Raw genomic sequence first — 288358 nt, 5'->3', positions numbered from 1 at the left:
GATGTCGATTCAGTATCAAGTTGCTTTGCTTATCAACCATGAATACTGTATTTATTTTCTTGATTGAAAGTCTATCCTTTTAATTGGCAAGTTGTGACAATATAGTTTGTGGCTTTATTTTGAAATGCTCTGTTGTATGTTACACAACTCTGTGGTATAGCTGCTGCAGTGGCACCATATAATAGGGAGTCTCAAACAGAATGATATTCAACAGGACATACCGTTGCACTACGCAAGGGCAAATATAGGAGCTGATATACTGGTTTTATGGAAACGACACTCAGGTTTAAAAAGATAAACCAGGGGCCGGCCCCGTGGCCGAGTGGTTAAGTTCACGTGCTCCGCTTGCGTGGCCCAGGGTTTCGCTGGTTCGGATTCTGGGCGCGGATATGGCACTGCTCATCAGGCCATGTTGAGGCGGCGTCCCACAAGCCACAACTAGAAGGACTCACAACTAAATAAAATATACAACTATATACCAGGGGGATTTGGGGAGAAAAAGCAGAAAAAAAGAAAAGATTGGCAACGTTGTTAGCTCAGCTGCCAATCTTAAAAAAAAAAAAAAAAAGATAAGCCATGAGCTAGGGAGGAGCTTTTTTTTTTTTCCGTTTTGGTAAAATACGCATAACATCAAATTTCCGATTTTTAAGTGTACCGTTCAGTGGTGTTATGCACATTCACGTTGTTGTGCTACCATCACCACCATCCATCCACAGAACTCTTTACATTTTGCAAAAATGAAACTCTGTTCCCATTAAACAATAACTCCCCAACTCTTTTCTACTCCCAGACCCTATCAACCACCATTGTACTTTCTGTCTCTATGAATTTGACTATTCTAGGTACCTGGTATAAGTGGAACCATACAGTATTTGTCCTTTTGTGACTGGCTTCTTTCATTTAGCATAAAGTCCTCAAGTTTCATCCATGCAGTAGCATATGTCAGCATTTCCTTCCTTTTTAAGACTGAATAATATTCCATTATATGTATCTACCACATTTTGTTTATCCGTTCATCAGTTGATAGACATTTGGGTTGCTTCCACCTTTTGACTATTGTGAATAACGCTGCTGTGAACATGAGTGTGTGAATATCTCTTTGAGTCCTGTTTTCAATCCTTTCGAGCATATACCCAGAAGTGGAATTGCCGGATCATATGGTAATTCTATTTTTAAAATTTTGAGGCCTCTCTATACTGTTTCCCATAGTGATAGGAGAGCTATTTATAAGTCATCTGACATTGAGATGCATTTATTCATTCATTCCTTCACTCTCATTCTTTGAACAAACATTTCTGGGACTTGCCTTCTGTAATGACTGTGCTATGCTCTGCGGAGTTTGTAAATAAGACTAATTTAGTGGTACAAAAGAGATTTATAAAATAAATATACAATATATAAGAACAGAAAGATATGGTCACTCCTAAGCCAGAGGGAGGCTTGAATTCAGGGGGTCAACAGAATTTTTTAAAATGTTGTCTATCAGAAGAGAAGTCTATCTGGAAGCAGAAGCGAAGGAGGATCACAGAAGTAAATATCAGGGGTCCTATTAAAATATGGCTCAGCGGGGCTGGCCTGGTGGTGCAGCGGTTAAGTTCCCAGGTTCCACTTTGGCGGCCCGGGGTTCGCCAGTTCGGATCCTGGGTGTGGACATGACACCGCTTGGCAAAGCCACGCTGTGGTAGGCGTCCTACATATAAAGTAGAGGAAGATGGGCATGGATGTTAGCTCAGGGCCAGTCTTCCTCAGCAAAAAGAGGAGGATTGGAAGCAGGTATTAGCTCAGGACTAATCTTCCTCAAGAAAAAAAATATATGGCTCAGCAATGGACTTCCAGTATTACAGACTCATTGGCAAGGCTATCCAAAGAAGGGCAGAGTATGTCTAAAAACCAAGCTGAGGGACCCTTTTTTAGCTCATTCGTCTAATTCTCTGTTCTAATTATAAGCTCTTTAAGGTATGTTCTGATTGCAATTTGGCTTCTCTGCCTACAAAGGGAGAATGCTTTTTAGTCCTGCCAACCTCAGCATCATGGTCTTTGAGAGTTTCAATTTCTCATCATAAATTGATAATTTGGCATCCTGGTTTTGAACATTGCACTTAGTAAGCTCTAGTTAATGTGAGTCCAATTCTAAAATACTTTGCTGCTCTTCATGTGCTGGCAAAATCAGATTTCTAAACCTTTGAGACCATAGACCAGAACTAGGCCATAGGTGTCTCTGAGCCTCAGTTCCTTATTTGCAAATGGAAATTAAAAACAGTGCCTACCTTATAGAGTCGTTGTAATGATTAAATAAATAAACTCATGCAAAGTGTTTAGAACAGTGCCTCCCACACAATAAACACTCTGTAAGTATTGAATCTTGTTATTAATGGGAAATTACCTTATGAGATTTCTTGGTAGACAAAGTCTGATGACCTCAGAGAGCACGCATGCTTCACTTTGGTTGGAATCTGCCTAACTGTTATTCTCAAAGCACAAGCATAGTTGTATAGCATTTATCTTTGGTTGTCTTACCTCTTTTTTCAGTGCCTCTTCCCCTACTCGCAAGCACCACACACCCTCAGGATTTTCTACTAGGGCGAGACAAAGCCAACACCCTCGAAGGCAGGCCAAGCTCTGGCCTCCACGCAACACAGCTTGCAAGTTCCTAGGGACTGGTAGGGTGACTGAGAGCCAACAGGAGAGATTTGTTGATGCCAACGAAGTCATGACTAACAACGGCTATGAATTACGTATATGCACATTTTAACCTTCCTGGAAATATATTGCCAACATCCAAAGGAACACTCTCAAATTAGAGAATTTAATTGACTGAGATTGGCCAATAGGGAAAAAACTTTTGGGTCATACAGGGCCCATTTGGTGCCCCTCTCAGGTCTATTGTTTTCTCTACTGTCCTTGTAAAGAATTCTGGGCCCATTACAGAGAGAGAACTGCTCTTGTGTGAGCTCAAGCATTTTTATGAGATTTGCAGGACTTTGGGTGAGACTAGGCAAATTCTTGGGCCAAATTAGGGGTTTTGGTGTGGGTGAGCTGCTCAATAGTGAGTATAAGATAGTTCCGGGGGCGGGGCTGTAGAGTAACATGAAATGGAGCTGTTCTGAGCCTAGGACTGGTTGTTTCTTTTGCAGCAAACTAGGCTGGTTCAGGGAACCTGAAGAAAGGTGCGGGACTAGCCACTGTCCACTTCGCTACTTTCTGATGATCAGTCAATAGACGACACCAAAACTAGAGGATAGTTCAGAAAATCTCAAAATCTGGTTAAACAATGGGTAAATAGAACTTACAAAGAAAATGTAAGTGAATAGAATTATTTAACCCGAGATAAGCGATAACGTACCTTTGCATTATTTTGCTGAAGGTGGTTGTATTAGTCAGGATTCTCCAGAGAAACAGAACCAATAGGATAAATATATTAGAGGAGATTTATTATAGGAATTGGTTCACGTGATTATGGAGGCTGAGACATCCCACGATCTGCTGTCTGCAAGCTGGAGAACTCGTGTAATTCAGTGGAAGTCCAAAGGCCCGAGAATTGGGGAGCTGCTGGTTAAGCTCCCTTCTGAGTCCAAAAGCCTGAGAACCAGGAGCACCGACATCCAAAGGAAGGAGAAGATGGATGTCCCAGCTCAATGAGAAAAGGAAATACATCCTTCCTCTGCCTTTTTGTTCTGTTCAGGCCCTCAATGGATTGGATGATGCCCACTGGCTTTGGTGAGGGCCATTTTCTTTATCAGTCTACTGATTCAAATGTTAATCTCTTCCAGAAATACCCTCACAGACAAACCCAGAAATAATGTTTCACTAACTATCTGGGCATCCTTTAGTCCAGTCAAGTGGACATGTAAAATTAACCATCACAGTGGTGATCAATTACTCTGTAATTGAACTGAGGATTTTAATTAAATATCAAAGAATGCTTTCTGAAAATGCTGGCTGCTGGACTCTGGAATCATTTGCTGAGTTTACAGATCCTGGACTGCTTTAAAAAACTGAGGTGGTGGACTAGGATGTAGTTTATATAGAATGGCTGGGGTGTGGCCTTGGTGAACATCCCGATATGAATGAATGATACACAAATGAGTTTTTCGTTAGTCTCTTCTGCCTTATCACTCCATTATAATTAACCATAAGAACAGAAATCAGTCTGTGTTAACTTCAGCTCGTGCACTATATTGGTCATTTATGTCAACATGTAGTAACAACATTCTCAGAAAGTTCTTGCCCTTAATTTAATACTTAGGGTTTTATGGTAACTGGGCTTCTCTGAGATGTCTAAAAACAGATCAGGATCATTTGCTTCAGCTGTGGGAAATTTTGAAAGTGAAAAATGGAGGATACAATTTTATATCAAAGACAGCTGCAACTTCCATGATAAAAATTACTTTTCTTTTCACACAAATGGAATTTGCCTTTAAGGCTAAGATTAATTCTCTGGGACTTAAGTTGGTTTATGGAAGCTCATTAGACTCTTGTGTAATAGATATTCCAAATTAGGTATGACCACAAACTGTTACTCTTAGAAACGAAAACTTGACCATTTCCTAGGGGTGGGGAAATTTTTCTATGTTGAAGCCACCTGGAGAATAGTGAAAATTTCATTGTTTACCTGGGTTTGGGCCACCAATCTTACTTACCTTCCGTTTACTTTTCCCTTGGAGTTCTGAGTGAGTAGGACCCTCTTCTGGGTAGGTGCAAATATAGGAGCCGGAGGAGAAAGAGAAGAAAAATTAAATGAGGAAATTGAGCAGGGTGTCAGATGAGAACCAGCTGTCTCAGTAAGCTAGCAAGCTTTTATAGGATCAGAAAATCAAACCTGTATTTTTCAATTTGGCTTTTCTCTTTTCTCACTTTTGGTAATTCCTGTGTTTACTGTTGGAGCTTCTTTTGAAAATTAAAGATGATCTGATCTTTGCTAAAGAGAATAAAGGAAAGGAGTTTTAAAATTTGTCCATGTTTCTACCAATTAAAGGGAAAACTATGGAGAAAGTCAGAGATGTGTTGGGTTTTTTGTTTGTTTTGCATTGTTTTCTGCTGTTTTCTTTTTCTTGTTGAAATGAACATCAGGCATGTCATTTAATGTGTAGAGTCATTGTACAAAACTGAGAATGTATACAGTATCAGTACAACTGCTCTCATAAAAATGGGAATGTCCCAAGAGGATAAAGTTACCAACATCTACCCTACAGCTCACTAAACCTGGAACCATAACAATGTAGCCTTTTGGGTTGACTGATCTTTTCAGAAAACATTCTTGGGTGTGTCTAGCATAGTCATCTAGTATTTCAAATGATGATTAAAAGTGAATCTTTTGTGGTAGGAAGTTTCTTCTCTTATTTATTTTTTAAGCCTCCTTTCCAACTACTGTGGCACAGTTCTGCTTATTTTAGGAAGCATGCATACAATTATGCCATTAATGTATTCAGTATCAATTACCACTTGCACACAGCTCTGTGTGGGTGAGTTGCAGAGTTGAGAAATTCCTTACGAAAATGAATTTGAATTTGAAGTCTCCTTTGATCACTTTCCCATTTCAGCTGGCTATCTGGGGTGAAGAAAAGCTCGAACATCATCTGAGGCTACTTTTAACTTCGGGTTTGAGTCATGCAGATTGGATTTAACTTTAATAAAAACAGAAGAAATAAATCCTGAAGTGTATGTGTTCGTCCAAATTTATAGACCCTAGACAAGAAGCCCGAGTTGTTTTTAAAAATTCATAAGGAACGCACTTTGCATTCTTGCTGTTTGAAATCCCAGGTATTGTTTAGCCTAAGTCTAAACCAGGCCAACAAAAGAGTGTACTAGTAGATTCTCGGCAAAATTTTCTTCAACTCCACCCAGTCTCCTCTCCCAGTCTCTCCTCTCCCTTGTTGGCCTCTGCTTTCCCGCATCATCATCCCCTTGTCAGCTTCAGCACGATGCAATGAGCTGGTCCCCTGCCTGCCTCCTAGCTGTATTTTCTTTCATCATATTGGCTATTTCTCAAAGTCCTGTTTGTGATTAACTAACCTTGGCAGTTAGGAAAACAAAAGGTGAAGCCATTCAAGCAGGATGTGGGAAATTTCCCTTACAGATGGTTTCTTTCCCTTTGGCGGAAAAAACAGAAACTATTGGATGGCATGTATTGGCTCACAATTAATCATGAGCCAGGTTTGATATCCATCAACCTGACCCTTCCAGAGTGTTCTGATTTGTAAGATTTGCCTCCCTAAGAAGATAGCAGGTAGTTCATCCTTGCCTCTGTCCGGGCCTAGAAGGAATTAAGCCAATGAGAGATGAACCCACATTGGATAAAAACATCCTGGATCTGGCTTTGTATCCAAAAGAATAAAAAGCAGAGTCTCAAAGAGATATTTGCATATCCATGTTCATAGCATTATCCACAATTGCCAAAAGGTGGAAGCAACCCAAGTGTCCAATGACAGATGAATGGATAAACAAAATGTGGTCTATCCACACAATGGAGTATTATTCAGCCTTAGAAAGGAAGGTTTTGCATGTGCTACGACATGGATGCACCTTGAGGACGTTGTGCTAAGTGAAAGAAGTCGGTCTCAAAAAGACAACTGCTATATGATTCCCCTTGTATGGGGTACCTAGAGTAGTCAAATTCCTAGGGACAGAAAGTACACTGGTGGTTGCCAGTGGCTGGGGAGAAGGGATAATGAGGAGTTGTTTAATGACTGTAGAGTTTTAGTCTTGCAAGATGGAAGAGTTCTGGAGATTGGTTGTACAACACCGTGAGTACCCTTAACACTGAACTGTACACTTAAAAATGGTTACGATGGTAAATTTGATGTTACGTGTATTTTACTGAAATTTTCAAAAAAATCCTGGACAAAGAGTCAATGAAAAACAACTCTGATGACCAGTTTGAGACTGTGACAGGGAGAGACAAGTGCTGGATCTTGGACATAGATGGGGCTATTGTGGTTGGTGCCATCCCATCCCCGCTTCAGGACTGAAAGACATTTGCTCCATCTGCTGGGATCGCCGCTTGCTGACGCATCCTAGTTACCAGCCTTTTGTGGGAATTGCCCTCAGCTGAAGAAAAACATCTCACTCAGCATCATACCCACTTCCCCAGAGCTGCCTGCCTCCAAAGAGAGGTCAATGCAGGGGCAAAAAAGGCCCAGTCCTCTTGCCCCAGTTGAGGACAGCTCTGAAGGGCAAGCCTAGCTTCAGAGCTCCCTACGGGGTCAGCTGAAATCTTGTGACTAGATCACAACTTCTGCCTCTGTCCAAGGTTGCTTCCTTCACTTCCCCCACAGGTGTTGGTGCTGAGAGCTCTCTGTAATAAACTTCCTGCCTGCTAAGCTCTAGCGATGAGCATCTGAATCATATCACCAGCTGAGACAGCAAGGCCAGCAGAGGTGGTAGCTGAGGCTGAGGTGAATCCAGAATGGGCAGTGGAGGAGGGAGAGGATGAGTATCAATTAAAGCCTTGAGACCAACTGCAGAGGCGGGGACTGTGGCTCATCCAACTAATTCCCTCCTCTGAGTCCTCCCTCAGGAAGAGAGGCCCATGGGAGCCATGGAGGAGCTGGGCCCTGAGCGTACCTGGAGACATGGGTCCAAGCAGATGAGCAAGAGGTGGACTCTTGCAGACAGAGACGTGCCATTGAGATCCCTCTTCACGAAAGGACTTGCTGCCCAGCCGTGAGGAGTACAGTCAGCAGATGGCCTCCAGCTGTCAGCTCCTTCAGGGTTGGCCTCACCTAGCATCCTGCCCTTCTCAGGGCTAAAAGGATGAGAGTATATAAAGAGATGCCTATTTTGGCCTAAGAGCTTCCTGCTAGGTTGACCTAATGTTTGTGTCCCTGCAAAATTCATATGTTGAAACCTAATCCCCAATGAGATAGTATTTGGAGGTAGGGCCTTTGAGGGGTGATTAGTGCCCTTACAAAAGAGACCCCAGAAAACTCCCTTGTCCCTTCCACCATGTGAAGTTACGAGAAGAAAACAGCTGTCTATGAACCAGGAAGTGGACTCTTACAAGACAACAAATCTGCCAGCACCTTAATTTTAGACTTCCCAGCCTCCAGAACAGCAATAAATAAATTTCTGTTGTTTAAAAGCCACCCAGGATATGGTATTTCGTTATAGCAGCCTGAATGGACTAAGACAGGGGTTGATCAAAGCTCTGTTAGGTTTGCATTGCAGATCGACTTCTGCCCCTTGCCATCCTTTAAACATCTCGGCCCCCAAAACTCCTTCTCAGTGTTTGCTTCCAGATAACCTGACCCATAACACACAACTGATACTTTCAGCTGATATTCTTAACCTGTCTCATTGTCTACTACATTATAGGTCCTCACTAAATATTTGTTGGATAAATAAATCAATCAAATTCAACAATATTTATTAACTACTGTGTACTCGTAGCTTGCACAACGGGCCCATGAACAAAGTGACCACGGTGACAGAGATGGAGACCATGTATGGGCCCAACAAGACCTTGGACTCCCTGCCACCGCCCCGAGGATGTTCTAGCTATGCCATTGCTGAATATCCAGTTGCTAGCAGTAGAGATCAATATGGCACCAGTCTTCATGGGAATCAGCCACAGCCACCAACCAGCCAGTCCAAGACACCAATCAGGCCCCTTTCACTTTGGAGAAGTTAGAAATTCATCCTTTTATGTTATTGTCTACTCCAGATATGGGTTTGCCTCCCCTTTCCAAGTGCCTCTACTAGCACCACCATCTGCTGGCCTATAGATGTCATATAATGGCATAATATCCTGTAAAATCTTGGGTACCAAGGGACCTATTTTACAGCAAAGGAAGTATGATAATGGGCATGTGACCACAGGCTTTACTGTTCTTATTAAGTACCCCATCACCCAGAAATAACCAGTCTGGTAGAATGATGGAATGACCTGTTGTATTAACTAAGTGTTTGTTTTGACATCTGGGGCTTTGCTTACCCTGGACAGACTGCCCCTCCCAGGACTAGCCAATTCTTAGAGATAGTAACGGACTTGCCCATGCGTGCCTTTCATATGTAAATCAACCAGTGCAGAGCTCATACCCCTTTGCCTACTCTGTCATGCTCTTACAGTCTGGACCACTATCCACCTGCCCTAATCACCCCAGGGCCAGGGACCGTACGCCTAGAGACACTCCCTACACTCCAGAGCCTGAAGAAATTATTCAAACTAGCCCATCCTAAGCCTGCTGACCCAGCCTCACCCATTCCTTCCTATGGAAACCACAATAAAGACTCTTGCTCACATTTCCTCTCTGCTCCCTCTGCCTCCTGAGTGACACTGTTGCTTCCCTGTGTGGCATGGTGTACCTCCTCCTCTTGGGCACGATGAGTAACAAACTCTCTTTTCAATGGCAATCATCTCCTGATCATTTGGCCTCACTATACCTGAACAGTAATAAAATCTGCGTTTTAAAACACCTGTTGAAGGCCCAGTTAGTATGCTTGCTGGCAAGCCATACCCTGCAGGGTTGGGTGCTATCTTGAAAGATGTGATTTATACTTTGAACCAGCAAGTGATACATAGAGGCGATATGCTATGCCCCTATAGCTAGTATATTGGAGCTGGAAATCAAGCAACAGCCTTTCTTACAATTACACCCAGTGATCCACTTGCATATTCTGTGCTTCTCATCCCTGTAAATGGGCTCTGTTATTAACTCTATTATTTCATAAATAAGCTACTGTAACAACCAGACCCCAAAATGCAGGGGCTTAAACAAGTTAGAAATTTCTTTCTTTCCCATATTCTAGTCCCTCAACTAGGGACTATTAGCTAGGGACTACTCCTACTAGAGTAGGAGTTAGTCCAAGAGTTTAGGCAGTTCTACTCCAAGAAGCTGAATGGGGACCCGGGTTCCTGCTGTGTTGTTGCTCTGCCATACCCGGGCAGGTACTGTCTTCTTCTGCATAGTCCAAGCTGGCTCTCTAGGGTCACGTCAGGATTTGAGCCTGCAGGAAGGGGGAAAGAAGAATTCAGTGGGCAAGCTGCTGGATTGGCACTCTTCACTTCCATTCACATTCTATTGGCAAGAAGCTAGTCACATGACCACTCCTAGTGCAAGGGAAGCAGGGAAATGTAATCTCTAGCTGGAGTAAAACTCCTGGGGTGGGAGGTGGGGGGTCCTATTACCAAAAGGAAGAAAGAGAGAATAGATACTGGATAAGGTGGCTGGAATTAACACATAAAAATACAGGATACTCAGGTAACTTTGAATTTCAGATAAACAACAAATAATTTTTTAGTATAAATATGTTGCATTTGGATGTATTCATTGTTTATCTGAAGATGACTTTTTGTTTACCTGAAATTCAAAGCGAATTGGGTGTTCTGTATTTTGTCTGTCAACTCTAATTTGGGGACACAAAGCACAGTGTCACTTTTGTCATGGTATTGTCATTTTGCATTAGTTACAAGCGAGCCATTAAGGCAATCCAGATTCAAGGGAGGGGATCAGACCACCTTTTGATGAGGGAGTGGCAAGGTCACATCGCAGAAGAGCAGGTGGGAAGGGAGATATGATCATGGCCTTCTTTGGAAAGCACAAGTCACCTTATGTGCATTATCTCATGCAAATCAAATGTCACCACTCCCAAACACTAGTTTCATCTTTCTCTTGTGCCAAGTCTCTTAAAGGTCTCCTAAGAATGAGGAAAATGCCACTGATGAAATTGGGTCCCTCTTTCCTGGGAATCTCCTCCTTACACAGGACATTACATGACTCTGCTTCTTTGGCTATACCTGGAAGTCACCTGACCCACTCTGGGCTCTCTCCCAGGAATCTGAAGTTGGAAATGGAAAGGAATGAAGTACGAGGAGACCTGGAACAAAGTGATGTTAATGGCAGTGCTCTGGAGAAAAGGTTCATGAGCTGCTACTGAATTCTCTAAACTCACCCTAGTTTCTTCCTTTTCGAAATTTTAGTTGTTCAACGTGTCCTTTGATGCCACAAAATACCTCCGGTATCCTTTCATTAATTTCCTCCTCTCCCCCTCCACGTTTTTGGGGGGGGGTTTATGCTAGACATAGGACATTTCTGTTACTTACTGTCAAAATTTCTCAAATACATTGCATATAGCAAGGTTTAACCTTGAAAGAAGCATAAATGACAGCAACTCTTTTGGGAATATTTGTCATTTCTTCTGAGACATCTATAAAAGCCATCACTTTTGTCAGCAACAGGATTGAACATGCCACCATGGTTTGTATTTTATTTTATTTTATTTTTTAAAAGAAAGTGCTCAAGGCCTGTGTTATAAATAAATGAGAAGTATAAATTTATGGTGCTGGCTTTCACTTCAATATTAGAAAGTTAGACTTTGAATATATTTTCACTATTGCACTGGCCAAGAAACAACTGGCCGGTGGAAATTTTATTTACTCTTCTATCCAATCCGATAAAGGAGATTAAAAAAAAAAAAGCAATGGGCAGCAAGAGAGACAGAGAGAGAAGAAACAGTCTAGGCAATCTAGAAACTGAATAATCATATTGGGATGAGGAAGCATCAAAAATGAGAAAATGCTAAAGAGATATTTCCAGATAAAGGGTTCTGATATTCAGGAGACAGTCATCACTGAATGAGATCAGATTTAGCCAAGAGGTTTAAAAGATAAACTCATAGGAGAGGTTTTGATAAAAAAGACTTAGAGGAACACTTCTTGATACTTGAGACGTATGATTCAGTGCAAAGAGAAAACAAGAATGGTTGTGGATCTTTATCTCTAGGGAGTTGAAAGAAAAGGGCAAATTGCTCTTATGTATCTGGGGTGGACCAGGTGAGCTCATTGGAAGTCAGAGTCCCTATGAATCATCCTCGGGGTTTCTTAAGGTTTCACGCCCCTAATCATTTAAACTGCTCTTTTAATATGTGTTACTACCAGCACAGCGCCTGCTCTGTGTGAGCTCATTCCTCTTCTGCTCCTCTCCAGCACCTTGGAGGGGAGGGCCGTTGGAAACCATCCTAAGTCAGTTCTTGAAGCACAGATCACAAGCTTCTAGATGCCTCTCACCCTTCAGAAAGACTATTAAAGAGTCACAGTGTGTTCCAAAGCGTGGCGAACCTGGCAATCTGTCACCCAAAACGTGCTAATCGTGTGGAACAGTAGCAATCAGATTCATGGCTGCCTCTTATGAAATAGAAACGTGACGCTTCAGTGGCTGCCAGGTGGCGCTTAAATAAACTGGAACACTTCACCTTGAAACCTTCCGGTAAGTGCTGAGAAGCTGTGTCCTGTAGAAATAGAAATAAATGATTAAAAAAGCCATGGCCTCTGCTCTGGAATAGTCTAGTTCTGTGTCATACAATGTCATAGCCTAACACTATTGAGCACTTGGATCACGGCTAGCGTGATGAAGGAAATAAAGTTGTAATTTTACTGACATTTTATTAATTGCAATTTTTAAATAGAGGTGAAATTCACATATATAAAATTAACCATTTAAAAATGAACATTTCCATGACATTTAGTACATTCACAGTGTTGTGCAATCACCACCTCTGTCTAGTTCCAGAATATTTTTATCACTCCAAAAGTAGACCCCAAACACTTTAAGCAATTCCTCCTCATTCTCTTCTCCCCACAGCCCCTGGGAACCACCCATCAATGTTCTGTCTCTATGGGTTTACCTATTCTGGACACTTCAAATAAATAGAATTATACAATATGTGACCTTTTGCATCTGGCTTCTTTTACTTAGCATAATGTAACTAATTTCCATTTTAAATTTAAAAACGGATACTCAATTCCGTTATTGGAAAATTTTAGGTGTATTTGAATTATTTGGGTACATAAATCTACTGTTTCAACTCTAAGCTTTTGAAATTTAAGTACAGAGAAATTTCTTCCAGTTCAAATTTATCGTCCCAATCGAGATATGCTGTAAGTATAAAATTATACCAGATTTCGAAGAATTAGTGTGAAAAAAAGAACTCATTCATTTTTTTAAAAAAAATATTGATTACATATTGAAATGATAACATTTTGGATATATTGAGTTTAATGAAATGTATTATTAAAATTAATTTCAATTGCTTTCTTTTTACTCTTTTCATGGTGGCTACTAGATAATTTCAAGTTATGCATGTGGCTTATGTTGTATTTCTATTGGGCAGTGCTAGTATAGTCAAAAGATCTAACTCAAGCTAGACAATAATTCAGAAAAAATTATTTTGAGCACCTACGATGAACTTTTATATTTTTTTGCTACCATGTGAACAAGTTGGCTAGGAATAGTATGTTTGCCAATTTTATTGACCTTTCCTTAGACTTTGCCTGCACCAAAAATTGGTGATAGGTTAAGCTGCAGGAGTTTGATGAATCTTTCCTCCTCTAGAATCACTAAGAGAGGTCTTGTGATGCCATCATTAAAATGTTTTAAATGAGGGAAAATAAGGGGTGTGTACTGGCCTCGCTGCTTTTCAATTCATAGTTTAATAATATGCTACCAGTTTTGGATGAATGAAAAGTATACGCCTTTCTGCCATTGAGGACAGAAAGATAAGCACTTGGTTATATAAATATCATTCACCAAAAACATATTGGGTGGATATTGTGTGCTATGCACTGTGGTAGACGCTGGGAATTTAGGTGCAAAAAACCAAACAAGGTCTCTGCTGTCATGGAGCTTACATTCCAGTGAAATGAGACAGAAAACAAATGAATAGGATAATCATAGATTCTGATAAGTTCTATGAAAAAATGTACAGTTATTTGATAAAGAGTAACTTTATAATGGTGGGGAGTGGGGAGGTTTTCTATTTTAAATAAAGCAGCTGGGCAATCTCTCTGAGAGGATGACATTTGAGTTGACATTTGAAGAAAAAGAAGTCAGCCAACAGAAGGGCCCTGGGAAGAGCATCCCAGGCAGAAGGCACAGCAGAGGCAAAAGCCTTGAGGTGGGAAAGAGTTTGATGTGTTTGAGGAATACATGGGGAAGCCACATGGAGAAGGGCATAGGAGATGGGGTTAGCGAGCAGGAGCCAGCAGGAGCCAGTAGGTCATGTTACAAAGTCTAAATTTTGTTTTGGGTAATAGGGAGCCATTGGAGGTTTTAGAGCACAAAAATAACCAGATGTGTTTTTCATACAAATGAGCCAGTAGTTGCTTCAATGGACCACTGACCCTGTTCTCGAATTGCCAGAAAGAAGAACTAAGAACTGATTGGTTTTGGTATGTGTCCTCCAAGATTCAGTAGTATTTTAGTTAATAATCCCATATGCCAAGACACCTACCTTTTGCATGGGTCCTGTTTGCATGAGGGACTCAGGGACCTCCCAGGAGATAACGCATCAAAAGGAAAGGCAAGATCAGTCAGACAAGTTTGACTCAAAATAAGGCTTATATTTGGCTAGAGTTTGGATGGGTGATTTTTTTTTTTTTAAAGGAAGATTGGTCCTGAGCTAACATTCGTGCCCATCTTCCTCTACTTTTTATATGTGGGATGCCTACCACAGCATGGCTTAATAAGCAGTGCATAGGTCCACACCTGGGATCCAAACTGGCGAACCCCAGGCCGCCAAAGCTGAGCGTGGGAACTTAACCACTACACCATCAGGACGGCCCCTGGATGGGTGATTTTTGAGGACAGTGGTGTACCTGTCATTCAGATTAAATCTCCCCAGTGGCCTGATGTGACCGAACTCCAGTTTGGTCCCTGGTGTGGACCTACACCACTCAACTGTCAGTGCCATGCTGTGGCAGTAGCTCACATACAAAAAGAGGAAGATTGGCAACAGATGTTAGCTTAGGGTGAATCTTCCTCAGCAAAAAAAGCAGAAAAGAAAAAAATCTCAGGACCAGTCCTTGTGGACTTACATGCCTGAGTTTTATGTGGCTATGGCTGAGAGTAAAAACTAAAGAGATCTTTTAATGAAAACCTCTTTTTGGTCCCCAAGCAATGTTGTTCTGGCATCCTGTCCACACGATGGAATACAGTATGGCTAGAAGGCATTCCCCTCTGTTGAACATCATCACTGAACATCAAACAGCTTTGGCACCTCGCACAAGTTGGTACCCAGTAGGAGGTAGCAGTTCCTGGCAGGAAAGTTGGCACCTAGTGATACAAGGTGGAGATGTCTGTTGAATAAAGTGGAAGTCAACTGAGACAGTCATAAGCAGCAGAAACAGCAGCATGCCTGGTTGATGAAAGGGTGTCCAGAACAGGAGGAAAGGAGGAATAATCCACAAACGTGGTAGCTGACTAGACTTGTTTCTGGGCACGTGTGACTCCCTTCTGGGCACTTGCAGGAATTCTGGCAGGGAATGAACATTGCAGGAGCCTGGGGTTCTTCCGTGAACAGCAGACAAGGGCCTGGTGAGCTGTCTTGGGCTGGATTCCCCAAGAAACACATGTTGAAACAAGGAGTCAAGGGAAGGTAGTTGGTTTGGAAAGTGATCCCAGAAAACAACAGTGTGGGGAGAGGGAAAGGGAGACGCAAAAAGGAAGGCAGCCAATTAGGGGTGCTTGCCAAGCAAGTTACCTCGATGGGCAGCTGGAGCTCAGGCCCCAGGGAGCTCTGGGAGGCTGTGGAGAGCACGCCTCATGTTATCTCCATGGAGGAAGAGAAGGCTGGGATATTCTCATCCATCACTGGGTTGGGACTGTTTCAGGGACATGAACTCTCTGGGACTTCTGGACCATCCTGCTTGCTGGCCAGGTGTGGTTCCACAGCAGAACAAAACCCTCATTTAGAGAGTTACGGGTGCAGAGATGAGCGTCCTTTGGCGCGTAGAGGTGACTATGGAGATGCTCTGGGCAGGGCCCCAAAAGCATCTACTACACCAGGCTATGAGCACAGAGGATTTATCATCTTTATTTCTGGCCCCATTTCAGGCCTCACTCTTGCTTTGTTTTTCTTTTTTTCCCTTCTGTCCTACTTATAATTTATGCTATCTGGCTCTGTTTTATGTATCCTCGTAAGCTGCCTTAAATCTTTTTTTGGAACGCAGCAGGGTATACATAAATAAATACCAGTGAGGTTGAACATTTTCCCTTTATTTATTGACCATTTTCCTCCTTCTGTGAACTTCTGGAAACAGAGGCTTATTAGTCAGGCCTAGCACTGTGCTGGGCACATTGAACACATCTGATTATTATTCTGTAGCACAAAGATATACAGACTGTTTATAAACTGACTCTGTGACCAGAGGCAGAAACAGAGGCAGGACTCTCTGGCCCCTTCTTTTTGGAACCCAGTGCTTAGAACAGCACATAGTAGGTGCTCAGTGAGTAAATGAGACTTATAGGACCTGCACACAGTAAGGCTCCCATGGACCATCAGTTAAAAACCTACCAACATACTGGAATTGTGTATTTCACAAAGTCAAGGTTACCCTTGAAGTCATTATCATGTAGATATACTTATTTTCATGAGCACAAGCTGGGAGGTGGGGACCAAAGATAGATCTAGAGATGGCATTTTAAAATATATACCCAGGAGGCTATGTGCATCTAAGAACACCCAATGATAATTCAAATGCAGCCTGTTTATGAACCTAATCTCTGCTTGTAGGTGTCCTGGCAAACCGTTCTCAATAACACCCCTATTGAGAAAAGAATTGCCAGCAATGTTGGAAACTGGGCTCCCCAGGAATCTCAGATTCTGGAAATTGGGTGACTGCTTTATATTCCATGAATCAGAAAGAAACCGTTGTTTAAGTGGTGGGTCGCAGGCATGTAGGTATCTGGTTTTGTGCTGTAATATTTTTCCCTTAAGAGTTTTATTTAATAAAACACTAACTAGAAACTAAAAAGTTTAGGGCCGGCCTGGTGGTGTAGCGGTTAAGTGCGCATGTTCCGCTTCGGCGGCCCAGGGTTCGCCAGTTCAGATCCCTGGTGCGGACATGGCACAGCTTGGCAAGCCATGCTGTGGCAGGCATCCCACGTATAAAGTAGAGGAAGATGGGCACGGAGGTTAGCTCAAGGCCAGTCTTCCTCAGCAAAAAGAGGAGGATTGGCGGCAGATGTTAGCTCAGGGCTAATCTTCCTCAAAAAAAAAAAAAAAAAAACTAAAGTAAAAAATTTAGCCTTTGGAAGACAAATTCTTGCCATTCATTAGATCAGCATTATCTGCAAGTAGTTTACTTCTATAAAGTTTCATTTTCATGTAGATCTCAGCAAAGGAGGAGAGAGACGGTTTGGTGCTTTGTTATTTACGTATTTTTAAATTAAGACGTAATTTACATAATTTAAAATTCATCCTTTTAAAGTGAATAATCCAGTGGTTTTTAGTATATTCACTATGTTATGTAACCATCACCACTATCTAATTACAGAACAGTTCCATCACTCTGGAAAGAAACCCTGTACCCATTAGCAGTCACTCCCCGGTCTCCTCTCTTCCCAGCTCCCGGCAACCACTAATCTACTTTCTGTCTCTTGGATTTGCCTATACTGGAAATTTCATACAAATAGAATGATTCTATATGTGACCTTTCCTGTCTGGCTTCTTTCACTTACCATGACGATTTCAAGGTCCATCCACGTTGTAGTATGGATCAGTACTTTCTTTTTTCATGGCTGAATAATATTCCATTGGTGTGTGGATGCACTACATTTTGTGTATCCATTCATCTATGGACAGACACTTGGTTTGTTTCCACTTTTTGGCTGTTATGAAGAATGTTGTAATGAACATTGGCACACAAGTATATGTTCAAATCCCTGCTTTCAGTTCCTTTGGGTATATACCTAGGAGTGGAATCACTGGGTCACATGGTAACTCTGTGTGTAACTCTTGGGGAACTGCCTAACTGTTTTCCAAAGTGGTTGCACCATTTTACATTCCACCAGCAGCAGATGAGAGCCAATTTCTCCAGATCCTTGCTAACACTTGTTATGCTGTGTGTGTTTAAGTATTAGCCATCCCACTGGATGTGACGTGGTATCTCATGGGTTACTTCTGTTATTTTATTGAAAGCTTTAATTTCCTTCTGTCCTGTCTAAGCCCAGATACACTTTTCCTAGAGCATCCCATCCATTGACTTTTTCTTCACTTTCCTCTTTTACACACTTTTTTGTTTTGTCCTGTTTTTAGAACAGTTTCAGGTTTACAGAAAATTGAGCAGACAGTACAGAGAGTTGCCATACACCCCTTCTCTCTTCCGCTCAGCTTCCCCTCTTGGGAACATCATACGTTATTGCGAGGTATTTGTGACAATTGATGAACCCTTATCGGTACAGTGTTATAAACTAAAGTCCCTAGTTTACATTAGGGTTCATTCTTTGTACAGTGATACGGGTGTTGACAAGTACATAACGTCATGTATCCACCATTATGGTACCAGACAGAACAATTTCTTTGTCCTAAAGACCTTCTGTGCTCCACTACCGTCCCTCCCTCCCACCCCCAACTGCTGGCAACCCCTGATCTCCTACTGTCTCTTTTTACTATGATACTCTCTACTTTTTACTACAGTTTTGTCTTTTCCCGAATGTCTTATAGCTGGAATCATACAGTATTTGATCTTTTCGGATTGTCTTCTTTCACTTGTTTGGTCACCTTTTGAAGGACATTTTGGATGCTTTCAGTTTTTGGCAATTATGGATAAAGGTGCTACAGGTGATGATTATGGATAAAGGTGATTGAGTGATGACATGGAGAGGCCAATGCCGTTGAAAGATGTATTATTACTTACTTCCCTGGAGAAGGGGGTACGCCATACCATGCAGGACCATAGGGGAGGCATCAGGTTTTGGTCAGGAGGCAGAGGCAGGAATGAGGGGAAACCCTAAGTCAGAGCCTTTATTGGGGTTTCCATAGGAAAAGCAAGTCAGAGCAGGGTAACAGTTTGGGATAGGCTAGTTGGAATAATTCCAGCTGGCTTTGGGGCATAGGAGCTGTCACCATGTGTCTAGTGTCTGACTCTGGGTTGATTTAGGGCCGGGGAAATACTGGCTTGGTGTGTGAGAGTTAAACCAGCAGGCGAGTAGGGGCATGCACTGGACGTGGCGCTCTGCAAGTGACTAGGCGTGTTCCAGACAAACTGTCTACCACTCTTGGGAATTAGTTAGCTCTGGTAGGGGCAGTCTCTCTCTAGGTCTGAAAGGTCCCCCAAGTTGTCAAAACATCATAAGATACAGAAAATTAAAAAACACGATTAGTATACTGAATTTCCCTGGAGGGTTGGTTTTGGGTGAGGTTCTTCGGAAGCAGATGCTTGTTTGGAGTTTGGGATGCAAAATGCTTATTAGGGATCAACCGCTCTGAAAGGAAAGGAAAAGTCTAGTTGTATTACAGGCTTGACAAAGGCTTGGCCAACCCAGAGGGAAGCTCTAGACTGAGGACTGCCCGTCAAAATGTCCCGCATCCGGTGGAAATGGCCAGCCTTTATACCCTTGCCTTGTTCGGTTAGCAGGTGCAGGCTGCTTTGGGGAAGGGCATGACCTTGAGCGAGGCAGTTCTCTGTAGCTGAGGCAGACCCTGAAGGAGCTGACAGCTGGGGGCCATCTGCTGATGGCACTCCCTGCAGCTGGACAATAAGTCCTTCCTTGAGGGGGATGTGGGCAGCACATCTCTGTGACCAGCTCAGGGACCATGTTCCAGTTGCCCACAGCAGTAGCTGACTTGATAACACATTCTTTTTTTTTTTTTCCTAGGGAAGATTCACCCTGAGCTAACATCTGTGTCAATCTTCCTCTATTTTGTATGTGGGTCACCACCACAGCATGGCTGATGAGTGGTGTAGGTCCACACCTGGGATCCGAACCTGCAAACCTGGGCTGACAAAGCAGAGTATGCCGAACTTAACCACTATGTCATGGGGCCAGCCTCATAACACATTCTTACTGACTGCCTTTCTCTCCTTGTCTCACTTCCCCACTCTCCTACAGGTACTTCCTTCATATCCCAAATAAACTTGCTCCTAAATCCTTGTCTTCAGGTCTGCTTCTGGGGGCACCGAAACCAAGACATATTCAACTTGCCTTTAAAGTGATGTTCCTAGGGGCAGCTCTGGCGATTTCCAGTTATATAAATTTACTTTTCTTGGGTTACATATATTTAAGGTGACTCAAGTCCTGGTTTGTTGAACACAATTCCTGTTTAATCTGTTGCCCTGATATTCTGTTCCATTGGTGCCCTTTTTTCTCTTGAAAGTATCTTGATTTGGATGAAACATTTTATGATCATCCTACAACTCTCTGAAGTGAGTGATCCTTAATAAGATGCATGAACAGGGAAAAGTGGTTAGTTTTGATCTCGAATGCAATCAACTCATTGTTTATTTCGGGTAAATCATCTAATTTTAAAGCTGGAAGCAACTTCCAGGCCTGACTAATCCATCGACTTTCAACCTTTTTTTCTGTTAGGATGCACACGGTGGGGCATTCACGCGCATACCGATCCCATGGGAATCCCCAATTTGCCAGCTGTAACTCCACGCCTTTTCTCCCACTCGGGAAAGCATAGTGAACGCTGGTGAGAATAAGGTTATTATAGGGATAATGTGTTACTTAAAAACAGATGAATCATTCTCAAGCTTTGGTACTTTAACCATTAGCATCAAATCACTCATGACACAGTTCATGACTGATTGAATTTGAGAACTGCTGATCTTGTTCCAAACCCCTGCATTACATAAAAGTCATTTAGCCACATGGCGTCTCCATTTTCTCACCTGGAAATAGGGATGCTAAGATCTCCTTCCCTGTCTGATTGAGTTATGGTGGAAGGCAAATGAGGTAATGAATGTGAAAGCTTTGGGAAGTATAAATCCTTTGAACAAATGGAAGCCGTCGTGGTGGCTATCTATTCATGGCAAGAAGCAGCCATTTCTGCTGAGAGTTTTCAAAAGCCACACTAGGATTTACAAAATAGGCCCATAGGTGAATTTGCACCCACCTAGTTTGCACAGAGATCTTTTCCTCAGGACATTTATAAGTCAAAATTTTACCAGGGCTCCTGATCTTTACACCTTTGCTAAGATGTATTAGTCGAAACCTAATGGTTGTAAGAGACAAGAAGCCAATATGAATTAGCTTGAACAAATGGGCTTACAGAATGAAACCATGGGAATGTCCTGGTTGGAGCTGACCGCAGGGGTGCCTGTCACAAGGATTCTCTGTGCCTCTGGACTGTGCTGCTGTCTACATATTGGCTTCATTTTCTCAGAACTTCCTCACTGGGGGGTACGGTGGGGGCACATGGCCATTGAATGCTGAGTTCCCATGTTTACAGCCTTGTGACCAGAGAGGAAAGACACCCTCTTTCCCGGTCCTGCCCCCTCAGTTCAGTTAGAAGAACCCTAGGGAAGTACTCTGATTGACTCACCCTTGGATGGACCACCATGGTCTGGGGAGTAAAGTGTAGACAAAGCCAGTGAAGCCAGATGCCCATACCTCAGATCAACTACTCAGGGGCTTCTCACATACGTGGTTGCTTCAGGGCTTGTTGGAAGCTGGCAGCCACCGGATCTGTGGCTATCACTCAGGGAAAATAAAGTCTCATACATTGTCAAACTTCTATTCCTAATGAATCTATTCCATTTCCAGAGCTATAAATAGCAAATCCTTTCCTTTTCCTTCCAAATGCAAATATTTTGAATATTTTAATGGTTGCTTTCCAAAGCCTACTTTCAAAAGCACTCTTCAAAAGGTTTATGTGTACTCCCACAAACAGATGGTGGCGGGCATTCTCGAATTATAAACTGTCATTGATCTATACTGGTTGTTCTCAATCGAGAGCGATTTTGCCTTCCCAGGGGATAATGGCAATGTCTGGAGTAATTTTTGATTGTCACAACTGGGGCAATGGTACTGGCTTCCAGTGTGTAGGAGGTCAGGATGGGACTAGCCATCTTGTAATGCACAGATAGCAGCTACCCACAGCAAAGAATTTTCTGGCCCCAGATCTCAATAGTGCTGAGGTCGAGAATCCTTATCTATACAAACAGATTTGGTCTTTATTTTTGGATGTGATGTAGTCTCATCAAGAAGACTTGCCTCACCTGGAAGGGTTTGGCAGACCCTCTGTGGCTGGTCTTGGTATATTGAGGTGCCCTTGAGGTCCTATTTTCCCAGTTTGGGAGGAGGGCATTGAACATGGCGGGTAAAAGTTATCCAGGTGCTCAGCTGAACTGCTCAGAAAATTCACTCTTCCAAGCTCTGCTGGACTCTTTGCTTTAAGGGTAATTTTTTTTTTATTGAGTTATTGATAGGTTACAATCTTGTGAAATTTCAGTTGTACATTAATGTTTGTCATTCGAGTTGTAGGTGCACCACTTCACCCTTTGTGCCCACCTCCCACCCCACCTTTCCCCTGGTATCCACTAAACTGTTCTTGGTCCATAGTTTTAAATTCCTCATATGAGTGGAGTCATACACAGATTCTCCTTCTCTAGCTGGCTTATTTCACTTAACATAATTCTCTCAAGGTCCATCCATGTTATTGCAAATGGAATGATTTTGTTCTGTTTTGCAGCTGAGTAGTATTCCATTGTATATATGTACCACATCTTCTTTATCCATTCGTCTGCTGCTGGACACTTAGGTTGCTTCCACGTCTTGGCTATTGTAAACAGTGCTGCAATAAACATTGCGGTGCATAGGACTTTTGGGATTGCTGACTTCAGGCTCTTTGGATAAATACCCAGTAGTGGGATGGCTGGATCGTATGGTAGTTCTATTTTTAGTTTTTTGAGGAATCTCCATACTGTTTTCCATAGTGGCTGCACCAGTTTGCATTCCCACCATCAGTGTATGAGGGTTCCTTTTTTTCCGCAACCTCTCCAACATTTGTTGCTATAGTTTTAGATATTTTTGTCATTCTAACGGGTGTAAGGTGATATCTTAGTGTAGTTTTGATTTGCATTTCTGCTTTAAGGGTAATTTTTAAAGCACTTTAACAAAAGAAGGATAGCTCAGATTAGAATTGAATGTGAGAATTACCAGTGTTTGGTTTATTTCTATTCTGACTCTTGGAAAACAATAGTCACATACTATCATTAAGGAAACTTAATGCATGACAAAATAGAATAGTAAGAAGACCCAACTAACAAGGTCTATTCTCAACAAATTATACAACAGAAAATACTTTATCAACTTTCAGCTTCCGTATTTTGCATCTTTCTCCACACCAGTCACTGCTTCTCTCTACCCGTTGGCCCCAGCTAATAGTACCAATTGCTGCTGCTTTTGAGAAGTAGTATAATGAGGCGATAAAGAGCAGGGACTCTGGCACCAACCCGCTGGGATTCAAATTCTGACTCTACTGATTACTTTTGATACAATTTTGGGCAAATTACGTAACCTATCTCAGTTTTCTCATCTGTAAAATGGAGCCGATAATATGGTACCTCCTCATAGAGCTATTGTGAGAATTAAATAGTTAATGTACATAAAGGCCTCTGAATGGTGCCTGGAACATCAAAGCACTCTGTTAGGATTAGTGAGATTGTTTTCAATTCTCTACTTTATCAAAACCTGGTGTCAGATTGATACCAAATACGAAGGTTTAAATGAATGGTTATTGCTGAGTATGGAGTCCTGGGTGAGGGTCTTTGGGTTTAAGAACCTGAGATCGCAACCAGGACAGTATTCCACATACAACTCAGCCAACATATTTCCCACATACACATAAAGCTCCTTCAGGAATAGAAGTATTTAAAGCAAGGTTGGCAAACTATGGCCTGCGGGCCAAATCCAGCAAGACTTTGTCTTTGTAAATAAAGCTTTTTTGGAACCCAGCCACACCCATCTTTGTGTCTTATCTAAGGCTGCTTTTGTGCTGTGTGGCGGAATCAAGAATCACAATGGCAGAGCGGCGTAGTCACAACAGAGACTGTGTGATTTGCAAAGCCTAAGTTACTCGGCCCTTTACAGAACGAGCTTGCTGGCCCCTGCCCCGGACCCTTGCTACTCACAGTGTGGACCCTGGACCTGCAGCACCAGCATCACCTGGGAGCTGGTTAAAATGCAGAATCTCAGGCCCCACTCCAGACCCGCTGCAGCCGAAGCTGCATTTTAACGCAATCTCGAGGGAGTTTGTGTGCATGATAAGGTTGGAGAACACTGGGTGGAGGACACTTGCTTCGGAAGGAAGAGTCATTTATGTGACTTTCAGCGTTCCTTCCAATGCTGAGCTTCAAGTGAAGAACTTAATTGCTTCCTTTTTTTTCTCTTTGAAATTAATTTATTGTTAAATGAGATATAATTGACATATAACACTGCGTTAGTGTTAGGTGTACAACATATTATATTGCGAAATGATTACCACTATAAGTTCAGTTAACATCCATCACCACACGCAATTACAATTTTTTTCTTGTGCTGAGAACTTTTTAAATTTTATTTTATTTTTGGTGAGGAAGATTGGCCCTGAGCTAACATCTGTGCCAATCTTCCTCTATTTTTTTTCTTTTGTGTACGGGACGCTGCCACAGCATAGCTTGATGAATGTTGTGTAGGTCTGTGCCCAGGATCTGGGCCTGAGAACCCTAGGCCGCCAAAGTGGAAGGCGTGAACTTAACCACTGCTCCACCGGGCTGGCCTAGTGATGAGAACTTTTAAGATCTACTCTCTCAGCAACTTTCAAATATACAATACAGTATTGTTAACTACAGCCATCATGTTGTACATTACATCCCCAGGACTTATTTATCTTAGTTGATTCTTATTTGTCTCCCACTGATCTGAAATCTTAAAATTTGGGGATATTACCTGAAATCAATAAATTTAGAGTTGGAAAAAAATTTAGAGATGCCAAAACTTCCTTCTCTCTCTTCTTGGTCCATTTTCCTTTTCTTTGTCACTTTTCATGGTCTCTGTGCCTTCAGTACTGGAGAACTTAGTATTTTTTTGGTCTTCTATCTTGAATAAAACCAAAGACGTAATATCTGTTTTGCCGTAGTCTACGAACTAGGAGTCAGAAAACGTGGGTTCCAGCCTCTCCTCAACTCTGCTCTAGAAGAGCTTGCCAGCCTCTGCGTAAGCTAAGTCTCAGTTTTGCCGTCTGCAAAATGGAACCCTCGTCTGCACAGGGTTGCTATGAGGTTGAGTTGCAATACTGTATGTGAAAATGTGTCATAACTGGTAGAGGAACATAAAAACGTAGGAATTTTTTATAGATTGTCTGGCACAGAGGCTTGAACGCTGGAGGTGCGGCTTAAGTGTTGGGTGGAATTTTTTTCCTGTGGGGACTGCTCCAGTAACAGCCACCAGATGGCAGCAAAGAGCAAGCTTCCCCCGAGAGGCTCCCTCTGGACAGCCGCTGGCTTTGGAGGGAGAGTAAGTAACTGATGGTTCTTCCTGATTTCTATCAAGTTGATTCTCCTTAACTCACTAACCCCCTCGCCAACCCTTCCCTGCTCCAAACCCACCCACGTGTCCTTTTTTTTGCCTTTCTCTCAATTCCTACCATGCGAGCAGTACCAAAATAAAATGCATTGAGGGACAAATTGGAAGTGATAGCAAAATTTGTGGTCAGAGCTTGAAGTTAATATGAATCGGCAATGGGGATTAAATTTATGAAATAAACTTCAGGCAAAATGGGTGAAAATTGATGAGGCAATTGGAAAAATGAAATTATTTAAACAGATAATTTGTTCTCTAAGTTTCTGTCCCAGGTGGGTCATCCATCCACCCATCATCCATTCAACAAACATTTATTCCTGGTTTGGGAATACAGATACAGTCCCAATCTTCACGGAGAAAGGGGAGACAAATGCTGGACAGGTAATTAATTGGATGTTACTTTATCCCAAATTACTTTTTTAAAGTACTTTGAGAACTCTATTTCAATGTAATTGGTTCCTTTGTAACCCTGTGTTTTATTGTAGTTCCCCTAGCTTCACAGGAATGCCCAAGAGATACCACGCACACGGAAGGAGAGAAACCTCTGCAGAGCCTCAGAGTTCCTTGAGCCTGGCCTTGGCTCTCCTCTCTCCGGGTGGACTCAGGGCCGCGTTATGACTTTTGTGGGCCTGAGGCACTTCAGCCTCCAGGGGCCCCTCCTCCATAAAAGATATTAAAAAATTATATTTTACGACTGCATACATGGGTATAAAGATGAATATAATCCAGACTGGATTCATTATTCTATTTATTTGTTTTCTTTTGCTTTCAAAAGCAAGTAAAACATTTTTGTGGGTCGTAGGTTCTGGGCCTGCTGTGCCTGATGGAGAAGTCAGCATGAGTCAATTCATCCGTTTCCATTTCTTCAACTATTGCCGATGTCCCAATGACACTCGCGTCTCCATCTCCAGCCCCATCATCTTTTTTTTTTTTTTAGAGATTGGCACCTGAGCTAATGTCTGTTGCTAATCTTCTTTTTTCTTCTTCTTCTTCTTCTCCCCAATGCCCGCCAGTACACAGTTGTGCACTCTATCCGTGAGTGCCTCTGGTTGTGCTGTGTGGGATGCTGCCTCAGCATGGCCTGATGAGCGGTGCCATGTCTGCGCCCAGGATCCGGGAGGGGAAAACCCTGGGTGCTGAAGTGGAGTGCGCAACTTAACCACTCGGCCACGGCGCTGGCCCTGCCCGTCATCTTTCTTGATAGCACACCTGACCTCTAGTCACCCACTGAATATCCACACTAGCTGTCCCAGAGGCATCTCAAATGCCTCAGGTCCAAAACCAAACACACTGCTTTTCTCTCCAAGTTTGCTTTTGCTCCTATATCCTTATTTGCACCATCATCCAACCAGTCGCGGATGAAGAAACCTCGGGTCATCTGTGACTCCTTCCTCTCTGCCATTCTCCATGTCTAATCAATTACCAAATCCTGCTAGCACCACCTCCTAGGTCTGTCCCAGCTCCAGCTCTTACCCTCCATCTCAGTGCCAACGACCAACTTCCGGCTGGAACCACTTGCCTGAACTTCTCCCACAGCTCTCTGATGAGTCTGCCTGTCTCTCTCCTCTCCAGTCATCTTACTGGGATCCTGATCTGCTCTGACCACCTGACCATCACTGCTCAATCCTTGGACCGTTCCCCACTGTCTAAATTAACAATGAGTCTCGAACTGAGGAGTTTGTTAAAAGTACGGATTTATGGGTCCCGCGGCAGAGACAAAACGTGCCAAATTTTGCTCTCTGGGTAGGAACCAGGACCCTACATGCTTGATAAATTTCCCCCAAGTTATTCCGATGCATGCGAAAGTTGAGGGACCATTGGTTTAGGTCAGTGATTTTCAGACCCGGTTGCACATTCGAACTACCCGGAGAATTTAAAAAATAGATTATTAGACTCTGCCCCAAAACACTTAAAGCAGAGACCCTGGAGTGAGGTCCAGACCTCTATATTTTTCAGATCCTCCCTGGGTGATTCTGGTTTGCAGTCAGGATTAGGAACTACTGGTTTAGGAAATTCTTAAACTGGTTAAACAGCCTCTGAACAATGGAATCCAATGTTTATTGTAGTCAATAGGTAATTTTCCCTCTGGAATCTGATCTTGTATGTTGCCTTTTTTATGTTGGAAAGGAGGAAAACTCATTCTTATTTTGACTGCTGTCTGTAGGAAACTGCTCAGCGAGTCAAGTCACGCATTTCTATTCTGCGCGAGGCACGATGATTATTAAGGTCGCGAAATTGTCTTGAGTGTGGGCAGAGCTGGAGTCAGCTGACTTATCTTTCAGTGGCTTCCTGTTAATCAGTGGGACAGATGGCTTTACTGCAACACTTGATGTCGATGGATTGCTTTGCACAGTCCTTTTGTGAAATAATATACCTCTTTTCCTCCTCAGTTCATGGGAGAAAAATAAGGCACGGAAATTTAAGGGCTGCTCAAGGCTGGATATCTTGCAAGCGTCAAAGTCAAGCATAGAGTCTCTGAAACCAGATTATATGGGACAAAGTGATAATATTTGAGCAATATTCTAGGCAACTGGGCATTTAGGATAAGTCTTTTGGACGACATAGGCCCTTGTGCTCATCTGTCACCCTGTTCCCTTTCAAAATTTTCATGATACAAGCTGAACTCAGAGGCCAAAGTCATCACTTAATTGCTTGCTGTCTGCTTTGCTCACATAACCCAATCTAGCAGAAATAGGTTAAGTTCTCACTATCAGAGGTGGGACCTGGACCTGAATTAGGCAGTCACTTCAACGATCGTACAAGGCTGTGTCAGCTGAAGCCAGAACGTATTTGCCACCAAGAGCCAACTGTTTACATCTCTTCCCACCTCCATGTTCAATGACATCATGTTGATGATTGGAAATCAGCCACCCCACAGAAACTGGCAAACACACAACAAATCAGGGTTTTGTTGCTGTTATTTTTAACCCCCAGAGAGCCAGTTAAACATTTACCAGCACGCCACTGGTCCTAGGTCAGCATAGAAATTTGTCCAAACCCTTCAGGCTTTCACAAGTGATGAATCAACCAGCCAACATGATGAAAAACTTTGACCTGCATGTCACCTTTGGAATATTCCACATTAGGTTTTCTTTTTAACGCAAGCCTACAAAATGTCAGCTTCTAAATATGATATCATTTCTCGCCTATCAGATTGGTTTAAAAGGATGATGATAATATTTCCGATTTTGCAAAGATAAGGGGGAGAGGACACTCTCAAGCACTCATGATGGGAGAGTAAGTAGTACGGTTGACAAAATTGTGTCGAAAGTCTTAAGATGTGCAAGCTTTCTGAGTTTATCCTAAGGAAATAATTAGAGATGCATGCACCAAATATGCTTAAAAATGCTCACTACAGCATCATTTATACCCGTGATCCTCAACCCTGCTTCCACATTAGATTCACTCCGGGGCTTAAAAACCATATACTTGTGGTTCCCCACTGAGGGTGGGGAGGTGGGCAGGTAAGGGAGCCTCTCGCACCCAGAGGACCTTTGCCAATGTCTGGAGACATTTTTGGTTGTCACAACATGGAAGGGGTGTGCTACCATTACATCTAATGGATAGAGGCCCGGATTGCTGTTAAACGTTCTACAGTGCACAGAAAAGCTCCCTGCAGCAGAAATTATCGGTGCAAAATGTCAAAAGTGCTGAGGTTGAGGCTTCCTGCCGTATATTGATGTCTGGGTCCCACCACAGAGCATTGTATTTGAATAACAATAACCACCTTTCAGGTGACTGTGCTTTGCAACCAGAGTTGAGAATCTCGAGGATTTATTTTCAGAAAACTGGAAACAACTTATACAGCTAATAACAAGATACTAGTTACATAAATTTGGCACTTTTGTAATGACATATGATTTCTGTAGTACAACAAAGAGATTAGACATCAGTAAGAAAAAGACAATAAAAAACTGCACAAAGGACACAAAAGGACACAAAAAGGCAATTTGCAGAAAAAAGAAAAACAACAACAAACAAGCAATATATATCTATGTTTAGCGTAGATATATATGTCTCTGTGTATCTATCGTCTATCTGTCAAATAAACACACTCACTAACAATAGGGAGATGCAGATAAAAACAACTGTGGAATATAATTTTTTACCTATCAGATTAACAGCCATCTGAAAAATTGATACTATCCAGTGTTGGATAGAGTCAAGAAATAAGCACTTTCCAGAACTCTTGGCGAAAGCATAAGTTGGCACATCCTTTTGGAGGGAAATTTGGCAGTGTCTAGCAAAATTTAAAATACGTTATTCATTCTGTATCTTATCAACTTATTAATTCTGTACGTAAAAACTTATAGATTTGCAAAGTATGCAGAATTTATAAGTCAAAGGAGACGTACATTTAAAATTTTGTTAGATGTTGCCAAATTGGCCTCATATATACATACACACACACACACACACCACATATACTATGTGCGGGCACTGTTCTAAGCAATTTACAAGATACATGTAGACAGACAGATAGATAGAGATCTATAAATACATAGATATATTTATATACATATATACCTATGTGTATCTATATCTATATTTAGAGAGAGAGAGAGACAGAGAGAGCATTTCATCATCATATTTAACGTCAAACAACTAAGAATCATGAAAGTGCCAAGTGGAGACTAGCTAAAAATTATCTCATATTTATACAACAGAACACCATGCCATAAAAGATATCTAAAATATATTGTTATATTTGATAATAAGTTGTTGAACAATAATACAGTGATTCCGTTTGTGTATACATAAACATAGAATATTCTGGAAGGATACACAAGATGCTTTTTCCAGTAAGAATGGTATGAAATTTTTTCTTTCCTACTCTTTGTATTATTGGGAGTTTTTGCCATGGGCATATATTTTTACATAACTCAAAATTATTTAAACACGTTGTAATATATAAACATTTTTGTAGAATAATATTAAATGAACAATAACATCCATGATATACTACTAAGGGAAAAATTTGCCTCCAAAACAGTTTTTATGGTACAGACTCATTTTTAAAACATTCACAGAAAAAAGACTGGAAAGTACTTACTTCAAAATGTTTACTGTTTGGAAGATTGGTGTTTTCTTTGTGCTTTGTGCTTCCCTCTGTTTTCCAAAATTTCTACAACGAGCTTGTGATTCTTCTGAAATTAGAAATTTTTAAAACCTACAATAATGCTATTTTTCTCCTGAAAGTACATCTATGCACAACTGCTAGGACATTGCACATAGTGTAGTAATGTGCGAAAATAATTTGGCTGTGAGTATACTCTTTTGCCGGGCATCTGTGGCGAGGCTGTGAAGTGGATCAGCTGGAACGATGACCCTACAAGCCCTCTGTTAAAAATGGCACTTCTTCGACACATGGCTCCTGGACGCACCGCATTTCTGGAGCCATTTATTGAATGTGAAAAATGTTTCTGCTGCAGAAATTCATTGTCATCCCAAGTTTAGAGAGAAGATATTTTACTCTCACAGAGCAGAGTGCCAACATCTCAAAAGGGAAGCGGAACGCTGAGTCCTTCATTCAACATACATTTATAGGGCGCCGACTTATGCTTTGGGCATTATTTTAGAAGCTTAAGTTCCAGTGGTAAAGGAGGCATTCGAAGTCTGTCCCTGCTCTTGAGAAGATGACATTATATAGGTGGCGGGAAAGATAAACTGGTAAGCAGATGAACAGGATGGTTACAGGGAGTAAAAATGCCAGGGTGGCTAGAGAGAATAACTAAATAACTAGGGCTGCTAATTTGGGATTGTGTGGTCTCCCACTTGGAGGGCATGTTTGAACTGAGAAATAAACTACAAGATGGAGCTAACCATCCGCAGGGCTGGTGGAAGAGCCCAGGCAGAGGGAGTGGCAAGTCCAAAGGCCCTGTGGCAGGAGCAAGGTTGATATATCTGAGAAAGAAAAAGAAAGCCAGTGTGGTTTTTGAGGGGTCAGTTAGTGAGGAGCAGTGGAGGAGATGAGGTGGGGAAGGCTGCCACTGCTCAAGCAGGGTCTGTAAGTTATTGGTGAAGAGGTTGCATTCTATTTTAAGTTTAAAACCAACAACAATGCAATAGCTTACACTTAACTGTGTACCCACTATGAGTGGGAGCTTGTTCTAAGAAATTTATAAGGATTATTCCATTTAATCATTACAACAACCCTGTGAAGCAAGGATTCTTATTATCCTTATTTTTCAGGGAAGAAAACAGTCATAAAGAACTTAAGCAACTTGCCTCAGGTTACCCAGGTGACAAGTGGCTGAGCTGGGATTTGAACTCTGGTTGGACTCCTACCTACAGAATGTCCAATGAGCCAATCATATGACCAGCAACATAAAGCTTGTTTCACAAAACCCAATCTTTGCAACTGTGAGATCATACAAATAATTTGCACAAATAGTTGGAAATATCACTTGCGTAACAAAAACGTATCGGATAACTTCTATGTGCCAAGTATTGTATGGATCGTGTTTTTTATACATTCCTCTCATTTTGTGCCCTCAAAGCCAGGATCTTAAAAAGAGCTGATAAACTCGTTTTGCACTGAACCTTAGAGGTCGTGACTTCTGCTTTAGAACTCAACGTCATCTTTCCACCATTCTCAGCCGTCCCTTAACAACTATAACAGTGACCGAAACAGCCAGGGAGCAAACCCTTTTATACCAAGAGTAGAAATAATAGACATAACGCCTGAAATTGGAATAGCTTTTAACAGTTCCCGGAAGCCTTCTCTGCTATTTAATTTGATCCTCTCAACAATCCTACAAAGTGTGGGGCTCTCCCCTGCTCCCTGGGAGTTGGATGTGCCCATGCAACTTGCTTTAGACCATGAATTGTGAGCAGAAGTGACATCGCATGCCAGTCCATGATTCACCACCCCTTCTTTTTCCCTATGTCATGACCACTAACAGCTTTCAAGATGCAAGCTGCTCCATCAACCTGAATTGGGTGACCAGGATGAACGGAGCCTCTTGTCAACCCAACATGGGCATTTAGTGTGAGCAAGAAATAAACCTTTGTTGTATTAAGCCTTTGAGATTTTGAGCTTGTCGCTTGGTATAACCTACCCCAGTGGTTCTCAAACTTGAGCCTGCATCAGAATCAGCAGAAGGGCTTGTTAAAACACAGAACGCTGGACCCCTTCTCTAGATTTTTTGATTCAGCAGACCTGGGGTGGAGCCCAATAATAAGCACGTCTAACAAGTTCCCAGGTGATGCTGCTCCTACTGCTGGGGCAGGAACTAAGCTTTGAGCATCGTTACCTCGCCTATCCTTACCAATTCAGTATTATCCCAAGGAAACCGAAGCTCGGGCAAAGCTTGTTCATTCGTTCACATACTCAGGGAATATTTACCAAAACCCTGCTATGTGCAAGGCACTACTCCAGGTTCTGCATAATCAGTGACAGACAAAGCAGACATCATCCTTGCTCTCTAGTCTCGTAAACTAGTAATTTGCTCGAGGTTACGCAGCTAGTCGTGGAGCCAGCACTTGAATCTGTGTCTTCTTACTCAAAATCCAGTACTCGTTCCGTTATGCAATGACCAACATTAATAAACACCTTGGTTGTTATTTATTACTCCCTTTAATATCTTCTGAGGAGGTAACTCGTAGTTAGGGGTAGCTCTCAGACCCTTTCTTTGTGGATGGGTTTGCATCTTTGTGGATGAGTTTGGAGAAAGAAACCTCAATGGGGGTAAGAAATGTGAGGATCCCTCAGCACTGCAAGGAGACGGGAGAAAAAGGGAGCCCCCCCTGCCCCAAGGGCAGGTGCACGAAGAGAGAAATGACTAAGGAGGTGTGGTAGACAACAGTGTCTACTCAGATCCCGCTTCGGGGTGAAAGACTTATTCCCCCAGCTTCTGGGCGTACTGCTGGCTGGCAGTCCTCAGCTGTCAGCCCCCTATGGGGATTGCCTTTCCTAAAGAGAGCCGTCATTCAAGGTCACACCTCCTTCCTGCGAAGCCCACATCCAATAATCAATGGGGGGGGGGGGCACAAAGGCTCTGAAGGGCCACCCTGGCTTCAGAGTTCTTCATAGGGTCAGCCTTTGATGTGGCTACAGCACAGCTCAGCTTTTCACAGTCCTGCTTTCTTCTCTTCCCTTCCCAAGTGTTGTGATCCCAAGAGCATTCTTGAATAAACAGCCTTCATGCTGATTTCCATCTCAGAGTTTGCTTCCCAGGAACCCAAACTGTGACACGGGGATTTCAAGGTATCTGCTGTGGGTGAGTAATCTAACCCTCCTCCTCCTCCCTGTCAAAAGCTTTGGTGAAATTGGCATTGCTCACTCATGCTTTTGTGAGACACCGTTTATAGTGGGTTGACTAGCTTTTCCCCTCCCCCCAAATTCATGCCTACCCAGAACCTCAGAATGTGACCTTATTTGGAAATAGGGTCTTTGCTGATGTAGTAGTTAAGGATCTCGAGATGAAATTGTCCTGGATTTAGGGTGGGCGCTAAATCCAATGAGTGGTATCTTTACAAGATGAGGAAAGAGGCCCACACACAGAAGAAGGCCACATGAAAACGGAGGCTGAGATCGGAGTAAGGCAGCCACAAGCCAAGGAACACCCGGAGCCACCAGAAACGGGGAGAGTAGAGGATGGATTCTCCTCTAGAAACTTCAGAGGGAGCGTGGCTCTCCAGACACCTCTATTTGGGACTTCCAGCCTCCAGAACTGTGAGAGTATAAAATTCCATTGTTTAAACCCCTCAGTTTGTGGTACAGCCTTAAGAAACTAATACAGTATCCTGTTTGGAAGAGCTAAACGAAGAAAGTAAGGTGACAGCTGACCATCACATGAAAGGAGATGAAATGCCCAGTACTGGGCATACAGTAGACATTCAATAAATGCTCGTTGAACGAAACTGAACCAAATGCTAATAAAGGGAAAAGCAAAATTTATTGAAAGTTATCTTAGGATAGCTTCCTAATTTGTTTTCTTTAGACCCTGGGTATATGGGGACCTGTCAATTTGCGTACTTACTCATGGTATTTGATTCTACCCGTGGACTGTGGAAGGATCAATATTCATTTTGGGACAATTCTAATAACTCTTTAAAAGTCCGTTGCTAATGAGGTCCCTGCACTGTGTCACTATAATGCATGTCCTGATCATTTAAATTAGATTTACAATTTAAAAATGCCGCTGGCCTTTTTTCTGCTTTTTTTGACTGCTCCTTCCAGCTCCTCAGGAGCCTCCAGTTCTATTTGTAGGTGTCTAGGCACGTGGATGATATGTGATTTACAAAGGTGATTTAAGAGCACAGCCTAGCATCAAATGTGAGCGCCCTCGCTAACGCTTATAGCTGAATCAGTTACCACCATATGCCTCAATTTGCCTTATCCATTAAATGGAGCTCACATTTCCTTTTCATAAGTTAGCAGCAGTAAGAGAATAAAGTGAGTTCTCCGTCTCACAAGCTCAGCTGCTCTTCTGATGACTTTTGGAAGTCCCAAGTCATTTCTGAATCCTGAGCCATTGGGTCAACATCATGCAGAGGAGAGTTGGGTTTATCAATGACCAGATATGAAAAAATGAGTTTCTGAGATTTATGATTTTAAGAGCCTAGAATGAACCCAAGACACTTGCTGTTGGATCTTGCCTACTTCTTCAAAATTAGACACCCAAACCATAGGGATAATTTTCAAGGACCCAATCAAAATGAAAATTTCCAGTCAATCAGCAAATTTATTGAGTTTTTGCTTGTGTAGAGCACTCTAATAGGTTCTATTGGAGGACTCAGATATATGGTTTCTATAACCGAAGGGGCTCAAGGAGTATCTGTGAATACTCTTAAAGTGCCAAGAGAGACTGCAGAGCTTGCTTTGGGAGTTAGGTCCTCTTCAACGGCACATGGCCTGAGGTTCCCCCATCTGTTACCCCCTATAGAAGTAGCAGGTTATGCTTATAAGAGATAGTTGTCGGTAAGGATGCTTTTGGTTGCAACTCAATTCCAGAAGGCTTAAACAAAACAGGGAATTTATTACCTATTTGCTCACATAACTGAAAGTCTGTAAGTAGGGCTCTCTTCAGGGAAGGCTTGATGCAGTGGCTTGCAGAATGTCACCAAGCACGGTCTTTCTTTCTGCCTCTCCATTCTAACTCCTATAGTATTGATATCATCTTCAGAGTCTACTCAGTGGTCCTATGGCTGCTCCAGACTCTGCTCCTTTTAGATGTCTTTTTACATCTCTCATCTTCATACCACACCATCCAGGGAAAGAAAGAATGTATCTTCTGATATCTTACATGAGTCCTGGAATTCACTCTCTCTTGTTGACCTAAATCCAGCCATTTGCCAATTCCTGAACCAATTTCTATGGTCAGGAGACAAGAACCAGGGACTAAAAAGCTCTTAGGACTCAAACAGCTCTCAGGCTTCCTTTTTCAGATGCCACATGATCTCTTATCTCTCTCCTCCCAGCATCTCCACTTCTTTCTTTCTGTACATCAACTTTCTCTATTTTCCTCTGCATAGGGTGGAAGGTGACCATCCTCAGTCCTTGAGTTTACATGGCCTCCTTCAAGGGATAGTAGAGCCTGATGGATTCTCATGTCCTGATTTCGAGTCCTGGGAGAGATCATTTGAGTGAACTCAGTAGGGTCAGTTTCCACTCCTGGTCTCAGTAAGTATCATCGAAGAGCTGGGATCACATCATACAGACATGGACAAAGGGGGCCACTGCTGGAGTTGGTAAAGGGGATAAGACAGTTCTCAGGTGCTTGGTGCCTACCCCCTATAACCAGTGCAGGAAAGTGAATGTCTGCCCTTATACATCAAAATCTGGGAAAGGTCTTCAACACAATAGACCTGATACAAGTATCATTAAGATTTCTTGGTTGCTATTGACAGAAGTCAATTCTGGCCAACCCAAGCTGGATACACACACACACACACACATACACACACGCACGCACACACATCTGGTGTCCCAGAAGAGAGTATCCAATTGGAGTGGCCTGGGTCACATGCTGTGCTAAATCATTATAATAATGAGCCTCAGTGAATCACACTTTCCTCTGCCCACTCCCTTTTGTAATGTGACGTTGCTGCTTCTCTCTTCAAGAGATGAAGTCTATTTTTCCATCCTCTTGAATTGGATTTGGCTGTATGACTTGCCTTGACCAACAGAATGGGGCAGACACGATGTTGTGTGAGCTCCAGAGCTGAGGTCTTCAGAAACCTTGCAGCTTCTGCCCTCACCTCCTGGAGCCCTGAGACCACCCTCTGTAGGGCCAGCCTACTGAAGGATAAGAGGTCACTTGGAGGAGAACTGAGGTTCCCCAGATGACAGTCAGCACCCACGGCCAAATATTGAGTGAGACCGTCTTGGATCTTCTAGCCCAGCCCAGCCAACCTTCTAGCTGAAGGCCGCCACATGGATGAGCCCAGGTGAGACCAGCAGATCTGTTCGCACGGATAACCACAGAATCATAAGAAATTACAAATCATGGTTGTTTTAAGCTTCTAAGTTTGGTATTGTTTGTTACACGGCGATGGATAACTGAAACTCGTGCCCACCCTCTGGAGCTGGAGAGGAAGGATCTGCCAGGAGAGGCCTCCAGGAATGCCCTTTGGCTTCCACAGTGCAAGGGCCGCCTCCTGGATTTTCTGGTCTATCAACTGCCCACAGTCAGGGAGAAGGTCTTCAAAATACAAGCAGAGTGCTGTTTGGAAGAGAGACATGTATATCATCTCGCAGTCAAAAAACAACAAATATCCACTCTATTTTGCTTTGTGCTTCTTGCAGAAACACTCTGAGTACCTATAACGTGTCGTCTTAAACTCATACTTTCAGATGAATTCCACCAGGATGGCCTTATCTGAATTAACTAGATGGAGACTACAGCTTGTGCTAGCTGCAATCCTCTACTTCTCCTGGCCCAATTTGAGAACAAATGCATACATACCGAACCACAAGAGAACTACTGATTTAGAACAAATTAAATAAAGCAACATGTAGGATGTCAACGCTGAGCGCTCCAAGACAGGACCCACACACCTATTCTGAGTGTGGAAGACAGGACTGGCCACGTGTTCAATCATTAAATACCCCCAGGTCAGAAGCAGGACGGGAACAAGTTTCATTTATTAAGTAAACTGTAATACAGTGATTCTCATCCAGGGGTGATTTTGCCCCCGAGGGGAGCCTTGGCAGTGTCTGGGGACAATTTTGGTTGTCACAGCTGGGGCTGATGTGGGGAACATGCATGTGGCATCTAGCGGGTGGAGGGCAGGGATACTGCTCAATATCCTACAATGCACAGGACACCTCCCTCACCCCCCCCCAATAAAGCACATCTGGCCTAAAATATCAATAGTGCTGAGGTTGAGAAATCCTGATTTAATGGAAATAGAATTGTCAGCGAGACCAGGCATCAGAACCACATCTCTGGGCCTTAGAATAGTCATAAAGAACAACAAAGCCCTGTTATCTAACACAGCTTTGTGTCTAACATTTTACTATGCTCTAAAACCTTACTGCTCACCAGCAATCCCACTGCTAGATATTTACCCAAGAGAAATGAAAACGTACCTCTACACAAAGACTTGCACGTTAATGTTCCCGGCAGCGTTACTTGTAATAGCCCAACCCTGGAAGCAACTCAAAATCTATCAACCGGCGAACGGATAAAATAAAATGTGTTCTATCCATACCACTTAGCAATAAAAAGGAGTGAAGTACTGACCCATGCGACAACGTCGATGAACCCCAAAAACATTATGCCCACCAAAAGAAGCCAGACATAAAAGACCACATATTATATGATTCTATTTCTATGAAATGCCCAGAAAAGGCAAATTATAAAGACAGAAGGTAGATTAGTGGTTGTCTGGGGCCAGGGGTGGGAGTGGGGATTAATTATAAATGGGCATGAAAGATCTCATGGGGGTGATGAAAATGTCCCAAAACTGAGTTATAGTGATGGTTGCACAACTTGATACACTCGCCAAAAAGTATTGAACTATATACTCAGAATGGGTAAATGTTATGATCCACAAGCATACCTCAATGAAACCTTGCTGTAAAAGTATGTCTGTGGGCCAGCAACATCAGCATTACCTGGGAGCTGGTCAGAAAAGAAGTCCTACGGTCCTAGGTCCCCGCCCGGATCTGCTGATTCAGAATCTGCATCTTTAACAAGATTCCAGGGTGACTCCTATGCATGCTAAAGTTTGAGAAGCGCTGCATTTACACCGGGTCTTGGTTGAAATGTGCAGAACCCAAACCCCTCCAAGCATAACTTTCAGCAAAACAATGGCTCCAATCTGTATACTAATAAGACCCAAGAGTATTGCTTGCTGGTTCCACCAATAAGTACAAAGACAGCATCTCTGCTGCAACTTGAATTTAGATTAAAGAAGGGCTGGCCATGGTGTTTATACTTGGAAAATAATAACTACTACCACATACAAAGACTTTTAATGTACCAGGCAGTATGCTAACTTTACAAAGGCATTTCATTTTCTCCTCACACCAGTCCTGTGAGGTAGGTATTATATATTAGCTCCATTTTATAGGTGATGAAACTGAGGCACTGGGAGGTGAATTGACTTGTTCAAAGTCACACAGCTCAGAAGAGCCCCCTCTTTGCACTACCCTAGGGAAAGGGGAGGGGAAATCATTGGCATTAACTACAGCATTGGAATTTTGCTCCAGAGGGCACAATTCAAATTGTATTCTATGTGTACATGGCAGTTGGTATCTAACCTCATGCTTTTTTGACCCGCTATTCTGCACTGGCTCTGATTGCCCCTTCTGGGTGCACAAATTAGGCCAACAGAACCTTTGAGAGAGGAAGGATACAGAGCAAGTGTTTAGGCCTGGCAGTGACCTGACTTAGCAAATTAGTCTTGACATTAGCCATCAGTGCTGTGCCAGGGATCTGGAGGCTTGGAAGTTGTCCACAACCAGGGAGCTTAGGCAGTGGGTGGGAAGCAGATAGCAAGTATTAGATGGAACCCTACAGCTGCAGCTGGGGACCCAGGCAAGACTGCGCATCAATCTAGGCCAGCATGCAGAAATCAGAAGGGCAGAAACTTTAGGAGGCCTAAAGAAGGAAAGTGGTCAAGGCTGGGTGGCTGGTTGGAAACTAGAAAATACACTGGTAGAGGAAGAGAGCATCAAGTTCTTGTGCCTTTGCAGTAAACTTGGGCACCCTCTCTCCCATACTGCTTTGCGGGGGGAGTGCCAGCCCCAAGGATATCCATCATTGGGAACAGCTAAGAGGGTGAACTTGAGAAGTATCAGGATGCTTCTTAGTGGGAGAAAACTGGAAGAGTAAAAGCAGGTACTGACATAAAGAAAGCAAGTACCCAAAGCCAGGAAATGTGCACCTGTAGCTAGGTGTAAAGATTTGTTCTCTCTCTCTCTCCGGCAATTTCTCATTCCAGGCCCTAGACCTGGCATTCCTACTTGAGCAGTAATAGGAAACCCTATTCACACCTCATTGGAGGAAGATGTCAGACACTTGAATGCTTTCCATCCAGCTGTCTGGTCCACAGGATCAGCACTATCTCAGGAATTTGAATCACAAGGCAAGTTTGCGCCCACGTCTTCTCTTTATACAGACAGTTTGGGGAGGCTTATCAGTATGTTTGAGGTTTCTGACCAAATGTAAAAAGGTTCTGTCAAAGTTTTGTAATAAAAATACCATGGAAGGAAACAAGCAGTTTTAGGAAGCTTATTTTCTGTGACAAAACCTCTTCTCTACAGACCCAACTGGTTTATAATCCATTCTAGGACTTGATTTCCTCCTTTAGGTGCAAAGGTCTCTATGCCATGTTCTACTGAGTAAGGTAAGAAAATACTTTCTCAACTCCATGTTCTTAAGTGCAGGTAACTCTTAAAAAAATATTTTTGCTGATAACTCATATAATGCATGCTCATTGTTAAAAAAAATCAGGGGCTGGCCCCGTGGCGTAGTGGTTAAGTTTGCGTGCTCTGCTTTGGCAGCTGGTTCGGACCCCAGGTGCAGACCTACACACCACTCATCAAGTCATGCTCTGGCGGTGTTCCACATACAAGATGGAGGAAGATTGGCACAGATGTTAGCTCAGGGACAGTCTTCCTCAAGCAAAAAGAGGAGGGTTGGCAATGGATGTTAGGTCAGGGCCAATCTTCCTCACTCTGGTCTGTTATACATCACATAGAAGAAGGGTTACATTTCACACTACATGGCAAACTTCACAGCAATTCCCTTTGAACATCTTTGTTCTGCTAAAATTTCTTCTCTAAATGTCCGCCACTGCCCCTCCCTCCGCTTCCTCCCTCCCTGTCTGTCTTTGCTCCCCATCACAACCTAAATTCCCCCCCATTTGCCTGGAACAACTCAGTACTGGCTCTCAATTTGCTTACCCCACTCAAAAAGACAAAAGCTCAGTAGATGGCCGATGTTACTTTGACCCTGCTTTTTCTTTTTAAGGAAAGCAGCTCAATATCCATCAATTATTCATCAAGGTGGGCTGGGAATGAGCACTGAAGCTGGCTCTCTCAGGCTTAGAAGACCTAATTGTGTGCTTCTCTTCCCAGTTGCTCATTCAGTGAAATGGGCTATGGTTGGAGTATTTACACCACAGAAATTGGCAAACACTATAAATCAGGGCTCCCCCTGGCCACAGCTGGTTCTTAAACACTTACCATCACACAACTGGAACCACCTGGCAAGATGCATATACAAATTTTTACCAAACAAAAGTAGGTTTTGTTTTTCAGAAGGCAGAGCCAGGGGATCATTTTCGATGCCAAGAAAATAAGAGAATTTTCTCCATATTGTTATATATAATGTACATAGAAAGTGTAATTCTCGTTTCTTTCTTCTCTCACAGCATGCATTCTCCTCAAAATAACCACCGTTAGGTTTTGTATATATTTCCCTCATTTTCTCCAGGCATATATTAACAGATATTCATGTTACGTGTGTGGGATTACACTATACATCCTGTTTATAGCTTAGATTTTTTTTTTTTTATCTAACAAGATATCTTGGATATTTTTCTTTGTGCACACAGAGTCAATTTTAAAAAGTGGGTGCATGTATTCAATTATGTGGCTCTACCACGATTAATTTAACCATGTCTCAATTAATAGACATTTGTCATTTTCAGTTATTATTATTATTTTCTGTTAGGTAAAATTTTTCCAGTAGAATAAATTCCTAGAGGAAGAATTGCTGGGACAAAGGGTACAAATATTTTTCATTTTCATAGATATTGCCAAATTGCCCTCCAAAAAAGGTTTGCACTGATTTACGTTTCCACTAACAGGGTATGATAGAATTTTTTAAAAAATGACTTTCCGGATAAAACTTAATGCTCTGATTGTCGCTGGCAGCCACAGCTGAGACGGAGCAGTGATGACTTGATTGATTTCCTTGTGAGCCTTTTGTTTTCTCTCGGGTTCCTTCATTCATGTCGTTACCCCCACTGGAAACGCCTTTCTCACTTAAATACATCCCACCCTTTCCTCCAGATTTATGACAAATCTCCCCTCTAGCTCAGTAGCTCTCAGCTGGGGACACTGGGGACTATCTGGAGATGCTTTCATTCGTCACAGCTGGAGGTAGAGGGTGCTGCTGGCATCTAGTGGGTTGAGGCCAGGGATGTTGCTAAGCAGCCTGCAATACAGGACAGCCCCAGATGTCGAAAGCGCAGGTTGAGAAACCTTGATATCTCCAAGTTGATTTCTCCCATCTTTGAACGCTTTATGCGTACTTTCCATCCTTCAGTTTTGGCACATTAATAGTTGTTTTATTTTATTAATTACCCTCTGTATCAGTTGAGATTCTTTTGTTTGGAAATGGCAGAAATTTCAACTTGAATAAATTTAAGTAGTAAAAGGAACTTATTGGCTCACGTAACTGAAATGTTCTGAGGTTGCACTGATTTCAAGTGCTGCTTGATCAGGTGACTCACATGATGTCACTGAAGACCCAGTTTATTTCTGGTTCTCTTCTTTTCCTTAGATGTGGTCAGTTTCATCCTAAGCTGTCCCCCGTCCCACATACTTGTGGTATCGAAATGAGTATAGCATTTTGTCTCACATCCTCATATTGTACTGTCCAGGGTTCCGCTGTCCAATACAGTAGCCATTAGCCACACGTAACTCTTGTGAAATGTGGCTAGTCCGAATTGAGACGTGCTGTAAGTGTCAAATACATACCTGAGATTTGAAAGACCTGGTATAAAAAAAAGTAAAATATCTACTAATAATTTTTTTACTGATTACATATTAAAATGATGATACTTTGGTTATATTGGGTTAAACAAAATATATTATTAAAATCAATTTCACCTTTTTCTTTTTACTTTTTAAAATGTGCCTACTAGAAAATTAAAAACTGCATATGAAGCTCACATTATCTTTCTATTGGATAACACTGGTATGGAGGAAGAGACTCTTCTGGAAACTTCCTCAAGAGAGAGGGAATTCACTCCCAGAGACCATAATAAACTTCTCCTAATCTCTCATTGGCTTTGGTTGGGTTGCCGCCTCAATTGTGAACCAATCACTGTAGGGGAAAGGTATGGGAGAAACTGATTGGCTGATGACTGATAGAGGCCCTTCTCTGGAGGAGGGGTTGGATCAATTCCACCCAAGGCTTCTGGTTGAGAAGATGTGGAAGGGAGGGGGCATTCACAAGGGATATTTGGGATTGTGTTTCCAGATTGGGATTCTGTTTCTAGAAGGTGGGATAAGAAATGTCTATTCTGAATTCCTCCATGCTCATTTTTAAAAAATTCAAACACAGCGGACAAGAGCTGTGCATTATGCCCTTTAGGTTTATGGTCCCTTTATCCTCTCTTGGGTAAGACTGCAGAGCAGTTTTCATCTGGATCGTAAATATCTGGAGATCATTCCTCATTCTTCTTTGCATCACCATTCATGGCTACCACTGCTTTGCACAGTGGAGGCACTGAGCAACTGTGACAATGATGGTGATGATGGTGGATACCTCTATGTACACATAGTTACATTCCCAGAGACAGGCGTGTCCCCACTGGGGGGTATCCAAGAGGTGCACTCAGGGTGATGTGCCCAGTAGAGTAGCAGTGTGGATTCTCAGTATTTGGAGGGGAGGTAGACAGGAGAAAGAGAAAGAAAGAGCAGGTAAGAAGAGGAGAGAATCATCCCAAATTGCCCTCAATTGTGTAGTAAATACTATCCTTGAATGAAAGGACTCATGGTAGAGGATGGTCTGTCTGTCCGTCATGGGGATGGAGTCATCCCATTTCAGTAAAGTCATCCCCATTTAAACTAAAGTGATATTGACAGCCAGTTTGGACAACGTGGAGGACAGACTCTAAGGTGACTCTCGTGAACTCTCCCTCCTGGTGTTCATGTCCTAGTGTGATCCTCTCCCCTTGAGTGTGGGCAGAACCTGTGACTTATTTCTAACCGATAGAATATGGCAAAAGTGATAGGCTGTCACATCTGTGATTAAGTTACATAAGATCGTCATGTCTGTTTCACTGCAAGATTCTCTTCCTTGATGGTTTTGGGGAAGCAAGCTGCTGTCTTGTGAGTTTCTCTATGGACTGGGCCACGTGACAAGAAACTGAGGGTGGCTTCCACTGACAGCTAGGAAGAAACTACAGCTACAACTTTCAAGGAACTGAGTCTGCTGGCAACCACATGAGCTTAAAAGCAGATCCTTCCCCAGTCAAACCTTGATATCAGACTGCTGCCCTGGCCAAAACCTTGATCGCAGCTTTGCCAAGGATCTGGCTCAGCTGTGTCTGGACTCTCAACTCATAGAAAGTGTGAGATAATAAATGTGTGTTGTTTAATGTTGCTGCGTGTGTGGCGATATTGTTACACAGCATCAGATAACTAATATTGACAGATCTGAGCGATAGGCTCCATTTAATTTGCAGCAGGCATTAACAGCACCTGATAGGGTTGTTCTCATTTTATTTACTAGTGGTGAATAGGGAGACACTCCAGTGGCTCAGAAAATGAAAGACTATCTTCATAAGTTATCCTGGAGAGGTAGATCCCAATATCTGTCATTGATTGGCAGTCAAGAATATTTCCAATAAATTTCACATCTTCATGATTTCTTGTTCCTTGAAGAATCTTAGCTACACAGAGTGAAAAACTGGTAAAGGATCTCAGACCTAATACTTTTTTGTTGGTGCTAGAAATGGTTTTTACTTGGCAGAGGAAAGTGAGCTTGGAATTGTGCTCCTGAAGGCATAAGACCTTTATTTTCTAAGTCTTTTTAGACCCCACTAATGGGGAGCAGAGAGAAAACTAGCTCAGAAGAGTGGATCATCTTCAAACCATATCATCCCTTAACGAGAAATTCCAATTCTAAAAATATACCGCCAAGCATACCAATTGAAAGAGAGATGTCTTAATGGTCGTGGAAAATCTTTATGCCCAGAAAAATTGGTCACAGTAAGGCACTGTCTTGCTTTTGTCTGCAATGAACACAAAGCATGTTGATGCATCAATTCATTGTTCTCCCTTTTCAAGCGTTTCATGCTAAATAACAGCAAACCGTGGGAGTTTACAAAATCAATTCATCACTGTACTCCTCTTTCCTGCTTGGTGCGTATTGGAATCCACCATGTGATGTTTGCACATTGCCTCTCTTAAATCCCTAGACTTTATTTGGGCTTACAGGTGGCCCTTGTTTTTATGCCATGAAATAATATGTTCTTGGAGCCCTCCACGATAAAAAGAGCGTCCTAAAGGAATTTGAACCTCTTGCTTGCTGTTTGTAATAGGATGACTCTGGGGGAGGCAGCCAGGACTCGCAGCTGAGATCAAAAAAAAGCTTCATGGACCCCACATTCCAAAGACAAAAGAAAACAATGGCGGTCCCCCTCTTCTATTAGAAGGGAGCAAACTCCTTTGCTATCTGCAGCCTCACTCTGGCCCTTGACTCCCACCCCAGGCTGTATGGGGGGGCGTGGACATAGGGCAAGGGCTGGTACTGTTCCTTCCCCTCCCCACGGTGGAAACTTTCTTAGAGATGAAGGGATGGATGGTTCTGCCTGAACAGAGGAACTGGAGGCGTATTGTTCCCAGCGTGACCTATTTGGGCAGTGGACTTGTTGATGGGCTTTTTGAGCTTATGCTTTTTTTTCTTGGCTGGTCTCATGCATTTATTATTCCCAAGCCCTTCCCCAAAAACCTAACATTGGGGTTTTTTTGAGTCACATTTCAATTGTAATTGCATTTCATTTTTTCACCTTCATTGAAAATTATTTATAATTTACATACAATAAATGCACCATTTTAAGGATACATTTAGATGAGTTTTGACAAATGTTTAGACCACCAGTACAGTCAAGATGTAGGACATTCTCATCAACCTTCAGAAGGTCCCTCAAGAGGCTGGCCCAGTGGCGTAGGGGTTAAGTTCGCACACTCTGCTTTGGCGCCTGGGGGTTCCAGGTTTGGATCCCTGCCGTGTACCTAGCACTGCTTGTCAGGCCACGCTGTGGTGGCATCCCATATAAAATAGATGATTGGTACAGATGTTAGCTCAGTGACAATCTTCCTCAAGCAAAAAGAGCAAGATTGGCAACAGATTTTAGCTCAGGGCCATGCTTTCTCACACGCACACAAAAGGTCCCTCATACCCTTTTGCAATTAATCTTCACCTCCACTGTCAACTCCAGCTGCTATCAATTTTTCCTCTTTCTAGAGTTTTATATAAATGCAATCATAAAGTATGTATTCTTTTGTGTCTGGCTTCTTTCACTCAGCATAATGGTCTTGAGACTTATCCATGTGCTTGCATATGTCAACAGTTCATTCCTTCTTATTGCTGAGTAGGATTCCATTGTATGGATGGACCACAACTTATTTATTCTGCTTTTCGTCTTTATGTTAATTTGGGAAGAAGAAGAATTCTTACAATGTCGATGCTTCCTGTTTAGGGACCTGCCATGCTTCTCTGTTTTCTTACTCATGTCTTGTTTTTACGTCCGTGGTCAAGCTTTATCGTTTCCTTTATGTGATCTCTGTTTTTTTTCCTGTTGAGTTTATTTCCAGGATCTTGATATGTTGCTGTTCCTGGAACAGAATCTTTTCTCCTTCACATTAGCTCACTGGCGGTTGCTGGTATAACGGAAAGCTATTGATTTTTCTATACATTCCTCTTCTATTGGGCTATCTTTTGGAACTCTTGTTGGTTCTAATAATTCCTTAGTTGAGTCTTTTGGGTTTTTCAGGTTTACAGTCCTAGCTAATGATAACATTATCTCCTTTTCCAAGAGTGATACTTATTCTTTTGTCTTATTCTTGTGATCTCTGAGGAAAGGGAGAAAAATGGGAGGGAGATGGCTGGAGTGTGGAGGTGGAGAGGCTGAGATGGGGGCAAAATGGAGAAGCTTGAACTCTCTAGGTTGAGTGGGCACAAACGAAGTGAGTGGCCACCTTGGAACTTAACTGGATGTGTGAGGGGAGGGGCATGGTAGGGTGGGGCTCTTCTGCCTAATTTCTAGTCTCTGCTCCAAACATCAGGGGAATTTTAAAGGAAGAAAGTGGGGGGAGGGAACAGCATGAAACAGCAGACCAGTGGCCCCCCCGCACCCCCACCCCAAAGTCCGGCCTATTCTGGGGAGGAAGGAGGTCAAGTATCAGATGGCACTGCAAGGGACTTTGTGAAAACTGAGGAAACCTGAAAGCTAGGGATGTCTTTAAAGGGTGGAAAAGGGAAATTTAATCGAGAAGGAAGGAACAGACTGGAAGAAAATAAAATTGTTTCTTTTTTGGATAGATTGTTCCACAACCCAGTTACATTTAAAATGTCAGCTGCATTTCTATTATTCCTATTTTAGGAAGGGGTGCAATTAAGAGGACACTGGAGAAGGCATTGTCATTTGTGGCGAAAGCCCATTTATATAATCTTTGGAAAAACAGTCCTTTCTGAATCGGATTTGGATTTCCCCTTTCATGGTATTACCAGAGGGGCATCACCAGGGAAATAAAATATAATCAAGCACTCTACCTATTAGGACAGGCACTGGTGAAAAGCGGGGGCTGCACCTGCAGTTACTCCATTAGGCCGCTAGATAGCGCCTCGGCTTCGGTGAGGCAAAATGCAAAGCAAGCAATGGTGCCTTAGGTGTTTTAAAGACAAGGAAGCCCTTGAGGGAAGTAATTTTGAAAGCGGGAGCCTAAAGGCTGTCAGAAGTGAAGTATAGGTGTTCAACAGATAGTGTGGAATGAGTGTGATCTGGAGACACGCCTGCATTTCATATGAAAAATTTCTATAACTAAACAAGGAAAGTAAAAATAAACAGGCACAATGAGATACCACTTGTTACCCATTAGGATGGCTATTAAAAAAAAAATCACAGAAAATAACAAGCACTGGTGAAGATGTGGAGAAATTGGAGCCCTAATGCATTGCTTGTGGGAATGTAACATAGTGTAGCTGCTGTGGAAAACAGTTTGGCAGCTCTTCAAAAAGTTCAGTGTAGCATTAACATATGATTCAGCAATTCCACTCCTAAGTATATACCCAAAAGAATTGAAAGCAGGGACTCAGACAGGTACTTGCATGCCAATATTCGTAGCAGCATTATTCATAATAGCCAAAAAAGTGGGAACAACCCAAGGGGCCATCAACAGATGAATGGACAAACAGAATGTGGTATATCCATATAATGGAATAAAACTCAGTTATAAAAATGAAGTTCTGATACATGCTACAATGCGGATGAAACTTGAAAAAACTATGCTAAGTGAAATAAAGCAGACGCAAAAGGATAAATATTTTATGATTTCACTTGTATGAGGCAGCTAGAATAGGCAAATTCATAGAGACAGAAAGAATAGAGGTTACCAGAGGCTGGGAGGAGCGGGGAATGCGGAGTTACGGTCTAGTGGATACAGAGTTTCAGTTTTGCAAAATTAAGAGTTCCGGAGACGAATGGTGGGGATGGTTGCACGACAATGTGAATGACTTAAGGCCACTGAACTGACTTAAAAGTGGTTAAGACGGTAAGTTTTATGTTATGTGCATTTTACCACGATTAAAATATAAATAAAAAAAAAAAGCTATGCAAGGCTGGACAGTGTCCTCCCCAATATATACGAGCCCCCAAATAGAGATCTTGGGCTTTTCTGCAAAGGGATGTTAATGAACACCAGAGTACACTCTTTTCTACCCGTTCCACGTTTTGTGTTTTCTTTCTTCTCAAAGTCCTCTCAGCTAGGTTTGCCTTTTGGGATCGGAGAGCCTTTCTTAACACCCACACACGGAGAGCTCAAATAATTTCTACCGCAGTCTCTCCAAGTGTTTTAACTTTATTAGAAGTTGGGAAATAAAGAGAACATTACAAAGGCGCTCTGACAGCAGAAGGAGTAGAAAAGTGCAACCCAATATTATTTCTTGTGGAAAAGGCCAACCCAGTTAGTTTTAAAGAATGAAATTATAAACACCATTCTTTTTAATGAATAAGCTTTTAGTCAGTGAAAAGGAGTATCTTTGACCTCATCTCCTACAAGTCTTGCCTGCACCAACTCTTCTCCAACCTTGCTGGTTGTGGTGGGCCCAACAGTGGCCCCCCCAAAGATGTCCACGTCCTATCCTCAGAACCCGTGAATACGTTACTTTACATGGCAAAAGGGACTTTGCAGATGTGATTAAATTGAGGATCTTGAGATGGGGGGGCAATTATCCAGGTGGGCCCAATGTAAATACAGGGTCCTTATAAGAGGAGTGGAAGAGGATCAGAGAGAGAAGATGTGACAAATGAAGGGGAGAGATAGAGAGAGGAGAGAGAGGGAAGAGAAGGGAAGAGAAGACAAGAGAAGAGAAGATGCTATGTTGCTGGCTTTGAAGATGGAGAAAGGAGCCATGAATCAAAGAATATGGGTGGCTTTAAAAGCCGAAAAAGGCAAGGGAAAGGATTTTCCCCTGGAGCCTTCAGAAAGAATCCTGCCGACACCTTGATCTTAGTACAGTGAGATCTTTGTTGGACTTCTGACCTCCAGAACTACAAGAGAATAAATCTGTCTTGTTTTAAGCCACTGAGTTCGTGGTCATTTGTTACAAGAGCGATAGGAAACTCACACACTGGCCTCCTGTATCTTGATCGTGCCAGGCCCCCTCCCACCTCAGGGCCTTTGCTCTTGCTGATCCTGCTGCCTGGAGAGCCCCTCCCCTCTTGTCTGCATGGCTCTCTCCCAAATTTGGAGTCTTGATTCAAATGTCACCGCCTCAATGAAGCCGTTCCTGACCACTTTAAGATCGCAGCTCCTCTCCTGCACTCTGTGAGCCCATCTTCTGGGTCATTTTTCTCCATAGCACATTTACTTATTTATCTTGCTCATTGCCTGTCTCTGCCCACCAGAACATCAACTCCACAAGGTCAAGGATTTTTGTTCAGTTTATCTACTGCTATCTCCCCAACACTTAAAATAGAGTCACAAATAGTAGGCACTCAATAAATGTTTGTTGAGTGAATAAATGAATGAATGAAGTCTGATGAAGTCTTTCTACTCTTTCTATTAAGGAAATAATCAAATTACTTCCTCCCCCAGCTTTATCGGGATATAATTGACACATAAATCAAATTACTTGAATCCCTGTATTTTCTATTTATTTCTGAAATGTCTTCTATTGGTGTCTTCTTGTTCTTGCAGGATGGCTGCCTCCATGTCCTGATTCAAATCCATCCGTAGTCAGAAAATTTGCAAAAGTAAAACTTAAATCAGAGTGGCTTTTCCACCTGAACTTTAGATCTAACACTTTACTGAACGCAGAGGTGCATTCATTCATTTATTCACATGTTAATTCAGAGAATATAAATTTACTGAGGGCCTTCCAAGGGTCAGGCACTGTGCAACATACTGAAGATTCTTGCTGGGAGCAAGACAGGATGATCCTCGCCTCATGCAGCTAGAGCATGGGTGGGCATAGGAGATGGGTTTAACAACAATAAATATTAGGTTGACAAGAAAGGTAGAGTCAATTTAAGAAGAGGGTTATTATTACATGCAGACCTAGGATAAATCCAGAAAGAATATGGGACATATTTAATCATATCCCAGGACAAGGTATTTGTCTTCTTGGAGCTCAGCTAAGGCATGAGACATGGTTTACAATAAGTATATGAGTTCATTAATTTTGAGAGATCGACAATCATCTAGTCTCTTTCAAGTATGTGTTTTCTAGTCCAATAATCATGTTAAATATTATATTACTGTTTGCTTTTGGTATAGTACATTCTCTGGGTTTGGACAAATGTTTAGTGACATGAATCCATCATTATGGTACGGTACAGAGTATTTTCACTGCCCTAAAAATCCTCTGTACTCTTTCTACTCATCTCCTCCCCTGAACTCCTAGCAACCACTCATCTTTTTACTGTCTCTACAGTTTTGCCTTTTCCAGAATGTCATAGAGTTGGAATCATATAATATGTAGCCTTTTCAGATTGGCTTCTTTCACTTCATAATATGCATTTAAGGCTCTTCCATGTCTTTTCATGGCTTGATAGCTCATTTCTTTTTAGTGCTAATAATATTGCATTGTCTGGGGTGCCATAGTTCATTTATCTATTCATCTACTGAGGGATATCTTGGTTGCTTCCAAGTTTCAGCAATTATGAATGAAGCTGCTATAAACATCCACGTGCAGGTTCTTGCGTGGACATGCGTTTTCAACTCCTTTGGGTAAATACCAAGGAGTGTAATTGCTGGATTGTATGGCAACAGTGTTTAGTTTTTTAAGAAACCATCAAGCTGTCTTCCAAAGTGGGTGTACTATTTTGTATTCCCACCAGCAAGGAACGAGAGTTCCTGTTACTCCACATCCTTATCAGCATTTAGTGTTGTCTGTGTTCTGGATTTTGACCAATCTAATAGGTGTGTAGTGGTATCTCATTGTTGTCTTACTTTGCATTTCCCTAATGACATATGATGGGGAGCATCTTTACATATGCTTATTTGCCATCTGTCTATCTTCTTTGGTGAGGTGTCTGTTGAGGTCTTTGGCCCATTTTTAAATTGGGTTGTTTGTTTTCTTATTTGCGACTGTTAATTATTCTTTGTATATTTTGGATAACATCCTTTAGCAGACGTATCTTTTGCAAATATTTTCTCCCCATCTATGGCCTCTCCTTCCATTCTCTTAAACACTGTAGGGATCTGATGACATTTTTTTTCTAGCTGTCCTCAGAACACAGTTGTTTTGAGTTGGGTGCCTGAATCTCTTGTATTATAAATGGATTGGGGATTATAAAACACTCCTGAAATCAGTGGGCTGAAGGATTAGAGGTATGTTTTACAGTTTATAACATTTTTGAAGAAACACAATTAACCGACATGCCCAAGCATCATAGAGAAATTGTCTGGAATCAAATGGCAGGAAGGCTAATTGCCATTTAATTGGATTTTGAAAATTTCTCTTTCCTTGTTACAAGCTTTGTCTAAGGTCAAAGAAGGAAAAAAAGAACACGGATAGGAAATTCTTCATTCAAATTGGGAGAAAAGCATTTGGAAAGTAATGTTGTCAGAATGAAAGTTCTAACAATCAGAAATTCGCATAACCTTTAAAATCTGGACAATGTATTTTGGTTTGTTTGTGAGCTTTGTTGGTTTAAATAAAGAAAGTATATTTAATGTGTTCATTGGGAATTTTCACGTCACACAGTTACAATTCAGGGCGATTTTGCCCCCCATGGGATATTTGGCAATGTCTGGAGACATTTTTGGTTGAAACAACTGGGAGTGTGTGCTGGTGGGTGGGACGTCTAATGGGTGGAGGCCAAGATACTGCTAAACATCCTACAATACCTGGTTTGATGGACTAACTATAATTTTTCCTAACACACAGTAAAATGTATAATTTAAAAAATAAGTGACATTTGTGTGTGACCTGAAAGTGTTTCTCATACCAGTGGTGGGGGCACATCTCTGGGAAACAGGTAATGCCTGGGATATGTCTTGCTCTTAGAAAGCACTCAGCTAATGGTGGTTATTTTCATGATTTAGAAGTTACCTCCAGCTAAAATAGCTTGAGGAACTCTTTCTTGCCAAAGGAACCAGAATAGCATTGTCTCTTTATATCTAGAAAGGGTTAGCTTCTCAGATACTTGATCTGTCCTTTGGAGGGACAGTACGTACAATTCTTTCTTTCTTCCTTTTTTTTTGTTTTAGGAAGATTAGCCCTGAGCTAACATCTGTGCCCATCCTCCTCTACTTTATGTGTGGGACGCCTGCCCAAGCATGGCTTGCCAAGCGCTGCCATGTCCGCACCTGGGATCCGAACCAGCGAACCTCGGGCCGCCGAAGCAGAACATGCGAACTTAACCACCGCGCCGCCAGGCCAGCCCCTGTACAATTCTTAATGTTCCACTAAGGCCAGTTTGAGTCTTGTAGTCAATCCTCCAGTCTCTTTAAGGTGCCTTGGAGTATCTCTGCTAGCTTTATCTTCCAGTTGAACGCTCTGAGGGCAATCACATTTCTTTTATTTTCAAGTTTTGGATATTTGCTCTCACGTACCACTTGCCCTCCGCTCCCTTGAGTGCCACAGCGCTTGGTAGAATTCAATGCCACAGGAACTCATCACAGTGTTTCACAATTGTCTGCTTACAGCCCCATTTCCCCACCATACTTGGCTTTTCAAAAACAGACAAGGAAGGTATCTTTTTCATTTTAGTACCCACAGTGCTTAGCACAATAAATGTTTTTTGAATCAATGAATAATTGAATGCAAGAACATCATAATGTCATAAGTCATCATAACTTATGACTCAGTGATAATGATCTTCTTCCAGAATCCCCAACACAATAATCATCTTGGATTCACGTTCAGCATAGAACTGGTCATTGTTTCATATTTCAAGAACAAACATAAGGTCTCAGGTTTCCTGTCAGTCTAGTTTAATGACATTTCATTCTATTTGGCAGCCTCTTATCCTTTTAGCATCGGCACAACCATCCTTGGTCCCTCCTTATTCTCTTTCCTCGTATGCTTTCTGTGCTGTTACCACTCCTGAAAGAAAATTGAGGGATTAATGTGGTTTTTGCTTTATGTTTCTTTATTCATTTTATTTGTTGTTTATTCCCTGTCTTGTTTCACAAAGGATTTGCAGAGGCCAGTAATTGTTCCACTGGGAAATTAGAAAGATATCTAGGCAGGATTCAGAGAAGTGTGAAATGGTGCTGTTAACATTGCATTCTAATTTATGATGAACAAGCCCCAAGATTCTGGTAAAGCCTTCTGTTTCTGATACCTAGAAACTAACAGCTTTGGCCAGACTAGAAAAATCAGCAGAAGTATTGACTAGCTCCACATTCGCAGCTTTTCTGACATGCTTTATATCAAGTCAACAGCTGGCCACAACCCTTTTTGTGTCTCCCCTCACCTTGCCATCCCTAAACTTTGGTTAACCCTCTCCTGTCATTAGAAGCATTTCTTATTTTTATACATTTTTCTGGATTGCGTCAGCCCTTGCGACATGACAAAAGCAGAGGCTGGGAGAATTTCTAATGTCTTCTGAGAAGCAGGTTTTGTGTAGAGGAAAGGATTTGGAGTCAGTCCAGAGCAGCTCTACCCCCTAAAGCTGAATGACCCAAGATGAGTCACTCCACTTCTCTCAGCTTCAGTTTCCCAGCTGGAAAATGTGGATTACAGTTCCTCCCTCTCAGGGTTGTGGTAGGGATTAAATGAGATAAAGTGCTCGATTAAAAAAAAAAAGGAGAAGGTGCTTTATAAATAGTAGCTATCATTATTGTCCCAGGAATGAATAGCAAGTTATGTTTGGGGAAAAAAATATATTGAGCAAGTCTATAGCTCTGGTTTTGCACTGATGTGTGCACGTGTGTGTGTGTCTGTGTGTAATAACACATCTCCAGTTCTATCTAGTGTAGGGAGGGATCAGGAAAGCACAAATGGAACTGCCTCCCCCTTAAAAATTTTTATATACATAAATAGAACATATATATATATATGTATATATATATATAAATATACACACACTACTAACTAATTATAAAACATCCATATTGTCACCACCCAGGATAAGAATTAGATCATAGCAGAACCTCGACACCCTGAAAGGCCACCATCCCATCCCATCCCCAGGTAACCACTACCCTGACTTTTGCTCTTTATGGTTTTCTCACCTGTATGTATGTCTCTCTCTAAACGACATTATTTTGTTTCATCCATTTTTGAAATTTATGTTAATGGACATTATTCTGTTGTCTTGCTTCCTTCACTCAGTATTGTTTTGAAATTCATTATGTCATGGGGTCAGCTGTGGTTTATTCCTTTTCATTGCTGAGTGAAAACACTGCAATATAAGAGATGTTCCTTTCTCTTGCTGATGGACGTTTGGGTTGCTTCCATCTTTTTTTGCCATTATGTTGTACAACGCCATTTGTACATTCTTGTACACGTCTCTTGGTGTACATAATTAGGAGCTTCTCTAAGGCATGTTATACCCAGGAGTGAGTCACATAATGTGCCTATCGTCAACTTTAGGAAACAGTGCCAAACTCTTTTTCAAAGACTGTACTAATTTACACTCCCATCAGCTATGTATGAATGCATGCAGCTTCATATCTTCTAAACACCATCAGTCCCCAACCCCCCATCTGGATGCACGTTATTGCATCTCCTTGTGGTTTTAGTTTTCTCATTTCCTGATTACGAATGATGTTGAGTACCTTTTCATATGTTCGTTGGCCATTTGTCCTCTTTAGTGAAGTGACTTCTGTCTTTATTTTAAATTGTCCTTTCAGACAGTCCCCATACCTTCACCTATTCCTTGCGGGACAATCAGCCGGGAGAGGCAGTCGCCGAGGCAGGTGGAAGTTCAAACTCAAAACATCTGCTGTCTCAGCTGTAGCAGAGAACCAGTTGGTTTCCCAAAGTAACAAGTACTTCGACTTTAGCCAGGATTGAGGAACAAGAAGACCAAGCAGAGTGGCCTGGCTGTCTTCCTCCTCATACGTAGCCATGCAAACAGGGGACACCGCCCGGGCGAACTCTCCAGGGATCCTAGACACAAACAGAAGCGTCCCTAAACAGCATCCTGCTTAACCGCCAATTTCAAACTTTCAAGACCTGCCCTGCCGGGTTTTGCCTTTCCCGGTTTCCCATTGGTCACGAGTCAAAGGAAGAAGCAATTTGATTGGCTCTCTCTTTCACTTCCTCCGACCCTTTAAGGGCTTGGGCGGGGCCTGGCTGAAGTGCAGTTGTCCATCATAGGAGCAGGCACTCTGATTGGTTCAGACACGCTGGGCCCCGCCCGCGCCGTTCCTCGGGTTCAAACGCGGCGGCGGGAGGCGCTGGGCGGAGCAGAGCGCAGACTGGCGGGGTCCGCTGAGCGTGAGTGTGGTCCCCCCACCCCGAATTCTCCCTCACCCATGTCTGCGAGGCCGGGGGAAGGGCCGCGTCCACCCGCACCAATCCTGGCTTTCCCTCCCGCTGCGGGAGGGCGGCAGTCCCGCCCCCGGGCTGCTGGGGGCCCGGAGGGTCTTCCCGGGCTGGCGGGGCGCGCGCCCCCCTCCTCGGGAGCGGAAGGTCAGCCAGGTGGTGCCCGGGGCAGGAGGAATTGTCCCTCTCCTAAACTGGGTGGGGTCCTATGTGTATTCTGCCCTGCCTCATGTCAGCATTACCTGCATTATTCTGTCCAGTCCGGCAGCTGCTTATTTGCGTGATGCGAACAGTTTTCTTTAGTGTCTTCATACTCTCGGTCCCCAGCCGTCACCTCCTACTTCCACCTCTTTCACTCTGCTCCAGCCCCTTAGGGCTTCTTGAAGTTGTTAGGGAAGGCCCGGTCCGTCCTGCCCCAGATCCTTGGCTTCAGCTGTTCCCTCTGCCCAGATTCTTTTCTTTCCCCAGATATCAGCAACACTTGCTGCTCACTCTCTTCAGTTCTTGGTCCAAATGTTGCCTTCCCAGTGAAGTCTACTCTAACTACACTGTTAAAAATTGTGCATACAGTCTCATGCCCCAATTGTTCTCACCTTGCTCAATTTTTTTTAACCCTATGGCTCTTATCACCCTCCAACTTATTATGTAATTTGCGTATTTTCAGTTATTCATTCAATAACTATTTATCAGCACCTACTATGTGCCTGGGCTATATGTGTCCCCACTATGTGAGGATAAAATTCCCTGCCTTTGTGAGGCTTGCATTCTAAGGGGGGGCAGATAATAAACAAACTTGTAAGTAAGCGAGAGTATCAGGTAAGTGTACCACCTCCTGTTGCAGTGAATCGAAATCTGGTTTTTAATATCCATCACCAGTTTGAGCTTCCCAAGACTTGTGTGGTGGCTGATTTTCACCTCCTTATCCCTGATCTCCTGAGAGATTGGAATCTCCCAAGTCCTCCCTCCTCAAAGCTGCGCTTTACCCTTGACCTTCTCCTGTCTCCCTTCAGCACCGGTGGGGAGATGTTGAAGTTCAAGTATGGGGCTCGGAACCTGCTGGACGCTGGTGCTGCTGAACCTATCGCCAGCCGGGCCTCCAGGCTGAATCATTTCTTCCAGGTAACAGGCTGCCAGCTCTGCTCACCTGCGTTTGTTTTCTTGGACCCTCCTTGTCACTCACTTTTGCTTTTATTATAGAACTGAGGCTAATCTTCTAAGAGAAGTCCCATTTGATATTTTATATGCGCTCATAGTATTGGAAAAAGGAGCCACTGTGCAGACAGGAGTGGATAACTGAACTTGCCCTTGAAGGGATAGTTTTTAATCATTTCTCACACTTTATCCTTCTGTACTAAAGTTTGTCCTTTTATTAAAGAAGGAAAAATGAACAAAGGCACTCTTTTGACCAAAATTGCTGCAGGTGTAATCATATTTGTTTTTCATTCAAGGGATGTTTATTTTCTAGATTAAAAAAACTGTTTTGATAAATACCACAGCTGTGAAACCCACATTCCTCTCAAGATATAAAACATTTCCATCATCCCAGAAATATTAAAACAATATCAGGAGATTATTTCCAAGTCGATTTCTAATTCTTCTGTTTCTGATGTAGACGAAATATTGTTGATGTAGAAATCCTTATTTGACTCATGTGTTCATAAGTCAGGGGGACTATATAGGCAGTGGTGAAGATTTAGGTTTGAATCCTGGCCCTAGCACTTGTTAGCTGTGTTACCTTGAGTGGGTCAGTTGCCTTCTCTGAATCCGTTTGCCACTCTTTATTTATTTATTTATTTATTTTTTAAAGATTGACCCTGAGCTAACATCTGTTGCCAATCTTTTTTTTTTTTTTTCCTTCCCCCCAAAGTCCCCCAGTACATAGTTGTGTATTCTGTTGTAGGTCCTTCTAGTTCTGCTATGTGGGACGCTGCCTCAGCATGGCCTGATGAGCGGTGCTATGTCTGTGCCCAGGATCCGAACCAGTGAAACCCTGGGCCGCTGAAGCAGAGCATGAGAACTTAACCACTCGGCCGGCCATGGGGCTAGCCCCTGCCACTCTTTAAAAGAGAGGTTATAGCACCTAATTCATGGGTTATTGTGAGGATTAAATGAGATAATCCGTGTAAAGCACTTAGCTCTTTGCCCAGCTTTTGGTAAGCCCTTTATTAATGGTAACTATTGTTAATACTAAGTGTAGAAATAGTATTAGTTACAGTAATAATAAGTTTATGTTCACTTAGCAGTAATTATATTTAGGAAGGTATTTATGTAGGATACCTGTATGATGATAAATACTAATATGTTCTTGATGACATTTTGATCAAAATATTGGCATTGGGGAGTGTTCAAATGGATCAGAATAGGGACAAATTGAAAGCTTAGGTTGTTCTGTGGGGATGATCCCCGTCACCATTTATTTATTTATTTAATTTTTTTTTAAAGATTGGTACCTGAGCTAACAACTGTTGCCAATCTTTTTTTCCTTTCTTTCCTCTGCTTCCTCTCCCCAAATCCCCCCAGTACATAGTTGTATATTATAGTTGTGGGTCCCTCCAGTTGTGGCATGTGGGATGCCGCCCCACCGTGGCCTGATGAGCAGTGCCATGTCTGCGCCCAGGGTCCGAATCAGTGAATCCCTGGGCTGCTGAAGCACAGCGTGCGAACTTAACCACTCGGCCATGGGGCTGGACCCCCATCACCATTTTAAGTTGAGATATTTTTCACGGATGACTAGTCTATCTCTAACCATAGTTGACTGGAGTGCTGCCACTTATTAGCTGCTTTATTGTTTTATCCTAAAACATTCCCAACTTATTACAGAATAATCACTCATTTATTAAGGGCTTAAAATGTGCTAATTGTGTAATAGCTATGGCTTCCAGTGTGCCAGGCACAGAGCCAGCATGTTCCTGGTTATCTCTCTTCAGCCTCATAACAGAGGTAGGGACTATGTTTTTTTTTTTTTTTGCAGGGTAAGATTCACTCTGAGCTTACAACTGTTGCCAATCTTCCTCTTTTTTCCCCCAAAGTCCCATTGTGTGGTTGTATATCATAGTTGTAAGTCCTTCTACTTCTTCTATGTGAGCCACCACCACAGCATGACTACTGACAGCCCAGGAAATGAATCCAGGCTGCTGAAGAAGTGAAAGCACTGGACATTAACCACAGGGCCATTAAGGCTGGCTTGGGACTATATTTATTTAGATTTTAAAGAGGAGGCAGATCCAAGGGAGGCAAGGACTTGCCCAAGATCACGCAGCTTGTAAATGGCAGAGCTGGGCTCCAGTTTGGTCTCTCTGACTGCAAAGGCTGGTTGTGTAACCACTGGGCAATACTGCCAACATGTGTCAGAGTTTAAGTGTATCTTATATTTAAGTGTCATTGTAACAGTAAGGATTGTGGGTAAGTCCTCAATTCATCTCTTTTTAATGCTGAGTTCCTCCGTGTCCCTGGGAAATCTGTTATTTGCAGGTGTAGTGTATACCTAACATCTGCCTCCTGTTGACAGGTGAGGACACTGTTCTTTTGCCAAAAACAGTGCCATTTTAATGAGGGTTAGATAGAGTAGTGATTTGATTTTCCATCAGGGAAGTTCTTTAGACTGAGTCTCAGTTTCGCTTTTCCCCTGCTAATTAAAACTATTTTCCAAGAAGTTCTAGGTCAGTAGTTAACAGACTTTAGATTTTCGAGCCAGCGAAATTGCACAAGTTTGCAGGGCTGATCTAGGTTTTCCAACTTTTTATTTTGCCAAGTAAAGGATGTAAAAAAAACAAAGATAAAAAAAAAAAACAACCTTATTATCTTCTGGTCCTTTTGTTTCATAAAGAAAGGACATTTTAAGAAACACCAAGAGAGGAAGGACATCATTCCAGATAAAGGGCCATTTTAAAATGTGAATACATTTAGCTTTATAAAAGAGGCATTATGTGGTGGTCATTTTTTCTCATTTCACGGCAGCCTTGAAAACTTTGTTAAGAATCAGTACTGTAGGGGCCAACCCTGTGGCTGAGTGGTTAAGTTCACATGCTCTGCTGTGGCGGCCCAGGGTTTCACTGGTTCGAATCCTGGGCGTGGACATGGCACCGCTCATCAGGCCATGCTGAGGTGGCGTCCCATATACCACAACTAGAGGGACCCACAACTGTGGGTGTAAGAATATACAACTGTGTACTGGGGGGCTTTGGGGAGAGAAAGGAAAAAAATCTGAAAAAGAAAATTCAGGGGCTGGCCTGGTGGCGCAGTGGTTAAGTGTGCATGTTCCACTTTGGTGGCCCAGGGTTTGCTGGTTTGGATCCTGGGTGCGGACATGGCACCGCTTGGCATGCCATTCTGTGGTGGCATCCCACATATAAAGTAGAGGAAGATGGGTATGGATGTTAGCTCAGGGCCAGTCTTCCTCAGCAAAAAGAGGAGGATTGGCAGCAGATGGTAGCTCAGGGCTAATCTTCCTCAAAAAAAAAGAAACAAAAAAGAATCAGTACTGTATTTGGGAATTGCTGCTCTAGTCTAAACTCATTAAAGAAGAGAAGAAACAAAGAATCTTACTGTATTTCTGAGTTAGTGGCAGAACTACTAAGTGACAGATATTGTGGTCTTGCGACCCAGTGCTGTACAAATCTAGTTGAGGTTTGAATCTCTTGGGGGCCGTGTTAATAAAACAGATTCTAAGCTACAAACTGGAAAATTCCAATTCAGTAGGTTGGGGATAGGATCAGAGAGTCTGTTTTTTGTGTTTTTTTCCAGTTAAGTTCTCCAGATGATTCACATGTAGCCAGTCTGTTTCTGTTATCCAGAGCTGTGTAACAAACCACTCACAAAGTTTAAAGCAACAATGATTTAATTTTTCTTATGATTCTGTGAGTTGGCTGCTGGATTCAACCAGGCGCTTCTTCTGTTCCACCCTGTGACGTCAGCTGAGGTCACTCAAGGGGCCATCTTGAGTTTGGAGCTTGGCTGGGGCTGGAACATCTGGGTGCTGACTGCCAGCTGGGGTGCCTCAGAGTTCTTTCTCCTGACCTCTCTTCTTTATGAACTCTTCCATTATTCAGTAAGTCTAACCCAGGGCTTGTAATTTTTTTCTGTGGGTATCAAATATTTTAGGCTCTGTAGGCCACATGGTCTCTTGCAACGACTCAACTCTGCCATTGTAGCACAAAACCAGCCATAGACAGGATGTAAATTAATGGGCGTGGCTGTGTTCCAGTAAAGCTCTATTTATAAAAACAGGCAGTTGGCCAGATTTGGCCCATGGATCATAGTTTGCTGATCCCTGGTCTAGCCCATACTTCTTTACGTGGTGGCTGGCTTCCCAAAAGACCAAACGCAGAAGCTGCCAGACTTTTTAAGGGCTCCACCCAGCACTGGTACAGTGTCACTTATGTCATGTTCTGTTGGTTGAAGTGAGTTACAGAGACAGCACAGATTCAGGGGGAGGGAGACAGACTCCCTTAGATGATGGAGCAGCAGCAAGTGCCTTCAGAGTTAGAAAAACTGTTTATGGCCATCTTTGCAGAGAGACCCCCCCCGACCCCCGCCCCAATCCATGGCCTGGCACATGGGAACCATTGCTCTGGACCAGGAGTTGCAAACTCATATCTTTGGGGGCCAGGCAGTGAGTATAAATGAGTCAAGCGGACCAGATGGAAGACTGCAGGTCAGGGCTGCGGTGGAATGCAGAACACATTCGCTACCCGGAGGAGTGTTACTCAGCTTCAGCTCAGCATCAACAGGCAGGAATGTGCGGCCATGTTGCTAGATCTGCCAGTGTTTCAAGAGAAGCCAAACCCCTCCCCCCCCATTTTTGGTGAAACCTCTTGATTTTTCAATACTGGCAGATAATTCAAATTATTTTAAATACTACAGGCCAAACAAAGCATGTCTGTGGGCTAGATACAGTCTGCCGGTTTCAACTGTTCCGCCAGATCTTGAATAAATTCAGCTTTAATATAGTCACTCCATTCACTCTACTCTAGATTGTTTGAGTGAGTTAAAGAAACTGAAGTCGTAATAACAGACCTCTGGGCACATTTGAAAGAAGTGGCAATCGTTGTTTCCTGTTGTAGAGACGTGGAGACATGTCAGGACCAGCAGGGTCCAGAGTAAATGTTTCCACGAGCCTCAGACCGTTAAGAAAGAAGGGCCTTTTCTTATTAACAGCGAGCTTGTGAAGTTTTTCTTCCTGGGTGCTGGTGAAAGAACCCACAGTAATGGAATCGTACAAGTGAGAACTTAATGACCGTCAGTTGATGTCGCTCTAAAGAATGAAGCCACGGAATTGTGCTGTTAGCGTGTGTCGTGAGCAGCTAGTTGAGTTGGTGGCTTGTAATTTACTCTGTGTGGATGTTATTGATCAAAGCTTTTCATTATTGACAGTGTCTCCATCTGCTGTTTGCTGTTTTTAGGGGAAACCACCCTTTATGAGTCAACAGCAGATGTCTCCTCTTTCCCGAGAAGGAATATTAGATGCCCTCTTTGTTCTCTTTGAAGAATGCAGTCAGCCTGCTCTGATGAAGATTAAACATGTGAGCAACTTTGTCCGGAAGTGTAAGTTTGGGGAACTTTTTCTTGAAAACTGTGCTGCTAGAGAAAACTGGCAGGATGCCAGAGGCAGAATGCGTTAGTGGTTAGTGGAGTGGGTGAAAACTCTGGTCTTAGACCCACCTTCACGGTCCGTTTTCATGTGTTGCAGTTGGGAGACCGGTAAAGTCAGACCCCTGGGTCACAAGCGACAGAAACTCGACTCAAACTAGCTCGGGCCAAAAAGTGAATATGGCTCATGAAACTGAATAATCCAGGGATGGGTCTAACTTTAGGCATGGCTGGTTCCAGGGACTTAGATGATGTCCTTTGGCCCAGCCGTCCACCCACGCAGGGCTGACTTATCCATTAGGTATAGTAGGCGTAGTGCTTAGGTCTCACAATATTGAATTTTAATAAATTTAATTTATTTTCTTTAGTTTAATTTTGATCTATTTTAAAATCATAAAAATATGGCTATAATAATAATGTATCATGATTCTGTAATATGTTCATCTTTATCCCAATGCAGTCATAAAATACAATTTTTGATTTTTGCTTTATGGGTGAAGAGGCTGACCAGGCGGAAGTCCCCGGGGAGGGCCTATGAAAGTCTTAAGTCAGCCCTGCTCTTAACTGTGCTTGACTTCCACGTGGTGGGGAGGCTGCTGTTTTTGACTTTATACCAGTGTTTTTTGACCAGTGCTGATTTTGTGCGCCCAGGGATACTTGACAATGTCTGGAGACATGTTTGGTTGTCAAAACTGGGGCGGACGTTGCTACTGGCATCTAATGAGTGAGGCCAGAGATGCTGCTGCACATCCTACAATGCACAGGACAGTCCCTCACAACACAGAATTATCTGCCCAGAATGTCAATAATGTCAAATTTGAGAAACCCCGTCATATATGACTTTGTGGTGCAACCAACCACCCTGAACTTAGTAGCTTGAAATGATAATCATTGTGTTACCTCTCCCGATTCTGTGGGTTAGCTGCGCTCAGCTGGGGATTCCTCTGCTCCTTGAGACGTAGGCCATGATTCTAGCCATGGGGGATGGGAGAGGGGTGGCACTGTCTTCTGGAATGTTCTGATAGCTCGCTCAATGTCTGGCATGTTGGCTGGAAGGCTGGGCTTAGCTGGGACTCTGGGACGACTGGGCCTTTCTCTCTTGAAGTCTCACAGCCTCTTGTTCTCCATGAGGCTCCTCCATGTGGTCTCTCCATAAGGGGTCAGCCGACTACAGCCTGGAATGCCTGCGTTGTAAACAGTTTTACCGGAACACAGCCATGCCCATTTGTTTATGCACTGCTGTGGCTGCTTTCACATTACAAGGCATTTGAGTAGTCTGAACTGAGATCATAGGGCCTACGAAACCTGAAATATTTACTGTCCAGCGCTTTTAAGAAAAATCATGCTGACCTCTGATCTACATGGTCTCTCTAGCAGAGGTGTCTTGACATCCTACATGGTACCTCAGGGTTTCCACAAGCACGAAAGTGGAAGCTGCCAGGCCTTATAGGGCATAGGCCTGGGAGGAACATAGGGTTTCTTTGGCCACTTTCTATTGTTTGAAATGAGTCAGAGGGCTGCCCAGATTCCATGTGCCAGGGAACTACACAAGGGCATGAATTGCAGGAGGCGTGGTTCATTGGGCACCATCTTTGGAGACTGGCTACCACCCTGCCCAATGTTTATCTTCCACTATCTATATTAATAACAATCCCAGAGAGGACTCTCATTGGCTCTGCTTTGGGTCCTTTGCCCACCCCTTGAGTAATCGCTGGGCCAGGATGTGAAGTATTGTGATCAGCCTCATCTGGGTGCCTGGGGGTTCAGGGCACTGTGATTACCAGGGCCTCGTGGAATAGAGGATGTGCAAGTACCCAAAGGAGCTGGGAGTTGTGGGTAGGTAAAATTGATGTATGTCCACTCCAGGGACCTTTGATATTTATGCGTACCCCTTCTGTTCTCAATTTTCTCATCTGCAAAATGCGTATCTAATAAGGCTTTGTGGGGATTGGATGAGTTAGTGCACAGACCAGGCTTAGCGTGTTTCCTGGCACATGGAGACACTCGCTAAATGTTACCCGGTAAGGATAGCTATAAACTTCACCAACATTTAATATATTGTTTATCCTTAATTTTAAAATGTACTTGGGGTGTTTGTTCGTTATTCCATATTTGTTTGAATAAACTCCCACCTATTTTCTTGAATATTTAAATTCTCAAGCACGGAGTGGGAAGGAAAGGGAGATTGTGTAAGAGGCCAATTGACCGAGCCATCGATAGCCGCCTTCATTAGTCTTGAGACTGCCCTCTGCTTACTTTAAAGCTGTTGATCTTCTCCGCTCATTCAGTAATCAGGGGGCTAGGCTTAGTGAAAGGAAGATTTTTGTAATAGAATTCTTTCAGGGAGCTGCTTCATATTTTTGAAGAGGCTTCCTGGAGAGAATGGTTGAGAGGCTATGATTGAAAAAGGGTGATTGCATTAGTAATTTTTTTCCCCCTTTCGAGTGTCTGTTTTGGAAAGTAAGCTTCGTTTTTCCACGGGAAGAAGGGTCCAACAGCTGCTATGGCCTGGGTTTCTTGAGTCTTGTGGTAGAGATGGAGATTTCTTTGGGGACTGTTGGAGGAAATGAGACAGAGAGTATAGCCCTGAAGCAACGTCCTTGGCTCCGGCCAAGGGAGGGCAGGGAACCAGCATCTGGGAACCAGGGAAGGGATTTCTGTTTCTTAATTACTATTCTATCCCCAGTGCCTAAGACAGTATCTGGCACATAGTAGATGCTCAATAAATATTGGTTGAATGATTATATTGCTAAACGAACAAAGTAAGTGGCAAAGCCTCAAGCATAATATCCTATAATTTGTGTAAAAAATAAGCAAGTGTGATATTAAAACATGCAAAGTGTTGATAATTGTCAAAGTTGGGCTATTCTTGGTGATTTGACAGTAGCTGAAATTCCACCCTCTTTCAGCTCCATTCACTGTAGGCAAAAACTTCTGTATGCTCACAACTTTAGTACTTATGGGCAAATTATAATTTTAAGGTTTTTTTCCTAATTGTAAACATAATACAAAGTTAAACATAAAAGGTCAAAGTGAGAGAAAAATCCCTCAAAATCTTACCTGTCTGAGATAACCACTGTTAACAGTTTGGCGCATAGTGTGGCAATTTTTTTTTGTCTTTATAAAATATTTGTTATGGAAATTTTCAAACATATCTAAAGGTAAAGAGAATGGGACAGTCGTCCCCCGGTATCCTCAGGGGATTGGTTCCAGGATCCTCTGCAGATACCAAAATCTACAGATGCTCAAGTCCCTTATGTAAACTGGTGTAGTATTTGCATATAACCTATGAACATCCTCTGTATACTTTAAATCATCTCTAGATTACTTATAATTCCTAATGCAATGTAAATGCTATGCAAATAGTTGTTATACTGTATTGTTTAGGGAACAATGACAAGAACTACAGATGCAACCGCTGTAGTCCTTTCGGTCCAAGGTTGGTTGAATCTGCAGATACAGAAACTGAGGATACGGAGGGCCGGTGTAATGCATCCCCGGGTACCAATCAGCTCGCTGTAGCGATTATCACCCCTTTTCCATGCATGTTCTAACGTCACTCTTGTTTAATTTTACACAAAATGGATCATATGCGTGTAATGTCTTGCCACCAGCTCTGCTCACTTAGCGATATATTGACTCAACAAATATTTATGACGCACTTGCTCTGTGCCCGGTTTTGTTTTAGGTACTAGGTTTGCAGTAGTGATCAAAACAGACAAGAATCCCCACCCTTAAGGAACATGTGTTCTGGTGGAGAACGAGCTACCTCATTCTTCTAAACGTGTGCCTAATATTCTTTTATGTGGGTGGACTTTCAGGTTGATTCCACTTTCCCATTAATGGACCTTTAGCTTGTTTCTGATTATTTTTCTGTTACAAGCAGTGCTCATCATGAGCATCTTCATATGTCTATTTTTTGAGCACATGTGCTAGTGTTTCTGTGAAGGATGGATTCCTAGAAGTCGAGATGTTGGATTTCTGAATTTCAAAAAAAGGAAGCAATACACTCAGCTGAGTTGGCTTTTGCCCTGTGGGTCCAAATGTTTATCTGCCAAAGTCACTTGTTGACTGTGTTTTCATTACTGTGCTTTGGGTCTTTAGCTCTACCTCAATGTTCAGTACCCATTGGGCTCTTAAATACTGTGACTAACAATGTGCAGGGATGAAGGGAGATGTGGTTTTTGGAGTCACAGAAGCTGCTGGTATGGAGAGAAGTTGTGAAGGTGGTTTTTTTTTTTTTATAGTCATAGACTTGAGTTTAGTGTCTCACCTGTTCAACTTAATAATCCAAAGCCTTTGGAAAAGACATTGCGATTTGGAATGGCGTCTCGGAATTCTGAGAACATCAGGCTGGTTTTGCCTGTGAGCAATTTGTCTACTTGTGTGATTGAGATGCCTCGTAGTTGCCAGTGACGGACCTAGAGTTATTAAGTTGGACAAGGCTGCAAGCAACTTGGGGGCCCCAAGCCTAACAGAGAATCAGGAGAGATTGGCCTCGTGTGAAAGCAATAATGAAATCAGGTTCAACTCAGAAAGTTGCAAGCCAGCATATATGGGGAATTATAATTTAAAACTCAAACACTTGATCTGAAAGAAACTTGGAAAAGGACAGGGAAGAAAGACAGGGCTTGGCACAGTGATGTCAGGGCAAAAGGAAAATATTGTACAGCTTTCAGTTTTGTTTCTGCATGGAATTCTCCGTGTGGGCGCTCTAGATTTATTTTTTACGGTGGTCACGATGAATTAATGTGGATCTACCCACTGCTCTCGCCTGATTCCCCAAGGGACCAAAGGAAGGTGTTTTCAGGATGACTAGCTGAAGTGAGAGGTGTGGTCTGTGGGTGGGAAGACACTCTGTGCAGTGGAGTTCATCATATGTGCTTTTGATCCAAGTTAATGCAACTCCACCCACGCAATAAAGGGATGGGTAACAATTAAAATTGCGTTGGCTAATTCATCAATATGCCGCTCAATGACCATGGGTATAAAACGGCTTTTCCCTTTGTTCAACTCGGTCCCTCTCATTATGTGAACGTCTTGCTGAGAGAATGTAGCTCCCAACTTTATCTGGAGCCCAACGACAGAAATGGCGATCCACTCCCGTGCCTGGAGGACTCCAGTGTCCATGTGGAATTTCAAGTCTCTTGGTCTTCAACATGGCACCTTTCTGAGGGGTTTGCCAGGATAATCTTGATTATGTGTTTCTCTTGTCTTCCTCTGGAGTGTAACCCCTGTATATGATGCAGTTGCCCTGTAACGTGCAGGACTGAATCTTTTGGTCAGCCACAGCCGTTTCCTTCCATTCTTGCGGGTCATTAGAGTCATTGCCTATCCAGCAATGCGCCAGCTTAGTCTTCTTCGAGGGTTAAAAAATGTATGTTAGATTCCAAATCTGCCATCCATTTAGTCCATACTTCATACGCTGAGGATCTCCAACTGTTAGGAACTGAGTGTTTGTACCCCCAATGTGGTGGTATCTGGAGGTGGAGCCTTTGGCAATTAGATTTAGATGAGATCGTGAGAGTGGGGCCCTCATGATGAGATTAGCATCCTTATAAGAAGAGGAAGAGAGACCAGAGCGCCCCCTCTCCCTGCCATGTGAGGACACAGTGAGAAGGCAGCCCTCTGCAAACCAGGAATCGGGCCCTCTCCAGGAACTGAATCTGTCGGCTCCTGGGTCTTGGACTTCCCAGCCTCCAGAACTATGAGGATTAAGTGCCTGTTGTTTAAGCTACCTCGTCTGTGGTATTTTGTTGTAGCAGCTCAAGCAGACTAAGACACCACCTGAGAGACTGCACTGGGAGAAGGAATAAGAGTGTACGTTAAGAAAAAGATGGTTGCAAACCCTTCCAGATGTGTGACATGCCAGCTCTGCGGAGCAAATGTCAGGGCTCCATTTGGTTCCTTGGGCTAAGGCTTTTTTTGGTAGCACTGCCAAATATTAAGGCAAGGAAGGCATTACTCTTCATGACACAATCCAAGGGAGATAAAACCGGCTGGTGGGAGAAAACTGAGCAGAGCACAGGTAATCAGAATAGAATGATCTGAAGTCAACTCCAGCGTTGATTAAGACAGGAAGCATGTTGCTTACATCACATTATAAACTGGTCTAAATGTTGATGAGCTTGTCTGGCCAAACACTGTCCTGCTACCTTCAGAGAGGAGGGAGAAAAGCATGATTTGTGTTCTCCTCCTATTTTCTAAGTCTACAGGATTCAAATTATAGCTACCATGGAAACTGTGCTTTGGAATTTTTGGAGCCCTTAATTTTAACTTAACATATAAAAACACTTTTGTGCTGATTTTATAATTATTCTTGACGGATGAGAAAGTGACTAAATGTCTTTTGACAGTGAGGGAAGACATAACACTTTTCTTTCTTTTTTCTTCTGCTTTCCTAAGGATGCAAGTATTTGAAGTGCTTTATTTACCTGGGAGTAACTCTTCCATCTTTTGCAGATTCTGACACCATAGCTGAGTTACAGGAGCTCCAGCCTTCGGCAAAGGACTTTGAAGTCAGAAGTCTCGTAGGTTCTGGTCACTTTGCCGAAGTGCAGGTGGTAAGAGAGCGAGCAACCGGGGATATCTATGCCATGAAAGTCATGAAGAAGCGGGCCTTGTTGGCCCAGGAGCAGGTAGGACCATTTTAACATCCCGCCCTTTCCCCTTCCTGTACCAGAATGTTCACTGCAGAGACGATGATCTGCTGAATTGAGCCTGGGATGGAGCAGATTTTCCTCTGTGACTCTCTAGTTAATTACGCTTGCCCGGGCAGAAAGGTCTCTCGCGTTCTTAGCTCTTCTTGACCTGATATTGACTCATTTTGAAGACTCACAAGCTCTCCTTGGTTTCTTTGTCATGTTCTGTAGTTGTATTTTATTCAGAGCGAACTTGGCCTTTTAACTAATGAATTTAAGATGATCTTTCATGACCATCAGCTGGGGATTCAGAAATATGCATATTGTGGGGTGAAGCAGATAGCGGTTGCTTTTGTACACATTTTTATGTATTTGCGTTGTGGGTGTGTGTGTTTGATTTTAAAACAGGCCATTGAAGAAATTAAATAAAATTGTTATGTGGCTAGGGAGTTGCTTATTTGAGAGCAGGGAAGAAGTTATCTTTTTGGTTGTGGTATTTTTCTTTCTTTTAAACAAGGCTGCTGCTCCAGACATATTGATTTATTTGCCGTGTTTCTAGAGAGACAGCCATCAGCCGTGGAGTTCAGAGAGTAATTTATTAGTTACAGACGTTCGAGTGCACATCATGTGTCTCATAATGTACCCAGCTCTGTGGGAAGCCTGCAAGCGGAATTGAAGCTCCATAGCTGTTAGTTTCAGGGTTTAAAAACAACCTTGGAACGTGGAGGAAAAATGCAAATACGTAAAGCAGGCATTTACGAGCTAAAGCATCCCAGAAGGGAAGAGCAGTTAGCATATTCACAAAACGATGGAGTGAGGAGAGATGTGGGTGAGTTAGGGAAAGTTCACACTGCTGAGAGGAATGTGGGTTCTGGGCAGAGAGAAGTGACGAGAATGCGCCAGATAGAGGTATGGCGTGTGGGACGTTCCAAACGGAGGGTTGAGTACTAGAATGCTATGCAGATGTGTTTTTCGGTTTTTGTTTTTAGTGGTTTAGAACAAATAGACTGGGAAATGGGGGGGGAAATAAGGACATTTAGGTGGGGAGAGAGTAATTGGTGGAAAATCTCAACAACCTTTTGATATTGTGATAAAATATATGTAATGTATAATTTACCACTTTAACCGTTTTTAAGGTATAATTCATTGGTACTAAGTGAATTCACAATGTTGTGCAACCGTAATCACTATCCATTTCTAGAACTTGTTCATCATCCCAAGCAGAAACTCTATACCCATTAAGCAGTAACTCACCATTCCTCCAAGAACCGTTTTTTGGAATTGCAGTTTAATTTGTGAGGTGGTTGGGGATCATATAGGCTTTTGGAAGAAGGAGGTTGGGATCAGAGTCTAAAGACTTCAGTGACATTGTGGGGCCTCTGATCAAAATAGCAGCGGAGGGCAGGAAGCTGCTTGTCGGAGTCCAAGAATGATGAGCCCTGTGTTTAGGAATGAAATGTGAGCAACTGCTCAGAAAGGAAGCATGACAGGACGTTGCACATCATTTGAAAAACAGGAGTGGAGGATGCTCACTCAACCTCCCAACACCTCAGAACCATCTGTCATCAGTACACACCTACCGAGCCCCTGTCGTGTTTGGTGTGTTTCTAGGTCCTTGAGAAGAGGCATTAGATGCAGCCCCGACCTTGTGATGTTTATGTTTCATATGGGAAGTAGTGCATGTAAAAAGAAAATAATCCGGCATGCCATAAAGCAGGCAAACAGTAGAGACATTCAAATAGGTGTGCCTTCCTCCAGGTGAATGGCCTGAGATGATTGTGTGTGAGGTGTGGGCTGGGGTTTTTAAAATCATACACATATAGGAGCTAATGAAAGCCACACATCTATTCCTTAAGAGGGTGAACGTGAAAGAAAAGTAGGGTCCTTAACTGAGCCATAGCGAGGCTGCAGAATTTAAGGGCACGAGAAGAGAAGCCAGCACAGGGCATGAGTGAAAGGACATGCCAGAGAGCAGGTAGGGAGAGGTAGTGTCCTGCAAACAAGGCCTGTCACCTCGGAGAGGCCAGCACACCTGCCCAAGCTCTTTGAGAGCCGGAAGAGGTCCTCAGAGACCGTTTATTTTAATGGAAGCTGCAGGGGGCAGACAAGGAGTCAGTGGTGAGCAAGGAAAGGTGTGGACTGCTCGGTTCAGCCAGCCTTCCCCGAACAACTGTGATGTGCCAGGGAAAAAGGAGGATCAGCAAATGGGGTGCAGGAGCTTTACGGGGTTGGGTTGGTGATTCCCAAATGTGCTCGATAGGCCACTGGTGGCGTGCAAGGTGATTTTAGGCAGTCCCTGGATGAAACTATTTTAAAACATTTATAGTTTAATATTAACCAGCAGATCAAAACCTGGGACTTTCACAGATGTTATTGTTAGAGCTAACCAGAAGAAGATATAATTAAAATTATTTTTATTTTGAAACAATCACAAATTATAGAAAAGTTGCAAGTTCAGTGTATCAGTCAGGGTTCTATAGTATATATACTATACATTATGTAAAATATATATGTACATGTATACATTGAGTATACATGCATATATACACAGACACACACACACACATATATAAAATTTATTTATTTCAAGAAGTTGATTTACCTGATTGTGGGGGCTGGAAGGTCTAAAATCTGTAGGGCAGGAGCTGACAATGCAATCTTGAGGCAGAATTTCTCAGAGAAACCTGTTTTGTTCTTAAGGCCTTTTGACAGATTGGGGAGGCCCACCCAGATTATCAAGGATAATTTCCTTTACTTGAAGTCAACTGATTGTAGATGGTAACCGTCCACAAAAACGCCTTCACAGCAGCACCTAGATTAGTGTGTGATTAAATAACTGGGTGCTATTGCCTAGCCAAATTGACATGTAAAACTGTCATACACAGTAGTAGTAACTTGTTTTCCTGAACCATTTGAATAAGTTGCCAGCCTGATGCCCTGTTACCTCTAAACACCTCAGTGTGTGTTTCTTGCAAGGACGTTCTCCTACGAACTGCAATCCAATCATCAAAATCAGGGAACTGACAATGATGCATTCCCACCATCTAATCCTCAGACCCCGTTCAAATTTCACCAACTGTTCCATGGTCTTGGAGAGCAAAAGGATCTGGTTCAGGATCACACATGGCGTTTACTTGTCCTGTCTCTTTAGTCTAATTCACTCTGGAACAGTTCCTTTATTTTTCCTGGACTCTCATGATCTTGGCGATTCTGAAGATTAGAAGCCAGTTATTTTGTAAAATTTAGATTTGTCTGGCGTTGCTCAAGTTTAGATTCAGACTGTAGATCTTTGGCAGGAATGTCACAGATGAGATGCTCTGTTCTTCTCATTGCATCCCCCAGGTGACTCAATTTCAGTTTGTCACATTCATGATGGTGTTCACTTTGATCAGCTGATTAAGATGGTGTCTGCCATGCTTCTCCACCGTGGAGTTACTCCTTTCCTCTTTGTAATGACATAAGCATTTTGTAGGGAAGTACTTTCAAACTATGGCAATACTCATTCCTCATAAAACTTTCAGTTTATTCATTTATTGATATCTGTATGGACTTGTGTCTTCCCATTTTAGTCAATGTGTTACAATTTGTTACTGTCATATATTTTTGTACTCAGATTGTCTCTAAGTTGGCCAATGAGAATCTCCTTAGGTTGGCTTTTGTGTTCTTTTGCCATATCCCCGTCTTTAACCACTGTCTTGCTTTCTGGTACAGCAAGGTGTTCAGGCTCTAGGGTCAAGATCTGGGCACTATGGGTTCTCATTGCAATTTGGGATGTCACTGCTCCCAGACCCGTGTCAATGGACAGAGCTAGAGAACACATGAATATATATACAATATACCTACCTACACACTCATACACACACATCTGTTTTTATTTCTACATCTATCTCTATTACTGAAAACAATGTGTTCACACCAATACCTCCAAGTCCAGTCCAACTTCATGGAGTTCCTTCTAGTTCTCACCCTTTCCATGTTTGTAACTCTCTTCTCTGACATTACCCTTAAAATTTTTCCTGATTTTATGCATCTGTGTGCATCCAATCTGCTGTCTTTGCTGCTGCTCCCTCCCCTTGGTGGGCTCAGATGCCCTGCTCCAGGCCATCCCTACATGTGGATGTCTTCCTCACCCTCCGTGGCCCTTGATACACTACATTGGGCTGCCCCACACATGGTTGCTGCCCTCCTCACCCTCCTTGGTCCTGGCACCCTGTTCTGGGTCACCGGGCTCTCTCTCCCTACCACCTGGCATGGATACTTACCTTGTTCTCCACCTAATGTCTCTAGGACTGAATTGTTAAGGAAGGGAAGATGAAGAGAAAGAGAATGATTTAGACTGGAAAGAAGTGAGGTGACTTTAAAGAAAGGCGTTAGGTAAATAATCAGACAGATATATATGGAGCTGGCAAAATTGTGAGCAAGGTAAGTGAATGAATGAGATTTGTGGAATGCTGGGTTAAGTAATGACTTTTTTTTTTTTTAAACTAAAGACATCAGTTAGGCCTTAAAGAGAGAGGAAAGGCCATCCGCCCTCCACCCGACGTTTAATTCTTTATCTTATAATTGTCTAAAGGGTTTTTTTTTCCCCTAGGTTTCATTTTTTGAGGAAGAACGGAACATATTATCTCGGAGCACAAGCCCTTGGATCCCCCAATTACAGTATGCCTTTCAGGACAAAAATAACCTCTATCTGGTGAGTCTCTACATCCATCTCTCTGGAATTAGTCTAGTGCTGTGATACTCAGATTCACAGGCCTAGAACTGAATGTGGTTCTTGCCCTGCGGTCCATGACACCTCCTATTCATTCAGTTGCCTTCCTGAGTTTCAAGTGTCTTCCTGTTCTCCTTGTCCTACAGATGAAGGGATAGCCCATTTAGAAACAGCCCCATTTATTGTTAGGGATTGTAGCTATGGCTTAAAGGGCAATAATGAGAAGTCATTGGTTTGGGAATAGTCTCATATTATCTTTAATAGAATCTTGCTTTAACTTTTTTTTTATTTGAGGTATAATTGACATGTAACATACTAATTTCAGGTATACAACATAAGGATTCGATATTTTTATATATTGTGAAATGATCACCACACTCAGTCTGGTTCACATTATTAAAGTTTTTAATTTTTAAAAATTGGGATAATAATGTATGGCTATTAGAAGAAAATGCAAACACTGCAGAACTGTATGAAATAGAAGGGAAAGTTCTCTACCTTTCTTTTCTTTTTTTTTTTTTTTGAGGAAGATTAGCCCTGAGCTAACTGCAACCAATCCTCCTCTTTTTGCTGAGGAAGACTGGCCCTGAGCTAACATCCATGCCCATCTTCCTCTACTTTATATGTGGGACGCCTACCACAGCATAGCGTGCCAAGCAGTACCATGTCCGCACCTGGGATCTGAACTGGCAAACCCCGGGCCGCTGAAGCAGAACGTGCGCACTTAACCACTATGCCACTGGGCTGGTCCCAGTTCTCTACCTTTCTAATCCCTTTCCCTAGGGAAGCAAATATTAATGATTGTATATGTTCATTCTGACCCTTAACTATGCCTCGTGGAAATAGATATTTCTATGTCTATATTTATAACACTTGTATATAGTTTGTTTCACAGAAATGGTATATTACTCTCTACTTTGCTTTCCAGCTTGCTTTTTGCCTTTCAGCAGTTTATCCCGGGCATCCTTCCATGTCAGTACATACAGATCTGCCTCCTTCTTTTGAATGGTGCCATCATTTCTCCTGATGTGGCATAACTTATAGAACGCTAAAATTCATTTGGGGGCCTTGTTTAGGTTCTTGGGGTTTTAGATGCCTAAATTAAAGAAGTATATCCTAGAAACAGTTTTTGTTCCTGATTCAGCGTTTAAAACAAGACTATTCTGTTACCTTGAATGGAGATGAACTTTTTTTTCTTTTAAAGATTGGCACCTGAGCTAACAATTGTTGCCAATCTTCTTCTTTTCTGCTTTTTTTTCCTCCCCAAATTCCCCCAGTATATCATTGTATATTTTTTGGTTGTGGGTCCGTCTAGTTATGCTATGTGGGACACCACCTCAGCGTGGCCTGATGAGTGGTGCCGTGTCCGCACCCAGGATCCGAACCGGCGAAACCCTGGGCCGCCAAAGCAGAGCGTGCGAACTTAACCACTCGGCCATGGGGCCGGCCCCTGGAGATGAACTTTTATAGAGACTCATGTAAGAGAAGAGGATAAAAGAGAGGTGGACACCTATTTATCTTGAATTTCCACTGGCCATTTCTGGGGGACTTTGCTACCTTTATTTCTGACCTGGAATAAACCAAGTTTATTTGCACTGGTTTCATATTACTTGAGAAGCCAATGCTGGTAGAGAAGTTTCCCTGGCCCCACCCAGCCTTCTAAGGGAGGACGTTCTTATACAAATGCCTTGGGAAACTGGCCTGGCACTGGCCACAAGCTCGTTCAGAACCAACGCCTGTTGTATTTATGGCCTGAAACTTCCTTTTCTTGAATATTGTCTTGGAAGCTTTCCTTCCGTGAGAGCTGAGGCGTGGAGCCCTGACCTTCACCAATGACCTTGGTGTATTTCTAGCCTCAGTGGTGTTCTAGGACATTTGCTGCATGCGCAACATTTGCCTTGTGCTCTCTGCATCTTGCAGAGCCCCTCATGTTTGGGTAGATGAACAGACTTCATTAGCTCTCAGAAAAGAAATTTCCTTGGAACAGCAGGGTTTTTTGTGGTTTGTTTGCTGTTGTTTTGGGTATTTTTGCTGGAGCTCTGCAAATGATTTAGAACCACCAGCTTGTAAGGATACGCTTTGTTTTTGAGGCACCACAGGCAGTCCTGGAGCTAGGAAGGGCTCTGGTTTTTGGCGAAAGTTGCGATCCGCAGTTTTCTGGTCTGCCTTGCCCTGCTCCATGGGCTCATTTGTCTTCCTCTGGCTTGAAGTGTTCATCTTCTTGATGTCCAATCACATGCAGCTGCTGCTTTTAAAAGTAAGCATTGTTCAGATGCTCTGGGACTCTCACACCATCAAGGTCAGTTTTGGTGGAGATGATGGCAAATTCTGAGCGTTCTACGTAAAGGAAGGCAGATGAATGAGGACTAGAGGTCCAGGCACGGGTGGCAAGCCGCTGCCCAGGTGCTTCAGGGAAGCCACTGCTTGTCTCCATGGTGGCCAGTGAGGATGATCAGAGGGGCCCTGGGAATGACACTCCCTCACAGTTTTCTTCCTGTTTTGTCTGCAGTGGTTTTTTTTCCTCCACAGCTCAAGAGTTTTCAAAGCACATGCAATAATACCCTCTTTAGGAAGGTAATATTTGCGCATTTTGAGAATTTTAAACCCTCTGTTGTCACCATTCTTATCTCTACCAGTTGGCTTTGTCACAGTGGTAAGAACCTTCCTTTTCTTTTTCGTTTTTTTGTTTTTCTGGGAAAGATTTGCCCTGAGCTAACATCTGTTGCCAGTCTTCCTTTCTCTCTCTCTCTTTTTTTTTCCTCCTCAAAACCTCACTACATCGTTGTATATTCTAGTTGTAGGTCCTTCTAGTTCTTCTGTGTGAGCCGCCACCATAGCATGGCTACTGACAGCTGGGTGGTGCGGTTCTGTGCCCGGGAACCCAACCCCGGCTGCAAAAGTGGAGCGTGCCAAACTTTAACACTAGCCCGTCAGGGCTGGCTCTCTTTTTCTTTTTAATCATGGATTTAACTGCTGTGGACTTCTGCTCGGAATTAGCCTTTCTGGAATGTTCTGGAATACCTCATGTATTGGGACTATCTCCCATTTCTTTGCTAGAACAGGCTCCCTGCTGCAGGGGGCTTCCTTTTTTGGGCCTTTTGGCTGTGGGCTTCCCTTTGGATTTCGACACTGGCGTTGGCATCCTTAGCTTAATGACAATCTTCTCAGTTTTTCTACTCGCCATCTTGCAAGACAGGAATGATCTCAGAATAGCTGTTTTCTGGAGTTCTGGTTGCCTCAGCACATTGATGCCTGGCTGCAGTGACATTTTCACACCCTTCTTAAGTGGCTCAATTAGGTATTACTGATGGGATCTTGTAATTATTTCCTTGTCTGCATTCTCTTCTGAAGTACTTTGGTACTTTGGAGTAAAATGCTTGCTGAGGGTACAATTTTCATATAAAAATCCAAACTCACACAGGAATTAAGATATGATTATAGATCTACCATCCCTTATCGGCAATTCTGGAATACCCAGAGCTCGAATAATCTGAAGTTCTTTTGTTACTTATTTGGCAGTAAGACCTGACCCAAACTCGCTTTTTTATTCCCTTGAGTGTGACTATTCATACATTTTGCTGCAAATTATGAATATGTTCAATTACAGGGTCTTATCCCAGGCCCTACCTGAGGGTTTTACATAATATAAAGTAATACACACTGTTTTACCTTCCTGAAATCTGCACATTTCTGAATCTGGAACCACATTTTGCCACAAGATACTGGGACCGTGGATCTATATTGGCGTCATAAAGTACTGCAATTCCATTGTACCTGGTGACCACTTATAGACCACTAAACCTTTTGAGTTTGGGGAAACATACAAATCGTAGTACACTCCCCTGGCAATTGAATATTAATTTGTAATGCAAATGTGGTAAATTAAAGATACATTTAAAATCAATGAATAAAAAAGGAGCCCACTTCGTCTGTGTTTCTCAGCGCTATGTCTTCTCTCCATCCTGTTCCACTGTGTGAGTTCTGGCCACCATCTTCTTTTGCCTGCATCGCTGCAGTAACCTCCTAAGTGTTCTCCCTGCCATCTGTCCTGCTCTTCCCCCCAGGTCTTCTACATGCTGCAACCAAGTCATCCTGATGTTAAAACCCTTCGGCACTCCCTGCTGCCCAGTGGATGAGGTCCAGACTCTTCCAAGGGCTTTCCAAGGACTTTTTCTCATGTGCCTCCAGCCTTGTCACCAACCGTGTCTCTCTTTCATGTTTCGTTCATCCTGAACTTCCTTTGCTTCTTTGAACATGCCTGTGACCTTTCTTCGTGCTCTCCCCTCTTTCCCTGGCTAACTTTTATTTCTCCTTCTGGGCTTGGGCCAGATCTCACTTTTTCTAGAAATGCTTCTTGGACCCTCTACTCCTGGGAGGAGTGCCCTTCTGTTGTGCGTTCATAGCACCCTGTACTTCTTCATTAGTGGGTATTGGTCGCCTCCACTAGGCTATTCTCTCCATAAGGGAAGTGATTATCTCCCTTTGCTTCCAGTAGAGCTTCCTGAAGTAAATGCTTAAGAAATACGTATTGGATGAATGCGTGATTAATTTCATAGAAATTTGATTTCCATACAAATTTACTTACTGTGTTATGGAAGTCATATCATGTTAGCAGTGTGAGTTTTGCTCTCTAAAGTATGTAGTTGAAGATAGACCCAGTGAGAATTTCAAAATCTGGAGTGTAGTGCCAGGAAATTGAACTTGGGTCCTTTTGAGTTTTGATGCTTAAAAATTTCCCATTTGTAGTTACATACCAATGAATGTTGCTTACCTTTTTCTGGTATATAGAATATTGTAGCAAAGTCTATTGTAATGTCTGATTCTATATGGCAAAGTTAGTCCCGTATTCTGGCAAGTGGCCAATGGAAACAGTGCTTTGTTGATTTGGTTCATGATGAAATCTGTTCAAGTCTGTATAACATGCCTTTACTGGTGTCCTTCAATAAAGGAGCTGATCTTTACAAAGAAAGCATTATTTTACAACTCACCACTTGTAGTATTGTTATATCTAAATTCTTTGTGAGATTCTTTATTTTTTTCAAACGATCAATACAACTACATTTACTCATATCTTTTTTCTTTTTTAGATTGGCCCTGAGCTAACATCTGTTGGCAATCATCCTTTCTTTTCCCCCTAAAGCCCCAGCGATAGTTGTATATCCTAGTTGTAAGTCATTCTAGTTCTTCTATGTGGGATGCCATCATAGCATGACTTGATGAGTAGTGTGTAGGTCTGCACCCAGGATCCAAACCAGTGAACCCCAGGCCATCAAAGTGGAGCACGTGAACTTAACCACTTGCCACAGGGCCATCCCCCTGTGAGATTCTCAAAGCCTGCTGGCTTTGTATTAGTGTTTTACCTGTCAGATCTTTTCAGGTTGCCCTTGCTCAGAGCCTATAACTGACCTGTGACTCTCCTTTCCCTACTGTGACCTTATATAGACTTTCCTCTGTTCATTCCCAGTTGCACACAGGAATGTATTAGTTAAGGTATAGGCGAAACTACTATAACAAGAGACCCCCAAATACAAGCTGGTGGAGCAACTCTATTATATGTGATAATTCAGAGACCCAGGTTCCTTCCATGTTGTGGCTCCTCCACGGTTGGTCCCTTAGGATGTTGTCCTCTTTGACATGCTTGAAGTTGGGCTATTTCATATCTTTGTTCCATCTGGCTTGGAGGGGAAAAGAACAGAAAGACAGAGCAAGCAAATTCCTTTTACACGGTGTGATGTAGAAGTGGGCTACATCATTTCCTCTCACATTTTGTTGACCAGAACTTTGTTACATGACTACACATCTGTACTGTCTAGTTGTGTGGGCTATACCTGGCTAAAATTCTTGTTACTATGGAAGTAGGGAAGAGTGGATTTGGGGGACAATTAATAGTCTGCCATAGGATTAAAACACCTACTTTTGTAGGTAATAAAAGGTAGATCTGGGGTTTGAAGTCTGGCTCCCCAGCTCCATCTCCCATACCCTTACTCATTACATTATACTATCATCTTCAGAATCACTTCTAACATGACCCTTGTTCTATATCCTACTGGGGATTAGTTCTTTATGTTTTCTGTCTTGCTTTCAACACAGAACTGTGTAATTCACGCACAATGTTTCCTTCCTGTGTAGGAACAGTTTGGAGGTGGGCTGTTTCTAGGCTGTGACCCATGGCCTGTTTGAGCACCAGCCTATGCTGTCTTTGGGAGACTGGAGAGGGTTAACGAGTACAACTTCATCGTTTATTTCACTGAAATGTGGCAGCTTATGATAGTTTTGACAGTGAGACATGTGCTGTTTTGATGTCTTGGGTGAGATTATCCAGTTTTCAGACGTGTCTCCAAACTTGCCAGGGTGTTCATGTGTTGCTGCTTCCAAAGCCAGGGTTTGGAAGCTGGCCGCCCATCAGAAGGAAGCTGTTACTTAGAATATAGTGTTATTTTGTTATTGTTCCTTGTTTGGTCTCTCCAGAGTCATTGGCCTTTTTGGCTTCAATTTTCTCATTGGTGAAATGAGATATTAATATCTCTTATTGACCCCGATTCAATTGCTGAGTGTGTTATTGCCTTGGGGGTTTTTTGAGTTCTCAGGGCCTTGGAAATAGTTGTTTTATGTCCTGGTCTTTTGAGGCATATTTCAAGTGAATGTATTTAGAGTTTTACCGTTTTAGGAGCCACAGTTTAGTTACATTGTCCCAGTTTGCCTGGCCTTACCTTCAGTTTCTGATTCAGCAAGTTTGGGCTGGGGTGCAAGAATTTGCATTTCTTTTTTCTTCTTTTTTTGAGGAAGATTAGCCCTGAGCTAACATCTGCTGCCAATCCTCCTCTTTTTGCTGAGGAAGACTGGCCCTGAGATAACATCCATGCCCATCTTCCTCTATATGTGGGACGCCTACCACAGCATGGCTTGCCGAGCAGTGCCATGTCTGCACCCGGGATCCGAACCGGCAAACCCTGGGCCACCAAAGCGGAATGTGTGCACTTAACTGCTGCGCTACCGGCTGGCCCCAGAATTTGCATTTCTAACTGGTTCCTAGGTGATCCAGCTACTGCTGGTCGGGGGGGCCCCACTGAGAACCATTGTCTTATAGCATAGTTAGTTTCTGGTTACTGCTTCTTCCTTTCATTCTCTCAGGAATAATGTACACATCTGAGATCCTTTCCCTTATTCTTTCAGACCAAGAAATGGTACCTACTCCCCGGCTGTTACTAGCCCTGGGATGCTTCACGATCCAATGTTTATTTCCTTTAACCTTACCCACACCTTTGTAAATAGGCCTTTCATTAATTAATGTCCTCGATTACCTAGTTTGAATGTGCTGCCTGTTTCTTGCCAAGACCCTGGATGATTCAGTGCTCAGTGAGGATTTTTTGAATAGATGGATGAATCAGGCTAGGATTCATATTTTCTGGAATAGTGGGCCTTTTCACTTGGTCACCTTGTCCTTCAAGAAGAATAATTTAGGGTCTCTGCTAGGGGTCACTCTGCTTAGAGGATTCCTTGCCTCCTCCCCCACATCAAAGCTCAGGAACACTGGGCAGAGCGGATAATGATGCCACTAGCGTCATTACATTTTCATGGTACTTTCACTCATGCTGATTGTAGTACAAGCATTTCAAGGACACATTTCTAAGAGGTGGCCAGCACAGCGTGCTTCTAATGGCGCCCTATGCAAATTGGAATAGAGTACTAAAGAACTATTAAATATTCACACCCCCCACACATGCATGCTTGTGCATGCAAGCTTGCATTTATGTGCATGTGCAAATGTATTCATGCATGCACACGCACATACACACACACGTTTGCCTATTGTTTCAAACTCAACACAACTGAGAGGAATTGCCATCCCAGTACTTGGGGTATAGATGCAAACACCAAAAGAGAAGCAGCCGCTCCTTCCAAACCGAACACATGTAAGATTTGCCCTTTAATTAGCATCTGCAGCTGCTGCCATCAGAAGGGTCTGTCTCTGTTGGCCTGAACGTCTTTGTTTTAAAAGAGCAAGTCCATTATAGCTCCAAGCCAGGCTCGTCTGTCAGCTGCTGTGCTTTCTCTGCCATCCGCAGGGTTGTCACATTGTTTAGGGCTGTTTCACTGTAGGGCTCTTTTTCCTCCTCCCTTCTCCCCGGCCTTTGATTACCATGCCTTGCTGATCACCATTTGGGTGACCTGCAGCTGTTCATTGCATGCAGGGACATCTCCCGTCCTTGGAAGGATGGCAGATCGTTGCTTCCATTCTGGTGGGTGGATTATTTTCCAGCCCTTGTCAGTGATCTTGTTTTGATATGCAAAAAGGCTCCAAGTAGTCATTGAAAAAATGTAAGCAGCAGAAATGATGCCTGTATTAAGGCCAGGTTTTATACAAGGGTTCCTCTGCTGTAGAAACTTTTCATTTGGATGGAGTAGGGAGCCCATTGGTGCCACAACCTCAGCAGCAGCGGGTCTCAATATGGTGCTGGGCTGGCCGCATCAGAATCATCCCTGTAGCTCCTTAAAAATGCAGATTCCTGGACCCCACCCATGGAGCTTGACTATTGACGTCTGGGTTTGGGTTTTAACAAGCTCCCTTGATGGGTAGGATGCAAAGGAGACAGACTTTATCCTTTCATATTGCTTAATTATTTTTTTTTAAATTCTTTTTCATTCCACTAGAATTCCAGCTCTGTGAAGGCAGGGATTTTTGTCTGTTTTAGTCACTGCTATTTTCCTAATCTAGAACAATGTATGGCACCTACTAGGCACTCAAATATTTATTTGGATGATTGTGTTTTATCCATTTAAAAAAAGTGCTTCCCTAGGTGATCCTGGTGGGCAGGCAGGTTTGGGAAGTCCTGCCCCAGAGGGCTTACAGTCTAATTAGGTTAGAAGCGATCAGAGCCTCGCTGGGCATCTCTGAGTGGTAAAAGTCAGGGACAGAGTCACAGTTTTGGACAAAACCAGATTCTGTGAATGGACCGTCTGGCACAGCCTTAGGGGCGACGTTGACCTTAATCTTCGTAGAGTTCTGCTGACCTTTGTCTTTGGTTCACAGTAGGTCTTCCGGTGTGAAGACTTGAAGAGTCTCAGTTTGTGACTTCTGATGATGCTTTTGGCACCTCTTGGTTTTGTACCATTTTTAAAAGTCCAAAAGTGTTTTCTGAAAGTGCCCACATCCTGGTTCTTTATTGTATCTCTAAGCTCAACAGCGAGATGGTTGATTAAGCTTGGGTTGGCCACACACAAGTCATCTTACCAATGGGCTAGCTCCATTCATACCAGAATGAGCAACTATCCTCCGGTAGGATGGTTTCAGGATAGGGGTAACATCTTGGGATAGCCAAATTTGCTCAATAAATGGCCAAACTAAGTTCTCCTGATGGTGCACAGTTGGAATTTTTAGTAAAGTAATATGGAATCGTGTTGGTAGGTCAAGTTTGATTAGTTTCTTTGATAAGGACCCAGTCTATTTAAAGGTTTGTCATTTCGTATGTCTATTTTGGCCTCGTGTTGTGGAGCATGCTGTCGAGCAGCTGTTGTAATTTTTATTGCTTGTCTTCTCAATCAGCCCTGGTTTTGAAGAAATGAAATGTTATTTGACTCGTAGAAAGGACTAATCTAGTTTGGGTGGTGATTTCCAGCTCAGGAAATTGGATCTTCTGAATAGGAGCAAAGAATACATATCTTTTTGCCTAAGAGATGGTTCTTATTTTCTGAAGTACTTTCCTGGTCATTACAAATAGAATCTTCAGGAGTAGCTGCCAAGTACTAAATAGTGGTCAGTTTGTGAGCTCTTAAAAGTTGCCAGTGGCTGCTATGTGTTTGACTTTCTTATCCTTAAACTTACAAGCTGTTCTGTTTCTTCATGTCTTTAATAGAGCCAGGTTAGAAAATTTATAACTGCGACGTGTCGTCATAAATATGCATTGTTCTTATTTTAAGACATTTCGGTTCTAAAAGTGTGAGTACTTCTGTTATTATCTGTGAATTTTTTTTGGATGTTTAAGACCTTTTTAATGGCAATATATATTTAAAACAGACGTAAAAATTCACATTCACCCACATACCCGAGGCCCGTGGAGAACCAGGTTGAGATGAGTGGGTGAACTATAGGCTGCCAGGTGGTGCCAGGTTGCAGTTTAGGACTGGGACAAGTAGCTCATTTCTGCTGTGAATTTCGGGGAAATAAAGTCTGTGTTTTAGCTGCCACCCCTTCTAAGTGTTGGTGTTCTTGTTAGTTCATAAATCAATTTTTTCCAGCAATTTCAGTGCAAATGGAACCTTACCCTTCAAATTGTCCAATATCTCGTTAAGTATCTGCTATATGTAAGATTCCAAGTGAACGAGCGAGACTCCCAGGTGACATGGAGCCTTCCAGGAGGACATGCAAGTTACTGGCTCCTCTGGGGTCTCTGGTGTGGGGTTGAGCTGATCTGGACGGAGTCTTGACTAGACCAGCCTGCGTCCTCTGGGGGATATGTGCAGATGCTCCACGTCTGATTTGACTAGAGCTTTCTTCTAATTCTGGACTAAAAGCAAACAGGAGTATGGAGGGGGATGGAGAAAATTCACATCCCAGTGCTGGCTTCTGGAATGCAGTAGTTTGAGAGATTTAGTGTTTTGTTTAAGCCATTCATTCAGGTCTTGCCTCTTTCCAGAAAGGATTTGAGACATTTAAGAACAAAAGATATTTATAGTGAGGCTCATAAAATGGGAAATCAGAGCAAAGGACAGGAGAATTCAGTAAGGGTTGACATGGCTGCAGAGATGCTCAAAATGGTCCCAGCCTCTCCCAGCCAGAGCAGAGAGGATCAGGCGGTAAAGGGAGGGAAAGGAGAGGACTTGAGGGGTAGTGGAGGACCTGGTTGGTGCCAGGCTCAGTGCTGCAATGAAATTAGTCTTCTCGTTTTCCAAAGGCTGAAACTGGAAGGCAAAGAGGTGAAGTCACCAGCCTGAAACAACCCAGGCAAATTGACCTCAAAGCTGCATGTTGACTCGAGAATATGACACTTGGTATCATCAAAAGGAGGAATGATTTCAGTTCCTTGGGATGAAAAATTTCTTTTAGTCAAACATTTTACCCGAGGCTGTATTTTTTGCACCTGGGCTAACAACTGATGCCAATCTTTTTTTTTTTTCCTGCTTTATCTCTCCAACCCACCCCCCCGTACACAGTTGTGTATCTTAGTTGCAGGTCCTTCTAGTTGTGGGATGTGGGACGCCGCCTCAGCGTAGCCTGACGAGCGGTGCCATGTCCGCGCCCAGGATCCGAACCCTGGGCCGCCGCAGCGGAGCGCGCGAACTTAACCACTCGGCCACGGAGCTGGCCCCGAGGCTGTATTTTCAATTCTTCCAGATTTTTTTCCCTATATATATATATATGTACTAACAAATGTAGTAGTTTGTTTTCTTTTTTAATCCAAAAAGGGGTTGTACTTTATCTTGTATAGGATGTCACTGTATATTTTCATGGACAGTTTCTATGGCAGTAGGAATAGATCGTCTATTTATTTTTAATATCTGCATCTTATTCCTTTGTTTAGATATATCATATTTTAGCAGTCTCTTAGTGGTGGATATTTGGGTCATTTCCAAGGTTTTTTTTCTGTGTTATAAACAGGGCTGCAGTGAATCTATTTGTCTATCTACAAACTATTATAAGTTCCTGTAAAATAAATCGTCAGAAGTGGAATTACTAGGTCAAAGGGTATATGTTCATATTTAAATTTGTAATAGAGATGGTCAGGTTGCCTTCCACACTGACTGTTAAGGGAAAAGATTGTATCACATTTAGTGCACACCTCCTATGTTCTGCTGGGTGCTGAGGGGAATGCAAAAAGGACGCAAGAGGGTTTGTTGCCCTCCAGGAATTTCCGTCTATGCAGTATGCCTAATCCCAGGGAGTGTCTGGGGTGTCGCCTTGGGCAGGTGGGTCAGTGGGTAGATTTAATTCAATGTTTCAAGCTTGCCTCACAAACATTGGGCTTGGTGTCTGAGACTATTCTTTGATTATATTGGGTCTCTTGGGTAACGGATGTAATTTCCTTAGGGCAGGGACCTCATCCTACGTGACTTGCAATACTCTCACATATCTTCATAGCTTTGTGGAGACATTGTAATTATAACACGTCAGGCAGTATTTGAGGATCTAATTGAGACATTTCCTTTTTTTGAGTATATGAAGAATTAATGCCTTTGCATTCTATACAGGTCATGGAATATCAGCCTGGAGGGGACTTGCTGTCACTTTTGAATAGATATGAGGACCAATTAGATGAAAATATGATTCAGTTTTACCTAGCTGAACTGATTTTGGCTGTTCACAGCGTTCATCAGATGGGATATGTACATCGGTAAGTGAGTATACTGAGAATTTACCTGCATCGCCTAAGAGTTCCTACAACAGAGTGAATGGGTGCGTGATTTCAACATCAAAAGAATGCTCCATCCAGTTTTTAGGCAGTCTTTACTTAAACTGGCTGAAAGTAAATTTTTCAGAATGGCAGACGTTTCAGCTTACCCATTCAACAGTGAAATGGATCTAGAATTGTAACATTCTTAAGTTTGCTAATAAGACTGGGAACTCTTGCATGGGTTCTTTGGGTTATATGGTGGGAAAAGCAGGTTTGATTTGCAGAAGAACTGGCATACCACATAGGAACAGAAGACCGTGGAGTTGTACTTCTGACCTCGCCCAGTAGTAATTTACAAAGGAGTTCCACAAAATCCTCTGTCAAAAAGTGTTTCTTTGCATCCTCACCCATCTGATGTTTTATGTAGATCTGAGGATGTTGTGGGAATGGAACGATAGACCAGGAATCACGAAATCTGGAATAGAGTCTCAGCTTTTCCAGTGATTAGCTACCTGACCTTGGGCAAGTCCCAGAGCTTCTTGTGGCCTTAGTTTACCTAATGTAAAATGTGTGTCTCTAGGAGAACTAATCCATCTAACAACATGTGTTTGTTCCCTTTCCTTCTCTTCTTCCCTCTCTATCCCTCCTTCCCTCTGTCCCTTCCTTGCTTCCTTCCTTCCTGTCTCTCCCCTCCTTCCCTTCCTTCATTGCTTTCCTCTGCTTCTTTTTTTTTAACTTACATTTGTTTTTGTGAAATGTTTGTCTGTTATTTATGTCCGTCAGTGGGTCTGTATAGCAGAAAACAGACACTAACATTTTGGCCGAATCAATATCCTAGGTTAGCAGTTGCTTGCTGATTGGCATGGAGAAGACAACACTAATTTGTGGCCCTGATTTTCTTACAGAGACATCAAGCCTGAGAACATTCTCATTGACCGAATGGGACACATCAAGCTGGTGGATTTTGGATCAGCTGCTAAAATGAACTCAAATAAAATGGTAACAAGATGTAATAAGATAGCTTAATAGAGGTTATGCTACAAATTATTCTGAGGTCCTCAGAAGTTTGGAAAATATGGGATAATGTTGAGTGTCGTTTTGAGGTCTTCATCTCCTAGCGTATGAAATGATTTCTCCGGGGGTGGAAGTAGGGGTGGGGGCACAGAGCTATTTCCCAGACTGACTTGGCCTTGGCACCCTTTTATGTATGATACTCGCTAATACCCCACAAGATATTTTTAGGAATATGTTTATAGTTTGGTTCAAAAGAAGGGAAAATGCTTATTTTGTTCTTTCCTTCATTTTCCTTGCTTGTTGCAGATTGTCTTCTGCTACCTTATCTTTTTTACTTTAAAATATTTTGGCGAAATGTAACCTTATTTATCTGATATCCTCTATTTCCTACGCAGCAAAATTGAAGTTAATCACCGGAGCATTTAGACCAAATATCCTTAAGTGTTAAGAACCAAGTGCTCAAAATGTCAATTCTGAGACCTGAACCTCTGGTAAAAATTAAGCTGTATTCCATGTTCCAATTAGGAAGACAGGAGGCGGCTATTGAAATCAAGAGTGAGACTACTTTAGGAAAAAGATGACAAAGTAAAAATCTGATAAAGTTGGTACATACTAAAATGTGAATTTGCAAGTTAACTGTGCGAAAAATGGAAGGTCTAAGAGAAAAATGACTTACATTTTAAGACTAATTTCACAACTGAACCACTTGGTGACCTGGACAAATCCTTAGCAACTTGGCCTTTTATTCTTTTTCTAAAAAATACTGATTCTAGTTAAAATGCATAAATTAAGAAGTTGGAGAGGCTGCTCTGCAAAATGGCTCCTGGCTCTGAGAGTTAAGTCTTTATAAAGGGCAATATGTAAAACTGCCATTTTTTCTCAAGTTTCTTGGAGGAAAGGTGGGTATTATTAGGTTGATATTAGGAAAAGACTTGGAGTTTTGGTAACTCCGTGCACTGTAGGGTGCGGCCTCTGTGTTCTGCAGACCTGAGGCCTTCTTGAGATAATTTACTTGGTATTCAGGCTCCGTATGCGGGTGCAAGGTCAGGGTTTCTCAATCTCAGTACTGTTTTTTTTTTTTTCCAGATTATGTTCTTATAATCTTTTCCTCTTGATCATTACATTAAGAATTAGATTATAGAGTCAAAGCATTTTATGTTTAACAATTATGTACAATTCAGAAATAGGCACGAAAACTTAGGCATTGAATTTTGTAGAATAAAGCACAGAAAAAAAGTTAAATAATGCAAAAGTTTTATCACCTAGGGTTCAAAAACTTATATGTTGCATTAGTGACCTTAATAAACTCGTGCATCCAGAAATAAATTGAAGCCTGGGTACATAATCTGATAACAACTGAAGCATAGGTACATGGCACCATTGACATTTTGGTCTGGATAATTCTTTGTTGTGGGGGGGCTGTCGTTATGGGATGTGAAGCTGCATCCCTGGCCTCTATCCACTAGATGCCAATAGGACCCTCCCCTCCAGTTGTGACAACGAAAAATATCTCCAGACATTGCCAGATGTTCCCTGGGGGACAAAAGCATTTCCAGTTGAGAACCACTGCAGTAGATTGAGAAGCATCAGAAAGCTTGTTAATTAGAGCCATCAATATGTATTTGCAGTAAGAGAACCTACTTTGGAAGACTAGATTATGATCCACTGTCACTGCTTGCTAAATAAATGGGAATAAAGAGTAAGGCCCTCTCTCTGCATCTGGAGTCTCTCTCTTCAGGGCCCTTGGTGGAGACAGGACTGCTATTCATTTCAGATTTCTGTTTTTCAGTGCTTCAAAATGCCCTTTTCAGTTCTTCTAACTGTAGCAGCATTCACTTCGGGTGGGGAGCCTCCTGGAGGCACTCAGGTTTTTTGCAGCTCAACAGTCAACCCCTGATTATTTTGGTCAAGGAGATATGGCGCTCAGTCCTACACACTTGAGAATATTGTACCTCCTCTCCTCTTGGAGAGAGAATCGCTTCTCCAGAACTTTGTGCTTATAGGGCCAGAATGTGACAAGCAGATAAGAAGGGTATTTTTGGCGTTATTTTAAGTGCAAAGGCCCTTTTACTGTAGAAGACCAATAACCTGCAATCTAGATAAAATCAAAATGGATATAGAATTATATGTTTTGGGGGGATATTTTTGCTGAATGGTGTTGATTCAACATGTGTTTCTTTTAAATAGAATATTTTAAGACCTAAAGTAGGTTCTAAATATTTTTTGTGCTCAAAATTTAGTATATAAAACAATTCACATTTACAGAAATTAATGTATGTTACTCACTCCAAATCAATTAGTCCTTTTCCTTACCGCTCCCAAATATTATTTATGTATTTTGGATATTTGTGAATCTTAGATCTGTTGAGTTTTTCATCTTCCATTGTCTGTGTTTCCCTTCTTGGTGAGAATGTTGCTTTGGAGTATTTTCCTTAGGAAACACAGGTGGACTTTGCTGCCTGGAGGTTTGGATAGACCTGCTGTGTGACTCAGGTCATCCACTTCACCTTATTAGAATCTCAAAGAATGGCAAGTGGTTAACAGTTTCAACCTGTCTCATTCAGGGCTCACAAGAACAATTGTAAGGAGACTGTAAATAAAGAGCATTGTAGCATGTTATGTGATAATCAGCCCCATTTAGCAGTTGGAAACCATAGGAGATAGCCTTTTTTGAGATTTCTATAGGAGTGAAAGATTTTCTTTATTTTCCACACGAGGAGCAACATAGTAAGAATTTTTTTCCCCCTTGCTTCTGCGAGTGTGTGTTTATGCCCTGGGCAGCTAGATGGGGAAAGTTAGGTTGAAATGGTTCTATGTTTAAACATTTTTTGAGAAAGGGATGGGGAGGAGGAAGGCAGTGGTTTTCTTACTTTCTTCTCTGCTTTCTGCTTGTAAAGGAATCTGCTCAATTAATCCTTTTCTTTCTTTCTCTTTTCTTAACCTCTCTATCTCCCAAAATATGACTGACTGTTCTGTCTCCTCATCATTTTCTTACTGTCTTCTGCTGAACTGGTTTATTTTCTTGCCTGCCAATACAGTGAAAGTTGACTAAAGTTTAGTAAAACTTGTCAGATGATGTACTGCGGGCAGGCAGGGCTTCTAGTGCAGGGCTCCGCTTTTAATAGCCTACTCAGATTAGCTGGCTGTGAATTGTCACCAGAGGAGAGTGAAAGCATCTTGCAAAATCCTTATCAGGATGTGTGAGATTACGTGTTGAGCAGGTTTAATGTGCTTAGAGGTCAGTAACTAATGGAAATTTAGCAGTCATTAAGTTGTCAATGAAACCTTTGTTAATTAGTGTTAAGTACTATAGTAGGAGATGTAAAAGCAAGCTAGGGAGTATTTTTCTTTCAAATTTATAAAATTACAAAATGATTAGATGTAAATGTGTATCAGCACATATCTGTTACGGGGCAAGAATTAGTTGGGGAGTTATCAGACTCCCTTTGGTAAATCTAATCGTTAGTTTGAAAATGAGGCATTGACAATTTATACCCTTTGCCAGGTCATGCTGATAAACATGACCTAGTCAAGTTCCTTTCAAGGTTGTCAACAAGGAACCAAGCCCTGTGGCTGCAAACAGGAACTGAATATTCTCAATCTAGTGTGGTGATAAAATCCAGCAAGTGCAAATGATGCGTATTTGATGATTGTGTATTAATAGTTCTGCAAGGTAATTAGGCATAAAGGGTAAGCATTTAATCAGCGTACAGTGACATTACCAATACCTAGTCAAACTGGGATGTTAGAGCTTTTCTTCTCTTATTTTGTCATTTAAAAAATATCTATTACCCATTGTCAGTATTGAGGGTTTTTACCAAAACCCTGGAGTTGAATCTTAATCCTGTGCCGAGCTCGTTAACATTTATACACAGATGAAAAGACAGATGAGTTGGCTCAGGCTTCCTGACGTCAAGACTTCCCCTTGACTTAAGCTACTTTTAGTTCCTCAAGTTTAAGGTGCCCTGTGGTTCTGTCTTGGGCCAAATATTTTCTCCTTTCTCCCCACTTTTGTCCATCAACACAGACCTGCCTGTGGGTTTCCTGGGTAGTGTGACCATCTAGCTTTCCCAAGTGGAAATTTGCAGTGGAAATCCTACTGCCCAAAGCAGTGGATGACTGTGTCAGGAATAACAGTGTCACACTGCTTTCTGGGTTTAGGGTTTGGAAGAACCTACGGTGGGCCTCAGTAAAGGGGTGAAAAGAAAAAAGGGAGTAGGGAAAATGAGTTTGTTTCCTATAACAATGGTCTTTGAGGCAGAGGAATGGAAAAGGTTAAAGTTACAGACTGGAAGGTCTGGGGTCTTCATCACTGGGAAAGGAGACATCATAATGTCCTCTATAAACATTCACTTTCCTCTCAATCCCCAATCAAATCAAAGCAAAGCAAATTGACTTTCTTTATGTAAAGCCCAGCCTTAAAAATGTGTGGCCATACCTATAAAATCTCTCGGCTCACTCAGGGGCCTGTAGCAGCCTTTAATGGGGAGAAAGTTCTTTTGCACTATGTAACTGCCGACGTGTGAGAAGCCTTTTTAGATTCAGGGTTATTGGGCAACTGGTCAACACAGTATATGACTAACATCAGGCCCTCTCTGTTTTGATGGGGAAGAAGTTAGAGAGATGATCCTTAGACTTCAAATTTTATGCCTCAGTGAAACTTCAAAACAATCTTGAAGGCGAAAAGGTTGCCAGCTTACTAGGTTGCCTAGTGAGAGGTTGAGATGAGGGATGGAAAACATATTTCTTTCATCAGCATCATTTCAGGAAACAAAAGGCATGCAAACACTAAAACAGTCGGAAGGACAAATTCTCAGAAAAAAAGGACAGTTCTTTAAATGGAATGTATTTAGCTTCATAAAAAGCTCCTACATGTCCTAATCTTTCTTTGCTAGGGTCAGGTGCTTGGGCGCCATTCATTGGGAAGGCCCTGGATTTCTGAATAGTGGGGAGGAAACCACAGGAACAGGAGTCGGGGTTGAGCAAAAGGAACTCATTAACATTTGGCCCTTGGTGTAAGTTATTTATCATGCCTTGCCCTGTGGGTAGGCCGAAGTAGAATCTTGATTCCAAATATTGAAACTTGAGATACAACACGTTTGTAATATTGTGTTGCCAGCTAGCTGCCAGATTTTCAATAATGGGTAGATTGATCTTAGAGATTCATCTTTGGGATTTATTGTCATTTTACTGTTTTCATAAGTAAGAGACGTTTTTTCATATCAGTAATGTATCAGGAAAGACACATTTCATTCCAGGTATATATGGAACTCTCATTTGTGTAACCAAAGGGTGTATATTAGCAACAACACTTGCCCCTTTGCCTTTGGATTATATTATGTACTTTTTTTTTCTAATTAGTAAATCGTTTGCATTTCCTGGTGGTGTGCCACTTGACAGAAGGTTTAAGTGCCTGGGAGAATAGTAATCAGTGGCAAATCAGCTTGTGTCTGAAATGTGGCTGTTGACAATCTATTTGAGGATAATTGAAAGTTTGCTGTGTTCATTTTATTTGTGGGTTTCCAGGTGAGTGCCAGACTCCCAGTCGGGACCCCAGATTACATGGCCCCTGAAGTACTGACTGTGATGAACGGGGACGGAAAAGGCGTCTACAGCTTAGGCTGTGACTGGTGGTCGGTGGGAGTCATAGCTTATGAGATGGTTTATGGAAGGTCCCCATTCACTGAGGGGACCTCAGCCAGAACCTTCAATAACATCATGAATTTCCAGGTAAAGAAGTAATGTTTGAAGTAATGTTGAGAAAGATCATTTAAAAATTGTGAATGAACATTGATGATGTCAACCAGCAGTCCTGGATAGTAACAATAGCAAATACTTATGTAGCACTTACTTTGTGCCAAAAACCATTCTAAACATTTTATTAATTGAATTTCATTGACTCTCAGCTGCCAGTAATTGTAAGCCATTACTTTATGTACCATTAAAAAAAAAAACCCGCTGCCAATTAATCTGTGATATTTCATTGATTAAAAAAAGCGTTTTGACTTCAGAACTGTTAAATGTGAATAAATGTGAATTGATGAAATATAGTTTATTGACAGTTAATCCTCAAACAACCCTGTGAGGTAGATATTATTATTTTCATTTTACAGATGAGGAAACCAAAGCACAGAGTGGTTAAGTAACTTACCCAAAATAACACAGGCAGTCTTGCTTTGAAGTCCATGCTCTTGATATTATGCTGTACTGCTTCTTAGTACTAGGGGCTATCAAACATGGTAGTAAAATTGAATGAGGACATGAATTAGAAGTACAGTAATATACAAAGTAGAATTAAAACCATTTTCTCATAACTGTACTTTCTACTATACTAGGCCCATTTCTTAAGGATATGATAAATGTATGTGTTTCAGTTTCAACCAAAAGGAAAAAGAGACCTTATTTCACAAGTTTTTATCTTACCCAATTTAATACATATTTTTATGTTTATTTTATATATATGCTTAATATATACATATATTATTTTTTATTCTTGAGTTTAAGCTTCCCCTTAGATCATTCTTGGGGCTAATTTATTTCCCTCATTTCAATCCACTCATTCAATAGTGAGTGAATTCCACTAGTTACTATTAGTACTGAGTTTATGGTGATGAGCAATATGAAGAAGGCTCTCTCTGCCTTCTTTCTCCATCATCACAGTGAAATCAAAATACATTGTTTACACACAAAAGTAGAGTCCAGTCATGCGTCACTTAATGATGGGGATGTGTTCTGAGAAATGTGTTGCTAGGTAGTTTCATCATTGTATGAACATCATAGAGTGCATTTACACAAACCTAGAAGGTATAGGCTACTACACACCTAGGCTATATGGTACTAATCTTATGGGACCAGCATCGTACATGTGGTCTGTCATTGACTGAATCATTGTTATGCAGTGCATGACTGTACAGAAAGAGCATGGAGGAGGGAGTGATAGAGTGGAAGAGGTAGGCAGAGAAGGCAAGGTGGGGGCTTGGGTTGGGGAGGGATTTCTAGGCAGAGAGAACAGCGTGACTTGTTCAGGAAGCTTTAAATAGCTCATCATTGTTGGACAGCAAAGAGCGAGATGGGGAGTGTAGCGAGATGAGACAGGAGAGGGGATCGGGGTCAAGTCATGAAGAATATCGAACCCTTGCAAAGGAACTAGGCCTATTCATGTGAACAGGACATTTATTTTGGGAACATGCCTTTGGTCCAAAGTTAAGAGGGCACAAAACTTCCTTCTTTAAAAAGAAAAGAAACTTGCATATATGGGAAATACTTTCTTAACTTTGGGACATGACAAGCTGAATTTACTAAGGAAATGATTATTTTATTTTTTGGAATAGCGGTTTTTGAAGTTTCCAGATGACCCCAAAGTTAGCAGTGAATTACTTGATCTGATTCAGAGTTTGTTGTGTGGCCAGAAAGAGAGACTGAAGTTTGAAGGCCTTTGCTGCCATCCTTTCTTCTCTAGAATCGACTGGAATAGCATTCGTAACTGTAAGTAGAACCCCATTCCTTAAATTCTTGTTTTGGGATTAAGAAACATGTAGGAACGATCTGAAATTATTCTGGCCTACAGAAACTCGCATAAATTATATAAATAAGGGCTTTAATTATCTACGGGAATAGAAAAGGCTAATGATGCAGCTGTCTTTGAGTAATAATTCTACTTTAAAATCGTTTGCATAGAACTGGGTCATTCATCAAACTCTGTTTATGTGGCCTTTAGAATATCATCCCTCGGGAAGTTAAGAGGTACAGATTGATGGAGTTTGAAGATTGTCCCTTGGTTTCACAGAGTTTCTTCCCAGAGGAAAAGTGGACCTAGGTATTTCATTCACAGATTAAGAAAAAGACTTGGAGATTAGACAAAGTGTCTAGGTTGCTCTACTTATGGCCAAGCCTGCATTAAACCATAAATTCCTTTCTGGGTTCGTTCAGTTCCTTCTAAAATATTTGTCTTTGCTCACAAATGTGTGAAACCTATAATGTATAGGCACAGTGGATTCGTTTATACATCACTTTGTAATCAATTAGTGCAAACTAAATTCATTAAAAACAGACACTTGATTTATTATCAACAAAACCAAGATGCTTGCTTTTTTTTTTTTTTTTTAACAAATTGGTTATTTTTGTAAACGTTTTTTATTCTTGGATGTGTTGTTCATTGAACGTGATCTAATGACCTGACCCAATGATTAGCGTAGATTAGAGCCAGTAGGAAAGCAATTGGCCTGTTTGTGTGTTTTATGTTTGGTGATGGGGGGAGGTGGGGAAATGGAACCCATTTCTAGGTGTCAAAACCAGGCTTCTAGTTGGAGCCATATTTGTAATTATGACCTCTTGGGCCTTCAGCTGGAATGTGTGAGTTGGGTTAAGATCCACGATTGTCCAATTGAAAGCCATTTTGCTGGTTTCTGTAACCTCTTGCCAAAACATTTAAGTAGGCCGTATTTCTATAAATCTGTCTTGGCAACTTTTTTTTTCTTCTGGTAGCCACATTGCTTTATTTTTCTGTTCTTTAGCCATCACCCCCCAAATCTCCAAGGTTCAGAGCTTTTAATCAGCAATATATTTTCATTGCAGTCTTTTATGCTTTTAGAAAGATTTGATACAATTTCTTTTAGATGCTATTCAAATACTTAATTTTTTCTTGCCTTGCCTCTTTATCTCTGTAATCGTCTTGAATAAGCAGTTAATTTTTTCATGCATGCGCTTGCTGATTATGTCTAACAACATATCTCCACTCAAGTAAGTCAATGAATGGTGATATAATTACCTGAGTAACTTTATTTTGTGTTTTAGTAAACCTTGATGTTGTTTTTGGTGTTGTGTCAGAATTCTGATTTTGTTCTAGTCTTTTCCTTTCAGGCTGTTTATAGATTTTAGGCTTATTGGGCTTGCAAGTGTAACGACTGTTCTTTAAATTATATAGTGCCATTGAGGATACATGTCAGTGTAGAATATGGCCCATGCTGTCCCTCATGAGGCCCTTCTTTGGGAAGTTCATGGTTATCTTTGGGATGACATGACTTTGTGATGGATCACTATGGTCTTGGTCATCTTCACACTTAGAGCCTCTGTACTTGACTCACCATGCCTTCCAGGGCTATCTGCTTAATTTTTCCATATCCTAATAAATATCCACTTAGTTCTTCCTTATATTTAACACATACCTCCCTGCCCCAATTCATATCAGGGAATTCTCCTTACCCAACTGAATCCTGATTAGTTTTTTTAAAATTTATTTTTAAAAATAAAAATTATGTATAATTTAAGATGTATAACATGATGATTTGATATACATGTACATAGTGAAATTATTACTATAGTCAAGCTAATTAACATATCTATCTCCTTACGTTACTTTTTTTGTGTGTATGGTAAGAGCACCTGAAATCTACTCTCTTAGCAAATTTACAGTATTCAATACAGTATTATTAACTATAGTCATCATGCTGTAAATTAGATTTCTAGACTTATTCATCCTCTATAACTCCAAGTTTATACCCTTTGACCAGGTTCTCCTCATCTCCCCCACCTCCCTGCCCCTGGTAACCACCATTTTACTCTCTGCTCCTATTCAACTTTTTTAGATTCCACATATAAGTGAGGTCATAGTTTTTTTCTTTCTGTGCCTGTCTTATTTCACTTAGTATAATGTGCTCCAGATTCATCCGTGTTTTTGCAAATGTCAGGATTTCCTTCTTTTTTAAGACTGAATAATATTCCATTGTATGTGTATGTATACACTACAACTTCTCTATCCCTTCGTCCATTGATGGACACTTAGGTGATTTCCATATCTTGGCTATTGTGAATAATTCTGCCATGAACATAGCACAGGTATCTCTTGCAGGTACGAATTTCGTTTTCTTTAGGTATGTAACCAGAAGAGGGATTGCTGGATCATATGGTAGTTCTATTTTTAGTTTTTTGAGGAACCTCCATACTGTGTTCCATAGTGGCAGTATCAATTTACTTTCCCATCAACGGTGCACAAGGATTCCCTTTTCTCTACATCCTCGCCAACACTTATCTCTTGTCTTTTTGATAATAGCCATCCTAACAGGTGTGAACTGATGCCTCATTGTGGTTTTGACTTGCATTCCCTGATGATTAGTGATGTTGAGCACCTTTTTGTATACTTGTTGGCCTTTTGTACGTCTTCTTTGGAAAAATGTCGTTTTATTTCCTTTGCCCTGAATCCTGATTCTTAAAGTTCTTAATGGTTTTTATTGACTCCCAATTCCCAGTACAGTGGCTGTGAAGAGTCATGAAATATGTTTGCTTTAAAAAACTTTCTTTTAACTTTAATAAACCTTTTACTTTGGAATAATATTAGATTTATGGAAAAGTTGCAAAGATAGTACCGAATTCTTTGATACCCTTCTCCCAGTTTCTCCTAATGTCAACATTTTACATAACTATTCCACATTTGTCAAAACAAAGATTAGTATTGGTACATTACTATTAATTAAACTTCAGACTTTATTTGGGTCTCACCAGTTTCCTCACTCGTCCCTTTTCTGTTCCAGGAGTCAATCCAGGGAACCATATTGCAGTTAGAATGTTTGCAGTCAATGGGACTAATCCTGACTGAGATACTTAATGTAGCTCAGGCAATGGGTGCGATCTTCGTGCCCACTGAGGATTGCTAGTGCCTTTTCCTGGCGGTTCCGTGGCCTCTCTGTGCAGAAAGCCATGGTATTCATTTCAGTGTCTCCTAGTAGATTTTCCTGTTTTTTGCTACCTCCAATCCCTGCATATTTGCAATCAACTCAGGGTTTTGTGAGTGAAAACATTGTTGGACTCCATGTCATTTGAGCTATTTTCTACTTAGGTGACTCTAACAGAAATTATCCCTTTGTCCAGTGCTGTTTTTCGTAAACACATGTTGAGTGACTTTCATCAACCAAAACCCTTGAATTCATTAAAGTTCTTGAGTTCTTGGTTGCTGTGTAAATGCCTTGTAGTTCTAGGCTTTTGAATATTTCCACTTTCCACACACAAGATCATCCCTTGATGAAAGCAACATTAGCCTCTCTGCTGTTTCACTCCTAATTCTTCTTTTTCTTGTTGCAACCAATGAAAGGAAGTGCTGCTTAACACAGCAAGGAATAATCTTTTAAAACTCATTATCTCAAGAGGTGGTCCTGGCAGGATATATAAATGCAATTTAAGAAGGGTCTGGGCAAATTTATGAATGACAGAGTTGGGAGTGTCTACTGAGAGAAACTTAGGACATGCCTTGGCTTTGACACTGAGGTCAGACGGAGGATTTGCACCCTTCCAGGTCCTGCCCCGTGGGGTTGCTGTGGGCAGTCCCACCTGAACCAGGAATCTGACCCAGTTCGGGAATGCTTATTCTCCTAGCAAGTCAAAAGCTCTGTGATGAGTTACTGCCATACTTACGGGTCACCAGGTATCCGTTAACCCTGATGTTTCAATCGCAGCCTCACACGATCAGATGTAAGGTTGAGTTTTTAGCTGCTTATTATTATCGTTATTTCAAGGCTGCTATCCAAGTTTCAGTAGGGGGTTTCTTAAGTGTATTAGCAGTCCTGGGCTGTGCAATTCCAGTGATGTTTCAGATATTGGGCAAGAGTCTGGTGGTACCCAGCCTGATCTTTCTGGGCTTCTGGAAGCTTATAGTTTAAGCTGTAGGTCTTTTGATTACATAGAGCTGTGGTCCTATTCAATTGCTGTACTTCAAAATGGTAGGAAGTTTAATGCTTAATAGATCACCTACTGGCTCACTGAACCACATATGCTTGATTTTCCACAAAATAGGCTATGGTCTGGTGACCCCTTCCCCACATGTGGAATCTTGTTCTTTCTTCCCATGCCTTGGATCTAGGCTGAGAAAGGACAATGTTAGATGGATGACCCAACTTCTAAAATCGGGATTTGTAGTCTAGGGGTGAATTGAGAGGACTTGATTCATATTTCCTGTTTATTTAGAACAGGGTTTTTCAACCATCACAGTATTGACATTTGGGATCAGATAATTCTTCATTGTGGGGGCTGTTGTGTGAGTTGCAAGATGTGTAATGGCAGCTCTGGCCTTTACCCATAGATGCCAGTAGTATCCTCTCCCCTCCAGTTGTGACAACCAAACATGTCTCCAGACATTGCCCGATGTCCTTTGGGGGCACAAATGCCCCTAATTGAAAACCATTGATTTGGAAGAAATTGCCTGGGTTGTTACCAGGAAAGAGAATAATCTACAGTAATTGGAATCCCTTAAGACTGCCATTACTAACAAGCAGTGGAGCTGTTGCCTGGGATGAGTAGGACCTTACTACTCAGAGTGTGGTCCATGGACCAGCAGCATCAGCAGCATCGCCATCACCTGGGAGCTTCTTAGAGGTGCAGAGACTCAGCCTCCACCCTAGACCTGCTGAGTCAGAAGCTGTATTTGAATAAGATCCCCAGGAATAAGTTTACTGTGCATATTAGCATTTGTGAAATCCTGAAGAGGGGGGAAATTAGATCTGTCCGCCTTAGAGTTTCTTGCTCATCTTTGTGGGGTCTTTCTCATTTTGTCCTTAGAGTAAGGGGAGACTGCTTTTTGGCGAAGGACTTTCATGGGTGGATGGAATTGCTTAGAAATTAGAGCTGGATTTTAGATTCTGCTTTCGAGGAATCTAAAGCTTTTCTCTCAAATGGACTTTACATCCTTCACATCTTTCAAGATTTAACTTCATTTCCTTCTGCTGACAGCAAATAGCTGGTTGTAAAATGGCATTTTTATGCCTTTCCACCCCCCAACTTACTATTGTCCCATATTTACTCTTAATTAAGGATGGATTTAGTTTTCTTCACTAACACTTTTTCTGCATGTATTAAGTTGCCATGCCATTTATTGAGCAGCTATTATGTGCCAGGAGCTCTGCACAGCACTTTTTGTCCCATTTACTCCTCCCCAAACTCTGTGAGGCAGGTACTATGATCATTCCCGCAGTACAGAAGAGATCACGAGGCCTAAAGAGATGAAGCCACTTAGCAAAGGTCATGGAGCCAGTAATTGCCAGTGGTAGAAGTCAAACTCAGGTTTCCCTGACTTCAAGTTCTCTTAGCTTTTATTTATTTGAAAGAGTAGTACAGTCCAAAAAAATTCAAGTGACACAGAAAGTTAAACAGGAAATGTCTCCTTCCCACCACATGTCCAGTGCCTCTCCCTAAAGTGAACTGCGATTGTCAGTTTCTTATGTAACTTTCCAGAATATTCTATGGTAATAGTAACACCAGCACAGGCTGTACTCTTAACAACATTGTTATACTGCCTCCCAAGAATTTAGAAGTTTTTATGGTCAGGTTATTTTCCTGCATCATTGAAATAAATGAAGAACTCTTTGTAAAATCCTGCTGTATTTATCCTTTGAATTTGTCACTCTGACACCGATTTCTGATGAGCGGTGCTCTCTTCTCAAATGGAAACCCCTCATGGCTTTAATATGGCTATAATATGAATGTTTCAGTTATTTATTTCAGTGTTCTGCTTTTAGAATAGCATTATCTCAATAGCTTGTGCATTGTGTATGCGTGTGTTTGTGTGTGTGTTTTGGTTTTGGGCTTTTTAAAGGTCCGCTTGTTTGGGAGTTCCTATCATTCGAGCAGGTATCTGGCCATGTTTTGTTTTCTCAATTGGTTTGAGGAGGATGGGAGATGTGCTTCTCTGTTGGCTTTGGATGGCCCTTAAATGTATCTCTCTGTCAGACACCCACCCAGTCACTTCAGGGGCACGAGGAAGTCAGCAAGAGGTGCTGGGGCTGTTTGGGGAATTAGCACAAGGGAGAGGAGGGTAGGAAGAGAGGGGATGCTACAGGAGTGATGGCAGAAATGCAACTTACTAGGCCAGGATCGTGTGGGCACCACCTGCTAAAACATAAAAAAGGAATGATGAAGACTGTAGTCAGTAGGTGTTATAGTCTTAAAGGTGAATATTTATCTGTCTCTTGGGGGCTGTTCTGTTTTTAGAGACTAAGTTATTGGTAGGAGAAAATTGGCTAGAAAGAGCTAAATGCTTATGAATTAAGATTATGGGATTTCCCCCCTCTAGTCTGAATTTAGAAGCTACATCCAGAGATGTTAAAAATATGTAATACTCTATTCCAAGATAAGTTGAGACAGCTTATTTTAGAGATAATTGCAAAATTAAAAGGATAAAAATAAATAAATGTAGAAATCTGGGTGAAAGGAGGATCAGGGTAAGGCAATAAAGTCTATCAAGTGGTTAGACGAGGACGGATTTGAGACTGTCAGCCTTCTAGTGGCCAAAGCAAAAGGAGAACATGAGAAAAAATCCAGAGTGGTTGGCTCAGAAAAGACTCAATTTTCTGGATCCCCAGTCCTGAGGAATTTCATCATTGGATTCCCCATAAATGAGACCCCTTGTGACATGATGGACCACATCCCTCCAGTACATGCCCTGAGGATTTCCCTGAGACTGCTTCTTATAGTGCCTATTAGTGTAAGCCAGTGATGCAATGCTAAATTCCAGTTCGGTAAATCAATTCTAAATGAGATAAATTAATGCCTTTCCTGAGAGAAGATGGGGAAACAGGGAATAGGTTTGTTAGAGAGCCCATAAATTGGAGTCCTCAACCCTTAAATTCTCCCTTGCTGGAAACCCTTTCACAACCAAGCAAACATGGAAATGATTTGGCCAAAGATTCAAAATTATATTAAACATCTGGGACTATATTCAGCAGCCAACTTTTCAGTCAATTTTGTGAAGTGTGGTGATTGCATTTACACTCATTTTCTGAGGGTGAAGTCTGGACAGAACTAAAGAGGGCGGTTGGCAGGAGTCAAAAGAGATTAAAACCTAAGGACAAAGTATGAGGTCCAGGTGGTTCATGACTGAAGGCTTGGAAACGATTTTCAGTGTCGCACTTCGGAGAAAATAATTGTGGCCAACTCTGTTGATCCCTGGTAATGGAAAAGAAAGGATAACGTTCAACTGCAGCATTGGTTCTTTGGGGTCTAAGACCCACCCTTCCAGTCCTTTAAAATTCTGACTAACAAAGAGCACATACAAAGAACTGATAGCCAGATAGGGACCAAAATATCCACTTTATTCTTGGGAAGCTAAGCATTCCTTAACCTTTGATGCAGCGCTCTGGTAAATTCACCCACACTACCGAACAGGGAAGAATGGTGGGCCTTCCCTCATGGACAGGGGGGCCTTGCCACAGTGGGCCTCGTGGAAATAAGGAGTCATTTGGCTGAGTGGCCTGTCAAATCTAGATGGAGGCAAATAGAGCAGGAAGTGTTGAGCCCAGTTCTTGTTTTCGACGCACGGTAACCTTGTCTTCCAATAAAACATGGCTGGATGAATGTCCGGCTCTGACGAGTCAGATCAGCTCCTCCTTCTTTTGGGGAAGGAGTGAGTAAAAGGGTGAGCCTGGATGTGTTTATTCACCACTTCTGCCTCCTGGGGTGAAGGGGCCTGAGTGGAAGCTCGTTAGACCAGGGAAGGATTGGGGACAAAATAGTCTCCCTTCCCAAGAACTGGAACGGCTTTATCGAGGAGTAATAGACATACAGTAAGTACACGTGTTTTAAGTGTGCAGTTTAAGTTCTGACATGTCTATACATCTGTGAAACCATCACCACACTCAAGATAGGGAACATATTTATCACCCCCAAAAGTTTCTTCATGCTCCTTTGTAACCCTTCCTTCCCCTGCCATCCCTTCCCTTGTCCCCAGGCAATGACTGATCTGTCTTCTGTCACTGTAGTTTAGTTTGTTATTTTCTAAACTTTATATAAATTGAATCAAACAATATGCACTTATTTTGTCTGGCTTCTTTCATTCAACGTATGAAGTCTGAGATTCGTTCATGTTGTAGCACGTATTATAGTTAATTCCTTTTTATTGCTGAGTTAGTTCACTGTGTGGATATAGTGCAATTTGTTTATCCAGTCAGCTGGTCACGGACATCTGGGTTGTTTCCAGTTTTTGGCTATTTGAAATAAAACTGTGAACATTTGTGTGCAAGTCTGTGGACATATGCATTCATTTCTCTTGGGTAAGTGTCTAGGAGTAGAATGGCTGGATCATACGGTAGGTGTATGTTTGACTTTTTAAGAAACTGCCAAACTTTTTCAAAGTGGTTGTACCATTTGACAGTGTATGAGAGATCCAGCTCTTCCACATCTTGCCCAAAATTCTGAACATTCATATATATATATCTCTCTCTCTATATATAGAGATATATATATATTTTTTTTTCCCCCAATGCCATTTACTTGATGAAGAAGCTAGGTTGTTGTCTTTTAGAATATTCCCATATCCTGGATTTGTCTCTCTGCCTCCTCAGGGGCTGATGGTGGTGGTGGTTTTGTACTTGTTCTTCTAGTTCCTGTGAACTGGAAAGTAGCTCCAAAGGCCAAAATAGATTCTGATTTGACTTATTCCGGCAAGAATACCTAACAGGGCAGCTTCTCCTGGCCTGAGATGGTGCAATATAAATATCAAAAAGACTGCAGTGGGTTGAAACACATCAAATACATAAAAATTCATGAGTTCATAATGATAACAGAAAAAGAAATCTCACTGGTCACTTCTGGTGGTTGCTAAGGCCCCCCAACTCATTACTTGCATGTTGCTAAATATGGAGAAAGAACCAGGCATTTATCCTGCTTTCCTGTTTGAACTATATTCTAGGGTAACCAAATAGTTGATGTGCTAATAAATGTAAAAGGAACGATAAAATTTTGGAGCCCTTAATGAAATAATGGCTCTAGGCAATGATCATCAATGGCTTCTAACATCATTAAGTGGAAAATTGGAGTGAACTTTATGGTGGAAGGCTCAGGCTGATATCATCGGAAGCCATGGATCATTCTTAACATCACAAGAAAGGAGACAAGCAGACAATTGTGTGCCCTCTAATGTCGTGCAATAGTAAGTAGACAACACACCCTGGGAAGTATTCTTGCCAAAAGAACTGAATATGAATGTATGGAAGGCCCTGGATTTAACTGCCAGTTTATAGAAAAATGGGGGATAGAGAAACATGTTAAATAATGTCACAGCGATACAGTCAACCAAGTTCAGGATGTGGGAAATGCTATGAGACATGTGATCTCATTTCCTAAACTAATAAATGGGCATTAAAAAAAAAAAAGAGGTCAGTCTTACAGATTAAGAGACATACTGACCAAATCAATGTGTGGACCTTGGTTGGGTCCTGATTCAAACCAACCCATGTAAAGAGACATTTTTGGGACAACTGGAGAAAATCGAACACAAACATGGTATTAGATAAGGTTAAGGAGTTACTATTAATTTTTTTGGGTGTGATGAAGGTGTTGTGGTAATGGCTTTTTAAAAGTCCTTCTCTGTTAGAGCAGTGGTTCTCAACTGAGTGTGATTTTGTCCCTTAGGGGGCATTTGGCAACGTCTGGAGGCATTTTTGGTTGTCATGACTTGAGGTGCTATTGGCCTCTAGTGTGTAGAGGTCAAGGATACTGCTAAACCCCCTACACTACATCTGACAGCCCCCTACAACAAAGTATTCTCCAATCCCAAATGTCAGTAGTGCCGAAGTTGAGAAACCTTGTGTTAGAGATCACCAAAGTAATTATGGGTGAAATGTGATGTCTGGGATTTGCTTTTAATAATGAACAAACATGCAAACAAGATAGGGGTGGGGGTGAGATGAAATGAGAATGGGAGTTGCTAGTTGTTAAAGCTGGTCCACGGGCGCTTGGGAGTTCATTTTACTACTTTTGGGCATGTGAAAATTTTCATAATAAAAATTTAAAAATGAATTTACAAAATGTCAGAGAAAAGGATACTACAGAGATCTTGAGGGCAGCAAAGAATGAATCTAATTTGATGAGTTCTCAGGTGTAGGTAATTCAACTGGGACGGTCCAGAGAGGGAGAGTTGTTGGGGCCTGGAGTGAGCAGGTCCTAGGAATGGAAGCCAATGAACTAGCTCTTTTGCTATTTAAATATGTTCTGGGGGCCTCCACCTGGGTGAAAAACTGGATATATCTAAATCCAACTTTGCAGAAAAATGCAGTCATGACTAGTTGCGGTTTGAAAAGATTTCCCTTTGAGTGTTTCACAGGTCACCGAATACCTAGACCGAGAGGGAGGGGAAAAACAAAGTAAAGCTAAAATGTTAGAAGTCTGGTTAAAGTACAATCCAGAACTGAGGGAAAGCATCTCTAAAAGTATAAGTTCATGGGGAAACATAAGATGTTTACCAAAAACTTGATATTCAGCAGGCTTGTAGGAACAATGGCTTTTGAGAATGGAGAGATTCTGATAGAGCACACAACTCCATTGAGACCTCTTATCTGCCACCAGAGAGGAACTCTGCTTAGCTGTTGGCAGCCAGACCCTAGCATCCTTGAGACTGATTGATTGAAGCATGTTTTAGTCCTCCTAACTTCCTTATTCATTTACTTTGAAGATACCGTTGTAAAAATTTATCACTAGCCAAATCAACATGACCTGAAAGTCTTTTTATGATTCTTGAGAAGCAAAGACATGCGATAATTTTTTATTTACTTAAGTCTGTTGGAAACTGGATCTGATCTGTCTTCTTTTTGAATTTCTTATACAGTGTGGTGTTTGGACAAGTTATACCTGACCACTTCCTCCCCAAAGGGGAGAAAGCAGGGGACTTGCCTAAGTCTCTAGGGAATATAATCTGATCTCATGGGCTAAATTCCTGAGGTATATTTAGGAACTGGCTCTATGTGCCCATCCCCTAACTTATTCTCTTGGTTCATTCCCATGAGATCTCCAATGTTGGATATCTTGCTCTTTCTGTTGCATCCTTTTTCTCTGGGAGTTGTTCCCATGATAGGAGTTGGTCGTTGATATTCCTGAAATCTCTGCTCTTGCATCAATTGTCACATTTTGCCACATCTTTCTATAGCCTATCTCCTGTTAATCCACGTCCTCTCTGTTTCTGTTATTACTTCCTTATATAGAATTCGTATAGAATGTGTCATGTTGACTATTGTAGACTTGTCCTTTAGAGGTTTCTAGAATTGACTTCTTCCGACCATCACTACTGAAACGATTGTATCAGTCTCTGGCACTGACATCAACCCAGCACTCTAAAACTCTTGCTAATAATCCCTTCTGTCAATCCAATCCAGGGATCCCACCCTTTCAAGGTCCAGCCAAGATTTCATTTTCATTTACCTCTCAGCCTCCTTACTCGCAGCTCTCTTGAGCTACTGTTCTGTGGCTTTTGTAAAGTAGCACTCTTCTGCACTCAGCTCACGAAGATGCCTTTTAACCAACTCTTGAGATTCAATCACCTCCATGACACTTTCTTGCAGGAACACACAAAACTCACTGTATCCCCATTAGCAAAACTTGCCATCACTCTGTTTATGTATTCTCTCCTTTTCACATCCACATCTTGACCTCTAAACGACATAAATAGCCTCCCCTTCACTTATTTTGCAGTTCTGTCTTCAAAATGTAGATAAATGCAATCACTTTGGTGCCTCAGATTTTAAGGAACAGGAAGATAGCTAATTTTTTGGTGGCTTGCCTTTTAGGTTTGAACATAACACCTAATTAATCAATTAAGTACTTTTTTTAAAAAGGTAATAGGGCATCATGGTAGATAGAATGAAGTTCAAAATATTTTTGATTTAATATTATTGAATGCCCACTGTGTTCCAGGCACAGTCCTGATTCGTTATATCATTACACAATATTTGTTCATGTGCCTTTGTCCTTTATGACCCTTTGTTGGTTGCTATTCATCTTCAACTTCTGCCACACACAACTCAGCACCAGTGTCTGTAACCCATAGTGATGATTAAAAGTCATAGGAGTTTTATGAGCTATATCTAGGCTCAGGTTTTTGCTTTGTTTTTAATGTGCCAATTCTTCATGACTAAATTGGGTACTCTGGGTTTCTTAAAGTGGCATATTCCTTGAAATAACCCATCAGGTCTAAGAAATTATCCCACATCTAAGGTTCTTGGTATTCATTCATTCCTTTAACAAAGTAGATAGTAAACATTGAATAAGGACAGCCAGGTACCATTCTGGGTGTTAGGTATATAATGGTGAACACAACATAGCCTTTCCCTTCACGGAGCTTGTGTTCCTGTGGAGCAAGCAGATCATAAACACTATACCAAAATTAGAAAATCTTTTATGTTTTTAATATTAGTGTTTGTCTGGTATGCTGAAAAATTAAATGTGGAAATGAGGTAAATGGAGCTCAATGGAGCATGTTAGAAAGAAGTAGGACCAAGAGGACAAATCCATTTGGTTCTCCTTTCCTTGTTTTTAAATTTTTTTGAATATTTTTGAAGGCAATAAGTTTTTTTTTCCCCCCAAAAGCTTCTAATGAATGTCAGGATAAAGAAAAAAGAGAATTTATAGGCGAGAGATTAACTACAGCTCTTAAAATAGCTCTTTGTTTCTGAAAGCCTTATTCTGCCATCTATCTTATAACTGAGGAAAAAAAACCCCTCCAGAACTTACTTGTATAGCCCCTGCCACTAAGGAGGATGTGTCCTGACGCGACCTCAAGCACAGGCTGATTTATTTAAAAAATATATAGGGAAAGATTTTTTTCCTTTTTCTTAGTGGCTTTTACCAATGAATAATGGATCTTAATATATGACTCCTTATTTGTCATTATTGAATGTGGTGGGTATGTGGAGGGGCTGAGATGATTTCATAATACTGTATCAGAAAATATTAATATAGGCACTCATTAACATATTTTTCAGACAGAACAATTTCCACTTTTAAAGCCTCTTCATTTAACTCAAACACCAAGTAACTTCTTCATGGCCTGTGTTATGCTAGGTGCTCTCTCTGCAAGAGCCATTTCTAGGCATTTAATTAAATAGCTGTTCAGCAAATATTAATTGTGCACCAACTATGTGCCTGGTGCTATGCTATGTTCTCAGGTGCAGTATATACCTCCGTCAGCACAGGTGCAAATCTAATGATTTCAATGACTTAATACCTTTTTTAAAGCAAAAAAAAAAAAAAAGGTATTTTATGAGGATCAGAAAAGGGACATGTATAAGATACAAGAAAGAGGAGAATTAGGCCCCCAAGATAGATGTGGTCACACACCTGGTAGTCTTTAGACTGCATAATCCTTTAAAATGTGGCATCCAGATTTTGAGCTAGTTCTCTACTCTCTCTTTGTGGTGCTCCTATTAGATGTGTATTGAACCTTCTCATTCTCTGTCTCCTAACCTCTCATGGCTTCTGTCTCTTTGTCTCTGTGTATTGCATTCTGTATGAGCACCTCTCCAACTGCAGTGTGCTCAGGAATCACCTGGGGGTCTTGCTAGAATGCAGGTTCTGAATCAGTGCACATGGGGTAGAGCCTAAGATCCTGCATTCCTTACCAACTCCTGGGTGATGCTGGTGCTGCCAGTCCACAGATCACACTTTGAGAAGCATGGTTCTGTGTGATTTCCTCAGATCTAATGGCTCATTCACTAATTTTCTCTTCAGCTGTATCTAATCTGCTATTTAACACATCCAGCGAGTTGTAAACTTTAAATTCAATAACCATACTGTTCATTTTTGAGTTGTATTTGATTCCAATGTTCTCTGTCTTTTTTCAGAGTATCTTGTTCTTTTATTAGAACTTCTACTTACTTACCTTGATAATAAGTTAAATTTTCTGGTCCATTTTAGATCGTTCTTTTATCTGTGATCTTTGGAGGGCTAATTTTCCCATTTCTTGTATCTGCTGATGCTTCTTCATGGTAGTTTAGGTGATTTCTTTTTCCTTGTTATGTGTAGTTGTTGGTTTTTACTTTTTTTATTGTGAACTCATTTTCAGTAGGGACTGTGTATGTGTGAGTGTGAGAGAGCAAGAGAGTCCTGTGTGCCCTGAGTTGTGCAAGTGCCCCTACAAATTGTTCTCCACCTGTGTCTGCCAGTGCCTTAAAGGCTCAGTGATCCTGGACCAGTATTGATGTCCGTTTCTTGGCTTGTAGTTCCCACACCATGCAGGATACTATAAATGCACACACCCACCTGGGACTACAATTTTAATAGCCACTCTATTTCTTTCCCCCTAAAGGGCTGTAGGCAACGGTGAGCATCCATCACATTCTGGTGGGTAGAGAATTTCCACTTCCCCCACTTTTCTTTGGCTTGAGACTGTGGCTCTTTTCCCTGCTCAAATGTGGCCCTTAGAAGCCGTTCTTTTCACAGTTTCCTGCTGGACTCAACTCACTACCTGTCTAGAGGTTTAGATCCCTAGCTTTTAATCTGTCCTGTGAATTTCTCACCTGTTACAGCTGGTATATTTTATGTTGACTTCACCTTCCTTTGATTGAAGATTATCTGGCCCTTTCTCTAATCCCGACCACATGGGCTAGCTTTGAGCATGAAGGAGTTTTAAAGAGGAATCTTATTTTATAGTACGGAATTTGTAAATCATAATTATTTCACAGAGGGTGGCTCCTACCCCCTTATTAATCATACTCCTTACTCAGAAATGGAATTCTATTTTAGTCTCCTAAAGATAAATTAATATATAATGGAAAGGGAATTAAACTTTTGCTAGAAATGAAGTGATATGATTAACACAAACATCCACAGGAGTGTGGCTGTGCCTTGTGCAGGAAAGAAGAATATTCAGCATAGATTTTGCTGTATCTCACTAGCTTTCAATAACTGCAGGATCTGTCATAAACATGTATCTTATGTGAGCAATAGTAATAAGAGCAGGTAATCTTTTTACTCTATGCTAAGGATTGTGCTAAGCACTGTGTATAGATTTTTTTCATTTAAACCTCCCAACAGCCCTTTGAGGAAGTTATCCCTGTGTTGAAACAGACTGAGAGGTTAAGTGATTTTCCCAAGGTCACAGAGCTAGTAAGTGGTGGAGCTAGGATTCGAACCCAGATTTCAAAGTGTGAGCCATTAACCATGATGCTTCCATATTAGTATCATCTGCAAATCTCTCTCCATACATTTCCTCAGTCTTTATCTGCATTGCCTTATTTTGGGATGGAAAACTTCTCTTTTTTATTTTTATCAAATGTAATTTCCATTAAAAACTTTTTGCTTAAAAAAATGTATTGGGTGATTGAAATCAGACTGGATTTGAGCCTGTGTTGATGGAAGTACACATGGGATGTGGGCTGAAGCATTCAATGGAATTTTTCTTTCCACCAGCTAATTTTTAAAGTATTAAGCAAGTAGATTCTGATAGTAACAGGGAAGATTTGAATTCTCTTGAGAGCTTGGAGGTGTTAAATAATTTTCCGGTAGTGCACATTTTACATTTTCTATCTCCGACCTCGTCTCTGCACCTGAAGCTCTGAGAATGTTCTTTTGCACTTCCCGGGAGCAGCCAGACGTCCTCATTCTGGCTTCCACTCCTCTCCCCTCCACATCCCTTTACCACTCCATTTACTTCCTAACGCCGCTTCGGATGTTGTTGTCATTGGGGAATTTTGGAAACAGCCAGATTCTTTTCAGTCTGTAAGCAGAAAACAGATTGCTGCTCATATGTGGCACACAGCTTTTTCCAGATAACAAGGAGTTAAAAAGAAGTCTGGACTGTGAACGGCTGTGACAACTGTCCTAGGGGGCGCTCTAGGGAGCTCCGGGAGTGACTCATGCTGCTCTGTCACTCAGATCAGCATTGGCCCCTGCCACGCAGGCGGCCAGGTGGGGTTACAGCCAGAGGACGCACGGAGTGGCGAGCATGAAGCCTGCACTGCGGGCGATGTGATGCCCAGCTCGCCAACTCGCCGGGCTGGCCCGCCACAGACGCTTAAGCCGGCATCCATGGTAACGCTTCTGGCTGGCTACACCCCCGGGAGCCCACCACAATGGGCAGCCTCCTGGTGACTGATGGACGAGTGTCCACCTCCCTGACGACCGAGAGAGCATAGTAGGTCTGCAGGAAGTGGAGAAGATGTAAGATGCTCATAGCCGGGAGTCATGCCTTAACGAGGTAGGACGCTGATGTCCATCGGTGCATTCCCACCATCAACACGCAGGGGTGCTGTAAATCATCACGAAGAACTTTATTGGGCTGGTGTTTCATTATGCTGATTAAACTGCGGTGGATTCATGGGGCATGATCGAGCTGGGGAGGAGGGATAATCAACTAAAAAAGAAGTGGTTAATAAGAGCTCCAAGTATACTCATCTGGATATGAATGAGCTAGACTGCAGTGCTCTCCTAACACGAGTTACATCCCTCCCAAATCTTTCCTGCACCTTCCTCTCATTCCGGTCGATCCATGAGATGTAGAAATTCCATCTTCTTCCAGTGATTAGCACTAAATATTCATAATTTATACGTGGCTGGAAGAGAAAATAAATAGGTTTAAGTCATCTGGCACGCTGGCACCAGCCAGCCGATGCTCTGTAGAAGCATTCTGGAAATATCAGGACCGAGCATCCAGCTCAGACGAGTTCTCCAAGTGCTTTCGTTCCACCAAGTGACCTGTTTGAGTTCATCCTTCCGTTTACCCCAGCAGGGAAGGCTGTCTGCGGGTTGGTGGCCATGTTGGCAGAGGAGGGGTTAATCTCTTGTTGCTGTAAGCGCCGAGGCTGGGTCTGCCTGTGTGAGCCAGATTGAGAGCCGGCGCTGCAGTGCCTTCGCGAACGCGGAAGGAGTAAGACGATTTTCTCCGCAACAGTGTTGAACCCGTCTGAATTTACCACCCCCCCCTTCTTGTTTTTCTTTAACCAGCTCCTCCCCCGTTCGTTCCCACCCTCAAGTCTGATGATGACACCTCCAATTTTGATGAACCAGAGAAGAATTCGTGGGTTTCATCCTCTCCGTGCCAGCTGAGCCCCTCAGGTTTCTCGGGCGAAGAACTGCCGTTTGTGGGGTTTTCGTATAGCAAGGCACTGGGGATTCTTGGTAGATCTGAGTAAGTGAAAATTTGACTTTCTAAGGGGACCTGCATTGATGCAAGGCAGGGAGCCCAAAGGTGGTGGTGGGGGGGTGGGGGGAGTGCGGTGGAGGGAAGCTATTAATCAGCCTGCGTTTGGAAAGCAGTTTACCTGTTTGGGCTTTGGTCGGGTAGACTGTGAATATTCTCATTTTGCTGTGTTTAAGGTACCTCTTCCCGTCCGTAGCATCGTAATTGTCAATTGGGTACTTCGGCTTAGTTTTTCAGTCTTCGCTCTTCTTTAGAGGGGAGGAGATACTGGGAGATAACGAGCAGTGCAGATCTTGGGTGGAAGGAGAAATGTGCAGTGTTAAGATGAGCTGTCCATCTATTTACCCATCTGTGTATCCATCTTTTTCTCAGATGAGTGGATGGGGGATGCTATCTTAGCTGTATTTAAAGATTCCTAAAAACCATCTCTCACAAGCTAAAGGTTTCCCGATGGGTTTAGCTGCGCTGCAAGTGGCTGTGCCGGAGCTCTAACAGATAGATGGTGCTCGGCTCCGCTCGAAGTCTGCTGCAAGATCAGGGATCTGAGCTGGCAGAGCACTGGTGGCCGGAGGAAGCCCCGTTACCGAGAGCTACTGGGAGGGGAGCGTGATGCAGCCGAGCCATTGATTCACAGAAACTGGGCTTCACAGCGAAAAAAACCCAAACAAACCAGGAGACCAGAAAATGGAAGTATAGATATCACTGTAAACCTCTTGACCTGATAGGTCCTTCTCCATTCTTGAAAAAGCTAAGGAAAAATGCATTAACATAGCACTTGGGACTGGAGGGTCCTGGCTTCCAGCCTCCTGGAATTTCTCTAAAATGCAGTCGCCTCTGTGGGTGTGAGCTCAGTGTCTTGCTTCATTCTCATGATCTGATGACATTCTGCCTTCAGAGGCGCAAGTTCCCCGGAAGGTCTTGGATGCTGTGTTATTCCCCCCGTGCCCTGGCTTTCCCACCTGGAGGCTCTTGGGGTACTGCTGGGTAATTAGTTGCTGCCCACTTAGGAGATGAGCAGAATTTGATTTTCTCCTTGGCAGCATTCATTCTGGATTTATCGTGCTTGCAGCTTAGATATCGATTTGAAGGGATGTCATGTTGGTTCTTGGATGGTGTCTCCCCATGGGTGCTATTTTGACAGTAGTGTTCCTGAAAAGATTTCAGACAATTGTGGGGAATGGGGCATTTGACATGAAATAGGGTTATGGGCTGTGATTGACTTTGAGAGAGATTTTTGTGTTGAAAGATGTTGAGGTGGTCCTTCTTTTCTCCCTCTCTGGGGGCTGGGTTTAAAATTTGGGGTTGGATTTTGGTAGTGTTGGCTCTTTCTGGCTAATTTGCTCTGCAACCCCAAAGCAATCTAGATGACAGGAGGAAGGCAGAAAGCTAACTAGCTGTTGAATGTTCCATCGGATGGATTTGAAATGGCCCAGCAGGGCTGGGAGGTTTTACACTGGCGCTGAAGAGCAGGGCAGAAGTGGCGGCCTGATGTTAAAGATGCGTGGTTAGTGGGCAGCGTAACCTTGACATACACGGCACAGTGAAGGTCACAAATCGAACTGGAAGGAGGTGTGTGGAGAGTTCTAGTTCTGGCTAGTAGTAGGCTGGCCCAATCAGAATGAAAGCTTGCTTGGGGTGCTCATCGATCTGAAAGCCAAGGAGGACTTGAGAGAATTAGATTTCAGGGGCAAAGGCAGAATGATGTGGGGGATCTTAGGCATTGCAATTAATCTGAGGCTGTGTGTGATTAATTGCTTATTTTTCAGGAAGACTGTAATTGCATCTTTCTGCTTCTCACAGAAAGCTCACTTAAGGGAGCTCTCCGACAGGGGCATCTCAGTGTTAAGGCCCAGGCACTCGATACATATTTGTTGATTTAATTTACTCGTGGTCCTTTCCTCTGGATTGTGTTTATATTGCTTACTGTATTTGAAGATACGCTATTTCACCTTTGCTAGTTCAAAACATATCTCTAGAGCATAAAATGAGCTTCAGTTCATGCCCCAACAGAATGCTTAATAAGATTCTCATAAAAAAAAAGTCCATGCAAACAAAACTGTATTTCTTATCTGGAAGATGGAATGGGAGAATTTCTGTCTTTGAGGGAACTTTAATGCCTTTTCCACGGCAATTTGGGGTTGGAATCAGAAAGATTTTCTTTCATCCTATGTTTTAATGTGATCTTGTTGTTGGATTTGACTCTTCTGCCATGGGCAGCCCTACGGGTGACACCTACAGCATCAATTTTAGAAATTCACTCCACCTGTTGGATGTAGGTGACTCTGGATGTATTAGATTATCATCAGTTGGAAATTCAATAAAAGAGATGCAGTGATGAAATTACTTAGAAGTCCCTGCAGTTTTGTTGCTATATAGTTACAAAATTCATCTGGAGGTGGGGGAAGGCATTTTCTGGGGGTACCACTGTTGCCACCAGGGACTTGGTGTTTCTTCCTGAGCTGCGCTCTCTCCCCTCCCTGTTTTCAGCATCACAGGTTTTTATTTACACCCGTTGATTACCTGTGCTGTTACTCACTCTTCACACCATGGAGGAAATTGCAGATGCTGCTGTACTGAGCTGGGTAAATTGACCCCAGATCTGTTACCAGTAAGTTGAATGAAATGTTCAGAGATGGAGATGAATGAACGAGGAATTCTCGTGGAGACTCTGGCAGTGAAATTGATTTTAATTGTTGTGATCGCTCATCACTTTTTAGGATCCTTTTTTGGGACCCCAGACTGTTTCTAAGCCAACCACTGAATGCATCATTATTTTGGGTTTAACAAGAATCCTGATCTCAGCATTCTATGTTTGAGGCATAGTGGGAGTTCCTGGCAGCTTGAGTTGGAGGGAGCAGGAAAGAGTCTACAGAACTAGTTTTGCTTGTCTTTGCAGTGGGATTATGGTGAAGTTAGTGTTAGAGAATGAGTGAGTATCTATCTGGTGCGTCTTTGCCTTTTTAACCAGTGATAACCCAAACCAGATCCCCAAGCTCTGAATGCCCGGGTGTTCCTCTGAGCCTCTGTGCTTGAATTTTACAATAGTAGGGTAGTAACAGAAATCAGTGTCTTAAAGTTTTAAAAATAAAATGGATCCCAGCTCTCTTCCCTCCCCTGTCAGCATGGGGTATATTTCTTTAGGTCCTTTCTCCTTCCTCCTAGATCTGAGGTACTCTCTCATTTAAGCTCTTACTGAAACAACGCATTTCTGCAAACTTTCAGTATAAACTCCAGAAGGAAAAAACTAGTTGGTTTATATTTTCTATTAGTTTTACCCATGCTGGTTTTACGGTTTTGGAGAACTTGGGAATGAGACTGAAGTCTGTGGGATGACAGTGTCTGAATAGGCAGTTTTTACGAAGGGGTCTCGCTCTTCCTTTTAACTCAAGGCTCTTTCCTTTCCTTTCGGCTGAATGTAGAAATTTCATTTTGGAACCAGTCCTTCAAACACTGTGGAGGAATGAAGAACGGCTGCCACCATTGCCTTCCCAGATTTTTAGAGAACCAGTTTCTGCTGCCTCCTCTTTGCTCTGTTGGGCCTTCTTTGCATGTCAGTTTCCTCAACTGCAAAGCGGGGTAATAATGATACCTGCTTCTTAGGGCTGCTGGGGGCATTATATGAAATATATGAAGCACTTGGTCTAGTACCTGGCACGCGGAAAAGTCTCATTAAATATTCACTATTATTTTTGTTGTTACTAATCCGCTCGTCTATATATGCATAGTGTCCTACCTTTTATGCCAAGACGTTATGGAAAGAACTCAGCAATAATTAAATAGTCCAAAATCGTGCCAGACCAGAAACCCCGCTTCCCAAGCCCTGGGAATTTTCTGCTAGAGAAGCTTAAACATCCTGATGAACCGCAAGTTAATATGCAGTTGCCAAATACTTGTAGGTAAAAGGTGGTTATTGGAGTGGAGTGGATTAGGGGACAGAATTAGAAGACCCAGTCCCAGAATGGGTTCCTTTCCATCAAGTTGAACAAGTCAAAGCATATACGTGTGAAACAATTCAGAGGACACAGAACAACTGTCTTTGCTGCAAAATATCACGGTACAAATGGGATGTTTAACAGCCTCAGGAGAGTCAGGAGAGAGAGGCCAAATCCAATGCGGGGGACACTTAATGGGTAATGCCAGCTCACAGTTCTTGCCAAATTACGGTGATGATCTTCATTGGAATGTCTGTCTGTTTCCCCAAGTTGACTGAGGTCTCAAGGGCAGGGCTGGGTCTGATTCATCCTGGTTTTCCTGGAGCACGGGACATGGAGACCCTGAGTAAATATGTGTGTTGAGACTGAGCTTATCAGCATAGTAATGGAAGGTAAAATGTTTGGCTTGACCATTTAAAAGAATGATTTGGATGAGTGGAGAGGAATGTAGAGAGAATTTCGGGTGGGTAGAGTGATAACAGCTCATGCTCACCGAGCACCAACTCTGGACCAGGCTCTGTTCCAAGTACTTCACATAGGTTAACTCATTTAAACTGCACGACAGCCCACGAGGAAGGTACTATCATCGTACCTATTTTACACGTGAGGAAATTGAGGCACAGAGAGATAAACAACTTGCCCAAGGTCACGCAGCTCTGAGTGGCTCACGTGGGACTTGACCCCAGGCAGGGTGGCTCCAGAGTCTCTTTGCCACTGGGCTGTCCTGTCAAGCATAAATGCCACAGACAGAAATTAGGAAATTTGTGTGGTGTCTCCAGGTTCACGTGCTTGTGAGAAGTGGAAGCCCGTTGTGGGGAATGACAAGCAATGGGGTTGGGGCAGGGTGAGACGAGAGCTGACAGGCAGTCTAAATGCTGGGTTTTGTTTTCAATCTCTGCAAGTTTATTGAGTAGCTAGACTGTGTAGCTCTTGGATTTTTCTGATTTCTTCCTCTTCTCATTTAGAGAGTCTTACCTGGTGTGTGTGTGTATACATAAACACACGCATATATACTCTCTCCCCGAGGGTTCTTATCTGCGTGAGTGTAAGCTTGACGAAGACAGGGAATGCATTGACCTTGCTTCCCACCGTGTCTTCAGGCTGATCACATGCAGGTTGCTCGATAAGCATTTGGTGAATCGATCCATATCATTTTTATGGCTGCAGCTCTCAATTTGTTGATGACTCCATGATGCGTGTCTATTCAAATCTGTGTTTTGTACTTGCAGCTGCCTCCTGTCATCTATCCTGGGATGGCTTGTTCCAGTGGAAAACAGCCTAGATGCTCCAATCAGTCCCACTTCCTTTTTACTGAAATACTTGGGAATATGGAGGATGTTCCCTTAAAAATTGTATTCCTTTCCCACACCCAGCCTAAGGCTGTTTGTCATTGTGTGAACTCCCGCCAGATCCCTGGTGCAAAGAGCCTCATCTGTGTTTTGAGTTTTTAAAATAGTGAGCAACAGGAACAGGATTTGCTCTGGTACATGGAGTTATGTATGTATCCCCTGTACTTCTCAAATGAGTTAAAAAACTTTAACTCCTGCCCCTGGTTCCTGCCCTCAGGGGCCCTGTGTTGATTCCATTCCACCATTTTCTGGACCAGATGTTAAACGTTCACCTCTGTATTGCCTTGGGTTCTCTCCTTTCGCTCATTCAATTTCTTCTTTCTCTTAGTCCAGCACATCTTGTTCTCCTTGCCTTACTTGATTCTCTATTTAGACTGTGCATGCTTGCTTTGCAGGCCTGGCAGGACCATTCCACCGCCTTCTCATTTGTCTTAAAGATACCTTGAGGAAATCTAATCCAAACGATCCTAGCCCAGTCTTGAAGATGAGGCTCCAAAATATCCGTCAAGTGCGTTTTTTTGCTGGCCTACACACACTAATTTGCATGGTTGCCTCGGATCTCTTAAGAAGACAGTAATTGACTAAATAGTGCTATATGTTCCCAAGCTCTGCGCCAGTTTGGCAGCTCTTCCTTCGCCTAAGTGAATTTCTCTCAGTTCTCTCTGTTTTACTTGTCTTTTGTCGCCTGCCCTCTCACCTTCGTTTCTCTGATGGACTCCCTGAGAGAATAACTTATACTCAAGGCCTTTTTTTTTTTTAAAGATTTTATTTTTCCTTTTTCTCCCCAAAGCCCCCTGGTACATAGTTGTATATTCTATTTGTAGGTCCTTCTAGTTGTGGCATGTGGGATGCCGCCTCATCATGGCTTGATGAGTGATGCCATGTCTGTGCCCAGGATCTGAACCGGCAAAATCCTGGGCCGCCGAAGCGGAGAGCGTGAACCCAACCACTCGGCCATGGGCCTGGCCCCTCAAGGCCTCTCTTTCAACCTCTGCAACTCCATGGAAATTGGTTTCAGAAGCCACTGATTCCACCCAATCACCAAATCCAGTGATTTCCACCTTGTCACGTGATACCATTAATTGCCACACGATATTATCAATGACCACATTTGTCTTGAAACGTTCTTTCTTCTCTTCCACCTTATGGAAACCTGGTGTTCCTCCTCCGTCTGTGACTGCCATTCTCACTCTGTTGTGGCTATCATCTTCTGCTTCAGGCCCTTGAAATGTTGCACCATCCGCTGAAGTACCCTCCTCTGTTCTCTTTTAGGCTGTTCTTGATGATCTCATTCATTTCCTTGACATTCACTCTCTCCCATGGCCTTCCTCTCGGCACGCCCTGTGTTCGCTATTGCCAGGATGTTCTACCCGTTTCTCACCATCCCTGACCTCTGTTCCTCCCAACACAGACAGACTCACTCACTCAGTAAGCCACTTGGTTTTACTTTTGGCTTCCTCATTTCCTTTAAGAAGCTACCACTTTACCTACTCTTCTGGGCAAGAAAATTGAGTCATCTTAAACTCTTTTCCCCCTCCCCACCATCCCGTGCATTGCTAAGTCCTCTAAGTTGTGCCTCTAGGATGATATTTGCATCTATGCTTATCTTCTGTCCTCACTGCCACCCCTCATTGACTTTTGCTTGGACTATTGCAGTAGCCTCCTAACTGATTCCTCTGTGTCCAGTTTTCCTGGCTCTAATCCATTCTCCACAGAGGGTGGAATTTTTCCAAAGCACAGGCTGGATGATGTCATTCTCTTGCTCAGACCTTCAACAGCATCAGAGTGTGCACAGAATTAACAGCCGCTCCTGAACTTGGTATTCAAGCCTGTTCTGCCGAGACCCCAGCCTGCCTTTTTAGTCATACCTCCTTCTCGTCCCCTGTGTTTGGCCAAGCTGTTCATCACCTATTGTGAACAGAGACCATGTCCTACCTTTTGCCTGAAACAGCGCCTTGTCCCTGGCAAGCCTTCAATGAACATTTGTCAAATTGAATTAGACTGAAGTGCCAATTCCTTCTGCACAGTTTATACAATTGCTAATGGAAGCCCTCCTCTATTGAGTACTTCCTGTGTGCCCAGAGCTAGGCTGAGTTGTTTTCGTGTGTTATCTCATTAAGTCCTCACAATCTCATCATAACTCTATGAGGTAGCTGGTTTATTATCCCCATTTTACAGATGAGGACACTGAGGCTCAGCCAGGTTAAGTTATTTTCCCGAGGTTTTGCAGGTAGTAACAGATCTAAGGCTTAGACCCATAACCGGCTGCCTCCAGGACCTCTGTCCTACCCTGCCTCTAACAGTCGTGACTTTGTAGATTATGCAGTACCGTCGGACTAGCCTATAATAGAGATGAATAATAACAATAAAGGTGAAAGGGCTGGGAATTCACTTTGTACCAGGTACTATTCTAAGTGCTTGACAAGCGTTCTCATGTAATCCCAGCAACAACTCACTGTTTTACAGATAAGGCAACTTATGATCAAGAAGCTTGGGTCACTTCTTAAGTTCATGCACGTTGCACACGCCAGAGGATGGCCACATTTTCCACCTTTTAACTTTAGAGCTGATGAAAGCATTCTTTAATCTTTGGGATGCACTACTGCACATTCATTGAAAGTCCAGTCTTTGGAGTCAGATGGACATGGGTTCAAATCTAGGCTCCACCCCTCACCAGCTGTGTGGAGGAGGCATTTCACTTCTCTCAGCCACAATTCCCTCATCTGTAAAGTTGGGGCTGTTGCAGTGCCTGTCTGCTGGGTTTGTTGTGGGGACACAGAGAGCACGTGGCATCAGTGCCTGGAGCAGAGCGAGTGTTCATGTCATATTTGTTATTGTTATTTAGGGCTGATGATGGGCCTGGGGATGCTTTCCACTCTCCTTTCTTTCCTGCTTCCACTTTATGAAGACATCTCGCTGGTTTTTGCCCATTGAGAGAACCAGGCTCCACGTGGGGTGCCTGACAGATGTCCTAATAGCGCCATCCAATTTTTCACTCTGAATGGAGTCTGTGACGTGTCAGCTAAACCCACATCTTCCAGAAAACACACTCGAGGCTTCTGGTAGGATCTAGTTCCAGTGGGGTCTGGAACTCGGTGCTGGGGAAGGAGGAAGTACACCATGTCCAGCCTAGATGTCCCACACTGCCACGCACCCTCAAGTGGTTGAGTGTCCCCTGGATGGCACAGTGTGTGTCATCATGACCTTGCTGTTCCAGAACCAATGCTGGGCATCTCCTGTGCAAAGGCCAGAAAGCCTTCCTGTGCCAGCAACTTCCTGTTTTGGATCCCTCTGTCCCAGTGTGACCTTTAAACTGAGGCTGCCTGGGGCCCCGAAGCGTTTGGCACACCATTCATTCGTTCATTCACTCAACAAATACGTTGTTCTAGGCCTTGTGGCATGTCTGCAAGACAGATAAGTTCCCTGGCCTCGAGAAGCTAGCATCCTATGGGGGGAGATGGAGGCTATGCAGGTACACAAATAGGAGCGTTTCAGATGGTGGTGAGGGCTCTGAAGAAATCAGAGCTGGGATGAGGAATGACAGAGGATGACCACTTTGGTCCCCGAGGCCGGGACTAACCTGTGGGTGTCCAGTGAACAGAAAGCACGTTGAGGTCACTGGAGCTTCGGGAAGCGTGGGGAACGTGGTCTGAGTTGAGGTCGTCAGGGCATTAGGTTTGGATTTTGCAAGAACTGCGATGGGCAGGGAGCCTTTATAGGATTTTGAGTTGGGGCATGGAATACCTGGTTCTTGTTTTACAAAGGGTCCCTCTGACCGTTGTGTGGTGGATAGTATGGTGATGAGAGTTGGATTCAGGGAGATGAGTTAGGTTACTGCAGCCACTCAGGCAAGAGGTGGATGTATGTCAATGAAGTTAACCCGCGAAGCTAGGTGCTGGCTAAGAGGTGGGGACTTTATTAGAAATTGCATGAGTAGCTATGTGGTTTTTAGTAAATGATTCTTGAGTTACATATTAATCATTCCAAATCTAATGCTCTAACTTGCCTGGAGACCACTGCTGTTTGTGTGTGTGTATGAGTAGGTGGTGTGTGTGGGGTGAGGGGGCCCAAAGCGAGCTAGATTCTGAAACTCTTTAGAAGAGCGATATTTTTGATATCTCCAAGTGTTTGTGATGGACACCACTCTGTATTTTAAATGGGTTTATAAAGTTAGTTCATAAATTTCAGAATGCTCAATCATAAGAGCCAATATATTTTTGGGATATAATGCTGATGAGATTTTTATTTTTTGCACCATGTTACATCTTACAGTTGTGTGTACTTTGAGGGCCGTTGGCCACAACTGAGGTAGGGCCTTCAGCTGAGCTAATTTTGATTCTCTTGTTTTTAGCCTTAAGTAGCTATTCTTTTTTTTTTTTTTTCTTTTGAGGAAGATTAGCCCTGAGCTATCTGCTGCCAATCCTCCTCTTTTCGCTGAGGAAGCCTGGCCCTGAGCTAACATCTGTGCCCATCTTCCTCTACTTTATATGTGGGACGCCTACCACAGCATGGCCTGCCAAGCAGTGCCATGTCTGCACTCGTGATCCAAATTGGTGAACCCTGGGCCGCTGAAGCAGAACGTGGGCATTTAAACACTGCGCCACCGGGCTGGCCCCTAAGTATCTACTCTTGGGTATCTCAAGAATATCTGCGGTTTGTGGTCTGTGTGATCTGTGGCATCTTTTGCAGTCTTGGGGTCCTCTTCCTAAGGGAAGGAATGGGTGTCTTGACGCTTAAGCGTGATCTTAATCATTACAGTAGTGCTTAGTACTCAACACAGTTCCTTGCTTTTAGGATGGAAGTACAGATTGTATTCTCTTTTGATATGCAATGTTCTATTAATAGCTTTATTAGATTTTTTTGAGTTATGTGGATTATTTATAGACTTTGGGGAAACTGCATTTTTATCATTTTTACTTAAAAGTGGAGGTTACATGTGAAGCAAATTTTGGGTCACATCTAACACATTTTCAGAAAACATGTTCTTTATGCTGCAGCAGTAATGACCAAGTCCGACCTTCCATCTGTGTCATGTACCATTACCTCTATTAATACTCTTTGGACCTCTATAATTATAAAGCAGATGTATATATCAGGAAGAGATGTTGATTTCAGAGTAAATTTTTCTAGAAAATAGAAGCTGGAAAAAAAGGAAAACCCAAACTTGGCTTCGTGCTTGGAGAGACAGCACTGCTGTGTGTGGGTGGGTGGCTGCATGCACCCGCTGCTCAGAAGTGCCTTCTCTCTCCATAGGGATAACTGGCTGTGTAGCAGAGATGTGGCCAGGAGGAGTAGGCAAGCAAAGTGTAGGCAGGCTGCATGTTCTTTTATTAGCATCCTCATTGTACTGCATCTCATCGAGCCCAGAGCATGAACCAGCTTGGGCCTCTAAAATCTGTACTTTTTCCTATTTAATTACCCCCCCTGAGCCACCAGACCATGGAGGAAGAGTTGCTCTTGTGTGTGGGTTGAGCTGTTTTTGGGGGTGGCTGTGGACTGACCTGGCATACGGATCTTCTTTGGTACCCAGGCTGTCCTGGGCTCGGGCTCGGAATTGCCCTCCCAGCATTGCACGCAGCCACTCCTGGACAGAAGTTACCTTTCCTCAAGTGGTCCATTTCCCTTCCCTTCATGACCTTGTTCCTCAAAACCTCTGTAGCACTTTTCTTGGGTTTATCCAAGGCTGTCCACCCAGGAAGTTAGCAGATTTGGGATTTGAACCTGTGAGTGTTGGGTTGCAGAGTCCAATTTTGAACCCCCAGCTCCACTGCCCTGCATCCACACCCCAATCATCATAATGTGGTAGGAGGATGTAGAGGCCAGAGGGTAAGCTATTCCTGAACATGAGTGCCATGGAGTAATAATACCCATCTCATAGGATTGTTGGGAGGATTCAATGAGGTAACCTGGAGAGCACCAGGCACAGTGCTTGGTACATACTTAGTCCTCAGTAAATGTGCGTGATTATTGATGATAAAAGGTAGCGGCTTTTGTTCCCTGTCCTACATTGTTACTTCCTTGAGGACAGGAATTGTGTCTTCCTTAACTTTATAGCCTCTGCAGCAGGGTTTCTCAACTTGGCACAACTGACATTTTGGGCTGGATCATTCTTGTGGGAGATTATTTTGTGGATTATAGGATGTTGAGCAGACTCTACTCACTACATGTTAATAGCACTCCCAGTCATGAAAATCAAAAAAGTCTCTAGACATTGCCAAATGTCCCCTGGGCAACCAAATTGTCCCTGATTGAGAACCACTGGTTTGCAGGTGCCTCTCATGGGATCACAGGGCTTTTATATTCTTATATGTGGTGTGTGTGTGTGTGTGTGTGTGTGGGTATGTATGTCTATGTGTATGTATTTCTTTCTCTATCTATCCGTCTAACACACGTGCGCACTCACTTATAGAAGGTTGTCAAAAAACAATAGTTGATGTTTGAGAACAAAGGAAAATTCTTGGAATGCTTTTTAGTTGCCAGGTAGATTCTGTTCCATTCCAGAGTCAACAGGACTTTATGATTACATAGTTTCTCTATTGTTATTCTGTGCCCATCATCCGTAACTTTAGAGTTCCAACCACTTACGGGATTTTTTGCAAACTTTCCTAAAAGCAACAGTAACACCACCTCTTTAAATTATACCACTCTTGATGAAATGGTACTTTTCAGGATGATTTGGGCCTGCAGAATTGCTGCTTGAACAGGACAGGGCTGTATTTGGTAGTAGTCTGGTGGCTCGGAGGCCAGCTTTGGATCAAACCTCTCAAGCTGTGGTTTATGTTATGGTCAATTCTAGATTAATGCAGATGGCAGCAATAATTTGCCATTGCTTTGAAAGTCAGAAGGATGGCCAATGAAAATCCTAGAAAAAGAAAATAAGTTGTGATAATATTTCATAATAACTATTGGGGAAGAATCTGTTCTTTAAAGAAACACATACTGAGAGTTTATCATTGGCTCTGGTGATTGAATTGGCCTAAGTCTCTACATGAAAAGTTAGTAGAATATAAAAATGTTAAGTTGAACCGTATCTCTCTTTAGTATATTTCTTTTATAGAAATTCATGGAAATGGTATATTTTAATTGACTTATTAAAGTTGGGGGATGAGAATAGTCTTTCCTCATTGTCTGAAACCTGTACGTTGTCTTGAAATTCATAGCCCACCATGATTAACTTCAAAATTGTGTTCTACTCAAAGAAAGACCAAAAGGCACCAGTACCAAATGGTGTGGCCAAAATGCCACCTAGAACCAAATGCTGGGGACAGTCTTACCAGACCCTAAATCACCGGTATTTTCTTCTAACTGGTACCACAGTTCTCAATCCTGTCTGTATGTTAGAATCACCTGGGAGCTTAATAAAAATGGTGCTGCCTGGACGCACTCCCAGTCTGTCTGTCTCTGATTTAATTGGTTGGGCCCTGGACATCAGTTTGTGTTTTTTTTAAGACTTTATTATTATTTTTTTAGAGTAGTTTTAGGTTCACAGCAAAATTGAGAGGAAGGTACAGAGATATCCCATATACCCCTTGCCCCCACTATCAACACCCCCACCAAAGTGGGACATTTGTTACAATGGATGAACCTACACTCACATGTCATTATCACCCAAAGTCCATAGTTTACCTTAGGGTTCACTCTTGGTGTTGTGCATTCTTTGGGTTTGGACATTTGTGTAATGACATGTATCTGCATTATAGTATCACATGGGGTATTTTCATTGCCTGACATCCATGTTTGTTTGGGTTTTTTTTCCTGAGGAAGATTTACCCTGAGCTAACGTCTGTTGCCAGTCTTCCTCTATTTTTGTATGTGGGTTGCCGCCACAGCATGGCTGCCAGTGAGTGATGTAGGTCCATGCCTGGGATCTGAACCAGGGCCTCTGAAGTGGAGCCTGCTGAACTTAACCACCAGGCCACGGGGCTGGCCTCTGACATCTGTGTTTTTTAAAAGCTCTCTAGGTTATTCTAATGCTGCTGGGTTGAAGACCAGGGAAGTTCTAGAAAGCTGTGATGGATGACCTTTCCCTCTCTATCCTCCAGCCTCATGCTCCAATCCCATTATTGTCTATGGGATTGTTGCTGTAAGCCAAGTTTAGTCACAGCATTCTTACCATAGCTTTTTTTAGTTGTGATTTTTATTTATTCTAAAAAAAAATGATTTCTTTAGCACCTTTATTCTGAAGAACTCTTAATTACTGTACTTAGAACTTCTAAATGTGAACATTTGTCAAGCATCAAAATAGCAGAATGAAGGAGTTGGACCTTGGGTGACAAGGAGGGCTGTTGCATTGTCTCCTGCAAGTGCCAGCGGATGGGGGCTGCACGTCTCCTCGATTCTGTGCCCATTAATGAGTGACCTAGAAAAGCTTTTTTTTTTTAATGAATAAGGGATCAGTTTTGTATCCATAGCAGCAGACTTTAAACATTAAACACTGCTGGAGCCTGTTCTCCCTGTGTCATCAGGTTTGGGGAGCCACTTCCCACCATCATCATGCACCCCAGTAATGGTTTTTTAAAAGGGTGCTGGCTTTGTGCTTGGGCACAAAGAGCTGTGGCCTCTTTTGTCACCCCTGACTCATGTCAGTGCCTGTGACTTAATGACATATGAGTGACTCTTGATTACTGAAGGACCAAGGACCCCATCTGTGGATTGTCCCTCCCTCCTTGAGTGGTTTGGGCCATCTTCTCTAGCCCACCCACAAGAGTGGAGTTAAGAATGGAGGAAATAGCTGGGGCAGCCCAAGGCTGTGCTGAGCCACCCATTTCATCTCAGATTAAAAAGAAGAAAAAAGTGTGTGTATGTGTGTGTTTTGTCTAGATTTAGGTAGAAAACAGGCAGTGAGAAGTGTAGAAATTGGTTAAAATTTTTAGCCCAAAGTGAGATTTTAAAAAAGATTTATTTCTGGATTTCAATCCCTGTTGCCCATTTCTATGAATAATCAACATTTGTTGTAATGTGAATAATAGCACAGAGCAAATTCAGCCCCCTGAGTTTTCCTATTTCAAGCAACTGTTTTAGGCCTGCAAGGCATTGCTATTGACGCCGTTGCATGGGTAGTGATGATACAAACGACCATGATAATAGTAATAGTTGACGTTTGTTGAATCCTTGTGATGTGCCAGACACTGTGCTGAGGGCTTTACACGGGTTCTCTCATTTAATCCTTGCAAAAGCTCTTTGAAGTAGGTTGAGAATTATCCCCATTTTACAGATGAGGAAACCGAGACTCAGGAGTCACACAGCTAGTGAGTGGCAGAGTCAGATTTTGAGTGGAGCAGTCTGACTCTGGATGTCAACTCACTTGGCTGCCCGATAATGTGTATGTAGGGAGCTGTCACCTGGGTCTGGCAAGCCAGCACTATCACACCAGCCCCCGTCCCTGGGCCAAGAGCCGTGGGGAAGAAGGTGTTCAGAGATGCTGCAGGAAACTGGCCTCTTTTAGGCAGGGAAGTCGTTTGGGGCAGCCGAAAGCACAACTTTCACCTGCTGGTAGGACTTGAATGCTAATTGGCAACCAGCTCCTGCAGCTCCGTTACCAAGGCAACAAAGATGGGGCTGTGGGGCAGTGGTGGGCTCTGCCACATGCCCCTCTGTGTGTAAGAACCTTTGCAGGCTGTGGCTCCAGCCCTGCCCTTCCCTGATCCCAGTGTTCGTGCTCCGGGTGCCAGTCACTGAGGGAAGCTGCCCTGGATGAGGACTGTCGTCTCCACCCATAATTAACTGCTTCTAGGGGTGTGGCAGAGGGTGTGGGTTATATACACATGTGTGGGTAATAGGTCCTTTTTGTGGGGAGAGCATCCTTCTAGCCCACTCTCAGGAGGCCACACTATGGTAGTTTTGTGATATTTTCCTGAGTTATATCAGGTGCATCACATCAGCCTCTTTACCCCAGCTCTCTCTTGAGACCAACAGAAACCATTTATTAACTGGCAGGTTACTTCCTTCAATTTCTTCAACTATAAAATGAGGATAATTGGGGCCAACCCAGTGGTGCAGCGGTTAAGTGCCCACGTTCTGCTTCGGTGGCCTGGGGTTCACTGGTTCGGATTGCGGGTGTGGACATGGCACCGCTTGTCAAGCCATGCTGTGGTAGGCATCCCACATAGAAAGTAGAGGAAGATGGGCACGCATGTTAGCTCAGGGCCAGTCTTCCTCAACAAAAACAGGAGGATTGGCAGCAGATGTTAGCTCAGGGCTGATCTTCCTCAAAAAAAAAAAAAATGAGGATAATAAATCGAATCTGCCTCATAGAGTTGCTGTGGGGAATAAAGAGTTAAAACTTGTCTAGTGTTAGAACAGAACCAAGCATGTAGTCAGTGCTCAATAAACGTATGAGTTTCCCATTGCTGTTATAACAAATTACCACCAATTTAGTGGCTTAAAACGACACAAATTTAGTGTCTTAGAGTCCTGGAGGTCAGAAGTCTGAGATGGTTCTACTGTGTAGACAAGGTGGCACCCTGTGGAGCCTCTAGGACAGCATTGGTTTCCTTGCTTGTCCAGCTTCTAGAGGCCACCCGAATTCCTTGGCTCATGGCCCCTTCACCTTCAAAGCCAGCAGTGTAGCATCTTCAAGTCTCTCTCTGACCCTGACCCTACCTCTGTCATATCTCCCCCCCTCCTCTGTGGACATCTTGGGGGTGGGTCTTTAGCCTTAGCTGTTTTTATAAAATGTAACAGAACCAGCCTGGCTAGCTTAGGGATGGAATAAACAATAATTTCATGGGTATAGGAACTAATAACATTGATTGGGCACTTGCTGTGTTAGCTTTAACCTGCCTCAGGGCTTTTGCATCTCTTATGCCCCCTCTCTGGAGCTTGTTTCCTTCCACAGCTTTGGATGGGCAGCACCTTCTTATCCTTCAGGCCTCAGTTCACATACCACCCCCTCAGAGAAGCCCTCTCTGATCACCCTTGCTTAAAGCAGGCCCCTGATCCATTTCTTCATATCCTGTCGCCCTGTTTCCTTCTTTTGATAGAGGCTACCATCATCTGTAACCTTTTTATTTGTGTGTCTGCCTGATGCCTTCTGTCTGCCCTCTCCGAATGTCAGCTCTAGGAGGGCAGGGACCTTGTCTGTCTTGTTCACTGCTGTTCCAGTGCCTGGAACAGTTTCTGGAACAGAGTGGGTGCACGGTACCTATCTGTAGAGTGAGTTAGTGAATGAAGCCATGCAGGCACAGTGCTGTGCATTAATGCTTACAGGTTCCTGCCTGGTAGGTCCTTTTATCATTCCACCTCATAGATATGGAAAGCGAGGCTCAGAGAGGCTGAATCGTTGCCTCAGGTCAAAGGTGACTGAATTTACAACCCGTTCGGCTTGTTTCCCGGGTTCTTGCTTCTGTCCACTGTGCTGCCTCACGGCCTCGATGTCATTAGAAGCTGTTTGAGCCAGCTCTGTGGACGGCCACAGAACTCTGGCAGGTCCCTCGTCTCTCCCACAGCTTCTGAATGCAGCTTTTCAGGCCCACCTCCTGGCCACCTTGACGCTAATTTTCTTCTGTCCAGGTCTGTTGTGTCAAGTCTGGACTCCCCTGCCAAGACTAGCTCCATGGAAAAGAAACTTCTCATCAAAAGCAAAGAGCTGCAAGACTCCCAGGACAAGTGTCACAAGGTATTTATTTCCAAAGCCGGCCTCCCTCCTTGCTCCAGGATCCTCCCGTCAATATATGCCAAGGGATCCGCCTGGGGCTGCTGCTGGCGCTGAGCCACCTGATCCATACAGAGTGAGCGAGGCGCTCCCTCCCTCGCTGAAGTCAAGCCTCCGGCAGCTCAGAGGGAGATGAATTCGGGCCTTGACGCTGCCGTAAATCCTTTAAATCTTAACGAGAGGAGGCCCTGGATTTAAAACGGCCTGTTCCTCAGCATGACCCAGCCAGATGTCTGCTTCTTCCGGCAGGTGGCGTGGGTCCTCACCTGTGGCCCAGATGCAGCCCATCTGCTTTGAGTGATGCGAAGTCTCTCTTCCTAGTCTTTTAAAACTCCTGCTTATGTAACTGCGGCCAGTGTGTTGATTATGCTCAACGTCTCTTAACACTCACTGTTCCTGCCCAGGGGCAGCTCTCTGGAAGCTCATAAAAGTCACTACTTGCCTGGGACTCCTAAGAGTGCAGACGAATACATATCTCCTTGCCCCGTCCTGGATTTGTCCTCTAGATCTTTGCCAGGAGATGGGGGGGATCAAGATGGATTTGGGATAAAATTAAAGTGACGTCTGCAAAAACCAAACCAAACCAAAAAAGCAAACAGGTGAAAAATGATGATTGTGGCTTCCTTGCTCACTGGGTTAGAGAAGTGATCAAGTGTGAACCGAGACTTGAATGAGAGGAGTGACTTAGCGTTGGTGACTGTCCTTACGAAGAACTGTGTGCTCCTGGGCGAAGAAACAATGGTATTTGCATCCCAACCTTTGGCGAGTTAGCGCCACCTAGACCACTAGGTGGTTTTGGAGGCTACTTGAGATTTGATTGCTCCTAACGGACCTCCACGGGCCTTTTTAACGTGTCGATGTGTTTATTTCAGATGGAGCAGGAAATGACCCGGTTACATCGGAGAGTGTCAGAGGTGGAGGCTGTGCTTAGTCAGAAGGAGGTGGAACTGAAGGCCTCTGAGACTCAGAGATCCCTCCTGGAGCAGGACCTTGCTACCTACATCACAGAATGCAGTGTGAGCCTTCCCCAAAGTCCCCTTCCCGTGGAGGTGGCACTTCCTGTTGTGTGTGTCTCATCCTGTTTCATGACGGCTTCATGAGGCACATCACAGCCAATGGCAGAGAGGAGAGAGAGGGAGAGTAGAAAAGCAACATCTGTGATTTGCAGAGTAGCATGAGCCAGGCGCGAGGTCCCAGAGAAATAAGATTGACCTATAGAAAGCCCAGGTAGGCCACAGAGCCTGGAGACGGGCGTAGTCATCATTGCAGTGAGTCTCAAAGGGTCCTAATATCCTCCATCCCAGCCTCTCTGGTCTACATCGTGTCCAACACGATCAGCCTCGAGAATCAAGAAAATGTATTTTGAATCTGCCCGAAATAGGTTTTCCGTTGCCTAGAACCAGCGTAGGGACAAGCAAACTCAGCCTTTAAAACCCAGACCCTCTGTCATTATTTACCATGTGACTTTTTTTTTTCCCTTCCTTCACAAGAGTAGACTGTCTTCTCCATTGTCTCGTTAAAATTTTCATTCAGGTGTTTTTAATGTGCTCAATTAAACAGTCTTGAGAAGTTGAATCACACATTTTTCAAGTTTTTTTCACAAGGGAGAGGAAATCTATAGAACGTGGCTGATTAAGAATAACTGCTATGTTTCCATTCCAGATTTGGCTGCCTTTCAGTGGTGGGTGAAGCTATTCAGCTATGAATTTCAGATATATATTTCAATGCCACTGAAGCATTGAGGGAACCTTATGGATGCAAGGTGTCCAGGAAACGTAAGCCAGGAGATGGAAGTAGACTGTTCAGAGTCTTAAATGACACCTGGGCAGAGAATGAAGTCATTGCTACTTTGAAAGAGGGATATATACTTGAGAGTCCTCGAATAACTGGTATTCCAGAAAAGACTTTGCAGCCATCCCAATGATGGTTTAATGGCTAAGGGATCTTAACTCGTGTTTAGTCCTGAATATGCAAGTAAGTATCTGCTAGGACAGGTAGATGGTGGTAGGAGACAGGCTGATGCAGTTTCAGGCTGGATCCGTAAGGTCACAAGGTTGAGATGATGTTTCTTGAATCCGGGGGTTTTACAGGATGGAAACTGGAATCCGCAACCAGCTGGAGGTTGGCTACTTTGGTCCGTCACCCGAAACCGTCTTGGTGTCTACGAAGCAGCTTGCCGTTCCCTTAATGAATCTTTTCAAACAGAGCAGGATCCACAGGGCATCCCTATTAAAATTTTTGCTTTCTGCAGAGCTTAAAGCGAAGTTTGGAGCAAGCACGGATGGAGGTGTCCCAGGAGGATGACAAAGCACTACAGCTTCTCCATGATATCAGAGAGCAGAGCCGGAAGCTCCAAGAAATCAAAGAGCAGGTATGACAGCCTGCCCGGGAGCACGGAGGCAAGCCGGACCTCTAATTTCAGGAGAGGCGTGTTTGAGACACAGAGTGAGGGAAAGGAAGGGAGGTGGGGAGAGAGCTATGTAGGTCATTTGGAAACTTTAGATTCCTCATGATTTTTATATACAGTAGAGTGCTTCTTTTGGCCCCTTTTTGAAGTCTGTGCCCCCAGATGGCTACTCTTTTCGATTAAAGGCGTAGGTTTAAAGCGAGGGCAAACTGCGGTCTCTGGCGTAAATCTTGCCTACCACCTGTTTTCCATGGCCACGTGCTAAGAATGGTTTTGCATTTTTAAATGGTTGGGGAAAAAAATAAAAGAAGAGAAATATTTCATGACACGTAAAAATTATATAGAATTCACATTTCAGTGTCCATAAATAAAGTTTTATTACAGCCACGTTCCTTCATTTACATATTGTCCGTGGCTACTTATCACGCTGTAATGGTGGAGGTGAGTAGTTGTGACAAAGACCATGTGGCCTGCACAGCTGACATTGGTTACTGTCTAGCCTTTTGCAGAAAAAGTTTGCCAGCCTCTGCTTTAGACTATTAGAAAAAAAGTCAAATATTTTTATAGCTTTTCACATGTACTTTAAGTTTTTGAGAGAAACCAGGTTAATTCATAGTTTTACTTATATAAAGAAATATTCTGGAAGAGTTTGAGCAGTTAAGGCCGAGTCAGAATTGACGCAGCAAATCTGAGTGCAGAAAGCCATCCCTGTGTGTTAATTAAAAGAATCGAGATCTTTAAAAAGCGTACTCTTTTTTTTTTTTCCCTTTCTAAAAGGGTTTTCTTTCTAGATGGTTCATTTTTATTTCACTTCATTGTTTCCTTTTTGGCATGGATTTTTCTGTCCTTTGAAGAAACTGTAAATAGAAACTTTAATGAAGAGATGGCAATGAGCAATTGGAGAGCTGAATTATCAGCTGCCAGGCAACTCTCATTCACTTCAGAAAATCTAATGGAAACAGTGATGAAAATAAACATTTTTGTCTCTGAGTAGCACAAACTTAGCCATCTGGGTGGTGCTAAGGAAAGAAAACTCCTGCAAATAATTTGATGTGTTAACTATTCTTTAAAGAAAGAATTATTTTGGGGATTTTGTTGGCACAATCTATTTATCACCATCATATTTAAAATGATTGGTTAATATCCTCTTCCTTGCTACAAATGTTATAAATAAACGTGCATAGGAAATGTTGCAATCTGGCTATTAGGTTTCTGAACAATAATACTAATCTTAGAGATTGTGAAGGCCACACACCCAGTCTGAAAAATCTGCTTTGACGGTTGACTCATTTCTCTTTTATCAACATAGTTTTTCATCCCAAAAGTTTCAAGAGGTTGGGAGTCTTTTTCTCCCATTAGTTCAATGTGTTTGGAAATTGACATTTGGTGACATCCTGGGGAAATGAAAGCTGTGCTTGGCCACCAGAGGGAGCAGCTGGTGTCCGCGAATTCCATAGAAACAGAATTATTGGGACATTTTGAAAAGGTATATGCTGGTGGTTGAGTTCAAAGAAATGGCTTTTATGATTCATATCGCAGTTGGCATGCCTGTGGAGTTTTAGATTTAATCTTGCTGAAAGTTCCATGGGGGGGAGGAAAACTTCAGATTTTATTTCTCATTGGAAGAAAGATTTGTTAAAATGACTTTTGGTAAGTTTGTGCGAGCAGGATGTTTGCAATACAGGAAGAAGCATTTAATACTTTCAGCAAACTCCCAGTACTTGGTTTGCAGCATGTTGATTCCTCCCCGATTCGGCATTTATTCCCCATTCTTTCTCTCAAAAGCTAATTTCTGTACAGCTACTTATTTATTATTTTTTAATATTCTGTTTCTGCTTTGCTAGCCTCTATTCAGCATTTGGATTTGGTTTAACATAAAGACACCTGAGAGACTCACATGATGGATTCATACACCATTGCTGGAGGTGTTGATTCCCCTTGCCCCCACATCAGGAGAGGAAACAGGAGTTCCGGTGACACAGGAGGCATTTGTGTTTTGGGATTTCTGATTGAAAAGGACCATGTCTGAAACTTCTTTCCCCCTAAATTCGGAAGCTCCATTCGGAGGACCTACTTTAGGTGGGCCTCAAAGGTTGTCCATGTTCTGATCCCGCTCAGCTCCGACCTTCAGCTGCGTCCATGCTGAGATGCGACAGCTCTCTCAGCTGTCTGTGGAAACAGGCCTGATTATCTTCTCTCAGATTTTTCCTGAAGCAGAGATTTGGTTAGCTGTTGGATTTATAGGATTTCCTTGAAGTATTCAGCATAATAACAGCGGCTCAACTTTTGATGCTGTAGCAGGCTGGGTGCCCCCAGAGCTCAGAGAGCTGACAGAGATGTTGCCTGATTCTTGCCTTCCTCCCCCTGGGTGCTGACAGCTCAGGAAAGAGAGATGTTGGTGGGGAAGGAACAGTGCTCTGTCCTCCTTCTTGACAAAACACAAAAATTACCTTCTCTTCTCGCTGACGTAAGACAGAAAAGGGAGCTTGAGGATAAAAGATGCCTGAGATTTTCTCCCGGATCTTTGCTTCCTCTTCATTTTGGTGTTTGTGCTTGTGGGCAGGGCCGATGGTACTTTGAGGGGCCCATAAAATGTTTCAATTTTTTTTTTCAATCGGAAGAAAAAATTGAGATTTAGGTCAAAGAAATTGTTTTCGTAGATAATATTATGTGAATGCAGTTGTAAAATAGAATTTTTAATATTTCTTTCTTTCTTTTTTTTTTTTAATGAAGGAAGGGGTCCAGGTGGGCATAGTGCCCAGAGTCACGAAAGTCGTAATGTGACCCTGGCTGAGGGGTCTAGCAAAACTTCGAGTAAAGGATGTACTGTTTCACATAATCAGCTCATGTTCCACTCTGTGAGTTCAGATAATTGTGAGCAGGTCATAAAGACCTTTGGCTGTATAACCCAGGGTCACCCACTTACTATGCACCACCCAGCAAACCTGGTGCCCATGAGTTCTGGGATTGACCTTCAGTAATAGTGTGCTTTTGAGGGGAGGGAGTGAAATGAGACCATGCTCCACTCTGGGCTCATTTTTCCCTTCTACCAATGATATATAGAGAAGGTGTGCTTGCATGAAAACTATCCAATTTTCATGAAAACATCACCTCCTCTTTAGTGTGCATTGAGGGGATTGCCTGCTACAATGGGGTGAAAGGTTTACTTTATACCCTGTTAATAAAACAAAAATCAATGACATTTCATTGGTTAAAAACATATCCTTTCTCAACTGATACCTCATCAATTATTTCTTGGAAGAACGGATCTTAGAGATGTTCACTGTAGGTTGTGAATGTCAAAGACAGTCTTGATTCAATTCCTCGTCCTTTTCGTTTTATATCCCCTCCCACCCCCGAAGACACTTTGGGTTGGATAAACGCTCATTCATAATCCTTGTATGTATAAGTTTTGATTTTGCTAAGAGAATATTTTCATACTCTGCCCCAAAGTTTTCAAAATCATCGCCCATTTCTTCTGGTAAATCCAAGAAACGCTTTGATTCGAATCCTCTGTTTTGATTTCAGAAATTCATTTTGGAAAAGGTTGGGCAGTTTCGATCACTTTAATGGGTTCGCTTGTGGCAACAAGATAATTCTTTCTTGGGAGTTTTTGTCACGAGATATTTTGACCGGAGCCAGTGTTTTCTGACTCTTGAAAATTTCAGCGTGACTTGCATTTCAAGAGCAATGTTAAGTTCACCATTCAGTTTTGGGCCCAGAAAAGTTAATGGTGAGAAACTGACATGATGAGTTTCACCTTCCAAGATTCTTTCCACCGAGATATCCAATTACCCCCTTGTGCCGTCTGGAAGGTTAATTTTAAAACTAGTACCGTATCTAATTGTATTAGGAGCACATGACTTCTAAAGGACAAATCCATATAAATGATTACCCTTGGAAGGAAGCTACACATATAAGCAGTTTATCCTAGTTGTTTGAGGAATATCCCTTTGAGCTCTCCTGTATTACAAATGCCTTAATGTTCTGAGCTTTTTGTGCAGTGTTATTTGCTCAAAGGATCTTATTCTGCATAGGCACATGTGTTCCAAGAGGTGTTGTAATGATACATGATCTCCATTAAAACAGTTTAAAGATTTAATATTCTTTTCTCTCTCTTCATCCTCCCCACACCTGTCCCTTTTGCCCCTGTTTCTACTCATCATCTCTCTAGGTCTATCCTCCGCTGATCTCTCTTCACTGTGCTTCTTCCCTCTGGTTGATGTTCTTCCATCTTCACTGCCTGTTCTTTCTTTTAGGAGTTCTAAAGTTCACCTTTCTTCCGTTGCCTGCTCTTTAGGAGTACCAGGCTCAAGTGGAAGAAATGAGGTTGATGATGAATCAGTTGGAAGAGGATCTTGTTTCGGCAAGAAGACGGAGTGATCTCTATGAATCTGAGCTGAGAGAGTCTCGGCTTGCCGCCGAAGAGTTCAAGCGGAAAGCGACAGAATGTCAACATAAACTGATGAAGGTAGCCAGCCACCTGCCAGGAGAGTGCTTTTGGGGGTAGAATCATGGAATATCTCAGCAAGATTTAAGGGAATACTAGCCTAATGAGTATACATTTGAGAAATAATAGGTTACGCTGAAAAGCTCCTGGTCTTTATAGAACATAACTTGTCATCATCATCATCTCGGCCACAGAAACCAGGAAACTACAGCAGGTAGTGTTGTCTATAAGACTTTTAGGTTCTTGAGATTTCCCATTATGTTGTATCTTTTAAATTACAGGCTAAGGATCAAGGGAAGCCTGAAGTGGGAGAATATTCCAAACTGGAGAAGGTATTTTCCATTATTGGTATTGCTACTTTTGGTAGATAATCTTTTAAATGTTACTATCAGTGGCCAGTCATTGGTTCAGAATACTCTTGCACTGAATAGAGAACTTTCTTCCAGGTTTGTTTTGTTTCTCGTTTAGCTTCAGCCAGGGTTCTAACAAAGATAAAAGACACCTCTTTCTGTCATGCCTGCTCACAGTAACAAATAAACCCAGACTCTGAGTAAAACATATGTAAAAATTCTTATTGTTTTAAGGCACTGGGCGACTTTGATTCTCTTTTTGCCGTTTGTATGTTGCTGGTTCTAGAGAAATAGTCAACGTGGAGCTTTACACTGGGACATTCAAAGACTTCCCTGATAGGCCATTGTTCTTCCTGTCCGTTAGTAGGTACTGGAAAACAAAACAAAAAGACCCCACAGAAACCTCAAGAAAATAGGACTGCAGTGAATGTCGCAAGACCTTAATGCCGATTTGCCTTTTGCTTTATTTCCTGGGATTTTAATTTTAGATCAATGCTGAGCAGCAGCTTAAAATTCAGGAGCTCCAAGAGAAGCTGGAAAAGGTAAGCCCAAAGTGATTTTCTGGGGAGCTTACCCCCCATTTTTAAATACTTTTCTTTTTCTTGTCCCAGAGTGTGAAAGATGAAAGAAATAGAATTAGTTCCCCAGCGCCAAGGAAGATGAAGGGGGAGAGAGCCATTACCTGAAAATATCAGAGTTCTGAATATACTTTTTCCTTTTGAGAGGTGTCAGCAGTGTTTATTTTTAAAAGCCAAGCTGTGTGAGACTCTCAAGTAAAAGTTCTAATTATACTATCACAGAACCCAAGAGGCCGGCTTCTCTCCCTTCACGGGGCCAGGCTCCCCACTTCGCACATTTGTAAGAGAAGCATGTGTTGTTCATGACCCAGACTGCTTTCAATCAGAAACTCTGTGGGCAGCATTCGTGCGCGTTGGAAGGCTGGAGGAGCCGTGGAGTCATCTGGTGGTTGGGAGCGGGGCGGGTTTGGTTTACAGCATCTTGCGAAGTTTGTGCAGATGACTCTCCCTTTAGTTGAATGCTGGAAATGCTAATGGAAGGCCGGAATGAGCGTGGTTCTGAGACATGCTTTTCACGTCAGGAATGTTTGAATGTGTTTACTGGGTTAGTTTAATAGAGCCCCTTCTTTCTTATTGTGGGTTTTTTTTTGTTATTGTGATAAAAAACACATAACATTAAATTTACCATCTTAACCATTTTAAGTGTACAATTCAGTTGTGTTAAGTATATTCATTTTGTTGTGCTAGGGATCTCTAGAACTTTTTCATCTTGCAAAACTGGTACTGTGTACCTACTAAGCACTAATTTCTTTTCCCTCCTCCCCCCAGCCCTTGGTAACCACCTTTCTATTTTCTGTTTCTATGATTTGGACTACTTCAATACAGTCATGTGATGCTTAATGACATTTCAGTCAATGGCGGACCGCATATATGATGGTGGTCCCGTAAGATTAGTACCACATAGCCTAGGTGTGTAGTAGGCTAGACCATCTAGATTTGTGTAAGTACCCTCTATGATGTTTGTACAACGACAAAATCACCTAATGATGCATTTCTCAGGACGTATTCCTGATGTTAAGCAATGCGTGACTCTACTTCATATGAGTAGAATCGTATAGTATTTGTCCTTTTGTGACTGGTTTATTTCACTTAGCATAATGTCCTTGAGGTTCATCTGTGTCGCAGCATGTGAAATGATTTCCTTCTTTTTTAAAGCTGCATAATATTCCATTGTATGGATATACCACATTTTCTTTACCCATTCATCTGTCCCCTTCTTACCTAATTCTTGCACTCACTAATGAAAGCCTCTACTGCCCTCTTTCAGCTTGAATTTTGTGTGAGGATTCATGTTTCCATTTAGGACCGTGCTCTCCAATAGAGTGTGATGCAAGCCACACATGTCAGCCACAGATATAATTTTAAATTTTCTAGTAGTCTCCTTAAGATAAGCAGAGAGAAACAGGTGAAATTATTTGAATGATATATTTAATCCAAGATATCCAAAATATCATTACAGCGTGTATCAATATGACATTTACATTGCTTCAGGTTTTAAATGAATTAAACTTAAATAAAATTAGAAATGAATTTCCCAGTCACATCAACCACGTTTCAAGCACTAAAGGGCCACGTGTGGCTAGCGGCTCCATGTTAGTGCTGGTCTTGAAGTTGGAGTGTTCTTGCAGTTTCCACTTTTTAAAATTATATTTTAAAGCAAGTAAGTGTGAAGTTGTTAGTCTTTTAAACTTAGATGTTTACTATGATGCTATAAGAGCTGCATTATAGTTAAGACCTAAATAAAAATTAACTTCAAAAGATTTAGCTTTTTGTTTCTAAACATAGACCTTGTAAACTACCGTGAACACTGTGGGGGTTGAGCCCTTTGAAAGGCACTTATTTGAAAAAAAGTTTATAGTTTTTATCTTGTTTTCTTATAAAAGTACTTCAAATTCCCCATAGGAAAATTAGCAAACGAGATCATTAAATAAGGAGGAAATGAATGCTCCAAGGTAAATACATTAATACCTGGGTAGATGAATCCTTCCAGACCTTTTTGTTTGCATTTACTATGTTGCCTTGGGTCTAAGATACTAATGATTGTCAGATACACCATTATCTTATGTACCCCATGATAGGAAAAATACTGTCAATTTTAATCATAGGATGCATTCCAAATTCAGTGATGTTAAAATATGTATATATATATAAGTGTACCTTAGACAAAATACAGAATAAAATGAATGTTTATATGTTTTGAAAAATGGCTATATTGCCACCGTCTTTTTACATGAATAAATTTGGCCGTCTGTCCTGTTCCTTCTTTCCTGGTAGGCTGTCAAAGCCAGCACTGAGGCCACCGAGCTGCTGCAGAATATCCGCCAGGCGAAGGAGCGAGCCGAGCGTGAGCTGGAGAAGCTGCAGAACCGCGAGGATTCATCTGAAGGCATAAAAAAGAAGCTCGTTGAAGCCGAGGTGAGCAGGGGACCTCCAGCCTGTGGGACTGACCTGGGGTCCTGGCGTGGCGGCATGTGAGCCACTGTGACCCACCTTTGTACCACGGGAAGGAACCAGCAAAACCAGCCCTTGCTTATGTTTAACCAAACCGCTTTCCCTTCTGCAAATCCCTTTGAAACTTGAGAAGCTTGGAAATGTTTTCCCCAAAGGGGAGAAGGATTTGTCACAGCAGCTTCCAGTAGAAAGATGTTTTGATAAAAGCTTTCCTTTCTGTTTGTTTTCCTCTGACCTGCTCACTAATCTGGGAGGATTTATGTTTATATAGATGAGCTGTGATGCCATCCCTGAGTTTTTCTTTTTCTTCCCTCTGTACCCTTGTTTTTCCTTGCCTTTTCCCCACAGTGTTGATAACATATTAATTTTCAAGGCTTCAGCTATTACCTGTGTGTTGATGACTCCCAGATTTATACTTTTGGGCCTCTTCTCTCCCTCAAATTCTTTGTTGTTGTTGTTGTTGAAATCTTTTATATAATATATAGGATATACATGAGTGTCTTCTCATTGTCAAAAACTTAAACAGTACTGGAGGAAATAGAACAAAAAGGGACACTTCCCCTTCACTCCTCTCCGCCTCCCCGAGCACCCGGGTGATTGTTCCATAGAAAGCCATAGCTGGTTGAACCATCCCCTGTCGCTGGGCCTTCTGCTGTCCGTATCACAGTGCTGGCATGAACCTACTTGCACATGTCTCTTTGGGGCCATCCTCACCCGCATTCCAGGCAGTATTTCCCACTGCTCCCCTGGCATCTCAACTGGGCATCTGAACAGTGCGTCAAATCTAGAATGACCTCAGTGTCTTCCCTTCTCAACTTCCTCATGCTCCTCAGGGCTGCCGTCATTCACCTGGTCACCCCAGGCTTGAAACCTTGACGTCATCTGCTTCTCCTTGGACCCTGCCACTCAGTGAATTACTCAGTCCTACACATACGGCCGCGCTGTCTCGCCCATTCGTTCCCTGCCTGCCATGTTTGTAGGCCTCCATGGTCCAGGCCCTTTTCCTCTCAACTGAGCAAATATAGTAATTTTTTGACCTTCTCCTTCCTGTCTCTCCTTTCTCCCAGCTAACTTATCTACTATAAGACCCCTGGACCTCAAACACAAGGCTCGTCAGCACCCCTGCCCCTTCCCAAACCTATCAGAGCTTCCATGCATGTTAGGTGTACCCCTGAGCCTGGTACCTAAACTCTGAACCATTTGATGCACTAATGCTCCCCTTTCACCTTTTCTCCTGCCCCTTCCCATAACCTATCTTATGCTGCAGCCCCTCCACCTGGGGCCTAAACTGGCTCATGACCACCTCTGTGTTTCTGCCAATGCAGCTGCCCCTGTCTGAAAGGCCTTCCACCCTCCTCTCCTGCCCTCTGCACTCCAGCGCGCCATATCCAACCCCTCTCCACGCCTCACATCTCTGTGACTCCCCTCCTCACCTGTTCTGTTAAAAGTCCCCTTGCCTGCCTGCAACCCCCCACAGCACTCTGTACTTATTTACTTGCTTTCTGGCTCTTTCCCTTCTTAACTTATATAATATTTCTTTGTGTTTGTCTTATCTTTTCCAAGGGCAGGAATCATGTTGGCTTCCTCTCTGTATTTTCCGTGATGCCTAGTGTGGTACTTTGCAGATAGTAGGTGCTTGGTAAATATTTGAATGAATGAATGCACTCTTGTAACCTCCACAACCGAGTAATTGAATTATAGCGTCTTCTTTTCTTCACTGTTGCTTCGGGGTGCCTGAGGCTTCTCTTCCTGCCTCGAGTGTATGCTTCTTGAAGGCTCTCTCCCTCGGTGCAGGCGTTACGCCCATAGCAGTTACTCTATTAAAACTCTCTGATTGATTCACGATCTACAGGAACGCCGCCATTCTCTGGAGAACAAGGTAAAGAGGCTAGAGACCATGGAGCGTAGAGAAAACAGACTGAAGGATGACATCCAGACAAAATCCCAACAGATCCAGCAGATGGCTGATAAAATTCTGGTGAGCAGGAACAAAAGTTGAAAAGTTAAAAGATAACAGGTTAGAGGTTACAGAGGGAAGGGGGTAAAAGAGAGAATTAAACAGCATCACAGGGGCGGTATCGCTGCGTAGGTGAATTTAACAGAAGTGGTTTCAGTGTACGCCACATCACAGACTAGTGTGAAAAACCAAATGTTGGACATTTCAGCACTGGTAACAGGTCCATAAATATTATTTTTTTCTCTGTTTGCTATACTGCCTGACGTTTGTTAATATGAACGTGCATATTCCGTCATTTCCGATACATTCCTACAGGAGCATTTACTTACTTCCATCAGCAGAGTTTTGTATGGCCGTTGACTTTGCAGTGCCAACTTAAGACACTGTAGCCATTTAGCACTAAGACCAAAACCCAGTTTCTTGCTTTTGGAGAAGAAAGAAATTAGTCATGCAGAATTGTTTTTCTCAGAGTAGTATTTGTTCAAGATCCATGTTCACCCACTCACTCTCTCTGCTCCGGTTGGTTATTATTATTATTGTTTTTTCAGTTTCCTTAGATATAGCAGGGCTTTTTTTAGGTATGTAATTGTCATGATTCTGTTTTTGGCTCTGAGGACCAAATTAACTTGATCAAGGAAGGCTCGGGTGGTACTTTTAGATGTGTTGAAGGTCTGCCCCTGCCAAAGGGGAAGGCAGGTGAACCTTTGAAGGACTCTCCTTGCATCTCAGTCCCAAAGCCAGGAATTTGACGCAACGTTTGGGAGACTTAGTGATGACTTGGAGTCTGTTCATAGCCTCCTCTTCCCCCGCCCCCGGGAGAGACTCTGGAGTAGTCAGCTGCTCCTCTCCACCCTAAGGAGGCGAGGTGGTGAGCAGGTCGCTTCACCTCTTTCGCTCTCTCTGCATCACTTCTGGGAAATGAGTCACCAGCAACTGTAGGAACTCAAGAATGGCCAACTTGTAGGCCTATACTTAATAGCAACAACAAACCCTTGAAAACTTTACATTTTTATGTTTGTGTATATATATATTTTCATGAGTATATAGATGCTCTTGAGCAAATAGGTGAAAGAGAAATTGGTTAAATTGCTTTGCTTTGACACACGGTCTTCATATTTACGTCTGCACACAAAGGCAAATGTGACTGTTAGTCTACCCTTTCTGTTCTCTTGTTCTGTCATCAGAGTTCCTCTTGGCGATTGTCAAGTGTGTGAATTTTACGTGAGTAAAATTAGATCCTACCGAGATCTCACCACCACTCTCCCTTGCTTGGTGCGAACAAAGTGGTTAAGTCTTTTGTGGTTGCAAAGTGTTTCTCTGTTTAATGGTGATGTGTTCATTCATTCATTCAACAAATATTTAATGAGCTTCTACTATGTGCCAGGCACTGTTCTAGGAGCTGGAAACGTAGCAGCAAACAGCAGTGTTTGCATACCAGGACTGAAGAGTTTGATCGAATACATGTAGAAAAGATAACATTGAAAAAAAATGACAACAACAACAAAAAATGCCAAACGGCCAACAAGTCAGATTTTAGAGTCTCTGCCTTTCCAAAGGTTCACTTGCAGTTAAAATGTGGGAGTACAGAGTTCTCCGTTCTTGGAGTATATGCTGTAAACTCCCATTTATATATAGACCAGAAATTTGGTCTTGAAGTCATCAGTCTCAGGGTCTGGGTTTTCGACCTATTTTTAGATTCTGATTTCCATTCCTATGCTGTCTTATGAGGAATGAAACTAAGAAAAGATGATTATCAAGTGATTTCTTGTCAAGTGTATCTTGCCACCTGCCTGAGTACCTTTGTGGTTGTGACTTCATTTATTGGAAGGTGCCTTTTGCTCAAGAACCCTGTGCTTAGGCTGCAAAGTATCTAGGACATGGGCTAAGGGTGGTCCTTAATACTGTTATAAAATGATGAAGCTTGGAGACAGATCTTATTATGTCATTTGCTTTAAAATATTTGCTCTTCTGATAAGACCTTTCAAAACGGATAATTGGGATTCTCATTATAGCAAAGTCTTTTGCTTTAATAAAGGAAGTCATTGCAGGGGATCCTTTAGTGCACATACAGCCCTGAAAGTATGTTTTTATTAAGTAAAATCCTGTTTATATCAACTTTTCAAGATCACATCTGTTAGCCTGTAATAGATCTTGTGCACCTGGTCTTAAAATTGAACGCTTTACTGGCCCCCAAAGCACAGTCAATGCTTGTAGACTTTAGAATTTTAAAAGCTTAATCAGTAACATTTTATGTGCATGTGAATCTGAAAGTATTTTTTTTCCATTTTGTGGACATATCCTGTATAATTTCCTCATTCTTCAAAATTCTCATAATTACTTCCACTTCAGAGAAAAATTTCATAATAACGTGAAGAGATGAAAACTTGGAGTAATAATTTTTGATATTAGTAATTAACAAATGGGTCCAGATTCCTCAGAATTAATGTAGATGCAGAAATCTGCATTTAGAGAACGTTTCAGTGTGTTGAGTGCTGCCTTTTCTAAGATGAGTTTATAATACATTTGGCAAATGAATTAGTATAATTTCCAAATGAATTACAATTTTGTTTAAAAGCAGAAATATTAATACAAGAATGAAGAGAACATTAAATTTGTGCCATTTATATTACTCCACATTCTCTTCCCATCTTTAATATATATGCATACATGTTTACATCGTTATTATCAGTGTATTTTATGTTATGCTTTGTTTCCATTAACGTTGCATCCTATAAACATATCATGCACATCTCCAGATGTTCCCATCTTCCACATACCAGTCAGTTAAAATAATCATTCAAAACTCAAAGTGTTTGAATCGTAACATTAGTTTTCCTTCTTAGCTAGGGTTCTTGAGCAATCATTTTGTTAATGAGGAAAGTACAAAATATTTTTTATCATCATCATAAATTAACTTTAAAATAAATTAAAATTCCTTTTCTCATTTAAGGCTCTCATAGCAGTGAAAATGTCCTGAGGCTCAAGCTAGTGGTCAGGGGCTTTGTGGTGTACTAAACTTTCAAATGTTGCTTTTGTTACTGTTATTTCTCTGTGCAGAGATGAAGAGCTGCCTTTGTGTGACCTGTCACACTGCCAGATTTCTGGTCCCAACCCACCAGCTGTGTGTATGTGCGTGAATTCTTGGACTTGGAAAACCCAGGGCCAAGGATTGGTGTTGGTTTCCTTCCCAAGAGCCTTAGGGCTAGTAATGAAGGAACAGATGCCTGTTGCCTGTGGTGCCTGTGCCAAAGTCATGTTTCCTGTGAATGTCTAACGTACACCAGCTGTGACCTTCCTTTTGCACACCTGACCGTCTGTTCTTTTGTGTCCAGGAGCTGGAGGAGAAGCACCGGGAGGCCCAGGTCTCAGCCCAGCACCTAGAGGTGCACCTGAAACAGAAAGAGCAGCACTACGAGGAAAAAATTAAAGTAAAGACACTTTCTGATCTTCCCTCACATTCTTCCTATAGCACTACATAGCTTCTCTCTCTTCCTGGGCACTTTGGGCCACTTCTTGCTAGACCCAAGGACTGTCTGGGGTAATTGCTGTCCTCAGGCCGCGGTGGGAGGTTTTGAGGTGTTATCCATGTAGGGGTTTGGATATCAGAAGTTCAACAAAACATTTAAAGAAAAAATTTGGTTGTCACATATCTCAATTCCATCTTTAAGATACATATATATGTATAATAATTATTATTTTTTTGGTGAGGAAGATTGGCCCTGAGCTAACATCTGTTGCCAATCCTCCTCTTTTTGCTTGAGGAAGATTGTTGCTGAGCTATCATCTGTGCTGATCTTATTCTATTTTATATGTGGGACACCGCCACACCGGGGCTTGATGAGTGATGTGCAGGTCCATGCCTGGGATCCAAACCTGCGAACCCTGGGCTGCCGAAGTGGAGCACACTAACCCACCCACTATGCCACCGGGCTGGCCCGCCATCTTTAAGATATTTTTTGACCCACTGGCATTCAGTCCATGAGCCACAGACTCACCACATTCTTTGCTTTTAATTTCCTTCCTACATCTCAGACCTGAAATCCTTTTCCTTTTGTTTAAAATGTATCCTTGAGGACTTTCTTTAGTGAAGATATGCTGGTGACAAGCTCTGTGTTTTGTTTGAAAATGTCCTTATTTCACCCTCAATCTTGAAAGTTGTTTTGACTGGGGATAGAATTCCAGGTTGGCAGTTATTTCTTATAACACTCTTTGGAGATATCATTCCATTGACATTTGGCTTTTATTATTGCTTTTGAGAAGTCAGCTGTCAGTCTAACTTGTTGCTTTCTTTGAAAGTAATCTTTTATTTTCCCTTTGGCTGCTTTTAAAATTTGCTTTGTCTTTCATTTTCTGAAGTTTTACTGTGATGTGTCTAGATGTGGATTTATTTTTATTTATCCTGCTTGAATTTACTGGACTTTTGAATACATTGGTATTTTTTAAATCTGTTCTGGAAAATTATTGGTCATTATATCTCAAATATTGTCTCTTCCCCTTCTCTCTTTCCTTCCCTTCTGAGAATTTGACTAGGCATGTGTTAGATCACCTTCAATCTATCCTGTTTCCTATTTTCTATTTCTTTATCTCTTGGTACTACATTCTGGGTAAGTTCCAACTGATTTACTAATTCTTACCTGTCTAATCTACTGTTAAACTCACCCATTGAGTTTTAAATTTCAGTTATTGTATTTTTTGTTTCTAGACATTCCATTTGGTTCTTTCCCAAGTTTACTAGATCATGTAAGACAAAATGATTTTCTATCCCCTGCATTCATTTTTAAGCTTGTCTTTTATTTCTTTAAACATATTAGTATAGTTGTTTTATGATCTATATCTGAAAATTCCAGTATCTGAATTATCTGAAGGTCTGTTACAGCTCTGTTGTTTCTCTTGGTTCTTCTTCATGGTACCTGTCTCCTTGTGTGCTTGGTCAGCTGCTCATTTTCCTTGGAAAGTTGTTAATGGGAATTCTTTGAGAGCTTGAATGAAAATGTGTGCCCACCTTAGTGAGTGGCCCCGGGCTCTGACCTTTCTGTCTTCTTACTCTTTGAGGCTATTAAAAATGAAGCTCAAGTTTATTGGGTTCAGCATATGCCTCAAGTTAAAGACAGCTTTGTGCCCTTCTTACCTCTCTGGGTTTCTGCTTTCGCTTAGATTTTAGTCTGAAATTTCTCACATTCTTTCCAGCTTTTAGGTGCTTTTAGGAAAAAGTTTTCCATATTTTTATCTAGCATTTTAAATTATTTTCCATAGGAGAGCTGGCCTAAATAATCTATCCCACCATATAAAATAATAAATCTGATTATCGTTTCAATTATTGAAATGATTATTTTAGTTATTATTAATAAATTTGGTGATCAGAAATGGATGTCAGCCTATCTATTTCCTTTTAAAATCACATCACATTTTCATTATGATTTTGGACCAAGCCTTTAACTCAATTCTTACGTTCTTGAGAATCAGACATTGGTCATTACATCTCAAATATTGTCTCTTCTCCTTCCAAATCAGACATTGAAGGAAGCTTTTAATTTTTGTGATGATCCTGTTCTTGATATGGCTGGTGTTCTGAGAGAGTTGACTGTGCCTTTTTTGGAGAACGGAACACGTACGTGTGCATACAGCATCACCATCACCACCCTGGCACCTTCTTTCTTTTACCCCTGGTGTTACTTTTGGGTATTTTTCATTAGGAGAACTGTAGGAAAATAACCCAGAAGTGACTTCAAAGTGTTTTAGCATGACCCCCTACTTACTGCATTTTAAATTTTATTTACCAATCCTTTTGGTTTGAATTCTTACTGGCTTCCAGACTTTTATCTTTGGAATAAACTAACTTTCAGCAAATTATGAGAATGTATACAGTAGTCCATTGGCACCTTTGCATGAGGGAGACAAGCCTTTGCAAAATTTGCTCTGTGATTTGCATGATTATATTGACTTTCCTGTCAAAAAGCCATGTTCTATCTTAAATTGATATAAATGTCTACAGTGGAATTTCTCATTTCAAACACATTTATTGCTTCTCCCTCCCATATCTTCTTGTTCACTCTTCTGCCAGATTAACCCTATCAAAGCTGAGATGCACACATTCTTCTTTTGTTTTTTTTTTGAGAAAGATTAGCCCTGAACTAACATCTGCTGCCAATCCTCCTCTTTTTTGCTGAGGAAGCCTGGCCCTGAGCTAACATCTGTGCCCATCTTCCTCTACTTTATATGTGGGACGCCTGCCATGGCATGGCTTGCCAAGCGGTGCCATGTCTGCACCCGGGATCTGAACCATGAACCCCAGGCCGCCGAAGCAGAACATGCCAGCTTATCTGCTGTGCCACCCAGCTGGCCCCTGCATACATTCTTCTTGATGGAGGCTTGTTCCTTCCAGCCACACTTACCTCACATTGGTATCCATCACTACCAAAGTTGAGGACTTATTTTGAGCAGAGTCACCCTCAAAATGTGCTTCATTGATTTAGCACCTCGTAGAAAAGGAGCATGCCTGGTCTAGGTGTTATCTTCTCCATCTTCTAGATGGAGAGAACTTGGCTTTATAGATCCTAGCGAGTGTTAGGGAAAGATCTGCTTTCTTCTGTCTTCCCTCCTGGAATCTTTATGAAACCATTTCTTTTTAGCCTGCTCTGCTTTGTGTTTCCGGTTCTGGCCTCTCCAAGGCCATTTTAGTAATAATGATGATCATACCCTAGATTCTGTCCCTTTCTTGTTCATAATTTTAGAATCACGCCCTGACATCCAAGAAAAAGGGCCACTTATCCTGTTGAGCTTCTTCCCTCCTCCCATGACCCTGTCCTCCACCTTTCGTTCTTCTCCACCAACTCTCATTCTATTTTATTCATCAGTCGGTTCTAGTTCAAAGCCCTCTTTGAAATCTGTACTTTCTTTTCTTTATCATGTGGATCCCCTCCCTGCTGACTGGCTCTTTTTAGGGATGATGTCCCCATGAGCTGTGAAGGTCCCTTCACAATAGACATTGTGGGAAAGGCAGATTTCAATCCCATCTGTGACCCCAGTTCTTTCAGCTTTCTTCCCAATATCAGAGGCAGTTGGTGTCATTCAGAAAAGCAGAGTGGATTCTCTGTGATGAGAAACTCAGGGTTTTGGTCAAAGGCTTGGACAAGTTATGATGATGTCGTCCTTTTTCCCTTTCCTTTTTGCCTGTTGTTTTGGCAACTGGCTGGGCTGTGTGTGCTTCCGAACAGAACATTAGATCAAGCTGGTGGATGGTGACACCATTACTGTTTTATTTTATTTCCTCCTCTTGGGAACGGTAGGTGCTTACAGTGGCGTTCTCAGCACTGAGAACACATGATTTCTTTTCCCCTGGGAAAGGTTTCTCTTTCCAGTGACTTTATTTTCCAGCCGGATCAGAGGAAAGAGCGGAGGACAGAGGCATCTTTTTTCATTCTTTTATTTTGTCTTTTCAATCTGTTGACTCCCCACCTGCTTCATTGGTGGACAGAATCCTCTTGTCCCTGGCTGTTTCTGAACGGCAGCCTCGGTTACACAGAGTTCCTCCGTCTTCAGCTTTCTGTCCCTCCGTCCACAGCTCAGAGACATCTAGATTAATTTTGTACAAATTAAGAGCCAGCAATGTTCTGAAAACTACTGGTACATTGGCTACGATAAAGTTGTCCCCAGGTAACATCTGCAAATTCTAAAATCTGTAGAAAGATCTTTTTTCATCTCATTTTGGAGTCTGCCTCCATTTTGGATGTACCTCTTGGGTCTTTTTAGCCACTGATTTTAAAGTAAGTCCTCAGTTCTAAGTCCACTGGGTACTTGCCGTTTGATGGTAATACTTGACTTCTTAACCTCATCCCGGTGGATCAAGAGACTCCCAGTCTCTCTTTTTGCCCGAGGATTTGGAGGGCCTGGCTTCTCCACTGCTCTTCCCCTCCTCTCTTCCTTTCCCCACCTTTCTCAAGTGCTTCTGGTTAGTCTTTCCTGCTCCACTTTACTCCTCAGGACACTAACTTCTTCTGTTCCCGTAGGTGTTGGACAATCAGATAAAGAAAGATCTGGCTGATAAGGAGACTCTGGAGAACCTGATGCAGAGACACGAGGAGGAGGCCCATGAGAAAGGCAAAATTCTCAGCGAGCAGAAGGCGGTAGGTAGAAAGAATCGCAAAGCCAGCTTTCAAAGGGGGTTTGTGAGACGTGCCAGGAATCACACACCTGAGAAGAGTCCATTTCATCTGATGAATTATTCTTTCTGTTTAATCCTGTGGAGTTGGTTGCTGACAGAGAGCTCTCTCTGCAACTCCTTCCTCTCTGAAAGCAGAGGAGGTGGTGGCTCAGGGTGTTCAATTTTGCATTTCACGCTCTTCTTTTAGAACTGCTGATCTGCCATCAGCTAGAACGTTGTCCTTCAAGATGCCCCCTGAAGAAACGCCCAGGGGCCCCAGGTCTCCCTTGCGTGTCTTCTTGCTACTCACTTCTTTCCTTTCTGATCCACGCAAGCAGATGTCTCAGCAACTTACTGCTCATAAGGTTCACCTGTGGTGCTTGTCAATCTACGTATTATCTCGGACCCTGCTGAGACTTTCCACCAGAGAATCTCAAGGCGGGTCCTAGGGAGTTATATTTTTCACCAGCACCCCCCTGAGTCTTATGATTCATTAAGTTGGCGAAACTTTGATGTAGAGAATCTAGGACAGTAGTGGCTGGATAAGAAAGAATCACTCAGAAAATTACAACCCCATGGTTGATGAGAAATGTGAACTTGCAGATTCCAGTTAGAGGCTCCTGTGGGCTCATGTCACATGCAGATGACATGGGGGTTTAATGAGGCCTGCTTACCTGCAGAACGTCAGGCTCCTCAATAAGTCCTTTGGCTTGTTTCTAATGCAAACCACTTAGCTAATGTGGGGACGTTTAATGTCTCTCTGATAAAACAAGTAAGTGCCATCCTTTTGAGCAGTAAGATGTGTGGTCCTCAGGGTACAGACTAGCTGAGTCCCTTGTTACCTCTGGTCAAATTGCCTGCATTTCAGATGACACTTCCACCCCGGCCCACATGGCTTACATTACCCTCCTTCTGGTAGAACTGTCTGTGTGTGAGGTTTCAAAGGTTCCCTGTGTTTCAGATGATCAATGCCATGGATTCCAAGATCAGATCCCTGGAACAGAGGATTGTGGAATTGTCGGAAGCCAATAAACTTGCGGCCAACAGCAGTCTTTTTACCCAGAGGAACATGTAAGTATTCAAATTCTAACTGCGTGCATGATTACACTTTGGTCTTCTCTCCTGGGGCATAAACTCCATTCTTCTGTCTAATGGAGCTGGAGCAGATTCAATTACTTCTGTAGTTTGACCCAGCCTCCTGTATCCTTATGTAATTTTGCCCTCTCTTAAGTGGTCTCACTCTACCATGCCTTCTCTTTTGAGCTGGGTTTTCTTAGATGCTTCAGATTGCCATGAGATTACAGAGTGTTTTGCTCTCTCTAATGAGGCTATTTATAGTTTGCTTTGGGAAAGCTGCCTCCTTGTTCCCCAGATTACCCCCTGTAATTAGCCAGAGGTTGATCTTGTGGGTGCCCCAACTGGGCCATCCATTTTGCTGTTGTTAAAGTTAGACCCTGGGGGGATGGATGAAGATTGGGGTTCAGCAAGGCTTCTCTGTGTTCCAGGAGCACTTTGATCTTCATCTTTTCCCCTAAAGAATTACAATCGTCAGGATTTTTTTCCCCTTAGATTTCATCTTCTAAAACATTCCCGTCTTAGTTTAAACCAACTTAGTAGACTGCTTTTGGGTTTTTGAGTCATTCCAGTTTCTGACTTCTGAGCAGTCTGTTGGAGAGGTAAGCAAGGTCTACAAAGAAATAGAAGGAATAGTACTCTTTCTCCTCTTCGCCCTTCCTTCCCAAGGGCCCACCTTAATGAGTTTTTGGGAGTACTCTCAGGAGGTTACTTTCTGCTCTGCTATAGACTCAAAAACAAGGTATACCAGAGGAGTGAAATGTAGGTGTCTCTTGCATCCCCCTTGACCATACTTAATCCCATAGGCAAGGGAATCTGAGCAGTGAGGACTATATGGGCTCCGGGTCCCCATCCTGGGATCATGCACATGAGGCCAGGTCAGGACAGAGCTAACCTAGGAAATGACCATGAGGCCAGGACAAGACAGAGCTAACCTGGGAATGACTGTGGTATACTTACTAAGACACATCTTTTGCTCTGTTTCTGTCTGTCCTTCTGAGGGACATGCTCACCTCTAATGAGACTATGATTTTGCTTGGCTCCTTCCACCACCCCCACCAGGAAGGCCCAGGAAGAGATGATTTCAGAACTCAGGCAACAAAAATTTTACCTAGAGACTCAGGCTGGGAAGTTGGAGGCCCAGAACCGAAAGCTGGAGGAGCAGTTGGAAAAAATCAGCCACCAAGACCACAGCGACAAGAATCGTCTGCTGGAGTTGGAGACAAGGTTGAGGGAGGTGAGAGTGAGGGGTGATTGCCCGAGAGTATTTGCTGGAGGATTCGGGCCCCAAACAGCCAGGTGTCAAGTGTAAATCAAGACTTGCATGAGAGGCATTGTGCATGGTGGTGAGGAGCGCAGACCGGGCCACAGGGATCTGGGTGAGAATTCCACCTTCACTTCTTCTGTGACTGGGGCAGGCCACCTTCTCTCTGTGCTTTAGTTTCCTCATCTGTCAAATGGCCATGAAAATGTATCTCCTTCATAGGGTCCTATGGGAATTACGTAAATTGGTGCATCTTCAAATAGGGGCAGAGTGATTCCTCCTTTATCCCAGTCTAGCGAGGGTCACGTGACCAAGTCCATGCACGGAGTTTAGCACAGTGTTGAGTACGTGATATGGCGAAGGTCTCATAATGACAGTGGAAGATTAAAAGACAAATCTCAGCTTCAGGTTTGTTTGATGGAAGGTGGTTCTCTTCAGAGGGATAATGAAGCTGGGAAGGGCAGCCAGGCTTTTGGGAGGAAAGTACAACACGTTTGGTTATAAACATGTTGAAGTTGACTATGAATCTATTAAATGCATGCTGTGTGCCAGTTAGTAGTCTGGATATACAATGGTGATAAGACAAACTGAGTCTCTGACCTGGGGGGTGTCAGCCTAGCAGGGAGGATTAGCTGGTATTGGCAGAGTCAGGACTGGAGTTCAGGAGAGTGGTCATTGGAAGTAGGACATCTGGGCGGTGCTCAAATATTTGTGATGCAATTCTGCAAATAACAGATAATACCTTAAGGAAAAGACTGAAGCAGACAGAGGTCTGAGGACTAAACCTTGAGGAATACTCATGTGTAGGCATGCTACTGCACAAAATTGGGGTTCTCTGCCTGATGCACGTAAACAAGCTAGTTAATTACGGCATCAGCCTTTGGGAAAAGAAATCAGCTTTATTCTGCGAGATCGATCTGCAGGGAGTAGAGGGGATGTGTGCCCTCAGATCTGTCTCCCTGATTCAGGATTTGGGGTGAAATTTAAGAGGTTAGAAGCAACAGGCTGGCACGTGGAAATTCTAGTGGGACAGGTTTTGGTTGGTGGGCTTCAAGCATTTACAGTAAAGTTTTAGACATTTATGACAGGGCTCTGAACATTCATGATGAGGTGGGCAAGGAATTTTAACAGCAGATCTTCCTGAACGACGGACCTCTCACTTCTGAGAAGAGTCTGACTTTCAAGTTCCACTTGTGTCCTGGTGCTTGGGTTCCATGGAAAGGAGGATCTTTGGTTCTGTGGTCATTTCAGGCCAAGATTTCTTCTTCTGCGCATGCCCTGGGTATATGACTTTGCAGATTTTCTGAAAGGCAATGTTTTTTTTCCCCAAGTCATTTTATTGGGATTATAATGGTTTATAACATTGTGCAGTTTTGGGTGTACTTTATTGTTTATCATTTTCTGAACACACTTCATTGTGCTCACCCCCAGTAGTCTAATTTTTATCCATCACCATACATATGAGCCCTTTTATCCCTTTTGCCCACCCCCCAACTCCCTTCTCCTGTGGTGACCACTAATTTGTTCTCTTTATCCATATATTTGCTATCTTCCACATATGAGTGAAATCATGCAGTATTTGTCTTTGTCTGGCTTGCTTTGCTTAACATCATACCCTCATGGTCCATCCATGTTGTTGCAAATGGGACGATTTTGTCTTTTTTATGGCTGAGTAGTATTCCATTGTATATATATACCACATCTTCTTTGTCCATTCAGCAGTTCTTAATCCTTCTGTTGCTAAGAGATGGAGTCAGTTGAACTGATCCTGGAGGGCTTGCAGTTAGAGGCATGTCTTAGTTCATACTGGAATGTCAAAATGAGGCCAGTTTTCCCAAGGCCAGGAGTTGGCAAGGTGTGGACCCCTTCATTAGGACCACATGGCGTGTCTGTTGAAATGCAGATTCCCCGGCATTTTTCTCCCTCAGCTGTTTGAGTGGAATTGGGGAGGGAGGTGAAGAGCAGGGATCTGCATTTTTAGCAAGCGCCCCGGGGTGATTCTTATACTTCTGGAGTTGAGAACCATTGTTCTAAGTTGTCCAAAAGCCTTAGGGGGTGGTTTAACTTTTATTTTCCAGGCTGTATTTTTACTCTTCAGTAAGTTTAACAGCATTTCCCCATAGTGTCAGCCTTAAGAGTGTGAGTGTAAATAACTCAGATAGATTTCTTTGAGCTGGGAACATTGGCTGGCTGTCTTCTGCCTTCCTTTTCCACAGATGTCTCTCTTACAGCACTGCCCCGCAGCTGTAGGCTTCCTGGGCAATTAAAATGCCCCAGGGGAAGCATGTTGCTTTGTTCTTGAGTCAGTGTAGCTGGCCTCCCCTCTAGGATGGTGGGAGAAACTTAGAATGCTTCTTGAGAGGCTCAGGGCTGTAGAGACTTTCTGGGAGTTCTCGAGCTTGGCTTTAAGTATATCAAGGCCGTCCACCGTCTCTTTGCCACCTGGTGTTACTGAGATTGAGGGCAGAGGCCTCAGCCTTGGGGGCTTGATCCACCTTAAAGCGCCCTGGGCTTCCAAGCCACCCCCAACCCCCGCCCCCCGCCCTTGTGCAGTGTTAGCTCGTCTCTAGCTCAGTGTGTGGAGTCTTGAAGGTGCAGGGCTCCGGGGTTCTCCTGTCATTGTACAGCTTTCTGCTCCGTAACCTCCACTTGACTCGCCTCGCATGGTTTTGCCAAGTGGCATCAGAAGAATTTTCAGGGGTGCCAGTGGAGTCACAGCCTGCTCTGACTGCTGGCATTTTAATAAGATAAACAATAAGTAGTGGACTCTTCAGCCAGACTTCTTGGGTTTTTCAAAGCCAGTTCTTGCCATTTTTTGGCTATGTCACATTTGCTCTGTGACTTTATCTCAGTGCCATGGTTTGCTTATCTGTAAAATGGAGGTAATACTAGTGCCTCCCTCACTGGGTTGTTTTGAAGATGAAATGAGTTAAAACAGTGCCTGGCATGTTATAAGTGAGTACTGCATTTGCTGCTGTCACATCGTCATCATCACCTCCATAGTCGTCATCATCATCCTTCTCATCCTCATTAGAAAGAGACCACAGGTTTGGCTTCAGCTGCCACTGACTTGTTAGGGACTCCCAGATCTGGATTACCAACCTAGAGCTTTCTCTTGAATTTCTGACCCGTTGTCCCCATAGACATTAGACATCTTCACTTGGATGTCGCCCTTGTGGCTCAGGTTCAACACATCAAGACTGAAATTTTCATCTTTCTTCTCAGACTGGCTCTTCCTCTCATTTTCCCGGTCGTAGCCAATGGTCTCACTCTCTTGTAAGTCACTTTGCCCAGAAATGCAGGCGTCACCTCTGACTCCCCTCTGTCCTTTGTTCCCTGTCCCACCTTGAATTGACCACTAAATCCAGCTGGTCCTCTAGGCTAGATCTTGTCCTTCTTTCTTCTCGTCACTCCTATGGCCTTTGGGACTTTGATGTCACCTTTTCTGGGGAGCCTTCTCTGACCCTCTGGAGCTGGATGCGATGTCCCCTTTGAGTCCCCATGGCCTTCCATGTTTAACTCATCACCCTGTGTACCTCTTGGCAGTCCTCATTAGACAGTAAGCGCTTATTTGCTTGGCATCCCCAATGTCTGACACAGGGTCTGGTCCCTGGGACAAGCTTGTCGGTGTTTGTTATGTCAATAGAAGTGCCATGGGCTTCCTCATCTTCATGCCTTTGGGCATCTTGCTTTCCCTGCTTGGAATTTGCTTTCCCCGCTTATCTGCTTGTTTGGCTCTTGTATTCTTCGGTGCACAGATCCAGAGTTACCTTCTCTACCTCTCTGCTGTGTTCCTACAACATCCCTGCATGTCCTGACCATTGCTCTTGACCACAATACTTGGTAATGGTTGGTTTTCATTTTTCTCCTCAATGTGAAGGCAAAGACTGTCTTTCATCTCCATAATCCTTTTTACACAGAAATTGCTGAGTAAATTTTTCTTAAATGAATGAATGAAATGTTGAGTAGACAGATGGATAGATGGGCAGATGGAAGGAAGAATGATTAGTTCCTAATATGACATTAATGACGGTTACCTAATGAGAACAAACCAGAGAGAGAATATTTAAAATAAATAGAATTCAATCTGTTCTTCCATTTGTATTCCAATTGGAAATTGGTGTCCCCATTACTGACACAATGTTATTTATATCCATTTACTTTTAAATGTTTTCCTAATAAGAGTAATTGTCATAATTTTCATAGGAGATTCTGGCTGTGTGGTTTTTCTTTTGAGACCTTCCCAAGCATTTGAGTAGTTAAAAGTAAGGGATGGTTTGTATATACGTTGTATATACTCTTACATGTTCTCATTCCTGTTGATTTTTGAGACTCATAGAAGTCAGACCTGTTTTATTGCTTTTTTCCCTCTCAGTTGAGTGCCGAGAATTTGATTCCATGACCAAATTTAAGATGCAGGTTGAACAGTTCAGGTCTTGGCTTTCTCTTTAGTTAAGGTCAACCTAGCATTTATTTCTTTCTCTCTCTCAGGTCAGTCTGGAGCATGAGGAGCAGAAGCTGGAGCTAAAGCGTCAGCTCACGGAGCTGCAGCTTTCCCTGCAAGAGCGTGAGTCCCAGCTGACAGCCCTGCAGGCCGCGCGGGCGGCCCTGGAGAGCCAGCTTCGCCAGGCGAAGACGGAGCTGGAAGAGACAACAGCAGAAGCAGAAGAAGAGATCCAGGCACTCACGGTAGGCCTCGGGAGTGGCACCTTCAGCTCACTGAAGGCCTCTGCTAGGATAAGTGTGGTGCTAATAGTATTGGCTCACTCTTAGAAATTCCAAGAGAGAAAAAACAACTTATAGAGATGTTTTATGGGCAGAAAATTGGCTTACATAGGCTTCTCCATCATTGGAATTAATATACTAGATTGATTGGTAATAGCTGAACTTTTCTTAGTATCTTGAAAAGTTCCTCCTTTATTTATTTTCCCTCTTTTTAAAATAATCATCATTATATTTTAAATTTTAGTTTTGGCCAAAGTCCATTTACCTGGGTCTTCTACTTTAGTTTTCAAAAATCATTAAAATGATGATAATCTTATATCTTACAATAGTTTTTCTACCATATTTCTATTTTGGTTTTGGTTAACCTCATTTGTGTTACTTTTTTTTTTTTAAAGCTGTTGATTCTGCTTCAAGTCTTATGCATGCATCTGGTATGTTCTAGATGGAAAAGATTCTTCTAAATGAGAGATTCTTTCTCTAAAAGGGACCTGGCTTCCCTTTTCTTCCTGAGAGACTCGTTTACTTAACTGAAGAGTATTCTTAGGCGGTAAAACTTGGAGTAGGAGGAGGGGTCACTGGATTTAGACCGTAGTTCTTTGTGGAAGTCTAAAAATGTGACTTTTGGGGCAAATTGCCCACTGTTGATCTTTTTCATGGGGACTGACCCAGGCTAACAAAACTCACCAGAATCTTATATATAAAATGCCATCTTATCAATGTACAATGGGAAATACAGCTGCCAAGTCGACTAGGATACTCCGAGTGGGTTAATCTTCGCATTTTTTCCCCTTCAGGGAAGTCTACTGAAAAACCTCATTACTCTTGTTATGCTGTTTGGTGGACCTCGATGCTGGGCATAGAAAGCTGAATGAGTTTAATGGCTAGTGTCAACCAAGCACGTACATTTCTAATAGTAACATACTGTACCTGCCAAGCAGATGGGCACCCTCATGCCTGCTGGTCAGGGTACCCTCTCCCGTGGGCAGGGCACAATGCAGCTGATTGGCTTTCTGGGTTTTTTTTTTTTCCTGCTTTATCTCCCAAAACCCCCCAGTACATAGTTGTATATCTTAGTTGCAGGTCCTTCTAGTTGTGGTATGGGTTTTTTTAAATAAGGTACTTAAGTGGGTACCTGATTCATTCTGATTCATCTTGGATGCTGTCCCCATCTCCATCAGCAAACATCTCTAAATATCTCTTAGAGTGAGGTTACTTCTACAGATGGCTATGCGCATTTGTTGCTTATGATTTACCCTGTTTAAAAGTAATGTATGTTATGTTTTTGTTTTTTTTTTAAATAATTTCATTCTTAGAAGTTATCTCCCATTGTTGGGTTTAGGGAGCCCATTATCTGAATCAAATTGGGAATGTGATCTGACAGTGCCAGGGTCCTTAAGGACCAGTCTAGGACAAAACGGGCTTTCAGGATTTTAGGGGTACAGAGTAACTCCTATATAGAACGTGCTTGTGCATCCTAGGTTTTCCAGGACTTACGCCAAGTTCAGATATTGATTACAATCTTAATTTCCATTGTCTCTATGAGAACACTCATTACATGATGCCATGTGTCCTCAATATTTGGTTTGGAAAAAAATAGCCATGATATCTCTTTATTTATTCTCTGCCTTGTTTCAAAATGGATTGAAAGCAGTTTGGAAAGCTACAAAACAGTATAACAGGATAAAATAAGAAAGAAAAGGCAAAGAGAAAATAAGTCTATAAGAGAAAAAAATGGCGGTAGGAATGAAATGAATATATGAGTGCATGTCAAGAAGGCTTATATGCTTTCTGGGATTGGGTGGATGGGGAAGGAGATAGTCAGATAGCATTTCTTAGCTGCTAAAGGAGATATCAAAAAATCCAACCAGGATTATATTTAATACATTGTATATTAATGTGTTCCTCCTGTATGAACTCTCAAGCTCTGAAAGAGGAGACATCAGTGATTTAATCCTTATTTAATGAGTCCTCACTGTGTGCCTAGCGCCGTGTCTTTAGCTGTTTCTCCCTGGGGGATCGCCCTATAATTCCTCAAATCCTTTTACTTTGGAGCTGTGGAGAAGGACACATTTATCGTGATGCTCTGTTGGAACTGGGAGGGAGGGTGGTGGCCGTGCATCTTATCCTGCCCGTTTGGAAGGAGGAGGGTATGAAATAGAGCATGTGTCATTGCTGTTTATCTGTGGGGAAATCAGTCTTTAAATCCTGTCTTGCTGCTGGTTGGAATGTGCTGTGTCTAAGGGCTGCTGGGAGCCTAGCACAGCAGCAAGTCACGACTTAATTTAGTCAGATGAGATCACTGCCTGAGAGCATCTATTCTTTTAAAGAGAAAGAAACAAACCTCCCTAGGTCTAGAAACTAGGACTCTACCACTTCCGCAGATGAAGATGTTTTGGAAAATTGGGCTTGTTCAAAATGATGGCAGGAAAGTGCCTTTGGTCACACAGCTCTTTGTGAGCCCGTCATGTAGGAATTCAAACCCCGTATCAATTTGCTTCAGTTCTCTTTTGAGGCTGTGGGTTTTTTTCCCGCCCCTTGTCTTGATTATGTGCCAGAACCCTGGTTATGGACCGCGTGTGCTTGTTGCCTGAGTGGGTTTGTTGAATTTGTCCTGAAGAATGTATTTCTTGAGAGAAAGAGGAAATGGTCACAAATGCAGTACCCTGACTCTCTCATTGTTCAGGCGCAAGTTCAGACCCGATGTAAGCATCCATCAAATTAAGTCAGCTGGATCTAAAATGATCTCCTAGGAGGTCTTTGGGCTTCACAGCAGGCTGTTTTATCAATCACAGGGAGTAGGCAAGTGGGTTGTTACTGTTTAATTCTAAGAGAGCTCCATCTCCTAGCCTGGGAAGGGAGTCGTTGCCCTGTTTGGCCTCTGCTCCTGGGCCAAATTAGATGGGGCACAGTTAAATGGAAGCTGTCCATTGAAGAAGCATGGCAGGGCCCGCTGGGAAGCCGTTGTTGGTCTTCCTCACGCTTTCTTTTTTTCCCAGTCTCACTTTACCCATCCTGTCAATTGCATTTGCATTGAATTCACTGGCCCTTAAAAGCTGAGATTGAATCAGAGTAGAGACCAACTGGAGAGTCAAATTTAAACAAAATGCCAGGCTTTTAAGATGCTTCAATGCTTATTGTGGGAGAGAGAATTTTCTGCCTGGACTTGGTATTTAAGACTCCATGGAATCCCTCTGTCTAAGGAAGAGAATTTGAGCCTGCACACATTAGAGCACTAAGGTGCGTGACACGATGTAAGTGTTGCTCTGAACGGGGCTGCAGGGTAGGGATGTGGCGTGGGCTCTGTGTATACCAGCAAGGCCCCACGGACACGTTTCGCGCCCCTGCCCTCACGTTCTTTTACTGATTTGGTTAAATGACTAATGTTGAATAATTAAGAGTCTAAAGCTAGAGACACTAATGAAAGGACTCCTTCCAGCCTTGCATGATTAGGAGATCCCAGAGTCATCCTCTTTGATTTGTTAAGATCATTAGCCAGTGTACACTCTTATTTTTTAACATAAATATCAAACCCTGTATTTAATTAGTAAGCCATCGGCATGATAGCCAAGATGTGAAATTGGGGCATGGAAGTTGACAGTCTCACTTGGTACCTGCCTTCGGAGGGAAAGGGATGGATGCGTGGAAGCCTGAGTGTTCTAGAATCCTGACCATGGATCCCAGAAGGTGGTCAGACATCTAAACACTGGTTTCCTTTCCTCAGCTCGGCAGGTGTTTTCTCACCTCAAGGCTGCATCATAATTCACTTTCCCTTCTTCCTCTTGTAGCTTTCCTTAAAATTAATGAAGATATAAGTACTTTCAAAAGACAGTGCCTCTTTGGTCTTCAGGCTGCAGCCTGTATATTCTACCTTATTGCCACCCAGCTTCTGAGTCAGTGGTTCTCAAAGTGGGCTCTGTGGATCCCTGGGGGTGCCCAAGGTCAGATTATTTTTATAATAATGCTAAGATGTCATTTGGCATTTTTCATTGTGTTAACATTTGCACTGATGGTGCAAAGCAATGTTATTGTTATTATAAAAGAAATTTAATATTTGAAAAATATCTGTTTTAAGTTCTAATGTGGTAAATACAGTCATGCACCAAATAATGACGTTTTGGTCAACGATGGACCACACATGTGATGAGGGTTCCGTAAGATTAGTACCATATAGCCTAGGTGTGTGGTAGGCCATACTGTCTAGGTTTGTGTGAGTGCACTCAGTGATGTTTCCACAGTGATGAAATCACCTAATGATGCATTTCTCAGAACATATTCCCGTCATTAAGCAACGCACGACTGTATAGATAGATATAATCCACATAAACAAAAGCTCTTTGGGGTCCTCGATAATTTTTGAAAGTAAATATCTATTCCCTGTAGCACCTAATACCTAATTAACACTCAAATATTTCATTGAGACACTCCAAAGCTTGTTTTATGTATTTTATTATCCTCATATATACTATTGTGGGACCTTTTGCACTGTTTTTTTTTGGCAAGGAAGATTGGCCCTGAGCTCACATCTATTGCCAATCCTCCTCTTTTTGCTTGAGGAAGATTGTCCCCGAGCTAACTTCTGTGCCAGTCCTCCTCTATTTTGTATGTGGGACACTGCCACTGCAAGACTTGATGAGTGGTGTGTAGGTCTGTGCCTGGGAGCTGAACCCGCAGGCTGCCGAAGTGGAGCACATGAACTTAACCACTACGCCACTGGGCTGGCTCCACCTTTTGCTTTTTTGTTATTTGTTTTACAACTTATTTCAAAGAAACATAAAACATATGTTTCTTGACATTTTCTCAATTCAGTTCAATAACTGTTAAATTCTTATAGTATTTCTAGCAGTCACAACAGCCTTTGGACCAAAGGTTTTACATTTTGTGTTTATATTTCACAGTCAATAATAAATCAACAGCTGTAATGATGGTAGTTTATTACATTATACCCTCCGAGAGGATTGCCATTTGATGTGTCAAAATGATCCAAAGGCCTTGTAATGGTAAATTTTAATGGAAATGAAACAGTATCAGGGACTGAAATTTCAGACTACAATGGGACAGTTAAACAAGTTTTTAATGGTGTGGGGTTATTCAGAAACTTTGCTATTAGTAAGAAAATGGAATAGGGCTTCTCTCCCTACATCCTGGCCAGTGAGCTATTTTTATGATCACTGCTTAGTCTTTGAAGGAGTTAACTCCACCCTCAGTTTCCTGTTTCTGTCTTGAGAGATTTCACACCAAATAGTTGTTTAGAGCAGAGATCGGCAAGCTACAGCCAGTGGGCCAAATTCCGTCTGCTTCCTGCTTTGTGTAAATAAAGTTTTATTGGAACACAGCCATGCCCATTTGTTTTCATTCTCTGTACGGCTGTTTTTGCGCTGTGAGGGCAGAGTCAAATAGTTGTGACAGAGACTGAATGGCCCTCGAAGCCAAAAATATTTACTGTCTGGTCTTTTAAAGAAAAAAATGTGCTCACTCCTACTCTTGAGTTTATTAACCTAAGGGCCTTATTCTTCCTCTAGGAGGAATCCTTGCCTTTTGTCCTTGGTGATTGTGAAATGTGCTCAAGAGGGTTGGAGGTCTTTGGGGCCAGGCTGCTGCTTGCTCACAGATGAGATTTCACCAGTAGCGTAGATAGCCACGTTCCTGCTTTGGACAAGTAGTATTCTTGCCCAGTTAAATTAATAAATCTCTTGTATTGTTGCTGGGCAAAAAGCAGGTTGAGCTTTTGAAAAACAATTATAATATATTAAATTAGTCTATAAAAACATGGGCTACTTATTTGGGAAATTAATTTTAAATAGCTTTTTATTTATGAATCTGTGAGTCTGTCTATGCAACTATTTATTTTTGTTTTATTTTACATTTTCCAGTGCTCTTCATTCTTCTGTGTAGATTTAAATTTCAGGTTGTCATTTTCCTTCTGCCTGAAGGACTTTCTTTAACATTTCTTATAGTACAGATGGGCAGGTGGCAAATTCCTTCAGCTTTTGTATGTCTGAAAAAGTCTATATTTCACTTTCATTTTTGAATGATTTTTGCTGGATATAGAATTCTGGGTTGACAGATTTTTGTTTTTCCTTCAGTCCTTTAAAGATGTTGTTCCACTGTCTTCTAGCTTGCTTCCCACCCTCACCTCCTCTGACCCCACTGGGTGAGAAATCTGTCTTTCTTTTCTTTATACCTCCATATGCAACTTGTCTTTTTCTCTGACTGGTTTTAAGATTTTCTCTTTATTGCTGGTTTTAAGCAGTTTGATTATGGTGTGATTTAGCTTACTTTTCTTCATGTTTCTTGTGTTTGGGGTTCATTGGACTTTTGGCATCTGGGGGTTTATGGTTTTCATCAACTTTTGAAACTTTGTGGCCGTTATTTCTTCAAATATTTTTTCTGTCTTACCCCTTCAGTCCTTTGGGGACTCTAATTACATGTGTATTAGGCTGCTTGAAGTTGTCTCACAGCTCACTGATGCTCTGTTTATTTTTTAAAGTCTTTCTTTTTCTTCTTTGTGTGTTTCATTTTGGATCATTTCTATTGCTATGTCTTCAAGTTTACTAATCTTTTTTTCTGCAGTGTCTAAGCTGCTGTTATAAACTTATAATATTAATTTATGGCAAAATAGCTGGATTAGAGAATACATCACAGCTCTAAAATTTTTGAATTGATTATCTTCTAGACCTTCTAATGGAGACTAATTTTTTTTCTTTTTCTTTTAAGAGAAGGACCACTTTTGCCTCGGCCTCTGCCCCAAACTGGATTCTTCTTTGGGCTTTCATAGCTAAGCCAATGGTGCCATAATTCACCTTGTCTCTCAAATCAAAAGTCTGTTAGGGCTCCCTCAACAACTCCTTTCCCTCGGCCCCCATATCCATTAGCGAGTCTTACTACCCGTGCTTCCAAAAGAGATCTCAAGTCCATCCATTTCTCTCCATCTTTTCCCACTGTCTTACTCCCACCCACCATCCTCTCTTCTTTAAATGACAGCAACAACCTCAACGGTTTCCCTGCTCCTTCCACCTTTGTCCTATTTCGATTTATTCTTCCTACAGCATCCGCAAAATGACAGTCAGATCATGTCACTCTGCTTCTTAAAACCTTCATTGGCTTTCAATTAATTGCACTTTGAACAAAATCCAAATAGTTTTCTGGGCCTTCAAGATTCTTGGTCCCCTCCTGTCTGTCTACCATCATCTTGGGCCACTTTTTCTTTCTCTCGCTGTGCTTGGGTCAAGTGGTTTTCAAAAATCATTTGGCCACAACCCACAGAAAATATATTTTACCTTCCAGTCTAATACAAGGGAGCACATATACCATGTTTCACTGATTCCAAGGTATCTAAAGTCAGGATACATCTTATAGTCGTAGCCTGTATATGATTATATAGTCATTTAGACATGAACATGTCATAGTGTAATTGAAAGCACTTTTTTTTCTTAATGTTACATGAAATTTCGATAAGTCTTACAATTGATAGCAACTTAAACTTGATGAATTATAGTATCTGGCCAAGTTTCCTACAACAGTGCTTACCTTACTCTCCAAGGTACATTCTGATGTTTTCTATTCTACCTGGTTTATTCCATTTTACTGGATGAAACAAACCAAAAAAACCCCACTCGACTTGCTTGCTATTGGTGCACAGCTTGAAGTTTGAAAAACTGCTCTAGCCCCTCCAGCTTTTTTTTGTTCATTGAATGCACCAAATCCTTTCTTGCCTCAGGGGTTTTGCACACGCTGTTTCCTCTGCTCTTTCTTGTTCTTTGCTTGGCTGTCTCCTCATCATCCTGCAGGTTTCAGTTTAAATGTCACCTCTTCAGAGAAGCCCACCTTGACCACTCCATCTAAGTAAGTTCCTTTCTGTCCCCCTTATTCTTTTTTCCTGGGCCACGTTTGTTTCCTTTGTAGCATTTGTCACTATTGGTAATCATGCCCGTGTTTATTTTCTATCTTCTTTCACCAGAATGAAGGCGTGGGCCATGTATGCTCTTTCCTGCAATGTCTGGCCTATAGTATGCATTCAGAAAAATCCTTGTCAACTGAATGCATGCTGCTGTCTTAGAGCCACTCTGCCTTGGAGAAAGCCTTTATATTTACTTCAAGGTCACTGTGGGGTTTCTGAATCTCAGCAGCTTTTGATTAAAAAAAAAAAAGCCCCTACTTTGTCCTGCCTTTTGTCCTGTATGTGTGTCTGTGTGTGTGTGTCTCTCTCGGGAGCAGGCTGGCAGGGGGGCGGGTGTCAATTAGAGGGAAGAGGGAAAGATTAAGAATAGGAAATAAGACAAATGAAGGAGAGTAAAAACGTCATCCTTTATTTTTTTCTTCCACTAGTCCCAAGGTGTTAATATGAATGTGAAATATATTTGTACAGGGTATCCATGTGTGGTCTAAATAGTTAATTGTTAATTAACATAGCGTTGTGTATTCCTGTGACTTGACCTCTCACGTTGGGGATGCCTCGATTAATTAGTTCTTTGAAAACCAGATGCTGGGACACCTACAACAAACAGCCTTCTTGGCTTTCTAGGAAAATGCTGTTCTCTTTATTTGACCCGTAGCATGTAGAATTGTATTCTACCCTATGAGAAATTTATAATCAACTTCTTACCTTTTAGGCACATAGAGATGAAATCCAGCGCAAATTTGATGCCCTTCGTAACAGCTGTACTGTGAGTATTAACCAAAGATGATTAAAATAACATGAAACTGAAAGCGAGAAGGAAAAGGGGACATCTCTTTATAATATCAGTGACTGATTTTTGATAGGAACTTTCAACTTGAATCAGTTAATGCAATGAAGCTGATTTGGAGTTTCTGAGCCCCAGATAACTTCAGTTTCTCGGGTTTCTGCCAGTTTTAAAGACTTAAAACCATTCCTCATGTTTGAGGGAGGATAGTTGGAATGGTCAAAGTAATTCTCACAGCAGAAGCCCTAATAGGTTTCACTAGCTACAACTGAAGTCCCGAGGCAGCTCCTTCTCCAATGTAGAAGGTTCCGGGGCCACGCAAGCCAGAGATTGTCCAGACGGTAGAGCAGTGATATCTGTGCGGCTCTCCAGCCGGCTGCCTCTGCAGAGAGGAAAGGCCGATGTGTTCTCCTGAGGATCTAGAAATGTTAACTTCCTAACAGGCAAAATCTGGGTTCCTAACATGCAAATTCAAAATCTATGACTCTCTGGGAGATGTTATTTATATTGAGAGAAGTAAGTACTATAAGCAGATAAGCATCGTTCATAGGTTATGTAATAAGGTAGGGTCAGTGGAAACTTGAAGTCTATTTTTGAACAGAACAAAGGACTGAAATAGGCCCCTTTTAGAAGTTAGGGATGTTATCTTTATTCCCGGTTCCACTTTCTTTATTTGGTCCTTTCATCCCTTTATTCCCTCCTTAGTCGGTCCTCAGTGAGCATGTCTCCATTTGTATTATTTGCATCTGTGAATTTCCAGAGACATCCCTACCTCCCACATACATGTTTTCTTTTCTTGAAATGAAACTCTCTCTTTCCTCTTTACCTACTATAAATGGGACAAGAAGTCTGATGGTAGATGCTTTTTCCCCTTAATTTAGGTATAAAATGCATACAGTAAAGTGCACTAATCTTAAGTACGCAGCCCAATGAAATTTTATACGTATAGAGAACTGCGTGACCACAACATAGATCAAGATTCAGAACATTTTCAGTCCCCAACAGGCCCCCTGTGTCCTCTTCTCATCAGTGTCCTTTACCCAAAGGGTAACCACTATTCTCACCTCTGATACCACACGTTAGTTTTGCCTGTTCTTGAACTTTGTATAAATGGAATCGTAGAGGATGTGCTCTTTTTGGGTTGAGCCTTGTTTGACTTAAATTATTTGAAGTTCATCCATGTTGTTGTATCTGTCAAGAATTTGTTCTTTTTCACTACAGTGTAGTGTTTCCAGTGTATGAATAGAACTGAAGTTTGTTTATCCATTCTCCTGTTGATGGACCCTTGGATTGTTTCCATTATGAGTAAAGCTGTTAGCAAACCTTCTTGTACAAGCCCTTTGGTGCCTATAAGCACTTGTTTCTGATGAGCATACACCCAGGAGTGGAATGGCTTGGTCATGAGATGTGGCTCTGTTTGACTCTAGTAGGTACCTGGCAGATGGATTTTTCGTCTGTATTTCCTGACGCCGATGGCGGACCAGGGTGGGCCCTCTTTAGATGTGCCTGTTGATTTCCTCCATTCTTGCCTCCCTTCCTTGAGGAGTTGGTGCATTCAGTTCATGTACTCTTCTGCCTACTTTGTTAGTTTCTTCTCGTCTTGGTTTCTTATTCTACATAAGAGTTATTTGCTTATACACATATTCATAAATGATCACTGAATAAAATATAGATCATTTTATGATTGTGACTTTTATATTACTATTTTTTCCTAAAATAAACTTGGATATATTTTAAATGTGTACATCAGTAATCCTTTATCTGGAGAATTCTTTCCCCTTTTTTAGTCTTTTGGCATAACAACTTTTTTAAAAGCATTTTTTATAGCTTCTTAGAGATATAATTGGAGTACAATAAGCTGAGGTGTTTTGAAATGTGTATACACCTGTGAAACCATCAAAATAATGAACATATCCATCACCCTCAAAAGTTTCCTTGTACCCCTGTGTAATCTACCCTCCCCTACATTTTTAAAATTGCAAGTTTAGTTTTTAATAGGACATGCCAGTATGTAGAATGAATTTGGTTAAGAATATAACTTTTATACTCTCTTTATCTCTCACATTTGCTTTTTCTGGAAAAGTGATCTCTACTCCTTACTTTACTTACTTCTGGCACTCTGTGGAGAAGCCTCTGGGGGCCTCTCCCAGTGGGAGGGGGAACCCGAGAGAGTGACCCCCAACCCCGCTTCGGCTAGAGCAGCTGGGTTGCTTAGTGGTCCAAACCATGCCCTCTGGAGTCAGGCAGAGTATGTTCGGATTCCAAACTGGCCTCTTGGGAACCTGTGTGATGTTAACCTCCCAAGCCTCCATTTCTTTACCTGTAGAATAGGGATAACATTGTATATCCTTAGTTCCAATATGCCATCAATTGTAAGATGTATAATTCATTTAATACCTGCTCTTCGGGGGCTGGGTGAGGGAAGAGAGACAGCTGCTTAGTTCCAGTATACATTGAAATTCCAGAAACCGTAAAACTTAGGAAACACTGAATCATAGAACCAGAAACTTGGTAATAATACCTACCTCATAGGGTTCCTGCAAGAACTAAATGAGATGATGCATCGAAGTGCTTGCCCGGAGCCTGGTCCATAGAAAGGGCTAAACAATGTCAGTTACTATTATTATTTTATTATGTTGGATTTATGACATAATCTCTTGTTTAGAAAATGGTTCTGCTCCTTAAAAAAGTTTGAAAACCACCGCTTTGGCTCAACATTTGGCAGCAATAGTAGATCTCAGTTATACTTTTGCAAGTTCAAAGGCTGCTTTAAAGACACTTCCGAAGAGCGTGATGGATGTTCCTTTCTTGCTGGCGCTGTCCGAGGTTGTCTCCGCTGAGCAATGTCATCTTCGTTACTGGTGGGAACTCCTCTGATAACTCAGTTGATAGGAGCTCTCAAGCAGCTTTTGTAAAGCCCATGAACAGCGAGATTTTCAAGCTCAGACCATTTCTATATTTTGAAGAGATTTAAAAAAAGGATTTGATTCAATCTGGCACCTAAAACTCTACCTAAGTCTGTTTTGGAGGGGAGTTGGTGGGCAAACATATGACATGGTTTTAATTATGAATCAATCTGTCAGCTATAAGATTAAAAATAAATAATATGCAAATAGCTGCCTTCAAGAAAGAACTAGGCATTAAAATAGGACTTCAGTCCTGTGTCTTTTTAGCCTGATGCTCGTCATCCGGCTGGTTTCTTCTCCCCAATATGCCACAAACGTTTACCTGGTAACATTCCCTCTACTGGTCTTCCAGTAAGGTGGGAGGGGTTAACATCTATTTCTCAGAACCATGAGGTTTGCTTGGAAAGCAACAGATAACCCCAGAGATCTTTTTTTTTTGGGACACTGGGAGTAGATCATTTTTTTATATCCTTTGTTTTCTCTTAGAACTGTACCACAATCTCTTATCTGCAAAAACAGCATATAAGAAAGCTCTGCTGGCCCCTGCATTGTGAAGCTGTCTCCCTCATCTTTTTTACTGCTAAGATGGAATCAGGCTTTCAATTTATCTTTTTTACTCTCTATCCTTGGCGTTGAAAGGTTAACAGACTCTAATATAGTAAAAAGATCATTTGTGCTTGGTGTGGAGAGAATATACCGATGGCCACAGAGTAGACCTAAGAATTCTCCTTGCACATGACCTGGGTCAAATTCACAGATTTCCTCTGATACGTTTTTTTTAAACCATGGAGACCATTAGTTTACTGCCTGTGTTTCAAGTCAGTTCGGTGTCTGCAAACTCAATACTGTGTGTGTTTGTCGGTTTGTCTAACACTTAATACCACAACTTCAACAACTTGAAACAGAGTCACGAGCTAAACATGGTATGGCTGGGGCAAAAGGAATATATAAAAAGTCTGAATGAGTTAAAATGCTTTTAATGAAGACTTGGGTGCTTCACACAAACATGTAATCCTCTTCATGTCAAATGTGCTAAAGAGAGATGATGACAAAATATAGAACCAACAGTCACAAATTGTAAATAGAGATGTGAGACCACTTGAAAGCCGGATAACAACAGGGAAATGGAGGGACCCTTGTTATTTCAATGGGCCCATCTCAACTGAAGTGAGAGGAATAATCTTGGCACCTCATTGACTTTTTTCAAATGTTTCTTCTTTTGCACTTTATAATCTAATTTTGGGAGAAGAAGATGAGTTGGTAGAAATGGACTTATAATAATTCACATTATGAAAATAAATATTTCATGAATCAAAGAAAGGAAGTGGGTACCAGAGGCTTAAATATGTCTTTGAATGGCAGTAAATTATTTTGGCCATGTATATATTCTTATGTGAATTGATTTTCTGTAGTCTGCTCCTCAAGAGGCACCACTGTAATCTTTCAAATGAAGCTTCATCTTGGTCGTTGATGTTTGTCCCCTATATTTTACATGATACTTTAAGGCAGAATAATATGTTAGAAAACTCAAAACATTAAAAAAGTAAAAACGGAGGAGATGGTAAATCTAGTATATACCTCCATGTCACAGATGGAGAAGTCAACCCAACAAAGTTCAAGGTGGCTTCTTTGGAGTTCCAGAAGCCAGGCTGTAGCATAACTCCCAGGCCAGTTTGCCTCAGTCTTGTTTTTCTTTGGGAAAGAGTAGAAGGAGGCAAAATAGTTAAATGGAGACATTTGCAGTGTAGGATGAAGACTATCTTCAGGATCGGGTTTACTGCATTCGAAGGAGACCAGTTGAACTGTTGGCAGTGTTCATTCATTGTTTCTGGTTTTAGGAGATTTGACCATGTCATAGAGTGAGTGATACAGGGATCTATGAGGCATAACTGCCTGCTAGGAATGACAAACTTTCAGTTTTTTCCTTTTTTTCCCCCCTGATAAAGAACCTGACCAGACAACCTTTATTTTTCCCTCTTGTAGCTGACACTGAACCTCAGACTAGTGCATTAGGAATTAACATGGCTTTTGACATTAAAATACAAATTGCTAGCCCACTTACTACATTAAAAGCTTGTCAGCTCACTTACAAAATGAAAAGCTGTGTTTTCTGAGCCACATTGAACAAATGTACTTAATTGATGTTCTTTAATTCTGCAAGCCTGGAAAGATTTTTTTTTTTAATTGATAATCAAAGGGGGTTAAAATAGGGAATTAGTCGTGGGAACAGTGGCAACATTTCATAAACTAAATCTACTCTAGTTTTGATAATTGGAAACAATTAATAATTGTAGGCTTCAAGGCTTTTCCTTTTAATTTACTTTTTTTTTTAACGTAAAATTTAATTTACTGCCCGTGTGCCTCATTCCAACTATTATTAGAAAATTGCCCTTAAACTTCTGAAGTATTATATATAAAAGCTCTCTGCAGCACTGATACTAAACCACAGCCAAGAGAATAAGAATGCTAAATGTACTGAAATTGAAGTCATTCTGCCATTGCGCAGGGAAATAATTTAGCAAAACCAGATTAAATCTCTCTTAATAAAATGACAATTTCATATACATGCCTTTCCATTTTCGGATAGCTCACTGTATAATAAAAACCATTAAAGTGATGTTATAGTACAATATTGTATTTTCAGGATTATTCTAAGCTTCCTCAAATTTTTCTTTTCTTCGTTGTGTGAAATTAAATTTATTGCCTGAGATATTATTAAAGTAACTCTTGGTGTCCTTCACTGTCAGTCTTCCTTGATAAGAACTTTATTTTGCCTCCTAAGACTATCTTCAATTATAATGTCCTATAGATGGTGTCATGGGTGTTTTCGCTTAATTAGCTGATTGTGATACAAGTCTCTTTGTTATTCCTCTTTCCTCAATTTGCATTTTCCACATTATATTATCTTCCATTAACTTGATCTCATTTAAAGTTGCCCCTTCCACATGGCAGTCACTTTTGATTGATTGGCCTTTGCCATACTTTCCAGATGAATCCTGAGTTAGAAGGAATCAGAGACTTCTCTTTTCCTACCACAGCACGTGTGTCTTAGTGATAGGTGGGTGGATGTGGGGAGCTTGGGTTTGGCTCTTGGGGCTGGATGGGCAAATACGTGAGCTGCACAGTGATTATCAGTATCATGTAGGTTCAAAACCAATGGCTCTTGGAGCAATTTCTCATTTAAAATTGACTTGCTTGATGTGTAACTGGATTCCTGTCCTCTCTTAGGTCATCACAGACCTGGAGGAGCAGCTGAACCAGCTGACCGAGGACAATGCTGAGCTCAACAACCAAAATTTCTACTTGTCCAAACAACTCGATGAGGCTTCCGGTGCCAACGACGAGATAGTACAGCTGCGAAGTGAAGTGGACCATCTCCGCCGTGAGATCACAGAGAGGGAGATGCAGCTTACCAGCCAGAAGCAAGTAAGGACAGTAAACAATGTTAGAGATCCCCTTTAGAGATCCCAAAGAACACTTTGGTCCCCTTTAGATTTTAGAGTGAGTGCCTGGGGCATCTCTCCCAAGGGTTCCAAGACTGAGCCTTGTCCATTAAATGGACTCTTTTTCGTAATCATGTCTGTGTTTTGAAGGCTCGAGCATTTTAAAAAATGGCTTTTGAAAGTGTGTTGTTCTTCTTAATTTTGATTTAAAAAAATTACGAATGAAATAGAATGCTCTGGGAGGCAGTGTGAGCCCCTTGACTTTTTAAGTGTGGTCTCCTCCTGCTGGCCTTGCTTTGGGTTCTGCCTATAAGATGGTGGCAGAAATGGCCCTTCATCCATTCTCTTCTGGTCCCCTCAGTCTGTAGAAGAAGATAAACTGCATTTCAGACTGTAGTTAGAAACTTGGGCTTTTCTAAAACTGATCCGACAAAAGTAACATCCAGGAGATCCTCATTTGATACAAGGCACAACTCAGTGGTACTGATTTGCAGACTATGGAGGCTCTCAAGACCACCTGCACGATGCTGGAAGAACAGGTCATGGATTTGGAGGCCCTGAACGACGAGCTGCTGGAAAAAGAGCGGCAGTGGGAGGCGTGGAGGAGCGTCCTTGGCGATGAGAAGTCCCAGTTTGAGTGTCGGGTTCGAGAGTTACAGAGGATGCTGGACACTGAAAAGCAGAGCAGGTGGGACTTCCTGTTTCTAGAAAGCCAGTGACGGGCCACTGCAGCAGGATCACCTGAGAGTTATGAGGCGGGTGACTGACTGTCCCAAGACTGAACAGTTTTCTGGGACACCAGACTGTCAGTGCTGGAACTGGGAGACTCTTGAGCAAACCAGGATGGGTTGGTCATCCTGCTTGTAAATATGGTCAGTGTCAGTTGGATTCTGTGGCAGTAGCTGGTGTTCATTTCTCCTGTGCAGAGGCCTGGGGGGAGAGCAGGGCAAGTATCTCAGTGCTTTCTTTGCAGAAACTCTTTCTTCAGGTTTCTTATCATTGTGACCGTGTAGCAAGACCATCACCATTTTAATCCTGGTCGTGTGTAATGCTAGTCTTCCCTCTACAAATTGTGACACTAAAAATGTCTCCAGACATTGCGTCACGTCCCCTGGGGGGCAAAATCGCCCCCACTTGAGAACAACTGCTCTAGAAGAATAGTGTTTTTTTTCTTTTTTCTTGGTAGGAAATAGTAATAATAGGTTCAGGCGGTATCTTTCCTCTGCTTTCCCGCTTTGGTTTCCACAGTTCCCTTTTTGCCAAGGCCGCAATACTACAGGTTGTGTAGTGCATAGCTCTAGGGGGTGCCGTTCACATTGGAGACATCATAGATTTGAAGCTTTATTATGACAATTTTACAGCTCACAGCAGGAAAGTGTTTTGTTCTAACAAAATTGGTATATTACGACAGTTTACCAGCAGATGGAAATAAATGGTCTTGAAGAACAGGTGCCTTTTTCCAGTTTGCACAAAGGCTCCATATAGGCTAGTGTTAGCCCCATGACTTCGTGTCTGCATAACTGAATCATGTCCATCTTTCATAACCTCGCTAATGTCACCTTCTTCTGAAACTCACCTTCCTTGATATTCTAAACTCCTTAAGCAAGATAAGCTATACATAGAAATATCTATCATTTAGTTGGACTCCAGCAGACTCATTTGGGCATTTCCCACATTTACTTGGCCATGGTAGACTCATCAATGTGTTGGATGTTTAATCTATGCTAAGTCAGTTAAACTAGAAAAGATTAGAGGCAAAAGATGAGGACTCTTAAATTTCAAGAGAAACTGGTAGAAATGTTCCCTTTTCGGGCATCCTCTTGCGCAAGGTATTTGCTGGTGTGAGGGGCTGCTGGTTTAAGACCTGCTCCTGCTGCCCTCTGAACTCTTGGGCTCCCTGAGTCCTCGTGGTTTGTTCGGGTCTTTCACACAGACCCCCTCCTTCTGCCCTCAAGTCCAGCTCCTATCCTAGCTGTTTCTAGAGTCCTTCAGGGAAAATTTTAGGGATCAGAAGCTGGCTTTAGCATCAAGAGATACACAACCACATGTGGAAGGTAAAATTACAGGCTGTGCCTAGGAAGACATTTCAGGTATAATTTCAAGGGCAACTGTGAAAGATCTTGGCTTTACCCCCTTTTTTTCCTGCTGTCTTGGTGTTATGTGGGATACTGAGATGAGTAAAATATAATTCTTAATTCTTGTCCTCAAGAGGCTAAGAGTCTAGTGGAGGAGATAAACTGTGTATTCAGATATTTATTCTCTGAAACAGAGAGTTGGGTGTGCCAGGAGAGAAGTACATTTATGCTCTGGATACAGAGCAAGGAGAGGTTACTTCTGGGAGGGGAAATTAAGAAAGGTTTTATGAAGGACAGGCCTTTGAGTTTGTCCTTCAAGGCTGAGTCAGATCAGGCTTTGGAGGGTAGGGAAGGACAGTGTTGCAAGCCCAGGTGTGGAAGTAGCAAAATGTAAGACCTAAATGGGTGAGAGGAAGTGATTTTTCTAGTTTGCTTCTAATTTTTCTAGTCTCTAACCTTATTTACGTACACATTCATCAGATTCAATTTTCAGTTTCCTGATGAGCACCCCGAACACTTAACTTACTGCATGTACTTTAAGGAGAAGAAATGTTTGCTCAAATGGCATCTCCCATGGTCCTCTGCACCCTGTAATCCTTCAGTGGGACCTCATTTCCTTTCCACTCCCAAGGGAGGCTGTGACAGTCTTGACACATCCTCTTCAGCCCGGTTGTATTTGGAAAATTGCCTTTTCCCCTTCAGCCTTTCCAAGTGAGTACGCATGAGAACGTTACCTATGAAGAATATTTTTACCCAAGGCCTAAAGTGGGTCAAATCATCACTCAGTAAGCGGTCAGGAAGCAGGACGTAACTTGGAAGTAGGAGTCAGGGTTGGGCATCTATCCAGCCTGCAGCCAGTTTGGTTGCTTATCAGGATTAGAGATGGGCCAGCTTCCTTTCTCTGGGTCAGTGATGGTGGGGCTTATGAAATGGGCCTGTGTTTTTCCATCAGGGCAAGAGCTGATCAGCGCATCACTGAGTCGCGCCAGGTGGTGGAGCTGGCAGTGAAGGAACACAAGGCCGAGATTCTCGCTCTGCAGCAGGCTCTCAAAGAACAGAAGCTGAAAGCTGAGAGCCTCTCTGACAAGGTCAGTGCCCATCCTTTCTGCCTTTCTGGAAAACATTTTCATTTCCATCTTTTGGAAGGCATGCTTGATACAAATTCAAATGCAATCCATGGTCAACGTATTTCATAAACATACGTTTACTCAGTCCAGTAGAGTCACATGGTTATGCTTTACTGTGGGACGTCCTTGGTAGATAATAGTGTGAGTTGGTGTGGTGGGTACTGGGGTCTCACAGTCGGTCAATGGCTTCTTAACATCCACCTCTCTGGGCCCCTGAAGTCCGAATTTTGATCTGCGTGCACAACTCTCGTTTTCTGGCACTTGATTTCTAGAAGGATTTATGGATTTAATGTTGAGTATCCTTGGGAAGTGCTTGGTGGCAAGGATTAATGCTAATTCCATTGCTACCGTAATAGGCAGCTCAGCCTCCCTGTGTTCCAAGTCCAGGGACATGATAGGGTCTGACGACAATGCTAGTCCTCAGTATTTCACACTGGAAATACGTGTGTTCTGTCCATGTAGCACTCCATATTATATTTACCAGGTGATGGACCACTGTTTCGGAGATTTAATCTAATAGTCTTGAAAGAGATTTAGAATAAGTGCTTCAATGTTATGGAAAACAAAAGTGAAGATTAGAGAAATTTTATGTATATACGTAGCCTCGCACATATACTCTTTTTCACACACAAACACACACGTAGAGTAATAATCTGAGTTTTGTATAACTCTGTTATTTCCTGATTATAAGAGTAATTATTTGGGGTCATTCTGGTGCTATGGAAACCACAGAAAAGTAAAGGAAAAAGTGACTGGTAATCCGTCACTACTGTTATATTGGTGAATTTATTTGTAGTTTTTTCTTTGCATAATATGTTTATGTGTACACACACACACAACACACATAAATATTTGTATAAATTTAGGTTCTTACTATATAAACAGCTTTATGTATTTTTTTTAAAAACATCATATAACTAGGGGCTTTTCCTGAGTTATTGAATATTTTTTGAAGATGTAGTTCTAAAAACATCAATTGCACGGAAGTACCTATTTTAATCATTCCACTTGTGTTGGAAACTTGAGCTTCTTCCAATTTTTTGCCATTATAAATAACAGTGTGATGAACATAAGTCTTTATAGACATCTGATTATTTTCTTACCAGAGTATCATAGAAATAAAATGATTGAATTCAAGGCTAGAACTTGCCACTCAGGAACGTTCCTGACTTCCTTGATACTGGCTTGCTATTTTTTTTTTTCATGAGGAAAATAAATATATTATTTGGAGATAAATAAACCCTTTTGTGTTCAACTTGAAGAATATTTTTTTCTATTTGACTGTTCTTAAAGTATTCTCTAGTCAAGTTTCACCCCTCCTTTAAGACTCTAGACATTCTCATACCATCTTTTCTTGATGACTGGTCATTCAAGATCAGTTTTTCTTCTCCATATCTAAATTATCATGTGACAAAGCAGTCATTTTTTGTGTGTATGTCTAGTTATGGGCCAGCCTCTGCTTGTGACTTCATGTAGGTTCCTTGAGAGAGCTCATCCATCCTTTCATCCCAAAAACCCCTGATAGAATCCTGTGCAAGGAGCAGGCATTCAGCATGATTCTTTAACTAAATCCAGCCAAAGCAATCATCCTCTTCAAACTTGTCACAGCTGTTTATATGACTCACCCCTTAGCAATAATTCCTACCTCATGGAATAACTTACATAAGGACTGTCTATGACATGGACTTTTTTGTGGTAAATTTTTAAAAAACAATATTTATATTCTGACCGTTAGAACTTGATTATTCTTCACATGTGAAGGTTTGTGGATATTTCCAAAAGTTATTAGCATCTGACATTCCTAAATGTGGTATCATGGCCAATTTTTCCAAATGTCCAGCTCAACGACCTGGAGAAGAAACACGCCATGCTGGAAATGAACGCCCGAAGTTTACAACAGAAACTGGAGACCGAAAGAGAGCTCAAACAAAGGCTTCTGGAAGAGGTGAGTGAACGCACCTGCTAAATAGAGCCAGCTGGAATTTCGAAAGTGAAAATTTACGTTCAGGTAGTCAGATCCAAATTAGACGTTCAAATTTTGAAATTAGAATTTTCGAGGAAGAGTAAAGTGGTCACTTGATACTTTCTCGAAGGTATTTAACACATTAAAGAATGTGTCATGAAGACCGGAGGATCCCTGTCGTTTGTGTCCTCCCATATGGTGCTTAATAGAGTGAGAAGCACATAGTGAGTATGTGCCAAATGGAAGTTTATTAAATAGACGGGTGAATGAATATTAAGTTAAATTTTTCTTTAGAGTTAACATCCAAAGTATATTAAGTTTCAGGCTGATAGCACATCCATGCAAATTAGCTTTGTGCACAGGGCAGAGACTTGATCAGATTATGCTGACTACCAAATTTCATGAAGACGTTGAACATTCAGTTAATTCAGTTAAAAAAAAATTATGCCCTGCTTTTGAGACATAAAATGAAAAGCTCAAATGGATCTCCTAAACCCGTCCCTTATATTATTTCCTGTACCTTTTAACAGAATTCTGAAAATCTCCATTTAAATTGATGACTACTTCCCGCTCCCAACCAAAGCCCTGTATGTTGAATCACTGATGATTCTGCTTTGTTCATTAGAATTGACCAACCAGGACAAACACACTTTATAAAGATATTTAATGAGAAGCTGGACTCCAGGAGTGTTCTCTTGGAGGGAGCCTGACAGTTCAGTTAACCAGATTACCTATTCTGGTTAACTGAGGGTTTACTGTATGATACCCATAACTCCCGAGGATCTCTGCTAGTAGAAATAATATTGCCATGTTATTAAGTTTGAAAAGTCTGGTGAAAATTTTACAGGTGAGTATGAAATGTTTTATGAAATGATACTTTAAAAAATAGGAGTGGGAGTTTGGGAAAGTTCTGGAGATGGATGGTAGTGATGGTTGCGCACCAGTGTGAATGTACTTAGTGCCCCTGAACTGTACACTTAAAAATGGTTAAAATGGTAAGTGTTATGTTATATATATTTTACCACAATAAAAAATTTTAAAAATCAAATTAATTATATGTATACATGGATGGGAAGTTCACCAAAGGCAGCCCTAAGATCACTGTAATACAAATTTAAAAATCTACCTGGTGGTCAACGAGAGAATTATGGTCTTTGATGTGGAATGAATAGACAGCGTTCCCACTTTGGGCACTTGTTGGAAACAGAAAGAACAGAAATAATCAATGATCTCGCCTGTCCTATTCTCCTTCCGAGGAAGGAGAGTTGGCCCTGACAGCTCCATACTTTGGTCCAAGGTTACCTGGTGAGTCAGTGACAATGCTCGGAATAGAATGCTGGCTTCAGTCCCCTCGTTCTCACTTCTACACTACGTGAGAACTTTCCGGTTTCTCAGTCTGTACCTCACAGATAGATTTTTGAGCACAGACATCTGGCTGACATTGAGTTTGAGGCAGATTTTGCTGACGGTTGAAACCATTATGAAACAAAGAATGATCTTTATTGTCCAAAATATGGCTAGGATGCTTGGTTGTGGTGTGCACTTTATAAGCATGTGACCAAGGGCTTCACTCAGATATCCTCTTCATTAGGGACAGAGACTTGAAAATGAGTTCGGAATCAGAGTCTCAGGGTTAGAAAGAATTTTTTTATGTCATCTAGTCCAAATTCCCAGCACTTTTGCCACTGTTCCCTTTATCCCTGCCCCTAACAGACTTTACTAATGGCTCTTTCTCCCAAATCTTTCCTCGTGAGCCTGAGATGGCCTCAGAAGCTTTTGGATATGGCACTTTATAGCCACTATCGGTCCACTGGAAGTAACACCAGAGCTGAAAGTCCATTTGCTAATCCTGGTCAAATTAATCTTTTGTCCAAGGTAGAGAATCCCTTCCCCAGCACTCCTCATAGGCGAGCCTTGTTGAACCTCCACCTCAGTACTTACAGTGACTCTCACATTCCAACCCATTTTTCAACAACTCATTCTTAGGAAGTCCTGTTTTATTTTGAACTGAAGCCTGAGAATAATAATAACAACTAACATTTAATTAGCACTTAATATGTGCAAAGTACCTTTCTGAGTACCTTACATAAATTAACTCATACAGTCCTTGTGATGATTCCATAACTAATTTTATTTTATTTTATTTTATTTTTAAGATTTTATTTTTCCTTGTTCTCCCCAAAGCCCCCCGGTACATAGTTGTGTATTTTTTTAGTTGTGGGTCCTTCCAGTTGTGGCATGTGGGATGCCACCTCAGCATGGCTTGATGAGCGATGCCATGTCGCTGCCCAGGATTTGAACTGGTGAAACCCTGGGCCGCTGAAGTGGAGTGCATGAACTTAACCACTAGGCCACGGGGCCGACCTCAATAACTACTTTTATTATCTCCGTGACAGTTGATTAGATATCTTACCTACTCTCCCACTCCAAATCATCTTCTCTTTTCTAAATGAAATATTTCAAGTTCCTCCAAGTTTGGCATGTTCTTTTCTGGTAGATTTATCTTTCCAAAGAGAGTTTCTAGAGGGCCACGTGGTCTGAACAGCATGGAATACAGTGGGATATCTCCATCTCCATTCTGGGCTCTGGAAACCTCTGCCAATGACCCAGGCTCTTTGGGTAGCTTTATCCCACTATTGATACCCGTTGACCTGTCAAGTCACCACCTACCCTTCTACAAGTGTTTGTTTTTTTAACATCTTTGAGTTCTGTATTTATTCAGTTGATGTTGGAGAAAATACCATCCCACTGAACTTTCTCTTGTTGGTTTTGATCCATCTTTCTAGCCACCAGGGTTGTTTGATGCTCTCGTTCTGTCATCTAGCTCCTTCATGCTTCCTCCCAGTCTCCTGTCACCCTTGTAAAATTGTTGGACAGGTCTAAGCACGTAGCTAAAGCCCTCCTTTCAGTCTGACACTGACCCATGAATCATCTCCCTTTGCCTCTCTCTGGGAAGCAGGTCAATGGTTTTGAAAAACATTTCACTGAGCACAAATGTCACTCTTAGCTGTTTTTTTTTGTTTTTTTTTTTAAAGATTTTATTTTTTCCTTTTTCTCCCCGAAGCCCCCGGTACATAGTTGTATGTTCTTCGTTGTGGGTCTTTCTAGTTGTGGTATGTGGGACGCTGCCTCAGCGTGGCTTGATGAGTAGTGCCATGTCCGCGCCCAGGATTCGAACCGATGAAACACTGGGCCGCCTGCAGCGGAGCACGCGAACTTAACCACTCAGCCACAGAGCCAGCCCCTTAGCTGTTTTTTTATTATAGTAAATAAGCAGCCTATTTCTTGGAAAGCTAATGGACAGTTGATGTATTTATTCTAGAAAAATATTTTGGGCCTGGCTGTCACCAAACAGATTCTTGTGCCCAGCACTTGTTTCTCTGCCTCCTGCCTAGCAATTAATGTGTCCTAAAATAGTGGGAAGAAACCAAAGAGGGTAATTTGTGGAAGAAATCACTTGTGCTGCAGGGGACTGATAGCTCCTTTTAAAGGTTATCTTAGCTGTTTTCCTTTTCTTTTTTTCCTGTATTTTAGGGGGTTCTGTGGTTTGATTCAGAAATTCCAGGTTGGCACATGGGCTGGGTGGTCTCTGGTTAGTAACAGTATCTCTTGCTTTATGGAGGATTGATAGGGGAGAGGCTGGTGGAGTAGGTTGGGATGGGAAAGGCAGATAAGAAGGTGAGAGGAGAGCAGCTGACCTGGTTGGAGGGAAGAAGGAAGGACAATGGAGATGGCACTAAAATTCATTGAGCACCGACTGTGTGCTGGGCACTGTGTGTAGGATGTCACTAGTGAGGGCAGGTATTATATCCTTTTTCAGAGGAAGAACCTGATGCCCCTAGAGGCAGTGTAAGCATCCCATGGTCATGTGGCTGATATGTGTTAAAGTCAGGATTTCAACCAGGGTTTCTAACGTTTCAAAGTCCAGGCTTATTCCACTACCCTGCAGTATGCCCCAAGCAGTCAGCGCCCTCTGAAGAGGAAGGGCGGGTGAAGGGTAGAAAAGGAAAGAAAAATGAAACATAGATAGAGGGAAGTGAAGTAAGATGGAGAGGGTCAACACGAGGTCATCAGTTGCTCTCAGCTTGCTGGGGCCGGGAGCACTGAGCTTTGCCATGGCCTGTCGGAAAACTCCGGTGGTGATGTTTAGTGCTCTTCAGTAGCTCCCGGTCCTTAAGTCTGCAGAGGATCTAGCCCACCAGGGAAGAGAGGATTTGGGCCACTGCTAGCGTGGTTAAGACTGTAAACCAGGGGTTGGGTGAAATCAAGCAGTGTTTTGTCAGGATCTCTGCTCTCTCCTGCTTTGTAGACACAGAAGCATTTTAGGAAAGAGAGCCATAAAAGCAGTCTCTTTATAACCTGCCCTATTTTCTGGTTGACTTCCATTATAAAAATTGGGGGAAGATTTCCAGCACAAAACTGTTTCCAGTATACTAAATTTAATTTTTTTTCCTGGGTTTTACCAACACTCATACTGAATCTGGGATCTTCCGTTTCTTTCCTCCCCACGCTGTAAAAATATGTCCTACGATTGTGGCTATTTGCGTGCTTTTTGGGGTCCCTCACCCTGACGAGGAACTCTTTCAGTTAGAGATGACGTGATTCCCCTTGTGTATTCCACACTGTCCGTGCAAAGTGATTCTGCATAGTAACAGCTGAGATCTTAAAAACAAAAAATAAGGACAAATTGGAACTTAGTTGTCATGGCAGTAACTCTCACTGCCTTAGATATTAACTCAGATGGCTCAGACTCTTAAGGACCAAAATTAACTGTCAGCTCTGACCGGAAGGAAGACCCACCAGACTGGACTTCCTGTTACAGTGGACATCCTGTGACTTGCTGGCCATCTGAGATTTCTGTGCAAATTCTTTTTAACCATGCATGCATCGTTTTGGAATAAGGAGACAATTGGCAATTCTGGAATGAGATGGTTTCAAAAGCCGAACTTTTGGTGCCGTGCCTGAAATTAGTTTGGTAATTGCAACAGTGGGGGAACAAGATGTATTGTGTGTGGTACTGAGCCTTTCTCCGGCCTTTCTCCCCACTAGCAAGCCAAATTACAGCAGCAGATGGACCTGCAGAAGAATCATATTTTCCGGCTGACTCAAGGACTGCAAGAAGCTCTAGATCGAGCTGATCTGCTGAAGACAGAAAGGAGTGATCTGGAATATCAGCTGGAAAACATTCAGGTGAGAATCGGCCGAGGGAACTTCCTTAAAAATTGTCTGCAGAGGCGAAGCATGATGGCTCAAAGTCATCTGGGGAAACCGTCAGTGTCTTTGTGTTGTGCACTGTTGTGTATTTTCTCCAATATTTCATTACAAAAATTTGCAAACATTCAGAGAAGTTGGAAAACTGCTCTAATGATCACTCCCTAGATTCCAATATTAATCATTTGCTGGTTTTACTTTTTCACATATCTATCCATCCATCATCCCTCTTTGTGTTTTGGCACTAAGATGAGGACTAAGTGATCAAATATTGACCCAGTGCATTGGCGTTGAATTTTCCTATGCTGGCATCCTAATGACTTTCTTTTTTATTTTCTTAAAGTACTAAATTTAAAAGTATCCTTCTTTCTGGGTCTGAGGTTATTCTTGTTTTCCTGAATTTTAGGTTCTGTATTCTCATGAAAAGGTGAAAATGGAAGGCACTATTTCTCAACAAACCAAACTCATTGATTTTCTGCAAGCCAAAATGGACCAACCTGCTAAAAAGAAAAAGGTGGGTCAAAGTGTTGGAAAAGTGGCGAGTTGACAGTTTGGCTTGATCCTCTGTTTCAGTGTACACCACGGTTGATAGAGCATCTTAGGAACATTGAAGAGAACAAAATGCACAAAATGTTTTATTTTGGGTTGAAAAATAGGTTTTGAGATAATCAGAATAGCTGTTAAAGAGAGGGTATCATTATAAAGTCTGTAACAAGCTACTTTCTGTCCATGGCCTTTAAAATTGTGGTGCCTGTCTCTGTTAAGGGAGTGATTTTTTTCCCTAAGCAGCTGGGGCGGGGGTGGTATGCAGAGAGAAAGGTTTGTACATAGGTCGGGGCACAGGACTCCAGAGGGAGTAGCAGGTCACATGTGTGGGACTCTAGAGAGAGAAGGATTCTCAGGTCATCTGTGTGGGACTCTAGAAGAGGTTAGAACTTGTCTGGTCCAGTCCTTTTGGTTGGCTCACAAAGAGACTGGGACCCAGATTGTCGAAATGCCCGTCTAAAGTGCCTGATTGGATAGCTGTACCTTCCATGGAGTTCTGCTCCATCCCTTTAAAATTGTAACAGACAACATATTAAAAACTATGGCCAAAAAACCCGAAAAACCTATGGAGAGGGTTATACGTATCTATCCGTGTGCATGGGGAGATTTTTAGTAAGGCCAAAACATGCTTCCCTAAACCGCTGAAGCCCGCCTCCTAGGTTTGGCCAAGTGTTCTCCATTCATAAGGGCCTCTAAGGAGCTCGCGTTTCCTTCTAAAGGCATTTGTACCCCAGAGTCGCAGAGGCAGCAGTTTTGCAGGAAAGGCCTGCTATGCCTTTGGAGGAATACTGAGGAGTGGACTGAGGTGGGCCCTCGGTCCCAGTGGATCCTGATGCTGTCTCTACTGTAAGGAGATGAGAGCAGCCTGCTACTCAGGGTGGCTGCAGGGGAAGGATTTTCTTGTGTGTCATGTGCCTGTCTGTGCTTGTAATGCCTATGAGATTTAATCTTTTTTGTTTTAGCAGTGGACTGTTATCTGATTATGTCACTTGATGTAGTTAGGGTGTTGCCATTTCTTTTTTCATTGTTAATTTTTTTTCAGTTGCATTCTTCTATGTTTTTCTTTTTTCTTCACGTACAGTACATGTTCCATTTGCATTTTTTTGAGTAAGCCCCTCGTTTTGATGTCCTTTTAGTATTCAATTTTTTTGCTTCCTTTTTTAAAAGCACTCATCTCTGTGTCTTGTAACTAAGCATCATGAGACAAATTCAAGGCAAGAGTGATTTCTGAACCACCTCTCCTGACTCCATCCTCCACTTCCATTTTTTGAGGGTAAAGACTCAGGAAATGGCTCTCCTTGGAAATGCTAAAGGAAGAGGTGGTGGCAATTCAAGCAGCTTTAAGCCTCTTGGTGAAAACTCTGCACCCCTCTTTTTTCCAGCCGGCTGGAATGGGCTGTGGCTCAGTCTCCCCCTTTCCCCCTTCGCATGCCATTTTTACTAAATCTGCTTACAGTGAGTATGCTCCCGGCTTTCGTGGTTTGCTCCTCCCGAGTCAGAGCTCCTTTAGCTAGCTTAAAGTGCCAGTTTCCAGGAGTTAGGAGATATCTCTGTTTCCATTGCTAGGGTTTATTTAGTCGACGGAAAGAGGACCCTGCTTTGCCCACACAGGTTCCTCTGCAGTACAATGAGCTGAAGGTGGCCCTGGAGAAGGAGAAAGCTCGCTGTGCAGAGCTGGAGGAAGCCCTTCAGAAGACCCGCATTGAGCTCCGGTCCGCCCGGGAGGAAGGTAGGGGCGCTCACTACGCAAAGTGCTGTGGAAAGGCGGAGGACCGATCTCAAGGAGATTGGCCCTAGTTCAGCATCTGTGTTTATGGCCCATACGCCTTCAGTCCAGACAGCCCAAGTCCGAAAAGTTCTCGGCATCCTTGGTGTTGCCGATATGGCACAAAATGTGTCCTTTTGGTCTGGGGTCCATGAAAGACAGCCCAGGGGCAGTCCGCTTGGTTGGGTCCTCCTGGTGACCCAGCTAACCAAAAGACGTTGGACTGGTCTCTCTCCAGCTGCCCACCGGAAAGCCACAGACCACCCGCACCCATCTACGCCAGCCACTGCGAGGCAGCAGATCGCCATGTCTGCCATCGTGCGGTCACCCGAGCACCAGCCCAGTGCCATGAGCCTGCTCGCCCCGCCTTCCAGCCGCAGAAAGGAGTCTTCAACTCCAGAGGGTACGTTCTCAAGGGGCCACTGGAGTTTTGTTGAAATTTTTTACAATGCAGACGTATGATAAAAATGACAAGTAATAAAACTAGGCGATAGTAAGAAGTAGGTCTTCTCTCCACCCCTATCCCAGTTTCCTTACTCAGAGTCAACCATTATGTTCTTCAGGCACTAGTTCATGTATGTAACCACGTATTGTTCATGTACCTTATGTGTGTATATTCAAAGAGTATGAGAAAATGAGCGTATTTTTCTCAGCCCTTTTTTCTTTTATAATTATCATAGCACACTGTGTTATACTCTGCAAAACACCTTTCTTCTTTTAGTTAAAACATTATCTTAGAGGGTTTCTTATTAACACATATGGATCAACGTCAACCTTTTAAAGGGCTGCATAATATTCCATGGTGCGGGTGTATGATTCATGTGTTAAACAGACCCTTGTTGATGAGCATTTAGGTTATTTCCAATTCCTTGTTCCCACAGACACCCTGTAGTGAACTTCCTGTACTTCTGTGGGCATTATGGCTATAGGATAAGTTCATGGGAAATGAATTGTTGGGTTAAAGATTACATGCATTTTGAGTATTGGTAGTTTGTGACAATTTATATTCCTACCAACCGTGTGAGTTTTCTTTGTGGTCTCAAAAGTACTCTATCTACCTAGAGATGGAAAGGACCTGAAAAAAAGGGCCAGGGAAGGTGGTTTGGAAAGTCTTAGGGAACGTGGAGTAGAGCTGTGGCTCAGCATCATGGTGTCAAACCTCTTTAGTTGTAAATCTTGATGGCATTTTATTGTTGTTTTTTCTTCAATGAGGATGTCATCTTGTTTCCTATGTTTACACAACACTTTGAATCAAAGAGCTGTACTCTTAAAGTCATCAAAGTGGTGATGGTAACACGGAGGCCCTGGTGTCCACCGACAAAGCTGCACAGAGCAGCTACCTGAGTCGTTCCTAATACTCCAGGCTCCTGCTTTGGGTGTGTTGCATATTCACAGTTTCAAAGTGCATACGTGTTATTTATTCCTCGCAACTGTCTGATAAAGGAAGGGGGACGATGTTATATGGAGAACTCAATTTGGATTCAGAAATTGGGATCCTGAGCTTTTCTCTCTGTTTGAAGCTGCCTTTAACTAGTTCCAGGTCACTGTTGAGAGGGGGGCCCATTAAATGGAAAAAAAAAATCAATCTTGTTAATTTTAACAGCCTGGAATATAAATGTAAGAATCAGTTCTTTGAGGCTTAAAAGTTGGGTTTTTAACAAAAGGAGGTTTTTCATGAAAGAACTGGACATGAAGGGAGAATTCTTCAGTAAGTTTATAGATTTAATAATTAGAAATTCTATTCATAATAGTGATTTTTAAACTGAACTCTGAAAAGCTCTAGATATATGATTTCATCTGGAAGACAAAGCTTCTATGCCTAAAATATTTACAAACATTTGACTTAAAAGCATATGTTTCTTTATGCCCACAAACATCTATGCTCTCATATAGCCAATCTCCTACCAGTAATATGTTCTTTAAAAAACTGTCATTCCTAATAACTGGATAATGGAGATTTTAAGTTAATTCATGTAAATCTAGATGCATCTGTTAGTGTTAAAATAGTTTCACAATCTGTAACTAACCTGCTCTAATGGTTTTTTAACAGCCTATTGAGATAAATTGACATACCATACAATTCACTCATTTGGAAGGCTCACAAGGTTGTGCCACCATCACATTCTAATTTTTGAACATTTTTGGCCCCACTTTTCCCCCCTAACAAAAACTGTATATCCGTTAGCAGTCACTTCCCACTTTTCCCTCCACCCAACCTCTGGAAACCACTAATTCACTATCTCTGTGGATTTGCCATTCTGGTTGTTTCATATATCGTACCGTATGTGGCCTTTTGTGTCTGGCTGCTTTCACTGAGCATCATGTTTTTGATATGCATCCCTGTCGCAGCATGTATCAATACTTCATTTTTTTATGGCTGAATAATATTCTATGGTATGGATAGCTCATCGTGTTTATGTTAATCCATTGATGGACGTTTGGGTTGTTTCCATCTTTTGGCTATCATAAATAATGCTGCTAAAAATATTTGTGTACCAATTTTAGTGGTTACATATGTTTCCAATTCTATTGGGTATATACCTAGGAGTAGAATTGCTGGGTCATTTGGTAGTCCTATGTTTAACTTTATGAGGGACTTCCAAAGTGACTGCACCATTTTATATTCCCACCAGCAATGTATGAGAATTCCGGTTTCTCCACGTCCCCACCAACACTTATTGTCCACATTTTTGATTCTAGATGACCTAGTGAGCACAAACTGGTATCTCATTGTGGTTTTGATTTGCATTTCCCTAATGACTCATGATGTTGAGCATCTTTTCATGTACTCGGCCATTTATCTTCTTTGGAGAGATTTCTATTCAAATCCTTTGTCCATCTTTTAATTGAGTTGTCTTTTTATTATTGCATTGTAAGAGTTCTTTATAGATTCTGTAAGTTCCTTGTCAGAGAGATGATTTGCAAATGTTTATCTCATTCTGTGGGTTATCTTTTCACCTTCTGGATGGTGTCGTTTATAGCACTCTAATGATTTTTTAAAAAATTTTCCTCCAGAATTCAGTCGGCGTCTTAAGGAGCGCATGCACCACAATATTCCTCACCGATTTAATGTAGGACTGAACATGCGAGCCACAAAGTGCGCTGTGTGTCTGGATACTGTGCACTTTGGACGCCAGGCATCCAAATGTCTCGGTAAGAGCAGCAGCTGTGCTTGGCGGCAGCACCTGTGCGTCTCCACCTAAAAAAATCTATCTCGTGGAGGTGGTTTTTTTTGTTCTTTTTAAATTCCTCATCATATAGTGCATTCATTTTCAAGCTTTTAGTTTCGGTGGGAGGACGCCCTTTTTCCCCTGAAAGAGGAGTGAGTTTGTAAATGTTTTCAGCTCCTGTCTCCAACCCCCTGTGTGAAATACCTTCGGCTTTGTTAATTTCCAGCCTCTCTTCATCAGGCTGGTCTCTCCCTACCTTTAGGCTGTGTGCTGGCTCCGAGTGAAATGTGCAAATATGTCCTTTACGCCTTTTTTTGTGGCAGCCTGGGAGAAGCCAGGAAAATTGGGTCCAGGGAGCTTGGCTCTCGTTTCCTCTCTCTAGAGGGGCCCGGCTCCTGGGAAAGCTTAGGGATTACCTGGATGATGGGGTGAGAGTGACGGCCCAGCAGGGGGTTGGCTGGCAGAGGAAGGGAATGGTCCAGGATCCGCCAAGCGTGTTTTCAGGTGGTTCATTGCTTCTTCCTAGAATGTCAGGTGATGTGTCATCCCAAGTGCTCCACGTGCTTGCCAGCCACTTGTGGCCTGCCAGCTGAATATGCCACGCACTTCACTGAGGCCTTCTGCCGTGACAAAATGAACTCCCCGGGTCTGCAGACCAAGGAGCCCAGCAGCAGCTTGCACCTGGAAGGGTGGATGAAGGTTCCCAGGTACTGTTGCAGCGTGGCTTGCCCTGGGGCGGGTGCTGGTGAATGGTGGCAGAATGTCACCCCAAAATATGCCACTTTGCATTAAAAATTATTTTGAGCTAAAGGCACTTGAAAAACAGCAGGTGCAAGAAGGACACTCTGACCTCCCCCTTTCTCTTCTTGAAAGTAGGAGATAAAACTCTCAGCTAAAAGCTGCTCTCTCTATACCAAGAGGAAAGAAACATTCTTATCGCCAGAGACAGGAGTCAAGACCGGCCGAGAGAAATCTGTGCCAACAGACCTTGTTAAAGAAACTCTTATCTTCCTTGGGCCCTCTTGGACATTTTAGTCACTTTTTCACAACTGCTGCTCTTTGTTCAACGTGGTACACAAACACCCGAGCCTGTCGGCTCCTTGGGTCTTTATTTTCTTTGGAGACTCCCATGTCCATGTAAAATAAAATTTGTGTGCTTTTCTCCTGTTCATCTCCCTTAGATCAGTTGAATTCCTAGGCCAGCCCCAGAACCTAGAAGAGTGGAAGGCAGTTTTTCCTCCCTCCCCTGGCACTTGCATTCCTGATGTTTCCTAGGGAAGTGTCTTTTCTAGAGAAGATTCCCTGCCCTGCCCACCCCTTCCTCCCGCCTGATTCTTCTGAGTTCAAACATTTCTTCCTTCCCATCTCTGTTTTCCCAGGAATAACAAACGAGGACAGCAAGGCTGGGACAGGAAGTACATCGTCCTGGAGGGATCCAAAGTCCTCATTTATGACAACGAAGCCAGAGAAGGTAAATTAATGATTCAGGGGGAATTTCATTGCACGTGGTTGACCCAGGTCTCCCAGTGTCGGCGTGAAGGCTTTGTTTTTTGGACTGCGTTGCGAGCCTTCTACGATTTTCCATTTTTGAAAACTAAAACCCAAATGACTTGGCTAAAGGTTATTGGTACGATACTCACGTCTATAGGTCTCCCCTCTGAAGAACCTGCAGGGTGCTGCCCTGAAGATTCTACCTGCTAATACACCTTCAGAGAACTTCTGCCTCAGTCAACTAGCCCATAAATCCGCATCGTCATCAGAAAGTTGACTGTGCTACTCATCTGACACACTTTATTTTTTTTATCTTCCCTCTCCGCCTTCTCTGCACACCTTTTCCCTCCTCCTTTGTTCTCGTGCGCCTCTTTCCATGTATACTGTCTCTCTCTCGCCCCCTTTCTCTCTTCCTCTCTTCTCCCCTTTTCTTGGTCCTGTTCTTTTGTTTTTCTTTCTGCGCTTCCTCTTTGCACCAAGCTGGACAGAGGCCGGTGGAAGAATTTGAGCTGTGCCTTCCCGATGGGGACGTATCTATTCATGGCGCCGTCGGTGCTTCTGAACTTGCAAATACAGCCAAAGCAGGTGAGGAGAAGCGGGAGAGCCCCACTTTGCAGGTGGGCGGGGCTTGACAAATCAGCAAGGGCGGGAGGGGCCACAGGGGTGACTGGCCTGCAAAGGAGGCCCAACCTCCTCAGCTCCTCCATCTTAGCAGTAACTAGGACTCATGTGGCTTGGCACTCTCTCTGCTATCTCAGGGCCATCCCTCCCAGTGGGAGCTGGGGGAACCCAAACCCAACCCTGTGCTCTCTGTCGAATCTCCTAGATGTCCCATACATCCTGAAGATGGAATCTCACCCTCATACCACCTGCTGGCCCGGGAGAACCCTCTACTTGCTAGCTCCCAGCTTCCCCGACAAACAGCGCTGGGTCACCGCCTTAGAATCAGTTGTCGCAGGTGGGAGAGTGTCTAGGGAAAAAGCAGAAGCTGATGCTGTGAGTATGAAAACGGGCAGAGGAGCTCATCTTTGTAAAGGGGGCTGACTTGGTGGGACTCCCATGGGCTGCCGTGATTTTCCTCAGGCTCCCTCTCTGAGGGCTGATGGCTGGAGACTGTCATGATTGGGACTTTTGTGGTGATAGAGATACAGGCTCTGAGGTGACTTGTCTGGCATCACAGGTCCTCCCCTCAGAGCCCTTTAGAATGGGGGAGTCAGCACCAGTAGCCAACTCTTGGGGTGTGACAGATCTTGATTATGGCAACACAGCAGCAAACGTACTTATAAGGAAATCCTCTCTTGTTTACTCTGTTGAGTTTATTTGGTTTGGAGGCTTGAGTTACAAGCATTTTGGCCACAAAGCAGCACAAAAGGCTGCCGACAGCCATGTCTACTTCAGAAAGGCTTTTCATAACCTTCTCAATTGCTTCCACACGATGTGCTGTTCCGTAGGCAGGTTTGAAATCCTACTCATCCTTAAGATGTTAGAAACGTGGGTGCCTTGATTGGCATCACCCCTCCTAGAACGTTCCAAGATACAAACAGCACTCATCGCTCCTTGGCGTTTCCTCCACCAAAGACGAAACAGCTCTTTTCAGACACTTAGCTCCTAATCAACACTTTAAGTGTTCGCACTCAGAAAATCCTGAACCGTGGGCCTTCCTGAGAGGAGCTCTGCTCACTGGGTAGACTTGTTTTGATGACCTGTTTCGTTGTTACCCGTGTGAGCCTGTTACTGAAATCCATATTTGTATGTGTACAATAGGGCTGCGACTGTATTTTCTCCGAGCTTCTGCCTGCTTGGGTTCAGGTAAAGAGATTCACAGGCTGGTGGTTGTGCTGACACCGTGCTTTGCACTTTTGCTGCAGCCTGGAGGGACAGGAGCCTTCCACGTGGCTTATTAACTCTTTGCAGGTGACATCTCTTTAGCTTCAGCTTATTTCCTACCACAGAACGGCTCTCTACGTCTACGACACTCATTTCTTCCTGAGTCCAAGCCGTGTTATAACTCTGATGCTAATTAACACCCACCCCCAAGTTACCAATAACATTCACGTCTTGCCTTTTGAGCTCAAATCAAAAGATGGGGCGAGCCAAGAGCAGATGTGTGTTTCTGAGTGTTTTTAGGAGTGACTTGTCTTTCTTCCTGGCATTAAACTTCTCTCGGTTCTTGCTTGTGTCTCTCTGGATGGGTTTGCCATGGACAGTTCAATCTTACCATGTCCTCTTTTTTTCTTTCACATATGCAAAGAAATTGCTTGGAAACTCCCTGCTGAAACTGGAAGGTGATGACCGTCTGGACATGAACTGCACACTGCCCTTCAGCGACCAGGTTAGGGTTGGCTGGTGTCTGGCTAGCGCCACAAGCAGTCAAGAAAGGGCTGTGTCGGCTTCGCAGCTTATTTTTGGGGGTTGTTATGGTGATGTGGTTCTGCTTACATTCCGTTTGGGACTTCTGCCCTTGCAGGTGGTGTTGGTGGGCACCGAGGAAGGGCTCTATGCACTGAATGTCTTGAAAAACTCCCTCACGCATGTGCCAGGAATTGGAGCAGTCTTCCAAATTTACATCATCAAGGACCTGGAGAAGCTACTCATGATAGCAGGTGGGAGGCCAAAGACACAGCACTTTCTGTTCACTTTCAAGGGAAAGTATTTGAAAGCCAAATATCATGCTTGTGAAACACAAAGGCAGGCCCTCCTGGTGGCAAGTTGGAGCAGAAGCTTTCCTCGGTGTCCCTGCTGGTGCCCGAGCTGATGGCTCTCTGCTCAGACTCAGTTCCCTTGGTGTCCAGTGTAGTGCAGGCTGACACCCCAAAGAACATCTCACCATCACGCCAAGTCAAGAGTAGTGAGCCTCAGAGACTCATAAACACTCAGACCCTTTGTCTTCATCACCTCGATACCTCCGTGAGCCGTGACCTCTGAGAGCTTGCCTGCTCTGTTCCTGTGTTGTCTCTTATTTCTGTGACGTCTCAGAAACTCTTCGTCTAAAGTCACCACTGTTAACATTTTGCCACATTTTTTCTCTTTCTCTTCCTATATACACACAGACATTAACTTTTTTGAACTATTCGAGAGTCATTTGTAGCTATAACCCCAAGTTCTGAAGCATATCACTTAAGAACAGGACATTCTCTCATATAACCATGGCAAAAATTTTTTTGTCTCTTTATTGGTGGTACTAGTTTTTTTTTTAAAGGAAAAACAATAATTTATTGGCTCAGTGTTTGAAACCTCCACAGTTAGGTCTTGTTTCAGACACAGCCGGATGCATCCAGGGGCTGAAATAGTATGGTCAGGAACTGGCATTTCATGGTCTCTCAGCTCTTTTCTTCAGCTTCTTGCTTTGATGGTTTGTTTCTTTCTTTCTTCTTGCTTTCCTTCTTTATTCTTTAGAGCGGTTTTAGGTTCACGGTAAAATTAAGCAGAAAGTGCAGAGTTTCCATATACCCTCTGCCCCCACACATGCACAGCCTTCCCACTCTCTCCATCCCCCACCAAAGTGGGATATTTGTTACAATTGATGAACCTACACTGACACGTCATCATCACCCAAAGTCCACAGTTAACATGAGGGTTTGCTCTTGGTGTTGTCCGTTCTGTGGGTTTGGACCAATAGGTAATGGCATGTATCCACCTTTATAGCATCACACGGAATAGTTTCACACGGCAGTTTTTGAATTCAGAGAATTTAACCCTTGCTGTGATACAATATTCTGATGTACTGCCCATAGTCAGGTTTACCTGTGGCTCCAGTAATGTCCTTCAGAGTATTTTTTCCTGATTCACGATCCAGTCCAGGATCGTGCATTGCATTTAGTCCTGTCTCGTTAGTCTCCTTTCATCTGGAATGAATCTTCAGCCTTTCTTTTGTCTTCCGTGACATCCACATGTTGGAATAGTCCAAGGCTTTTGTTTTATAAGATGGCCCCTTGTTGCCTAACACATTCTGTCTTTACTTTGGTGGGGAGCATGTTTGACAGTACAGTTCACGTTCTCTGATGTTACCTCTGCAGAATTTTTTTCCTTCCATACTCTTGACTAAGATGGCAAATGTTTTCATTTTAGATCCAAAAGTTGGACCTAAACTGTATTTACAGGAATCTATGGGAAACTCAGTCCATCTGCGTGGCCTTGCTGGCTTTTATTTGTGACTAGAGCTAGAACTGCCGTCCGGTGTGTTTGCTTCCCGGCCTCCCACTGACTGAGAAGCTGTTCCTTTTCCTCTCAGGGGAAGAGCGGGCCCTGTGTCTTGTTGACGTGAAGAAGGTGAAGCAGTCTCTGGCACAGTCGCACCTTCCCGCCCAGCCCGACATCTCGCCCAACATCTTCGAAGCTGTCAAAGGCTGCCACTTGTTCGCTGCTGGCAAGGTAAGCTCTCCTCGGGGCTCAGCTGGCGGAATGTTCTTGACATCAGCACTGCCCCTCTTTCTATAGGGCTTATTAATTTGGCCTTGGAAATTGTATGACCTCAAACTGGGTTAAATTTCTCTGGCTTCCTTTAGGCACATGAAATAATTTGTGCAGCCATGAAACTTGCACAGGCTTTGAATCTAAAGGAAGTGTCAGAGAGAAAAATCAGAATAAAATTAACAAAACTAAAAGGATGATCCAGAGTTAGAAAAAAAGAAAGTGTGTGTGTTTGTGTGAGTGATGGAGCCTTTTTACAAAATTTTATTTTATTGAGGTCACATTGGTTTATAACATTATATAAATTTCAGGTGTACATCATTATATTTCCACTTCTGTATAGACTACATCATGTTCATCACCAAAAGTCTAGTTTCCATCCATCAGCATACACACGCCCCTTTCCCCCTTTTGCCTTCCCTCCACTTCTTCTGCCTGGTAATCACCAGTCGTTCTCCATATCTATGTGTGTGTTTGTTTTTTTATCTTCCACATATGAGTAAAATCATACAGTATTTGTCTTTCTCCGTCTGACTTATTTCACTTAGTAATACCCTCAAGGTCCATCCATGATGTTGCAAATGGGATGATTTTGTCTTTTTTTATGGCTGAGTAGTATTCCACTGTATCTATACCACATCTTCTTTATCTATTCATCTGTTGATGGGCATGTAGGTGCTTCCGAGTCTTGGCTGTTGTGAATAATGCTGCACTGAACATAGGAGTGTATATCTTTTTGAATTAGCATTTTCATGTTCTTTGGACAAACACCCAGAAGTGGAATAGCTGGATCATATGGTATTTCTATTTTGAATTTTTTGCCATATCTCCCTATTTTTTCCATAGTCACTGCCCCAGTTTGCATTCTCACCAGCATATGAGGGTTCCCTTTTCTCCACATCCTCTTGATGGAACCTTTTTCTTTTAAAAAAAATATAGCATTGAACCCCATGTCTAAACTGGATGAAAGGATGTTATATTACTAAAAATTTGCAAATTCTAATTTATGACATTTATATAACATAAAGTCTGTTCATGAGAACTCAAGTGAATTCTTTGGTAGTTAATTGCACATGGAAATTTGGCACATAAATATATTTGCTTGCCTGCTTTTTTTTTTTTGTTAAATGTATATATAAGCTACCTGAAGCAATCATCTGGAGAGTCTTTTTTTTCTTTTTTCTTTCTTTTTTTTTTTTTTTTAGGAAGATTGGCCTGGAGCTAACATCTGTTACCAATCTTCTTTTTTTTTCCTCCCCAAAGCCCCAGTACATAGTTGTATGTCCTTGTTGCAAGTCATTCTAGTTCCTCCATGTGGGATGCCGCCTCAGCATGGCTTAATGAGCAGTGTGTGGATCTGTGCCCAGGATCTGAACTGGCGAACGCTCGGCCGCCAAAGCAGAGTGCATGAACTTAACCACTTGGCCACAGGGCCGGCCTCAAGCTTGCCTGCTTCTTTAAAGAGCTTTTTTTTTTTCATTAAAAAAGTTGAGTACTTACGGGTGTATACACACATACATATGTGACTTCAGTGAAATCTGAATCAAGCCTTTGTAGAACCTCTGAGGCGGCTGGAGTTCTGCTCTTGAAAGCCATTGCCTTTCCCTTCTCAGAAGACTGGGCATTTGCTCATTTGGTCACTCAGTGAACATTCAATGAGCACAGTCCTTGTAATTGCCTGAGCCTTGTACTTGACCATTCTGAGGGATGGAGGACTGGTAGGGGAGAGGTGTGGTCAGCCACAGGAGTCTCTGGATGGGGGACTTGGCCTTGGCCTGCGTTCTTTGAGGTCTTATGGTTTTAGGATCCTCTGGCCATTTGGGGGATTCTTTTCCTAGTTACTTAGGTGAGTGTTGGGATTAACTATGGCAAATGATAAGAAGGGAACAGAATACAAAGTCAGAGAATGACTGTCCTAGAAAGGTGTTAATTTGAAAAGGTTTCTTGGAGGAGGTGAATCTTGAAGGGGCTGATAGAAGGTCCTTGCCAGAGGGAACTGGGAATTCCAGACAGGGACCGAGTAACATGAAACTCTGTACCCTTGTCAATTTTAATGACTTTTTTTTCTTTTTAAAGAAAAAATTTCTTGTTTTTCTTTTTTCTACCTTTAGTTCTTTATTGTATTCTCTTATGGTAGTTACCTTTTTTATCGCTAATATTACCTGTGCCATATCTCTTATTTGTCTTAATTTCATCAGAGGTATTCTCATTTCATTAATCTTTACCAAGGAGTGGCTCTGAGCTTTACTGATTCTATTATAGTATTTTATTTGTCATTAATTTTTTCATTCATTCTTATCTTTGTTTTTCCTTACTTCAGTTTTCTCTGGCTTTCTTCTATTATTCTTTTTCTTATTTCTTGTTTAGCTAATTAATTTTCAGGTCTTTTTTTAAATACAAGAATTTTAGGGCTATACATTTTCCTCTAACTACAAGTTTAGCTGCACCTTGTAAATTTTTATCATTCCACATATTTCTAAATTTCTTATGATTTCTCCTGTGAATGACGAGCTACTTAGAAATGTGCATTTTATTTCCAAAAATGTTTTTAAAAATTATAAATTAATTTCATTATAATGTTTGAAACACTCAAAAAATGTATAGAATATATATGTAAATTATAAAATTATCACACCTAATAGTGTTGTAAACATCCACAGACTCACTACTGAACCCAAGAAATAGAACATTACCAACCATTTCCATTTTCCTGTTTTTCTTTCCTATCTTATCCCAGCTTATCCCCCTCAACCTCATCTCTGCTGACCTTTATATCAGGACTGATTTGAGCTGCTTTTCGCAATTAGTGAAATGACAAAGATCCAGTTGTGGAGGTGAAGTGAGGGATTCAACTGTTCTAGAAAATGAGAATTTTAACATAGAACTTTACATATACAGATCTTAACTAAGAACTTTTTTGTTTGGACCAAAATCTTTAACTTCTTATAGCAATTTCCACTGCCTTTCCCCTCCCTGGGGGCAAGATGGTCAAAAGAGTCTGTCTCCAGCAAAAGGCACATACACACAAAATGTGTGTGGGGTCAGGTGGACTTCCTGAGGCCTTCTCCGGATCTCTGTTAAATCAGTGTTTCTCTTCCAGGAGTGATTCTGCCTCCCAGGAAACATTGGGCCATGTCTGGAGGCATTTTTGGCTGTCACAACTGGCAGTTTTACTGTTGGCATCTAATGGGAGAGCTTGGGGTTGCTGCTAAACATCGTACAATGCACAGAACAGCCCCTCACCACAGGGAATTATCCGGCCCAAAGTGTCCATAATGCCAAGGTTGAGAGACCCTGCTCTAAATTGATGTGTTATTCCCAGTTTTGCTACGGAGCCAGGATACACACTGGTGATGCTCTTTCTTTTTCTTTCTTTTTCCCTGATTGCTTTTCAGATTGAGAACGGGCTCTGCATCTGTGCAGCCATGCCCAGCAAAGTTGTCATTCTCCGCTACAATGAAAACCTCAGCAAGTACTGCATTCGGAAAGTAAGTCCCGGGCCTTGCCTGTCCTGCTCTCCCAGCCAGCTGGTGTGGAAAGCATGCTGTCTCAGGGAACAATGTAGTCCCTTCACCCTACAGCCCTGTGTGACCTCCTTAGAGAGAGACACCTTGCCTTCCTGGAGGAAGCTCCAGAGCCACTAGTAGCTGCACTTTCCCTCTCCTGTTTGTGGGCTGGCTGGAGAGGCAGTGAATTAAGCCTTTTGTTAAGGGAGAAAGGAATTTGGTGCTCGAGTAGACACTTCTTTTGAACCAGCAGAAAAAGGGAAGGAGTTCTTTCTGAGAACCTAGCAGTCCCTGGTTGCACAGACCAGAATCTTTCTCAGATCCTAGAAATTTCTATTGATAACCTTTGGAAAAGCCAGTGCTAGCTGTGTTTTGATATGTAATTAGGGAGCTGGTCCTCTTGGGAGCAGAGTGAGCTGTGATGCTGACGGCAGTATGGACAAGGGACACGTTAGATCATTACATTTGCCTCACTCCTAGAGGAAGCTGTCTGTTGTCCCTTGACTAAGAATGTTCCACTTACCATAAGCCTGACTTATTTCAGGTGCTTTCATGATTAGTCTCAAAGTGAAATGAGGGACGAATATATAAGGGTCATTAGCTGTTAGAGAAACTGTTTGTCTGTAGGGGCTCTTGCTAGTTTAGTTTGTGTTTTTATTGAGCACCTACTGGTACCAGAGGCTGAGCCAGCTGTTTTGCAAATACCTTTCACAACAGTTCTGAAAAGCAGGGGTGGTAATCCCCAATTTTCGGGGAAGATGATTGTCTGGCCGAGATCCTAAGTTACAAAGCTGAGACTCAAACTGCAGTTTGACCTCCTCTCATTTCACTGTGTCATGGTGCCTGAAAGTTTCCTTGCACTTAGCAGGTGATCAATAAATAGTCAGTGACAATGACAGTGCTGATTAGAGTTTGAACTCTTAGCTTCAGGAAAATTCTTAGAAATCATCGCTTCTTTATAATTCCTGGCCACCGTTTTGAATAAGCATGCTGAGGTGTTTGAAGCCATTAGGTCTGGCCTGAAAACAAATGGAAGTAATTAGGAAGCAGATAATTCAGATGCCAACAGTGATGATGATAATTATATAGGTAATGGGGCTTCAAAATAGAAACTTAGCAGCCACAAAAAGAAGGAAACTAAAGCCACTCTCTAACCACCACTGTTAATAGTTGGTGTATTTTTCCAGGCTTTTTCCTCTGATAAAAATGTATTTTTAAAGCGCTCTCTTTTCAGCGAATTGGTGTTTCTGACCCATTTTTGGCTGCGGTTTGCCCTTATCAGTCTAGAGTTGCCTGGAACTCAGAGGTAGCAGAGGGATCATTGGTCCTTGTGAGGGTGATGAAAAGACTGAATGTACTTTGTGTGACCGACAACGTGAACAAGTCCGGTGGTGACCGCCTGCCAGGCTTGGTTAGATGCATAAGGCGGAAATAGAATGGTGGTGGAAATGTGGCCGCCCTGTGTCAACGCTCACCTTCTCTTCTTCTGCCCTCTGTCTCAGGAGATAGAGACCTCAGAGCCCTGCAGCTGCATCCACTTCACCAATTACAGTATCCTCATCGGAACCAATAAATTCTACGAAATTGACATGAAGCAGTACACACTTGAGGGTAGGGCCCGAGTCCTCTTCCCCAGCCCACACTCTGCCTCCTCCCTGCTGCCAGCTCGAGCACACTCCTGAAGCCCCGCTTCTCGCCTGCCTTTACAGAATTCCTGGATAAGAACGACCATTCCTTGGCGCCGGCTGTGTTTGCCTCCTCTTCCAACAGCTTTCCTGTCTCGATCGTGCAGGTGAACAGCGCAGGGCAGCGGGAGGAGTACCTGCTCTGCTTCCACGGTGAGTCCGGGCTGGAACTCAGTGCTCACAGGCACCAGGAGTCCCAGACCGGGTCCACTCGGGGCTCAGGTGGTCAGTGGGCTCTGGGGAAGGGCGAGTCCTGCTGGGAGTGCAGAGAATGTCATTCCAGCACCACCAAGGCCCCTGAGGGTCCCTGTCCCCCAGCAGGGAACTAGCCTGGTCCTGATCTGTCATAGTCTCCGCATAGGGCAGGCAGTTCTTTCCTTCTCTGTCCCTGCTTCTTTCTGTTTCTTCTCTGTCTCTTCCTTTCCTTGTTTCTTTTTTTCCCTCCCTTGATATTTCTTCTTTCTTTCTGTTAAATCTCTAGGTGTTTCTGTCTCTTCCTTCCTGTCTCCGAGTCTGTTTCTCCCCCTTCCTCCGTGCCTCCCTCCCCCTCTCCGTCTCTTCCTCCTTCCATCTCTCCCTCCTTTCCTCTCTCCCTGCTCTCACTTGAACCCTCTTCCTTTAATAAATCACAGAGATGTGGCTTGGCAGAGGTCCTTAGGTTTTAACGATCCCGTTAAACCTGGCTGGTGGTCCCCTGGGCTCCATTCCTTTTTCTTCCATCGAAATGAGTGTCATTGATACCCCCTGCCTCTGGGTATGCTGATGCCCCTGGCTCTGACTCCTTGCAGAATTCGGGGTGTTCGTGGATTCTTACGGAAGACGTAGCCGCACAGATGATCTCAAGTGGAGTCGCTTACCTTTGGCCTTTGGTAAGTGAGACAAGGTGTGGAGGGCTCTTTTCTGCCAGCAGCTCGTGTCCTGGGAAAGAATTACAGGTGGAATTCTTTTTGGCCTAAGCCCCTGCTTGTGGATTCCATTAGACAGCAAGCACCATATGTAGTAGTCACCTGCATAAGTGTTGAGGGCAAAGATTCTGAGGCTTGATGAAGAACTGCATAAACCAAATCCAGCTGCCTTGTGAAATATTTGTTAGGCTCTCATGATAGAAAGGAGACCATTCCTTGTGAGTGTATTTAAATCATCTCAAAGGCCTCAGTGTCCCATGGCCTAGCTGAACACCTGTCAGTAGAACCACTTCTAAGTAGGCGGAGCATTTAGGTCATGCCCTTTCTTTTAGTAAGTGTAAGCAACACTGTGCTGAACATCTTGTACTAATTTGCACACTTGTCAAAAAGTATCCCCTGCTCATAAGTCCTAAAAGTGGAACTGCTGGGTCAAAGTGTAAACACACACACATAAGCATACACATACATACAAATATGTACCTACGTGTCTGTGTGAATGTTCTGAAATACCATTATGGCCGAAATACCCTTTAAGGCTATTTCATTTATCTATTGCTGCATACCAAGTTCTGAAACGTAGTGACTAAAACAACAGCAGCTTCTCACTGCCCAAGAGTCTGTGGCTCGACTGGGCAGTTCTGCTTCATGTGGTGTCAGTGGGGGCACTGGGACAACTACAGAGTCCAAAACGGCCTTACCGAAGGGTAGGCAACTGGTGCAGTTGGTGAGAGCTCCGCTTGGGCTGGTGGCCTCAGTTCCTCTCCACCTGGGCTTCTTCCAAGAGCGCAAAAGAGAAGCTCGCAGGCCTTCTCGCTTCCACCACATTCTACTGATTAAAGCAGGCCACAGGGTCAGCCCAGATTCAAGGCAAGGAGACTCCACGGGGGCCTGGGTACTGGGAAGCATGACTAATACTCTAAGTAGTTTACCACAAGGATCAACAGTGATAATCCCCTTTTCCCTTTAAGACAAAACAGCTCCCATCATATCCTAGAGTTTCAATGACACTGTGATAGAGATATATAATATTAAGACCAGAGATATCTGTGAACTTAGTCCTTTTATATTTAAGTTGTTTGAAAATGTATACATCAAACAGTTTAAAAAGGTATACAATGAAAAGTCTCATCCATGCTACCTGACTCCCAGATTCTCTGTCCCCACGTCCCCAAGGGAAAAAAGAACTTTTAGGAGTTTCTTATCCTTCCAATCCTGTATGCAAATACAGACACAAAAAACAGATATATTCTTATCCTCCACCTCCCCCTTCTTTTTTTATCTGTTTGGCAGCATACTTTACACATTATTCTGAACCTTTGTTTTATGCACCAGATACACCTCAGTTTTTTCCCCATATCAGAACATACGGAGCTTCTTCATGTATTTTTACAGCTGTGTAGAATTCCATAGATGTACCATAATTTGCTTAACTGATCCCCTGGAATGTGCACTGGAGTTGGTTCTCATCCTCTGTTCTAACAACATGGTTGTGAATAAAATTGAACATGCCCCATTATGTTGGCATGTGGCTGTAGGTGTAGGGTCAGTTCCTTTAGGAGGGATTGCTGGGTCCAAGGATGCATTGCAGCCAGGTTTTGATTTTCTCTCTTTTAATCCTTCTTTGCCCCACACTGTTCTTCCATGGTGGCCACGCAGCCTACAGAGAACCCTATCTGTTTGTGACCCACTTCAACTCACTTGAAGTAATTGAGATCCAGGCACGCTCCTCTCTGGGGTAAGCATTGCCCTCTAGACTTTGAAAAGCTCAGGTGCTGGGGTTGGGTGTCAGGGCTGGGCACCTGTTTCTTCCTATCCCACCTAGCAATGGAGGTCACCTGCATGCAAACTCTCATCTGTAACTCCGCAGGACCCCCGCCCGAGCATATTTGGAAATCCCGAACCCACGCTACCTGGGCCCTGCAATTTCCTCAGGAGCGATTTACCTGGCGTCCTCATACCAGGATAAATTAAGGGTCATTTGCTGCAAAGGAAACCTTGTGAAGGAGACTGGCACTGACCACCACCGGGGCCCCTCCACCTCCCGCAGGTACTGCACTTCTCCTCTTCCTCATTACAGGGGGCAAAGTTCTTTTCTGCAAAGCAGAAGGAAATCTTGCTAAACTGACTGGAGGTTTTTCAGTATTCAAGCTCAAGCCACTCATTTCTTTGAAATCTACAGCACTGCAATGACACAGTCCTTTATAAGTGTCAGGAGAATTTTAAATTACCCCTTTGCAAAAGGCAGAAGGGAATGTCTAGCCTTTCTCTGGGGGGTATTTTCTGTGGCTGTTTGGAATGGAGCTTGAATTATGCATTCATCGCTTAGCAGATATTCTTCCCTGTTAGTTGGGCTTGCTAAGGGAGATATAGTGGTGAATAAGCCAGATGCATCCTCTTCCTGATGAAGCCCACTGGGAGAGAGACACGAAATCAGATTACAACACAGCCTAGAAGGATGAAGCTTGGGTTGGGGTAGTTTAAGGCACTGTGGGAGCTCAGAGGAGGGTCCCTGGCCTGGACTTGGGGGGCCAGGGAGGATTTCCCAGAAGAAACGAGGCCGTACGTATTGGCTGTACTTTCTTTTTTCTTTGAATGTCTTATAATTTTTTGTTGAAAACTGAACATTTCAAATAATATAATGTGGCAACTCTGGAAATCACCCCTGCCCTCCCCGCCCTCAGGTTTGTTCTTGTTGTTACTGTTTATTTCCTGACTCTCCTGGACTAATTCTGTAAAGTTTGTGTTCTTTGTTATGTGGGGCCATTGAAGTTTCTGCTTGGTTAGGTTAGTGGTCAGCTCGATTGGACAGAGATTTCCTTAAATGCATTGAACCAGTAAATTTCCCATCCTTTGCTGAGGAGCTCTGTGTGTGTGTGTTGGGGGCATACCTTCCACACTCAAAGTCAGCCAGAGCTGACACACTGGGGCCTTCTCAGGTTTTTCCTGGGCTTGTGCACAGCCTAGATCCCTAGGAATAAGCAGGATCATTTCAAACCCCCACATAGACATCTTATTCTCAGATTTTCCTTTTGAGTGTTTTGACCAGCCTCTTGTTTTCCCCAACTGGTATTCCTGTCTCCGGCATTTGCCATGTTAAACGGTTGCCGCTGATTGTTTTCAATGAACGTCTAAAGATAGGGCTTTTCTCATGAGCAAGCTCTGAGTCAGGTCAAATAAAAACCAGCCCTGATAATGGTCTTTTCCAGGGAGTAGCCAGACAAGACAGATAGTAACAACTTTCTGGAGATAGGGCTTTTTGGGGAGTTTCAATCCTGATCTGCTTCCTCCAGTGGCTGCTAGGTTGCTGGTTTTCACAGCTCCTGTGGTTCTAAAACTGTTGGTTTCAAAACTACTGCAGATCTGGGGAGAGGGGGGTGGGGATAGGTCAAGTTAAAAATCTCACAAAGCTTGTTGTTCTTACTGAGATTCAGCTATTTTTCTTGCACAAAGTCTCTTCAAATTGTTGCAAGTCTTTGGTTAGTTTCCAGAGTTCTGAAAAGTTGATTTTGATCATTTTTGCCAGTGTTCTTGTTACTTTTATGGAGGAACAGGTTTCTGGAGGTCTTTACCATTCTGGAATTGTTCTTCCCTTTTCTCTTAATACAGGTGATAGCACACTATGCATACACTTCTGTAACTTGATGTATCTCAGAGATTGCTCCATGTCAGTATATTGATGGACACCACTAGATGTGTGTTTGTAGTTTTGACAGATGTTGAGTTTTCCTCCCCAGAGACTGTACCCTTTTATGATCCCACCAGCAGTGTGTGGAAGTGGGACCAGCCTTGTCTTAAGGCAGAGGGCTAGGAGCCAGATCCAGGCTGAGGTGTAGGTTTGAGATATGTTAAGTTTAAGATTTTGGTCTGCAAAGAAGGTCTGAGATTATTTAACCCAGGGGAGTATTTAATTGGCCTAGGATTTTAATTTTCTGGACAGGTTTACAAGCCTCACATGTCTATCCTATGAAGAGTTATGTGGACCGCCTACCATGCGCCAGACTTACAATATCTGGGGCTGGGATACACTGATGAAGAAGACACTGCTTTTATTCTCAAGGCACTCACAATTTGGTGGAGGAACCACCTCTAATATGAAAAAATGCTTCGGGCCAGCCTTGGTGGCCTAGTGATTAAGTTCAGCACACTCCACTTCAGCGGTCTGGATGCAGTTCCCAGGCACGGACCTACACCACTCGTCTGTCCGTGGTCATGCTGTGGCAGTGGCTCACCATACAAAAAGAGGAAGATTGGCACCAGATGTTAGCTCAGGGTGAATCTTCCTTAGCAAAAAGAAAAAAGTAAATAAATAGAAAATCCTTACATCTTGGAAAAGAACATCATCAATTTAATATTCTGGGACTATGTCCTAATGAATAGTCCCTCTTTCTTTTGTTGAAATATAAGAGTTAGTCTGAAATGTTTGGTCAGTGTGATTTTAATCCCAGGAACTTGCTGGAAAACCAGAAGTGCCAAATAACCAGCTGTTCCTGTTTTGGCTTAACCCTGCCTCAAGAGTGACTGCTCAAAGGGCTATAGTCCTCCTCTGAAAATTTCTAGAGTTTCTTTAAGTAGTTTCCAAGTCATGCCAAGAACAAATCAAAGTACTGTAATTAGATATTTTTTTCTCCATTGCCTCACTAGTTAGCTGGCCAGGCACCTTCCTTTTGAGACTATAGGGTGTCTCTAGAAAGAGTTGCTTATTCTCTGGTCTAAAATGGTTCCGGTTCCTGTGAACTCGGGGCAGAAATAATGCTGTTGCTTTCCTGCTGTTGCTGGACACATCTGGAAAATCAGCATTAGTCTTTAGTTGTCTCTTTGCTTATCAAATGGTCTTTTTATGCTGACTGCTTTGGGCAGGTCAGAATGTAAAGGGCCAGCTCGGCTCAGTGCGATTCACTGCAGGCCTCGTTGCCGTGGTCTGTTTAGCAGAGCAGGAAATGTAACTCTTTGCGGAAAACATAAAATTGACGTAGATCATTGTCGTAGATCATTGGTCATTAATGGGTATGGAGATGGAAGACCGCCCACTCGGCCTAGAATGATGGGTGTTTTCTTTCGTCCCATTAATCTAAGCCGACATCCCAAATGGCCTTCCTTGAGCCATCTTTCTTCCTCTGGGCAGTGAGCACCTTCTCCCTTGCTTTATGATGGGCCTCTGTGAACACGTTTTATAATTTATCTTCCATTACAGGTAGGCTTAATGTAATTCTTCTACTTGGGATTTATTTTTTTTGTCTTCCATCTTAAAGCCACATGACTAGAGATGAATATAAACCTTGATTTCAAGATGTTGAAATCGGAGATATCTCAAATTTTACATAACATAGGGGTTCTGGCTTTTTGAGCATGTCACCTGGAATCTTCACAGTTAGAGCTGCATGGGGAAGCAAGAGGAAGACATGAAACTATTCACAATGAACCGACCACTTATAAAATTATCTCTGCTCACTGCTCTCTCCTGTTTTAGAGCAGGAGGTGGCAAACTTTGTCTGAAAAGGTCCAGTTAGTAAATATTTTTGGCTTTGCAGGCCGTATGGTCTGTCTCAACTACTCAACTCTGTTGTCATAGTGTGAAACCAGCCACAGAACGTGCATAACCAGATGGGAAAGGTTGTGTTCCAATAAAACTTTATTTATAAAAACAGGCATCTCTCTGGATTTGGCCCTCAAGCTTGCCCTGGAGTCTCTCTTTCCTCAATGGGTCAGTGTCTTTGCTGCTCAGTTGCTTTCACTTATGGGGATTGGCAAGAGATTCTGGCAGTTAGACCAATAATTGAAGGAAAAAAATAAACAAGTTTGGTCCCTTCCAAAGAGAAAGATTTAAATATCAAGGATTAGTAGGCCTTTGGGAAAACCAATGACATTCTCCAATATTTTTGAAGAAATGACTTTATGATTTTACTGCAGAAGTCTGGCATTGATGGAAAGGATGTCATCTAGCATGTTAGCCTACAATTTTGTTGAGAAAATTAGAGCAAAATAAGTCAGTATGTGAGTCATACTTGGTTCATTCTTAGAATCAGCATGTAATTGCAATTGTAATTTAGATTTTAAAAATATCTAGGATAAAATAAATTTCTTTTCCTGATTTCTACTTTTATTTTCCAAGATAAAGCCCCAATCAATCAAAATATGTCTTCAAGTAATAGTCTCTATAAAATGTTGTTCCCATTTTAAGTAGGTTGCCTCTTCCCGGCACTAATTATGCTCAGATAATGAGGACCCGAGTCCTTTTTCTGCTCCTCGTGGGTGGGAAAGAATTGACTTGGAAGGCTGTGTTTCAGTTCTCTCTGTAATTCTGCATCTTGCTTCTTCAGAGAGGTGGTTAGGGCCATGTCTGCTGAAATCTTCATTTGAAATATCCAGGCCGGGGCTGGATGGTGGTTTGGATCGGTCATACAGAAAGGACCCAGTGTTTTCAATTGTTTGGTTATTAACCATCAACCTTTGGAGGCAGGGACACTTTTTGAGCCAGCTGTACTGTTTTTGTCTGCCCTGCTCAGTTTCCTAATTACATCAGGCCTGATCCCTACATCTCTCGCATCAGCATCAGGTGCCACCGCGACTCTTGGAAAGCCACCTGGAAGGAGAGATGACCAAACACCAGGCACAGGAGTGGGACAGATATGGCAGCTGACCGTGCTGAGTACAGGCTTTTTCAAAGCTGCTCCCTTGCGTTGAGGGGCTTTTAGCAGGCTTCACCCCTAAATGACGACTTCCTTTTGTGCCTCCTAGTCCCTGGGAAATACTAGGTCAGGAGGATATAGTAAGGGGATTATGACATCAGACTGACCTGTATTGGAATCCCAGCCCTGCTGCTCGGTGGCTCAGGCCAGTCGCCCAGCCTCTGTGCCTCCATTCTCTTGTCTGTACAGTGAGGGTCAAGCTTGTTTCTAGCTTGTAGAGCTGTTAGGATGACTTAACGAGTTAAAGCACCTAAAGAGCTTGCCACAGGGCCTTGCACACAGTAGGTGCTCAGTAAAAAGCATGCACAGAGACCAGGAAGTTTTATTTTCCTTTGTTGTCATTTTTTCTTTCTTTCCCTGTCCTCGCTACCAAAATCAAACAAAAAGCATGAAGAACTCCAGGTGTGATCTTTTTCTAATAATTGGTGGTGGGGCATGGGGGATGCTCAGAGAAGGAGAATGCCCCCCTGGGGTTGTGACTTCTCAGCTCCCCCACCTCCCTCTCCTGTTGCCAGCAGCCCCAACAAGCGAGGCCCGCCAACGTACAACGAGCACATCACCAAGCGCGTGGCCTCCAGCCCAGCACCACCCGAAGGCCCCAGCCACCCGCGAGAGCCAAGCACACCCCACCGCTACCGAGAGGGGCGGACGGAGCTGCGCAGAGACAAGTCTCCTGGCCGCCCTCTGGAGCGCGAGAAGTCCCCGGGCCGGATGCTCAGCACGCGGAGGGAACGGTCCCCTGGGAGGCTCTTTGAAGACAGCAGCAGGGGCCGGCTGCCTGTGGGAGCCGTGCGAACCCCACTGTCCCAGGTCAACAAGGTGAGGCACCATCCGAGGCCAGAGGAGTGACCTGGGGAGCTGAGGCCCCTGTTGTGAAAAAGGCACTCCATCACTGTCATTCAGACTTTGTGGGACATAGAACAAGTATAGGAAGAAAAGGTGCTTAAGAAGAGGCTTCCTAAGCAAATGGAAAATGTGTGTGTGCATCTCAAAAGGTAATAGCTACTGAAGGGTGTATTCCTTCCCCAGAGGCAACCAGCGTTCACAGTTTCTAGAGATCTGTGCATCCTGCAAGCAGAGACGTATGTGTATTCTCCCTTCTTAAACACAAACCGTAACATACTATACCAAGTGTCTTTCTTCAAACACACATACAAGTACACACACACGTACATCAAGAATTTTCCTACACGGAAACTGGTAACAGTGGTTGCCTTCTAGAACTTTGAACCTTTTGAAATTTTAAAATCGCGTGCCTGTATTATCTGTGCAGTTTTTAGCTTAGCAATCGAGGAGATGGAGGGATGTATTGAAGACAAGGGGGCCCACAAGCAGGGGGAGGCCCGAGTGTTTGGTGCCTCCTTAGTAGGCTAGCCGGCTCCAGGGCCCTCTCTGGATAGCAGAGCCACCTTTGTGTCACTGGGAGCCAGTTTTCTGGATGGCATTCTCCTAACGCCATCTGCAGTTCACTGTCGGCGCCCTTGCCATTAGAGATGAGGAAAAGCCATCTAAATGTTTTTTCTTATCCCTTACGATTTACCGATAAAACGGTGTGTGTACGTGTGTGTGTAACAGGAGAAATACATACATAGACTTCCCAGTGAATTTTTCCCCCTGACGGACCCCAAGCTTTGAGGGAATTGCCTCTGCTTGCCAGTGCTGCCCTACAGAGCACAGAGCACTGTGCTGAGAGACCAGGGGCTGCGAGCTTCCTGTTTGGGTTATGCAAAGTGAGCCAGGGCAGTTTCTGGCCTCTGACGGCTAAAAACCCTCGTCCTTGTTTTGCCCCTAGGTGTGGGACCAGTCTTCAGTATAATTCTCAGCCGGAAAACCAACTCCTCATCTTAATCTGCAGGAAAACACCACACACTACGGAACTCTGCTGAAGGGGACCCCAGCGCCCATCTGCTCAGCCACCCCATGGCATAGCTGGACCCAGACCCCCCTCAGCACGGACACCCTGCATCCAGGAGGAGCAGGGGGCTGAGGCCTGAGGAGCTGTCGGCAGCTTCCTGCAGTCACCCTCTGCGCACTTTGTTACTCTTTCAAAGCATTCATAAACTTTTGTACCTAGCTCTAGCCTGTACCAGTTCATCCAAGGGAACCAACCAGGCGCTAACTACCACGTGGTTAGCATCCTAATTAATAGCTACTCTAAGATCATAGGGTTGGTTGGTTTTCTTTTGGTTTTGTTTTTTTTCTTGCGTTTCTTTTTTTTAAAGATGACAGAATTCTTAATAGATTTGAATAGCAATGTATTTCCTGTTGTAGTCATTTTTAGCTAGATCACACCATCAGGTCTTTGCTACTGAGACGTATTATAGAAGAGTCCCCGCCAGTTGGCCAACCTCCTGCGCTCACGTAGGTTCATTCTCGTTCCAGTCCATCCACATAGATGGCCCTGTTTTAGCAGGGTGACATCTTAGCCAAATGTTTACTGTTCTCATTGCCTTTTATGGCCTTGACGACTTCCCCTCCCACCAGCTGAGAATGTACGGAGGTCATCGGGCCTCAGCTCGGAGGCAGTGACTTGGGGCCAAGGGACCTCGAGGAGCTTACCCTCCCCGCCCCCAGCATCATCTCCCCAGCCTGCTGTCCCCGCTTTCCATGTAGCTTTGGCCAGGAAAGCATGCAATACACTCGCTCTGAGCCCAGCATTAATGGGTCTCTGGGTCCAGGGGGGACCGGGGACACCCACCTCCTGCCCTTGACGGCACACTGATCCCCACCCTGGGATGGGAAGAGACCCGTCCGGGAGTTCTGCATGGCGGTTCACTGCATGTGCTGCCCCCCAACTGGCTGCCCCCCTTGGGTTGCTCTGCCAATGTACTAGTCCCATACCATAGCTCCCACCGAATTGAGACCCTCTGACGACTTGCCAACTCACTGGCCACAACAAGCTGCAGTCTGTAGCACTGAACAAACAAAAAACCAAACGCTCAAGCCTTACGACCAGAGAAGGATTTCAGCAAACCACCACCTCACACTTCCATGCTTCCCTGCCGACTCCCTCGCGGATGACTGACTGTGTGTTCACATGAAACCCAGCATGGTTCTACCCTACGAAACTGTGACTTCCCAAATGAGCCTTTCCCTAGGGCTAGACTAAGACCAGGAAGTTTGAGAAGGCAGCCGCAGCTCAACTCTTCCACCTCTGCTGGGGTCGGGAAGTCCTCCTTAGGTGCAGAGCGGCTCACACTGTTTTTACCCTCTGTTGGAGTGCGGAATTCCTGGCAAACAGTAAAGAACCAACCTAGAGGCTTTGCAGTTGGCAAGCTAACTAGCGGCCTTACTTCTGCCTTTAATCTCCCACAAGGCATCTCCTGCTTTGGATTCTCCATGACTTTTAGGCGCGCCTCCAGCAACCAACGCACATCCTAGGTAGGCTGTGTTCACCACAGCAGGTGAACGTGACCGTGTTTCAGCCCACATGTCCACAGTTCAGTTCACTTTCCAGATTGCAACCTGGCCCAAATCCTGGCTCCTTCCTGCTCATCTCTTAACCTAAGTGCTTTCTCCTTTGAAACGCCCACGACCCTCCCTCCATGTTGTCGCATCCTTGACAAATGTCACGCTGTCGTGTTTTACATGTTGCTTGGAGTCTTTGGGATCATCGTGCATCCCCACCCTCCCCCCGGGGCAGATCTGACTGAATGTTTGCTGAAGATTTTGTCTCTTGGTCCACAGTATTTGGAAAGGTCACTGAAAATTGGTTTTTCAGTCTTGGCATTTCATTTAGGATCTCCATGAGAAATGGGCTTCTTGAGCCCTTAAAGTGTATATCGTGTGTCTCATTTGTGAAATGCTTCCTGCTATAGAACTAGCTCAAAAGACTGTACATATTTACAAGAAACTTTATATTCGTAAAAAAAAAGAAAAGGAAACTGAATTGGTTTCTACTTTTTTATTGTACAAGGTGCATTTTTCAACACTTACTTTTGGTTTCAACGGTGGTAGCTGTGGACAGCTATCTTCACTGGAGGGTGGGGGAGCTCCGTGTGACCACCAAGATGCCAGCAGGAAATATCGTAACACGAAATTGCAGTCAAAAGCTTATTAGCATAAATAAGATTCTAGGTCTCCAAAAGTACAGGCTTTTTCTTCATTACCTTTTTTAATCAGAACGAGGAAAAGAACACAAAGAACAATTCAAGATCCACCTTGAGAGGAATGAACTCTGTTGTCGAACAATAGTGAAATAAAGCAGTGATCTAAAATGTTTGCCTTAGTGCAATGACCTCTTCTTTTCTTGAGAGAGACCACAAAAATCCTAAGTGTGGCCAGTGTCAGCATAGGCTTGATGTCATGGCAGGGGACCTTCCTTTCTTTGCAGGGTGGCTTTTTCTCTGGGGTGGGATGGGAGAGCCACAGTGGTTACAGCGTGCTCCTCTCCCGGAATCAGCAGATTGGTGATGTTCTCTTCCAAAAGTGTGACATTGTCGAAGTTTGGTCATTACTTCCAGTGAACCATGAACTGTCTATTAAGGTCACTATATAGGATTGCAAAACTGGAAAGCTCCTTATGCAGTCAAATAGGCCATTTTGAAAGGATTACTCGAGAATGGATTACCCAGTTGTCCTATAATGCAGCTAACCAGGAAAACAGGTCACCTTAAAATTTCTCTCATCTATTATAAGGGCATGGGGAATTTAATGATGTAGATTTCCTTGGAGGAGTTCAGATCAAGGTAATTTAAAATGTAAATACTTCTATCTTTAACTAATAAATTTTATATAGTCTGCGAGGTAAATCTTTTCTACAATTTCTTAGTTTGTTAGTATAAACTTTGCTTGATCCAGACAAACGTTGGTTTTGGCAAATGGTGATTTTCTCATAGGTCCCGTTGCTTTTAGTCTTTGATTTTTATTTTCCAATGAAGTAATCTGACCACAGTCAAAATTTGACTTGCAGGGTTGTATCTGACATGGCTTGTGACAGGAACTGTAGTTGCCATTGTTTTTTTGTGTTTTACTGTTGTCGATAGAAATCTGCCAAAGGTCACAAATGTAAGAATGAAAATAATTCAGAAGATGGACAGGTAAAATGTTGGAACCTTTCTTTCCTTTTAATAGAAAAAGTCCATTAAATATTAACCAACGATTTCAGTTATTGTCCTGAGGATTCTTTGCAGCCACAGAATACTGCAAAAGCCTAAGTAAACATGCTTTGGTTCCAAAAGGAATGCACCAGAAAGGTTCTTTGGACCCTAAGGAATGACCTCAAAGAAACAACCAACAAATTACTCAGCCACACCATAAAATGGGGCCCAACCTTCTGTGGTGCCACTCCTGTTTCTTAAGCGTAAAACTAAATGTCACGTTTTCTGTGCTTACAACTTAATTTTCACCAGACTTAGAGACATTGATTGCACACCCAATTTCATAACCATGAAACTTTAGGATCTGGAGACTTAGGCCGCAAAGAGATGATTTGCTTAACAGGACTTAATATCTAGCCTGTCTTCAGTATTGGCGTTCTTGAATGTGATTTGCTTTAGAAAACATTCATGCAGATTTAAATCCAAAGCATTAAGGCTAGGCCCACTGGGGTGGCACCGGCTAAGCTTTCAGTTATAAGACAACAGTTAGATAGGCCTGTTCCAGTGGTTCTAACCCAGGGGTGACTTTGCTCCCCTCCCCTGAGGACATCTGACAACGTCCGGAGATATTTTTGGTTGTCACAATTGGGGGGTACTTCTGGCACCTAGTGGGTGGAGGCCAGGGATACTGCTAAATATCCTACAATGCACAGGACGGCCCGCCCCCTCACCCCCCACCCACCAGAAAGAACTCTCTGGCCCACAGTGTCAGTAGTGCTGAGGTTGAGAAACTTTGGCCTGTTCTGGTCGGATTTTTTTTTGGCAGTTTCAATGTTGTTTATGATGTCTAAAGCACGGAGACTGTGGCTCCAGGCACATGGTGTTTATATGAGAAAAATGTTTTATCACTTGCCTAATCAAATGTTGAAACTTTATTTTCTGGGTGCTGGAAAGGGTGGGGTTAGTGGAAATATAGTACAGCCTTGATCACTTTGCTTTCCCTTGAGTCTGTCAATGATTAATGGAACTCTCTTTGCCCTGAGGAGGTTGTCAGAGGTAGAGGAAAGAACTTTGAAAGTGACTTTACTACTATACACAACTCAGGCTGTCTTTCAGAGAACCACAAAAACGGGAAAAGTTGACCCAGGGTACACACAACTGGAGCTGGCTCCTGTGTTCTTCATTTGCTTTTGAGTTTTCCAGATGAGATGGGAGAATTCACTCCAGAGGGTAGAAAGGGCAGCATAAGGGCTGCACCCCCTTGAGGCAAAGGGCCTTGGAGAGGTGGTCGTGGGAGCCGACTCTGCAGGCGGAGCTGTGGTTCCTCTCAGAGAGTGGGCCCCGCTGCTCCAGCTTTCAGGATCCTCTCCAAGGGGCTGACTCCAAGCAGGGACGACTTAGGAAGGCCCTGTGGGTGTTTTTACAAGTAGCTGGGATGACTTGGGTTTTAGGAGAAATCCATGGATGTTAGTAACCTCCTTGTTTTCTCCTGAAGACAATTATAGTTAGTGTTTCAGGGCAGAAGGTTCTAGTTTCTGTTTTCCCACAAAGTGCTGATCAAGACAGGTGCTAACGAGGGATTCCTCAGAAGCTGGACGGCAATCTGAGTGGGCCATAGTCTTGGGTCTTCATCACTGCATTCAAACCGTTTGTAAACACTGGAGGAGAGTCAGGTACTGGGAGAACTGAGTACATGTTCAGAAATGAAATCGTGCTCATCTAGAAGTTTTCCCCTAAAGTGGTTTAGTCTCTGACGTCGGCCATGGATGGTATCACTGATGTGCTGAGTTTTCAATCTTGGCCTTTGGAATCGGAGGTTTCCTAATAGAGTGAGCTGAGGTGCTGGCACTTTTTTCTTTTCTGGCCCCTGGACTTCCTGTTTGTGGCCATACCCATTCATGCTGTAAAGGCTTGGCCCCCAACACGAAGTGAAAAGTACCCTAGGGATCACCTAGTGCTAGTCCAACACCTTCCCTTTTTCAGGGAAGGAAATCAGGCTAAGAGAGGCCATGTGATTTGCCCAAGGTCACACAGCTAGCCTGCAACGGAAGTGGATCGACATCCCTAATCTCAGTCCAACGTCCACATTATGGGAGAGGAGGTGGTGGGGACCGGCCAGCTCCAACGTGACAGGAGGCTCTGATCAGGTCTCAGACTGTGACTGACTTCCCTCACATTGACACCCATAGGAAGCAGGGCCAGAGGGGAGGCAACAGCCTTGCCTGGTCCTTTGATCTTTGGTTTCAATACTATGATGTGTGGTTCTGCTTACCCTGCAGTACCATTTTACATCTTAATAATTTAAAGGCCTTACCTTTGGCTCTGTAGATTCATTTGTATATAATTTTCCGGAGGGGAAAAAAATCTGTCTTCATTTAAAAGCAATTTGGTTAAGCTTTAACTAACTATGTAACCACTCCTCACCCATAATGGGAATGCTAACAGAGGAAACATTACCTGGGTCATAGGAAACATCAATTCTGCATGTGGCTTTGCACTGGGATTGGGCAAAGCAGGGTCTCCTTTTCCACATCCATGAAATAATCTCCATTGCCTTTAGCTTCGTAGGTATAAAATGTCTTTCACTTGGGTCTGTGTGCAGTCTGCTGGACCAGAAGGACTTCCTTTTGCGTTGCTTTTTAAAGAATGAAGTCTTTTAGACACACAAACAGCTGTGGAGAAGGCTGACACCCATGTCCCCGTGTCCTGAGCTTGTGCCTCCACTCCTCCACCACAGCAGTCATCTCTCCTACAAGCGCCCTGTGGCCCCTGGGCTGCGGACGACTCTTAGGGGGTTTACTGGCTCCAGGTTAGTAGGTTTTTTTTAAGATTTTTTTTCCTTTTTCTTCCCAAAGCCCCCCGGTACATAGTTGTATATTCTTAGTTGTGGGTCCTTCGAGTTGTGGCATGTGGGACACCACCTCAGCATGGCTTGATGAGTGGTGCCACATCCACGCCCAGGATTTGAACCAGCGAAACCCTGGGTTGCCGCAGCAGAGTGCACGAACTTAACCACTTGGCTATGGGGCCAGCCCCTCCACATTCGTTTTTACAGTGGACTTTCAGCTTGGCTTTTTCTGTACTTCATGGGTAGAGCTAATTTGCGTGCTGGATTTTCTGACTGCTGGCTGTTTCCCCCTGCAGCTGGGGGCTGATGGCTCCCTCTGAGCCCTGACTCAGGCCAGCAGCCAGATTATCTAATTCCTCTTATGGAAAGGGCAGTGCTGTTCTGGGCTAACTCATGCAAGGAGCCTCTTGCCCAGGCGTGGGTATCAATTCCCGGCCCTGGAGGCCCCTCCCTGGGTCTTGGCCCCACCACCACCCTCCCCAAGTCCCCATCATGGGCCTACGGGCTGTGCTCACAGCTCACCGACACGGCAATGGTTTCTTCATTCCTGGTGCTTGAATATATCCCTTTTATACTTCTGAACTCAGCTATGTATCTTCAGTTGTATTTTAAAATATTTTACCTAGTTTTGGAAAAAGGATTTTTCTTTTTCCTTAGTCTCCTTGAATAATCCCTACAGTCCCTAATCTAGGGTTCCTACATGACCTGGGCTTTTCAGGGTGAGACGGCTAATTTCTCAACTAAAAATGCTTTCTAGGATATTCTCCACCTCAAGTGGACCAAATGACCCAGTTTTCTCCTAAATATGTTTAAATGTTTCCTGATGCCTGGGAAGAAAAGGCCTATGAAAGGTACACCTGTCATCTTCCATCTCTTTGGTAGAAAAGACAGAGCCCCATTCAGCTGATGAGAACAGCTCTGACTCCAGAACATCCTGGTGTCTTCCAAGCGGGCGTCATGATCCCAGGCTCTCCTGGAGTGCTTGTTGATGAGCAAGAGGAAGCAAAAGCTCTGACCTGGGGATGCCACCAACCTGCCTAAACCAGGAGCCGTCACTGCTGCCTCTCCTCAGCCTCCCTTCAGGACCGAGTGGTTCAGAAGGGCTCAGTTTTACAGGCTCCTTAACACCTTCCAAGCTCTGCATGCAGAATGGGTGGGTCAGGGGAATGGTCCTCAGCTCTGGGGGCAGCTGGAGCAGCCCCCCCGTTCCCTTGCCCCAGAGTACCACAGCTTGGTCCCATTTTCAGTGTGTGCTGAGACGTGAGAAAGACCGAAGAACACAGCCCTGAATAAACCTCTGCAAGAGTTCCAGCGTCTCCTCCAAATGAGTGAATAAAATCAAAGCTTCCTCCAAGGGCATGTCCTGTTATTTTTACAAAGCTTTATTGAAACCTGTATGTCAAGGTGACAGTAATTCAGTGTTTTGAAAATAACAAAAGAGGGTACTCCGGACTCAGGTTTACCAAATAAATACCAGAAAGCAGGGAGCTTAGTCCCCCACCTCCCAGCAGGAACACAGAGCATGCCGACAGCTTCTGCTGACTCGGGGACAGGCACCTACGCTAACGGGCATGTCTGCAGCATCTCCCTGGAAACTAGGCCGAGTGTAAAGAGGTTCGCTTTGGTCCAAAGGATGTTTTCCCAACACAAATTTAGAAGGCTGCTGTCAAGTTCTAAGTTCCTTCCAGAACAAGCAACAGCAACTGCTGCAGCCTGCTAGGAACAGAGGTCCTGAGCAAGGTGGCATGGGCTAGGGTGGGGTGCTTCAGCCAAGTTGTCAGGGTAACACCATCACCTCAGTATGCTCAGAAGAAAAAGCTGCACAACCTTCCAGCGAACGGTGGCCAGTCCTCAGGATCACCCAGCTCGATGGAGAAGTCTGGCAGCAGTTTTCCGTCTGCTTCGAGAACAGATTATCGCTGAGCACAGGTCACATGATCTACAGTCTAGTCGGGGTAATGTAAAAATTGCCTTAAGGCTATATAGTCAGCCACCTCTGGTTAAAAAAAAAAGTACTTAGTGCACATTTAATGTAAGAAACAATTGTAAAACTTCATCTGAAAATCAGATGGGTTCTAATTTCTATAGAAATTATACCTCCCTGGAGCAGAGAAGGGGAGACAATCTATTGCTTTGATTTCAAAGGACCGGCAAGACCAACACTGTACTTGCTGTTAGCTCCAGTCAGGCCTCAACAGGGTCAATGCATGGCCTTAAAAACGCACATATGATAGAAATTTCGTGTGGCCTCGGTCACTGCTTCCCAGATTTTTTACTAGCAAAGTAGTCAGTGTTTATTTTTGGCTTAGGAAAAATCTCTGTGACCAGTTGAGAGGCTGTCTTGTTAGAACCACAGCCGCCCTCACGCACTGCGGTGTGGGGCTGCAGGCCTTCCGCCTTCCCCGACTCCGTTCTTGGCCTCGATGAGCCCCGAGCTCACACTCACTGGGTGCGAAGAGAACCGTTCCAGACCGAGGTGCTTCAGGAGCTGCTGTACCCGGAACAAACCTTCCAGCAGGACTGGGCAGGTATGAAATGTCTTATAAAGAGTGTGAAATGAGAAATTTACAGTCCATTCTCTCTAGTGGAAAACATGCACACGTGGAGCCTGGTGGTACAAACTGTTCCCTGGGGCCCACCGTCGCCTCCCAGCTCTTCATATGGGTTTGTATAACAAGGTGGTGACGTACTTTTTCTTGTACCGGTGGGTTGCGCTGAGCACCATCACTCCATCCTGAGGAAGAGGGTGGAAATGATCAAAAGCAGGACTAAGATGGGGGCTCAAACCTGAATGCATGAGAATCATCAAGGGTGCTTAATACAAACACAGATTGCTGGGCCCGCCTTCAGAACAGGAGCCTGTGAGTGTGCATCAGGTCCTGGAAGCTGCCCTTTAGAAAAGTATTCCAGATAATTCTGTTGCTAGGGGGCATCAGGGCACACTTCAAGAAACAGCTCTAACAGCGACAAACCTGTCATTACCTTGATAGAAAGCGCATAAAGGTGGTTCAGCATGACGTGGTTGGGCTCAGGGAGCAAAGCTGGATCACACTGGAGGGGAACAAAAGCACACGTGAGCATTGAGGATTGGGAAGTCAAGAAGATTCTCCCCTTTATTTCACAGCACCAGGTATCAGAGGAAAGGAAGCAGGCTCTCACCCCTTTTTCCTAAACCAGGCAGCGAAAGGGCTTGTCCAAGAAGACAGGTGAGGTGAGGTGAGGGGATAGTGCCTCATTATCCAACTAACAGGAGCTTCCTGCGTGCCTGCTGGGCACAATGGTGTGTGTCTCTGGTCAGGCTTTCCCTTTGCGTCTAAAGTGGGGGCCATGGCTCTGTCCTCTTACTGAAGGAGGGGCAGGAAGAAAGAGCTGTCCAATGAATGCACTTTCAGAGAAAGCAGAAAGATGCAATTTATACTAAACGCTCCTGAGTAGTGGATTGCAAAACTCTTGTCTGTAAGATGCAGCCGGGGAGCCTGAAGAAGGAAATGGATAATTGGGGGAGGGGGAGAGGCGCAATTACTCTGTAAAAGCTCACACAGGACTGGCACTTATCTTCCTATTTTTTAAGAAAGGCCAGATATCTGGATTTTTTTCCAATGTACACTCCCCAATTTTATAAATGCTAATTCAAAAAAGGCGTAGGGCAAAAGCTGTCAGGCGTGTGTGCATGGGGGGGACTCTCGATGGGGCGGGAGGACCTAGTGCCCTGAGAATGGCGAGTCCCCGGGTAACACACCATGACCGCTGTAGGGGACGCCTGCACACGAGTGCATTCAGCTCCACATCTCAACACACAGGCACCACTTCTCTGTGGAGTCCGGAGCAGCAGCACGATGACTTCACCACCTGTGCCTTTGAGGTGGTGGCTTGGACAAAGTGCAAGAACGTCTAAGAATTATGCCGTGCATTCTGGAGCTGGGAGAACCAGGCAATCCAGGTTAAACGGAATGGAAAATTAACCACAAGGGAATAACGGGATGCTCTTCAGGATCCAGGAGGGCACACATTCTTTTCGAGAGTGATATCAATTTCTCAGAGGAAATGTGTGTTACCCAGATACCCTAAATTTTGATTCAGGAGCAGTGATGTTTCTGAAAGCAATTTGGTGATTCAAACTAGATTCCAAAATCTGGGCACCAGAGGAGAAATCTCATTACACAGCTTACTGGAAGGTTGGTTACGTTATTTTGTCACGAAACTTACAAGGAATGGGGCTTGGGCTGAGGCAGAGTGAAATACAAGGAAGATAAATTCAGAAAGGTTTGTGGGACGGGGAGGCCGCACCCACACTCGGGAACATCCTGCTATGTGGACCCTGGCAGTTAACACTGGTGGGCAACATGGAGCTTTTTCACGAGCTGCTTCGCAAGAGGTGGACTGAAGGAGGAGCATGGAGGGCGGGCCCGCAGACGCCTGTGCACTCACCGAAATCCCCGTGTCCTTGTTCAGGATGACCTGGAGCAGATGTGGGGGGAGGATGGGTGGGGCTTTAAACCGTTCTTCTGGTTTTGAGACATAGGGCTCCTGATGGTAGGGTCCTGGCGGGGAACTGGACAGCTCTGTTGGGAGATGGTGAGAGGACATTTACTTTGAAAGTTAGCAGGTCTGGGGCAATCTCATTTAACTTATGGTATTGCCTTGTTCTCCTTGTCTCTTGTTCCCTCAACACAGATTTATATTCTCTTGGAGAATATACAGGCTCCAAGGGTGAAGAGCAGAGGCAATGAGAAAACCCTTCTGGAATGTGGCTGACTGTCATAAAATTCAGCAGAAAACCCAAGACGCGCTGGCGGAAGACAGAAGTTGTGGCAAAGTGTGTCTGGGTCAGACTAACAAGGAAGCTGCTCACAATAACCTAACCTCACATGCCACCGCAGAATAATGCTTCCTTCTCGCTTCAGGCCAGGCTGGCAAATACCGCAAAGAAGCTCAAGGCTTCAAGTGAGGCTTAAGTGGCTAAGCTCAAGTTACGAGCACTACCACCAGAATGAAACAGAAGATAAAGCAGCCTGTTTATACAGAGGCAGTGGCGAAAACAGGTTATACAAGGCACCGGCACATTTCAAAACTAAAAAAAAAAAAAAATTGAAAAGCTGATCTCTAAAGGGTCTTTAACTTCATCACTCTCAGGTTCCTTTCAAATTCTTGAGTATCTCGATCATACAGATACATTAAGAAGCTTCCAGAAGCAGCTCACTTAGTGATGTTTGGCTAGCTGAAAGGGACTGAGCTGTTAACCAAGGGCACCTGGGATGAGCCTGGTCGCTAATCCTCGGGCTGTCCAGAATAAACCCGATAGGCCCTAGCTCTGCCAATTCCCTCCACGTCCATTTCTAGGGGACAGGCTCCCTTCACATGACCCAACCACATCAGAGCAGGAAACTGAGAAAAGCATTAAGTGCACAAGACGGAGCCATTAGGAGTCAATCCATATTTGGGGAAAGCGAGTATCTACATCGGACAAGTCTACAGCAAGCGGGAAGTTGCTTTAGCGGCAGCGAGGGGTCAGTTTTCCTTCCCCAGGTGATCTGTGCTGCTGCAGCTCAACTAAAAGCTTTGGTGTGAGGCCTAAAATTCCATGTATCGGCGAGTAGGGGCTATCTGGACATCTCCTCCAGCCTCCAATTCTCACCTATGTGAAAAGAAAGAATTTCTCTAAAAGATCAGTTAGCTTTCCAGATGGAAGAATGCTATCTTTGGATTTCCAATTCCTGCTCAACAACCTGACCTGTCAGCCACAGCAAGCCCACCACGGTCGATTTACCACTTTAATTTCTGAGCCAATAAGAATGAAAGACCCTGGTGGCAGAACCTCCAGGCCCAGCCAGGTGACAATGAAGACTCGTCCTGTAAACAGAACTGAATCCATTTTCTTAGACTACCAGACACAGTCCTGGGACACCTTGTCACTGCCTCCCTCGGGGGTCTAGGAAGTGTTCAAACCCCCACAAGGAGAGGCAGCTGGTGTTGACACTTCAGATCATAACACATTCTTCCCCCTGAATTGTAACAATTATGTTTCCAGGGAGTTTCTTCCTGTGGGGTGTGGATGGAAGCAACTTATCGAAAGGTCGATGACTAGACAATTCTTGGAAGACGACACAGTTTTACTAGGACCGTACTGAGCAGACTGTGCTGGATGGCCTGTTTCCCGTGGTGAGCCTCTTTCTCCCCTGAAGGGATTCTGACAAGGTGCTAACGCACCACACAAGTCACGGCCAAGGTCACCGAGTGTCCATTTATCACCCGTCAGGCTGAAATTCTCCAGGCACCTCGAGGGGACAGTGAGTGGGCAGAGAGCTGGCAGGCTTCCCCAGTGCTGGCTCATCCCTGACCCAGTGCAACTCTCAGAACCTCTTGGGCCCTGGCTCTGGTACGAACTCAAGCTCTGGCTCTGTGTCCACTGTCTACTCTCTGTGGAGGCAGACCCACTGAAGACCAGGAAAACGACTGACAGCTCCCTCGGAGCTAAATTTCAACAGCCTGACCTGACAGAGTTAGGAATTAGTTCTATGGCCCTTTACAGAGCTACAAACGTCCACCTGATTGGGCAGCTTGAGCTCAAGAGTGAGAGGCAAGAGAAACAAGAGTATTTCTAGACTGCACAGCCCCCACCTGTACACACGTGGTATAAAATAACTGTGTTCATACCAGACACATCGGAGCACTTTTGGGAATCCACCATTAAAGCATCAAACACTTCAAAGTCAGTTTTCTTCACTTGAATGATGTTGTTAACTGTGCCAAGCTGGCTGGTTACTATTGGCTGGGAAGAGACAGACAGGCAGAAATCACAACATGGAAGGTCTCTGGAGTTCTTCTAGAGGATTTGGCATTCCTGGCTGGAAGGTCTCATCTCCTGGCTAGCCACCCTGCTCTTCTTGGTCAAGGGTGCCAACAGCCTGACAATTAGCACTGCATCTAGCTCAGCCACACACAGGGACTTTGAACAGCAGGACAAAGGGACGTGGCAACAATCCAGAAGGGAAGGTGATTTGTTGGGACTGTGCAGTCAGAGGAGCAAGGGCAGGAGAAGAGTACCTCAGAAGGGTCGTGTGTCCACTGCCCATCCACGAGGAACTTGTACTGATGCTCCCCTTCGGGCAGATCCAGGATGGCGACAAAGTTATTGTGGCTGCAAGGAAAAAGGAAGCAGACGATTTCAGCTGAGTGGGCGGCTCTCTGAGCTTACCTGCAAACCAGCCATGGAAGAAAACATTTCCATGTAAAACCAAGAGTTCTGCTGCAGAATCAACATTTCTAACCAATTTAGACAATTCAGTATAATGATCTCAATCTAGACAAGCTATGAGGAAGCAGCGAGGCAAGAGGTCTTCCTGAAAACTCACTCTGCTCAAATCCACGGAAGCCACATTCCTACCATGAAAACATCAACAAATAGGCATTTGTCTTCCCAACCTGCATGCAAAATACCACCTGGCAGCCTGGATGCCAAGGAGACAGCAACACCAGATACAAACAGCTCTCTGCTCCCGGGTTCTACCCTCCGTCAGTTTGCCTTGGGCAGGAGAGGGGATCAATTTAATAAGATGCACAAACAGTTCCCGAAAGAAACTCGCAGAACCACTTAAGCAAGGTTCCAGGAAACCTCTTTCATTTGATTGTTTGGTTCCTCTGACTTGACCTGACTTGTAACTGTGCCGAGTGGCTTCCTCCTCCTCCTCTGTTACCGCTGGAAAAGCGGGCAGTCCCGACAGTAATGAGGCCGGGCCCAGCAGGGCGCCGTTTCTCCCTTCGGTTCATCAAGAGTACTCACTAGTGAAGAGGCTTTTTCACTGACACTTTGAGAAGGAGTCCCTGCTAGGCTTCGTGACAAAGTGTTTTACGATCGTCTTGCTAATGATGCCTACATAGCATGTACCTTTCAAACAAAAGTCATACAGAGTCAAAGTCAGAAGGAGCCTCAGAGACCACCTGGTCCGATATTCCTTTCTGAAGATCGGGATCCCGAGGCTCAGGTGTTAATGACAGGTTAGCTGGGCCAAGGTGGCCTCAAATCCCAGTCTTGAAGACTCCCAGGCCACACCTCCTTCCACTGCTCTAGGAATCGATTTCTCTCTTTCTGAAGGAGAAGTTCTGCCTGGACAAACACAGCTGAATATCCGAAGTGAAAGGTGTCTATGAATCAGAAATACTTGCAACCGTGAGACATTTTCATCTAAGAAAAGCGTCCTCTAAACCTAGAGACTATTGGGTGTGAGATCTGAACCCTACAAATTATTAAGCAAGGTAATTTTTCCATTCAGCATCCACTGAATAAAAACATTCTCTTCTATTCCCCCACAGAGACTATGTAGAAACAAGAGTATCGCTGGGTTAAGACAAACATGTACATGATCGCCAAGCAATTACCTCCTTGTGAGGGGAAGTTTACTCCAGTTGTTGAAGGACCCAGATAAGTAAACTTCCTTTCCGCCCCCGGTCCATCGAAATACGGTTGGCCGAGCCTGGGCAGGAGCTTTATCATTCACTTCCAGGTCATGCTGCCAGGCCAGGAATTCCTCCTTCTCTGGAGCCTAGAAACAGAGCGGTCTACTCAGGGGCAGGAAGCCGTGAGTGAGCTCCCTACCACAGACAGTTACCCTAATAGGGACAATTCATTTTAAAGAGGCAGCTGTTATGACCTCGGTTCATATTTGGGCTCATTAACTTACTAGCTGTGCCTCAGTTTCCCCACTTGCAAAATGGAGATAAAAATAACCACTTCTTAAGCTTTTTGTGAAGCAGACAGCTCTGCATAGTGTGACATGTGCTAAGTGCTTAGTAATTATTAGCCCTTATTATTGTTAGTAAAGAAGTCTACATCACAATTCTGGGAGAAACTATAAAACTCATTGGGACGAAGGCTGCGATGAATCCAAGACTAGCTTAATCAGCATCATTTTTCTCCCATAATTAAGCAAGATTTGAAGTAATGGAAATTTATTAGGGACAATACAGAGTTGTCAACTTGAAAACCGGCAAATCCAGACTCTGAGGAAGGGAAAAACTATTCACCGAGCGCCATCCAGGCACTGGGGAGAAAAAGACAGACAAGACAAAGACTGACTCTTGTCGTGGTAAACAGTAACTTTTAGTGCGGGGAGTGCTGTAAAACTGAGGCATTCCAGAATAAGAGGGAAATAAACACGTCTGACTCTGGGTGAAACCCATGTGGTTCTAGATCTTTTACATTTTTCCTAGTCAGAAGCCAAAGACTTGAGAAGAGCAGGAGCTGGAGGCTGAGAGAGACCGTTAAAGGTGTCGCGCGAGCTTCTAGCACCTTCATTTCAAATACCGACCTGAGCTTTTCTTAAAAGATGCCTTCACTCTTTAAGCTTTAACAAGATCTACAGATTAAAGAATGGCAGATTTTCCCGAAGCACTTTCCACTGAGGACATGACAACTAACCACAGATCTGTGGCCTTTTTTTCGTTTTTGTATCTGGGGCATTCAAGCCAGTGTGTCTGCGGCATCATTTCAGTAACTTCTGAGGAACTGATAATGGACGCTGTTTAAAATCATTCTCCACGGATCATCTGTACGCTAAACGTTTCGTCTAAGAGTTATGGAACAGCAACAGAACAAACACTTCTTGAAGAAAGCAGTTTCATTCTTATGGTGTCTTAAATAGCCGTCCTTGGCCAAAATTATTTCCGGGGGAAGGGATGCCAAATCATAGGAGAAACAGGATTCCAAAGTTCGCTTTGCACACCCTTTTTCAGAAATACAACAAATTCAGAAAGCCACCTCCAGTCACAGCAGGCAGGGCCCAGGAAAAGCAGGTTCTTTATAGATTCAAAGCCAGGATCCAAGTGCGGATGTAATAACAAAGTGATCGCCCAGCCCAACATGAGAAAAAACGAGAGTGAAGCTGGAATGAGTTGCCAGGCAATTAGCCTAATGGATAATGATGATTAATATGCAACTGGATACTAACACAGAGTATGACTTAATATTCTAAATAGACCAAAGCAAACATTTTTGAGGCCAAAGTTGGGTGGGTGGGGGAGCACCTTCATTTTTCCAAAACCTACTTTGTTCACTGTCCTTTAAGGAATTAGTTCTTCATTTTTTAGGAGCTATCACACACCTATCAGCTGCCAGAATCACTACGTGTCCTTGGACCAGGCCCTGCAGCTGGAAACAGACCCCATCAGGTGGGTAGCAGGAATGTGGCTGAAACAGGAGTCAATAACCATCCTCGGAGTTTCTGAGGAACAAAGCAGACCGCGGCAGGAAGTCCAAATTTGGCCTGCAAAATGTTTGCTTTGGCTTGTTTAAAATATTAAGTCATATTTAAACAACCGGGGGGCAGGGGAGCTGAATGGCAGCTGGCTGCCTCCTTCAGACTGACACTTCACTCATACACTGACCTCCAGAAGTCGATCATTTTTCTACGCCCGCTCTCAAGGAGCAGGGCGAGCCAAAAGTTTTAGGGGGAACTAAGCAGCTCTGGCAACTGCAGTCAGCTGTTCCACTCTTTCAGCGTAGTGTGCGCGCTGCTTTATCTCCAAAATTGACCATAAACTGCAAAACCAACTACTACAAAAAGCGCCAGTCTGCGTGAAGGTGAGGGACGACTCCTCAGAGCCGTGCAATTAATTAAACCGAAGAGAAAGGCAGAGGCTGGGGCTCAATTACTGCTAACTCGACCATCTTAATTAATTAAGAATTCGAAACGCTGTCCCAGAGCTGTTTTCTCCTTAATGATGTTCAAGGAAGTGAGTTCCTCCTCCTCCCTCGGGGCGCCTTTCTCAGATCGGTAATTAGATACAGGTTCTCGGACTGCCAAGCGGGGTCTTACAAGGTTTTTAAGTGCCCGGGGTCAAGCATCGCCTCCCTCCCGCTTGCGATGATGAATTTTAGAGGGGACTTGGCGGGGAATCTAGTAGAGGGGTCCTCCCCTCAACAGAAGTCAAGGGGACTCGATTCCCCCGCCCCCTCTCACCTTCATTTCCTCGGAGTGGAAGAGGTCGGCGTCCTCGGGGCTGTCCATGAGGATCTTGGGCCTGTCCCCGTCCTTGGCGCCCCCCGAGCTGTCCCTTCGGGGCGTCTTATGGCCGTGCCGCTCCAGCGCGGCGCGCTCGCTGCTCGTGTTGCCCATGGCGGGGGTCTGCGGGGACTCCGGGAAAGGACAGGGGACTCCTGGAGTCAGGGGGTCACCAGGACCCTAGGGAAAGAGTCGGAGAACCGGGTAGCACACCCCTCGGGCTAGTGTTCGGGGCCGGGCTGGCGCCAGGTCAGCAGGCTGGTGAAGTATCACAGTCCCGCTTTACCTGCTCCGGCAGCCACGGCGCCAACTTGGGGAGCGCGAAAATACCCCGACCCTTTCCCAACAACACCCCTACGTCCTAGCAACTTCCGCTTCCGGCACTTCCGCAAGCCGGCGGGGCCCACCCGGTGGGGGTGGCTGCGGCCCGCGAAGCGCGCGAGGCTAACTCGAGCTCACTTCCGCTTCCGGGCCGGGTCGGCGCAGTCGTAAGCGTCCCGAGGCGGCCTCCGTGGGCCGCGGAGTGCGCAGTCGCAGTCGGCGTCTCCGACTGGCCTTGGACGAGGCCGCTGAAGGCCGGCAGGGGGCGCACCAGCGCGCCGGCGCTCCGGGCCGCAGGCCCCGTGCAAAATTGAGTGATGCTATTAGATAATTTAGTAATCTTTGCCTGCTTCAGTTGATTCTACACTCTACAGCCAAAGAGGTCGTTCTAAAGGGCAACTCTAATTGGGAGACTTCTCTTCCTAAAGACTTTTAATGCGCTAGCTCGCACGCCTTTGAATGCCTTAGAATTACCTGGAGTGCCTGTTTAAAATTTAGATTCCCCCTGCCCTAATCCCCGGAAATTATGATTCCGAAGCTCTGGAGTAGGGTTTGCTTTTTAATAAGCACTCCAGGTGATTCTGATGCAGGTAGTCTTGCAGGTGTCTGAGAAAATGACAGACCATAAGATCTCTGGAAATTTCTCATGCCTAGTAGCTTGGGGGTTGTAAAACCCTGGAGTCGGCCGTGTTATTTTTAAAAAATTGAATGCACAGCCTTTTGATAGGTAATTTTGCGAGATATTTTGTAAACATTTTTGATACATCATTCTGTATAAAATGCATTTATTTATTAGCACGCGTCATTTACTGTGGCCAGTGCTTCAGCAAGGTCTATGTACACCTATGGTGCTAAAATAGTCTAATCTCAATGTCAGTCGCTGTTAGGGTTTTGTTGTTGTTGTGTGTGTGTTTTCTTTTTTTTCATGTGAATATCTCAAAATGCTTTGCATTTACTGGGTCTGGTCGTGTGTTTTGTCCACTGAACAAACATTTATTTAGTACCTACAAAGTGGCAGACATTGTGCTAAGCAAGTAAATGGGAGACACAGATGACTAAGATATGATATCCTGGAGGGAATTCGGCAGTTATATCAAAATAAAAAATGCATCCACATTTTGGCTCACAATTTTACTTCTAGGAAACTTCTACAAAAATACACACATGAAAATTGTATGCAGGCGTGCTCATTTGCAGCATTGTCTCTAATGCCATAAAATGTTAATTCTAAGATGCATGTTTTATTTCACATTTTAATCTCTCTGAAACTGGGTGCTTCTTACAGTCCATAGAATCTTAGATTTGATAAAATAAGGAAACGAAAACCTGCAAAATCTTAAAAAGTTTGTCAGTAGGAGAATGGCTAAATGAATTAAATACATTCATTTTATAGAATAGGGAGCAACTTTTAAAAAGGAGGACATGGAATTATGTGGGTAACTATGGAGAAGCATCTATTACATACCAAATCCCCAAAGCAAGTGGCAGAATGATAGAGATTAAGTGCATGAGCTCTGAAGCTGGCCTGCCTGGGTTCGAATTCTGGTATTACCATTTAGTAACTGTCACCTTGGTTTCCTCTTTTGTGAAATGAGGAATAAAAATAACACCTACTTTCTAGGCTCTTTTTGTGAATTAATTGAGAACATGCAGGAAAAGTGCCTAGCATAGCACCTGACTCTCGGTAAACATTCAATAAATGTTAGCTCTTTTATTGGCATCATTAGGCTTGCAAATGGAAAGTTCTGGAAAGATATACAACACACTGTTAATAGTGGTCCCCTCTGGGGAGAGAAATGGGATTACAAACAAGAGTAGACAGAAAGGGGACTTTCGCTTTTTAGTTTATTGTTTGAAAATTTTTCTGCTGCAAGGATGTACTATTTTGTAATTTGAAAACAATTTTTAAAAGACAAAAACAAATAAAATACGGTTCCAGCCCCAGAGGAATTTATAGAGTAGAGGTGGGAACAGATTCGTGAAAAGACAACAATACATGCAGGCAAGGGGTTCTATGGAAGACCAGAAGGGACTTAAGCCAGGCCAGTGGCTAACCCAGAATGCATTCTTTGAGCTGTTTTTCTTGCTCACAATAGGCGGTGAGGAAGCCATGGACATGAAGATGTTGAGTTTTGGGTTCTCTCCCAGACAACTTGAGAGATAAGGAAGACCACATGAGCTGTGGACCCCTAATCTGAGGCGTGCAGATGCTTTTGTGCATGAAGAAAGTTTTAAGACTTCTGCTCTGGTTAGGACAAGATAAGTGATATCCTGAGGATGGTTTCAATGGTTTTCAGCCAATGAGACAACCCAGTAGCTGGAGTTGCACAGATGTGCCCTGCACAGGGGTGCCTACAAGAGGAGGCAAGTAGGTCCTGAGATTCCACCTACCTGGAGGAACAGGTGCCTTTTTCTAATTTGTACAAATACGCCATATGAACTAGCAGTGACCCTGGCCTCTCTCCAACAGAAACATCTTAGGATGAGAACCAGAGTTGGATGTGTAAGATCTTTTCTTATGTAGGGTGTGTGCCACACAACACGATAGGGACAAACAATTGTATTCTGGGAAACCACACTGAAATTTCAGAAAGGATCATTTTAGCCTTCGTTGAGCTCGCTCTTTTTTTTTAAAGTTTGTGTCTATTTGTTATTGCATCATGTGAAAGCAGATGGATTTACAGCAAATTTGGAGGATATGTTTGGGACAGTCCGGCTTATAACGTGACATTGTGTTCTCAAAATTGACTTTGGGGTGTATTCAGGGAGATCTCAAAGAGACTGGGTATAACACGGGGCCTGTGTAACTGCTGATGGGGGAATCTTGCCGTGTTGTATTAAGAATTGATGGACAGGGAAACTAACATTAGTATCAGCTATTGGCCCCATATTGAAAATCACAGGTGGGATAGACTCTTCAATTACACGTGTCTACTTGGACCCCAGCTGTGTCCCTCACGGGTCACTTAGTTACTTATGTCTATTTAATAACATTTAATGATTTTCCCAAACATCAGAAATGCCCCTTCTTTCCCTGATTCTCTGCTGGTGCAGGTGTCAGACCACTATGTTCCAGGGGCCAGGAGGAGGGGTAGGAGGGAAGGAAGGGATGTTCCAGGAAGTATAAATTTTAGGGCATTGCTGTGTCAGAGGCTTCATCTACTCGCTGGGCTCAGTCTGGAGTCAAGGCAAAGACAGATTATAAGCTATCATAAATTCTCCCCAAACAAACCAGGACAATTGCCAGGAGCCCATCCTAATCCTGCCTTCAAAACCCTAAGCCCAGAGAGAAACAGATTTTCAAGTCCTTAAAAGGCCTATCTAGAGTCAGATAAAATCTGATTTATCCTTTACCTGTGACTAAAAGGACTAAGGATAATGTTTTGGGGCTTCCTCCTGAGGACAGTTTGGAATCAGCATGACACTTATGGACCCACCAACATGTTGGTTTTACGTAAGGGGGAGTCTGAAGCTCAGAGGTCAAACCATTTGCAGAGGCCACTCAGATGATCACAGATTGTACTGCGACTGGACACTGGATCGCCTGGCTCATGGTCTGGTGACTTCCCACCAACCACATCATGGTCCCTCCTTCCACGTGACACCACTTTTCAGGTTGAATTAGAATCCTGCAATGACTCTCATCCAGGGTTTCTGGGAGTGTGATTCAGTCTAACCATAATGATGGAAAGTTTGACAATTTCTGGCAAAATTTAAAATTTTCTTTGATTCAAATATTCAAATATTTTACTTCTTTGATTCAAATATTCAAATATTTTACTTCTTAGGGATTTATCTTGCAGATATACTCATGCACATGCAAAATGATGAATGGATAGAGTAATCCATTGCGACATTTACAAGAGGAAACTATTGGACACAGCCTATGAGTCCACTAACAGAGGACTGGTGAAATCAATCATAGCATATTCATAACGGCAAGCCATGAAGCCTTAAGAAATAAGGAAACTACATGCTGACATGGAGCAATCTCCAAGACGTATCACTAAGGAGGACAAAAAGTAAGGTGCAGAAGAGGGCATCAAAGCATGCTAACATTTATGGGGAAGGAGAAAAAAGAATACACATGTATTTGCTCGTAGATGTATAGAAAATCTGAAGACTGTGTAGGAAACTGGAAATGTTGCCTGCTTCTAAGGAGGGCAACTGGGCTGCTGGGAGATTTTTCGCTTTATTGCATTGTATACTTTTTGAATTTAGTACCACGTGAAAGTTAACTGTTTAAGAAATAAATGTAATTTTAAGAAAAAAGAGATGAGGAGAGTCCAGCTCTGGAAAAGGGATCTCTGCCTCATTTCTTACTGTACACTGTCCAGCATTGTGACCCTTCGATTGTCTTTTGTCTGTGAAATAGAGGAATAAACTCTTGACCCTCTTTCCTCACGTCCCTTTCTAGGAAAATACGTCTGACTCAAGGCGTGCTTGTTAAATGGTCACCTTCCAAGGGCTCCTGGGCAGGGGCATTTGTACAATAACTATAGGATCTTCCAGTGCAATTCCTCCAATTTTGACATTTGGGGGCTGAGGTTCCTGACTCAGTCAGTGGCTGGTGATGAGGTTAGAGCTGCTGAAGAGAAAAGCACCCCTTGTTATGGATTGAATGTTTGTGTCTCCCCGCAAATTCATATGTTGAAACCTGACCCCCAGTGGGACAGTATTTGGAGATAGGACCCTTAGGAGGTAATTAAGGTTGCATGAGGTCTTATGGGTGGGGCCCTGATCCGATAGGATTAGTGTCCTTATAAGAAGAGGAGAGATGTCAGATCTCTCTCTGTTTCTGCCTCTGATTTTCTCTCCCCACGCACACTCAGAGGAAAGGCCATGTGGGGACAAAGTTACCATCTGCAAGCCAGGAAGAGGGCTCTCACCAGAAAACAAACCCTGCCAGAACCTTGATCTTGGAATTTCTAGCCTCCGGAACTGTGGGAAAATGAATTTCTCTTGTTTAAGCCCCATAGTCTGTGGTATGTTTTTATGGCAGTCTGAGCTGACTAAGACAGACAACGTGTGTGAGCTGTTGGGATAGAGTTGTGAGCTTGCTTTCAGTTGGCCTATCTGGAGTTTCACCAGGCCTTCTGAAATTTGCCTGGCCGATGTAAATAACACTGAAATGGTTTGGCAGGCTTGTCCATCTTTTTTTGCTAGACGTCCCTGTGTTCTCTCCCCACTGAGAGGCAAATGTCATTGTGACACAGAGATGGTGATTAACACAGAGGTAAAATGAGTTTATTCGATGGTATTTAGCCTGCAAATATTTATGGAGAAATGATATATACCAGGCTTTGTTGCAGGTGCTGAGGATAAAGAAATCACAGACAGATAATGTTTATCCTTTTGCAAAGCTGAAGGGCCTCACGTGGCAGGCAGACATATAAACAAGCAAACAGACAAATAAGCTGGATAATTTCAGAGTGATTACTACTATGAAAGAAACAGAATGGAGTTACGTGAGAGAGTGACAGGGGTACTACTTTAGATGAAGTGGTCGTGGAGGGCCTCCCTGAGGAGGTGACAGTTGAGCTGAGACCACAATGACAAGAAAGAGATGAGAGAGGAGTTCAAAAGGAGCATTTCAGGCAGAGCGGAAAATGTATTTGCAAAGGCCCTGAGGTGAGTATGAGCTTCATGGGCTGGAGAAACACAGAGATGATTTGTATGGTGGCTGAAGTGTTTAGGAAGAAAGAGGAAAGACTTGATCCTTTGGGGACTTGCTGTCACAGTGAACATTTTGGATTTTATTCCAAGTCAATGTGAATTCATGGGAGGGTTTATGTATAGGAATAATATTGTCTGATTCATGTGATGGAAGTGATCGCTAGTTGCCCACAGTAGCCACTTGATCATAAATGTACACTGAATTCATTGACTCTCTTTCCTTTATGACTTCTTGGTGATCATCTCCCAAATAAATATCAGAATCACCTTCCAAGTAAATCACTTACACAAAAATCTTAGTTCAACCTCTTAGGTTACAGCTGAGGAGGTGAAATGCTCTGCAGAATTATTGGAGTAGTCAGCGGCTGTCGATCATCTTTAGGACACTGTGTCCTGGTTTCCGGACCAGGGCACTGTGATATTTCTTCTTTATGATCTGACATACCATGGAGGCTTAAGAAAACAAGATTGGACCGCAACAGCACCATTCACAATAGCCAAAAGGTAGAAATAACACAAATTTCCATCAATGGATGAATGGATAAACAAACCGTGGAATATCCACACAATGCAACATTGTTCAGCCATAAAAAGGAATGAAGTACTGATACATGCCACAGTGTGGATGAACCTCAAAAATATTATGTGAAGTGAAAGAAGGCAGCCACAAAAGGCCACATGTTGTATGATTCCGCTAATGTGAAATATTCAGAATAGGTAAATCCATAGAAATAGAAAGCAGATTGGTGGCTGCCAGGCGCTGGAGGGAAGCGGGAATGGAGAATGTCTGCTTAATGGCTGCAAGATTTTCTTTCGGAGTGATGAATGTTCTAGAGCTTAATATAGATGGTGGTTGCAGGACACTGTGAAGGTACTAAATGCCACTGAATTGTACATTGTAAAATGGTTAATTTTATGTTATGTGAATTTCACCTCGATTGAAAAAATACAGGGCTGGGCCTAGGACAAATGGTAGAGATGTACGGTTTGTCCTTTTTCCAATTGATTTTATACACACTGTCTTGCAGGGTGATCCCCCCACATGACACAGGTCACCCAGCCCATCAGGACCTAACCAGTTCATGACACCTGTTCCAGATAATATTTAATTTTTTAGAGGCCTTCAGTTTTCTAACTTCATTAATTCATTTCTTTATCAATAATTATGTATGGCACAACTACTAGCTGCCAGGCACTGTGGTAGACGCTGGGGATAGAATGATGGGCAAAACCAGACTCAGATCTAATAGGGAGGAGAGACATTAATCAAACAATCATCCAACAGTCACCTGTGACAAATGCCAGAAAGGGAAAATGTGACCTAGTGAGAAGGATGCGACCTAGTCAGGAAGTCAGGGAAGGCTTCCTGGAGAAAGTGACACGAGATTTGAAGACTGTAGGTATTAACTGTGAAAATTGTTTATCAATGCGCCTGACATTGTGTCTCAATTCATAATCCCTCCAAGAGTCCTTTGAGGGATCTATTATTATTATCACTTGTATTTAACAGATTAAGAAACTGAAGCTCAGAGAGGTGAAGTGACTTGCTCAAGGTCACACAGCTTGGAAGTCGTCAAACCAGTATTCAAATGCAGGCAGCCAGGCTGATGTAGACATTTAGGCATCATGGACAGATCATTGGGTAAGGGTCAAGATCATTTGGGGCACGCCAATGGGTCAGGCTGATCAAGATTATAAATGTAAACTGGAATGGTCATTTAGCAAAGGAGATCAAATTAGGTGTTTTTTTGTTTTTGTTTTGTTTTTTAACATCTATTGACTTTTATAACTACAAATCTATGTTTATTGTTGTTACCAAACTCATTAACATCTGAAAGTTGGAGGCTATGAATTGCTTGATGTAAGAAACAATCAAGAAAGTGGGATCAATTATTAAATAGTGAATAAGGTTAACTCCAATGAGTGATGGTGGCAGGCAATGCCCCGCTGCGTCCCCTAGGTGGCAATAAAGAGCAATGAGAAATATTCACACGGTCTTCCAAAAAATTAAATGTCTGTATTTTTAAGTATGAAAAAACACGGTAAAAACCTCAGGTATAGGAAGTACGTATTGAACAAAAAATAAGTCTTCCTCACACCTTCTTCTAGATCCCTATTTCCTTTCCCCCAAAATAACCTACTGAGAGTTTCTTGTATACTTTTTGAGGACATATTTTGTGATAATTGCATAATTTTTCCAGAAAAAGCATTTGTTTATCTCTCTGTCCTTTAAAAAATTGACACAATTGGGACTTTTCCTCGCCTTAGTGTATCTTTCCATGTCAGCACATACAGATTGCCCTCATTTTTTAAATGGCTGCAGATTCCGTCGCAATAATGGTTACTATTTATAGAGCGCTCACTGGCTACCTGGCAATGTCCTAAGCTCTTTCCTGCTTTTAACCCATTTAATCCTCCCAAAGCCCTAAGAGGTGCATTCTATTTTTATCTCCACTTTACGTATGAGAAAACTAAGGCACAAGCGCGGAAGTAACTTGTCCAGCATCACAAAGCTGGTAAGTGGTGGAGCCAGGATTTAGATGCAGGAAACTTGACTCCTACGTCTACTCTCTTAATGATTACGCCAAACTACTGTAACATGGATGTACCATAATTGACTTCACCGATCTCTATTTTCTCAATGCTCTTTAAAAAATTATCTTTTTTTAAATTGCGCTAAAAAATACTTTGTAACACGTACCCAGGATTTTGGTTTTATTCATGTATGGTAAGGCAACTGATTATATGGCAATTGCCGTTGAAAAGACAGTTTATTACTCTCAGCTCCCAAGAGGAGGGGGGGGTACGCTATGCCACCTGGGCCACAAGAGAGAACCCTGAGGTTGGTCGCAGGTGGAGAGAGCGAGGAAAAACCACGTGTGAAAAGCCCTAATTGTGGTTTCCGAGAGAAGGAATGGGCAAGGCAAGGTAAACCACTGAGAAGGGTTAGGATTGGATGGTGTGAATAATTTTGGTGGCCCTGGGCGATAAGGGTGGTCTCTAGTTGTCCGGTACCTGCTCCTGTGATGAGTAGGCCAGAGGAATCTTGCCTCCTGGAGTGTAAAAGCCAGAGATAGGAGGCGGTTCAGAGCACGGGCTCTAGGCTGGCTGGTTTGCATATTCCAGGCAAGTCGTTTACTATCGCTAGGAATTAGTTAACCTTGAGAGCGGCAGTCTCTCCTTGGTCACTGAGGCCCAAGATGTCAAAGCATCATAAAATATGGAAATAAAAAACATGATTAATATACATATGTAACATAAAATTTATCATTTTAACCATTTTTTTAAAAAGATTGGCACCTGAGCTAACGTTCGCTGCCAATCTTCTTTTTATTTTCTTCTCCTCCCTAAAGCCCCCCAGTACATAGTTGTATATTCTAGTTGTAGGTCCTTCTGGTTGTGCTATGTGGGACGCCACCTCAGCATGGCCTGATGAGCGGTGCCATGTCCACACCCAGGATCCAAACCGGCGCAATCCTGGGCTGCCAAAGCGGAGTGCGTGAACTTAACCACTCGGCCATGGGGCCGGCCCCTTAACCATTTTTAAGTACAGTTCAATGGCATCAAATACATTCATGTTGTTGTGCAGCCATCACCACCACCCGTCTCCAGAACTCTTTTCATCTTGCAAAACTGGAACTCTATACCTAGTAAACAATAACTCCCAATTTCCTCTTCCCTGAAGCCCCTGGCAACCACCATTCTACTTTCTGTCTCTATGAATTTGACTCCTCTAAGTACCTCATATGAGTGCAATCATGGTATTTGTCTTTTTGTGACTGGCTCATTTCACTTAAACATAATGCCTTCAAGGTTCATCCATGTTGTAGCATGTGTCAGAATTTCCTTCCTTTCTAAGGCTGGAGAATATTCCATTATGTGTATATACTACATTTTGTTTATCCTTTCATCTGTTGATGGGCGCTTGTGTTGCTTCCACCGTTTGGCTGTTGTAAATAATGCTGTTATGAACACGGGTGTACAAATATCTCTTTGAGTCCTTGCTTTCAACTCTTTTTGGCATATACCCAGAAGTGGCATTGCTGGATCATATTGTAGTTCTATTTTTAATCTTTTGAGGAATTACCATACTGTTTTTATTATGGCTGCACCAGTTTATATCCCCACCAGCAGTGTACAATGGTTCCAGTTTCTCCACATCCTCCTCCATTTTCTTCAGAAATTTTATCATTTTAGGTTTTACATTGAAATCTATGATCCATTTTGAGTCAATTTATATGTATGATGTGAGGTATGGGTTAAAGTTCATTTTTTGGCATGGGATGTCCAATTGTTCCAGCACCATCTATTGATAACACTATTCTTTCCCCGTTGAATTGCTTTTGACCTCTGTCAAAAATTAACTGGCCATATTTGTGGAGGTCTATATTTGGACTTTATTATGTTCCATTCATCTGTGTGCCTCTCTTATCACCAATGTCACATTTCTTGATAACTATAGCTTTAGCGTAAGTCTTGAAATCAGGCAATGTGAGTTCTCCAGCTTGCTCTTCGTTTTCAAAATTGTTTCAGCGACTCCAGGTCTTTTCCCTTTAAACATAAGTTTTAGACTCAGCTTATCAGTTTCTGCAAAAAGTCCGGTGGAGGTTTTGCTCAGGATTATGGTCTCTTATATTTATCCACATAGTTAACATTGCCAGTACTTTTTGTTTTTTTTTTTCCTGTAGATACTAATTTCCATCTGATTTTAGTCCTCTTCATCCCAAAGGACTTCCTTTAGCATTTCTTGCACTGCAGATCTGCTGCCTACCAACTCTCTAAGCTTTGGTTTAGCTGAAAATATTTTCATTTCACTTTCATTTTTGAAGGATATTTTCCCTGTAGCTTGACAGTTGTTTTTCTATCTTTCATCACTTTAAAGTTGTCATTCCACTGTACTCTATTCCATTGCTCCTGATGAGAAGTCAATTATTTTTACCATTGTTTGTGTATATGTAATGCATCTTTTTTTCCTCTGGCTGTTTTGAGAATCTTTTTTCTTTTTCTTTGGTTTCCAGTAGTTTGCCTACGTGTGTTTTCCTTTGAATTTACCCTGATTGGGACTTTGTGAGTTTCTCAAATGCGTGGGCTGATATTTTAAATAAAATTTGGAAAAATTTAAATCAATATTTCTTAAAATTTTTCTTTAATGCTCCATTCTCTGTCTCCGATTTTGAGAATCCAGTTACATATATGGTAGGATACTTGATACTCTCCTACAAGTATCTAAAGCTCTATTTTGTTTTTAAATAGTTTTTCTTGCTCTGCTTCAGTCTGAATGATTTTAATGACCTGTCTTCAAGTTCACTTATCCTTTCTTCTGCATTGTCCAATATGTCCACACAGAGAATTTATTTTAGAATGTGTTTCAGTTCTAGAATTTCTAGTTTTTCTTAGTTTCCAAATCTCTCCTGAAATTCTCCATCTCTTCACTCATTATGTTACTATTTTCCTCTAGATTCTTGAATGGCTATTTTAAAGTAGCTACCTACTTATTTCAACATCTGCATAATCTTTGAGGCTGTTTCTATTAACTATTTTTTTCTCTTGATGATAACACTTTCCTGCTTCTTCACGTATAATAATTTTTAAATTTTATACTGAATATTGTAGATGATATATTGCAGAGACCTTGGATTCTGTTATCTTCCTCAGAAAAGTATTGGATTTTATTTTACCTGGGCGTTAAATTACTGGTGACTCATCTTTATCCTCTGGAGACATGGTTTTAGGCTTCTTTTGGGTGGGTCTATTTTGGTTTTGCACCCTCTAGATGTTAGGCCTTGGATGTGCTCTTTACTACTAATGTGTGACTCCTCTGGGGTTTCAACAGGAAGACTGAGGGGTTACCAAGCTCCTCCAATTTGGTGGAGCTTGAACTCCAAACTTTGCTTCCCCAGTATTGATCAGTTGCTGAAATCTCTGCTCAGCTCTTTTAGCCTTCCAGATTTTTTTTTTTTTCCTGCTGGGCTCCATATATGCAGTTCAGGAGTCAGCCAAAGATTTGAAGAGAGTTTGTATTCAGATTTTTGGGCCCCTTCTCAAAGCCTCTATCTTTTTTGGGATTTCTCCCGTCAATTTCCAGCCACCCTGGGAATGCCAAACCCCAACCTGTGATTCCTCAGCACAATAAGACTATTGCTTTCTTCCTAAACTTTATTCTCTGTGTGCTATGCAGACTTGGAGACTCTTCAAAGGAAAATCCAGGTAAATATGGATTCAAGGATTCTATCTTCATTCAAGAATTCCAACCCCTCCAGTTTTTGCCTGCTATTGGTTGTTCTCAAGAGGTTTCTATTTTTGAGTTTGTAGCTGTTATTCACAGGAGAGTTAGTCCAATATAAGTTACTCGACCATTACTGGAAGCCAGAAGCCTAATCAATCTTTATGGATGGACATTTTTGTTTTTCGTTTTGGACTTTCACCAATAACACTGCCCTTGTATACCCATATGACCTACCAATTCACACACCCTAGTGTAGTTTTGTGAGTAAAATTGTGGGAATAATTCCCAACAAAAGTATCATTAGATCTAAGAGTACATACCATTAAAAATTTGCTAGAAATTGTCAAATTTGTCTCCAAAAATGTTGCAGTTGCTACGTTTGGGATGATTGTTTCTCATACGCTCTTCAACACTGAGCATTTTTAAACTTTTAATTTTTTTGGCAGTCTGGCAAGTAAAAATGGTATCTCCTTGTTTTTCTATGCACATGTTGATTTATGAGTGAGGCAGACCAAATTTGCATTATTGGTCATTCTACTTATACTTTACCTGGGTATAATAAAAATCTCATTTCTTATAATAATGAAGTTAATAAAAGCTAATATTTACTGACTATTCCAGAGGCAGGTCCTGACTGGACAATCCCACTCCTCTTGCTACAGTAGTTGTTTCAGGGATGGGGATGTAACCCAGGCCTCTGCACACGCCAACCTGGACTCAGGCATGGTTTAATGACCCAAGTGTTACAGTGAGGACGAAGAGCGGGGCTTTTGTCTGATGGCTTGGGGTAGAGAGGCCTTCCTTCTCTCAGGACATTGATGAGGAAGTTTTCAGCTTAAGGCACTCCTCCCATGAGAGAAGCCGGTTTGAGAACAAAGAATATATGCAAAGGAGAACAGAACTTAGAGAATCAAAGAGAAGCAGAGCCATAGTCTGCTGACTTTGTGATCCACTGGATCAAATGGACAACCTTGAAGTTTGTCCTCTGTCTGAAGTTTCTCGTTATGAGAGCCAGTAACTTCTCTTACTGTTTAAGTCAATCGGATTTTCTGTTGCTTGCAACCCAAAGCATTCTAAATCATACAGATTAGCGCCTATTCTTAAACAGTGGGAAGGTAGTTGTCTTTTTCCCCAGTGGATATCCATTATTGTACATAGAAAATAAATTTTAGACGTAGAGGTGAGGCTTCAGAGCTTCTTAAATATCTGATAAGGTTTCAAACAGAAAATGTGTTGTAATTAATACAAATCTGGCCCCGAAGTTCAGCTCACACAAATTTACGTCAAACTTGCAACTAATTAGGGAAAATGGGCAACAGGCAATTAAGCCATTTCATTCTGTTATGTGTAAAAAGTAGTTTATTATTTTTTCTTAGTTATAAACTAAACTATGAGGGTCAGTTTATGATTTATGGGAGTTAACTGAGTGTAGCGATTAAGAACACGGGTTTTAGAATCAGACCACCCAGGCTCAAATCCTAACAATTTTCAGTTGTGTGACCTTGAACAAGTTATTTAACTCCTCTGCACCTCATTTCCTCAGAGGCAAACATCAATTCACAGCAGTGCTTACAACTAGGGTTAACAAAAATTGGGTGAAAGTACATTTTAGGGGCTTAGCACAATACTTGGCAGATGGCAAGATAATGTTTGCCATGACATTATTGTTATAGTTACTCACTTAGAAAAATGATTTAAAAACTTCTTCGGGGCAAAAGAGCTAAGTTTAGAACAGGAATATTAGAATTAGAATATAGAGACTAAAGAACAAGCCCTACTGAGCTAGCCTTTGTTTTCCTCCGTCGCTGGGAATTTTGCTGTCTTGTCTACCTTTGGTGTTTTTGAGGAACAGAGATGTGAATAAGTGTATCCACACTGCTTTTGAGAATTTTAAGGGGAGAACTAAGTTCTAGAGTGAGCTGGCCTGAAAATCACCCCCGGAATCAGCCCAAAATCTGGCTCAAAAGCAGCAGACTGTGCTTTAGTGCTTTGAAAGAGTGACTACGGGCAAGTACTGTGATGTTTGGGACCCGAGGCTCTGGAGCCAGCCTACCCACGTTCAAATCCTAGGTCTACTGCCTTCTAGTTATGGGCTCTCGGGCAAGTTACTTAACCTCCCGATGCCTCAGTTTCCTTGTTCATTGAGAGTGGGCAATAAATAGTAGCTTTCTCAGTTGGTTCTTGCAAAGATCATGACAAGAAATGCTTAGAACAGTGCCTGCCACAATAAGATCTTAAAAAGCATCAGCTCCTTTTCTATTTTATTGAAAAGTGGTTACTCCAGAAATTGTGGCTGCTGCTGCTTTTTTTTTTTTGTAGAGAGATATTTCTGCTTTATTATTTATTTATGTTTTAAATGTATAAATCCCATAATTTTAATTTTATTGATCTTTTTTAAAATTGAGGTCACATTGGTTTATAACATTATATCAATTTCAGGTGTACATCACTATATTTTGACTTCTGTATAGACTACATCGTGTTCACCACCAAAAGTCTAGTTTCCATCCATCTCCGTACAAATGTGCCCCTTTACCCCTTTTGCCTTCTCCCCACTCCCTGCCCCTCTCGTAACCACCAGTCTATTCTTTGTATCTGTGTGGTTTTTTGTTTGTTTATCTTCCAAATATGAGTGAAGTGCTATGGTCATTGTCTTTCTCTGTCTAACTTATTTTGCTTAGCCTGATACCCTCAAGGTCTGTTCATGTTGTCGCAGATGGCAAGATTTCATCTTTTTTATGACTGAATAGTATTCCGTTGTATGTATACCACATCTTCTTTATCTATTCATCCATTGCTGGGCAGTTAGGTTGCTTCCAAGTCTTGGCTATTGTGAATAATGCTTCAGTGAACATAAGGGTGTTTTGAATTAGTGTTTTTGTATTCTTTGGATAAATACCCAGAAGTGGAATAGCTGAGTCATATGGTTTTCTATTTTTAATTTCTTGAGGAATCTCCATACTGTCTTCCATGATGGCTGCACCAAGTTACATTCCCACCAGCAATGTATGAGGGTTTCCTTTTCTCGTTGAGTCATTCTGATGGGCATGAGGTGATATCTCATTGTAGTTTCGATATGCATTTCCCTAATAATTAGTGATGTTGAACATCTTTTCATGTGCCTGTCGGCCAGCTGTAAATCTTCAGAAAAATGTCTGTTCAGATTCTCTGGCCCAGTTTTTGATCGAGTTGTTTGTTTTTTATTGTTAAGTTGTATGAGTTCTTTATATATTTTGGAAATTAACTGGTTATTGGATACACGATTTGTAAAGATCTTCTCCCAGTTGGAATGTTGTCTTTTTGTTGATGGTTTCCTTGGCGGTGCAGAAGCTTTTTAGTTTGATGTAGTCTCATTTGTTTATCTTTTCTTTTGTTTCCCTTGCCTGAGGACTGATGTCAAAGCGCGTACTACCTATGTTTTCTTCTAGGAGTTTTACGGTTGCGAGTCTTACATTCAAGTCTTTAATCCATTTTTAAAAATTATTTTATTGAGGTCATATTGGCTAATAACACTGTATAAATTTCAGGTGTACATTATTATATATCAGTTTCTGTATAGACTGCATCGTGTTCACCACCGATAGTCTAGTTTTTATCTGTCACCACACATATGTGCCCCTTTACCCCTTTCACTCCCCTACCCCCTTCCCCCTGGGAACCACTAATCTGTTATCCTCATCCATGTGTTTGTTTATCTTCCACATATGAGTGAAGTCATACGGTGTTTGTCTTTCTCTGACTTATTTCACTTAGCATAATACCCTCAACATGGTCCATCCATGTTGTTGCAAATGGGACAATTTTGTCTATTTTATGGCTGGTCAGTATTGCAATGTATATATAGGCACATATATATGTATAGATGTCTCTCTCTCTATATATATATGTATATATGTGTATATATATATATAAATATATATATGTACACCACATCTTCTTTATCTGATGGGCACTTGTGTTGCTTCCATGTCTTGGCTATTGTGAATAATATTGCGATGAACACAGGGATGCATAAGTTTCTTTGAATTGTTGATTTCAAGTTCTTTGGATAAATACCCAGTAGTGCGATAGCTGGGTCATATGGTATTTCTATTTTTAATTTTTTGAGAGCTCTCCATACTGTTTTCCATAGTGGTTGCAACAGTTTGCATTCCCACCAGCAGTGTATGAGGGTTCCCTTTTCTCCACGTCCTCTCCAACATTTGTTATTTCTTGTCTTGTTAATTATAGCCATTCTGACGGGTCTAAGGTGATATCTCATTTTAGTTTTTATTTGCATTTCCCTAATAATTAGTGATGTTGAATATCTTTTCATGTGCCTGTTGGCCATCTGTACATCTTCTTTGGAAAAATATCTGTTCATACCTCTGCCCATTTTTTGATCGGGTTGTTTGTTTTTTGTTGTTGAGTTGTATGAGTTCTTTACATATTTTGGAAATTAACCCTTTGTCAGATATATGATTTGAAAATATTTTCTCCCAGTTGATGTGTTGCCTTTTCATTTTGTTGATGTTTTCCTTTGTCCTGAAGAAGCTTTTTAGTCTGATGTAGTCCCATTTGTTTATTTTTTCTTTTGTTTCCCTTGCCTGAGTAGACATGGTATTCAAAAAGATACTGCTAAGACTGATGTCAAAGAGTGTACTGCCTATATTTTCTTCTAGAAGTTTTATGGTTTCAGGTCTTACATTCAAGTCTTTAATGCATTTTGAGTTAATTTTTGTGTATGGTGTAAGATAATGGTCTACTTTCATTCTTTTGCATGTGGCTGTCTGGTTTTCCCAACACCATTTATTGAAGAACCTTTCCTTTCTCCATTGTATGTTCTTGGCTCCTTCATCGAAGATTAGCTGTCCGTAGATGTGTGGGTTTATTTCTGGGCTTTTAATTCTGTTCCATTGGCCTGTGTGTCTGTTTTTCTGCCAGTACCATGCTGTTTTGTATTATAGCTTTGTAGCATATTTTGAAGTCAGGGATTGTGATGCCTCCACCTTTGTTCTTTTTTTTCTCAGGATTGCTTTGGCTATTCAGAGTCTTTTGTTGCTCCATATAAATTTTAGGATTCTCAGTTCTATTTCTGTGAAGAATGTCATTGGGATTCTGATTGGGATTGCACTGAATCTGTAGATTGCTTTAGGTAGTACGGACATTTTAACTATGTTTACTCTTCCAATCCATGAGCATGGAATATCTTTCTATTTCTTTATGTCTTCTTCAATTTCTTTCAACAACGTCTTATAGTTTTCAGTGTACAGGTCTTTCACCTTCTTGGTTAAATGTATTCCTAGGTATTTTATAATTTTTCTGCAATTGTAAATAGAATTGTATTCCTTTTTTTCTTTCCAGAGGAAGATTCACCCTGAGCTAACATCTATTGCCAATCCTCCCTTTGTTTTTGCTTGAGGAAGATTAGCCCTGAGCTGACATCTGTGCCAATCTTCCTCTATTTTACACGTGGGCTGCTGCCACAGCATGGCTGACGAGTTGTGTAGGTCTGCACCTGGGATCTGAATCTGTGAACCTTGGCGGCTGAACTCGCTGAACCCAACCACTATGTCCTGGGGCTGGCCCCAATAGGATTGTATTCTCGATTTCTCTTTCTGCTAGTTCGCTGTTAGTGTATAGAAACACAGCTGATTTTTCTATGTTGACTTTGTACTCTGCAACTTTACTGGTGCTACTTTTCTTTGCCAAAGTTGTGCAATTTCCCTCCAACTTGTTTCGGGATCCCGTTAAACAAACAAAAAGGGTTATAAAAGGCAAAAGTGCCTCAAATGCCTTTCTTCTTTGCTTCCATTAGGGGGCAGCCCAGCTTCAAAGGAGGCCTGGGGAAAGGCCACCCACACACGCAGGGGTTCTTTTGGGTCCATATCTTCTTGAAATAACTTTTGGGTGTATGTGGGATTTCATCACTTCCTTTTCCTGAACCATCATGGTAAGTGATACAGGATTAAGTGAGAACGCTTTGGGACAGGACTTTGAACCAATTCCTTGGTTAATTACACCTTCCTTCAAAAATCAGGTCTAAATCTGCTAGATAACAACGTAAAAGTAAGAGAAGGTGATGTAGCCGCTTTAGGTTCTATTCTCTTTTTCCATTTCTCCCTGCTTTTACACTCTTACTCATTATTTATTTATCCATTCTTATATTCAACAAATAATTACTGAACATTTTCTATATGCCAGGCACCAGGAATGCAGAGGTGGAAAAGATGAACAGGGTTCCTGCTCTCATGGGGCTGGTAGTCTGCTGGGAAAGACAGATATTAAATGATCATTATACAATTGATTACTATATCTAACTACCACTGCGATAAGACCTTAAAATAAAATTACAGGGCTGTGTGAGCATGCAAAAGGGAGACACTAATATTCATGAAGAGTTGGCATGTTGGAGAAAGTTCCCTAAAGAAGAGGTATTTACTCTGAGGCAAAGGAGTGGACAGTAGCCAGGGGAAGGGCACATGGGAAGAAGAATGTTTCACTCATTCAAGAAATATTTATAGAGTATCTACTGTGGGCTACATCCTTTCCCAGGTGTGGAGGAAACAAAACAGGTTGATGCGATAGTGAGAGACTAGGGGTGGGGGGGGCTGCCTTAGATAGGGGATGGGTCAATCCTCACTGAGAAGCTGAGACCTGGGGGAAGAAGAAGAGTCAGCCATATGAAAATATGGGAAACAGTGTTACGGGCAGAGGAAACAGCACACACAAAGGCCCTGAGGCAGAAATGATCTTGGTGTGTTTGGGGAACAATGAGAAGGCCAGTGTGTAGCTGCAGCATACTGAGGGAGGGGCATGGCAGGAGACGAGATCTGAGTGGCAGCCAGGGGTCTGATGATGTAGGCCTTCAAAGGCCGTGGTTCAAAGTTTGGGTTTCCATTGCATAGGAGGCCATTGGGTGTGTGGGTTGGGTCCCAGCAGAGAAATGATGTGGTTTGGTTTAGGTTTTGAGATCACCCAGGGTGCTGTGTGCTGTAGGAGGATGAACATGAATGCAGGGTGTGGTGGGCGCAATAATGACCCCCCGAGGATATCCCCGTGTTAATCCCTGGACGCTGTGAATTGGTTAGGTTACACAGCAACGGGGGATTAAGGTAGCAGATGGAATTATGGTTGCTAATCAGCCACCCTTAAAATCAGGAGATTATCCTGGACTACCTGGGTAGGCCCAATGTCATCACAAGGGTCCTTAAATGGGGAAGAGAAAGGTGAAGGAATCAGAACCAGAGAGATGTGATATGAGAAAGAGTCCAAAGTGCTGACTTTGAAGGTGGAAGGAGGCCAGGAGCCAAGGAATGTGGGCAGCCTTTAGAAGGTGGAAAAGGCGAGCAAACACATTCTCTGCTAGAGCCTCCAGGCAGGAATGCGACCCTGCCAGCATCTTGATTTCGGCCCAGTGAGACCCACTGCAGACTTTTGACCTCCAAAACTGTAAGATAATGAATATGGGTTGTTTTCAATTCACTAAGCTTGTAGTATTTGTCACAGCATCAATTGGAAACTAATACACGGCGAGACCTATAAGACGGCTACTGTCTGTAATTGTTTAGATGAGCTTTGGCAATGACTCAAGAAACATTTATTTACCTTGCCTACTAGGTATTGGGATCTGCCTTAGCTCCTCTTTCATGCTGGTCATCAGGCCATTTGTCACCTCTACAGAGGCAGGATTTGGCCTTTCATGAGTTCCTATCAACATACTCACTCTGAAGCACAGCTAGTCCCCATACATGGGATTCCATGTCACACGGTGGAACTGATGCTCAGAGGCAGTGCCAGGAGCAGACTGCTTGGGAAAACTAAATGACAGGGCAGCTCAATGAACCAGTGTATGAGTGTGAAGTGGGCAAGTCTACACAAAAACTGGAGAAGGGATGGAAGGTGAGATTGGACCATTGCGGATTTGAGCTGGCCGCTCAGCCGAGGTTTGGAATAGGCACACAAGACAAAACTCAGACGCCTAACACAAAAAATGCACAAAGGCAACTTTATACTTCCCTCTCCTGACCTCTGATAAATAAATCTCTATTGGAACAAATAATAAATAAACTAATCTTTATAGGAAAGGGAATTCCTTCTTTCTATGGCCTCTTCAGGAATGGATGGATGATGCTTTGGGTAGTCTTTATGCCTTTCTTTGTATTTAAAAAAACCAGAATTCAAAGTTTCTTGGTTCAGAGACCTGTTTTTATAGGGTAACTCCCCAGGCTCAAATATTCAACATCCATGAGGTGTTTTTAAGGATTGGTAGTAACCAATGAATGTGGATGCTTAGAATTTTTTTGTTTTTTTCAATCGGTGGCCCAAGGCTGTCTGTTATATTTAGAAGCCCGAATCTAGGGTTACATATCAAGATACAGGCGTAACGCTGTTTTGCTGAATGCAGCTGTCCCGGTGGAGGCCAAAGAGAATTTGCTGATCCAGGAGCTGAGACCAGCAATTTTACGTCTGCATCTGCTTCTGCCCATAACTCGTGGGCGAAGACAGGGCAACTTCAAGAGCTGTAGCCATGTCAGTCTTAGCAATGCACAGAGCCGTGGGGCCAGGACATTCACTCCCCGAGGCTCACCCTTGGATGCAGCCAGTGCTCCCTCCTGCAAAGTGCCTGCCTAATACTGTTCATGCCTCTGTCTCACACTCTCACAGTTCCCTCTGATTGTGTGTGTGCCTGCTGCCCTCCTAGCCAGGGGGCTCTCCTTATCATATTAGAATCTCCACAGCCTAGCCCAGATTCCGCGGTTGAACAGGTGCTCTGTAAATAGTGGTCCACTGAGGAAATGGATGAGAGCAGCAACAGAATGGGGAAACAGTTTGAAAAGCCGGCAGATTACTTTTGTCCTGCTTGTGGCCAGCATCGTAAGAAGCAGCGTGCTTAATGTAGACAGTGCTTGTTTTTTTCTGCTCAGCGTCTCTTTCTTTCTTCTGATAAAAGCACTTTGGTCTCCTTTGGGAAACCATCCTTCCCACATCCTCAATCGATAAAGCTTGGGTGGAACTGACCTTGTCCTCAGTTCCACTGGCTGAATTGTGACCGAGGCGTGACCAAAGAGGGTGCCACATGCCCTTGTGTTTAAAGGATGGCCACACCAGTTTGTTGATGGCTGGTATCCATTCTGGTGGGTTGGTTTGTGCATTATTTTGAATTGAGCCTTTTTTTCCCCACAGCTGTTAGGGAAGAGACACTTTATTTCCACAGGCATTGCTAAACTGGTAGGAAGAAACCTGAAGATGTTGGCAGCCAACTTGCACCACAAAACCAAAAGGAATGCAGGAAGTTGAAGCTGAGCAATGGATCCTCATAATGCTGAGCACCAGGATCCAGCCATGCCTGAAGCTGTCCCTGGAATTTTTGGTTATATGAACCTGTAAACTTTACTTTTTGCCCTAGCCAGTTTGTATCACTGGCTGCTAAAGGAGTCCCCTGGCTGATGTACTTGGCAATCCTTTTTCTAACTGTGACTTTTGAAGTGGAGCAGAGGCAATCTCAGACTTTCAGGAGGCCGTGGGGGCCCAACAGAAATCAGACCCCCTCTTGATCCCAGGGATCTCACTTAGTGACTTTAGTCAATGCCTCCTAGAAGGGCATTTCAGGGCCTAAGTTAGTTCAGATGATGCCTCTCTAGCCCCACCACCCGCCTCTCTGTGGTCTTTCCTACAGCCTGAGGCTGGTATCCATGAGCCCATTTTAGTTATGTGAGTCTCTAGAAGGTTGGGAACCCCAAGAAAACACAATTTACACAACGTGGTAAACAGGCTTACTTAAAGCCAATTTTATTCTGCCTCTCAGCAACACTTTTCATTCATTTGGGTAAAAGATCAGGGACCCAAACACAAACAAACAACAGGATGTCGGAACCAGAAATCAGGATCCGATACACAGGACTGAGATGGTGCTGGGATCTCTGTGTGTTGAGAATTCATGTCCCTGATTCAGTGTCCTCCTGGGACAAGTGCTGGCTCACCAGGGGCATCTTGGGTGAAATGATGGGTGGAATCTGGTGTCCATCAATGTTTATTTTTGGCTAGGGTCCAGGATTTTAACAAATGCCTGAGATTCATAATGATGGAAGAACAATTTGCATAGCATTCGGAATTTCCCTCCTGCGGCAGTCACATCTATTGTGGCGATTAATTCTCGTAACAACACTCCGAGGTAAGTCGGCAGGCGTTCTAATCTCAATTTTCCAGACAAAGAAATTTGAGGCACAGAGAGGCCAAGAAAAGTGCCTAAAATCAGCTCGCATAGCTAGTTAGCAGAAAAAGGCGTTGGAACTCAGGTATTCTGACCCTCAGCCTCTGATCGTTCACTTAGAATAAGCTGCCTTTTCTCTTGCTCAGGAAAGTTCACGATCACTTTCTAATGTTAGTTCTTGAACTTATTTTTGCCGTATATACATTTCACCTGCGGTGTTCATCACTTGACAGTTATCTCTGAGTCCACTTAACTTTTCTTAAGTAAATTTATTTGAACAGAAACGATATATCACTTCCCTAAATAAAAAGCCATAAATGGAAGGTAATTAATAAAATAAATACAATGAAAACAAAACCATGTTATTCAATTCTATCTAGACAGAAGACTTTGAACCTGAGGCCTGCTCTTTCTTTGTAAAAAGGGAAAAGAGCCAAAAGTATCAGAAAGGTATAAAGGGCTCACGAGCACTAAGCAGAGACTTTCTCTGGCTGTGATCAGGATTGAAAAAGAATAGAAAAGGGGAAACATTCTTTGTGTTTCAGTGTCACTTAGTGTTGTGGCTATAAACGAGTTAAAAATTATCTTGTGTACCACCAGTGGTACATCTTGCATTCTGTGAAACACGGGGTTATCGTGTTCTGGTAGGCAGAATAATGATGTCATTAAATCATTACATTCATACCTAAAGGGTTTACATTTGACAAAAGAAATACACTGGGTAGCATTTCCAGGTGGCATCCAGGAAAATCAAAAATCTTGCCTGAGACTTGCTAAAATACAAAAAGAGAGAGTTTGAAGAAAGCACATTCCACAAACACAGTGTATTCCCAAAAGTGGCATGGAGAAGATGCTCGGGTACCTGGAATTGACCACTGAGGACATTCTCAGAGTCTGTTGGAGTGAAAAGTGAGGTTGAGGTCAAATTGACCAACAGGGGATGCAAGCAGCTGCGGGGGCTGGGGGGGGGGGGGGGGGGGGGGAGCCATTAGGAAAAGCAAGACCAAGACAAAAGCCCAGAAATTCCTTGAGTTTGTGTCTTTGATGATGAGATGAGTGAACTGTGGGGGTGAGGGCGGGGCGGCGGATGTAGGACGAGCCACTGAAGATAGAAGGGCCACTATAACATGTAAAAATAAACGGAAAAATGCACACATTCAACTCCATTGGATAACTTTAGACATGCTGCAAATGTTTGTGCTCGACATTGCAAACACCATCTTCCTGGAACATCCCTCTCCCCCCAAATCTGGAGCCCCCCACCCCCCATTAAAAGTAAGGAGATTTCCTGAGGCTGATCTCTGGAGAAGAGGAATGGACACAGTGGCTTTTGCTAAACTGAAACAATGAGACTTGATTTTTTCTTTTTTTTAAAAAAATCAATGACTCTGGCTGATCTGGCTGTGCTGCTCGGTTTTCCTAAATTTTGGACTTTTTTTTAGTTCATTTGCCAGGGACCTGCCTCTGGAGAGTTCTGGAGGAAAAGATCTCACAGTCTGAAGTCAAGGATCGATTCCTCAGAAACTCCTTTGGGGTGGGATGAGGTCCATCCTCCATGCTCGCGGCTGACTGCTGGCTGCTCAGGCACTGCGTGGTACAAACAGACAAAGTGAGAGGGACAGCTGGACAGAGCCTTCTCGCCCAAGGGCGTCCTTCTTCCATGGCAATTGCTCTGATCAAATGACTATTGACATAGACCAGCAGATCTGCATGCTTTTGAGTCTAAGAACTGGCTTCCTTTTGAGAAAAAAAAAATATTTTATTTGGAAACATGCTTTATTTTACATGTGGCACATGCAAAAAACGAAATGATACAGATGTAGCAAATACCTCGTGGGCATTTCTGAATCTCATTCTCCTCAAGGGTTAGTAACACTGTTGGCATTTAGCATGCATCCTCCAGGCATTTTTCTCTATGTTTAAATCCATAAATATGCACTTAGAAATTCATGTGTGTGTTTACATAAATGGGATCATGATATATATGTGTATATCTATATCTATATATATTTATTTATTTACTCAATAAATGTTGCATGCCAGGCACTGCTCTAAGTGCTGGTGAGAATGACAATACCTGACAGCTACATAGTGAGTACCTTGTGCCAGGCACTATGCTTACACAATTTAATCTTCACAGCCCTTTGAGGTAGGTCATGTTGTATCCCCATTTTACAGATGAGAGAATTGAGGCATAGATTGGTTAAAAAAAACATGCCCAAGGGCACACAGCTACTTAGCGGTAGAACCTGGATTTAAACTTGAACAGTCTAGCTTCCAAGTAAGCATCCTTAAGTGTCGTGCTCTATTACTATGGGCGATGGCAAGAATGAAAATGCTCCTGGAGTTTTCATTCCAGTAGGAGGAAGCAAACCATAAAAAAACATATGTTTGATTATATATATTAATATGTTATACATAAATATATATCATTATACATAAGTATATAAATACATGAATATATTATTATATATTTATATGTAATTTATATATTATATATAATTTTATATTATATGTAAAATTTCTTGGAGTAGTAAGTACTAGGAGGAAAAGTAAAGTTGGATAGGGGACAGAGAGAAGCGGGGTGGGGTTGTGGTGGTATTTTAGAGAAGCTGGTCAGGGGTAACCTGTCTGCTAAGGTAACATTTGCTCAACCATCTTGAGGAGAGATGGGAGCAAGCCATGTGGCTATCAGGAGGAAGAAAATTCTAGATCGAGGGGCCAGCAAGTGCAAAGGCCCAGGAGCAGGAACATACTTGTGTTGCTCAAAGAAGAGAGAGGAATTCAGTGTCGCTGAGGTGGAGGAGTGACGGGGAGAGTGCTGGGAGATGAGGATGGAGAATGTGGGGACTCAGATCATGTGGGGCCTCATAAAGCCACAGTAGGGGGGATATTTCTGTGTTTAAAGGGGAAAGTAGAGTAGCATTCCATCCTATGAGTAAACCACTGTGAATTTAACCATCTTCCCACTGACAGACATTTAGGTGGTTTCAGGGTTTCTCCTATTTCAAACAGAGCTGCAATGACATCATATACATCCTTGGTTCTCACCCCTGGCTGCCTATTAGAATCATCTGGAAGGCTCTTAAACCTACCAATGCCAACGCTATTAGTGGAGATTCTAATTTAACTGGTCCAGGGTGGGCCCGGGGCATTGGCAGTTTTATTTTAATTTTTTAAATTTATTTTTAATTTTTTTGAGGAAGATTAGCCCTGAGCTAACTACTGCCAATATGGCCCTGAGCTAGCATCTGTGCCCATCTTCCTCTACTTTCTACAGGGGATGCCTACCACAGCATGGCGTGCCAAGCAATGCCATGTCCGCACCTGGGATCCGAACCGGCGAACCCTGGGCTACCAAGAAGCGGAACGTGTGCACTTAACTGCAGCGCCACCAGGCCGGCCCAACACTGACAGTTTTTAAAGGGCCCAGGTGATTCTCATGTGTAGCCAGGGAGGAGAATTACTGTTGCACCTGTATCTAGAGTGGATCCTGAAAAGGAGAATTGCTGGGTGGGAGGGCAAATGGATTTTAAAGTTTAATAGATGCATCCAGATTGACCTCGCAGACTGTCTCAGTTTACTCTTCTACCGACAGGGTTGTATCCAATTCTTCACACTCTTGCCAATCTTGATATTATCCATCTTTTTCATTGTTTCAATCTGGCAGACAAAAAACTATGGTGTTTCCTTGTTGCTTTAATTTGTGTTGCCCTGCTTACCGGTGAGGTGCAACATCTTTTTCGTGTTTATTCTGATTTCTTTGTCACTGTCCACAAGTTTGTATCCTTTTCAAAGCAAAAATCTTTCCATAATGACTTAAGTATGACTTGTCTTGACCTCAGCTTATCTGAACCAACAAAGAAAGACCCTTCTGGTCTTCTGGAAATAGGTAATGTTCCCCATTGTTCACCATGAAATCACAAAAATTCCCTGAAGACACATCTGTGCAAAACAATCCCCAGGAAGCCTTACTCCGGCCAATAATACAGGGCAGAAGACAGACCTGCTTTTACATTCTTGCAAGAAGGCCAACTTTTTGCTTCTCGCTCACCTTCGCATTTATGCTTTCTTCCAATCCTAATGCAATGGGAGGATATTTTGAGGCCAGGAAAGGATTCATTCCACTCTAAGACAGCAGCTTTACCAGTGTGGAATGGGCTAATATCTGCTAACTCTGAACCCGCTAATGGGAGACAGTCGTGGGACCCTTAACCTTGTTAGAAGTTAAGTTCTTCCTTAATGGAAACCTTGGAATGTGAAGGCTCTTATTTCTAAGAATGACAAACAAGTACTTTTAATACACGGTGGGTGTGCCTGGCTCTTTAGACGCCTGTAAGACCACCCAGAGGTGTAAGTTCAGTGGGGTTGCATTGTGTGTGTATCTAACTTACAGCAAAGCAACCATTTGGGTTCCTCAAAAACAAAAAAGCAACTGCTTAAAGGGAGCTGGAGAATCTGGCCACCACCTCGCTCAATGCTTTTGAGCGTGGACGGGTATACGACTCATTGCTTCTGTGTGAGCTTGGAGCATGGCTCCAGTGTTTGAACATATGACATGAGCTCTGAACAGCCAACTGCTTCAGCTGATGCTCAACCCAAGGAATGTCATCTCTTCCAACACTGGAGGGAACGCTGGCTCTACTGGGCTGATCAAGATACGGTGTGTGAGTCTCTAATAGGGCGCCCTCCTATGGATGCTTCCAAGATCCATTTTGATTCTACTCAAAGCTCACCTTATCCTCTGACATTATAATTTCACCCCCGAGTATGATGACGCTCCACTGAATGTCATTTGTCATATTTGTGGTAGACAGCACTTGTCTTCCTCATGCCCAAGCTTTGTCATGGTCAACTGGTTTTGCTCCTAAGGAAGTTCCACTGAATTCTACCAAGTTTTAGATATGTGGCCACAAGCCTTCCCATGAGGAGAGAAGGAAGAGGAAAGTTGGGAGGCGTGTAAACTTTCTAGGGAGTAGTGAGGAAGCAGCAATCACTGAAGCCTCTTCCAGGTGTCTTAGGCATGTAAAAAAGTCTGTTTTGCAGCATATGTCTACACAGCTAAGAATATCCTCCATTAAACGCAAAGCCCAAGAACAGTGGTCGACAACTTTAGAATACTTAGAACTGTCTTTGGCAGGTGCTTGGAAGTGCCTGCAATAATGCATATTTCAGGGCCATTCAGGGTGTCTTGATGGGGGCCCTTTAGAATCAGCCCAACTGAATCTGTCACAAGTGGCTCTGAAACACGACAAGAATAACCTAACCTGGCTTGACTCCTCAAGGCACCAGCAGAAAGTTGGCTTAGGCTGGGGACTTGACTGATTAGGATCGATAAGTACACGGCGGTGATATTAAATGTTTCCCCTCTGGGTGGTTCATTTCTCCACTTCCCTTGCAACCTGAGGGCAGGGAATTTTCAGACATTGAGAGACTGCAAGTTTTTGATTCCATATGGACCAGAGCATTTCTCTTCTGTCAGCGCAACATTCTATCCAAAGCTGTTGAATATTTTGGTTCAATGATTCCCAGCTCTTATGGATTAGATGTCATGAAACTCTCTCTCTGCTCCAACTACCACATGACTTACACAGATATCCTGTAAAATTAGCATGAAGGAGACCTTTTCATATCTTTGTGTAAAGACTATCAGGATCTGAGTTTGTTCCAAGAAAGTAAACTACCTTGGGTCTCAGTCATTTGGGAGAGAATAGATTGGTTACGGTTTTCTCAATGAGGATAAAGAAAAATTTTTTGAAAGATAGGATTTAGCAATTTTTAAAGGCAATAGTTTACTTCATACAGTTTTTTTTTTGAATACTCAGAAAACTCCCGTATTCAAGATTTTTTGGTCTCATCTCCAGGCTTGTCTTTTCTAAGGTCAGATTTCCCCAGGCCCCTCGTGGAAGGCCTTGCTGCCTTCCAGACTGTTGTGAAAGAACCTCCTGTGCGGACATCTAGGTGGTGACCTGACCCCTCTCCTTGGCAATGAGTTAGATGTAACATGTTGGGATGATGAGTTTGCTGATGTCAATGAAAACTGACCACTCTGTTAACGGGCTGGTTACTGATGGTGTGTTCTTCCTTTTGGATTTGGGAGGGAGGAAGTTTGCCAAACAGTGTTCTGCTGACCACCTGCCTCTGAACCCCAGGGTGAGAGCCGGGAGCTGGAAAATGCAGATTCTTAGGCCTCCCTTCTGACTTAGCGAGATGGAATCCTTTGAGGTGGGGCCCTAAGGTCAACTTCTTTTAAACCTCCCCAGGTAACTCTTATGCAGCCCAAAGTTTGGGAATCTCTGCCTTAGTAACTCCACGTTCCCATTCAATTCCTTCAGTGAGCTGGGCTGAGAAATTTTATTTCAAAGGATTACTGAGAAATTGGCCTTGTTATTGGTCTTAACGGAAAATAGAATTGATTTCATTCTCGAAGGGCTAGTTTCTTGCTCTCTTCTTACACACACACACACAACAAAGCCTTTAAATTAGAGTTTGTCCATGGGCCTCTAACTCTGGAAAACATTTTTGTTTTCTTTGATCACGTGGAGGGAAGGATATCTCAAAGGAAACTGATCGTACAGATGGGGAAATAATTCTAGCCTCACTTTATAGATAGAGAAACAGAGGCCCAGAGAGATTAATAACTTGCCAGGGTGGTCTGGTGGTAGAGCTAGGATTAGAATCTTGGTAAAACTGATGGTGAAAGCCAGGCTCTAACCACTGTGAAACACTGCCTCTTAGGAAGAAGTGATGGAGAGGCAACACTCTCTCGCATCTTTTATTATTATGTTCTAACAAAACCTAAATCATAAGCATGCACACAGCAGTGCTTTATCTCCAGATAGAAACATTTATATTAAGAATGGAGAAAGTCCTCGTATATGAAGACTTCTGGGTTCCTTGTAAAACCTCTTGCACGGTGTCTAATTAGCATCAGTCTTTGAAAGCCAACTTGCCCGCTGGAGACGGCAGGTAGACAATGACCATGCGGCAGATGTGGTTTTTGTATTGTTTTGTTTTTGGCCCTCATTATGTGTTTAAATAATGTGAGTTGGTTGTCAACATATAAGAATCAGAAGACTTTTACATAAAAACCCAGCTTTCTAATGTCTTTTGAAAGATGGGCCCCATGGGGTCTGCATTCTAAGTGGTAACCATTAGCTGGAGCAGAGCGGCGGTTGCTCCCTTTAAACTGTGCTCTCTAATTCACCACAGTCCCCACCGCTCCCTATTATCCTGCAACCAGGCTGCTTCCTTCCTGGATGTTCCCTGCCTCACTCCTGCAGTCTTTGATTTTGTTAACTTTGGCTCTGACTCATCACATGTTTTTTTGTAGGTTCATCCATATGAATCATATAAATCATTTATCCATATAAATCCATATATATATATCTCCATATAAATCAATTCTGGAGTTAGCCACGAGGAGGGTGCCATCTACACGCCTTTGTTATTGTGCATACTAGAAGGGACATAGTGACTTAGAGGCAGTGTGGTGTTGTGGTTGAGAACAGAGTTTGCAGAGCCGGATTATCCCAGGTTTAAACCCTGCCTTTACCCCTAACTAGCTGTGAGATGTCAGGCAAGTCACTTCACTTCTCTGAGCCTCAGCTGAGAAATGGGGATAATAAGACCTACTTTGTGGGATTGCTGTGAGGATTCAATGAGGATTAATCCATGTAAGAGCTTAGACAGTACTTGGCATATGGTAAGTTCTATGTCAGTGTCAGTCCCTATTATTATAACCCACTTAGCTCAAACACTGAGCTGGCGGTATGTATTTTCACAAGTCCCCAGGAGTTAGGCCAAGACTTGGCCTCTTTCCCTGGAACACTGTCCTTAGAGTTCAAGGCTTTGTACTCATGAGCCAAACTCAATTTCGTGGCGTCTTAAATTCTGAGCTCCTTTCCCAGCTATGTTGACAACCATAGTAATAATAGCATTAATAAGTGATCTGCATTTTTTGTGCACCAACTAAGGAACAGCCACCAAGCTATAAACACCCTGTGCGCCATCTCATTAACCTTCCCGACAGCTTTATTAAATGGGTCCTACTAAAATCCCCAATTTACAGAGGAAGAAACTGAGGCTGAGGGAGGTCAAGCAGTTGGCTGAGGGTCTCCCGGTGAGTAAGTGGGAGAGGGGGAACCTGAGCCCAGGAAGTCAGGTGTCAAACCTGCACCATTAACCCTCCACTCCAGAGCCCCATGCTCTCTCTCTCTCTCTCTCTCTCTCACACACACACAGCCACACACTATGGCTTCCTAAAGAATAAAGTTGGGTGTGTTCACATCTATTCTCCAAGCATCTTCTCCTTCAGAGGCTAACATCATCAACTTGCCATCTGGCAGGCAAGAACCCTTGAGTTTCCTTTGATGTTTTAGCGTCCTTTTCTCCTCTCTGTGGCCAAAGCCATCTATTTTTTCCTTTGTCACTCTTTCTGTTTTGACATCTCCATCTCCATCCAACTGCCCCTGATTGCTCCTGGATCTGGCTTGTCTGATAGGAAGTTGACCTACTGTGATATCCTCTACCCTCTTGGTTGCCAAGCTTGGGTCAGCTGATCTGGCAAGCTAAAGGGTGTCCCCTTCCTCCCTCACCCACCTGGTGAGCCCTTCCTGAAACCAACCCAAAGAAGCTGACCTTCTCGGCTCGAGGGAAATTGTATAGGAGTAACTGTGCTGCTTTGGCAGAAGAGCTAAAGGATTTCTCAGAGTTCTTATCTATCTTGCCAGAAGCTGCACAGTGAGACAGAGATGGATCTGGGCTCGTCATTACAGGATCTTGGTTGTCCATCACACCACCTTGCCCTCTGTCAACCTCTGATGGAAAGAGTCATTGATTCTAGCAAGATGGAGCCCATTTCATCTGGTTGGAGAAATCAGAATAAATTTGCCCAAACCCAGAGAGAAACATCAACCTCATCCATCTCTTCATGACATGAGACCTTGTTGGCAATATCAAAACTGACGGTGACCTTCCTGGCCTTAAACTGAGAACGGTTTGGCTAGATGGATGCAAAATCATATGGGAAATTATTTATCAGATCAGATGGTAAGGCAGAGCGAGTAATAATCCTAAATATCCTGTCTACTCTCTCACATTTCCCACTCTCTTATAGTTAGGTGGACTGGTTTTAGGTAATAAATTATGAGCCTAAGTGACATTCATCACTCCAGGGCTGATGCAGTGAAAACCCACGTGGGATTCTCTGATTTTCCTCTCCCCTGCCTTAGCCTGAGGTAACCTCATGTTGCAGATCGGAGTCTGGAAAACCACCACCCACGGGCCAGCTACCTGTTTTTGTAAATAAACTTTTATTGAACACAGCCACGTCCATTCATTTACATGTTGTATATGGCTGCCTTTGTGCTAAAACGGCAGAGTCAAGGAGTTGCAACCGAGATGGTGATAGAGACCATACGGCCTGCAAGGCCTAAAATATTTACTATCTGGCCCTTTACAGGAAAAGTTTCTTGATCGCCGTTCTAGATAGAGCAGTACAAGATGGTGGAGCTTTGGATGGCCTGGGACCCTGAATGACTGTGTGGAGTAGAGACCCTCCCCAAACCTACATGGCCCATGTAACAACAGCGAGGAAAAAATGAAAACGTGTTTGTTTGGGATTGTTACCAGAGCATAACTTAAACTCTCCTAATAGATTCCAGCGGACATTCCAGAAAAGCCATTTTACATCGGGGGAGGGGGAGATTCAAAAAGCCTACTTACTTCCTTGCGAAGTGAACAGCGCAAGTAATGCCGATGATGAGAAGGCCAATAATGATGGAGGCAATGGCCACCCACTTGGCATTCCTCCCAAGCCGCCTGGATCCTTCAATATCTCCATCGTTGTAGCTGTTCATAGACTGGGGGACACAAGGGAAGAGCTGGTGATGACAGACGACCCACAAGGAAAGACATGTGTTTCTTAGGCTGATCTGAGCAGGCAACGTGGTTGTCACCTCCTCCAGGAAGCCCTCCCTGAACTCCTAGCCTGAGTTAATCTCCCCTTCTGTATTTCTTGATTACTTTCATCTTAGTATTTACCATACTATATTAAAATGATTGATTTGGTCTCTCCCATTAGAGTGTAAGTGCTATGTGGGCAGGAACCATTATCTGTCTTGCTCAGCACAGTATACCAGTGCCCAATGCAATATATGTCATGTAAAAGATGCTTGATAAATATTTTGAGAATGAAAGGACGAATGGGTATGTCTGTCTCATCCACTAGAACAGGGGTTTGCAAACGACGGCCCGAGGGCCACATCTATGAGCCTGCTGTTTTTGTAAATAAAGTTTGTTTGGAGCACAAGCCACACTCATTTGTTTACTACTGTCTGCAGCTCCTTTTTTGCTATGAGGGTAGAGCTGAGTAGCTGAGACAGAGACCATACAGCCTGCAAGGCCTAAAATATTTACTATTTGGCCCGTTCCAGAAAAAATTATCATATTCCTGCATTAGAAGGTCAGTCCATGAGGTCAGGGACCTTGGCTGAACTGTTCACTTCTATGCCCAAGCCGAGGTGTTATTCAACTGGTACCTGCTCATATGGCTTTCCCAGCTGTTAAACTATTGAAATATTTCTGTACTGGCTGGTAAATAGCAGCTGCCCTCCCCAGTGCCCCAGCCTTCCTGGCCTTTCCTCTGAATTCCCCCAGACTTCCCCGTGATCCAGCAACTTCAGGGTTACCACTGGGCCCAACAGAGCAGCCTTTCTGATCCTGTGCCCCGTCACACTTGTTAAATATTTTAAATATCACCCCTTTGAGCAGTGTCTGGTACATTGTAGGAACCCAAGAAAGAGGTATTGGCTGAATGGGTGAGTGAGTGTCTGCTTCCTTACAGAAGGTGGGTTCACTGAGAGCATCTTGGGGTCCCCCTGGAACCGGGCCTGGTGTCAGACAAGGGGGAGGTGCTCAGAGAAAGCTTGCTGCTGAGCTGAAGCCCAGATGTCATTCTCTCTCTTTATCGGGACTCCCACTGCTGAGAAGCTTCGAAAAGTTGTGCTGCAGCCCAAAGAAGACTGGAAACCTGTGTTCTTAAGTTACAGCCAGAGGGCCTCGACCAGTGTGGTGGATTGCAGATTTCAGCAGGAACCTTTCTTCTCGATCCTGAAATCACAGCACTTCAGGAATAACTGCTCCCCTTTTTGTACTATTAGGGGAGATTAGGCGTATGCAGACAATTACAAGCCAGAGAAACATCCAGTCTACCACAGAGCTTTCTGCTTCCAGAAGCTTCCATTAATTCTTGGATCCCGGCCACCTTAGTCAGCAACAGGCCAGGAGACTTGGCAATGAAGAGGACTTGCTCTCAGGTCTCTTGCATGAATGGGAAAGCAGGAAACCGCAGTGACATCAGGGACTGCCAGCAGGGTGAATTCCAGGATTCTGAGCCCTGAATTGCGGGGTTCTCAACCATGGATGCTCATTACAAACACGTGGCTAAAATATGTATTTTTTAATACAGATAGCTGGACCCTATCCTGGAGAGATTCTGATTTAACTGGTGTGGGGACCAGATACCAGCTTTAAAAAAAATTGTGGTAAAATATACAAACATAATATTTACCATTTTCACTCTTTTTGAGTGTACGATTCAGTGGCATTAAGTAAATTCACGCTGTTGTTCAACCATCTCCATCATCCATGATCTCAAACTAAAACTCTGCACCCATTAAACACTAACTGCCCATTCTTCCCTCCCCCCAGTCCCTGGCGACTACCATTCTGCCTTCTGTGTCTATGGATTTGACTCCTCTAGGGACCTCATATAAGTGGAATGACACAGTATTTGTCCTTTTGTATCTGGCTTAATTCACGTAATGTAATGTCTTTAAGGCTCATCCGTGTTGCAGCGTGTGTCAGAGTTTCCTGCCTTTTTAAGGCTGAATAATATTCCATCGTATAGATATACCACAATCTGTTTATCCACTCATCCATTGATGGACACTTGTGCCACAATATACATATTTTTAAAGCTTCTTAGGATTGAAAACCTTTGGTCTAGGCAGCTATCCTTAATGTCTTGCGAAGTCAACATGCTCACCACCTGAATATTTAACCCAAGGAAGTATGTAATAGAGAGCTGGCTCTAAACTCAGAGAGATCTGAGTTCAAATTCCATGTGTTATCAGTGTGAGAATTAGAGCAAGTTATCAAGCTTTCCAAGCCTCAGTGTCCTCATCTGTAAATTGGGGGCAATAGAATAGAACCTCCTTCACACTGGAGGAGATAGTGAGTTAATGCATCCAAAGTGGTTAACATTGGCCCAGCACATAGTATATGCTCAACGAATGTTGGCTTTTATTGTGAATTGCTTCTCTCTGTCTTGTTCTTCCTCTAAAGCAGAGATCCTTATGGTGCAAGGAAATCATCTGTGCTACTTCTCAGAATTCTAGGGGATCAGGCCCTACTCCTTGCTGGAGCAGAATCTTCGGGGACCCAAGTTTGAGAAACTTTCCTTTAGAGGCTTCACAATCAAAGTCACTGCATAGAATCTTAGAACCCCAAATTCTGAGCTCATAATCTAGTTTAAACTTATGTAGATTTAGATGCTCCTAAACTGATCATTGTTCTATTGTGCTACTTTGAAAAACCCAGTTCTGAGATTATGCACGGCAATGCACTTGTGTTGCTGTAACCAGAAGAAAAATAATGAAACCCCCCTCCCTCCCCAAATATTGTCAACTCCTGGCTCTTCGGATGAAAAACCCGTTTCACGTTCTCAGCGGCACGGACTACAGAAGTGGGAAGAACAGTAAGCCTGTGCCATGTTAAGGGCGCATCTGCATCTCTGCATCGCCCATGAGAACAGGTGAGATGGGGCTCCCTGGGCCACTTGAGTTGTTTGCTACAGGTTAGCAGAGTTGTGCTGGTGACCTGGCGGAGTGGGGTTTGGGTGCAAGCCATGGGCAAATCCTGCCCAACCTTCACCACCTGCTGCCAGTCTGGCATCTTGTAGCTGACCTTCCTCTCTGCAAACTAGCATCTCTCTGGGGCTCACAGGGAGACAATGAGCCAGCCCAGGGATGGGGCCATGAGTGGCTTGAAAAACAGATGAAAAGCCTCTTTCAGTGTCAAATGTAGACTCTTCTCTCCCCATGAATCCTCTTATGAACCATTTCTTCCGCTGGTTCTTGGAGAAGGGCTGCCCGTGGGTAAATCTGCTGATTAAATAGAAGGATATGGGGGGAAAGATGAGGGTGGGAAAACTCTAGAACTCTCACATTTCACTCTGAAGGACTACACTGGTTGGGGGGTCTTCAGAGTGGAGATCTAACAACAAAGGGAGAAGGAATTAATTCCCCTGTCCCTAATTTGTTGGCTGTAATCCTTTTCCTCTCCCCATTGGAATTACATACTAAAGGTCTCCTGGCAGATGCTACAGACTGAAAGGCTGGAAACAGATTTTAGAGAAAATGCACGGTTTATGACTCTTTTTCTGAAGAGCTTAGAAAGCAAACTAACCCATGTGCTTCGGAAGAACTAGAAAGAATCAGGGGATGGCTTAGATATTTAAAACTTACGTGATCTTCTCAGTTCTTTTACAAATTACAAATGTGATTTGTGAACATATAAAGCATTCCAACGCTACAGAAACATACACAGTCCATAGTAATCTCTTCTCCCAATCCTATTTCCCAGAGATAACCACTGTTAGCAGTTCGGTGCGTTTGCTTCTAGATTTCTTTTTCCCCACAAATAATATGAAAGGAAAATGGACACTTTCTCCTGCTTCCGTTATGACTAAGCACATCGTGTTTCGCAGTCAAGATAAAGAAATGGCAATTTGCTCCCTGAGATAAACCAAGAGTAACAGGGTCAGTCTGTGTAGGCTGCAGCCCTCCACTATGAAAACCTTCAATGTTTCCCATAAATCTTGGCAAAGACAACTCCCTCCCTGCCTTTTGTGATGTCGGTGCCGAAACATAGGCCCCTTTCTTTGTGGATATTGTCTTCTCTGGAGAAAGATACTGTTTTGCTTTGTCTGTTTTTTTTTTGTTGTTTTTTTATCGTAACAGACTAATGTAAAACTTGGTAACCTTGGTAATTTTGCATTTGTTTCCTTTAAATACTTGTTTTGTGCTTTTTATCTGGCTAGCTGGTCATTTTGAATTTGGACTGCCTTGCGTTTCTTTTCAAGGAAAATTTTTTCTTCTCTAAGTATTTTGGCCTTGGAGTCTTTCTTTGACAAAACAATAATGATGACAGATAACACTTACTGCATATTTGTTATGTGCCAGGCACTGTCTCAAACGCTTTACAAGGATTATCTCATTAGTCCTCATAACAACCCAATGAGGTAAACGCTTTAGTGTTTCCATTTTACTGATGGGAGAGTTGAGGCAGAGATGGTAAAGTGATTCGCCCAAAGTCACAGGGCTAGTTTGATAAAGTGTGTGTATATGCGTGTGTGTGGCTTTGTATACACACACATGCATACAAACACACTCTTAGTGTTTTTTATTGTTTTCTTTTTCTTTTTATTCCAAGAAATGAGTAGTATTATACTATACTTCTTGCTCTGTAACTTGCATTTTTCCACTAATACAGGCTGGGCGACTTTCCAAGCCAGTGCTTCTAGGTCTTTCATCCCTGTTTTCTTTCTCCAGCCGTTATTTAAAACAATGAGCTAGGTGGATAGGCTTCCTAAGGTCACATTATCCTTGCATTCTCGGGGAAAATCTGAATTTGCCATGGCACATTCTTTTGGGTAACTTTTTGTTTTCAAACAGCTTCAAACTTATAGCAAAGTTGTGAGCATGGTTGTCTCATGCTTTTTAATGGCTTTGTAGTAGTCACTTAAATGGTCGCACTTCACCAACAGACATCTTAGTTATTTCAAGTTTGCGGCAGTTACATAATACGCTGTCGTGGACACACTTCTCCAGATATTCACATGTCTGAGCCCCTCCTTGGATGGATTCCTGGGAATGGGATTGCTACGTCAAAGGGCAGATGTACTTACATTTGGAGGGACAGAGTCAAATTGCCCTGCAAAAAAGCTACATAAATGTACACTCTCACTAACAGTATTTAAGCGCCCTTTCCTCTACGTCTTTACCAACACTGTATATTATCAATCTATTTTTTTTTTGCCATTTTGATAGGTTAAAAAGAATCTCAAAATATCATTTCTTTGATAATGGTGAGATTGAGCTATCTTTATATCCTTCAGACCTCGGCTCAAATGTCACCTCCTTAGAGAGGCTTTCTCAGACCAGCATATCTAAAACTCTCCCTGGTGACTAATACAGTGGCCGAAACAGAAGGAGGTTAATAAATAATTGTTGTATGGATGAATGTTTATTGGTCAAATGTATTTCTTCTTGATGAATTTTATACTCATATCCTTTGTCCAGTTTTCTATTGGTTTGTCTTTTTCTTATTGATTTATGAGAACTTTTTATATATTACAAATCAGCACCGTGCAATAGAAATATAATAGGAGGCACATATGTAACTTCTTAAATTTTCTAGTAGCCACATTAAAAAAGTAAAAACACATAGGTGAAATTAACTCTAATAATAAATATTTTATTTAACCTAACATGTCCAAAATATTAGCATTAAAACCTATGGCACTAACCATATTTCAGGTACTCAACAGTCACATGTGGCTAGTGGCAACTGTACTGAATAGCACAGCAGATGATATACCTTAATCTATCATGTATGTTGCAAAATTTTCTCCCATTTTCACCTGGTCCATTGTCTTTTTTCCCCCCAAATTATAACTTCTATTTTGATATAGATTAAGGCTCACAAGAAGTTGCAAATTTATCCATTTTACATATGAAGTCTCAGAAAACTGAGACTCGGAGAGAGGGAAGCAGATAACGTTTCGACTTTCAAAGGCAACTTGCTAAGGAGGCTACAGACTTCAGCAGAAGATGGCGAGTTCATCGACAAAGCCCTCACAATACGACTTCGTTATGCCCAAAGGAACCTGGGAGCTAGATTTATAACGCGCTGTTGAGAACCCAGCACCAGGTAGCTGATTGATTCTAATCTAATAAAAATTTGGACACTGATTAAAAAAATAGGCTTAACAAATCTCTCATCTGTGCTACTGATCTCCCTGCCGAAAATTCCTTCATTTTCTTTGTTGTTGTCTGCCACCAAAAGTGCTCAGAATTTCCACATTCGCCCTCAAACAAGATTAGCCCCCAAATGCAAAATAATAACAATGGAAGACATTGTAGCTTATTTTTTATTGTGGCCTCCTGGTTATTATGGAGTAAATGAGTTAATACACATCAAGCGCTGAGCACAGCGCTTTGGAAATAGTATCAATAAGCACCGGCTATTGTATTGCATTATGATGTCATGCTGACGGACGAAGACGAAAACAAATGAGCTATTAAAAATACTTTGGTGTGTTCCACTTAACCTTGCTCAATTGCACTTCCTTATGATTGTGTCCGGTGTCACTTCTGTTCCCTGGGGCAGGTAACAAAGTGAAGCCTTAGCAGCCAGTGACACCTAAGTGGGAAGTAGCTTTTCTGGAAAGCTCCTGATATCCGATGATACCCTACAAGAATAGAGCATACGACACTTGTGTGAGTGGATGGGATGGGAGCCTTGAGTGGCCTTGGCTTGAAAGCTGTCCTTGACTCCCTGTTGCCCTTGGAGAGAGACTCACATTCTTTTTTATTTTTTATTGAGGTCACATTGGTTTATAATATTCTATAAATTTCAGGTTAACGTCATTATATTTTGACTTCTGTGTAGACTGCATCATGTTCACCACCAGGAGTCTAGCTGCCGTCTGTCGCCATAAACGTTACCCTTTACTCCTTTTACCCTCCCCGACCCCATTTCTCTCTAGTTGCCACCAACTGTTCTTCTTATCTATGTGTTTGTTTGTTTATCTTCCACATATGAGTGAAGTCATACAGTAATTGTCTTTCTCCATCTGACTTATTTTGCTTAGAATAATACTCTCAAGGTCCATCCATGTTGTCATAAATGGCAAGATTTTGTCTTTTTTATGGGTGAGTAGTATTCCATTGTATATATATACCACAACTCCTTTTATTGATAGGGGTTAATATTTCAAAATATACAAAAAAACGTACAACAAAAAAACAAATGACCCAATCAAAAAGTGGGCAGAGGATAGAAACAGACATTTTTCCAAAGAAGATATACAGATGGCCAATAGGCGCATGAAAAGATGCTCAACATCACTAATTATTAGGGAAATGCAAATCAAAACTAAAATGAGATATCACCTATGCCCATCAGAGTGGCTAGTATTAAAAAGACAAGAACTAGGGGCCAGTCCAGGGGTGTAGTGGTTAAGTTTGTGCTTCTGCTTCAGTGGTCCAGGGTTCGCCAGTTTGGATCCTGGGCACAGACGTACACGCTGCTCATCAAGCCATGCTTTGGCGGCATCCCACATACAAAATAGAGGAAGGCTGGCACTGATGTTAGCTCACTGACAATCTTCCTCAAGCAAAAAGAGGAAGATTGGCAACAGATATTAGCTCAGGGCCAATGTTCCTCACCAGAAAAAAAAAAAAAAGACAAGAAATAACAAGTGTTGGAGAGGGTGTGGAGAAAAGGGAACCCTCATACACTTCTGGTGGGAATGCAAATTGCTGCAGCCACTATGGAAAACAGTATGGAGATTTCTAAAACAAAAAAATTAAAAATAGAAATACTATATGAACCCGCTATCCCACTACTGGGTATTTGTCCAAAGAACAAGACATCAACAATTCAAAGAGATTTATGCACCCCTATGTTCACTGCAGTGTTATTCACAATAGCCAAGACGTGGAAGCAACCCAAGTGTCCATGAACAGATGAGACTCACTTTCTTAATCACGGCCACCCGAGCCCTGCAGGGTCTGGCCTGGTAAGCCTCTCCAGCCTCTTTCAGAGCCTTCTTCCTTGCTCACCACCTCCCTCTTTCCTGCCCTGGTCTTTGTCCAGGTCATTTTCTCTGCTTGGAGCCCTCTTCCCTGTCTGTCTCATGTGGCTGGTGCCTGCGCATTCTTCCGGTCTCGGTTTACACGTCAATTTCCTCAGGGAAGCCTTCTCAGGCCGCCTCATCTAAAGCAGGTCCCCTGACCTGTGCTCTGACTCAGCCCTGGTTTGTTTCCTTCCCGGCTCTTGATGCATCTCATGCTTATTTTACTCTTTGCCTACTGACTTGTTGCGTGTTTCTCTCCACCACCTGACTGTGAGCCACATGGGGGCAGACGCCGTGTCCCTTTTTAGTCACCACTCTATTTCGAGTGCCTAACGGAGGGCCTGACACCTAGCATCCCCTTACTTCCCTTACATGCGGTTGGATCGACAGAAAGCCAAACTAATACACAAACAAAACAAACAAACACCCAAACGAAACAACTGACCAGTTTAACTTTCTGACCAAGGCGACCAGTTATTTTGGTACTGGCAGAACGAAAGGTAAACTGAGTCATTTATCTTTCTGTGTCAATGTTCTGAAGTGTGGGCTTCTGCTTTAGAATGGCAGACACGAGTTTGCTGTCTGAATGACCAGAAGAAGGAATTTTTGGCTTAAGATCAAGCGCTCATGAAGGAATTTTAGCCTTTTGGCCCTCATGTCATAAGCCAGAATCACTGACATTTTTTCACTTAAATGGAACCCACCCCCTGTATTTGTATAAGTGTATGTGAATTGTGCTGTGCCCCATTTTATTACAGACAGTGGTATACAATGGACATATGGATCTTTAATACAGTAGCAGCTGAACCCAAGGGGAAAGTAAGGCTTTGTAGGGAGGGTTCTGAATCTGTTTTCCTCATTTGTCACATGGTGATAATACTATCTACAGCACAGGCTGGTTGTGAGGCTTAACTGAGATAATGAGTGTTAAAGGTCCCAGTATTATCTCATTTAATCTTGAAAACAACGCAGAGGTCTGCATTAACGTTCCCATCACATAGGTGGGAAAACCTAGACTCTGAGAAGTTAGGTGAAGGGACGAGCTTGGATTTGAACCCAGGAGTTGAGTGCAGAGCCTGAACCAGCACAGTGTATGTCTTTGAATCTGTTGCCAGCCCAGTGTTCACATTGGGAGACAAAGGAAAGAGAGACTACAAGAAAAAAAGAAGGAATTTTTTCACTAAACTCCACAGCACGTAGACAGATCTCTCCAACAAGGTTCACAAAGCAGTGAAGGAGCAAGGCCCAGACAATCCACTGAAGAGGAGAAAACATTTGAAAATTACATCTCTGAGAAGGGACTTGTATCCAGAATATATAAAAGATTCTTAAAACAACAATAAAAAGACAAACAACCCAATTAAAAATGGGCAAAGGATCTGAATAGACATTTCTCCCAAGAAGATATACAAACTGCCAATAAACACATCAAAAGGTGCTTAATGTTATTAGTCGTTAGGGAGATGCAAACCTAAACCACACCAAGATACCCACCAGGATGTCTACAATGAAAAAGACAGACACTGACGAGCGTCATTGAGGATGCAGAGAAACTGGAACCTTCATATACTGCTGGTGGGAATGGAAAGTGGCACAGTGACTTTGAAAACAGTCTGGCAGTTCCTCAAAAAGTTGAACACAGAGTTACCGTACGACCCAGCAATTCCGCTCCTAGGACCATACCCAAGAAAGCTGAACAGGTATGTTCACACAAAATCTTGTCCATGAATGTTCATAGCAGCATTGTTTATAATAGCCAAAAAAATGGAATTATCCCAAATGTCCATCAACAAACGCATGGAAAAACAAAATGTGGTCTATCTGGACAATGGAATACTATCCAGCCTTAAGAAAGAGGAAGCAGTGATACATGCTACGACATGGATGGACCTTGAAAAGATGCAATGTGAAAGAAGCCAAACATAAGAGATCACATAATGTATGAGTCCATTTATATGGTGCATCCAGAGTAGCTGAACTCAGAGAGACAGAAAGCAGATTAGTGGCTGCTAGGGGCTGCGAGGACAGGCAAGGGGGCGGTGGATGAGGAGTCACTGCTAATTGGTATGAGATTTCTTTTTGGGGTGATGAAAACTTGTTGGAATTAAATAGTGGTGATGATGGCACCTCCTCGTGAATATACTAAAAACCACCAAGTTGTACCATTTTGCTTTTTTCTTTTTAAAGAAGCAAGACCCAGTGACAGAGCTTTTGCATCTTGAGGGCTCCAGTGGGCCAATGATGAAGCCCAGAGATGTCAGTGGGATCTGGCAACAGATGGTGGCAGGACTTTGAAGCAGCCTGCGGATGCCTGACGGTTACCCCAGTGCCCAGTGGAAGCAGCTGCCAGGCCCCGGAGGTATTAACAGTCAGCAGAGTAGACTTTTGTGTGAGCATGTGACTCCCAGAAACATAGAAAGGAATTTTGCAGGGAGTTGACTTGGCAGGGATGGACGAGACCCAGTGACCTGGACTATTGTTTATTAATGTAAGTCCCATTTAAACTCACAGGTCATTAATCTCTAGGGAAACTGGCCCCCAGACAAAAAGAGATGCTTCTTCAGTGACAAAATCAGCTCTGAGTAGTTTTTCTAGTTTGGAATGAGGGTTGAAATAAAAGTAAAGCAAGAATTGATGCTAAATGTGGGAGCAGGTTGGCTTGAGACCAGGGCAAAGTAATGGTCTGTTAAGAGCTCTTGTGTGACGCCCCACTAGATAACAGAGTCCTAGCTTTTTATTTTGTGGCTTACTCTGGGATTCCTTCTTGGAGGAGTTAAATACATTTTAAGCAGGTGACATAGATGTCATAGCATATGTCCCTGGACCACATCACGCTTATTCCACCCCAGGGTCTTTGCACTTCCTGGCTCTTCCCAGATCTTCTCATGGCTGGCTTGTTCTCATCCTTCAGCTTTTGCCAATCATGCTTTCTAAAGTAGAACCTCTTCTCTACTACCTGCCTCCACTAGTCCTTCTCTCGCATGTTTCCCTGTTTATTCTCTTCACAGTGCTTATCACTCTCTGAAATGATCTTGTTGATGTGCTAACCTATGTGTGGTCTGTATTCTCCCACTCGTATGTAAGTTCCTGGAGAGCTGAGACTTCAACCGTCTCGTTTGACAAGCAGGGGAAAGCTGTGGTTGTCCTGTGCTGGCCATGGAGGATTGGGTAACTCTGCCCAGTTCGGGAGCAGAGCGGATCCCTTTGGCTGTGGATCTGAAGCCACACTCTCCAAACAGCTAATCTGTTTGTTTCCTCTGTCTAATGCCTTCATTGATTCAGAATTCTTGAGGGGAAGAAGAGAGGTTAATTCGCTGACCCAACATGTAGGCCGCTTCTAGTCACTGAGAACCAGTTAGCTCACAGATGCCCGAAACGTCAGCTGTATAAAGCTGGCATTTATCTACAGGGTCGCCATAGTGTGTGGCACTTAGTGTGTGTTCAAAAACTGTTGAATGAATGAATGAATGTGGGAGAACCCCCTCCCTGCTTTCTGCCCTTGAAAAATGGCAGCAGATTCCCAGGCCCTGTGGCTCATTCTCTGAAAGGACCAAGGACACTCAAGTGATGTTTTTTTTTGTGTTGGCTTAGCGCACTCCTCCCTCATCTGAATTCCCTCTCCCGCCTTTTCTCTTTGTACTTCAGAGCTAACTGACACTCAACCAGCTTCCTACCATGGCGAGGGGTGGGGGGGCCGGAACAGCCATAACTGGAAGAGAAGGCTGGTGACCCAGGCTTTCTCTGTCTTTGGCCATGCAGATGTCTATTTGTTACACACTCTGCCTCCTGCGTTTTCCTTCTCATTGAAAATGGGCCTTGGACTTTGCCACAATCAAACACAAATGTGGAAGAGATTTTGGGCAGCTCACAGGTTGTTTGAAGTGATGGAGACATTCTGTCTGGTGTCTGTCATTTCCTTCTGTGGGTAGATAACTGAGGAGCTACCGTGGCTCAAAGGGAAAGATTATGAGCCACATGTCCTTCAGAAGCATGAAGAACTTATCTCAGGAGCATCAGGTGCCCTCTGTGTGGTTGAGAGACAGAACAAAAAAGTGGGCTTAACTATGGAAAACAGTATGGAGGTTCCTCAAAAAATTAAAAATAGAACTACCATATGATCCAGCGATTCCACTCCTGGGTGCATGCCCAAAGGAAGTGAAAACAGGATCTGGAAGAGATAGACGCACCCCCATTTTTATTGCAGCATTGTTCACAGTAGCCAAGATGTGGAAACAACCTGACTGTCCATCAATGGATGAATGGATAAAGAAGATGTGGTGTATAGATACAATGGAATATTATTCAGCCGTGAGAAAGAAGGAGATCCTGCCATTTGCAACAACATGGATAGGGCTTGAGGACATTATGCTATTTGAGATAAGTCAGACAGAGAAAGACAAATACTCTATGGTATCACTTATATGTGAGATCTAAAAAAGTTGAACTTGTAAAGACAACAAGTAGAATGGTGGGCCCCAGGGGCTGGAGGACAGGAGAAGAGGAGAGATGTTGTTGAAGGGTACGAACTTGCAACTAGTAATAAAGAACTCTTGGAGATCTAATGCACGATATAGTGATTATAGACAATGATACTGTACGTCAAACTTCTAAACATCAAAGATCTAAGAGACGAGGGGCCAGCCTGGTGGCGTAGTAGTTAAGTTTGCATGCTCCGTTTTGGAAGCCTGGGGTTCACCAGTTTGGATCCCCTGTGCGGACCTATGCACCGCTTATCAAGGCATGCTGTGGCAGGCGTCCCACATATAAAAAATGGAAGAAGATGGGCATGGATGTTAGCTCAGGGCCAATCTTCCTCAGCAAAAAAAGGAGGATTGGTGGCAGATGTTAGCTCAGGGCTAACCTTCATCCAAAAAAAAAAAAAGAAAAAGAAAATGATCCAAGAGTCTATGTCTTAGTTATTCCCACCCCCAAAAATAAATGATAATTATGTGAGATAGTAGAGGTGTCAGCTAATACTGCAATGGCAATCACACTGATAAATGGATCAAAACAGCAAGTTCTACACCTTAAACTTACACAAAATTATGTCAATTACATTTCAATAAAAAAAGTGGGCTTATATTAGTGGAGGAGAGTTTCTGCTTAGGTAAAAAACCAGTAAAATTGGAACCAAAACAATAAAACTGCTGACATTTCCAAGCATTTGCTTTGCGGCAGGAACTGTGCCAAGTGTAGCTTCTCTGTCCTTAGAGATTTTCAAGACCAGAACAAGGCATCAGAATAAGACAGCCTTTGTCTTGAGTTAACTCTAGATAGAGCTGACCATTTCAGCTCAACAGGAACAGACAATTTAGGGCAAGAATCACCTTTCGAGATGGAGAAGAATTCACTTTTTTACCAACCCCTTCCTCCTTCTTTCTGAAGAGTTTTTCTTTTTATCATCTTCAGAACAATTCTTATTTCTGACTAGAAATAAGGTCTAAACATTTATTACAGAAAAATTGGAAAGTACTAAAAACTTATTATAGTAAAATTTGAAATCGTAATAGCCAAGATTTACCAAGTACTTTGCATACATTATCCCACTGACTTCCCAGGACAGCCCCTTGGAGGTAGGTGACACTGTTTCCAATTCACGGATGGGGAAACTGAGGCTCAGAGGTTAAATAACTTGGTCCATGTCACCTAACAGCAAGCAGGAGAGCGAGGCTTCAAACCCTGGGGGACCTGATAAGAGAATCTGCGCTCTTAACTTTTACATTATAACTGTCCAGAATCCTGCCACTTAGAGAAAATCATTGTAGACATTTTGGAATATTTTCCAGCCATTGTTTTCCTCCGTGCATGTGAGTGCATGTATAGGGGTATGTAAATACTTTTAATTGATAAAGAATGTGGAATCTCATTCCACATGCGACTTTATATTCTGTCTTTTTTTCTTCTTCTTGATCTTTTACTTAAACGTTTGCTTGCATCATAAAAATTCTTCAAAAGCATAATTCTAATAGTTATGTGATATTCCATGTTATAAATGTATGTATTATAATTTATTTAGTCAGTCTCCTGTGTTAGAATCAATATTTATATCTATCTCTAATTTTTCATGTTTAAACTACCACAATAATGACAAATATTAATTAAGCAATTACTCTGTGCCAGGCACCATGCTTCATATTTATTAACTAATGTTATAATTCATTGTATAATTAATGCTGGAACGAGCATTTAATATGTAGGGTTATGCCTCTCCATTTAGTTAATTTTTTTTTCCAATTTCAATCTCTTGGGGAAGCTTTCTTTGCATAGATCTTGCATGTTTCCTAGCTTTATTTCCGGTATTTTTTTGTTTTGGTGAATTGCCAGTATTTTGATCTATTGAGTTGCCAATACTGAAATCCTAATTTTAGAACATGTTCACTTTTCTTCAAAACACCCTTCTCTCCTTCAAAACCATCCTCATCTCCATCATCCATTTTTTTTTTAAAAGATTTTATTTTTTTCCTTTTGCTCCCCAAAGCTCCCCGGTACATAGTTGTATATTCTTCGTTGTGGGTCCTTCTAGTTGTGGCATGTGGGACGCTGCCTCAGCGTGGTTTGATGAGCAGTGCCATGTCCGCGCCCAGGATTCGAACCAACGAAACACTGGGCTGCCTGCAGCGGAGCGCACGAATTTAACCACTCGGCCACGGGGCCAGCCCCTCCATCATCTCTTTATCTCTAGTACATATTTGGCCAGTGGGAAGTAAGTGAGTTTTCCTCTCTCTCTCTCTTTCTGCCACTGTTTGTGTCTCTGTCTCTCTCACACACACACTCACACATACTCACACCTGTGTAGGCTTAAATCCATGCCCGAACGTAGCCTGAGACGCCTTTGTCCAGTGTAAGAACTCTCTTTATATAGATCAATATTGTCTTAGATCCCAGACTCCTAGATTGCAGCCTCCATCAAAACAGCTTGATGGATGTGGGTACTTAATAAATATTTTTATTAATAATGTCTGAGTTTTCAGATGACTTCGGGATTTCTTGTTTAGATTTTGCTGGCTCCTAAGTTTCTGTGTCTAGACGAAGCACTGGGAATTCAGAGACTGGACTTATAGATGACAAGGCCCATTTCCTCATCATCACCGTTTATTCATTCATGCTTGTCTGTCTCCTTCTTGGACTTCTGAGCTATTTCTCACCATAGAGATCTTGGAAGACAAGTGAGAATTGTCCTTTTGCCCACGATTAAAACCAAAAAGCTGGAGAGGAATTCCTCTAGGCTTGACTGAGAGTATTATATGATGCTTATATTGAGGGGGCAAGTCTATTAGAAAAGAAAGCTTTCAGAACATCACAGCTGTGTTCCTATCAAAGGGCCATCTGATTCTAGTGCTTCAAGAGGCTAGACAGGGGCAAGGACGGTTGTGTTTGATTCTAGCCACCAGTGTCACCTTCCTGAGTCTAGTTTCCTCATGAATGACGTGGAGAACAGCTTTCTTGCATATCTTGCTGGGATTTTGCAAGCCACAAGAAAAATTGTGTCCATATGAAAATGCTTTGAGAAGTAAAGGCATATGGACAAATGTAATAATAACAGTAATAAATGATAATAATAGTAATACCACATTATCAAAATTATCCAGAACAAAGAACAAATAAAGTTATCAGGATAGAGTTAAATACAGGAGGTGTCCTTCAGCTTGGGGAATAGGAGATGTGATAAAGAGTAAAAGAAACAGAAAGACAAATTCCTCAATTTCTCCTGTAGAAAAAAGGAGATTGAGGGAGGAAGAGTATCAACAAAAGCCTGGCTAGGGAGACCCATTAAAATTACTTGTGTTGTAAGAAAGGAGGAGAGGCGGGTGTACAAGGCAAGAATGTTAGGGATGGAACACCGTGCAGTACCCCCATGTCAACAATGGCTCAATTCATTAAAAGTGGAACCAGTGTATCCTTAAGAATAGCATTTCCCCAGGTGTGTTCTGTGGCCTATTAGCCTTAGGGTCAAAGAATCCTGGGTAACGTGCTTAGTAAATGGTCCATGCTATACTGTCCCATGGAAGAGCCACAAGGCGCAGCAGTTGGCCAAAGTCTTCAAGGAACCCCAAAGGAAAGGAGATAGTTCACTTTTGCTTAACTTAACATTTGCCTTCTCAGTTTCATCCTCTATTCCCTCCCTGCTTTCTTGGTAAAACTTGTTAACATCAGGCAGAACCAGTTGTCTGAGAAGCATAGTTTTGGAAAGTCTGGCTTAATTCTTGAACTTGCAGAACTGGAGGTTTTCAGCTATGTCCAGGCTCGTGCTCTGAGGGCATCGCACTTCTGGATGAGCAGCTTTGAAGTGAAGAGTGTCATGCTCTGGACTAGCAAGTTGAGAACAGAGACCCATTTCCAAACGTGGACCCGTTGGTTTCCGGTGTGAGGATGTCGGTGAGCTCCAGACCAGCCAGGAAAATTATCTTTGGAAACCAAGCCCAGGCCAACCTCTCAGTGACCCTTGGCATTAGCCTGGGTCTCCTGGATGTTTTCCAGCAAAGTTTTGGCAGAAATGTGCAACACAACTGGGGAAGAGAAGGGAATTCTCAGAGATAAAAGCAGGAGCAAACTTAGGCCTCCGTGGCCATTCATTCATTCATTCATTCACGAAACACGTATTACATGCTGACCATGTGCCTGGCATTGTGCTAAGTGCTGGGGCTAACAGTGCGATCTCATGGGGCTCACAGACACAAATAGGTGCAAGGAAATAAAGGTGCTCTGAGAGAAATCTGTTCAGAGTATAGTGGGTTACAGCCTAGGGTGAGGGAGAGAAGGCAATCAAGAAAGGCTTCATGGAGGAGGTGATCTGAAAGAGGAGTGGAATCTGCATTTTAACAAGATCCTCAAGTGGTTAAAGTTTGAGAAGCACTGCCCTAGGATGTGAGTCCTTCCACCTGGCCTCCCCTTGATGCTTATTTGAAGGTATCCTCTGAAGCCATCATTAAAATTCACACATTATAAGTCAGAAATTGTTTGCTGATAAATTAATGACAAACTGCATCTCAGCCATGGTCTGTTTTGCCAGCTCATTTAAACAGCTGCTGTTTTGTTATCTGGGCAGTTTTTAAGGACTTTGGGAGGCAGGTTCCGGCTGGACTTCTTTTTCCTTTCTTTTTATTATGGAAATTTTCAAACACATAAAAAAATCGACAGAATAATGCAATGCATCCCCACGTTCCCATAACCCAGCTTCAACAACTATCCATTAATGTCAACCTTGTTTTATCTATATCTCCCATACCATCTTATGACAAAGCCATTATATGATTTCATCAGTAAATTAAAATGGCATTTAAAATGTATTTTCTTTTATAGGAATACACAGATTAACATCATGAAATAGAAGTGGTCTGTACCTCCAATAATCAAGAACTGAAAGGACTTCGACATCAGCTTATAGTCTAGGTTCCCAAACACTAAATATCAGTGGCCACCCTCTGCCACATAGCATGGAAACTGATGAAAGCAGTTGACAAGGCAGGGGCTGCTTGGGCGACATGCACATCTATAAAATCCATGGGTCTCTATAACAGAGCTTTCCAACAATGACACACTTCAGGTAAGGTCTTTATCATCTGGGATCATCTTAATGCTCTTCGGAGCTTCAAGCAAAGGAATTCATAAGAAATAAGTCACAGGGGTCCATAATGTGAATACCCATTTCTCAGCTGATGATCATGCGGGAAGATCTAGAGAGGGTTGAGAGAGGTCACATTGAAAGCCTCAATGAGCTACAGTATTTAGAGCTCCAATGCATGAGCAGCGTTAAGTCTCCTGGGTCAGCTGCCTGGACAAAGACCTGTTATTTCCAAGTTTTGCCCTGGTCACCAAAAAAAAAGATCTCCCCTCTCAACCTAATCAAAGTCCACTTGAAACATAGCCTTGATGGATGAGCAGCCCCTGGTGGAGCCTGGGTCTAGATGGAAAGAACATCCAGTCTGGTTTGTCTTTCATCTTATGGGTATTTACTTTCTTTCTGACCACAGACCTTGTCTCCTAGAGTAGGTGTGGTCAGACTTGGGGCAGGGCTGTGGCTTACAGCGTCAGCCCATGACCAGATAATGGATTTTGACAATGGCTTCCGAGCAACCATCCACTAGCAACTGCATCTCCTGTGGGTTTATGAGATCCGTTGCCTTGTTCTGAGAAGGATTTCTCTTTGCCTCTTTTCTGCATCAGATTTCTTTTTCTGGATCCTAGTCTTTCTCTTTCTTGACTTACTCCCTTGTTTCAGGGGAGCACATCCTCCCATAGCTTTTTGAGAAAAGGTGTATGGCAGGTAATTTTTTTTTTCAAGATCTTGAATGTCTGAAAATGTCTTTATTCTTTTCTCGACCTTGAATGATTGTTTGGATGGGTCTAGAATTGAGGTTGAAAATAATTTTCTTTCAGGACTTTGAAGACAGTGTTTCACTAGTGTTTAGCTGTCAGCACGACTGATGAGAATTAGAAAGCCATTATGACTCCATATGTGGCATGGTTCTTTTTCTTGAAAGTTTGTAGGATTGGAGAGAAATTTTATCCTTAAATATCTGAAATTTCACCTTGATGAGCTTTGGTGCACATCTCATTTCATTTATTTTATTGGGTATTGGGGGACACCTTTAATCTGGAAACACAGGGGTTCAGTTCTGGAAATTTTTCCTGCATTATTTATTCAATAATTTCCTTTCTTCAAATTTCTTTGTTACCTTTTTTTTTTAACTTTCTGATTAGATGTTGGATTTCTAGGAATGAGTCTCAAATTTTCTTATATTTTCTTGACTATTTTCATCTTTTTGGGGGAATATTTCCTTCCTCTTTTTTTTTTTTTTTTTTTTTTGGTGAGGAAGATTGGCCCTGACCTAACATCTGTTGCCAGTCTTCCTCTTTTTGCTTGGGGAAGATTGTTGCTGAGCTAACATCTGTGCCAGTCTTCCTCTATTTTGTCTGTGAGATGCTGCCACAGCCTGGCTTGATGAGCAGTGTGTAAGTCTGTGCCCAGGATCCGAACCTGTGAACCCTGGGCTGCTGAAGTGGAGCATGCAAACTTAACCACTACACCACCAGGCTGGCTGCCCTCTATTTTTTATGATGGTAAAATATACTTAACATAAAATTTACCACTTTAACCATTTTTAAGCGTACAGTTCAGCGGCATCAAGTATATTCACATTGTTGTGTAACCATCACCACCATCCACATCCAGAACCTTCCCATCTTCTCAAATTAAGACTCTGTACCCATTAAACAGTAATTCCCCGTTCCCCTCTTGCTCCAGCCCCTGACAACCACCTTTCTATTTTTTTCTCTATGAATTTGACTACTCTAGGTACCTCATATAAGTGGAATCATACAATATTCGTCATTTTCTGACTGACTTATTTCCCTTAGCAGAATGTCTTCAAGGTTCATCTATGTTGTAAATATGTCAGAATTTCCCTTTCTTTTAAAGAATGAATAATATTCCACTGTAGATACATACCACATTTTATTTATCCATTCATCTGTCAACGGACATTTGAGTTGCTTTCATATTTTTGATTTTTTCACTTCTTTGAGATCCTCTCAAATTTCACTTCTAATCTTTCCACTGTTCTTTTCGTACTTTCTACCCTCATATTTATAATTCCCAAGAGCTCTGTTTTGCTTTTCTGATTGTTTTACTTTTTTTCCAACCTGTTGTTCTTTGTGGACACAACATGGTTTCTTATTTCTCTGAGGTGGTTAATCATCTATTCTTGACGTTTTCTTCTACTTCTTGAATTATTTATTTCCTTACATTTCATTTCTTCTGTAAACCACAGGTCTCTTAATTCAGAAGAATTTCCCAAATGCCTGATAATCTTTGACTGCTTGTTCTTATTTGAAAGTGAGATGCTGAAAAACTTCTTAGAAGTTTTGTGTATGAGGATGGGGCTTGTCAACGGGCGGGCATCCTGGGACGACTGGGTGGGAATGTCATCATTTCTCTGGAGGAATTCTAAATGTTTGTATCTGTAGGTTGTTTCTTTTGGTATGGACACATCCTTGGAGAAAAATTCTCCAATATCCTGCCTGGATGCCAGGGTAAGAGTGCCAAGTGGGGGCAGGGGGTAGAGGCTTCCTTGTTCAATATGCAGACTTCCCATTAATCCTCTGTTTTCAGTATGGCACCTCAGCTTTACACTTAGCTGTGCCTGGTGTCTAGAGCCATTCTGTTTGCCTGGAACATTTCTTCTTCCAGATCCAGGAGGGCAGAGACCTTGCTGATCTTATTTACCACTTGACAGAGGTAAAAGAGTAGACCAATGCCTGGAATAGAGCCCGGCATATAATAGGTGCTCAACAAATATTTGTCAAATTCTGTTTAATCTCACCAAAGAGCAAATCTCCCATCTTCCATCAGGGCTGTTGAGGAAGTAGGTGCCTACTACATGGGGTGGTAGATGATCTCTGGTAGTTTAATGACTTCTTAAACAGACTTTCAAGCATTCCTCCTCTCTTCAGCCCTAATCTTTATTCCTACCTTCAAAGGTGAGATCTTCAATTGGTATCTCCAATTTCTGAGACTTTCTAGAGTTTTGCAGCGAAAATTGACTTTATTCTTGTCGACTCTTTTCTTCAGGATGTAGATTTCAGTGTTATCTACTCTGTAAAGTGAGTCAATGCTCAACCAGCCATTTTCCATCTTCTAAAATTTTGTCACCTCTCTCATTTCTTTTCCTGTTCTAATTTGTCCCTGGGTGTTTGTTCCTTCTTAAATTCGCTTACTATCATTTTAAGAAGTTTCAGACGGGAGTAGAGAGAAGCTAGTGTGTTCAATACTCCATGCTTAACCAAAGGTCTTCCTTGTTTACTTGTATATGATTTACCTTAGCATTAATATTTACCTTTAGGCTGCAACGATGATTTATCCCAATGACATATTTACTGGTCACTGCTTTTATTCTTATCAAATTTTCTAGTCTCAATAAAAACAGAAAAACTGCTACTGGAAAAGGCAATGACTTGTATCCTTAAAATATACACATCATCATCTTCTTCTTCGTCATCATCACCATCAATACTTATTGAGTTCTGGCTGTGTTCTAGGCAATGAGATGAAAACATTTAACTTTTACAATTTAATCTCCACAACAGCACTTGAGTAGGTACTATCATAACCCTCTCTTTACGGGGTTGAAAACCAAGCCTCAGAAATATTGAGACAGTCGCCGGAAATCACAGATGTAGAAAATAACAGAAAAGGATTTGAACCTCAACGGTTGGCCTCTAGACAGGATAAGTAGATGTGAAGGAGATGTTCTGATAAAAGAAGGCTTATAAATCACCCAATCAAAAGTCATTAGCTATTTTATATCCACACCTAGAGCGATCCAATTGGTTCAACTGTGCAAATGATTGTATCATGACGTCACCAAGAATGGAGGCTCAGTATGGACTCAACTCCAATCTCTTGAGCCAGGTAGCAAATTCCAGCTACAAAACCAACAGACAGTGAACACAACCTAAAGTTGCCAACACTCCTGCAACTTGCCTGAAGCCTTTCTTCTTCCAGATCCAGGAGGGCAGAGGCCTTGCTGATCTTCTCTACCACTTGATAGAGGTAGAGGGGTAGACCAATGCCTGGAACAGAGCCTGGCATACAAGAGGTGCTCAGCAAATATTTGTTGAATGAACATTCTTTCTCCAGGGTCAAAAGCCATATGAAAATTATGCGGTTCCTTTCAGATGGAATAAACAGAGACAACCAGAGGCAAGTAGGAGGACGATGATGAATGACCCCTGAAAGCCAGCCTGGGCTCCACTTTCCAAGCTGTGTCCCCTGGTGCAGGGCTGCATCTGCATGGAGGAGGGGTGCCATTTTCAAATCCAAACAAACATGCAATATGGCTAGCAGTGGCCCAGGCTCGGGGGAAATTCTTGAGATATGTGTCCCTGAAATTGAATACAGGTTAAGTGTGCTTTCCACAAATAGACTTTCAAAACATGGAGAAGCAAAGATTTCTGTGTTCGTGCCATGGGCAATGCTTGTCTCACCAATGTTCTGATACAGCCAGCCATGTTGTACCGATTGTGGTGCAGTGCCTCACAACCTCCAGGATTGTCCTAGCTCCGCATGGGGTGGTGGAAAGACCACACACGCCCCCAGCTTGAAGAACCCTCCTCTCAAACGTATATTTTTCGAAGTAGTTTTATTATTGCCCAGCACCCACTCCAACTTTGTAATTTTGTAGAAGACCCCTCAGGCTTGGTTTGATAAAGATATTGATTGATTTTAGATTGCTGGTTCTTTTTACACTTCTGGGAACTAGTTGTTTCGAGCCTTGTCAATATTTTCCATATGTCCATGGAATTTATATCATTTTGCATTTATCTCAATTTGCATTATCTTACAGTGTTTCTTGATTGGGGTGCTAGTGATGTTTGGGGTAGCTCAATTCTTCACTGGGGCCACATCTCCAGCCTTGCAGGACCTTAATACTATTAGCCCTTTCCAACAGATGCCAGGAGTGCCCCAAATCATTGAGACGCTACAGCTGCCCCCCAACATTTCCAAATGCCTCCATGGGGAATGGCACCACTCCTGGCAATGGTGTGCCTGAATTTATCACAAATGACAGAGAATTGAGATTTGAAAATAGCCAGGACTGAATATCACAAGACACCCTAGGGAGAGCCCACACCTGGCAGAGTTGGTCAGCTGCCTTCCTCCTGCACACTCTTCCTCTTCCTCTATGTCCTTGGACTTCAAAGTCTTTATCATGAAAATTGTCAAGCCCAGATCGGCACTGTTTCAACGGGAAAACTCTACCAGTGCCTCAGAGGGAGTGCAATGAGGAGGGTGTAGGAAGCTCTTTTTAGAATTTGGGTTTCACTTATTGGATGCTATGTTTGTTTTCATACATGACAAATGATGTTTCCAGGCCCCCCGCTATCCATCGGTGTGACAATTATTGCACGTACCTGGCACAATGCTGGGGGCTTGACGTGCTTTATTCTGTTTCATCCTGACAACGGTTTGCTCAACTTAAAACGCTTTTCACATTTGCCTTTTCTAGAGGAAGAAACCAAGGCTTTAAAAGGGTATGAAATTTGCCCATAGTCAACTTTCCGACTCTAGTATCTGTGTTCTGACAGTAGAATGGTCTCTTGCTGTAAAACTATTGAAAAGGCTTGAGGGAGGGAATGCGGAGGAGAGGGTCAGAAAAAGAGGCTCCTACTCAAAGCACGTACACAGCTTATCCCCTAGGACGCACCAAATGGCATCATTAGTATCCGACCCGGCACCACCACCAGCTGGAGCGTTAGCTCGTCTCAGACCAATGGGGGAAAAAACCTTTGCAGGCAGTTTTCTAAGTGGCACTGGGAAAGGGGTGTCTAGGCTGCTGACTCATTAACAAAGCGGGATAGAACGTGGGCACCAGTGCCAGCCAGAGAGTCTGCTGCTGCCTGGAGAATTTGGCTGCCACCTCCTCCCCAGCTTCCTCCAGACGGGATGTCTCTGGAGAGGAAGGAAGAGAGGAAACTGGCTGGTTGGTCCTAAGGAACCTGATATGGTGGCTTCCTTCCGGGGCTCCAGTATGGGGCAAAAGCAGCAGGTGTAAAGCAGACATCGTGATCCATTAACATCATTCATTCATTCATTCATACATGCATTCGTTTCATTGTATTTATTGAGCATCTACCACCTGCCAGATTCTTTTCTAGGTGCTGAAGATACAGCAATAAACAAGACCTACAAATACCCCTATCTCATGGACCTTATGTTCTAATGAGGCACACGGACACTAAGCATATTATTAAGTAAAATAATACATGAGATGGAGAGAAGTGGTTTGGGCAAAAAGCAGCAGGGAAGAGAGAATACACCTTGTGGGGTCTGATTTTTAAACAGTGACCAGAGAAGGCCTCAGGAAGTGACATTTGAGTAAAGACCCAATAATGACACCATGCTGGGCACTGTTGCAAGCGTTTTGCAATTGTTATCTCCTTAATACTCACAACTACCCCAAGAACTATGGCTTTGATTATTCCCATTTTACAGACAATGAGACTGAGGTTAAGAGAGAGGCAGTGATTTCCAGAGACCATACAGCTGGTATGTGTTGGAAATAGGATTTTGAACCCAGGCAGTTGGAACTTCAATGCCTGCACACTGGAATTTTGGTGTAGACAGCCTACAAATGGGGTTTGGGAAAGGGCAACTTGCCCATGCAAATGAGGTCTCTGTGGGTACCCACGAAGCGAATAGGTGCCACCCTTGGGTAAGTGTGGACGGACTCGAACGGGGGCAGGGAGCAGTGGTTCTAGATCTTCACGGAGCTGAATTCGGACTCTCGGGTCTGTGGCTGGGGAGTTCGGTCGCCTAGCTGCAGGCGGAGTGGGCCGGTGGGGGAGGGAGCTCACGGCAGGGTTGTCCCGGGACAGACGGAACTTCACCCCGCCGCCACCCCGGGCCAGCTGCTCCAGTCAATAAGGCAAGGATCTCGCGGGCGCTCGTTGCCCTCCTGGTGGGATTCGCGCGGGAGTTCCTAAGAGGCATGAAGACGGCGGCGGAGGCGAGCTCCGGAGGGCGGCCTGGAAGCACCAGCTGCCTCTCCTCCAGAGAGGCGCGCAGTTCGAGGGGCCGGCGCGCAAAGGGCGCGCGGGGGCCGCACAGAGCGCGGAGTCCCCACTGCATTCCCTGGAGCGCCCCGGGCGGGCACAGGACAGTGGCCTGGAGGGGCTCCTGGGAGCCCTTGGGGGACGCCAAGAAAGGTGAAGTTAGGGTCTGTGCGCAGCAAAAGAGGGAGGAACTACAACGTGCTGGGGTAGAAAGAGTAAAAGAGAGGCGAGCTCGCACGTTGCTGGCGAGAGGGGCACTGGGGGCGTCCAAGAAAGGCCGGGAGAGAGACCGGGCGCGCTGGAAAAAAGGGGCCTAGAGAGTGCAGGAGAGAGCCAAGGAGAGGGAGCTGGCATAGGAAGAAGCGGGAAGGAACTGTTGCCCCAGAGAGAGCGGGCCAAAGCACGAGGCCAGGGGTCAAGGAGAGGGCATGGGGAATCGCTTGGGAATCCTCAGAGAGTGGCTGAGGCGGCGCCCTGGGCGCAGCAAAGAGAGAAAGGACTGTAGTATGCTAAAAGACAGAGACAGGCGTGGATTCTGGAGAGCGGGAGCACCCGGCGCGGCAAGGAGGGGGGCGCAAAGCCAGCGCGCTCAGAGAATGGGGCGTGCTGTTGCCTGCAAGAGTGGTGCGCTCTGAGGCTCTGGAAAAACGAGTTGAGAAGAACCGGACGAATGCCCAGGAATGTCGGAGGAGGCAGAGAGAGAAGACGCAAAGTTCAAGGAAGAACTTCCCCGGGTTGGAGAGGGAGTGCACCATGGGCGCACTGGAAAGCTGTCCTGGGGGAGATTTGATCAGGGCTCTGAGCGCGACAAGGAGCGCACAGGAGGCGCTAATGGTTGAGGGGAGAGTTCCTAGACCCTGAGGAGGCGCGGAAGACAAAAAACTCAAGGCGCGCGAGGACCTGAAGAAGGGAGCCGAGGAGAGCGCGCGGGGTCCCCAAGCGCAACGCAACCCACGTCTCTCCTTCCTGGCTGCTCCTGGTCCTAACCCACTCACCATGATGGAGAAGACGAAAGCCACGATGTTGATGGGGTACGCGGGGCAAAAACACGAGACGACGGCGAGCCACAGGTAGCTCTTGGGCGTGGGCACATCCTCCTCGGTCTTGTCATCCTCAGTGTTGGCCTCGGGACTGCTGTCCAAAGCCCTCTTGAAGTCCGAGCTGGGGGCGTACTGAGACATGGACGAGGCCGGCGGCGCAGGGAGGGCGGAGGAGCGCACGGTCGGCGCGGTGTGGGACTCTGGCCGCCGGCTTGTGGCGAGGCTCTGAAAAGCCAGCGGCGCCGGGCTCAAGGGAGACGTGACCTCACCCCTCTTGCGTCCTCCTACTTGCACCCGCCCGGGCTCCGGGACCTGGGCCAAGAGCTTGGGCACAAGAGGGAGGGAGGGAGGGAGCAAGGGAGTGAGAGGAGGCGGCAGGGAAGAGAGAGGGAGGCTGTCAGCCCGAGAAACAGGGGAAAGGCACTCTTGGACCGACACCCCCAGAGACCATCAGACAGACTCACAGACTCCGGAATAAAAGGAGGCTCAGGGAAGGGGAAAGCGAAGGCCCTTTAAGTTACAAACTGGCCAGGCTGCGAGCTGAAGATGACCAGCTCATTTTTTTAAGCCGCTGAATTTGAATACATTCCACGTGACAGGGAGAAGGCGAAATCCTATCAAGGTGGCAACGGACTTTCTACCACTTCTTGACTTCAACAATTTTCTTCCCCTGGCTCCATCTCTTCTTCTACTCAGACCCTGAACATGGGGCCCCGGTCATTTCTCTTCCCCGACAGGTGGGCAGGGAGCAAGGTGCTCAGCTTTGGGCCCAGCCCTTCACACACTGCACGGGGCCTTCTGGAGACTGGAGTCAATACAGCCTGGCATTGGGCACCACCCAGCCAGAGCCTGCCCTGGTGCCCCCGACTTTTTCCTGAGTGTGGGAACAAGGAATCCTTCTCCTCTTCACGTTTCCACCTACAGGGCCCCTGGAGAGAGAAGCAGGTAGATCTGGCTGGTGTAGACGACCCAGGCAGTTAATTGGGATGGAGAGAAGTGAGACGGATCCATTTTAGGAAGTGGGATGAGGATAGCAATTGCATCCATATTTAAGCAATTTATGAAAGGGGGCATGGACCAGGACTGAGGCTCTGAACCCAGACAGAGCTGGGAAATTGTCACATCTGAGTTGAATGACCTCAGGGAAGTCTCTTCACCTTGCTGAGCTCCAGTTTCCTCATCTGAAAAAAGTGAAATAATGAGTTCCTGCCTCCTGGGGACATTGTGAAGACTCTATGAGGTTGCACGTCAAGCCAGGTGAATCTACGTGCTCATAAATGTTAGCTCTTCTTAGGATGCTATTTCCCCTGAATATAGTCCTTATACAGCATCTCAGACCCAAGATCCATGGCTGCAAATATTTTGCCAAAAATCCAGATATTCCGAGCTGGCAGGACCGCAAAGGTGCAAATAATTTTATTATGCACCATCTCAAAAACAGTTACTCACATCATCATACTTGAAAGTATTAATCATCTGCTTGGCTTTCTCAGAACATGAACTGATTATCTCAGATGCTCTCACTTACTTCCTGGGGCCATACTGATTTAGTTGTCTGCCTCCCTCATTGGACTTCAAATTCCCAGAGGGAGGGGACCATCCTGCTCATCTTTGTGTCAGCACCTGGCACAGTGCCTGAAACAAAGTATGTGCTTAGTATAGCTTGCTGGATGAACACACGAAGATGAAATAGTACCTTCTTGACTGTACCTTCTCCCCCATTTTTGTTGGTTAATCAGGTGGGAATAAACCAAAGAATTAGGTTCATCTACTGAGTTCTCAACCAAGGCTTTGCATTGACTATTCCCTCTGCTAGAAATGCTGTTCCCCCAGACTATCACCTGGCTGCTCTTTTTTATTTCTCAGCTGTCAGCTCACATCTTACTTTTGCAGAGAGAGATCTTCTCTTTAGATTTATCTAGTGTAGGTCCTTGTAATTATTCTATATTTTACCGGCTTTTTGGGTGGCATGTATCGCTGTCATAATTTGTTTGTTTACTTATTTTCTGCCTGTTCTTTCTCTAGCCTATAAACTCTGGAACCCATTCAGAGCTATATTTCCAGCACTTCAAATTGTCCTGGCACATAGTAGGGATGCAAGAAATATTTCTTGAATGAATGGATCAGAATTAACTGAGAGCATTGAAAAAATGATTTCCCGATCTTGACCAAGACCTACCTGAATTAGAATTTCCCAGGGTGGCACCCCAGAAATCTGTATTTGTAATGCCTGAGAGATCTGTATTTTTAGAACACTCCCCAGTGATTTTGATGCAACCGAACATTTTCTCAAATCCCGATACTGTCTCTAGTTCTTAGGACGTGGTCCTGGACCTTTAGTTTGGAGATCCCCTCAAACTCAGTGTGTCAAAGGTAAGAGTGTCTAACCCAAGAGCCTGCTTCTCAAGGCTCCGTCCTTGGCTGATCGGTGCTGCTCACTTCGCCAACCTTCTGTCCTGCCAATCCTCTTCTCTTACTATGCTCCAGTTACATAGGCTCCCTTTTATTTTCCTTTCTCAAATATACCTAGTCTTTTATTATCCTAGGGTCTTACACCCACTGTTCCTTCCTCCTGGAATGCCTCCCCTCCTGTCTTCACCCGTGGGCTCCTTCTCATCTTTCAGGACCTATCGCCTCACGTCTTACCTCCTGAGAGAGTCCTTTCTCGACTGTTATGTCTAAAGTTGCCTTCTGTTCTCTTATTCTCTACCTCATTACTCTGTTTATTCCTTCAACACAGTTAGCACAACCAGAAATTGTCTTGTTTATTTACTTGTTTATTATCTGTTGTTTCTCTCCCCCACTAGAAGTTAAGTTCACAAGGGCAGAGATTTTTTTTCTGCTTGGTTCACCGTGGTGTCCCCGTGCCCAGAACAGTTCCTGGCCCTTAGTAGGTGCTCAAGAGATATTCATCGAATCAATCAACTGTGCACTTAGTCACCCGAGTTAAGAACTCAGGAGTATTATTGTTCTCTTTCCTTCAGCCTCTGCATGGATGATTCATCGAACCCTATTGCTTCTGTCTCACTCATGAGTCTTCAGTCCATCTTCTTTTTGCCATCACAATGGCCATTGTTCCAACTGCCACTCTTATCAGCAGTGAAAAGGCTCAATGCGTGCTGTCTGAGCCATATTTGTGGTATGAGGCTGGTGAGTTTAGTTGGTGTGACTCAGCCCAAGGTTTGGATACCAAATGGAATTTTACTCTTTCAAGGTCAAGAATGGTACTGTCCACTCCAACTCACATATGCCATCCAGGGAAATACAAAAGAAGGGGTCTTGGACTCAGCATAGCCCATCTCCTCTGTAAGAAAGCAGCTGTTCAACACTGGTCCAACACTCTGGAATTATCAAACATTTACTGACTACCTACTGTGTGCGCTCAATGCCTTCCCCGGATGCACCATCTCATTTAATTCCTGCAGCACCATTTGTGAGGTAGGTAGAGAGGTTTCCTTCTTACAGATGAGGAAACCCAGGATGCGGTGGGTAAAGAAACTTGTGTAAGATCTTATAGCTAAGTGGAAGTGCCAGGATTTGAACCAGGTCTAGGATATTTGTTCAGTGAGCAGCTTCAGGCAAGAGAGTTAGGTGGACGTCCTGAAGTTTGCTGGAGTTATCATATTCTTCTCTGGAAGGATGGATTAATAGCTTTTTGACTGATCTAAAATGTAGCAGTGAAATTGCAATCACTTGAAATATTTACAATCAAATTGAAAATAAAGTGCCCACACCAGAAAGTGTAATGTATATGGCGCTGGTTCTGGAAGGATGCATTAGACCACTTAGTAGGGGTTTCAGCTCTAATTTCCTGAGCATCACTAATTTTCTCTTGAGTGGTCAGCTTATTGCTCTTGAATGAACCCTACTGGCTGATTGCTTGATGATGCGGCAATAACTTCCCTCTTTTAAAATGGGAGGAGAAAGCTATTTCCTCATAGCCTGTCCAAGAGAGGCGAAAGACTTACTGTAGCATTCTAGATACTGATGTAGCAACTTACCTTTTTCGACCTCTGAAAAAGTTTCATTTCCAAATGTAAAAGTAATATATATTCATTCTAGAAAAGTTGGAAAATGAATAAAAGTATAAATAAGAAGAGATATCACCTGTATCCTACCATCCAGTGGTAACCATCACAAAAATAAGGGAACATTTCCTTCTAGTTCTCTTTCTACATGTTTTTTCCCCTCAATAAAATGGGATTACATACAATTTTGTTTTCTATTTTTCTCGCTCAATGTTATATCACTGTTAACCTTATTTGTAGATATTTTCATAGTCTGTGTAATTTCCCATTGATTAGATGAATTATTATTTATGTAACCATTCCCTGATCATTAGGTATTTAGGTTATTTTTAGTGGGTTTTTGTTGTTAAACAAAACATGAAAAATGCTATGATGGACATCTTTTGTACCCAATCATCAATGTTTGTGGTCATTTCTTTGTGACTCATGATCTTACAGGGTAGATGTCGGTCTTTGAAAGGGCAGAGAAAACTCAGATTGAATTATAAGATATGTCTCAAAGGTAAAATTAAAATTTAGGCCAAAGAAACAATCACAGATTCAACGGACTACAGAAATGAGATGATTCAAATGAGATAAAATGAGATGGATTCAAAGAACAACTTCTCAATGCCAAATGGATCCCTAGATCTATAATATTCAATGGAGAGATGTTGAATCTATGCTTTTCGATCTTAGCTATGTCTAGGATTTCAAAATAGAAGGAGGGAGGAAGGGAGAGACAGAGGGAAAGAGGGAGGGAGAAAAAAAGAGAGAGAGAGAGATTGAGTGTGCTGCTCTGTGAAAATACAAGAGAAAGTTTCCAGATCTTTAGGACTGGTAAGAAGTCGAATGCATTTGCTGCCAAATTTTACATTAGTCTTGCGCATCAGCCTTTAGCAGTCTCAGAGTAACTGCTGTGGTCTCAGGGGTTTGCTACAAAAGAATAGTGTCTTTTTGGCTAATATTATTAGAAAACCACTTACCTTTCCAGTTTCCAACAATTTTGATCCTCTCACAAGAGGGGAAAAAAACAGCAAAACAGGGGAGAGGGAGTATGAGGGAGAAATGGATTCTGTGCTGTTCATTTTTTTAAACCACGCCTTTTAATGAAACCACTTCAGGACAGACAGGCATTAAACATGAACTTTCTCAGACTTAAAATGCAACCCTTTTCCAATTCGTCCTCCATTGTACCGGAGAACACTATCCATCCTGTCACTTTTCTTGCTGATTGGATGATATATATATATATATAGCAATATATTGATAATATATAATAATGATAACGCTGTGTTTTGGACTATATTCTGCAACTCATGGGTGAATCACTCAATAATTAGCTAATTTTTTGGGATGAAGTATAATTGACACACAATATTATATTAGTTTCAGGTGTACAACATAGTGAGTCAACCTTTTTATACAATAATTAGTGAATATTATGACAGTGATCATAGAAATCAGAAGAAATCATCCATACCCCATTATATCAGCCATTGACATTTTTCGTGCTCCTTTCTGGTCCTTGTTTATATCCAGGTACATCCCACACACACGACATGAAAGTGTTTGCACAATTTTGTATCTTGATTTTTTAAAACTTAATGCTCCACACTAAACCCTTCTTCCCACGTTATGATCCTCTGCTGAATCATTTTTGATGATTTTAGTAACCTTTTGATAATTTAACTGTTTTTCTCTTCCTGAGTAATTTTGGAGCTCCAACATCTTTTGTGTCAAAAATAAGGAAGAAGGGAATTTTAGTGATGCTCACAAACCTTCTTCCCTTCCTTCCTTCTCTCACTGCCCTACCCAGGA

At 42.9% G+C, this 288358-nt stretch overlaps 3 protein-coding genes across 11 annotated transcripts; 1 reads left to right on the top strand and 2 right to left on the bottom strand.

The window, feature by feature from the left end:
* The first annotated feature begins 55553 nt into the window (after nt 1-55553).
* On the top strand, nt 55554-211745 carry CIT (citron rho-interacting serine/threonine kinase). 6 transcript variants are annotated; one of them, XM_046640860.1, is made up of 49 exons: nt 55561-55597; nt 56656-56764; nt 62047-62188; nt 68696-68871; nt 73466-73567; nt 85772-85914; nt 86820-86913; nt 92455-92658; nt 94260-94413; nt 111616-111799; nt 128604-128709; nt 129618-129761; nt 130997-131116; nt 135453-135623; nt 135884-135934; nt 136441-136494; nt 138805-138945; nt 140834-140959; nt 144271-144366; nt 148945-149061; nt 150040-150149; nt 151215-151389; nt 155908-156105; nt 164751-164804; nt 170957-171154; nt 171666-171859; nt 174199-174334; nt 176214-176318; nt 181386-181526; nt 181954-182061; nt 183705-183822; nt 184097-184261; nt 186874-187011; nt 187555-187735; nt 188408-188499; nt 189000-189104; nt 189346-189515; nt 190284-190328; nt 190771-190851; nt 190987-191122; nt 192751-192890; nt 196325-196417; nt 197938-198046; nt 198145-198273; nt 198909-198989; nt 200682-200760; nt 200893-201072; nt 206227-206530; nt 207504-211745. In XM_046640860.1, the coding sequence occupies exons 2-49, from the start codon at nt 56669-56671 to the stop codon at nt 207525-207527; spliced, it is 6210 nt and encodes a 2069-aa protein (XP_046496816.1). In that variant the 5' UTR covers nt 55561-55597; nt 56656-56668; the 3' UTR covers nt 207528-211745. The 6 variants fall into 6 exon arrangements, with proteins under 6 accessions (XP_046496815.1, XP_046496816.1, XP_046496814.1 ...); XM_046640858.1 differs by having other exon boundaries at nt 183660-183822; nt 206230-206530; XM_046640857.1 differs by having other exon boundaries at nt 183660-183822.
* Nucleotides 211746-214959: 3214 nt separating this feature from the next.
* PRKAB1 (protein kinase AMP-activated non-catalytic subunit beta 1) lies at nt 214960-225037 on the bottom strand. 2 transcript variants are annotated; one of them, XM_046640802.1, is made up of 8 exons: nt 224882-225037; nt 224554-224775; nt 221975-222138; nt 220643-220736; nt 220253-220367; nt 218027-218160; nt 216581-216649; nt 214960-216332 (listed from the first exon to the last, which is right to left on the bottom strand). In XM_046640802.1, the coding sequence occupies exons 2-8, from the start codon at nt 224707-224709 to the stop codon at nt 216255-216257; spliced, it is 810 nt and encodes a 269-aa protein (XP_046496758.1). In that variant the 5' UTR covers nt 224710-224775; nt 224882-225037; the 3' UTR covers nt 214960-216254. The 2 variants fall into 2 exon arrangements, with proteins under 2 accessions (XP_046496758.1, XP_046496757.1); XM_046640801.1 differs by having other exon boundaries at nt 224554-225032.
* A 23198-nt stretch (nt 225038-248235) lies between these two features.
* On the bottom strand, nt 248236-282770 carry TMEM233 (transmembrane protein 233). Of its 3 annotated transcripts, none has more exons than XM_046638719.1 (3): nt 282486-282765; nt 256737-256873; nt 248236-248597 (listed from the first exon to the last, which is right to left on the bottom strand). In XM_046638719.1, exons 1-3 carry the CDS (start codon nt 282669-282671, stop codon nt 248591-248593), a joined length of 330 nt encoding a protein of 109 aa, XP_046494675.1. In that variant the 5' UTR covers nt 282672-282765; the 3' UTR covers nt 248236-248590. The 3 variants fall into 3 exon arrangements, with proteins under 3 accessions (XP_046494675.1, XP_046494673.1, XP_046494674.1); XM_046638717.1 differs by lacking the exon at nt 248236-248597 and adding an exon at nt 248609-248747 and having other exon boundaries at nt 282486-282770; XM_046638718.1 differs by lacking the exon at nt 248236-248597 and adding an exon at nt 250335-250673 and having other exon boundaries at nt 282486-282769.
* Nucleotides 282771-288358: the final 5588 nt, after the last annotated feature.

The sequence above is a fragment of the Equus quagga genome, chromosome 15 (assembly GCF_021613505.1).
Source record: "Equus quagga isolate Etosha38 chromosome 15, UCLA_HA_Equagga_1.0, whole genome shotgun sequence".
Lineage (NCBI taxonomy): Eukaryota > Metazoa > Chordata > Mammalia > Perissodactyla > Equidae > Equus > Equus quagga.
This window is presented reverse-complemented; position numbering and strand designations above follow the sequence as displayed.

Coding starts and splice junctions, on each gene's coding strand:
- CIT (XM_046640857.1), top strand. CDS start 56,669: ATGTTGAAGTTCAAGTATGGGGCTCGGAACCTGCTGGACGCTGGTGCT. Junction 171,860..174,198: donor GACACTGAAAAGCAGAGCAG/GTGGGACTTCCT, acceptor TTTTTCCATCAG/GGCAAGAGCTGATCAGCGCA. Junction 181,527..181,953: donor ATCAGCTGGAAAACATTCAG/GTGAGAATCGGC, acceptor CCTGAATTTTAG/GTTCTGTATTCTCATGAAAA.
- PRKAB1 (XM_046640802.1), bottom strand. CDS start 224,709: ATGGGCAACACGAGCAGCGAGCGCGCCGCGCTGGAGCGGCACGGCCAT. Junction 216,650..218,026: donor ACAAGGACACGGGGATTTCG/GTGAGTGCACAG, acceptor GTTCCCCTCCAG/TGTGATCCAGCTTTGCTCCC. Junction 216,333..216,580: donor TTTATGCGCTTTCTATCAAG/GTAATGACAGGT, acceptor CCTCTTCCTCAG/GATGGAGTGATGGTGCTCAG.
- TMEM233 (XM_046638717.1), bottom strand. CDS start 282,671: ATGTCTCAGTACGCCCCCAGCTCGGACTTCAAGAGGGCTTTGGACAGC. Junction 256,874..282,485: donor CTTTCGTCTTCTCCATCATG/GTGAGTGGGTTA, acceptor TGTGTCCCCCAG/TCTATGAACAGCTACAACGA. Junction 248,748..256,736: donor GCTGTTCACTTCGCAAGGAA/GTAAGTAGGCTT, acceptor TTTTCTCAAAAG/GAAGCCAGTTCTTAGACTCA.